Below are 220,941 nucleotides of genomic sequence, written 5' to 3'. Positions count from 1 at the left end.
TATTGATAGGCCTAAAATTGTTTTTCAGTATCTAAGTTAAGATAATTGCCAGCGATAGTTTCATATTGCTGTCAGGGCACGAGCCTCTCCACACATCTAAAAGAAAGCTAATTATTTTAATTAGTAATTCCCTAAATTAATTGTCCTAACTTTTAAGGTAATTCCTAGCAAAACCTTTTATTTTACTTTCATATTATCAACAATCAAAACTAATGGCGTATGTATTTTCCATCCTCGCTGCACTCAGACCCAAACCTATTTATGCTTCCTGAAAAAAATAATTATATATTTAAATCATTTACACTCTAAATGATTTTCTAGATCAGCTGGGCCCTTTAGGTTTTAGCCAGGGCCCATTTGTCCAATAAAATACACATTTTTTGTGTAAGGGAGTGTTCTTCAGTAATAGCTTTCCTATGTAACACAGGCAGTAAAATGTTATGTGTCGTAGATATTTGAAGTCTTTCCAGATATGGTTCCTTTGGGCACATAAAGGTTTGTGGTCTGATGCATGTTGGTGGTCCTTGACATGAAGAAGTTTGAGAGCTCTTTTCAGTTTGGCCTCTGGGATTTAAATTTCTGCTTTTCTACCTGACAGCAGTTTCAGAAGAGTCGTCTTCCAATCCAAGCAAATACTTTCCTGCATACTCGCAGTTCAGGCCAAAAGCTTGTTTTAGTGGAAAGCATGAATTAGCTTTGATGGAAAAGCTGCAGGATTTTCTATGAGTATTTTAATAGCATATTCTCTTCTTCACAGGACCCAAGTGAGAAGTTCTGTGTGTGTGTGTGGAAAATTGGTGGATTTTCCTGCCGACAGTGTCGTTGTAACTAGCATTGCAATTAGCATAGAAGGCAAATTTGTTCAACTGAGTGCTAATTAGTTATAAGCAACAGTTCAGTTTGCACAGTTTAAGATTTATGCTGATATATTCAATTAAATTTGGATTCAATTTGAGTAAAAACATAAACGGGATATTTTTGGATATTCTGTTCTATTTTTATAACAAACCTTAAAATATGAGCTTAACACATGGCACATCTTTTCATTTCATGCTCTAGAGATGGAAACGCTTGTCTGATAAACACAGACTCTTTTGTTTTACTCTCATGTCTTGGGGAAATGGGGCCAGCTGAATGCAGCAGACTCTGCTCAGGCACAGCTGGATCCAATAAGAGGATGCCCTGGTGTTCTGTTTACCCATTCCATATATTACAACAGGAAATTTGGGGAGGAAAAGAGTGATATAATAGTATCAAATACTACTATATTCATTTCATTTCCCTACTAACAATTCTGCTTTTTCCCCTCAACTACAAAAAGAATGATAACATCTGTTCAGCCCAGAAATACTTTGTACTTTGTTCTACTATAACAATAGTATATTATGTTAGTTCTAGGCTATAGTCTGTTGTCTGTGCGCATGTAAAGACTACTGCACACCAAATCTACCTAGCTGTACCTGAACTTAAACTTTACAGTTTAGTCTCACGGCTCTTGCCTTAAATATTCCTACAGAAGGCAGCTGTGGGAATATTAACTTTACAGACTGGTAAAGTTAAGAACTAGCTTTCAACAGTGTGGATCATTTTGTAGTAACTTTTTTTTCTCAGGCATTTGTGGAAACAAAGTGAGACAGAATATTGGACTGAAATTTGTCAATGGTGACAGAAAAGGGAAAATAAAGTTAATAATATTGCTCCACTGAGTTGTTTCAGTTTGTTAATATTTAACATTTTCAAGTATATTGGCAGTTTTCTCAGTTTTCCTTTTAATGTTATTGTGCTACGTCACACAAACAGTTATTGAATGCAGGTTTAAAAAAAAATACACATTATTTGCGGCATGCATACATATAACCTTTTTTCCCCTCTACACTCCGGCATAATACAATGCACCAGTCATCTGGTTCATCCTGATATGCTGCACCAGTTCATGTATCGGCCATCTTTGCTACTTTTTTAGAATATATTATAAGTGAGTGCACTGAACGCAATAATGCAGTGATAGGGTAACTCAAGATTTTAACCCTCTTTAACAGTGTAATAATAATAATTTGAAGTTGTGCTAGAACACAAAGACTGAATCTGTCTGAAGGCCACATTAGATGTGGTAATTATTGCCAATTCCTTACCCCGTGGAGCTGCAGAAAGACAGACGCTGCTGCCAAGTCAGAGGCATTGTTGTGGTGACATTTGAGTGGGGGATCAAACCGCTGATGAATAATCCATATTGAAAAGCTGCTCATTCTGCCAAATGTCAAACAGCAGCAGGAGCAATTGTTCAAGGAGCGGACTCTAAAACTCTTCATTCAGCATCCTCATAATACTGTGTCACACAGTGTACTAGTAAAGGTGGCGATGCAGCGTGTGCAAAACAAACAGTGGTTTAATAACTGAGGTTTCAAAGGATTTCCTCACTCACTAGATTGCTCATTTTCTAAACCAGTCCTGTCATAATATGCCACACACTACGTTTGACTGTCAGTAGAAGTACTAACAGTTTACTTTCCTGCAGCTTTGTATTCATCGTCATCACAGCTTCACAGCTCGTCTGTGAATTGCTCTTCCGTCATGGATTGCACCCTGTGATGATCTCTGATCTCTGCAGCTCTACAGAACATGTCACAAGTCCAGAAACCCTCATTTTTATCTTGTGCTTTGAATGTGCAGCAAGAATGAGCCAACATCAGCTTCCTGCTCCCCTTCTGTTTACTGCAACAGATGAAAAGAGAGCAGAGTATTCTGTAAAGACGAGGGCTTAGCTGATTTGTTTTGCATTGTCATGAATTGGCAAACTGACTCTTTATAATTAGCCTGCCGCAAAGCCAAGCAATGTTTCAGGGCTTGCAGCCTGTCTCCAGTCCCCATAAAGAAATATTTGAAATTAACAAAAAGCAGCTTCCATCTGGTAGAGATTCACAACTTGGACTGTGTAGCTGAAACAAATTGTTGTATCCCTGTGGTCAGCATAGATCTGGCATATAGAACAGATGCTCAACCACCCCCAGGCTTCCATAAAAACACACAACACCAACATACACCTCTGCGCATCCATTCCCTCATGTCATACAGTGACTCACACTGTTATGGTGGAATAGATGCAGGTGGATTCAGTCTCCCCCAGCATGCTTTAGTGCTGGAAATAATACAATATGGTATTTTAGCTTTTTAAAAGATTAAAAAAATACATGAAGAATCACATCGAAATGGGGCAGGTGCAGGACCTAACACAAACAGGCAACAAAAGAAGAACATCAGTGTCTTGCACAGTGCTGGGTTCTGGTTTTCCATATATACTGCATGACAAAGAATGTAAAGATCTGAGCTGCCCTATTCTTCACAGTAATTCACACTGCAGATATGGAATAGTTTGGAATGTGATTTTTGCCTTCTCCTTGCATAAGTTGCTTTCTCTGCCAACTGCTAACAAGTACACAAGCTCAGCCTGTTGATTAAAGATTAGGAGGTTTCACTCTTCTTTTCATATCCTGGATTTTCATTCATTCAAATCTTAACACTTTTCTGTGACCAGTGCAAGAATTAACTTGAAGTTTGAATCCACCTGTGCGTATCCGTGGGGCAAAATTACAAAGACATCAAAAGTTAATGGCTCTGGAAACAGACACTGACCATTTATACACTGTAAGTGGAAATAAATTGCATCACCCTGCCCTAAAGAATGTCTGAATCACTGAACTTCCCATGAGGATAGGTAACTATTGTTCACTTCATTTGTTTTGTTTTTGCCCTAAGTCAGAGACAAGAAACTCGATTCTGAAGACTTTCCATTATCCAATTCCCCACAGCACAGTCTCGCTTATTTGAAACCTTACTCCTGTGTAACAGTGTATCAGCAGCACCTACGTATGCTACTTTCAGCTGTGTAAGAGCGATTCTTTGTTTTTCAAGGATTTAGGTAGTTCATCCATTAGCAGTATCTGCAAATGTGACGAATGATGTGTTTGATTTGATTATACCTTGACTTTAAAACAACAGTGGACATCACAGCACTTCCAAGACCTTATGTGACTGTACAGCAGCAAGTGATACTGCTCAGTAATCTACAAAGGCCTGAAAGGGGGAACTGTTTCTTTAGCCAACCTGTAAATTCCTAACAGATTGAGCTTCTGGTTGAAGGCCTTGTTTTTGGAAAAGCAGCTGAAAGAAGCTTGTAACACTGCAGGATTTCTTTCAGGCTAAATACATTAGCAGATGGACAATGGGGTCAGTGATCCGAGGTTTACTTGTAACAGAGAAGCACAAAGTCCTTATCGAAGGAGTCTGTGAATTACAGTGTGACTCGTGTTTGCCAGCTTATGCTTAGCCAAGCATTATGGTGTACCACTTTGTTCTGTATTGAATCTACTGCAAACGTGGCTGTTAATATCTTAGAATATCAGCAGTCAAAACTAAAAAGAAACACGGGCTTATTTTAGCTGTGATAACATCCCTCTGCAGGACTAAGAATTGACCTGACAAATCATGACACCCCAATTTAGACATCTTTATTCTAAATGTACAAACACCACAAACAGAAGCTTATTCAGTGTGGTACGGCAACGCCGGATAACGTCTGCAGATGTAATCTTCAGGAACACCAGTCTCATTTATCTGTCATCCGCTTGGGGATTCGAGGAGCGCCTTTATCGGGGTTCCGCAGAAAGGAATTCGCAGAGACTGCAGATGAAATATGGACGGGTTATTTTCAACAGAATCACTACTGGCAGCCTTGAGAGGAGGAGATAATTACCACTTTGACAAGCTTTGATCACAGGTACAGTTATGCTCAGAATGTCTATGTGGATAGAACAATGAGATGACGGCCCTGAAATCCAGATGAGTGTGGCCTAGTTTTGCTTCTTAGATTATGAATAGAAGTACTGTCTAGCGCATGAAGATGCAAGAACTAACAAAATAGGGGTAGTTGATGTGGCATAGTTGACTGTCCATAACTCTTTTGATTTGTAGAAGTGGAGAAGAGCTACTGCAATGCTCTGGGGGAAAATGTTGTGGGTAAGTCATCCACTTGTAAATACTGTGGGTGGAATGAATCACTGTGGTTTCTTTTTTGTCAGAAGGCAGCAAATTATTCAATAGAATGACAGATGGATCAACGAGCCTGGAGTCTTGCTGGAGTCGATTTTAGCGAAGTAGGTGTGGAGTCACGAGGGGTAACACTGGTGGGAAGTAGGGAAAAAAATCAAGATGAAGATGTAACCTTGGCATACAGAAATAAGGTTCAGTTCATTGATATCTCTTTGAAAATGCATCCAGACCAAAGTAAACATGCCTCCCACACTACCTGCCAGAACTAAACTGAGATGCAGTGTTTCTTAGCAGGGCCACCCAGGTATAGGAAGGAAGAGCTCTTTTTGTTTGTGTGTGTTTGATGGTCAAACAAGTCAAATGAGTCAGGTTTTGCCTCTCTGACCTCCGGAATGTAAACAACAAACCTTATGAGTTTTCAAGTCAGTGTTTTGTTTATGTTACATAGTTTTTCAGGGTTTGCGAATGTATTCTTCCACCCCTGCAGGACTCATTTATATTTTACCTCCTCCTGTATCCTGCTCATTAGTCCTGCACTGATGTTGTTCTCCTGGAGGCTCAGATGCCTCAGTGGAAACTGTGTCCTGCAAAGCAAAGCCCCCATGATGTCATTTCCTCCCACATCGCTGATGCAGTTCTTGTCTAAATCCACCTGCTGCAAACTCATGTTCTCTTTCAGCATGTCAGCCAGCAGCCTGACCCCGGGGTCACCCAAGTTATTTTCGTCTAGGATGATCTGAGTCAGTGAGCTGTTTCCTTTTAAGCTGTCAAAAAGTTCCTTCCAAGCTGCCAGATCGGCACCGCTGGTCTGTGCTAGCCCTAAATACTGAAGATAGGAATGGGATCTCATATATGATGCTAACACTTTCACCCCATCACTGCTCAAACCATTTCCTCCAATATCCAGCTCTAAAAGTGTAAAAAGCCTGAAAGAGCTCCATCCAGAGGGCAGCTGAGGTAGCATATTGTGTTCTGATGGGAAAAGCATAGCCTGTTGGATAGCAGCAGCTGCTCTTGCTGTTTGTTCCTGCAGCTCAGCTATTCCGTTCAACAGGGTCAGCACTCCATGGTCACGCAGTTTGTTCCCAAACAAGCTGTAGAGAGAGAAAATAGAGGTTACTGTGGAGATTTATTTTTGAGCCTCCATGAACCACTCACTTGAAAATGTAGCTGTGTGCACCCTGATATTAAGTTTTCTCTCATGTGACATCTAAGTTCAGGCAGAAAGCCTTTTTTTTTTTTTTTTTTTTACACCGGATGACACTGGATGACACAAATGGTGGATTTTGTGTGTGTGTGTGTATTTTTGTTTTGCAGTAAAATGGAATCTGCAGAAAACTAATTTGTTACATCTTTTCCTGTTGAGGGGTTGATGTATTTGGTATGTTAAATGCAGATTTAAGGCTTTTGAATAACTGAAGAACTGAACTGGTGCATTTGGGAATAATGCTGAAATATATTCATGTGTTTTCACAGGTAAATTATTTTTAAGCCCTTACAGGAATATCTTTGCCTCTATTCCCCTTTAAGAGATGAAGATACACTTTTCATTGGCTGTATTAGAAATAGTCTGCCAGCTGAAAATCTCATCTCATTTGTTTAATCTGTAAAAAGTGAAGTCTCAGAATAATTACGCAGAGTCACAAGCTTGACTGTCGCCAACAAAGGCCTTCTAGAAATAGAGGGGCCGGTCTTTCTCACCACTCTGCCGCTGTCTCGATAATTTGCCTTCACTTACCGCTTGTTTGTGGGTCTCTATGCTTTAAGTTTTGGCTTCAGTAAATAAAAACAATCAAAAATCAGTTGACTGACTTGATGATTAAAAAATATCCAATATTTCTTTGCCTTTAAAAACTCTTGGGTCACCTTTGCTGTTTGTTTTATTGTTTGCACTGTGAAGCATCAGTCCTTCAGCTGTGCAGCAACTGTGTTCTTTACTTGGTTTTAAGCAGTGAAGTTGTTTTTCTAACCAAGGGAAGAATGCTTCCATCATTCCCTTTGGTTGTCTTCTGTGGTTTAAAACATATTTTGGTCTTGCTGTTATCGACAGTGTTTTCCTGTAAGAATGGGCGAGATTTCTAAATTGTTTTTGCTATCATAGCCTAAAGATGGGCTCTCTCACTTGCAAGGACATCTCTTTAGACCTCGTGTGGAGAATTCCACTGGAAAGTACCAAATACAACTTCATCATCTCCAGACTTTTATCTGCCTAATGCATCACAATAATAATAAGGAAACCAATTCAATATAAGCTGCTGAAAATGGGGGACTGTGTATAAAAATGGCTGAAATTCCCACACAGTTAATGTGATACTTATATATCCATTACTTTGGTTGCTGTGTTTCTTGGATTTGCTGCATTTTTATACTATCTCTTCAGTTCCGTTCATATTCCTGTCTCTCTCTTTTTAAAAAAAGTGATATTCAAATGCTTTTAGATGGGGGCATGTTTTCTGAATTCTAATGTTATTCTTTGTCAGATTTTGATAAGACACAACTCAGTGGAGCGTAGGACTTACTGCAGGCCTTTGACCTGGGGCTTCACTCTCAGAACATCCAGCAGAATGTGAGCACCGTAGGGGCCAATGAGGTTGAGGTTGAGATTGAGTAGTGTGACTTCAGACAGACTGCTTTTTAGTGACCCCGCCAGGCTCAGCAGAAGGTCATCTGTGAGGTCCGTGTTCCTCAGAACCAGCTGCTCCACCTCATCAGACATGCTCAGCACTGTCATCATGGCATGAAGCTACATTTACAAACCAGGAGAAAGTCACAGAAAACTGTAAGTCCCTCTAAAACGACAGTGCGGGAAATGAAACTGTTATAATGCAGTGTCGCTATACTGTTATCCATAAGAACAGTTTCTTACTGTGAAACTAGAGCACTGTGCTGTGTGGAATATATATTTTATATCTGTGAATTCTTCTTTTCTGTAATCTTGTTGTAGAGTGGTGCAGAATGCGCGAGCACAGAATTGCAAAGATATGATACAGACAAAAACATATTACATTTAACTTCTAAGTTACCTCAATTACAAGAGAAGCAGCTGTTATAAAAATACAGAAATCACATTTGCACAAGTGCAGATTATTATTTTGTCCTTCATACAGAAATGCATTTTGCATCTGAGCCCTGAGAGGAATATTAACATTAAGCATTTACTGTTTGTAAATGTGCGCAACAGCACACAATGTGAGATGTGTTGTCGGGTGGGAAAGAGATGTGGGGGAGACAGGTGCTGGAGGTTTTCTAAACACAGACAAGATGAGAGTCCGGAGACATATGGTCTGGCTGTCCGGCCACGTCTACTTTGCCATTTTGCTAGACCTTGAGGAATTTTTCAGGAACTGTTGGAAGCTTTTTCATCATGATCGGTATGACCGAGTGAAATGCCTGCCTGCCCCAGATAAAACTCAGCGACCATTTGAACAACTCGTCTTTGTATTCAAAGCCCAAATAATAGAATAAATCCTCTGAATTCATCCAAATGAAATAAAATCAACATTTTATCTGCCAAATCAGTGTTACATGCCTAAGACATATTGCCACCTTTCTGTTATCAGGGTAGATTTTACATGTTGGACAAGTTCCTCAGGGGGGACGTTTGTGCTTAAAAGCTAAAAATATGAAGCAGTAATTAAAAGAGAAAATGGTGGCACTCAATAAAAGCCTGTGTTTCTCTCTGTGTAAACACTACATTATTTAGTGAATAGCTGGAACATGGTAATATAGTCAGAGTGTGGAAAAACATGAACAACCTTAAAGCTAGTTGAGAAGTGGGACAATGGAACGTGCATTACTTTAATGGGCAAATTGTTTTTTAATGTTGACATTTCATTATATTATTTGGCAGATACAATTCCTGCTCTGACAAAAACACAGAATGGAAGAATCTGCTTGAATCGAGGCTTTTGGCAGTGATTTAATGCCAGGAAAGCTTCTGGCAAAAACACAGTTTCACCACAGTAATTTGTGTTATACACACACCTGTGCCTGCAGGTCTTGCTCTCTAACGGACTCTTCCGTGCCAGCGCTCTGATTAACCATGTGCTCTTCTTCCTCTGGCTTTCCATCATGCTGCAGAATGGTGTCACTTTCTGCACTGAGCTCCACATCTGAGCGTTGAGCTTTGGGGCCCGATGACAGCCTCTTCTGGAGCCGGCACCTCTCCAGGACTTGGCATACAGAAAGAAAATTAAACAACTCAGGTGCAATAAAACCAACTGTCCTGAAGCCAAGTGCATGCAGTGATATTGATATCCGCGGTTAATTTGAAAATGTAAATAATAAAATCTAAAATTCAGTTTGTGCCTCTGTTTGAGCAATAGAGAAAGCAGATCAGCTAAAATTTATGCACACAGGCATGTGTGTATCTGCATAACCTCTCCCACACGTCATCCGTCTTCCTTTAAGCAGACATTTCTCAATGCATCACTTTCTTGCAAATTCAACCTTTTTCTGCTTAAGTGTATTATGTAAATCAGCTACAGCTCTCCAGGGGGATTCCACTTTGGTCCTACTGTGCTGCAGTTTCTTTACTCACTGTTTGCCTTGAACCAGTGATGTTTGCTTGGGCCTTGCTTCAACGCAGCACTCATTTCCACACATTCTTCATAGAAGTCCTTCAGCTTTTCCCCATCTCTGTTTTTCCCATTTGATCCAAGGCCCTTCTGTTTCTCTCTGTTCTGCTTCGTCAGTGCTTCCTCATCCTGCAATGAATCTTTAAAAAGAAACACTCTTTTTCTTTTCTGTTTTCTTTCTCTGCAAAGAATATTAAATGGAGATACCACAGGCAGAAGGCTTGAAGGTCATCTGTATCTCCCCTTGAAAGGCCAGAAGATTCTATTTTCCACTATTTTTCCATCTTGTCTTACAGGAATCAAACCAGATAAAAATTAAAATTTGCATACCGGGAAATTTGCTTATCACGTTCGATGGCGGCTGCCCCGTATGCAGGATTGTGACAGGGCTGGTTGTTCTGTCCTGCTCTTGTCTGGCAGACAATGCCTTGTCTTCAAATTTTTCCATCACTGTTGACCTCGTTGAGCTCTTGCCGTCTTGTCTCTCTTCTCCTCTGTCATTTCCAGCTGTCTTGCCTTTGCTCTCCTTCTGATTAGTTTGACCCTTGCGTCGTTTCTTTTTGGAGGTCTCTTTAATTCCAGCTACAGGAAGGTCTTCGCTGTCTGTTGATCCTCTGCTGCCCTCCTTGGTGTGTTTTCTTGTCCTCCTCACTGATTTCTTCACAGGTTTGGCTGGGATAAATAGAGGGGATGATGGACATGACTCGATGACGCCTGCTTTGGAAACATTAGAGACAAAATGAGAAGGAAAAAATGCTTTGTGAGACATCTTGTCTTTAAAGTAGTTGATCAAAAGCAAGGACTGGGCCTGATATCAAAAAATGTTGATGAAAAGCTTTAGGAAGTAATGGAAAATTGAGACCCTCATTTCCAGGCTTAGTACCATTGCCAGTGCTCTGCTCGAGAGAAAGATTTAAGTTCTCCTTTGCGCCGTTGTTCAGCTGCTGGCTAGAGCTGTATTTGGTTCGGAGACTTGTGCATCTGAAAGGGATGGAAATGTGCTTTCATTATATTCTACCTACTGTACCAACATCACCCCCTGATCTTGTAAAATATGCTTCCTTTTTCCTCAGTGTCCACCCACAACACATTATATCTGCAAAACAATGGATTTACCCAACATGTTTTGACATTTGGTATTAAATTCTCATTTTTCTGCCAGTGCCATGCTGTCTGTCTCTCAGAGGATGTAATCTTACCTGTAGCAGGGTATCCCACCAGCCAGCCAAGTCAATCTGAAGCAGCTCTTCCTGCCCTGCTGGAAGCCAGGAGTGTAGCGGTACTCACAGCAGGAACTGATCCTGGTCACCATGATGCCATTGACATAAAAGGAAGCACTGAATGGGTAACCTCTATGTCTCTGAGACAAAAACTGGAACTGCTCTGAAAGATACAAGCAGCACAAATATTAAGATTGTAGATATTGTTTGATCTTTTTAGAAGGTAGTCTTGTTTGGCTTTTCTTGCTGCAGGTCATCACATTTGGTAATGGTTTCTTATGCATTTGTCTTGTGTTACAAACGGCTTGTGGTCCACAAAAACAGTGGCCAGGTGTTCTGCACTTCCTGCAGTCTCATGTGTCACACAAAACCCTCCTGCAACACACAGCTCACATATTCTCTCTCTTTCTCTCTCTCTCTCTCTCTCTCTCTCTCTCTCTCTCTCTCTCTCTCTCTCTCTCGCACACACACACACACACACACACACACACACACACACACACACACACACACACACACACACACACACACACACACACACACACGGAGCAAAACCCACAAAAAGACTTGGGGCCAAAACACTAGTCATAATTGATAGCATCACTGGTTGCATTTGGAGATTGAAATCACTTTTATGATTTTAATCAAATTTTACTTTATCTTTGCTTAATGTCATCATGTGGTGATGTTTGGCAGTGCTTCTATCTTTAGTTAAACACTGTGTTCAATCTTTTGCTGCCTCAACTGGTTTAGTTTAAAAGTAGGCCTAAAAAGCACAGAGTTACAGCGCTAGTCTACCTCAAAATCACTCTGCAGATTCTTCTTCCTCTGGCCTGTAGCGTTATTTATTCATCTAAATTGCTTTGGATTGAGTTGCCCAGTTTTTGGTGACATTGGCTGTAGAGATACAGTATCAGACTTCTGTTAAAAATCTTGGATCCAGACAGAACTCACCTTGTGGTGCTCAAAGTGCCAAAAAATACATTTGAGATGTTTACCAGCAATGTGTTGTTTCAGAAATTATGATTCAATAAAAACAAACAAACACAAAAAACATTAACTTTGGTGTGAGCAGTTTCATTCAGGAACTCTTTTCTCTTTTTTTTCAACTATGTCCTCTAACCAAACCAAAGGAAGTAATGTGGCTAGCTAATGTTACAACGCAGACAAGAAGACACCAGAGTCAACAGAAGTTCTTAGAAGACACCATCAATGTTAATGTTGTTTGCTTTGTTGTGCACAAGCTTTTTGTTGGGGCTAGACCATAGGCTTCCCTCAGCTCAGTGGGATTGGCAGGTGTAGTTCAGTGGAAGGAAAATAGTTCTCTGCATGCTATATCTCCAAAACTGAGTGACTCACACTGAAACTATCTAGATGGATAAATGGAACCAAGGTCAGAAAGACAACATGTTTATTTGATTTTAGAATGAACCTCCACTTTGACAGCACTGGAAACATACCACATCCTGGTTGGCTTTTGCAACTCCCATTTGGGAATAGTAACATTAACTTAGAAAGAGACCCTTTTTAGGTGCAATCAAGAGATGCAATACTCAAAACAGGACGCAGATCCAAGTGCAATTTATGTTGCAGTTCCAGCCATTGATTGGTGTCTCAAAATATCTTTAAAAAAACAGATATGTCAGACAGTACAAAAAAGGCTATTTTTTCATTTTATACTATCTATTTCATTTTATTCTGCTTAGTCAATTCAAAGACAGTGGGAGGTGGAGTCTATCCCACCAACAATAGAGCGAGAGGCAGAGTAAACCTTGAACAAGTTGCCATAATCACTATTTAAAATGAACTTAACTGGAAACAAAACATTATGTCAAAATGTTAGATATAACTAAATCTGTATGTAATGTCACTGCACTCTTGCCATCAAAATCACATATCACTGTATATAAAGTGTAAAACCAATGCAATAATAGTCACGACATATCTCATTGACTTTGTGGGATCGACTGTTTGGATTGTGCTTCTGTGTATTGTCTGCTCCTTTGTTTTATTCCTACCAAGGATTTTGTAAACACATCACACATGCAGTCTGAAGCAGAAATCCATAACCTCTTTCTTGCCTGACTTTGAGATTCCTTCCCTGGAGTGATGCTTGTACAGTGTATATCAACATGTACCGACTGCAAAGATGAAATAACTTGTCTTGTCTATTGACGTTTTTTATGCGATGACAGTGCATCAGGTCACACATCAGCTTTTTATTGGTGTTCGGCTGAAATTCTGCCTCAGGGCAGTGTTCTCATCATTCTCATTAAAATGTTGCTTTGATGAGGAATTAAGCTTGTGGCAGTGGACACTTTAATGCCACTGATTTCTTTCTCTTACTTTGACCCCCTTAATGGCAGAAAACACCTTAAAATCTGCAAAAGGGAGTCAAATATAAAGAAATATAAAAAACGAATTTCTGAATCATTGTTGGCCATTCAAACGATACGGTTTCAGCTTTAGCAGTTCCTACCGCCTGGAGTTACGAGGCCTTTGAAGACACAAATATTCTCTCCTCCATTGACTTGCTGGAGTACTTTCAGTTCATCCTGAGTTGACCCAAGCCCCAGATTCCGATGTCTTTGTCCAAGGTAGGTCATTGTCACAGTGACATTGGATTTCTTTGCCTCTTTTTGTGCCTTAAGGCTGCTCTGATAAGAAGAGGGCAGAACGTGCACAGTGTAAGAAGAAGGGTTTAAAACATGTTTGAATTTGTTTTTGTTGCAAGCAAAATATCAGCCTACCTGTTTTGCTGTGCGACCTCCTGTTTTCTGAGAAGCCACTGAGGAGAAGGATCCTCTTCGTTTGTCATATAGGTAAGGGCACGACTGACTCAGACTGCCTCTGATTGAGTTCAGGCTTGAAGCCTTAGCTGTGATGGCTGGGAGATAAACATCACCTTTTCCAGGTCTGCTAGAATGGGCTCCAGGCTCAGTCAGCTACATGAGACGATCAGAATCAGAATACTTTATTAATCCCTAATGAAATGATTTGGTTACAGTTGCTCCAAGACAATAAGAACAGTAACAGACTGAACTAAATTAAATAATGCAATATATTACAAAGTTACAAATTATAAGAATACAAGATACATGCAACATTTCAAAGAACAGTTTAAAAAGAATACTTTATTTTTTCATAGCTCATCAATGTTATCGAAAGAAATTATTTACAGTTACACTACATTCTGCTTCTCTACATATATTGGTAGCCACAGATATCTATGGCAGCAAAACATAAATAAACAAAAAAATAAATAAATAAAAATAAATAAAATACAAGGTGTTGTAAATTTTCTGTGTCTCCCTCTCCCAGTCTGTTTGTATTACTGTCATTCCCACCTATGATAGTGTAGCTGGCATTGTTTTCACTCTGTGGCTCTGTGTCTGTATCAGTTAAAATATGGTCCTGGAGACACCTACTGGAACTACCTCAAGGTCTGTTTTGAACACTTTCACATGTCTGTCTGCCTGTCGTTGCCATGCAACTGCATCACAACTGTGTTTGATAAGACATCAAACTTTAACTGAGGTTAAAAATAAATAAATAAGTTTGACGACAGGTATTGCCTGACCAATGAGTATTACTTACTCATGTAATAATAATGACATGTTAATAGGCATTGCACACAGGCATAGTAGTCAGTGCTGCTGCCAAGGAACATAAAAACATGTTAAGGTGCTTCTTCTGCATCATGGTTCTTGTTAAACAGCTGGAGTTGCTTCGTGGGAGCCCAGGGCTGCTGTCTGCTGCTGCAGCTGATAGTTAAGTTTGGCAGAGAACACATTTCACTGCGGGGATCAAACAAAGTAATGCTTTACTTATTCTTTTTTTTTTCTTTTTAAATTCTGAATGACTTTTGAATAGACAAAAGGAACAAACTATTTAGTAGTTATAGTGTAGGAAATGACCTATTTGGTAAAATTTCAGTCCTGATGATTGCCTCTTTGATCATTTTTCACCTTTAAATCTTAAAATTTGAATTAACTCAAGACTGAAATGCTGCTACATCCACTGTAATAAGCAGGTCTGTTATATGATGGGTATCATACCAACACTCTTCTTATATATTTTTTGTGTGATTTCGTATGCAATCCATGTATATATTTACTCACCAGACACTTTATCGGGTATAGTTTTTCAGTTGCTTGTTAATGTGAATATCTAATACCAACAACATGACAGCAGCTCACTGCATTTTGGCTTATAGATATGGTCAAGATCAGCGGTTCCCAACCTTTTTTGCGCCACGGACCGGTTTATGCCCGACAATATTTTCACAGACCGGCCTTTAAGGTGTCGCGGATAAATACAACAAAATAAAACTAGTACCAGTACCGAAAAAAAGAAGATTTATTCATAACACACGTGAAAAGAGCCAGGAAAACCGAGTTAACGATAAAAACGATAACAAAATAACGCTGAAAACCGATAAAAACCCTGAAAACCATACATTTCACACCTGAGCCTCAATTCTCGCGGCCCGGTACCAAACGACTCACGGACCGGTACTGGTCCGAGGCCCGGGGATTGCGGACCGCAGGTCAAGATGACCTGCTGGAATTCAAACTGAGCATCAAAATGAGTGAAAAAAAGTTATTTAAGTGACTTTAAACATTGTGTGATTGTTGGAGAATGGCCCTATTAAGGTAAATATATGAAGGGAGCAGCAGTTTGCTAGGTAAAGGTGCCTTCTTGACAGAGGTGAGAGCAGAATAACCAGGCTGCTTTGAGCTGATAGGAAGCCAATAATAGCTCAAATAACTCTTGTTAAAATCATGGTTTGTAGAAGAGCATCTCTGAATGTACAACACGTCAAACCTTGAAGCAGCAGCAGAAAATCACCCTGGGTGACACACCTGTCAACTAAGAACCAGAGATTAAGGCTATAATTTGAACAGGTTGACCCAAATTGAGCAATAGAAGATTGGAAAACTTTTGCCTGGTCTGATGAATCTGCAGCAACTGTTTGATGCGTCATGTCAGCACGGACCAAAAGCTGTGAGGAAAGTTTCCAGCACCATTTTAGTCCGACAAAAATTAAGGCAGTTCTGAAGACAAAAGTGAGTCCATCCTAATACTACAGTGATCCACCTATAAATAAAAAGGCTGGTGAGTATATTCTTTTTTTGTCTTATTTTTGAGTTTTGTAATTTTTTTAATTCTCATTTAAATTCACACTCAGTAAATAAACTTTGCAAGTAGAGATCTCAGAGTTTACCTGGTCATAATTCTTAAGCAAAATAATAAAATTATATGTTAGGTTCCTGAAGTTTGCATGCGTCATGTGTTGGGAAAAAGGGACTTGTTACTAATTTCATCAAATTAGCATGCTGTTCAAGATTTTTCCGACCTTGTAGATCTCCACAGTGTCTGGATTCTCAAGGAGGAGAAGCTTGCTTTTTGCTCTAATCAGACTGGCAATGGAATGGATCATTTTAGCATCTCTAGGCTGAGCTGGGATCTGTTTAAAAAATATTCAGAAAAGGAGAACGTTCAGATGCAATGTCAGCCATGGATCAGAAACATGCCCACAGAATGACTCACAGGAGTGTCTCTGTCTCCTCCGTGAACTCCTCTGTAAAAGAGATCCTGAAGAAGAGTCTTGCTGTTCCGTCTGATTCTTCTCATCGACTCCATTCTTCCAGCAACACGTGTTTTTGAATATATACCGTCAAAGGTTTTCTTCCACCTTTTATAGTTCGTAAGAGGAAAAAGTGTGACTATCACAAGTTAAAGTAGACACCTGGAACACTGTAAACACTTTGTGGTAAAATAATAATGAGGTAAAGGTACTGCTAATCATTCTTCAGCCAGGCTGTTGACAATGGTGCTTTTATTTCTATAATCACTAATTTTACAATATTACCTTCAGGGTATAAATCAAAGATGTGGGTAGAGATTCAAAGGTCTGTGATCATGGTAATGTATTCCTATTATTACCTTCCTGAGCTGTACTGTTATGGCTCCCTAAAGGTGGTATTATAAAGTTTTTTGTGTGAGACAATTAAATGAAAACCTGGGTGGAAGCAACAGAAAAGCTCTATAATTTTCACAGTGAGTAGGATGTATATTATAGTTTAGTCAGGAAAAGATTATATAAGGTCCTCGGGTGAGAGTCTGCAGAAACAACTGTACGGGGACCTTCTCTTTTCATTTAAGTTGTAAGGTCACTGTGATCCTGCAGCTCAGTGAATAAATCGAGGCAGTCTTTGCTGGAAGTCCATTCCCCATCTCAGCACCTAATGTGTTTTAAAAAATAATACAAATATGATAAATCTAAAACTAAGAAGGCACATCTTAATTCACTAATAAGCTTTCTTTTTTCTTTTACAGCCTACCGATGAATTTCAGTATCTGTAATCTAATCGCGTCATCCGCAGCCATGTCATCTGCTGTGCTGAGTGCTTCTGGGAGAGGAGGTAGCAGGCACGCAGCCATCCCCCTGAGATTAGTAGCCTGCGTATGCATGAATGCGCCCCAGCCTCCAAGACTAAAGAAATTGGTCTAAAGAAGTGTTTCTTTTTGGCAGTCTGGTTTATTGTCTAAATGGCTATTCTTAATGGCCCATATGTTTTGTTTTAAGCCTTTAATATAGCTAGAACTGAGAAATACATATACAAACAAGAAGCTTGTTTACTTCTTGTTTGCATATGTAAATAGATAGATGACAGTGTGATGTAGCATCTGCAGATGTTTAACCTATGTGCTGTCTAATCTGATCAGATATTGTAGTTTTGAGGGCCATTTAAAAAAATATAAAACTGAAAGAAACAACATCTTACTGAAAAATGCTCCACTATAAATAAAACATCTTTATTTAGGGTTTTACTAGTACTATATGTATGCAGTACTAACAAGATATTAAATCATGTTTAGCATTTTTACTTGTATTGTAGTAATAATAAATTCATTATACATTACTAAATATATTAGTCTAGAAGTATTCATAGCTAATTCCTAACACTATATTTACATTTATTTTTAATTCTTTTTTTTAGGTTTACCTCTTAATAATTATTTTAAATGTCATTATTAACCTAACTACATTAGTACAAATTAAATAAATAAATAAATGCCCTCCATACAAAATAAAAATAAAATAAAATGGATTCTTTCTTATTCTCCATTATTTCTTATTGTGTTTTAAAGCTACAAATCACAGGAAGCACAGCAAGTACTCAAAACATTATTACATTATGATGTGTTTAAAATCTTTCTTCTTTCCTCACTCACCAATTTTTCTCATAAACCCAGAGAGGATAGAGAATCTTACCTGTTGTCTTGTCCACGTATGAAGCTGAATATGTGTTTGCACCTGGTGATGTGATATGTCCACAGCTGCTGATCTCCTGTTCTCTGCTCTCTTCAAAAAGCCAGTGACACCTGAGCAGCCGACGCCTTTGGCACATAGTCCCCGTCACCTGACATTGGTACCTCATATATCATTAATCGCCTCTGACCTTTGCTTTTCGCATTGACTGCCTGTGCTATTGTTTAAGTCTTTTCTTTTCTTTTCTTTTCTTTTTTTACCAACCAATTAGAAAATGTAAATTGAGGAGACTGAACACAGATTCATAACCGTGAATCACTGTCACGGACCCAGTTCCAGGGATTCGGGGTCCGTGAGCAGTGTGGACTACTATTGTAGTTATTATTATTATTATTATTATCATTATTGTGGTTGTTGTTATTATGGTTGTGTCTGCTGTCCTGTTTTTCCGTGTTGGTGTACTGTCAGGTGTTTAGGGGTGTGTGCTTGTGTATGTGAGGGTGCGGTCGTGGCAGGCACTTTTAGGCCTGGTGGGTGTGGCCCTGCCAGCTGACCGGTCCCACCCAGGAATCCACACACACCTGGCGCCGATCAAGCCTCGTCAGAGGAGCTTCAAAACAGTGTGGCTGAGAGCTCCTCGACGCTGGATCGTTGAGTGACTTCCCGTCAGTCTTAAGTGTATTGTGCAAGGTTAGTGCAAGTCTACTGTTAGGTTTTGTACTCACGGCTGCCTTTGGTATGCGTGTTTCCTCAGGAGGAATTGTGGCGACCAGGAGGCAGCACACGGAGAGTACACAGGGAACGGAGACAGAGCACGGAGCACGGGATAAAGGAGAAGACACGGAACGGGAGTTGGGATCGCACGGGGGGATTTATTGTTGTTCGGATTGTCACCACTGTAAATAAACACTGTTGCACTGTAGAGTCCTGCATTTTGGGTCCTCCTTTCCCCACATCCCCACGGTCTGCCAGCGAGACCGTGACAATCACTGCCACTGATTTCAAAAAAACATTTCCACAATTTGTCATGAGCAATTTTTAACAAATTTGCTGCAAACAAAAATGAAGTATGTTACCACAAATGCTCCATCCCGCATCAACTAGTGAAACTAGGTGATCTCTTCATTACACGTTCTGCACTTGGCATTCTTTGAAAAAGGGCTGCACTTGTGTTTTTTAGCAAATGCAGTCTGGTTCTTGCACAGAGACCTCCGGGGTGGAAGGGGATAGAATGATTGTTACAGCAACTTTTACTGGAATAGGATTTTAATCAAACTTCTCGGCAACTTTTTTTTTTAAAAACTGATGCCACAATTTTCTGTACTTGTACTTAAAAAAAACAGTTAGCAAAGAAAAAGGAAGTGATGATAAACCGCAAACATGATAGAGCTCAAAACATAACCAACACACATATCAGCTTATTCTGGAGCTTGTAACCAAATTACATGGTTCATTAGCAGCGGCACCAGCTGTCATAAAGAGCAATGTGAACTCAGTAAGCATCACTCATTCGCAACAATTTTAACAAAAATGGACAAAATTTCAAAAGAAAATAATAAATTGCTTCAGAACGAAATTGTGATTATTCAAATGTCACATCACCTATTATTAAATCTGTCTTAAACGATTGTGAAGGTGCCCAAATGAGCAGTGAATAGTCATCCTTGCCATGAAGTCTTTTCAGTAGAAGTGTTCATTACATACTTTTTATTACACATTAATTCCCAAAGTATTCATTACAATTCACTTTAAGCTTATATAAGGCTTTGTGAGGCAGTCTGATAATCAGTGAAAGTGATCTTTCAGACTTCCACCGTTTCACTGGAATAGGATATCAGTCCTTTTTGCCCGTTTGTACTATAGATAAGGTTTTTGGAGCAACAAGGAATATGGTGATAAAAGACCCAGCTTTGCAAGATGCTCACTTAATTTTTAAACTCAGTCTGCATTAGCCTCAAATGACCTTCAGATAAACTTTTTTGTGTGTATTTTTTCACTGAATCAAAGGCTACAGACTTTATCCACTTACAGTTAAGACACATCAGACTCATTAGAAACAGATCTTTAAGACACTGGTGTTGCCAAGAGGAATAATTTCAGCAAGTAAAAATAATATTTCAATGTTTGTTGTTGTTTCAAAGCACATTAAAAAAAGAAAAAAAAAGAAAAATTATTATTTAAATCAACACATTCTGGTTTATTAGTGCCATTTAAGGTATAAATGTTAGCAGTGGCTTAAGAAACATACTAATGAAATATGAAGGGTTGTGTGAGACAGTCACACATGTGAACATCATCTATCCAGATGTAAAGCACAATTAAAAATTAACTGAAATTTAAAAGTTTTGTCAGAGACCTTCTACATGTATGTCTCCTTTCATCAGTTCACCAGAGACTGTAGGCATTCCCATCATGCACTGTTATTGTTATATAACAGTCATTTTCCTGATGTTTGCCCATAAAGACCTGCTCATTCTCTCGTCATCTCTGCTCTGTGAGATGTCTGAATGGTTGCACTGTGCGCACGCCTCAGCTCTCTCAAAAAGCCCGATCTGCCAAGCGAACACTGGCTCCACGCAGTTTCTTATGTGCCGTGGCACATTCAAAGGGCCCCCGGAGGCCACCAGGCTCCGTCTGCCTGCTGGATCCATTACATTCATAAACTGATAGGAGGTCTGACCGTATTTGGCTTGGCAGTCCAGCATTTGCTTCCTGCCATGTTCACTGAAGCAATGTGTCAGTTTATTGTGGGTTCGCCGCACACCTCCGCCCTCCAGCATCCACGATGTGATGCATTATGTGAGTGGTGCTCTGCAGAGGGAGTAATTTGTCACTTTTTTTCTGCTCAGCACCTTTTGAGAGTCAAGATTTGTAAAAGTCATCAGTGGTCAGTGTGGAAATATAAGTTGCCGCTGTGAATACGTTGAAGTGAGGCCAAATTGATTGCTGATGTTGGCGTTCATAAGCTGTGTTAGAGCCATACATCACTGCATTTTATATACAGCTTATGTAATATCCTGCTGTCAGGGGACAGGTTGCATTACTCAATATTTATTCTGCTTCTCTTCGTGAGAACCAAAGAGCTAGAATATATTTAATTTCCCTCTTGTATACTTCCTCTTGTATATTTTGTGACTATATAAAGATGCAGAGGCATAAAACAGAGGATGTTGTTGACCTAAGTGCCCCTACGTTTTGCACTTTGCATGCATGGAATGACCTCCATAAGTATCAACAAAAAAACAAACAAGCATATAATGCACTGTCTTTTTGCACTTTTTCTGAATTTAGAGTTTAGAGCTCCACTGATGATTCCCCTCATTTCTCATTTGCAGAGTAGTGATTTTGACAGTCAGTATTTTAAAGAAATCAGTTTCAAAGCAAGCATTTTGCTTATAATTCCTGACGAATATTCTTTATCAAACAATAATTGTTACTTTTTGTAGTTCGTTGGCCTTTCACACAATATTTCCAGGTACATGTGGAAGTTATAGAAGTACCCCTGTTGGGAAATGACTGTTCTACAGATTAAGAAGGAAAGACTATGACCAGAAAGTTGTGGTTCATTCTCTAGAACAGCCCTGCCTCATTACCACCACTGAGGTGCCTTTCAGCTTTAGGTCCCAGCGGAGTGACTGGGTCTGCTCAGTGGCCAATAGTTTCACTGGACAGATTCCAAGTCGCAATGGTGTGTATCTGTGCATGAACTGATCTTTCCCCAAAATGGAAAGAACGGCACTCAGTAATACTGTAAAGGATTTTTGGTTCCAGAAGTCAAACTAACCCAGTGCCCCCCTTTCAAAACAACAGGGTGTTTGTATCATGTGAATTTGGCAAATATGGGTTAGAGAGTTGCAAAAGCCTTATCTTGAATAAATTGACTAGTGTGGCTGTGTGTATTACCAAAAAAAGGTAAGGTAAATCAAGAAATGCTGCATTAAGCATTTCTGCACTTTCTGAGTGTTTTTACAGACAGAAAGTGCATTGTCCCCGGTTTATTTCCATAAATAAACTGCCAAATTACTTTCAATTGAATTGAATAAAAGCATAAACATAAAACAAAGATATATCTAAGGAACGATATCTAACAAAATCTAATGATAAACTTCATCTAGCCATCAAACATCTCGGTCATTGAAGTTTCCAGATGGAAAGTTGGTCTGGAGAGAAATTGAGCTAGGTTGGGAAGTCAAGGCCTAGTATTTGTTTTTTGTTTTAATGAGTTTTGAAATTCAGAAGTTAGCTATATTTTCTTTTTTTTATTGAACATAAATCATTTTTAATTAATTCGATCAACAAAACCTGAAATATTCTGGTGTGTAGCTGCAGGCTAGTTAATTTGGAAATGTTTAAGTTTGACAGTTTAATCTCAAAAGCCTGGGGCATGTAGTGTTTATGCGCAGAGTTTATTTTGTGATTTACTCATTTATCTTGTGATACTCTTTAAAATGCTTGCACAGCTCTTTAAATCAGACTTATATAAGGCTGTGGTGTCTTGTAACTCAGTGCTGAATGGGTCAAACGTTATGCATGAAAAAATAACAAAGCTTCCTTTGTTCATTTGTCTTAATTTTCTCTTGATACACATTCTTTTGTTTTTTTAATGAAGGACACATTGCGACAGGAGACTTCCAACAATCTTTGTTATTAATCATAATTTACACAATTCTCAATAATTGTTTATGAAGAAACGTTGGTTCGTTCATCTTAATGTTTCAAATTTGCAGTCGTGGCTCTCAGAGCGTCTTCCTTTGACATATGTGTTAGTTGTGCAATTTGTTTTGGGACAGTAGACTTTGATTTTATATGTTAGAAAACACATTTACGTATTGAGCCGAGTAAGAAACAAACATCAGCTTCCATAATGTCATGTCAGTGTTTTGCCACTTGAGGGCGCAAGAAGACCACATCACCCCCTACGCTGCCATTATTGTTTATGGGAAAAAGAGGGCTGGCAGCTCTGTTTGAGGCTCCCTCAGTGGTCTGTTGTTCCTTTGTGGCTAATTACCTCCTTCTTTCTGAACTGCTGCGTCATCTGTTCCTGCTGACAGAAAAAAAAACGAAGTTATGGCTGATTACTGTGTCCCCTATTCTTACAGTTTCCACAAAACACTGGAGCTGAAGCTCGCTCTGCTGTTGTCGCCAGGCAGTCTGAAATGAAACAGTTTGCTGTCTGTTTGTAATCCTGCATCAAATTTCACTTGATGGTTAAACGAATTTACTACCATTAAACAGCAGTAGTGTACAGTAGATCACACAGAGGGATGATCGGAAAGAAAATTACCAGAGTGGAGAAGCAGCACTTAGGCTACGTTCACACTGCAGGCGAAAGCGCATCAAATCCGATTTTTTTGACCCTATGCGACCCATATCCGATCATGCTATGACAGTGTGAACGGCGCAAATCCGATATTTTCAAATCCGATCTGGGTCACTTTCGTATGTGGTACTGAATCCTATACATATCCGATGTTTTAGAAAGCGACTGCTGTTTGAACGGTCAAGTCGCATTAAATCCGCCTTTTACGTCACCGACACAAGACTGAAGCCAATTATCAGCGCCCGAGAAGACATCGCGAACGCTTCCTAGCCATCCAGTGTAGATGTCAGTGAAACTGTTGGGAAGACAACGTAAACATTTTATTTGTACTGTATAATCTGCAGATTCTGACAAAAATCTGCAGCTATCATTTGAAGCACCGCTCCTCTCTTAAACAGCAATAAGGATCATTATTAGGTTATCTACATTATTATGTAAATAACAAAATAACTTAAAGCAAAAATTGGGAAACGTAAAGTCCGAAGTCTTTATATTAACGGCCATCAGTCAAACAATACTGTTTGTTCTTGGTCTAAACAGAGCGCGTTGTGTGTGACATCTTCTTTTGCGCATGCGGGCCGCTTTGAGCGTTCACACTAGAGCGCGTTTGCTGTCGCATTTTATTTGTAGTGTGAACGAGGAGACAAAAAAATCGGATTTGATCAAAAAAATCGGAATTGAGCATTAAGACCTGCAGTGTGAACGTAGCCTTATTGCACACTATGCTTATCGCACACTCACTGATTTCAGGCTGCAGGAATTAACCCCGCCATGCCAGAGCAGAGACATATACATACAAATATATCCACATTGCTTTTTCCAGTGTTGCAGGGGTCGTTAATTGTGTTGCAACTATCAGTATAGTTGATTTCTGACAAGTAAAACCTGCTACATTTGACAAGCGCTGCACTGGATTTAGCAACACATCTATAACCATTAACCATCAGAGTTTCAACAGCATTCTGAGGTAGGCTTGGACACTGAGTCCACATGGACTAGTTCCACACCTCCACTGCTGAGGCGGTTGCACAGAGCAGCAGCTGCATAGTGTTCGGTGGCAATCCCCAAACCAATAAAAACACTTCAACTAGTTTTTATCATTGATACACAGATTTTTCGCTTTTTACATGGTCACCTTCATCAATCACCTATAGGATGAGCGTCTCAGGAATTTCTGTCTACAACAATAATGATTGAGCCTCTATTACAGAGTTTCAAAATGGGACCTTATGTGATACCACCCATCCGGGATCCTAACTTAACACAACATCTATGTACTGTGTCAGTGAATGGCACGAGTGGCCTGTCCCATCTGTGCAGAGCAGCAGGGGTGCCAGAGCTGGTCCTAGCTGGAAACTAGCATAGCCATGTGGCAAGCTGGCATCTTCTTGACAGGGACATGGAGCAGACCACACGTAAGAGCCCTGCTAGAAAAAAATTGAAATAATGTAACCTTAATGTTGCCAAATAAAATCAATGTTATGCTCCATTATTCAATCAACATTATAAACACCTTGAAAGGAAGGAACGATTTCAATTTTCTGTCTGCTCTGTGGGAAGTTGTTGTATGAAAGCTCTAATGGCATTGTGGTCACTAGAGTTCTCTTACATTTTGATTCAAATTTTGACAGTTTCGAACAGTTGAAAACTCACTGATAACAATAAAATAAAATAATAATTGATTCATGAGGTTTGAGTATGTTTTATAATAGATTTGTATTTTTAAAGTCTACAGTTAGACCTTCTGGCTCTACAACAATGTCATTTCCTTTTTCTCACTTGTTACTTAGCAAATTCGAAGCTTCTCAGAAAAATGCAGCCTGCAGATTGTAATCAGCTACTTGAACAAACAACCTTTGGGGACAATTTTTATGGATAGATAATCACCTTTTAAAGGATGAGGATTCTGGGTGTGAACCTGGGTGCACCGTGCATCTGTGTCTTTTTCTTTGTGAATGTGTTTGTGCCTGTCAGTAAACTAAATGTGTTAGTTTTAGGAAACTGGTCATGTCCGTGGTATTGCTGAGATAGAATCTCCCCAAACAACAATGTGTGGATATGGAGAAAAGGCTTTATATTATTTGTCCTTTGTAATAGTTTGTCTTGTATGTATGCTGTCCTTATCTCTTCAGAAACCTTATCATTGAGTTTTACCATTTGTGACATGCGCAAAACCTTTACTGATCAATCCACATGTGGATTTGAGGTCATTATATGCTTAATTGTCTCTGTTATTCAATTTTACTACTGTTTTTGCCTCCTTACATCAGCAATATGCATGTGTCTGGGATAATGTGCTGTAGATAAAACTGAATTACCAATCAAAAACACCAACAACAGCAACAATAACACCAGCACCAAGGAAGTATGCAAGAAATAGATTTTATTGTACTTAAATGCAAATCTGAGTTGGAATTCCAGTAGTGCTGCAACACTGCATTACTTCCATCCAGTACAGAATGGCTCAGTGATTATGTTACTGCTGTGCATTTGACCTTAGTTTCCAAGATACCTGAGAAGCCACTATGGTACAACTTACTATCCAATGGCACAAGAGGACAAGTACAAAGAGGTACCACGAGTACAATGATTATATCAGGTTAGTCAGGATCAGACAACTGGTGCTTTGCTTTCAGTAAATGTCTGAAAGCACTACACAGTACAAAAGAAACATCCCTTGGGGAGAGCTGTTCGTGCAGTTTTGTATAGCAACACAGAGCCTCTATTTAGCTACGAATGTTCCTCTCTGTTGGGCAACAGATTGTCAGCCACATCACAACCACTATCTTCCCTTGTAATGTAGTATGAATAAAAATCTTTTGAAGTACTGTATCCCGCCTCTGCAGACATCCACCATGATGTATTCTGTTTCCTGTGTTCTATGCATCACTTTAAAACCCTCTCGTCGTTTTCGTTCCCATACTGTATGTAATGACTGGCTTTAACAACAAATGATTCAGCATCATGGGAATTCAGTCGAATCTCTTGTAGTCAGTCATACACATCCAGGAAATTGTAAATGTGATCTGTTGAAGTGCTGCCTTGTGCATTTTCAGTCATGGCCACCAAAAACCATAAGTAGTTGCTACCAGGGTGGCCTTGGTTTTAAAATGAGGAGATGAGGCTCACACAATCAATAACCTCTTTTAAATCACTTTCTAAACACATTTTTTTCAGCCTTGCTTTTATATGATTCCATTATGCATCATATTTGACTTTTTGGGTATTTCTGTTTTCTTGATTTAATATGTCTATCTATCTATCTATCTATCTATCTATCTATCTATCTATCTATCTATCTATCTATCTATCTATCTATCTGAGGTAATCGATTGCATCTGCACCAAAGCAACATTTAAGCTGCACATTCTGAGTGTAAGTTTCTATGAAAACTTCTATAATGTAATATATACAGTGTTGTTAGAGCACATTGCCATTTGTTATTTGTTTTTGTTTTTTGGAAAATAAACATTTGAAGGAGAATTTATATTACAGTTTTTCTTAGTGGCTTTGGTGCTTTTCCCACATCACTATTAACATTTGCACAGCAGTTAGTGTATTTCTCAAAACATTTGATGCGAACGGCAAAACCTAGTGGATAACCTGCAAAAGCAGGTTACTTGCTCAAAATCGATAATACATTCCTCAAAAGGAAGTATTGATGTCAATGAAACTGTCAGTGTCATCAAAATGAAAAGTCTTGACACCATCTTGATGAACAAGATAATCAAATGGCTTTGTCACGTTTTCATTCTGACAGTGTACACTATTCTCTCAGTGTCTTCAATGCAAAAAAAGGTCAGAACTCGGTGACACTACCTGAAAATGCTCAAGACAGCACTATCCACTTTTTGCACAGCCATGTACAGTAAAATCTACAGTAAAATTAGACATTCCTGTAGTTGTGGAAGTAAGTGAGTACAAGACACTGAATACGTATGTTTCACATTTTTACTGTGTAGGATGTTTATAATTCTACAACATTGTGCAAAAGGAAAATACTCTACAGTCACGTATTTAGAATAAACATGAGAAACACCCTTTTGGTAGAGCTGTGCACAAATGTGAACAATATAACAGTACAATGTAACAATGTAACTGAACTAACGTAAATCATTCTGGCACATGGCCTTTTGCATATTTTTGTAGGTGATTAATTTATTAGTATTTTCTATATTTTTGCACACAGAAGATGGCATTGTTCAAAATAAAGATTTTTAAGTTTTCAAAATGTCAGATTTTGTATTGTATTGGGCTCTAGGACCTACTGTCTTCATAAGTGTAGACTTTTCTGCTGGGTATTGGGTGCTACACCATAAATGTAATATACTCACTAATTTCAAAATCCTGGTTATGGTTTATAGTGTTTTAGGCTATAGTGCTTATAGTATCAATATTCCCTTTGGTTGGGAAAAATTTGGGTCTGGTTTAGTTCCTCCTGAAAAAGTTGGTTATTTGCGAGTTATAATCTCCATCTGAGTTAGAGAGATGTAAAATTGCTCTGGAAAAGAGATTAAAACAGCAAATTTCACTATTAATAGATGTGGTTGACTTTGCATAACTTCTCACAGAGGCAGCAAGTCAAAAATGGTTTGTTAGAAATACTTTACATTATCTAAACATACAACATAGTGAAAACATTAAAGGAGCCAATATAAAGGCGAAACGCACAGTAGTGTTGATGAGTAATAGTTTGGGATCCTTTGCATGGCCTCTATATTACTTTTAAAGTCAGCTACACCATTTTTAACAACAGAAAAAACACTGGCATCACTAAAACCTCTGAACATCATATTTGGTACGTTGATCATGTACTTCTCACCTCTTGGTTCATCGTGTATCACTAATGTCTTTGAAGAACGGCTCTGTTTCATCGGGATTGGAAATGTTTTTCTTGTCTATGTTAACCACGCCATTTTCAGGAGTTTGTGTGGGATGATTATACAATGACTCAGTGGCTGCTCCCCCTTCAGCTACAGTAATACTAATCTTACCCGTCTAGACTGCCAGTTTTTGAGTCGGCACAGCAGTAGAGTTTTCATTTTTCCTCTCCAACTGCTTCAAAGTTGAGGTTACGTCAGAAAAGCTATATATATCATCCAGCCACTGCTGTGAATCGAAATGCTATGTTAAGGTTGAGGTTCAATTATATCGGTATGCTGCTGCATGCTTTGTGGTTGTAACAGGAATGACGGTCCGACCACATAGTTCGTACATTCAGCACTTTATTTCCGGTTGCTGTTCCCTTTAAACCCCGGCTGCAGATTTCCAACACCTCAGGTGAGGCACGATGAGCTGATGGAGCTCCGGTGTGTCTCAGCCTCCCATGCAGCCGCGCCCAAGCCACACCCTGCCACAGTGGTTATCAAATTTGACTCTGGAAACAGTTGTAGGAAGATGTTTCATTTGCTGGCTGTTTAACATGTGGATTGTCTTACATTTTAGAAGTGATCAGTAAAATAAATGTTTAAATAGGGATCACCTTCCGTTATGAATCTGTTTTAAATTCCTTATCTGAAGGATTTCCCTTTAACCAACAAATGGTCTTATTTGGTGCATTATTACCTACAGAAGGTTCTGAGATTTATCAACTGAACGATTAAATGGTAAGCTCTTAAGACTGACTTAAGGAAACAATTTATGTGTAGAATAGTCTGGGATGTGCTTGCTTACCAAAGTTCAAAGAGAATTGAGTCATATCACTAAGGCTTCCAATACTCTGACATTTGAGATTTACAGAGCCCATGGAGAAATCTTTTATCTCGTGTTCAGAAGTCATTTACCTCATGGGGACAAGTTGTTTTTTTTTATTTCACATCCTAGTACTTCAGGGTTGAGATTAATATGAATACTGCAATTTTAAAATGCTAAATTCATTCACTAAACCCCCAAAATGCAGCAGATGCATAAACAATATAGCAGTTTTAAAATAATGTGATAATAATTCATTTTATTTGTACATGTTGATTTTAATTATAAAGTCACTGGGTAGCTGAGAGTAATTTTTTCCCATTGATTCCAGATCGTGTACTGAATGCTTGAACTGGATAAGATTGTAAAAAAGCTTAGTTCATATATTGCAAAAAAAAAAAAAAAACCTCGCGTTTTCCTTTGTAAATAAAAATATATTTTCCCCTGTCTCCTAAGCATAAAAATGTATTATAGTTTTAAAATGTAATGCTGCTGGAAGTTGAATAGATATCTAGTTTTGGCTAGTGACTGAAGTCATCCATGAAACATCTTGATTTCTCTCTGACTACTTGAGCAGGGTTTAAAAAGCAACTGATATATTCAGTAATTCACATGCCTAGATATTATTCATCCAAGTCAAAGAAGAAATGCCCTACATGCCTTACATAGAAATCTGTTTATGAGAAGATAGCTTGTCAGTATTTATTTTTCCCTTACAGACTTCAATAAATCCCTGACCTCCTGAAAATACTGGATTTTATTTTACAGCTGAATCACTCAAGAGGCCCTAGGGTGATGAGAGCAGCCCAGATACTGAGGTCACTGAGTGGCCAAATCAAATCTGCCAGTAGAGTGCACGGGTGTCACTGCTGAATCTGGAAGGAAACTACAGACAATTAGAGAGATCAGTTGTCTATCTTATACCCAAAGACTTTCGACTCATTTATTCTGCAGGTCTCGCTGACGGGCAGACGACTACAATTTAGCCTGGTGTAACTGTCTGTTTGTCTATCTGTGAAGTAAAGGTGAAGTGCGTTTATTACCAGATCTCATAAAACAAATATTAATCTTTAGAAACAATATAATGTGTAGTGTAATGTGTAGTTAAGACACAATTTGGCAGTCAGCCCTGGAAAAAGGACCACAAGGAGGTAACAGAATAGTCATTTTTACATCAGAATTTGCATTTTACCGACTTTCCTTGACCAACAAATAATGAATCATTAAAACATCCGAGCGGTTCCTGCTGAGCAAAGAAATAGAGATTTGTGATGTGTGTTTAATTGTTATAATTTTTATAACCCAATAATTGATTAATTAGAAAACAAATTTTGCATCTAGAATTTGTACCTATACATACATATCTTCTACTTTCATTAGATAAGAAATCTAACATATACAACACCTTCATGGGCCACAGAAACCCTGCATGACTTTAAGTTATGAGGCAATCAAGTCCATCTGAACTTAAAATTGAGCACACGTCAGCAATTTCCTATTAAAGGAGGAGTCTGGGGTTTCACGGATGGTAGAATGAATCACTTGGGGAAGTTATATAGGGATTTGTGGAGCAACTGAGGGAAGGCAGGTTTTAGCACTTGAAATGTCTTACAGTTCAGAAAGCTATTGCAATACAAAGAAGACACATTGCAGGAATCAGAAATGTGTTTACAGATAAAGCACATAAGGTTGTTGCTTTCAGGCAGATTCACAAGTCTGACTACAGATACTAAAAGATTAAAACAAAAAATAACAGTAGGATAATGAACAAACTTCCAGCTCTCAATCTAGGTTTTTGAGTCTTTTGGCTGGAAAGATTTGCAGTAGCGAAACAAGAGGGGACATAATGTCTGAACATCACATGTCTTGTTTTGCATAATGCAATACAGGAAGATGTATAAAAACTTGTTTTTGTTAATTATTGGCAGTAGTTGGGAGAAAGTTATGAGTACACAGTCACTGTAATTTGTCCATGTCTGCTTTATCGCTTCATGTCACAAAGCAGCCCTACAGGAGCAAGAGGCCCGCCATATGCTGGTTTGTTGGTCAAAGAAGGGTTATTCTGCCATCATGGCATGTCAACTCCCCTCACTCTGCAGAGACAACTCAGCAAATGCATTCCAAAACATGTCCTCAACAGCATGTTTATGGGTCAGTTGATGCATCACAATTTGAGAGTTTAAAGAGTTCAGGAAAAGAACAGATTTTCTTTTTATTGCAACACTCAAATACAATATTGAACTGAAGAAATGTTATTATGAGATTGTATTATGGAAAGTGTACCTGCAGGACCAAGATTTTATTTATGCTTGCAGTCCTCTGCTTCCCTAAATATATATCATCTCAGGCACACAGCTCTGGCTGTCAGCACAGCAGCTCCACTCACCAATTGTTCAAACCTAATGTTTGCAAGGAGCAGCCAATTAAACTCAATTTTTGGCTTAGGTAGTATGGCTTTACAGGGAAAGGAGCTAAAACAGTCTGATAAATCTGATAAATAATTGTTATTGTAAATCGTGGGTTATTCACAGCTACTCTGCTAATGCCATTCTTCCAGAGTTGCTTCATCCGGTGTTTTGATAATGGTGTTAGAGAGCACTGTCCTACTCCCATAGGTGTTAGATTCAAGAAGAAAAACATGGGGCTGGAATGTCATAATAGGTCCACTCTTAGTAAACAGCTTTCGAAGGAGTCTGCAATCCTCATTAAACGAATGCATCTGTTCACTCTCTCACAAGACCAATTAATGCTGGATCTTGCAGTTTCAGTACCATACTGTTGTGAGACTGCTGTGGTCACTTTATTGTAATTGCTGTAGTCTGTCCTGGGCAGGCTTTTTGGTTAATAATTAATGGATGCCTGGTTAAATGGCAAATAGATCAAACTATTTTTCAGCATTTTTGTACTCTAACTTAGCACTCAAAGTGTTTTTAGTACATATTCAACCATTCACACATACACTATTCAGAGGAGCACTCGTCACACAGTTACTGCAGATGTTTCAGCTGCACATCCAGGTCCTAGTCTACCACACCCCAAAGGTGCTTTGTTAGATTGAGATCTGGTATCTGTGGAAACCATTTGAGTACAGTGAATTCATTGTCAGGTAACCAAGCCTAGCTCAGATATGAGCAATAGAGAGCTAACTGAAACCATACTGGTGTGAATTAACAAGGTCTGCGTCAGGTTGCAAGGAACCAGGTCACTGATGAGAAGAGGGCTATTTGAACACGAAGGCATATGTGGGAGAACAGGGCACTGTTGGAATGCTACTACCAAGTAACTCCAGCGGAAGGGGTTACACAGGGAGGATGTGGGACCTATGAAATACCCAGCATCTAGACTGACAGCAAAAACAATTAGTAGCTCAGTGTTTCAACACTTGGATGAAACAGCTGCTATCACAACTGGAGATCAATGAGGTATAACACAAATACTGCGACAAGTGGGAGCTGGGATTGGGTACCAAGCCCTAAGTATGACTGAAGGTGCGCTGATTGCCAGAGCAGCTGACCTGAGAGATAGGATCGTGGCAAAGGTGGAAACCTGGTCCCTCCATGGCCAATTACCAAGACTATGTGAAGTACCCTCTGAAAGTCTACTAGAAGATGTGGATGCAGCATTACAGAAGATCCCTACTGCAACCATCACCGAGACTACACCATGGCAGCAGTGAACCAGAGGTGCTTGGCTATCAGATGAACAGCCACAAGTAGCAGTGTCCTCCATGGAGAAGGAAACTAGTGGCCAAAATCAAGGTAGCTCAGAGGGAAGTTAGCCAACTTTTGGAGTTGCATAAAAGGTACAATGAAGAAAGGGGTGCCTAAGAAGTACAGACACCTGCCCATACCTGAAACTTTGGAAACTGCCAAGCAAAGACTCACAGCCTTGACCAGCTGCTTAAACAGGTATACCAGAGAGATAGAGGCCAGGAGAATAAACCAGCTGTACTACACTGAACCATCCAAGATATACTGTCGGTGGCAGGGGAACAATATGAGAACAGCTCCTCCAAGGATGGACACAGCGCAATCCTGGAAGAGCATATGGGAGAAGTAAGAAACCCATAATGGTGATGCGAAGTGGTTAGTGGATCTAAGAGCGCACCACAGCAACCTCCCTGAACAGGGTCCAGTATCCATCACAGTGGCCAGCTGCCAGCATTCCATGAGCATCTGGCAGCACAAACGAACCAGCTGCTAGTAGACAAGAGACACCCAGAATGGCTAATTGAAGGCTGGACTTTCCTGATCCTCAAGGGTGCCCAGAAGGGACTGGTCCCATCCAAGTACCAGCCAATAACCTGCCTCAATACCACATGGAAGTTCCTGTCAGGCATCACTCAGGAACAACCTCTGAGATATATATGCAAATCATGGGGAAGTGAGATGTTTTGATATGTTTTTATACAAGATCTATACTGTGGGTAGGGGAAGATAACCTGCAATGTTACAGGAATGTGGGGAGTTGAGATAGTTTTAAAATGTCTTATGTGTGTACACTGGTCTTATTCTGGCAAATAGTTGTATTTAAAAATGACACTCTATGGAATAACTTCAAAACTTCTCCCCTGGTATTAACACTTAAAGCCCTTTAACACAAAGGATTTGTCACTGTGAGCATTTCACGCCATCTTCTGAGCAGATTGAGTTTTCATTTTCCAGTTAAACTGCTGACTTCATGAGAGGCTTTAACTGAAATGGGTTATTTTCATTTAGGCTAATTTTGTGGAACAAGATGATTCAACCTGCATTTCATTACCTCGCACAAGCAATCACAGCAAGGAAAGGTGAAAGGAAGCATGCTCGAGCTGGCAGCGACAATCTGAAGTCAGCTCTTAATAAGTACCAGCTGCCTGGCTCTAATAGAGAATTCCTCCCAGCTCGAGCTGATGAATGAAGTCGTGTAATGTAATATAGGTGTCATGTGGAGACATCAAAGTCGGTGAGTTGTGGACCAACTGCTGGCAGTAGGCTATGGGGTGCTGATGCTTTTTCATTAAGCCAAGGCTGGCAAAAGATGGTGTAAGTATATACGGTCCAAACATCTATATATTGAAAGACCTCTGTCCTATTGTTGATGTAACTTTCTTTGACCAAGAATATAGCATTGTGAAACTTGAATTTAAGTTAGACTTCATGGTTGTTTTGACAAATATAGCAGCAGGCTTGTAGATAAGTCAAACGCTGAGGGTACAAAACTTACAGGGCAAGACATTCTTCTCAAATTATGCTTAAGGTCAGTGTCGTATTTGTCAATTTATGACCGCATTCCCGCATGAATTCCTCCAAGGGTGGTCAGATTTCCTGGATATGATGGTTTGCCTCTCTCTTTGACTTCTCAGTAGAATAATTTCCCATTAGTTTGTGTAATACAGTCAATCTAATTTGTTTTCACTTTTATCTCAGGGGATACTTGGATCCACAAGTTTAATGTTCCTTTCTTTACAAAACCATCCCATTTCTCTGGACTGTGTTTGGGTTTGTGTGTTTCCTCCCAGTCAAACGAACCAACCTAACACAACTATTACCTTATAACTTGCATTCTCTTCATGACACATTACAATAAACTGTAAATTGTGGTGGATCTTGAGTGAGACAAGCTGCTACATCACTGACCTTGTGTTTTTATTTTTACCCAACCTGAATCTGGTAATCTTAAAACTTAACATCATTAGCCATACACTTATTTTAAAGTACTGCTTAAACTGTAGATCAATGTTTCATATTAAATAAAAAGAAAGGCAACTGCTTTAAACTGCATAACTGTGTATGCTGTAGAACTAATGGGAGAATGAGAGATTTGTATTTATTTGCCGTTGTTGTTGTTGATAGTATTCGACAGAAGAGGTCAGTATTAAGGCAGAAATTTGATGCAGGTGCCTAAAAAAAGTAAAATCAAATTGTAATTATAAAATCTTATTAGTGAGCGATGGACTGCCCCAAATTCTTGTTTTATAGGATTTTCTCCATCTCCTGATGTTTCTGGGGTATTTATTTCTCATAGGCCCAGAAAGTCCAAAATAAGCTATTTCACTCACACACACAGTGCACTAGTCGACGAGTTTCTCCTTCTTGCTCTACTTCGTCAGTTTCTTCAAATATCTCAAAGGAGCTGGCCAATTTCCCAGTTCCCACAGTTAGCCATTTCTTAAATGGATGCCAGCCAACTGACCCAATAATAATCATCCCAGCAGGCTCTTGACAACAGTATGGGGAAGACCTGCTCCAGAGTGATCAACTCTCTATGCATTGATCCTGCTAGCTCTTTTTTTTTTTTTTGCCCCTTAGCCGACTGCACCTAATCTCTGAAGGGTGTTTACATCGCTGTGCTGACATTTCAGGGGAATATCAAATGTCCCACTCAAGCAAAATTTTGGCAATTAGGAGAAAATATTGTTCTGTAGGATGTGGGTTTTCAACTAAGAGTCTTGAATACAGAGAAAACAATTTTAATAGCCTTCCTGTGGAGAGGAAACACTTTGACAGATGTTTGCACAGATGCCCACACAACTAAAACGTTTTCACTCAGTGCGAACGTGTGTGTGTTTGTGTGTGTCTGTGTGCAAAAGCTAATGTATGAGAGTAGTATACTACTCTAATTAAACTAATACTTTATCTTCATTTTGAAGTATCTCTCTGGTAACTATTCTTATTTGCACTGTCATTTTATGCTACTGAGGCTAATAAGAAATTGTGGCTATATAAAGGGGAAAACAGTATTTGGCTATTGTAGTAAATGGGCAATTTGACTAATTCTGTCTGTTGCAAGACCCTCCTAAAGGATAGAAATGAACCAAAAGTGACATTCCCACACTGCCCCATGAACAGTGTAGAATGGTTTTCTATTTTTATTTGTGTGTAAGCTTGAAAAACTTTAAAAGTAGCACAAAGCACAAAGATTGCAAATACTTTTTTTTTTTTTTAAAGCTGAGTTTCTATGAAAGCATCTCTCTGTGACTTGTCTTCTCAAAATGTTATTGCCAGCAGCTGATATTATCTTCCTCCAACACTTTGACATCCCACTCTTTGATTTCCATCCTGGCAGGTATCCAGACACAGACAGCTGGAGTACAGATGTAGCACCCTTGAACAACCCCCAGAGTGCAGTGTGTCTGGTGGCAATGGACAGATATCTGTATGCCATTGGAGGACATGATGGCATTACTTTCACAAGTACTGTAGAGAGGTACTTTAGCACAAGTGCAAACTAAAGGTCAATATCTTACAAAATGAACTGTCATTCCACTTTGTGCAGACTGTAAACAAATGAGACTGTTTTAAAGAGCTCTCACTGAAATGAAAGGTCTCTCTTTAGAGTTTGCAAATAAAATAAAAATGTATCTTCCATTCCTAACACAGTCTTCTAATGTGTTTAGTTTACTGTCCATGTATGAAACTTGTTTGTGCTATCATTACATAGCACTGAGACAGCACTTTTAAGGATTTTTAACGATATTCTCTTAACTATGGATTCTGGCAGCCCTGCTGCCCTTTTACTGTTGGACTTGTCAGCAGCTTTTGACACGGTTGACCACGACATCCTGTTATCACGGCTAGAATCGCATGCTGGCCTAAAAGGATCTGCCCTTCAGTGGTTTCGCTCCTACTTGACAGAAAGGTTCTTTTATGTCAATATGGGCCCCCACAACTCCAAATTAGCTCCTCTTAAATACGGTGTTCCTCAAGGCTCTATTTTGGGTCCCGCCCTCTTCGCACTCTATTTGCTGCCATTGGGCTCCATCTTCTCGCGGTACAGCATTTCATTTCATTGCTTTGCGGATGATCTACAGATTTATCTACCTTTAAAATCAGGATCAGATCAACCGCAGCTCTTATTACGCTGCCTTGACGACGTTAAACAGTGGTTATCATTAAATTTTTTACAGCTAAATGAAAACAAAACTGAGGTTGTCATTTTTGGCAATTTCAATCATATCGACAGCACGTTGGGTACCCTCTCCTCGTATTGTAAAACACATGTAAAAAACCTCGGAGTTTACATTGATGGTTCTTTTAAATTGAATAAGCAGGTGAGTGCAGTAGTTCAGTCCTGTTTTTTTCAGCTAAGACAGCTAGCCAGGCTAAAGCCATACCTTCCGGCTGACGTCTTCGAGCGTATCATCCACCTTTTTCTTACTTGCAGATTGGACTACTGCAATTCATTGTATTATGGCCTAGATCATGCCACCATCCATCGCCTTCAGATGGTTCAAAATGCTGCTGCTCGCCTGCTAACCGGTACCAAACGGAGAGAGCATATAACCCCAATTTTAGCCTCTTTACACTGGCTCCCTGTCCCCTACAGGATCCAATTTAAACTCTTACTTTTTGTTTTTAAGTCACTCAACGCCCGAGCCCCCCCCCCTACTTGTCAGAGCTCCTCTCTGCCTATGCTCCAGGAAAACCCACGAGATCTAGTTCAAAACTATTGTTGTCCATTCCACGGACTAACCTCAAATCTCGTGGTGATAGATCCTTTTCTGTGGCAGGTCCCAGACTTTGGAATAGTCTCCCCTTTAATATTAGATCTGCTCAAACTCTTGAGCAATTTAAATCTTTACTAAAGACACACTTTTACGCTCTGGCTTTTAACACATTATGACCCAAGCATTTTGGATTTATCTGAATTAGTTAGTATTGTTTCAATTCTTCTATTTTATTGTTTCTATTGTTATTATTGTATTACACTGTAGTTTTTAATTTTATTGTTATTGTTAAGCACTTTGTGCAGCATCGGCTGTTGGAAATGTGCTATATAAATAAATCTGACCTTGACCTTGACCTTGCTATGAAAAAAAAATCTATAAATGTAGCTAAAACTAATCTAATCATTTTCTTATTTACCTGACATTTCACATTAATTTGATGACAAGCTGAAGAGGCTGACTCAGAGGAAGGAACAAAGAATTCAAGCTGCACAAAAATATCAATGACAGACAGATCACTTGCTAAAATGATAACCTTTGTTTCGTTGTTATAAATATGATCCAAAAATGAACAAATGGACCAAGCAGGTACCGGTGCTGACAAGAAGAACCAGAGCTGTGGCTGCTGTGCTGGAAGGTAACCTGTATATAATGGGAGGGAGTGATGGTGAAAGGACTCAGGTGTGCGATGCTATTGAAAAAGACTATCTTTGTCCTAAACCTCACAGATACTGATTACATCAACAGGATAAAAGGCTGAAATCGAATATTATGCCTAACTTCAATAAGGAAAATCTGTAATCACTCACCTGCATTCATCCCTGGCTGTTTGGCTAGTAGTCGATTCTTTACGTCACTTCCACTCACCCACATTCTCAAACTCAATACTGACATCATTACTGTAGTCCAATCATCTTCTTACGTGCCTCGTTTGAGCCAATCTGCTTACATTAAATCTCAGTACTCCTCTGTTAGTCTCCCTTTTAGATTCTGATTCATGCAGCTCACTTCCTCCCCACCTCAGTCAGAGCCTCCAGCTTCATCTTCACCAGCATCCAAACCCTGGAGTCACTTAAGTCCTTGATGATGGTTATCAGACTCTAATTGGCTAATAGATTTTCCTGTCTAATAATTTTTCTAACACAATAAATCATGTTCAATTCTCCCACATGATTTCTCCTTGTTGAATTAACAATTATTCACTATGAATTAATGTGAGCTAATCATAATAATAATAAAAAAATGTCTTTCATAAGACAGACTTTTTTTTCACCCACCGTGCTAACCTGCAACCATCCACATTTGGGCAGTTGGAAGCAACAAATACCCAGCATTTTGCTTTGCTTTTATATGAAGATTTTTTTTTAAACTAAAAGAATAATAAATAAATAAATAAATAAATAAATAAATAAATAAATAAAAGCTGAAAAATAGTATGTGTTAATATAGGAAAGCTATACTCACAAAAAATATTTTGTGCCCTGTTTGTGACCCGACCTCTTTCTACCCTCAAAAACTGAACTTGCCTGCTTTTGGACATAGGAGAATTTAAGAAACACTTATTGTGTATCTTGACCCCTTTAATTCCATGTATCCCACATTACCACAAGACACACACATGCATACACACTTACAGGCAACCGCTTCAACCTTGCCAAAGATAAACACGGGTCACTTGTTCCTAACTATTTTTGTCTGTGAGAAGTGCACATCGGTGCAATTCCCACAACCATTTTTTGGTTCCCATCAAGTTCTTGGACACAATCTTGGCTTGGAATATCCAACATGTTTTTTTTTACAAACTGAAAAATGTACGTATATTACAGGAAACACTTTTAGCTTATTGTGTAGAGTAGATTAGTAAAGCCTGTGTTATAGGTCTTAAACCCAGGGCTTAGTGTTTCTCTGCGGGTTCAACACTTGTTTTTAAGATTGCCTCTTTTTGCATATTAGTGCAGTTCACATTTTCCTTTGGCATTTATTATTTCCCCTGTCTGCAGTCTAGTTCATCTTCTTGGTTATGTAATATTTAGTTATCCCTTTCTATTTCCCCTGTCTTCCCCTGTGTTCCCATGCCTTCTGTCAAGTCTTTGTCTGTTAATGATGCCATGTTTAGTTACTTCCTGTTTTATTTTGCTAGTATCTTGTCTCTTGTGCACTCTGTTTGGCTTTGCTTTCTTTGTTTTGTGTTCCCAACAAGTGTCAGCTGTGTTCCCTGGTGTGTCCTGTCTCTCTAATTACTTGATGTGTATTTATTGTCTGAGTCTCCCTCTGTTGTTTGTTTGTATCCTTCCCTCATGGCAGTTTGTTTACCTCCTCCAAGGGTCCTCATTTATTTTTCCTTATGTGCTGCTCTGCATTTCTTTTGGTTTTTTTTCTTAAGTTCCAGCAATAAAACTGAGTTTTTGAGTTAATTTCTGCCTCCTGGATCCTGCATCTAGGTCCACACTCTGCCTGCCACACAGTCGTTCCCATGACAACCTGGGCATTTTTCTACATAAACACTCCCAACCTGTAGTGCTACACACATGGTGTATATGGTTGTGCATTAAATAGTATACATGGCCTCCCCTCACTTGTGCTATCTTCTAAATGTTCCCCAGTGTAGCGGTACAACCCTGCAGATGGAACCTGGTCGATATGCGCGCACATGCTGAGTCACAGAGAGAGCGCTGGTTGTGCTGTGTACCTGAGACACCTCTACATGGCCGGGGGCAAAGATGAGCTCAAGCTGGAGCTCCATGCAGCTGCAAAGGTTCAATTGTGACACCATGAGGTTGATGCCTGTGAAACACATGAGGAGTGAGAGGGTAGATCGGTACAACAGACATAAACTGTTCTCTCTAAAAAAAAAACTTCTGGCCATATTTGCATACGAATGATAAAAATGGAAAATATGGAGTGAGGAAATATGAGTGACATGAATGAGAGAGGACCACATGATTTTTCTTTTGTTTTATTGTTTAATAATTTACACTGCAATAAAGGGTTCTTACTGAAAACATTTTCTAGCATGCTTTCACTGGATTGTGATGGTGCTGATGATTAAAATGAATTCATTATAAAGTTAGAGGACCCAAATGTAGGATGCTAGACGAGTAAGAAAGTTTAAAAAAAAGTATAAAATTGAGTAAGAGAGCATGAGTGAAGCTAATCAGGGCAGGGAATGCAAACATACAAAATTGAAACAAGACAAATGCACAACAAAACAAGGAGATTCAGGAGACGTTGGGGAAAGAACGGTCAGGGTTTGAAAAAATAAATCAGGAATCAAAACTAAACAAATCCAGCACTGATAACAGTATAATGTTTTCAGTGCTCACCATCTCCGTTTCATATATTGGCATACCAGCTTTTGGCAGCTAAACAAAACACTAAGTGTCACTTAGCAGTTATGTGTCACAAACTTAGTTTGGCTGGATGATGGCATTTTCACACTATGGGCATAAAAGTATCTATCAAATTTGAGCCAAACCAACTATATTCTAAAATATTTGACTGAACATATTTGAGTGAAACATCTGTCATTGTACTCTGGTACAATGTGAAAAGTCTACACAGATTTATTTTACAAATGTAAAGCAGCACACTCGCAGGTCACTTTGTTAGGCACACATTTTCAACTGCTGAGTAACATAAATTCTGTTCGGCCAATCAGAGGTTTGGGGGAAGTGTTAGAATGATTGGAGGTGATTTAAGTGACCTTAAAGTGGCCAAGATTCGCTTTGCATTCACTTAGTGGCTTTTGAGCCACATGAGCTCAAGAAACACTGAGGTGCCAAAGTCTGAGTATTTCCCTCCATATCTTACAACACTACCACTGCTGATCCACTGGGATTTTCCCACACAAACATCTCTAGGGTTTACAGAGAGTAGCCTGAAAAAGAGAAAATATCCAGTGAGTGGCAGTTCTCTGAGTGCAAATGCCTAATTGTTCCCAGAGGGAGAATGGCCAAACTGCCTCCAGCTGACAGGAAGGAAGCAATAAGTCAACAAACCACTTTTTAAAATGAAAATATGCAAAGTAATAAATATGATAGCCTTATAAATAAATATATAGAAAACCATTTTTTTCTGGCACACTTTGGATCCCTTAGTACCACCTGAGCAATATTTAAACATCATAGCCTGCCTAACTATTGTTACTGACCATGTCTATCTCTTTATGACCACAGTGTACCCATCTTCTGATGGCTGCTTCTAGCAGGATAACGCACTATGTCACAAAACTCAAATTATTTCAAACTGCCTTCTTCAACATGACAACGATTCACAATTGATTTCACAATGATTTCACAACTGGCCTCCACAGTCACCAGATCTCAGTCCAACAGAGCACTTTTTGGGATGTGGTGGAACAGATTTGTAGTGCAGCTGACACATCTGCAGCAACTACGTGATGCTGTTATGTCAACATGGACGAAGATATCTGAGTAATGTTTCCAACACCTTGTGGAATCTATGCCACAAAAACCTGAAGCAGTTCTAAACGCAAAAGAAAGACTAATCCAGAAGTGTAATGTAAGTGTAAATAAATGCTAAATCTTTCCAGTAACTGTTGAGATTATTTACTTTTGATGAGAATGGCACCTTAATGACACAATTTCAAACATTGGACTTTGAGTTTCAGAAAGTTTTTTCTACTCTTGACTCTGTATGATATCAGTGAGATCAGATGTCCATAAACAGTCACGCTGGTCTGGTTTTGACAGCAATCCTACCGACATCTTGTTTAAACCTTCTGTATGTGACAGGTAATCATTTGGGAGAAAGTTTGCATGAAAGGGGTGGACTTAAAGAGATAGAGAATAAAATGGCTTGTTTCCCACAGTGGAAACAAGGCGCAGTATAAGATAAATGAGGATACTTCAAGAAAACACTTGGAATAGTTTTCAGCACTGAAACAAAGACTTGGTTCTTCGTAACATAATCTGAAATCCTGGGATCAACAAAGTATATATATGTCTTTCTCTATCTTACTTGTGTATTTTCAGATATCTCTTGTAGTCTTCAGTGGTGCACTGCTGGCTGTAGGAGGATCTGATGGTTTCACCCATCTGAAAACAACAGCAGTTTACAGCCATGAAAACAACACATGGAGGTAAGAGGAGAACTGAATTTGTGACAAAACTAATACAAAATGATTGCTACAAGCATCAAATGATGCCATAAGCCCTGACATAATTTTGTTTTGATTCCCTGTTAATTACATTTGCAGGAAACATGAAAGCCATAATGTAAACAAGCTATGAACTGAATCACTATTCAATGACATCAATTAGTAGTAGAGAGCTATAAAGAGGAAATGTATTTACATTTAAACATCATGAAGGGCACAGCAGGCCACGAATGCATTAGCATAAAACATTAAATATGTTGTATAAGATATATTGATACAATACATTATATTAATATTTTCCCGGAGGATTATTGTTTACACTTTGTTGGTAATATGGGAGAAGGATTAACTAATCAAAATAATTTTATGTTTAACTGGATTGTTCGAATCATTTATGTTTAGTAAATGTAATTACACTGGATGTGGCAGGTTCAGATAATGGTGTTAAAGGGAAAAATACAGACTCTTACTTTGGTAAAAATCAAGACACAAAAAAGAGATGTCTCTTCCAAAATTAGTTAAAATTCAATGTAACATTACATCGATTAATGTTAAAGAAAGTGTATGCAGGATGAAAATATTATAAGCGAGACAAATATATAGTCTCTTTGTGATTCATGCACTGTGCTCATGTATAGCTCCTATATATTATATATGCCTTCAGGCTGCAAGCTGAATCTGGGTGCTTCACTGTCTGAGCATGTTTCCCTTTCCATCTGTTTTTAGACACTTTGGAAGCATGAAGAGTAAGCATCCAGGTGGGAGAGTGGCTGCGCTGTGCTGAGACTCAACAATACTCATATTATATGAGCAGGACAGAAGTGTTAGAGAAAAATAGCCTAATGGATAGGCTCAGGGACACATTGCAATATGGTTCAAGTAAAGGCAGTAGAATAAATGAATAATGGAGGAGTTCGCTACAAAATGAGACATAGCTGCATTAGTACATGGTGACAGCTAACTAAAATTAAAGCACATCACATGCTACCCAGTTTTGATCTTTTATGTCTGTTGTCTAGAAATTATAAACAGATGAAACTGTAGAAAGCAGATTTCAAGAATAGGTTAACTTTTGGATTGACAGACTTAAAATGTAGATTTTATACAATTCTGAAAAAGAAAAAGCAATCAAGTAAAAATGAGACAATCACAAAAATGCTCATAATATGAAAAAGTGAATCAGTGTTTCAAGGGATAGCACCATTTAAGATGATTTCATTTTAACTCATGAGCTTGCTAATTAAATATTAATGTGGAGTAACAGGTGTTAGTCATGGATAAATCATAGCTAAGGCACGGATTTGGAGGTAAAAACATAGAAAGCGCATATTGTTAGTCTTACAATGAGGCATGGTTCATGTGAAGTGTGTTAAAAGTAACCAATCACAGCTCCTTTCTGAGTTATTTCAATAAGCTGGAGACATCTTTGAAATTTATGTAGACGTTAATCATATCACTGAATTTTTGCAAGTGGCTCAGTCTATTCAAAGTATGCGGGAAATGACTGTAAATGACCCACAGCAGTGACTGTAAATAAAGTGCTTCACCATATTTAATCATTGAGCTTGTGTAAACATCCACTGATAGGAAGGGTAAGTGCCTGCTGCGGTGTAAACCAACAAAATCAGACAAATCAAGTGGAGAAGAAAATCTGTGGGAATCAAGATCCTTAGCGAGACTAGTGAGTGAGTGAGTGAGTGAGTGAGTGAGTGAGATCTGACTGCTGGCATGGGAAAGCATAAGAGGCTGTGTGGGCTTTAAAACGATGACGCTCAGAGCTCTTTCCCCTGGAGAATAATGGGCTGAAATGTGGAGAGGCTCAGCACAAGGAACGCACACAGAGTAGCGCGGCTTTTCCACAGACACACAGGAACCAGCGGTGTCTCCCCAGTCGTGCCACTGTGCACACAGAATGAATATTTTCTTCAATGTGAGGGGGACAGTTGTGAGGCAAATAGCAGAGGACAGAGCAGCTGTTGCAGGTATGGTTTAACAGAAATACATATATACATTTATGTATGTAATTTTTCCCTGTGTGTTGTAGGAAGATATTGCAAGTGTAACTTGCCAAGACTCTACACGTGCTGTGTATATGCTCCATAAAATGTTGCTGGATATTGATAATTATAAGGATCAACAAATAACTTAATAATTTTGGGGACTGTTGTGATGTTTTGGTCTTTTCCTGGCCAGTATGAGGCTAAGAGTAAAGCTCCCCCCACATGCAATTTATTGTGTGGTAGTGGAAATATAATAGTAGAAGAATAGTTGCACTTTAATGCACTTTTTTTCTCCAAACAAACGTGTTTGGATATATAGGTACATCTGTCACTACCCATTAAATACCACTTCTTAAAAATAAATAAACAAGAGCCAGTCTTTTGCCTTGACATAACTTTGAAAGAATTCTGCGCTGTCATGATTTGGGGTGGGAATAACCGTGACAGCGCAGAACTGCAGAATCTATTATTAGGTGATTTTTTTTTCATTTCACTAAAAGCTCTTTTTAAATTAGAAATTTCCTGTCAGCATTAAACGCTTCAGTTTCCTCGGCAGACGACGAATTATTCCAAGGTTGTCCGGTAGGTGGCGAGGCACCGGTGGTGACTTCAGGTTAGGAAATCAGCGCCCCTCACCCGCTGTGTCCTGGGAAGCAAGGATGAGGATGATGATGTTGTCCGGACAGCGTGGAAACCCGGTGGACAGCGCGCTTACTTGATGTGTTACTTCATATGCGTAAGCAGACGTTACATGGCAGGAGTCAACAGCGAAGAGAAGCTGTACTTTGAGTGATTCCGAGGGCAAGGGTTGTTATATAACAGCAGCTGACAACGGTTACAGGGGACTGCGAGCTAATTAAAAAGACGAGCGCAAGTTTATCGTTAACTTAACGTCCGTCCTCCTTCCGCCACGAAATGTAGTTCGGCAACAGTGGCAAACAAAGTTGTTGCTAAGCGACAAGGAAGTCAGTCGGTTGTTTTTTGTTTGTTTTTTTTTCGCCCATGAATATTTACGTTTAATGTCAGGTGTGCCATAATCGCGTACATGTGATAATGATAATGGCAGGAAGTTAGCAAGTCAGGCTTCGCGCTTTGCCGTCAGGAGACCCTTCTTTGGGTTGATGGGATTTAACTAAACCCCCAAAGCTCACAGTTGGATCCCTTTTCTTCCCACCTCTGATCACAGGAGCTAACTTCCACCCCACAACTCTTGCAATTGTCACTTTCCAGTGATGACATAGCTTTCGCGGGTACTCGTTGTTGGGAAGCATCCTGTGTCGCACACGCAGTGCAGTATGGAGAGCGAATGGAGATTATCTAAATCAAACCTAAGTTTACGATGCTGGGACCTCGGCCAGAAACGGGAGCACAGCCAGGTAAACGAAGTTAACAGGAAATCACAGGGTACAGATGCACCTATGTGTTTTAACGCGTATTAGTTCAGCGAATATCATCAAGTTTATTGTAAAGCTTTGGTGGCAGATGCTGTACCGTGAAGTAAGATTATTATTATTTTCTCTGTTATTTATATTGTGTTGCCATAACATCTGTGGTGGACGTAAATGCAGATGTTTTGGTTGTCATGAAAATATCATGACTGCATTTCTGCGTTATGTATGTCTGTATTAATTGTATCTGTATTAAAGCTGAACCCTTGGTAATTGCAGTGAGGATGGGCTGATTCACTGTGGTGGAGAGCATCTTTCTGCCATTGTTCATCACTGCAAATCAATACAGTTATCAGCTTTATATTGATGCTCAGTGGGCTCTTCCAGGATTCCATTACCTTCATTCATAGGGGCCACTGAATGCCTTGATTGAGTCAGAAAATAATGTGAGTTTGCTTTAGAATAGCATCATCAGCTGGGGAAATCTTGGTGTCCTGCCTCTCTGTGGAGGTTAAAAACGTTTGAAGAGTCAATTCCGATGGCTCAATCATCCAACACCTTAATAAGTAACCCGCCCCCATTTTTCCACTAATTAAAAGTTTTGTTGTCACTAACAAACTTTTTTCAAATGTGGAATTTTGATAAATATGTTTCACAGATGATGGTTTTAATCACAGATTTCCTTTTTTTTGCTTGCAGACTGTGCTGAGCATTATGTCTAGATATTGGTCTCTGCATTGAAATCTGAAAGGCAGTTAGTCTCATCTGACCTTTTGAAATACATAATTCTGAAGAAGACGATTGCAGATTTTTACAGCCATTGTAAGTCGAATTTGATTCTTTTTAGTCTTCTTCTCGCCCTGGTTCCCGTTATTTATTTAAAGACGAGTTTTATGCCTTCCCTGCACATGCTTTTCCTCGCTCCATCTGCTCTCTTTGGTCTGAATCCACGACATTCGCTCCATTAAAATGAGACACTCTCTTACCGCAAGCGACTCTTTTTCCCTTTTATTGTGGTCACTTTGCCTCCTCCATTAAGTGAGTTCTCAGAGGTCACAGGCTCTGTATTTTTTTTTCTTTTATACTGTATGGGGACGTGCTAATTTTACTTGCACAGCTGAATGTACAGTTCTCTGTCTCTTTTATCTTGTCATGTAGTTCTTCTTAACTTCTGATGTCTCCTAAAGTAAAGAACACATTGAGAGTACTATATTCTTTATTCTTCTGCATTCACCTCCTTTTGTTTCTGGTTTTGGCTTTCTTTCCTCTCCACCGTACTCGCGGTCATAACCTATCTCTCTTTTCTCTGTCTGCCCTTCTGGGGGACTGTGCCTTCACTGTTAATAAGGGAGATCATGTCTCTGGTTGCTATTAGCCCACTCAAGATTGCCCACACCGTAGTATGAAAACCACAGACACACACTTAGCTCTGTATTACCCACTTATTTTCCCTCTGTAGACAGTTTAGCAATAAACCAAAGGCACATCAACAGAAAGTCTAGGTTTATCTTTTAGCTGGAAATGTAAAAAAATGTCATGGAAGTGCAGACACGGATGCCCATCTTGTTCAACCAGACAGATGAAGCTTTGGTATATTGTACCTACACTGTATGTATTTAAGAACGGTCTTTGTCCTGTTTCTGAAATGACCTTCCATCTGTTTGTTTTGCTTCATGGGCAGAAAAAAATGTGCTAACAGCATCTTGACAAGGGAATCCCTCCTCACTATTGCAAAGATTAAAATGTACACTAGGGTGCCTTTAATAAACACATGCAGATAGTAGCTGATTAACCCACTTGCTGCTTTCCACTTTATGAAAAGATGCAATATAAAAAAGTTAAGCACCATCGAGTGGAGATGTTGGAGAGGGACAACTCGGTAATATCAAACTGTACCCTTGCATAAATGTGTTGGTGTAATCCTGCTCTATGTAAAAACCAGAAAGTTTGAGAGTGCGCACTGATCTTTGCGTGTAAGCTGTGAAACAGGCAGTGGATGTGATCGACCTCTTTCAAAAGGTCTTAAGAGGAGAGTTTTTATAAGTGTTGTTTAATCTCTCTTTTCCCTTTTCTCTCTCTCTTGCTCTCGCTCTCATTCATCATTGATGTCCCCCTGTAAGAGCCAGTGATGAACCCTCCACGCCGATCATCGAGTTCCCTCGGTGACAGGTAACTTCCTGAAGAACTTCCCTACATGTGTTACTGTGTGACAAGGTGGAAACGCATGCAATAATTAGCCACAATATTTGAAAAAAAACAGCTGCTTAATTTTGTGTAAATGCACATTGTTCTTTGAAAATGGTCTTTACCTGTAGTGTGCCTCCACTACTACTGCTCCATAGATTGCCTTATCAAAATGTAATCTGAATTTTCAAGTTGCTCTTTGCATTCCTTGAGTCATTTTGGAGCTTGAAATGAAAGTGTTTGGGCAAAAGCTTTAAGTGTTGAGTTACCAGCTCATGGAGACTTGCTTCATTTGCAGGCTACATTCATAAATTTGATGGGATTTAAATACAGTCAGCCAAACAGAAAACTAGACAATTTATTACATAAAGCACCACCACAACCACAATAACCTTGAGCTCTAGTCCATGACTTGAATTAGCAGAGCAGAAGCCTTGGAGAGAAGTGCTGACTACAGCTTGCATCCACCTGTTAGTTGCCATAAATTAAAGTTTTGTTTTAAAAAGTAAAATAATAAATGACAATAGGTGCAAGAGAAATGAAAAATGAAAAACATTTTACTTCAGCTTATTTATTTGCACCAATCTCATTTAATCTCAGTGTGAGTCATTAGGCTACTGCATAGTGCTGACATTTAAAGCTGCATTAGTTACTTCTAGTTCCTCCTTTTCCTTGAAACATATTGCATGTGGAGCTGGTGAGAGAGAGCTGATGTGAAGTAGTATTAATCAAGGTAATGGCGTCATGTAGTATTACACTAAGTGTAATATACACTTCTCAGCAATTGTTGCAACAAACCATCATCCTTCTGGCTTCATTTCTAATGTCTGGATTTTAACTGTTGACATTCTGGTTGCAGTAGTTTTTAATTTGCCCGTCGTTTTATGTGACCAGGGAAATGTTTATTGGGGATGGACCAATAAGGCCGCAGCTGCAGCAATAATGTATATTGTAAAATGTAAATAGGTTGCATATTCATATGTCGTTCCCTTTCTTTTTGAATAATGCATGTATGCATGTTTGTATGTTTCCTTTAATACAATAATACATAATACAAGATGTTTGTGAAATAAGTCAGTTGCATCAAGTCACATGGTTTAGATTATTATCCATGTCAGGATTTAGGCTTAAAATAGGGTCTGTGTGCCCATTGCAAACCATTTCTGCTTAAGCTGTTTTCTCAGCTGTGTTAGCAGCACAAGAGCTTAATAGCTGGTCAAGAATCTTCATTGTCATTATCAGTGTGCTCAGTGTGTCATCCTCATAAATGCATGTCGTGTTTACTTGGGATTTCATGGAATGGATAATGGGCCTTTTCTGTTTGCTGTGGTTTCCTTTTTGTCCCATGTGAATAAATTGGCATGTGAGCATTACAGTAAAATGTTTGTCATTGTTCCCCCGAGCAACCACCTTTGTGATTGCAGACAAGTGCATTATACAACCATAACTTTCCTCACATATGTTTTAAAACTTTGTAATATGCTTTTTCAATTAGAGCCAGCCTCTAAATTAACAGCGTCACGTACACTTTTGTTGTGTCTGTTCTCAGCTGAATACGTTGTTTTAAAATGTCACCGTTGTACTAGCAGACAGGTTGCTGAGCAGATTCTGCTGTCTTTCTCGTCATGCAGGCCATCCACTGAGACCGTGCAGAAAAACAACAGCAGCAACTCTGGTGTTATTCTGGACATCTCAGCTCTCAAGATGGCCGATGTGGATTCAGGGGTGCCTCCGCTCCCACCTCGTTACCGATTCAGGGACTTGCTGCTGGGGGACCAGACATTTCAGAATGATGACAGGTAGCACGAAAAGCTCTCTTTAAGTTTGTGTGTGTGACATGTGAGAGACTGCCCAGGAATATTGTGGATCTTTTTTGTACAATAACAACAACAGAGAACCTGAAATCTTGCAGTCTTTATTAAGAAGAAGTCTCTCCTAGAGTAAATGACAATAAATTGAGCAAACTGATACTACTTTGGCCAGAATTCTACTGAAATAAGAAAATCACATAAAATAGAATTAGCTGAAAATTCTACTTGTAACAGCTGTAACGAGATTTGTGTTTTTCAGGGTATAGCTGGATTAAGTATATATATATTTATTTTTTTATTTACCCTTGACTGGCGCTACAGTCACCAGAGTGCTGTAGTGTTTGGGAGTACAGTTATCGCTGCGGTTGGAGAGGCAGACCAACAGATGCTGTTTGCTACCCAAGAGGGGAAAAATTAGCCTCAGGCATGGCTGAGTGCTGTGGAGCTCTCCGTGGTGCTGAAATGAAGGCATCTCACTAAAGGATCAGCAGTCCATTGTATACTGGCTTGCAAAGAGGAAACTGGCAGCCAAAGCTTTGTATGGTGGACTTACTTTTGATTTGTCAGAGATTTGTGTGTTAAAATGAACTTTCACTATTTCAACTTGTGAGACTTTATATGAAGGCTTCCATAACGTTTTATCCTCAATGCACTGCGGCTCAGTGATGTGAATCCAGTTCCTAATCCAGTTCCCCGTTCTACACTATGGAGAAGTATGGAGACGACACCCCCCCCCCCCCCCCACACACACACACACACACACACACACACACTGCTTTGTTATATTTCCTAGTTGAGAAGGGAAGTGATATTAGTTTTCTAGTTTTCACAGCTTTCCTGTTAAAAACAACAGGAAAAAGGAGCAGAACCATTGAAGCTTCCAAAAGACGTGTGGTTGTGTTCTCAGTATTTTGTTCTGTTGCATTTGATCCATTTGAGTTCGAGAAAAAGACTTATGAATACTGGTGGTTATAAGCAAAGACTAAAACCAGACGCTTTGCCTACAATGTTATCTCACAAGGTGTCCAAACACTCTCAGACAATGAGTGAAAATTGCTTAAAGAAACAGGAATGACAGGGGACTTAAGAAGCTTTTTTTGCTAGGCTACAGCAGATGCTGTATCTGAAAACACACTAAATGGCATGACCCTAGTGGTATCTTGAGGTGTCTGACATTCTGCCAGTTCATACTGCAGTTGCCTGGACAAATCAGATGGAGCTGAAGGTGGCAATCACATCTAGCCGGCAATTATGGACAGTGTTTACGTGGGTGAACACGACCTCTCATGGTGTATTCACATAATAAAAATGTGCACCCCTAACATCCAACAAAAGGCAGAGGAGGAGGAGTACAACTGATAGCTTAAATCAGAAACATTTTTTCAGAACTTACCATTAAGTCCTATAATTTCACTCACTTCTCTCCAAGCCCACTCCTTTTCTCCCTATCTTTGTCTAGAAGTGCAGTTGAATCAGACAGCTCCAGCTGCCCACAAACACAGTCAATAAATTAGTTCTCAATTTCTCATTGTCAGCATCAGGATAATCCCAGCTCTAAGGGACATACTGAGAAGCAAATTTTCTTCCAAAGTTAAAATATTGTAATTCCTGCAAGATGCTGATTTCCCTTGATTTGTATATCAATTTGCTTTGCTGCATAAACTCTGTCTGAAATCTGGCCACAAAGAAACTTTGCTTTGCTTAGTGTAATCACAGCATAACAACTGTTGACAGAAAACAAAGCTCTCCCTATCAATGTAGAGGGGCAGTTGCTGCGCAGATACTGATTATGATTAACACTTCATTTTGAGTAATGTTCAAAGTAAAAAGATAGATGTTTATCTTGCCCTAAGGTCCAAAGACTTGGACAGTTTGTCACTAGAGAGTCTGTGCTGCTATTTAAATGAAGTAAAGTTACAATGTGTTTTTTGTTTTTTTCTGTTTTTTTTTGTCAGTACTGTTTGATTTCTGAGGTTTATACAATTTCAATAACTGATGTTTGCTCACAATGAGCCAGACCAAGTCTTAATTAATGAATTGGAATAGATAACTTGCAAATGCTTTGGTATACCACTACCTATCATTTTATTTCTTTGTTCATCTGCCTAGTGTCACTGGGGATCCTATCAGTTAAACACCATCACTATGTTTTTAGAGAGAAATGCAAGGCATGTGTCTACAGATAACATTTAGAGCAGCAGAAAAATACACAATCCCCACAACCCACCCCCACAACCCACCCCCCACTACACGCACACATGTTTATTGTTCCTGTGTGCTTTCCCAGAGTGCGCAAAGGTTTCCCTTTTACTGCATTAGCCATTTAATGTTGACAAACAAGTCGTTTGAGTGAAAGTGAGATAATGCACAACTTGTGTATAATATATCTCGCTGTATGTTTAACAGTGGAAATGCATGGAAAATATACATGGCAATATAGTCATTAGGTAACATATCTCTTATCTTTTGTCCCGTATGGGTTCTGTGTCATGTATCTTAAGACTGTTCCCCTGCAAATGAATGTTTTGCTGAACATTATTGAATTGCAGAAGGTAATTAGAGCTTGTTGCTTAGCTACCAGCACATGTATGCCTTAGTGTGTGTGTACATATGCATGCACATTCTTGGTGTTTCCACAGAGCCACGTAATTCACAAATCCTGCCAAGAAAAACAGAGGATAACCAAATCCAAACAACAGCTGTAAAATACATAGATACACATGTACATATACACAGGAAATCAATAGGAAAAGCACCAAAAAGTACACTGCTATTGATACTGTCTTATGCTAGTGCAGAGTAATCCCTATTTTCTGATCTCTGGAGTGGAAATTCAAACAGATGATGTCACTTTGCCTTGGGGACATGCTTTTTCTAGCTTGATGATCTTCTGCATGCTCATGGGTTGAGATGTTGACTATTTCCTGTGCTGAACCTTTGTGAAGTCTGAAGCCTGAAAACAAATTACCTCCCAGAGGGAGGAATCAGCACCTTGCTGCCCTGATGACCTTCTGTATCTGTTTTTCTTTCATTTGTCATGATGTGCTTTTAGAGTTAAAGGCAGTGGGTTGCAGAGATAACGCACCAAATAAAGATACATCATTAAGGGAGTCCACCAAGGCACCGGGTTATCAGAAGCACATAAAAGGGGAGGGGGCAGTTTGTTGCAAAGTGAATGAAATATTAATAAAATAATGGCGATAAGGCCATTCACTGCTTATGGCCTTATCGCCAAAAACAAAACATATTAGTAATCTGTTTTTGTGTTATCTTCTACAGTGATTACTATCTTGCAAACCATTCTAAGTTTTAATCCACAAAAATGGCTTTTTGGTTAGACGGTGTTCTCTCATGCATGTAGAGTTATTGCTACTCACTTTTATTGGCATAATTTAGATGAGATTGCTCAACTTGCTCATGTTTACTGGAACCTGCTTTGTTGTAGTCGTGTTTTAGATTTGCAAAGGACTGGGGGGAGACAAAAGCCAGATACTAAAACCGTACTTTTTTTGTGCCTGGATGTGAACTCATTTATTGTGGAGAAGTGCCCGAGTGTCACTGTGAATGTATTCTTTGCTGTTTTTCTGTTTGTACGCAAATGCAAATTGTTCAATGTGCGACGGTGCAACAGTATTAAGCCCTTCTGTGCTGTCTATGTAAGTGTTTCCCTTTATTTCCACTCATCTCTGTGTCTGTAGTGTGGATGTGGGCGTACAGTGTAGATGCCTGTGTGGGGAGGAGGGGGGTAATCTCCCTCCTGGGCTGTCATTATCTCCAGGGTTGGGTTTCAGAGGGCCATAATGACGACTTGGTTGTGTGGGCGCTGAAGAGCAGCATTCACACTGAAGTCGAGCAATTTGTGTGTGTGTGTATGTGTGTGTGTGTGTGCATGCACTAAACAGGTGTTCGTGTATGTGCCCTGAGTGTGGGCACGCTGGTGTATGGACCTGTCAATGTCTGATTATATATCTGAGTGTGTGTATGTGGGTTTATTCCTCAGTCTGTCAGCCAGCTAACCTCAATCAAAGTCAGAAATGGAAACAGCCCACCAAATTCATGTACAAATGCCAATAGAGTTAAAAACAGAGCAGAAGAAAATTAGTTGAATCTGTCTTATCTCTGTGGTCTTTTTTTGTGTTTTTGTGTTTTTTTTCTTCTGGCCTCTTATCAAGGCAGGGTCCCCTGGGTGTGAAGCTGACAGGGTGAGTGTTAATCGGTCACCTTATCAACTCGACACATCCTTGTGAGTCAAATAGAGCCACTTGCAGTGGTGATCTAATACTGACTTGTGATCTGCTGTCAAGGAACAGCTGGTCTCAGATTAGACTCATTCATTCATATTGCCATTTATAATTCTGAATTATTTCATAAACCTCAGTTGTTAGATTTTTCCAAGACACCAGGCTGTATGTTTCTGGTCAATCAAAAATGTCATGTTTTGTGAAGTGGAGTTGGACACACTTTGACTCAACATGGTTTTGTTTTGACCATATAAATACTGCAAAACCAAACTCCATGCAGAATTACACATCCTGAGACAATAATTGTGCACTGATACTGGCAGCAGCTGTTTGTTTGCACTGATTCTGTGGCAGAAGTGGCTATTGGGATTTGATGCCTGAATGATTTCAATCGGACCGAGTTTAGGAGGAGGATAAGATACAGAACAAAACGAAAGGGGAATATGATGAGCAGAAGGAGCACAAAAACTCAAAGGAAGGGAACGTGTTGGAACGAGTAAATGGGATGGAGGAAAGAAGAAAGACAAAGGACCAGAGGGAAAGTGATGAGTCAAACTGTAAAGATGAGGATGGATTGGTCCAGCTAGATATAATCAGATAATACCAGGTGCAACGTGCACACAATGATGCCTTTTGTTAGTGAACAACTTGAATGCCATTTAAATGCATGCAGCAAATTCATTTCATCATATATAGGGGGCAGAAATGGAAAAACTTGTCCTTATACTGATGTCTTTATACATTTGTCACTTATTATCTTATGTAACAAGCACACACAGAGAAGTTTTTGTTGTACATTTACATTTGATGCAAAGTTACTGATGTTGACTTTTTCTTTTAAATAAAACAGCTAATGCTTTATGCTTAATATTTGCAAATAATTATGACTTATTTTTTAAAGAAGCCAAACAGAAAGTGATATATGGTTATATTTGACTTGATCTAGCTATACCCTGAAAAACACACAGCTAGTCACAACTTTTACAAGCAAACCCTAAGTGAAGTACCATCTGTAGGTCTACTAGAAGATGTGAATGCAGCATTGCAGACAATCCTTACTGTGACCATCAATGAAACCAACCAGCTGATCTACACCACAGCGCCTGTGATTTCTGAGATGCTTGGCTATAAGATGAACAGCCAGTAGATAAGATGAACAGTGCCGTCCATGGAGAAAGAGACTAGAGGCCAAGATCAAGATAGCACGGGGGGATGTTAGCCAACTATCGGAGCTGCAGAAAAGTGCGATAAAGAAACACCAAGCTGCCCGTTACCTGAAGACTGCCAGACAAAGACTCACAGCTTTCATCAGCTGGTTGAAGAGGTTTACTAGAGAGGTAAGAGAAGTGTACTCTCAGTGGAAGGGGAATAATATGAGAACAGCCCCGCCAATGCTGGACAAGGAGCAATAATGGTTGCGGATATGGAAGAAGGACAGCAATGCTTAGTGTCTAGTAGACTCCCAGAAGGGACCCATTCAACTACCGGCCGCTATAACCTGCCTTACTATCACATGGAAGTTCCTGTCAGGCATCATAGCGGCTAAGAAGAACAGGCACATGGCTCAATACATTAGCTGGGCACAAAAAGGAATTAGCAGTGTACCAGAGCGGGAAAACACCAGCTATTTGTAGACAGAGCTGTTGCCCAAGACTGCAAGATCAAGCTCACCAACCTGTGCACTGCCTGATTAAATACAAGAAAGCCTATGACTCAATGCCTCAAACATGGATCCTGGAAAGCCTAGTATACAAGATCAACAGGACCCTAAGAGCTTTTATTTGTTTACATGTGTATATTAAACAAAATACATTTTTGTACTTTGCATTCCTCTCCAGGACATATACCAAGATTTGTTGATTGGTCTTTGCATAAAAAACTTATGTAGTACCTATAGCTACAGGCAAGGACATAAAATGCAGCTGTACAATATGTGGGCGATGATAAACAAGTCTAATTATTCACTGCAGGAGCCTCTATACACTGACTGTAGCTTGAATAATTGAAGAATGAGGGAACAAAGTCTGGACTTTTTAGGATCCTTGGATATTCGGTCATCACGTTGTAACCACAGTGATAAAAAATAAGTTACTTCATAGTATAATAGTATAAATAAAATTAGTATAAATTAGTATACATTAAATGTAATGTCACAGAATATCACCATGTGACTCATTTATTCACTAAATATATTCCTTAACTCTACTGACATGTAACTCTGTAGTTGAATCATGTATACATCACCTACTTTGTCTCAAGTGTGTTTACAATTCCTTTAGTCTGGTCTGTTTATTGGTTTTCTGTCTTAAATCTCAGCATTTCAGTAATAGTGTTCTATAACAGTTTCCTTCTTGAACATTTCCAGGGGTACTCACTGGTTTCTGCCACCACAAAGTGTTTATGACTACAGTGACCTGACTCAAACTGCTGTATGTATGTCAAAACACTGTATATGAAGTCTCATTTCCTCCACTAGTTTTTCATTTGATTATATGATTATATGTAGCTAATAAGCAGTTACATATAGCAGCATTTTCCAAATTTTTGTTGATAGCAACAAATGACAGCTGTCGTTTCATTTGCTGTGGCAAGCATTGTAATTAAGCTATCGCCTGTTTGTGTCCCTAGTTTCCATGCTGTCCAAATTATTAGTATGTAATGATAAAGGAGAAACGGCAACTTGAATACCATGAGACATTTTGCATCGCCAATTTCGACCTGATGACTTCCAGACGTCATCTCACTTAAAAGTCTGATGTGCTTCAAAATGTGTGTGTGTGTGTTGTTACTGGTGACATGTGCATTTCCGCTTAGCAAACAGAGCTTGAAATTAAGACCATAGGTGGCATTAGTCATCGCAATCAGCGCAGAGTGGGTAGGCGACACTTAAGGACGGCAGACTTGTTCTCATTAGCTGCGGAGTGGCTGTGTTTTTCTTGACATGCTGTGAGTTTAAGAGTTGTTGTTATTGTCACAATGAAGTGCAGGACCCAAGCATGTTGTCCAATTTCTGTCTATTTTGAGACAAGTTTCTCTAAGGATTTGTTCAGCCAGTGAGCGGAAATGGTGGAAATGAGTCTGTCGAAGCGTTGCATTGCTAAAAAGCCCAATTTGTAGGGAGCTCTGTTTCGACGATTTCTAGCCAGATTTATTTCCCATCAGCGCAGTGGAGGTATTAGTGAAAATGACACGACCTGCTTAAGCAGAAAGGAATGAGCATGCAGCTCTCATAAAAGGTTTTATTAGTCTTTATATGAAATCATTTGGAACATCACAGTGTCTGAGTGCATAGTCTCAGAGGGATAGCTCAAGTGGGACGTGCAATTAGAGAAAGACTGCAAAGGGAGAATTATTGAAGGTGGTGCTTGAGAAGAATTAAGATTTCATTTACCCCCTCAGAATTTGTTTCTCTTCTGGGCCACTGCATCTTTGAGCCTTGAAATCTCTGGTGCATTTGCCATTTAGCTCTCGTGCTTTGTCTTGCCAACTTAATTAGCATCAGTGGACTTGGCTTGTCAGACTTTAATAAGCAAAAGCAATGATGGAAGTACTTGGTTGAGCTTGTAAACATAGACCAGGGAGCTCCGGTATTGAGGATGCAAGTACAGCTCCACATAGTGGATTATTTAGCAATGGCCAACCACATTTCTACCCACTAGTTCAAAGGGTCTAGCAAAACTGCAAAACCTAAATACTAAAACTGGCTTTGAATTTGAAAGCGTTCCCATGTTTTTCTTAAATGTTACAACAACTGCTTTTTCCCTTGAGTATAATAAGCTTTAACACTAATTATCACTTATAAATCTATCTTAAGTTGCTGTTGTATAGCTGTGTTGTAGGGTGATTTCATGTGTGCTGCTGTGATTATCTGGTTCTCCTGCCTAAAGGCAATCAGGTAAATGTTTTATAATCAATAAAGCTGCTATGGTTCACTGATCATGAATGTGCAGCAGTATTTTAGGAAAGAGCCCAGTGGCAGCCCTTTCAAGTAATTCATCTGCCTGCCAATCACCTGATGACTTTTTCATCTCCTGTCTACAGCACCTCACATCATAGCATTATAGCAATTTTCTCTGTTCCTTTATATTCAGTCTGTCCTGGATTCACTTTCCTGTCTTGTACATGAGTGTTAATGTAGCAGCATTGCTTGCTCATGAGCAGACATGTGCTGTGTTAGTAAACTGTTGACATAGAAGTTCTGTGGTATAAGCTTCTGAAATCTGCAATTGATGTGTGATGGTCTTAAAGGCTAAATAAGATAAAGTGGTGCACTTTCTTGTTTTAACAGATTTTCTTTTTCAAACTGTGCAAACTATTAACTAAACTGTGTGTTAATTTAAATGCATCATTAAAGTTCTTTATGCTTGTATGTTCCTTCAGGTTGTTTACACTGAGTGATCAGTACTATATAGACTGAACAGTAATTTTATTGTAAGTGAAATGAAAATTGCAGGTATGTTTTTGAATTATTACATGATTCAGCTGTTCATTTAGTAAACGAGTATCTAGGTAAACTAACTGGAGTATATAGTGGATGCTTTCATGTAAGGCAAATGAAGAGAACCGTGCCACTCATTTTTGGTACAGCGTCATGCTGGGAGCAGCTGTTTTATTCATGGAACTGTCGATTTGTTTGCCATTAATGTGGCTTAACGAAAGTGCCAGAAAAGGTTTCAAACGTATTTATATCGGGGGGGAAAATATTCAGGAGTTTACCGAGATGGTTGTGGTGTAAATACATGTTGCACAAACTGAAGTAGTGTTTCTTATTACTTTAGCGAGTTTTCTCTGTTCATAAATAACTTAACAGCTCAACTGACATTTTGAAGAGTTGATGGCGTGTTTCTTCTAATTATTATTATTATGGATGAATCAAGCGCTCTGGCATACTCATTCTACTCAAGTAAAGTTCCACAGTCATCTTCATTTTTGGAAGAGAACATAAGGTTATGACTGATAAATGGTTGTTGAACCTTTTCCGCACCAAACAGCCTCTGGCAAGTTTGCAGTTAGCAAGCAGTAGGATCCCCGTTTGCAGTGCTCAGATGCATGTGTACACTCTTGTGTGTAAGCCTGCCAGTGGAATTGGCTAGACTTCTTCCTCCTCTTTGGCTATACTGAGCACAGGGAGACAGCTCACCCACAGCAGTGCTAGCTCACTGCGTTAATATGTTTTGACAGAGGAAGCATTATCACAGCTCTCAACTCTCATCTGCAGCACGAAGCACGATGCTGAGGCGACCCCAGTGATCACGGAGATTTAAAGGGAGACTTATTAGGCCCACCAGCAGCTTTGGTTCAGTCTAACAAGCTTTTACCACTTTCAAAACATTAAGTGCAAATAAATGTTGCTGTCAGGTGACTGCTTTTAAAAAAAAAATCCCACTATATCAGTGTCCATTTCTAAACAAATAAATTAGCTGCAGTTGTGCATCCAGCTATACAGCTCAACAGTGACAGCAGTAGCACTATGGCACAGCATGATGTTGCATACATCAGCTCTGCCCCCAAAACCCTGTTTCTTTTTTAAAAGAAATGTCTTTTTCCTTTCATCTTCGCAGCTGGAAGTTACTCATCTTGCATAATTGTGTTTAGTTCTTCTGCCAAGCATTTCTAAGTGGAAGGCTGTGCCAGCTATAGCCAACCAGCAGGCTTCACTCCTCTCTTAACATGTTTGTTATATCCCTGCATTGTGCTACCCACTAATGTAATTAATGCAAATATCCAGTGTGAACAATGGCACTCGTTCGACTTCTTTTGTGCTTCATTAAATCTCGTTTTTAACCCTGAGTTGGGTCTGGGCTTCACCTGAAGTAACTGCAAGGGTTGAACAACTCGTTCAAAGATGTTCGTTACTGCAGCCTCACATGAGATAAAACCCAGGACTATACTGCCATCTGTGTGGTTAGATATACTGTAAAATACATGAAAGCGCTCTCTCTCTCTCTCTCTCTCTCTCTCTCTCTCTCTCTCTCTCTCTCTCTCTCTCTCTCTCTCTCTCTCTCTCTCTCTCTCTCTCTCTCTCTCTCTCTCTCTCTCTCTCTCTCTCTCTCTCTCTGCAATCCTCTATTTCACCACTAAGTGTCTCTGTGCTCAAATCTGTACATTTCTTCCTGCTACTCGTGAACTCATTTACAATCCACTGTCTGGTTTTATGCCACATACATTGTTGCTTTTCTCTTTCCATTAACTGTCATTTTATGCTTCGGACTGTTTCCTTATGGTCAGCTATTACCTTTCCAGCACTTTGGATCACAAACACAGTCTTGGCGAGAGTATGTGTCACATGATACAACATGATTCATTTATCAGTTTACAGTTTGAAATGCAGCACCGCGCTGCTTGACAAATATTTATACAGAGATAAATGACTTTAGTACACGGAGACAGCATTATTGTCTATGATTTTACGAGTATGCACACATTGATTTTTAGAGAACATGAGCCTGTTAAAAGGTACTGGGTAATATCAACAAGTGTTCCTCGAATTTTATTGACCCTGTTTCCCACTAAAGCTTGGTAAAATGCAATAAAGTATAAGACTACCGTAAACTGCAGCCTTCAAAATAGAGTTTAATCAGCATGTTTTTAGAACAGTGCAATATGAAAAAGAACATAAACTAATCCAGCGATCAATCCTACCTTCGGAAAAAGGGCTGTTGTAAAAGGTTGGTTTCATTTGTACTTAAATCCAAACTGACTGTATGCTATAGTTACAGATGGGATTGTTAAGGTAGTTGTGTAGATCCCACTAAAACTGAAGACGTAACCGTTCAGTCATCCACAAGCCAGCCTCTCTAATCCCCAGGGTACTTTAAGCAGATAATTTAAAATGTTTCCTGCAGGTTGAACTGAGATCAGCATCTGCATCACAAATGGAGTGTGTAATGTGTTTTGTAAATGCATTACCAATGGGAGTTCAGCATGTATGGCTGCTTTGGCTAAATTAGGAATAAACCACACTGTAAACACATAACCAACAATAGGTCTGTGAGCTTGTAATCATGAACAGAAGATGAGGAATGTAACTGATTTTGAGTAACTATTCTAGATTAATGCCTAAAGAATCTTTTCAGTGAGCAAGACAGTTTTTATTAGATGACATAAATTTGAATTATAAATAAAATGTGAAAAATCTGGCAATCAGACTTGGGTTTTTGATGACAACATCCATACTGGACAGAGTTTAAATATATTTGCAAGGCTACTTACCTGTTTTTACCTGTCCTGTTTTAGTCTAAAGGCCACTTTTGAGGTGACTACCAATGAAGTTAGTTTTTGTATACATCGCTTTGTATCAGCTGTGGTTGTTTAAGAAGTGTTTTACAAGTAAAATTGGTATGGTGTGGTATGGAAATTCAGGATAAAGTAATTGAGCAGATAAATCAAAAGAGGTAAACTATTGCAGAATACCTTCACATCTTTAATCCCTGGTTCAGTATGTGTTAAGCAGTTTACATACAAAATGATCAGTGGCTGCAACGTTGGTTTCCCTTTGAATGACTTAATATGTACATTATGGGTCCTTTATCTCTGACTAACTGAGAGAGCCCTCCTTCCGTTACAAGACTTGAAAAAAACCCAAAGGACATATAATTCGGGGTTAAATTCATGTTTACATGTTGAGTTTTATTCTAACAGTTCAGGCTTCTTAAAAACACTTTTTAATTAATATTTTTCTTTAAAAAATGACTTTGTAAAATCAATTCCTATTTTTTTGTCATTTACAACTTTAAACTCTGGTGGTTTCTTTTTCATCACCTGCACACTCTCACACTAATATCATGTCAACTCCAGGTGTCCCGTGTTCCCATGCAAACCAGCACGATCATGCCTGAAGTGTTTGCCTATCCACCTGCTCATTTGTATGTGGTTTTTCGTCACTCCTGCCTGCAGCTACTGAAAGGATAGCACTTCTAAAGCTTCCAGTGAAGTTGAGATGAGGACAGCTTGATTTATTTTCAGCACTGTTTTTAATCATTAAAACGGTTTCAATAAGGTGTAGGCGCATCTAAATCTTCAGCTCGTTTTAGCTGACTGGACGATTTACTGCGGGACAGGACTGAAGAAGAATGAAGGGCACGTTGGCCTGATCAAAAGTAATCGGCGGTCATTAAATTTGAGCATCTTGGTTATGTAACATGCTGGGAAGCCCGGTTGGTCGAGCTCTTGACGCTACACCGTGACGACGTGAGGATCTCACAGACGCGCACGGGGACCTCTTATCTCCATCAGGGATGGAGGTAGATTCGATTAACAGGAGACAAGTTCATGCTTCCCTCAGTGTGTCTGAGGACCCCGTGATGCGACAGGGAGAGAGACAGTCTTCGTCCTCCTTCGTGCACCACCAGTGAGACCGGGATGCGGTTTTCCGGCGGTGTCGGTCGCTAACTGAGCCCATTTTGACACCAGGAGGAAAAAAACATATTGGCCGTTATCTGCTGGAGGTAACACTCGGGAAGCATGGCAGGCGCAAAGCTGACGCCCTCTCCCTCGGAGATCGACCCAGACGTCAAGACCGATGTGCAGAAAACACCAGAGCCCACTTGGGTCAATCCCTCCACCCCTCTCCGGACCATCGGCTCTTTGGGGAGCGATGTCGACCAAAGGTAGCTGCCGCAGATCCGCACCAAAGGCGCATGTTTCTAAATGCAGCTCGCTTGCACACACGCAGCATCCTCACGGTAATACGGTGTTGCAAGCGACCGGCACATCAAGTCTTCCTAATAACTTGGCTGGTAATTAACAGTAGTCGTAATCAATATTTCATTACCATTAAAGCTGTCCGCCTGTAAACTGACATTTCCCACAAATTTACAGCGTAGTGTGGGAACTACGGTAGTTACGCATCGGGTCCTACAGGCTATATTTTCCCATTGGGATTAAACATTAAGGCAACCAGTACGACTCTTTGAGTCACTTTCACGACAGATGGCTGAATGATCGCAAACATTTCTGTCGTGAGTCATTTTGCTCCAGGCATCAATGGGATTCATTTAATGACTGCAGTGTATGGGATTACATAATTCAGTGGATGCTGCATTCCCATTACAATTTTATGAATCTGAGAGTTTGCGTGGGGTAGAAGTAGTCTTTTGCAGGTTGCATGAGCTAAGTTTTTTTAATATTATTAATGCATATATATTAGATTGATAGATGAAATAAAAATGCAAACCACAGGAGAGCTCCTCACATACCCCCTCCCTATATAAAAATACTACATGTTATTTCACAATGTGCGGGCACCAGTCCATAAAATCTGCTTTTACTCTGCTACAATTTGATAGACAAATTAGATGTGGTTCCTGTAACAACTGAGGGATGCATTTTTTTTTTTCTTTCGGAGACAAAAGAACTCAAGAGCTGCAGAAATGCTGCTGTTCAAGCTAATATTTGCACTGTTATCTGCAGGTTATGAGGTTGGGTTGACTGAAAACAGAGTGTGCTTATTTGGCTGTGCTTCAGAAACTACTGCACAGCCAGTATGCTGGTGGTGCAGTGTGCCCTGTCTCTCAATATTTATAGCACATATTTTTCTTCTCACTTTTTATGTGAAATACTGATATTTATCTGCATGTTTGATCAGATCTGCTGGGATTTAATCTGTTCTGAATGATGGAACATTTGCTGTTGGTTGTGATTTTAATATCCATATTGAGGCTACAAAAGCAACAGAGTGGCATGGGAAATAGCTAAACAACGTGATTACAGGAAGAATGTCAAATGCAGCACATTTGGATCAAAAAATCATAATCCTAAAATAATTGGCTACATTGTTTATTAGAAACTTTAATAAAAACAAAACAAAAACAAACCCCTTTAATTAAATATCGAGGATAGATTAGAAACATTCAGTTTTTACCACAGAATCCACCCTTCACTTTCTCAGCTAAAACCATGGGCAGAATACACACACCTCTGCAAAGCTGCCTCCCCGAGGCAAACGCCTCAACTTTAGCTACTGGATTTTGGATGACAGATCTGGAAGGATGTCAGAGTTTGTTACAGAGTTGGCAGAGATGTCTAAAGCCCTGAGAATTCAGGTGGACATAAATCAGAGTTGAGGCTTGAGCTATCACTAAATGGGAGCCATCTATTGATTCCGTTCAGTTCCAATTATTCATATAGTCCATACTGGTTTCTCAAGAACTTTACCTTGCAAAGTAAAGCTCTCACAACATCACAGGGACAAACCCAGTGATTCATATTGGATTTTTGTCTTCAGTCTTCCTTTTTTCAGTGTTTTTTGTCAAGCTTTATTAGCTGTCAAATCCTAACCGTTATGTTCAAACGGATGTTCAGTGTGGTGAACATGACAGTAGAGCAGATAACAAAACATGTCTACTAAAAATTGCAATTACAGCTGTGATCAAGACAATGAAGACAGAGGTTTAAAGTCCTATATATGCAAATAGGTGAGCTCAGTCATCAGTGCTACCAAAAAAAATAGGAGAAATATACACTAATGAAAACATTATTCACAGATGACACATCAGTACTTGTGATGATGATGATACTGGCAAAGACAGTGAATAATTAGCCAAAATTATAATGTGTGATTTTGACACTGAGGGAGGAGATGAAGCTTTTGAAGTTACTGGTGTCCTGTAGGTGGATATAGTCAAAGTGACAGTTCAGATCCGTAAGAGCAATTAAAACCCAACAAAAGCCAGTAAGTCTGTTGGCAGCTGAACACTGTAAGAATAGGTTTAGAGACACTGAACAATATTGACTATTGCTTTATTGCCATCCAAGACTGTTTAAAGGGTTGTCTAGTACACTATCTACAAACGGGTTGGCTGTAAAACCTAATGCATTAATTGGCCAGTTGCCCTGAGCGCGGTCCATCTCCTTTGTTTACAAGGTAGCGAGTTTTGTTGATAAGGGCTTATATCTTAATTGAGGACATAAATTAATAAAAGTTGGCCTTCATTTTCATCCAATCATTACATGACCAGATTTTTGCAGAGATAAAAAAAAAGTGTATTAATTTATCCAAGTCACTTGCAGGGTGATGTCTGTAATCTGAGAGCTTTCTGGGTTGTGAAATGTGGTCAGCGGGGATTTCTGTCCAGCGGGCGATTTCTGTCCAGCTGGCTCAGGAATGAAAGGATGCGGAGAGAGTAAAAGAATCAATAATCTGGTCCATCGTATAGCACGGTCTATAGGGAATTCATCTATTTTGGCATAATTTACAACACCTCTATGTTTGTTTATATCGATTCTCTGGCCGTTATTGACATCTTAATATTGCAGGCAGTGAGAGACTAATTAAGTCTTGGAGGATTTTCAATAACAGAGAGAGAAGGATCATCTTTTAAACGCGGGATGTGGTCAGAACTGATAAACACATGCAGATTTATTTTGGCTTCGTCCATCTTCTCCACCACTTTGTCCTCGCAGTGAAAAATGTGTTTGCAAATCGAGCATTTGGTCTGCCTTGCTGAGGCACTATTATGCACTGTATATTCTCACTAAGAATGGACCAGGATATTGCAAAGGATGATTTGAATTTTTTAGGTCAGCTGCGTAAGAACTTGATAAAAGGCAGAGTGACTGATGTGCAGCGTAGGCTTTATCCCATTTGACATTTCAGCAACGCAGAGCCTTCCACGAAGCTCACGTCTGTCAGTCCAGAGGGCTTCTGCTTTTTTAGCCAAGTTAGCAAACTACTTGTGTACTTGTATCCTTGTACACTTAATATTACCTCTTCAGTATTAAAGCATCAAAGTTGACTTTAAATTATTAAATTTGTGCAAAAATGCTGGGCAAGTAGAAGGTCGTTGGTTCAGTTACAGTCAAACAAACAAATCACCATTGATGTTTTGTCAGGGAGGACAAACAGGCTAAATCAAAAATGCAGAGCTAGCTGCTGTGCTGACCCCGTCTGGCAGGGGAGTAGCCGAAAGTAGCTTTTATAGTAGGATTAAGTAGAAAACTCAATACGGCCACAAAACTGCTGTTCGATTAGACCCAATAATCCCAAAGATATAAAAGGGACAAATTCCACAGTATATATGTAATATGTGATAAGGTTTGTCTTTGTGATGTTTATTATTGCATCAGCAGAGATATTATAGGTAATAATTCTTTACTGTACCTGCTCTAAGTAGTAACTTATGCTAAGTAATATTTGACACTGTTGCAAAGCATATAACCTCCCTTCATTCATTTTGTTACTCCAGTTTTCAAGATTTAAAGTGGAAGAATAGTATATATTATATACCAGAATGATACTTTTGCTGTTAGCTTTTTCTGTGAATACAGACAGAAAATGTGATGAGGGAGCAGGGGAATAACATTAGGTAAAGGTAATGGGAGTTGACTTGGGGAAGGTGCGACTAAGGGCATTTTGACCATTTAGTATCTTTACCATCTAAACTTCAGTCTAGGATTACTGTATGAAATGGAGATGCTGCAGTGTGAGTCTCTTGAGTTGCTTCTGGGATGTGTGGAGAACAGTATGGCAAGCTACCAGACTGAAAACTACACTTCCCATTTGCCTTTGTAATTTCTGCAGTCATAAAGTATAAGTGCATGAAGCCCTCCCACATTATCTCTGTAGCTCTCACAGCTGAATGTTACTGGAAAACATACGTTGAAAGTGCTGGTCATGTTGCACATAACTCAGTACCTCCGCTCACACCTTCGCTCCAGATCTGCTCCAAAGAGGTGAGAATCAAGTTGTTCTTTACTGTAATTATTTGATCTTAAGTATACTAAGGCATGACGTTAATGACATAATCTAATAACGTCTGAATTATAATTGAAAACGGGACAGATTAGACTCTGCATGCAGTGTATCTGTTGTAAGCTAGTCTCCATTCATTTTAGCCTCTAAATTGTTTAAGCTCTTAGTAGCCAGATAGCATCTTTATTGACCAGTAAAGTGCTGTGAAATATCCACCAAATCACTAACGGGATCACAGCAGAGCAGTGATGGTCCTGTTTTTATGTACATTATCTCTTATATAAGCCGACTAATCATTTGCTCATTGGTTTAACTCTGAATTAACATCTCAAACTGCTGAAATGTAGTAATAAGCAATGATAATATACTAATAAAACTGTTAGAAAATTAGTAAAGTGTTGCATTGCAAACCTGGTTCAGTGTGTTTCGTATGGTTCAGAAATTTCCCAAAAATGTCCAGCAGTCCACATTTTTTTTTTTTATCTTAAAGTTCTGTGTGTGCTAAATTCTCAAAGTGAATTTACTGAATTGAATCTGTCTTTCAGAAGTGGAAAATGTGATGTTATTAATCATTTAAGGTTGTAGAAATGTTTTTAACATCATTCTAGATTACTTGAAGAAAGAATTGCTTGGTTTCAGGTAGGGCTGCACGATTTTGCGTAAAATGAGAATCACGATTTTTTTGCTTAGAATTGAGATCACGATTCTCTCACGATTTTCTTTTCCAGTATAAATATTTATTGCACTTATTAACTGCACATCAACTTCAGGTGAGACTGAACATAAAAACAATAAATAAACATAAAAACAACAAATGTCTCACATTATGTCGTTGCCGCAAAACGTTGTACTGCTTGAAATTCTGTCTCCACCGTTGCTCGACGCTGCGTGTATAGAGCAGGTAGTGCAACAATAGAAAAATAGTTGCGGGACGGCACTGTGTAGCGTTTGTCTAGGGTGTTGATCATTTTCCTAAATCCCTCGTTTTGCACAGTGTTGATGGGAGCCATATCTTTGTTCAGGTGATAAGTAATAGCCTCCGTAATTTCTTTGTGCCTGCGGGAGTTCGACGGGTATAGGGAAGCGCTGTATAAGGTTCCCGTTATTGATGTTTGGGTGGTTGACGGGGTTTTTTCCCCTGCCAATTTTAGCAGCCAGCTTCTGTATCACGTGGTATAAGGCTCCGCCCTTGTCATTTGTTGAGCAGGAAGAGTGAGCGCTTGTTTTCATGCAGATTACGTCCCGGATCAAAATGCGGTACAATCGTCGTCTTTTTTTTTTTTTTTTTTATATCATTGTCATTTGGAAATGAGATCGCACATAAGTATGAATTGAGATCGCAATTTTCTAACGATTAATCGTGCAGCCCTAGTTTCAGGATATTGAGCCATTAGAAGAAAGTTGCAGATAAATGAGTGTACATGGACACTGATCTTTGGAAATTAGAATGAAACCCATTTTCACTGGCATGTTGGAAGTGAGAGCCATTGTTGAGATGGTAAAACGTGCTTGATTAATTACTGAAATGGCAAAGTCCTCCCTTGTGACCTCTCTATTTCCTGAGTGGAATGGACAGTCCATTAGTCCATTTAGAGTTTTGACAATCTTCTCAACGCAAACCTCTCAGCTCTGCAGTCTTTATTTTCAACACATATTCCTCCACCACCTCTTTTTTTTATAGGTTTGACTGATATAAAGACCTTGTTCATGTAGAGATTTCAAAGACAATTCAACCCACCCTTTGTCCATTCACTTTTCCCCAAAATTGATATGGAATATTTTTAAATATACTCCAGACACTGAAGCAGCTTACTTACTAGATTAACAGTAAATTCAAAATTTTTTTGAGTTTTTGGGGGTTATTGGGATATTTTCATAGGTCATAGTGAATACTTAAGGGTGGAGTGGGGGCAGCTGAACATGTGGTGTTACCTGACTGAATATAGTATACATATAGTATGTATACATACCGTTTACAAGAGTTAAAGGAAAGGGCTGTGCTGTGATTTCTTCTATATTTACTTTTACCTCAAGTTCATAAGTACGAAGACAGAATATCACATTTATTTTTCTCTCACACAAAGCTAAGGTATATTTTCTCACTTTAAAACAAAGGAAAGTAATGTCCTAATCCCAAAGTGATACTCTGAATATATACCAAATGAAAGCAGTGTACAAAAGAAGAATCACTGGTATTAAAATGAGAAAAATCTGTGTAATAAAAGTCTGCCCCATGAATGGCCTTTTGACTCAGACAAGACCCCAGACAAGATTTTTTTTTTCCATGAAATTTGTACCTGTGTAATTACTGTGTTCATGTTGTTTCCATTTTTGAATCTGTGACGTTATGTATTACAGTATAAAAGAAAAATCCCATTTAAAAACTCATACGTTTTGATTTGTTGTCAGACAAAAATGCACACTATATTATATAAAATACTACAACTTTCAGCCTCAGTAAGAAGAATGTAAGAAAATAATCGACGTAAGACTACTTCTTCTGCTTCAAATCAAATTGTACATTTAACCTGTGACCCTTTGCGCCTCAGATCTATTCATTTGTTAGTGAGTGAAATTATCTGGGTATGTCTCTGTTTGTCACCTCCCTCAGTGTTACATACTTCCCTTCTTTTAACGGTCATCTCAATATGGCAACTTTGAGACTGACCCTGAGGATGTGTACACTGACTCCCTGTGGTTTGCGTTAAGTGTTCCATCTGTTCTTATGGTTAACTTAATGCTTTTTTATGTCACGTTAACCTCAGATATAACCAGTATCCACTGTAAATGTTTATATTTACTTGCATGTGAAGTTTAATGGTGACTTAATGAAACCTGGTGGAAAAGTCTTGCAGTAAGAAACAGCCACTCAAATATAGTATTTGGTTAACCTGTTTATTTTATATGCCTTAGGTAGAATTCCTTTAGGAATTTCACTAACATATTGTCACATTCCACTTTGGCCTTTCTTGCTGCACAACTGATTTAAAATTCTCTCTGAAGTTTAAATTTGGCTCCATTATAACTAAGATGCAAGTAATGAAACTACATTGCAGTGGCATCCTTTTCTTGCTTTTCATCCTTTCCTTCCCTTTCCTGCTTTCTTGACCCCACTCTCTCCTAACCTGTACCTATCTGTGTCCGTGTGTGCTGCGTCCAGGTATCAGGAGGAGTACAGTATGGACTCAACCAATGCCCAGTAAGTCTCTGGCAGCATCATGCTTGCATGGCATGGATTGTGTCTGCAGTGATAACTGGACTGCGAGCACCAAAGCATATGCATAAAGCACTTTTCACTGGATTTTGCCTACACCATGTGTAAACATAATGCCATTACTGTGATAAGTTGCAAAGTTGGTAGATGATGCAGAAAGGTCATTCTTTGGCTACCTTTTCAACAGTTGTTGTGGAAAAGATGTTTGGTCCATTTATGGAAACTGGCCACATTTGATCATACCACTGTAAATGTTGGAAAGGTAGCTTTCAATAAAGTAAATGCTGGTGTATTTGTTTTTCAACTGAATGTGCACGCCAGGCTTCACCACTTCAGTGTTGTCAATGTCCATTTGTGGGCTTGAAACATGCAACTGTGTGAGCAAATATGACAGAATTCCTAGAAAAACAAAGAGCTAAATATTGTTGAAATGGGGGCTGAAAACACTAACATGGAAATGATTCATGCCTTACTTACCATATAATGTGCATGTTGGTGAGTTGAAAATCATTGAAATGTTTATCATCTTTTAGACCGACTGAGTTAGATGGTCTTTTTTTTTTCTTTTTCTTTTTTTTTTACTGCAATACCTTTTGGGAAATTGAGACATTTCAGTGATAACTCAGATTTTGGGTTGTGGCTATAGGTGATGGATCATCAATAACGTGGTAAAACCTGAATATGGAATCTGTAGAATTCCTTCTCTTCTGTAGGTGGTTTTCCTTTAGCTGTTATGACTATGAGTTATGACTCGAAATGACAAGTGCAAAGTGTAAATGTATACCAGTCAACAACATCATCGAAACCTTTTCTACAGTTTCACATTAAAACAATACATTTTAATGAGATGATCAATGTTATTTGCATCCCCTGTCAGTGGTTATTATTGATGTGACTGACTGGTACAAGTCACATCATCTCTATGCTGCAATTGTTAGTCATGTTGCAATGAAGTGCTGGGTTCTTTCTGTGTGGGGCTGTAGGTGTGAATGTGACCGTGAATGTTGGTTTTGCCCCTGATGTTGCTCCTGATGGCTGGAATAGATTCCATCCATGAATTGGATAAGTGGATGTTAAGAAAATGGATGAATAAATGGGGGGGGAAAGATTTTCCAGCATATATATATTGGTGTTTCAATTATTCAGATCTAAAAGTTTGAATAAACAACAACAAATTTATAGTCAGATTATGGTTTATTTATTGAACTTGTACAGATAGAGGAAGTTTGTAGTGTTTATGGGAGCAGTTGTCTTGTCTTGTCCAACATATGAATAATGTGCAATAGCAGCTATGGTTAACCTGTAGATGTAAACACCTGCCAAACAAACATTGAATTTGTGACATGTTCTGTAACATTATTAATCCTTCAGCAACATTAATGCTCCAACCTTTTACCGACACACCGCAAAAGAAGCTGAAATGTCAAGATCCTCCCTCCTTTGTCAGAAATGACAGGTCATTTGACCTTTAAGGCTGCGGTTTTATTCTTGATTAACCATCCTGTCAGTAAACTGGAAATGGTAATGTCACATACACTAATGACAGTGAATCTGTGTGTGTTTACTCTATCGGTTATCTGTTCATTTATTTGTTTTTTCTGACTGTCTGTGTAACAAATGTATATGTTTAACTTAATTTAATGAAACCACAGTTAACAGAAAACATATTTGATTACTATTCATTTTCCTTTGGCTCTTATTGAAAACGCTTGTTCAAGAAACACTGGTATAACTTGTCAGCAGCAGACCTTTCAGCTGTGGTTGCTAATAGAATACTTTGTACTGCTGTGTAATGCTACTTTGTTGGCTATGCAGTTGGAGGTTGGGTTGAACATTGTGGGTGTGTTGAGCTATACGCATGTGTTAACTAAAAAGTGCTTAATTAAAGGCAGTGCATTTTAACACGGTGTTAAAGGATATGCCTTTTAAACTGTATTCACTGTGGGGTGATTGACCTTGTTTCTGTGGTGCAGCAGTTGCATTACCCTGGCAACACCATGAGGAATCTTGAAGTCATTTTTAACTAGGATATGTCCTTCAGTGCGCATCATCAATATGTAGGACTGCTTTCTTCCATTTGCGCAATATCTCCAAAATTAGAAACATTGTGTCTGAGAGTGAAACTAGAAACTAGTATTACTTCTAGGCTGGACTACTGTAATTCGTTATTATCAGGATGTTCTACCTGTACCTGAAAAGTTTTCGATTGATCCAAAATGCTGCAGCAAGAGTACTGACAGGGATTAGAAAGAGATAGCATATTTCTCCTGTAATGCTTCTCTTCATTAGCTCCCTGTTGAATCCAGAATTAAATTTAAAATCCTGCTCCTGCTTACATACAAGGTCTTAAATAATCAGGCCTCATCTTGTGTTAATGATGTTTTAGTACCATATCACCCCTTTATGGGACAGACTTCTCATTCCTAGAGTATTTAAAAGTAGAATGGGATGCAGAGCCTTCAGTTTTCAGGCCCATCTTCTGTGGAACCAGCTTCTAGTTTGGATTCAGGAGACAGACACTATCTCTAGTTTTAAGATTAGGCTTAAAACGTTCCTTTCTGATAAAGCATATAGTTGGGGTTGGATCAGGTGACCCTGAATCCTCCCTTAGTTATGCTGCAATAGGTCTAGGTTGCTATGAGATTATCATGATGCATTTAGTGTTTTTTCTTTAATTACCTTTTTCACTATGTTGTTTATACATTCTGCATTTCATATTCGTTATTATTAATCTGACCTTGGTTCTGCTGGAGATTTCTTCCTGTTAAAAGGGAGTTTCTCCTTCCCACTGTCACCAAAGCGCTTGATCATAGGTGGTCATATGATGATTATGGTTTTCTCTGTTTCCTTTGTATTATTGTAGGGTCCTTACTTTACAATATAAAACACCTTGAGGCAACTGTTGTTGTGATTTGGCACCATATAAATAAAATTAAATTGAAGTTGACGCAGTGCAGTGGTTACTTAACCATTTCTTTCAATGATTACAATTTAATGAAACATTAAAACAATATTTAACTGCATTTTTATTTGCCTGTGAAACATTTTCATACAATTCTTGCAAAGGAGGGAAATTCATGAAGTTAGTATTTCCTCTACAAAAAGACATTATTAGGGTATTTTGACATTATTTCTTTTTTTTTTTTTAAATCCAACTCATGAATAACTTATTTTTTTTTTTTTACCATTTTATGAATTAGACCCTTCTGTGGTCTTTAACATCACCCCAGTGCCATTATCCAATCTGACAACCTTGTGCTTTTAAGTCTTATCCAGGCACTGAGGTCTCTGCACTTTTTACAGTGCTAAGCCTTAAACTCAGGACCTCTGTAAATCTGGAGTTCATGCACATTCTGATTCTTTCATAGAAAAGGATTATCAAAACTCACACATGGAGGCTAGATCTAAATTATTTCTGCACTTAGAGCACTTGAGCAGTACCCTGTTAAAAACCTCAACATTTTGTACCTTTTCGTTTTCTGCGGACAAAGGAACATCTCTTTTATGTGATGTCGCTTTCGTTTTATGAAACTATTCGACAAACAACATTGCTACAATGCTCTTGAAATATTCAGTCAAGAGGAGGATAAATTTGGTTTTACAAAACCAGCACAGTCAGCACAGCAGGCAGCAATCTTAAAGCTGCACATTTGTGTCAGAACTCCTTAATAAACCGTGAAAGACATATGACAGTTGCTTTGAATAAGCAGCTTTCAGATGCCTATTTAAGGCTTCATTGCACTAACGTTTGCTCATACATTCATAAGTATTAGGAACAAAACCATTCAGTGTAATCTGGGTCCGTCAGCGGTCCACACCACCCACGCTCATGTGCAGCAGCTTACAAGTTGTACATATCCTATAGACAACCAGAAATCACCATCCCTGCCCTTTCATGTTTCCCTTGTCTATCCACTGAACACACAGGTCCTATTAAAGTTAGTGAGGAAGGCTTCCCCTCCAGATGATTATGACACAAACACTTACACATCCTTCTTGAGGATTGTGGATTCAGTGTCCATTTGATAAGCTGCCTTCACAGTTAACACAGTCGCGTCTGAGCTGAAGTCCATATTCTATCTTTGCACTATAATAAGGCTTTGGAAAAGTACCTGCAACAATTGGGAAGTTTTGAGTGCTTTAGAGTGATAGAAGTAGAGAATAACAATGAAGCCACTGCTTTTTATTCGAGGAGTATTTTTAGAAGCCTTGCAGCGTTTATATCAGGAACACTTTAGTGGGAGGTGAATAGGACATTTTCTATTTTCAACTCTTTGCTTTGTCAGAGGGGCAGCAGAGCAAATCCGCCATCAGAAAATCTAAAACTGTATTAAGGCTGTGATGTGAAAGAGGTTTTTTTTTTAACACTGTTTACAGGTAAGATGCATCATTAATGGTCTGCATAGTGATTCTGTGGCCTGGTTATCATCAGAAACCTTGAATTAATGGGTCGCTTCACTAAGGCTGCCTGGTTGGTCAGGGATAATCAAACTGATGTGTTACAGATTTGGTTCTTTGCAACTAGTTGCAACTGGCAGACTGCAAACTAAAACATACAAGGCAAGGTTGCTGTTGATTGGGCTCTGCAATAGATGCAGAGCATGAAGCATCTGAGTACCATCTTAGGACTGATATCTGTTGTAGGCTCCTTCTTGAGTGACTATTACGACCCCCATTGTCTTGTTGTGGTGTTTGCCTGTGCTTGATTCTGCAAAACCCTCACACATATTCCATATGGCGCAGAGCATCTGGCGGCTGTTAGACAGAATTTGTTTTTTGTTCGTTCTTTTTTTTTTTTTTTTAAATGTAGAATGGGGCTTTGAACAGATCTGTTCTGCTCGTCTGATTATCCCGAGGTCAACAAGCTGTTTGATGTTTATTTACATGGTCTACAAAGCAGTTGTAGTTGTTCAGTGTCTCACATGAGGAGCTCATAAAATTGCAATCCTGTCACAGGCAGCGGTCACTGTAAACAGCATTTGTATTTGTGTTTGTTTGTGTGCCACCTCAATACTATACATATATGTATATATATTAGTGTTGAAGCTCTATATACCGTAAAGAGTTGTTAGTTGAGGACTCAAGGTCATATGATGCATCTATCCTGTGTGCGAACAAAGGGACTGCATCTTCTTAAAGTTATTGTCTGTTGTGAACACTGTGTGACTCCTTGGATATACAGACTACTAATCATCTTACCCTACAGTCATTGGTGGTGGTTGTTTGCAGACTCGAGATGCCAAAGGAAAGAGAGTATGTACTTGAAAGGTATTGCTGTGGGTTCACAGCTCCTGGCAGCCACTTTATGTGTAAGAAGACCTTTTTGTACCCTTGGTCAGAAGTGTTTTATAAGCACGATAAAAGGTAAGGACAGCAAATGTTTATCCTTGTGTATTATGTGGACAGAAATAAGTGTGATGAGAAGTGCTGTAAGGCCATAATTTTGACTGGCTAGTTTAAAAAAAATAAAATAAATCCACAGAGGCAATTCAGTAATTTATAGCTTCTTATTCAAGTCCATTTTTTGCTTTTTCAGTTGTGAAGGACCATAGCTTAGAACTGTATTCTGAATCTTTGTCAGTAAAATATTGTTTATATGGTTCAAATGACTGAAATTATAGAACAAATGCACAGTTTTGAGACTACTGAATGTTGGGTTAAGTCATTTTTAAATATAGTCTCAGGAACTTTATGACATGGAAATTGAGAGCTATTGGTCTTAAGAAAGTAATGGAAAGCTAGAGCCATATGCAAGACATGTCTGAATGGCATATTGAAGTCCTAGTTGTTGACATATTTCTTGTTGTGTACTTTGTGTAGCAAAGCATATACAAAATCGACTTTTCTTCAATCCAAAATACATTATAATCTCCCCCCAAACTACAGTTTCTTCTCTTACTTAAATAACTGAAAATGCTCTGCTACTAGAAAGAGGTATAAATACTTACATGAAAATCTGATCTATACACCCACCTTTACCTGGCATGTTTGAGCTTACCAAACAAAAGCAGCTGCAACAGATTTATATAACACATCAGATTACAGTTACTTACATCATTTTCCAGTATATTTATACATTCACCAGATAACATGACATCGACCCTTTTCTCCCTTTTCACTCATCTCCATCTTTGGATATCTTTACCTTTAACCACTTTGCCTCCATTAGCCTCCTTAAAATGTCCATGTTCAGCTGGGTGAAGGTGATTTAAGTGTCTGATTAGGTTTATTGTTAGGAAGTTTTTATGATGGTCCCTCCATGATTTTCTTTGGTGAAGTTTGCCTTCGCTCCAAGTGAGGAGCTTCCATGCTAAAGACATGTTTTTTTGTGGATGTGAATATGCGTGACAATTTATATGCACCACAGGACACATGTTGTACATGCATGAAGCAGGCCGGCTCAAAATCAGAAATACCCAAAGCCAAGATTGCTGGAAATTGGCCTTTTCCGGTCCCTTGCTGGTCGATTGCTGTGTCTGTAGTATTTTACAGAAACATAAAACTTAAATAATCAAGTAACCTAGAATTAAAACTTTGCGGCCTTTTCATTTGTAAAGTAGCTACTCTCTGTAAAGAATGTATTCGATTTGCTGCTGGGCTTTTTTTTCTGTTAAATGAGTAATTCCCAAAGTGTTCAGTTAAGTATTAATGTACTCAGTTTGTGTTTTCCTTTAGTCGTGTCTTAAATCAAGATTTAAGTTTTATAAATAAGTAATCAGTCTGTAAATCCACAAATTTTATTTTTCCTTACAACAATGGTTGGCTTAGGTTTTGCTCTGTTCACATGTGTCCATGTGCTTATAGGCAACAGGGTAAATAAAAGGCCCTAGTAACTTTCATTCAACTTTATAAGTTCTTTTACAGCTTCTTAGGTGACCGATACCAGTGAGTGAGATATGTGTGTGATGGAGTCTGTATGGATGGGGATTTGGAGATGATGGCTTCTACATGTGTGTCGGTGTGTGCATTTGGCTCCGTCTGTCTCTGACTAATTCCTCGTGCAAGGAAAGCATGCCACACAGACACGTGAGTGAACATTTCCTGCACTGAAAACTGTCTCTATGGCAATACGGAAGGAGGAGAGAGGGGATTAGCTGGGAAATGGCTCATATCATGTTCTTTCTCCTACCTACACTCTTTATCTACACACACATAGTCCCTTTGGAGTAGGCTGCTGTAATTGCCCCTTAGCTCGCTTCTCTCCTCCCTTGTCTTTTCGCACCCTGTATTCATCTTGTCAGACAAGGTGGAAAGCTGCAAGGGTCCCTGCTGTGACTGTAAGACCATTATTACTTTCCCTTCATGTTCTTTACTGACAACAAGCTCTGTATATTACTGAAATGGGCAATAGGCCTGGCTCATTACCTTCAATTGTCTAACCTACCCACAGTTCTGTAGCTACGTCATCATTCATGCTTAAGTGATTGTTTGGTCCATTATGTCTGCTCAAATCTTTAATAGCTTTGCATGTGTCATAGTAGGTGTGACCACTTAAAAAGCATTGCTAAAGTGCTATAGTTTTTAATAGGGAGATAATTGTCAATTATTAATGGAAGCTTTTTTTTTGGTGCTGTTTATAAAGTGGGCTCTCCACTTGTATTCTCTCTTATTTATGTGAAGAAATAAGGCTAGACTCCAGAGGTACTGATTGTCTCTCAAATTGTAAACAAGGTTTCAGAGTGCTGAATGTGTTGGCACTCTTAAAAGTCGCAAATAAATATTACAAATTTTATGAAATGTTTAGAAATATTAAGCAATCAGAAATGATTCAGTCCTATTTTGCCCTTTTCACAGAACAAATTAGTCAATTTGAATAAATATCTCACTAAAGTAATTAAAAAAATACTTTAAAACAAAGTATTTCTCTGAATGTGGAGAAGTTTCGCAGTCGCTGTCGAGAGATTGTCAGTATATTTACATAAATCTTCATTAATGACTGCAGATGCTGTACGTTTGAATTTCAAGTTAGATGTGAATGTACTTGTGCTCAATATTGTTATTGTACATGGCAGACAGTAAATGCTGGGTAACAGAATTAGTGAAAATAATATACAGCTTATTCTAAGTCTGTATAGATTTGCATGTGATCTGCTGGCTGGAGTTTACTGGAAAAAAACTCAATTCTGTTGACAAGAAGTGAAAAATCACAATAAAATGAAACGTACGAAACATGAAGACTTCTGGGAAATGTCACCATATTGTTACTGTTTTCTTCTATGCTTAACCTTTCTGCATTGCCCCCACAGGGTTCAGGTAGAGTTCTATGTGAACGAAAACACCTTCAAGGAGAGGCTAAAGCTTTTCTTCATCAAAAACCAAAGGTCAAGTAAGTAACCATAAACTATGCTATCTTTTAGAGTGAAAATGGTAAGCGACTTGCTACTGCTAGATACTTTCTGAGCCAAATGAATAATAAGTGCATAATAAAGGAAATGACAGCCAATGATGACATATTTCCACTTTGTGTCTCAGTTGGGGCTTTCATTATTACATTAGCTGCCTCATTGTTGGGGTTTTAGGTGTTCAAGCTGTGACCCAGCGTGGACAGAAGAATATGGCTCATTTGTGGAGAGATGAGGCAGAGCTGCAGTGTTTTTCTCATTAGGACATGCCACATTGTCTCTAAAGAAGACACTGGCATGACTCAGCAGTTTGGTGCATTGTGTCTGGAAGCTGTTCATTTGCATGTAGTTATAAAAATGTACACTATGGGAACTCTCCCATATATAGTTGGACATGTTGTTACCGGGTCCGTGACGCTGGCTCTGCTTTCGTTCGCTCAGCTTGTTGTTGTCACTAGGCAGCCATAGTCTTTGACATAAAACAGCAGGTTTTAATGAAAATGTCACATCGTGCTGCGGGGGTCTTCTGCTCCATTTGTTGTTTGTTTGTCTGCCCTGTTTCAAACCTTTTTAACACTGACGCAGGCTTCATCGCAAGGGGTCGTGTCACTAGGGATTAGCTAACTCACTGGCTGGATGACTGACTGGCTAGCTGACACTGCTAGATTTAAAAAAGCTTCTGTCATCTTCTGTCAGGCTTTAGTTTTTATGTGTATTATTTAGTGTTGTATGTAGCAGGTTGTATGTGAGTTTATCAGTACACTTATGTCCACAAAAAAAACCTTGTGACTTCATAAACATTATTATCACCCATTGTCATGTTTAGGCTGTGTGCAGGCAGGAGAGGACCCAAACGCAAGCTCACGGGAAAACAGGACTGAACTCAAAATACAGCTTTATTGCTGACGGAAGTTAAGGCGATACAAGATAATATGGAACTAAACTGGGACGCATAAAGGAACTGACTCACAAGGAAACACACGGCGGAGCACACAGTCATGAGGGAGATTGCGACACTGACACAGAGAAACACAGGGCTTAAATACACTGGGAAATAACGAGGGGAATGAGACACAGAAGGGGAGCACAGCTGGGAGAAATCGGACATAACGAGACCCAAGGGAAGCGAAACTCAATACATTCACGTAGGACACAGACCTTCAAAGTAAAACAGGAAATGTAACATAGACGCAGACTTGACTAGGGGAGACAGAGCAACTAAGAAACACAGAGAAAAATAACAGGGAGACACAGAGGGCGGCTAACTAAATATTCAGAAAACTAAAGAGAATACAAGAAAGTCAAACTAAGACACTAGACTAAAGAATAAACTGGGGCAACAAAGAGAACTAAGATCATAATACAAAAACTCAGAGACATAAGAAACTCAAAACACTGGGTCACCAACCCAGGACCGTGACACCCATGGCTATTTCTATGCAAGCCCACCAGGCATTCATACTGCTTTGTAATGCTTCTGCACATTGTTAGGATACAAAAGTGCTAGTGTTATTTTTGTGTTCTTCTTGAAGGATTTGAAGGATGTGCGTCATGGAAAATCAGGTGTGCCAGGCTGCTGTAGAGGCATGGAAATATAATAGTTATGGTTCAGGGGTAAAAGCATTTTATGCACCCAAACGACCACAATTTGAGCAGTAGCAGTTCGCTATGATGAAGAGAATTTGCTGGATTTGTTGTTGACAGCAGTCTCTGTTTGAACTTCAGACTGCAGACAAAGTGTACACAAAAAAGAGTGGAAAAAAGTCAACACAGAGCTTTAAGTCTGAGCCTGTGAATAATGTGAAAAGATGTAAGCAAGCTCCTCTTTAAGTCACTCAATTTAAGCTCCAGCTTTTTTTGTTGTTGCTCCACAGGCCTGAGGATCCGCTTGTTCAACTTCTCACTGAAGATTCTCACCTGTGCCCTCTACATATTAAGAGTCAGCTTGGAAGATCTGAAGGAGAAAAATGGGAGCCCATGGTGAGAGTGAGACTCTACCTCTCCCTATTCAATCACTGTTCCTATTCCACTTGTACATAGTAATTCTTTTTTATTAAAAATCAAAAATGGAGGATAAATAAAAGCTAGAAAAGAAGAAAGAGGAAAAGGGTGATAGTCATGTCATCACAGGGTAAGTAAATGTTAAAGCAGTCCTTCCAGATACTCAAACTCTACCGCACAAAAAACATTAAAGCTGAGATAAAATGAGTGAGATAAAAACAAAGCCATGTATGTGCAATGTTACTTTATTAGTCCATCACTCCCTCTGTTATCTGGCTTCACAGAGCCCAATATCAGCTGTCACAACCAAAGTCTGTTATTAACAGGTCTGCACATTAGGAAAAGTGTATTTACAGGTTTTTTTTAATCTAGCAATTCCAAACAATTTCCAAAATATTTTTTTTTGTTTTCCATTGTAGAAAACGGTAAATGTAAGTGACTGCAGCGTGATGGCTTAGCGCTTAGCTCTGTTTCCTCATAGAGGATCCTTGTTTCAGTGGCTGGTAGGGCCCATCTGTGTGCAGTTGCCTCTGGGGACTCACAGATAAACATGTTAGGTTAGTGCTGCCTGTACTGGACTATAACAGACTGGCCAATAAGATTCTTCATCTCGAGGGTTTCACTGAAGGTTGTCAGGAGAGCATAAAGCATAAAGGATACAGTACCATGAAGTATTTGCCACTTCCCAATTTCAGCGAAAAAAACAAAGAAATCAGGGAAAGGGCAAATGCTTTTTCTCGACACTGTAAGTACATGTGAAATATTCAGTTTTTTACTTTCACAACAGTTATTTATTTTATAGTAATTATATAATTTTACTCATGTTGTGTGCGTGTTTATATGAACAATGTGAAAAAGTTGCTCATCCTATGCAGTTATGTGGATGTTTGACTCCCAGTAGACGTGTTTCCTCCCATTCAGACGTTCAAACTGTTACTCTGTGTTTATCTTTTCCTTACTCCTGTCCGTAATACAGTGCAATGAATCGAAGCAATGGTTGGAATGATACATCAGAGCCACCACAAATCAAATGGTATGTTCATGTTAACATGGCACTCCATAGTAAAATTAGTGGTGCACAATAGTAAGGTTGATAATAAATGCAGATGCAGTGAAGTGTGAGTAAAAGTTTCACATTGTTTGTGACAGGGAACGCATTTTCTGGGTGAACAGACGAGAGTCTGTGTGGGCAATACAGGTGAGCATAATACCGTTTCTGTGTGCATAAATCAAATTCCATTCCATGAACTCAGTCTCAATGCATAATTCAGCCCAGAAACACCACAAGCCATTTATTAGAACAAAACACTGCAGAGTATGGACGTTCCCCGCTGAAGGCCGAGAAGAGTCTGCATTTGCAGGGTTCATTTATCTCTCTCCCCTTTGCTCCAGGTGACAGTGGCCTTAATCAGTTTTTTGGAGACTATGCTTATCACATATCTCAGCTACAAGGTAAGAGACTGACTCACACTACAAATTTTATCTTTTTAATTCTTATTGTCCTCTTGCAGCTTCTTGATCTAAGTCCAACGCTTTGTTTCCTGTCTTGCGAACCAACACTTTCCAGCCTCATTTACATTCCCCAAAGACAGCCCCATCACAGAGCCAGCAGTCTTTGCTGCAAATTTTCAACTCAGACATCTAGCACACTGTCTCAGAAAGAAGTTGAGATAAAGGCTCTACAGAGCTTAAAGTGCTGTTTGTGTTTTGTCTACAAACACGTGACAGAAAGATGCATCACAAGTGTATTTAGGTCTGATTTGCGAGCCTTGCAAACCTTAGCATTGATTCTAAAGTCGCTGGAACTCTACCAAAAGATTTAAATATCATTTTTCTCAAAGTTATTCCCTCGTGTGGTGTTTTGATGATTTTGGAGGGTGCGATCAAGCACATCCACCTAAAACCTCCCACAGGGGCTCAGCTGAGTGCTCATTTTCATATTGATCAAACCATTAAGTGAGCGCTGGTACCTTATGAGTGGTGATGATATGGTCATTTAAAGTGATCACTCTCATCAGGAAACCATTTTTTTTTATCGTAGGATAACAATGATCACTTATTGTACTGGTTTTTCAGCTAATCTTCTCTCCCCGAACCAGCCGAATGCCACAGAACACAATCAGTTCCCTTCGCTGTAGCTGTCAAGAGTTTAGGTTCAGCTTTCCTTGAATCTGTGACACATCTGAGTATGCACTTCTTTTCTCAGTCCTTGTGCATGCAAAAGGAGGATTGTGCACATTGCAAGTAAAATATAAAAAATATGTGTTAGTGAAGTGCACGGTATATAGAAATACAGAATATCTGATGGCAGACAGAATATTTGAAACATTTTACAATCCACACAAACATATCTTCATAACAGACCATTCAGTTAGCTGTAATAGCTCTTCTCAGATATTTATTGAATTGAGCAGCATCACATACTGTCCATATTTTTTTCTTTACTTTTTAATCTGTTAATGTATTTAGAAATTAAGATTTTAGGAATGAACACACTATTAGTTTGGATTTGAACATCTCCCACAGCTTTCCCTGACTCTGAATCTAAGTTGCACCATTGCTTTCATCTCCTGTTGAGATCCTCAGATGTTTGCATCACAAGTGTAAATTTATAGTGTTCTGCTTCTTGAACATTATACCTTGACAGTGAAAATATATGCAGATATATATTTTACTTATGTTCTCATTCACTGCTATATAATACCAAATGGAATTATAGTGCACAGAGACATTATGTAACACACGTGTAAATGAGCAGAGGCTGCATCATACAGTCGATTATGTAAACCCTTCATTATGAAAAGAGATTTAAGTGGTATATATATATTAGAACCTTTTTATCTTCACTTTAAACTTTGTATCTTACATTTAACCACAGTAGCTAAGCATAACAGGCAAAAACTACAAACAAGCACATTTGAATGCTTTAAGCACAAAGTCAGGTGTTATATTCAGATACTGACACTAAAATTGTTAATTTCAAAGAACCATCTCCTCTCAACAAAGATTTTAGATGTTAGCACAGAAAGTTGTTGTTGTTTTTCCTACATGGTGTTGTTTTATGTTGATGTCCTCCATCTACCGAAGGCAGACCCCTGCAGCAGATTCATTAAATTGTATCCCATTAATTTCCTTTCTAGGGAAACATTTGGGAGCAGATCTTCCAGATTTCCTTCATCCTGGAAATGATCAACACAGTGCCATTTATAATCACAGTGAGTAACTTAATCAGTTCGCCTTGTCCACAAAACAAGATCTTCAAATATCAGATATGTACAATTTTGAATTTAATGAGAAACTACCTAATGCATCTAAATTTCTTTATTATTTGTATTGGGGATTGTAACGTCATGTTATATATGAGGTATATTAACTAAATATCGCTTTACTAATATACTGTATATTTTCACCCTGTCTCTTTCTTTTCTTCTTTAAGATTTTCTGGCATCGATTAAGAGACATATTCGTCCCTGTGTTTCTTAACTGCTGGCTAGCCAAAGGTGCTCTGGAGAATATGATTGTAAGTTTTTTGCCAATGTAAATAAAGTGTGTGTTGCATCTTACACACTAAAGCTTGATTGTACTAGAGAGAATAAACAAAACTGTATGTTTTCTTTATTACTATGGGCTTTGAGGTTAAATTATCTGCCCTCTAGCAGCCATATTAGAGCTCATGAGTAGCATTGTGTAAGTGCTCAGTGGGTTGATACAATGTAACAAAACAGAATTTAATTGACTAGGCTAATTCATTTCTTTCTGGTTAGCTGACACTCTCTTTTTGTCGACACTGATATGTGCACAAAACAACATATCTTTTTGAAGCTACATTTATCTGTGTATTAGCAGTAACAGTGGTTACTTTGATAAATTAGCCTGCTGTCTAATTAGCTGGCTACAAAGCTAACACAAGCCATGTTATTCATGTTTAGCTGACGTATTTAGGAGAAAACAAAAGACGTGTTTTTTTAATCGAACAGCAGACTTTCATATTCACGCTGCAGTAGGCTTTCAGACATACTGTGTTTTCTCACTAGAAGCTAGCATAAGGAAGAAGCAAGCACTTTTTCTTTCTTTTAGAATTGACTGCATGTTCTTGAGGCTAGTGCACGGCATGCACGGCAGGTATCGTGGCCTTACACTCATTGGTCCACTTTATTAGAAATACTTGTTCACTTTCTCATTTATACAAATTTCTAATCAGCCAATCACACAGGGTAGGTGTGAAAATATCCAGTGACCATTAGTGACCATTAGTAAATGCCCTGTTGATACCAGAAGTCATAGTAGAATGGTCAGACTGCTTGAGCAGTTAGTAAGGCAGCAGTAACTCAATCAGCCACTTGCTACAACCAACGAATGCAGAAGAGCATCTTTGAGCAAAACTAACTTTGAAGCAGACAAGCTACTGCAGCTGAGAACCACACCAGGTGCCACACCGAGGGAACTGAGGCTACTGAAGCTACAAAACTGAGTAAAAGAAGACTGGAAGAAACATTACTAAGTCTGAGTGTCAATATTAGTGGTTCAGGCTGCTGCTGGTGGTGTAATGGTGTGGGAAATACTTTTTTGCACACTTTGGGCCCCTTATCACTTATTGCTCATCACGTGATTCCTTTATGACTACCATATACCCATCTTCCTGTGGCTGTTTCCAGCAGGATAACACACCATCTCACAAAGCTCAAATAATCTCCAACTGGTTTCTTGAACATCACAATAAGCTCATTGTACTCAAATGGCCTCCATAGTTCCCAGAGATTGCCATCATGGATGTGGAGCCAACAAATCTGCAGCAACTATGAGTTGCCATCGTGTCAATATGGACAAAAATCTCTGAGTAATATTTCAAACACATTGTGGAATCTATTTCGTAGAGAATAAAGGTAGTTCTGAGGGCACAGAGGTTTCAACCCAGTACAAGCAAGGTGTACCTAACAAAGTGGATAATGAGTGTATATTGTTTAAAGTTGCAAGTAAAGCAGTATATGTTTAGAGTACTACCCAATATCAAGAGCAAGTCGAGCCAAAGCAAAAAGTACAAGTGTGGGCACGGCGAAGTTTAATAAAACACAGAGTTCACAGAAATCTGGTGTTGTAGTATTAGTGTTGCCCAGAAGGGTTTAACAGGTACATGAAATTCAAAGCAATTCCATTGGATCCACCTGGTGCAGTGTGTGCTCTTGCTGTGATTCAGATGAGACAGAGTAAGAGCTACATGCCAAGACGGTAGGTGGCAGATGGTTGAATCTGTGGCCAGGGGGGTGGTGGCAGGCAGAACATGCTAACAAGGTGCAAGTGAAAATGAGTCGTGAGCTGCCATGTTGGAAGATGGACAGTATGCTAATATAGGAGTATAAAAAAAATCTTCCAAAGAGGAAAGGGCACTCGTTTTGGTGTAGTTTGTGTGTTAGTAAAATAATGGACTACAGTTACGTAAGAGATCTGAGCTTTGATTAATTAAATTAAATGATTTTAATTTGGTTTGGAAGGTATTTGTACGTGTGATGCAGATGCCCTTTTAATAATTTGTTTTGCAAATATATTTTGGTCCAGTTGTCCTTGAGAAATTGTTTATTTTTGCTATCACAATTGGAAAATGTGTCATATTTCTCAATCAGCGGTATGACTAATGCACTAAACCTCTTTTCTTGTGTCCAGAATGATTTCCATCGTGCCATCCAAAGGACCCACTCTGCCATGTTTAATCAGGTGTTCATCCTCATCTGCACCTTACTGTGTCTGGTTTTCACCGGGTGAGTCAGCCTCTGTTCTCGCTGTTAGTCACTGAAGTGCATCTCTGACCGCTGGGGCAAAATCTGTTCTCTGAACCTTGTACCACGTAACCCCAAAAACATCGTCTCACAGTTGGTGGTCTGCATGGCTTATTATCTGGTAGAAGCAATATTTGTTGTAGAAACGAAAACTGGAAAAAGCAAAACATGTAGCTATTCAAAGATCTGTTGAAAGCAGGCATTGTGAGCTACGGTTGGTTATTGGTTAATGTTTTTTAAGAGGTAGTATCCATGAAAGAGATATGTATTTGCTACTGTTGTTGGAAAAAGAAATGCTTATAAAAATGCACTGATGATCAGCGTCAGAGTAAACAGACCTACAAACACTGTTATTGTATTGATAACCTTGGTGTCACTTTAAATGCCATACTGAGGAGAAGCCCACGTTGGGCTGACCTTTGGGCCTTTGTTCTTGGTCAAATTGAATTGTAATATCCAGTCTAGACATGACTATATTACCATAGTGAAAGAGATTGCCTTAGTAGAATATATCCCCTTTCATATGTTATATTTTAATTATCTTTACCCGTAGGACATTTGTCTGGTGTCATTGTATGATTCCTCGTTTTTATGCAGGGCTTGTGGGATCCAGCATCTAGAGAGAGCTGGGAAGAACTTGACCTTATTTGACTCGTTCTATTTCTGCATCGTTACTTTCTCCACCGTGGGCTACGGGGACGTCACGCCACAAATCTGGCCCTCCCAGCTGCTGGTGGTCATTCTCATCTGTGTTGCCCTGGTGGTCCTGCCGCTACAGGTACCGACTCTGTGCTAAATTAAAAACCAGCGATTCGCAAAGTGCAGTGAAGGGTTGCGGTTTGTTGTAAGCCTTGTGTTAGGTCTTAATCATAAGGAATTCTTTAATATTCTGCAGTCAGTGATGACCTTTGTGTGGGTATCATCAGATATTAAATGACATTTTCATGCTGGCCTGCAGCTCGTAAAAGTCTAATTTGGTCCTTCGCTTCTGTGACATTTTTTTGGCTGCAGAAGAAGTTTGCAAGTGCCAGTCAAAATCCTGGCTCACATTTGCTGCATCATTAGTCCACATATATACTGTGTTATTTATATTTAAAGACTGCGAACAGGTTCATCCCTTCACTTCGGACGGGAGGAGCAGGGTTATCCCTTCCTGCCAACATTTTGTTGCTCACAAACTGCGATTATTATTTACCCAGGGAATTCTCTCACGTCATCTTGGTGGCTGTCTATGTTCCTCCCTCTGCTAACCCCACAGCTGCATGTGACACTATCCACTCTGCCATAGCTCGGCTACAGACTCAGCACCCGAGTGCCTTTATTGTGATCTCGGGTGACTTCAACCATGTATCACTGGACAATACACTACCAACATTCAAACAATATGTGGACTGTCCCACCAGGGGAGAGAAAACTTTAGACTTACTGTATGCTAACGTCAAGGATGCATACAGCTCCTCCTCCCTCCCCCCACTTGGTAGGTCAGATCATAACCTGATTCACCTCACCCCCCGCTATGTGCCAATTGTGAGGAGGGAACCTGTGACCACCAGGACTGTTAGGAGGTGGTCAGAGGAGGCAATAGCGGAACTACAGGGCTGTTTCGAGGTGACCGACTGGGAAACACTCTGTGAGCCTCACGCCGAGGACATCAATGGGCTTACTGAGTGTATCACAGGCTACATAACTTTCTGCACCGACTCCATTGTTCCAGCTCAGACTGTTCATTGTTACCCAAATAACAAGCCGTGGGTGACTAAGGACATCAAAGCCCTCCTCAACAACAAGAAGAGGGCTTTCAGAGGGGGCAACAAAGAGGAGGTGAGGAAGATCCAGGTGTTACTAAAGGACAAGATCAGAGAGGCTAAGGACAATTACAGGAGGAAGCTGGAGTGGAAACTCCAGCAGAACAGCATGAGAGAGGTGTGGAGGGGCATGAAGACCATCACTGGATTCAGGCCAACCAACAGCAGGGGAGCTGAGGGAGGTGAGAATAGAGCCGACGAGTTGAATCTGTTTTTCAATAGATTCGACACCACAGTGTCTGCTCCCACCCCCACAACCTCACCTGCAGTCAGCCTGGAATCCAGAGCCACACCACTGTGCCAGCCTCTCTCTTCACATGTTGCCTCCTGTGAGATTCCTGACACCCCTCCCCCACCCATCACCTTCACTCAATACCAGGTTGAGATGCAAATGAGGAGACTTCACTCAGGCAAGTCTGCTGGACCAGACGGAGTGAGTCCCCTTGTCCTCAAGGCCTGTGCCCCCCAGCTGTGTGGAGTCTTTCATAAACTGTTTATGCTGAGTCTGAGTCTGCAGAGGGTCCCGGTGATGTGGAAGACATCATGCCTCGTCCCTGTACCAAAGACGCCTCGTCCCAGTGGCCCCCAGGATTACAGGCCCGTGGCACTGACCTCCCACATCATGAAGACCCTGGAAAGGCTCATCCTGGACCAGCTGCGACTCATAGTAAGACCACATCTGGATCCCCTTCAGTTCGCTTATCAGCCTCGTCTCGGAACAGAGGACGCCATCATCTACCTGCTCAATCGTGTCTACACCCATCTGGACCAGCCGGCGAGCACTGTGAGGGTCATGTTTTTTTACTTTTCCAGTGCTTTCAACACCATCAGGCCGACCCTCCTGGGTGATAAGTTAGCAGCGATGCAGGTGGATGCTTCTCTGGTGTCCTGGATTGTTGATTACCTGACAGGAAGACCACAATATGTACGTCTCCCACAGTGTGTGTCTGACAAGGTGATCAGCAACACAGGGGCACCACAGGGGACTGTCCTCTCCCCCTTCCTCTTCACCCTCTACACCACAGACTTCAGCCACTGCACAGAGACCTGCCATCTTCAGAAGTTTTCTGATGACTCTGCGGTGGTTGGATGCATCAGCAGGGATGATGAGACAGAGTACCGGGCTGTGGTCGACTCCTTTGTCACGTGGTGTGAGCAGAATCATCTGCAGCTCAACGTGGCAAAGACCAAGGAACTGATCGTGGACTTCAGGAAGACCAGGAAACACTTGACCCCTGTTTCAATCCAGGGGGTCAGTGTTGACATTGTGGAGGACTATAAATACCTTGGAGTACACATTGACAATAAACTGGACTGGGCTAAAAACACCACAGCACTTTACAGGAAGGGCCAGAGTCGTTTCTATTTTTTGAGGCGACTGAGGTCCTTCAACATCTGCCAGAAAATGCTGAGGATTTTCTATGAGTCTGTTGTGGCCAGTGCGATCCTCTATGCTGTTGCATGCTGGGGGAGCAGGCTGAGGGTCGCAGATGCCAACAGACTCAATAAACTGATCCGTAAGGCCAGCAATGTTGTGGGGATGGAGCTGGACTCCCTCAAGGTGGTGTCGGAGAGGCGGATGCTGTCCAAGATAAAGACAATGTTGGATAACACCTCCCACCCACTCCATGACATGTTGGTCAGTCACAGGAGCACGTTCAGTGAGAGACTGAGATTACCGAAAAGCACCACTGAACGACACAGGAAATCATTCCTGCCTGTGGCCATCTCCCTGTACAACGCATCCACTTAACACACTGTTTGCTGCTACAACTACACATGTTTCTTTCCAAATATTTATTTATAAGTGACTTATGTATGTATGTATGTATGTATGTATATATATATATGTATATATTGTACTATTCTTAGTTAGCGTATTGTCTGTCTTGTCTTAATGTTGGTTTAAAATGGAGCACTATAACAAAAAATAATTTCCCCCAGGGATCAATAAAGTATTCTGATTCTGATGTCTCAAAAAGTTTCTGTCCCTGTGGAGCAAATGGAGTGAGAAGTGGAGATGAACTCCCACTGCTGCCAAATTACTCCACTAGTAGTTTTCACTCCATCTGTGTCCAGACAGAAAATCTATCTCATTTTTTATTATTTATTTCATTCTTGCTGCTTTTGACGTCACTCCACCTTTGCTGTCATTGTGTCAGTTTGAAGAACTAGCATACCTGTGGATGGAGAGCCAGAAGTTGGGGGGGAACTATAGTCGACATCGGGCGCAGACAGAGAAGCACGTGGTGCTGTGTGTCAGCTCGCTGAAGATAGACCTGTTGATGGATTTCCTCAACGAGTTCTACGCTCATCCCAGATTACAGGTACAATGAAAAGACCAAATGATATGTTAATATGCTGCTATTTTGCTTATTTCCACTGTTTCCACTATATCTTCTATATTTCTATTGCATGCTTTAATCATGAGCATGAGACATGAGACCGGTTGTGTAATTAGCTAAGTCAGTAGTACACAGTGACTATTCAATATAAAATAAGGCAAAACCTTTCAACTTGCCAGCCTAAGAATCAGCTGATTTTTCGCTCAGCCCGTGGAAGGACAGATGAACTGTATGTATTGTTTTCATAAGTCAGAGGAATCACTACTCCTCCTGCAGTATTTGGTAGAACTTAGTGAAACCTCCATGCAATGATATCCTAATAGGTCTTCACCTAAACTGTGCTCAAGGTCATATTTGTCATTCTCAGTGGATTTTAATTGTTATTAATTGGTCCAGTACAGCTGACCAATGACAAGAAAACTTCACTGTCACTGTACTTCACACATACAGCACAACACAGTAACACAATAAGCTGTGCACGTTGATGAATATTGAGCTGGATAAGCTACCATGCCACTAAGATACTGGTTTATATTATAACTTTTTATATTATAATATTTTTGTACTTTATTGGATGTTTTACTGTGAAAAAGTTGCAGCTTTTTTGTTTGATATCATTTTTTTCCCTCAACATTTGGTATCAAGAAAAAAAGAGCACTTTGCCTATGGATCTTGACATTGGAATGGGTGTAAAGTTGATTTGGTTGCAGTTGTCAGAGCTAAAATGTGTTCATCAGTCATGAAAAATGTATGTTACTTTCTCCTGTACCAATGAATTTATGAGGGTTTAAAAATACTGGGGGAAAAAATCAAAGGTCAGCTCATGCCTGTGTACTTCAAGGGGCTGTAACTCTTTGTAGGATGAAGGTAAATGTTTTGCATGGCTTTATTATATATACACTTTGGACTGACTGACTCACTTTTTATAGATTTATCCAGGGTTTTTGTATTTCATGTTTGTTTTGGGGTTTTTTTGTAGAATTTTAATTTTCTTGTTTTTTTCTCTCTTTCTCTAGGACTATTATGTGGTGATTTTGTGCCCGACAGAGATAGACATTCAAGTTCGTCGAATTCTCCAGATCCCCCTGTGGTCCCAGAGGGTTATCTACTTGCAAGGATCTGCTCTCAAAGACCAGGACCTGATGAGGGCCAAGTGAGTAAACGCATAACATGCACATATTAAGACCAACACCTAAAAACAAAGCTCTTGTGCGTTATCTTTCTGAAAGGTTCAGATTTCAGTAGAGCTGAATCTGATTGGTTTTATTCTTTTTATTTTCTGGATACGACTTGGAATGTAATTTAAAGTGTTGCTTCTCAACTGGCAATGCAAAGCCATTGAAGTGCAGTTAGAGGGTGAGATACTTACAAATCAGCTTGGCTGGCCTCTGCTTTCACTTCAGTGTAATGCAGTTTTACTCCACATCGATCATCTCCTCACTTCAAAGAGCAAACTCTGCACAGAAGCAGCGAGAGAGATTGTGACCTGTCAGTTTTGTTTTCGTCAATCAAACCCATTACTGCACAACCGCGGCATTCGTATCTCGTAGCTCGGCTGCAGATGTTGAATTACAGCCCTATATCCTTTTCTTTGAAAAGTCTTAAGTTTGTCCAGAAGTTCACTCCTCTTTTCCAAGATGCCCTCTTTAATGTGCAGCTGTTCAGGTGCTGTGTCATTTCATATGCACCGATATGTGACCACACAGCCAGCTTACCTTCAAATGACTAACCTCTATCGAGAACATGCAGAGGGTTGGTGTGACAGAAGAGGATGCTAGGAAGGGTGAGGTGGAAGCAGATAAAAAAAAAAGGAAGAAGCAGCTCCTGTGTTGCAAGCACTGCATTCTGATACGGTAGTGTTTTCAGAGATCAATTGGGCTTTTAACCTTTTGAGCCTTTGTAATGGCATATTAACGCTCATCTATGCCTGGCTTTAATTTAATGCACTGATCTGTTAAAATGAGGTGTTTCACACCTGGTTGAATGACCTCTTTCCTGCCTTTCTATCTCTCTTTTGTGTGTCTCTTCCAATCTGTCAGGATGGACGATGCTGAGGCCTGCTTCATCCTGAGCAGCAGGAACGAAGTCGACCGAACGGCAGCTGTGAGTCTCTTCCTAAACTGTGTCATGATAATGATTATTTCAAATAAGCAGTTTCCCTTTACACCCTATTTCCCTTTGATATTTGCCAGGGAAGTTGTAGATGAAAATGAGCCACTGGACAAGTGAAATAACACAATTTTGCTCCCTCACAGGATCACCAGACTATTTTGAGGGCATGGGCTGCAAAAGACTTTGCTCCAAACTGCCCTCTCTACGTACAGATTCTCAAACCAGAAAATAAATTTCATGTTAAGTTTGCTGGTGAGTGTGCAAAGAATTCATAGCTTCTGAAAAACAGTAATTTGCCATGTTGTTGAGACACAGGCCAGACTTTTTCTTAATTTTGCAATTATTCCTTTTCAATTAGATCATGTAGTTTGTGAAGAGGAGTTCAAGTACGCTATGTTGGCACTCAACTGTGTGTGTCCAGCCACGTCCACTTTAATTACGCTGTTGGTTCACACCTCCAGAGGACAGTGAGTATCCGCCAACATTTATTTGCAGTTATTATTCTTTCCCCTTTTCATTTTTTTCATTTTTTTTTTTTTACAATTTTTTAAAAATACATTTAATTTACTTATTAGTGCAGCACGATGATGCAGTGGTTAGCACTGCTGCCTGATTATTTTGGGGAAACCTGTTATTAGACTAGATTTTCCAGTCCTGCAAACAGGAGGACGTTTTTGGTTCCTTTGGATAAAGTCTAATTTCAACACCTGCTTCTTTTCATTTTCCTACACTAAACCAACCATATTTGGTATTTTTCCAGTAAGTATGTGTTACTGTAACACAAATTACCCGGATAAAGTAACAATTATTTGGCAGTTAAACTAAATCTACATGTATGGGTAGTATTATACTTAAGGAAACAAGTAATGGAAGCCCTGTGTAGTTTTTTTAAGTGTCTGTGAGTTCTGTAATTGCTCTAGAAGACATAGTTTGTTGTAGCCTGTGGACATTGTTTTTGGATTTCAAGCTAATAAGACCTATAAAAACCATATTTTTACTTCTTAAGAATTTACTCAACAAATGTCTGTGTTTCTGCCTACATAGCAACTCAGCTTCTCTGAAAGGTTTCTATTCAGTAAAATTTCTAATCTTCGCTTTGACTAAAGAGTTGAATATTTGTGGAGAGATTAAATCTCTCTTTGGGATTAATTTGAGAGGAGGATGACTGTGTGTTCTGCACACAGTCTTTACAGTTACACAGACTGCACTCGGTACAATCTCACTACTCTACTGTCACCGCTGCCTCGACTTGTCACTGTCGAGTCAGTGAACATTACACTTTTTTCTTGTCAGGCCATAAATCTGGCTGGTTTTTTTTTTTCACATTCTGTTCAGTCCGCAGGAGACACACATCCATTTTCATTTCCATTATGGAAACTGGCCCCAGTTTGTGCCTTAGACAAGATGACAGAAGACTTAATTTGTGCCAGGTTTCAAATATAATTATGATGTACACAATCTGTCTTACATCAATGACCCTAAAGCCTGTTGTGTCCTGATATTGTTTGTGACTAGAGTTGAGGAGGCTGGAGAAAACAGGGTCAGAAAAGGTCATGAAAGGTTTGATTTATCAGTACCGAGAGACAAATAAAGTGCAATTTGATTTAAATGTCTTCTTTCTCTGACATTCAAATTGGTTCTGCGCCAGAGTTTAAGATCACAGTCTAAAATATAGTAAGAATGTAGCATGTAGCAAAAAGACTATGGGACACGAAACATCAGAATGAATTGTTCTGTTAATACAAATTCAGGGAGGGGCAGTTATCACCGGAGCAGTGGCAGAGGACATATGGACGCTGCTCTGGAAACGAGGTCTACCACATCCGCTTGTGTGACAGCAAGTTTTTTGGGGAGTACGACGGAAAGAGTTTCACCTATGCTTCCTTCCACGCCCACAAGAAGTTAGTACATTTTCTTCTAGCTCAGTAGAGTAAGATCCTTTCACATTAGAGTAACATCTCTGAGAGCAAAAACCATGTTTGTGTCATTTTGATTTCAATCGTCAGGTATGGCGTGTGTTTGATTGGAGTTAAAAGAGAGGACAACAAAAGCATCCTCCTGAACCCCGGACCTCGCCACATCATGGCTGCCACCGATACCTGCTACTACATCAACATCACCAAGGAAGAGAACTCTGCTTTCATCTTCAAGCAAGAGGAGAAGCACAAGGGCCTGCCTGTCTCCGGGCTCTATGACGCCCCCTCAAGGCTACCTGTGCACAGCATCATCGCCAGCATGGGTAAGACTGAAAGCCACAGGCAGGAATAAATGATGTTTACAAAAAGCGCAGCTGATAAAGAAAGCAGAGAAAATAGGAAGATGGGAGGGTTCTGTTTGTGTGCTTACTAGGCTCACTATCTGATGGCTGAAACGGTTTCCATAGAAGAAGAGAAAATGGATGCTTTGTTGGTGGTTTACTCTAAATTGCACTCACACTGGGCCTTTCTGAATGCTTAGGGCTGCCTTGCTGATGCTTTATGCTTTCACTGACTGTTAAGCATGATTTTTTTTTTTACTTTGTTGGCTGACATTGTTGTGTTGTGCTTTTTTTTTAACCTGTGAAAGTTGATCAGGCCACTTCATTTGGTAAGTTTGTGCATGAGGCATCAATTTTCTATTATTCACACATTTTATTTGGAATCATTTGCACAATAACACCTCACACTTAGCCTAAAAATGTTTCAACAGAATGATATATGTATAGTACATATATCAAATCTGATATTGTGCATATATCTTTGCCACATATCTTGTACAACTCTGTATCCAAATAAGTTAGGGTGCTTTAAGTAACAACACTCTGCAAATATTAGCCTTTTTTAATTGATCAATTTGTTCTCTTTGTACATTTTTTAATAAACACGAGCTTTGAATAACGCTAATGCCAATATTTGCATTCTGTTTTAATCACCTTTCTTCGTCACAGCATCCTAACTAGTTGGAAACAATTGTGCTTGATATAACTGATCTATCTATTTTTCATATTTATGATATGATGTATATCATGCATCATAGGGATATATTTACTGACAGATATGCTAAGTCATTACTATATGCATGCTTTTCATGGTAGATGGTAGCTTTGTGCTTCAGAAAGCAATACATTTTCTCCTCAAGGTCAAACTGCTGAGACTCAAGAGAGTAGTAGGAATATTACAGGCCAAGATAATGAAAAGTCTCAATATATACATAAAGCTATTTCTATATAGCTTTACAGTTGTGATAATATAACCCAACATGATTTCCAGGCACTGTAGCCATTGACCTGCAGCATCCCGATCCTCCTGAGGAAACCGGCAAACTTGCCCTCCCAACAGAGAATGGAGCTGGAAGCCGCCGACCGAGCATCGCCCCCGTTCTGGAAATCGCTGACTCCTCCTCCATCCTGCCCTGCGACCTCCTCAGTGACCAGTCAGAGGATGAGACCAACCAATCAGATGAGGAAGGCTCTGTAGGTTCAGAGTAAGTTTTTTTTTTTTTTTAAACTGAAATGTGCCCGTGGTATCCTTTGCTCTGTGCTTGATTGATCTCACCTCCCCTTCTCTTCTTTGTCTCTCAGCTGTTGTAGGATCAAAGATGGATGAGTTTGAAATAGGCATGTAATCAGTGTGTCGTGATGCTATTAGATGTGAAGTACTAGTGATGAATGTGTACAATCATGTCAGTGAGGATAGCACTTTTTCTCAAGTGAGGTTCTTGTATGGTGTCCCTGTATTGATTGCTGCTCTTAGCGCTCATTTATCAGTTAGCCAGGCAGAGTCACCCTGAAAGGGTTTTAGCACGTCAGATGTAGGCCAAGGCCCATGTGCTTTATTTTCTCCGTCTATGCGGTTTCTTAAAAGTGAGATAAGTTCAGGATAGATTAGGTACTGATCCCTCAGCCCATGAAAACCAACAGCTGTTAGACCCAGACAATGGTGAGTTTCATAAAGGTGGACCTAACATGGTCCTTCTGACCTGTGTGCCTCCATTACTGCACCCGTTGATGCTTCAGTAGTTTTTCTTTTTTAAGAGTTGTCAGTGCCGCATAGAAGAAAATTCAAGGTCCCACAGTGCCATCGTGTGGTGATCAGTAGGTTTACATCTATGATCAGCTGGAATTTCTTTTATTGGCAAACTAGAGGGCATCGTGAAACTCATTAGGATAATTGCAGCTGACCCATTACAAATCAAGGAGCACAGAACCAAACGGACACACAATCAAGACTTGATTAAAAATAAATAAACTTTGTAATGGAATTAGTCCTTCAGGCTTATAAACATCTGTAATTATAGTAAAGCAGCTGCAGAATCTAATAACAAACTGAAAAGAAGAAACATTAAACTGGTGATAATTCACTTAGTTTATATCATAAAGTAGTGATGAAAGAAGGAAGAGGGAGTTGGTGATGCTTACAGAAATTTTGTAACAGTAGAAGCCTCTTCAGAATCTCCTTAAATAAAGTTAAAAATTAACAGTCGCATAATATCCTAAAATATGTCACCGCTGATATTTGCCTGATATTTCTTTAAAGCTTTAAAGGTGAGTTCTTTGAGTGTTTAAGTGTTTTTTTCTGTTTCTTTTCCACAAGCTTTGTGAAGGGCTATCCCCCCAACTCACCCTACATCGGCAGCTCTCCAACCCTGTGCCACCTCCTACCACAGAAAGCTCCGTTCTGCTGCCTTCGCCTCGACAAGGTAAGACTCAATGAAAACTCACAGTACAAAATCAACGCTTTTTTTAAACATCTGTTTTATCGTCGTGGTAAGTAACTGCCCTGTGGTTTGTTTCCTAAGCGCACAGGAATACTAGACCTTGACTAAATTTCTGTTGAATTGTCTGTCTCCATCCAGGGCTGCACACATAACAGCTTCGAGGATGCCAAGGCATACGGCTTCAAGAATAAGCTGATTATAGTGTCTGCAGAGACGGCCGGAAATGGTCTCTACAACTTCATCGTCCCTCTGCGGGCTTATTATCGGCCCAGAAAAGAACTCAACCCCATAGTGCTGCTACTGGACTACCCGTAAGACTGTTCAGTCTAACATCCAACACATCCAGACCAGCGTTTATTAGATTTCCTGACAGTGATGCGAAAGCCTAAAGCTTTTCAATATCACAAGAATTTGAGAGTCTTATAAAACTTGTTTTTTTGTGTGCTTTTTAAGAATAGTTGATGATGATATAACCAATGAAGGAGGCCCTCTCTTTGTTACATGGATGTCAGTGTTACTGCACAGTGTTGATGAGACTGGTTTATCATTATTGCGGTGCATGGACTTCTCTATAGGATCATTATTTTAGCAGTTTCAGATGTTACAGGCAGCAGATTATGGTGCAGGCATGAAAATGACAGCAATATAATATCTCTATAAGGGCTTGCTTATTATACCTGGAAGGATATACTTGTTAACCTAGCCCCAACATTGAGAAAAAGCTGTGTACTGTATATGATTAAGTTCACCAAACAGAGAACTGGAGTGAATTTCAGGATTTACAAAAAAAATTATGTTTGCAATTTAAGAAATTCAGTCAATCAGTGGATGACAAAAGATGAAATTATATATTTTTTTTTTATCTCTGTTTCTTTTTTCTCTGCATTATTCATAGACGTCTGCAGTGTTTGTATGTTAGGGCATGTATATTTTTGTGCATGCATGTTGCAGTGGTCCATTTTTTCTGCTCTAACCCACTGCGGGCTTCATTAACTTTGACCTCATTTCTGCAGTTTGCTGAAACAGATGAACGATAAAAACACAGGGCCAGGAAAACAAAGTGGCCCCCTCAGGAATTTAAATGTCAGGCAGTTTTTTATAAATCCTCCAAATGCATTGAACAATTTATTTCTCTCTTAATCCATAATGAATTCAAACAAATCTTTCCTGCCCTCATCAACAGGCAGATTTCAGGAAATTACTTGTACAGTTTCGTAATCTGTCACTGGGGTTTACAAAGATAATTAGTGTGGGATGCTCAATTCATGTTTCCCGTTTCCCGCAGGCCAGACAACCATTTCTTAGAGGCCATTTGCTGCTTTCCAATGGTTTACTTCATGGCCGGCACAATTGATAAGTAAGTGTTTATATTATAAAAGAAAACGCACTCGGTTAATCACCTAGCTTAATGTATGAAATAATTTTTCATCCAGCCAGCAGAACTACAGCTCCAGGACATCTTGGACATCACAGTTACACAACAACTTAAATGCACTGTAATCTTTAATGGCTCTTGAACACATTTGCTGCTGATTTGATTTTGTGTTTTATAGGCACATTTGAATCAAATGTAGCAGTTTGATTGCAAACTATATAATACATTTTTAAATCATTTTAATCTTTTCTGTGTTACCTGAGGAAGAAGACAAAGATGCTTGTCAGTGACGTTCAAACGTGCATCTTGCAGCTGTTACTTGCAGATTTTTGAGCTGGAACAAAGCAAGCACTCAGTGTTTGACTGAAGCAGGGAAAACAAGTGGTAGTTAGTTTGAACCTAGTGATTTAAAAACTTCACTAATGTGTAATTAAGCTGTCAAGAAAAAATGGCTTCTTTGCAAACAAAAATGAATGAACAATGTAAAGAGGGAGTCACCATAGCATTATAGTCTAAACATTAACAAAAATAATAGCTTTATGGAGACAACTGTACATTGAAACCTAACTTTTAGTTCTGCAAATATGATTCTTTTAGTTGAGTCATGGAAAAAAAACAAATGGAAAACATGCAGTTGAAGATGTGCTGCGTTTATTCAGTCCCGTAAACCAAAGGCGTGTACTACGAAGCTGGATTTGTAACTCTGGTTTTCAGTTTCATGAAGGTAGTTCACCTCTTACTGGTGTGCATCACCATGGTAACTTATACTGAAGATCTAACCTGCTTCGGGGCAGGTTGTACTCGAGACGAGAGCAACAGGCACGAAAGTCCCGCCAACTGACCAATCAGCTCTCTGGAAAATATTCTTAGAAGCAACTTAAGTTTTTAAATGTTGCCTGCAAACAGGTTTACAATAATTATTCTAAAAACTTAAATTTATAAAAAACAGGAGACCTGTTTCTTGAACTTGTATCAAATTGTTTATAACCACATTCGACTTCTGTTTTTAGATTTATTTCTTTTCATTAATCGCCATGTTGCCGCAGCTAAAAGAATAAAAACTCAAACTTTACTATGCACATCTACATATTATTTAATGAAATAACAGTAAGAATCTCAGCTTCCTCCATGTCTTAAAGTGCTGACTATGTAATGCTGCTTACAGTCAGCATTTTTGTTGGTTTTGCTTTCTGGGTTTATGGCTAGACTTTATTAATATACTTACCATCACTAAAAGCATATTTGTAGAAGCACGTTTCTTACTAAACTACTCAATAGTGTTTTCCCGTTAGATGCTCACACCACTAATTTGTCTGCTGCAGCTGTGTTGCTTTCAGCCAGCATTGTGTGTTTAACCTCCAAAATTACCAGTAGACTCGTCCATCAGACGGTCAGGCCTGTCAGATGCTGCCAGTGCCGGTCGTCTCATGTGAACATACGAATAACTAGATGGTTAAACCCCAGTTTAATCTATCGAGTTGATAAAACCTTTCATGCAACTACTTTGTCTAGTTCTTGATGTTAGATGTAGGGTAAGCCAGACAACAGAAATATATCCTGGGTATGTTGAATGTGCTTGGTAGTGCACGTCAATTCTGACAAAAAATAAATATATTTAGTAACCACTAACCTCTATCTAAAACTTGTTTTTGCAGTCCAGCTCATTATAATTTATTCATGCATAAAAATCCACTTAGTAAACTCCTCACCTTCTTGGTCGATGCAGATTTGGACATCATAAATCCAATTTCTGTCTAAAAGAGGCAACATTAAAATGTTTAAAATGAGAGAAATGTGCCATAAAAAAATCAGCTCAATTTGAATTTGATGGGAGCAACACATTTCAAAAATGTTGGAACAGGGCCGTGTTTACCTCTATGTTGCATCTGCTCAGTCTGTAAAACTCTATGTAACTCTGTGTAGCCTGTAAAACCTGTATGTAACATTCTGCATTGATAGTGGCATTAAAGATATGCATGCTGACAATTGCATGTGTACTAATGTGCACCACACTACATAGAGACGTGCATATTTTTGAATGGAGCTCTGATAACAAGCAGAATGGTCCCTCTGCTCTTTAGTTCAGAGGACGCAGCATCCATGTTTGCATCACAGAGGTTTAACCTGGTGAACTATTTTAACAGACAAAGATTTCTGGAAGTGTTCCTGAGGCCATGCAGGCATCTCCATGACAGCCGCCTGAGGGTCCGAAGACCACGAACATCCATTATTAATTTTTGCTGTTTTGATGATGTTATGTACTGTAGATGATGAGATATTCACAGGAACATATTGAGAAACATTATTATGAAATATTTCCTAAATTTATAAGCACTGTTTTTTGCAGATTAGTGAACCTCTACCCTTTACTATTCCACAATGCTCTTTTTTTAAAAATATATATCAAATCATGTTACCGATCTGTTGCCAGTTAACCTAATTAGTTGCAAAATGTTCTTCCAGCTGTTTCTCTCATTCACACTTTTTTGAAAGGTGTTGCTTTCTTCAAATTCAAACTTGACTAATATTTTTCATGAAATAGGAAAATGTCTCAGTTCACACATTTGTTTTATATGTTTTATATATTCTTTAGTGAATACAATGTGGGTTTATCAGATTTGCAAGTCATTGAATTCTGTTTTTAAATTTTACATGATTCCAACTTTTTTGGAGTTGGGGTTGTATTTACTATATTACTCTTATATTTACCGTTTTCTAACATGTCATAACCTATTAATCACTGCTGCTTTCTGAATGGGACAGCTTGGACAACCTGCTGCAGTGTGGTATCATCTATGCTGACAACTTGGTCGTTGTGGACAAGGAGAGCACTATGAGTGCTGAGGAAGACTACATGGCAGATGCCAAGACCATCGTCAATGTCCAGACAATGTTCAGGTAACATAGAGCGTGCTTTAAAAACTCAAAGGTGTCCTCCCACCAGTCTCAATTGTTCTCACTCCCCCACTCATCTTATTGATCCAGGAACAAGTTCATTAAGTTCATCTCAGCTTCTCTCCTCTTTGTGCGCTTGGCCTCTGTCTTTCTCACTTTGCAGAGAAAAAGGTTCATGATTTTATGTATTTTGTGCCTCTGTTGGGGAAGAGGTGTCATGCTTGGTGATTACTGTACTAAAGCATTTTTCACAGAGACAGCTGTCGTTGAGAACATGTTGGAGTTCTCGTTAGCTCTTGTTAACATGCCCACGTCTAACAAAACCAGAGTACGGCAATCGCACTTAACACAGTGAATTTTGGGGAGTCTAATGTTTTTGACCACAGTATAGATCGCCTTGTGCGAGCTCACCCTTGTTATGTATGAGTCAAGATTCTGGTTTTGGCCCAAGTGTGCACCAGATTCACTTAATTAATGTCTTCGTCTGTTCTTACTGCAAAGCCAAAGAGCAAATATAAGCTTTTAGAGGGGGTTTACAGAAAGGCAGAGCTCATCTCAAAGACAAACTACAGCTGCCAAAGCTGTGAAACTGCTCATTTATTTAGCAACTAAAATTAAAAGCATTTATCACTGCCACACCATGTCTCTCTCAACACAAAGCATTTTGTCTTTCCACTGACATCCCTCTCACTTTATTTCCTCCACACTCAGGTTGTTCCCCAGTCTCAGCATCATCACTGAGCTCACGCATCCATCCAACATGAGGTTCATGCAGTTCAGAGCCAAGGACTGCTACTCACTCGCACTCTCCAAACTGGAAAAGGTGAGTGTTTCGTGTTCAGTGTCTTTGACTTAGATCGTTTTATTTTCTGGACAATCGAAAAATATCTCAGTATCCCAAAGAGAAGTGTAAGCACTTTGGGTTGTGCATTATAACTTGCAGCCTATGAAGTCTTCTTTTTTTTTTTTTCTTTTTTTTTACCTTTTTGCACTGTATAAACTCATCTGGCCAATTTTTGTGTACACTTTGCTAGTTTTAAGTTGGACCCAATTTGCTTTCAGAACTGCTGTAATTCTTCGTGGCATAGATTCACACAGCTGCTACAGATTTGGCTGCACATCCATGATGACAATTTCCTGTTCTACCACATCCCAAAGGTGCTGTATTGGATTGAGATCTGGTGGCTGTGGAAGTCATTTGAGTACAGTGAAGTCTTTGCCTTGTTTGAGATAATTTGAGCTTTGTGACATGGTGTGTCCATGTTCTGGAAGCAACTGTCAGAACATGGTTACGCTGTGGTCATAAAGGGATGGGCATGGTCAGCAACGATACAGCAGGCTATGGCTTTTAAATGATGCTCAGCTGGTACTAAAGTGCCAAAGTGTCCCAAAAAATATCCTTCACACCATTATACCACCACACCAGTCTGATATGACATGCAAAGCAGGTGGATCTATGCATTTATGTTCTTTACACCCATTTTCTGAGCACACCATCACCATTGCAACAGAAAACCAGACTAATCAGACCAGGCAGTGTTTTTTTCAATATGCTTTTTTTGGTTTAGCTTCACCACAAATCTGTTCTTAACTGTCGATAGGGGCACAAGGTGCTGCTGTAGCCCATCATCTTCACATTTTGTTGTGTTGTGCATTCAGAGAAGCTTTTCTGCATACCTTGGTTGTAACAACTGGTCATTTGAGTTACTGTTACTGTTGCCTTCCTATGAAGCAGCGTGGCCATCCTCCTCTGAATTTTGGTATCAATGAGCCATTTTTCTCTTTTTCAGATTATTCTATATAAACCCTAGAGATGGTTGTGCAGGAAAATCCCAGTAGATCAGCAGTTTCTGAAATATTCAGACCAAACTATCTGGTAGCAATACCCACACCACATTTAAAGTCACCTTTCTTCCCCATTCTGCTGCTCAGTTTGAATTTTAGCAGGTCTCTTGACCATGTCTACATGCCTAAAATCACTGAGTGTTGCTGCTTCAATCAGCCGAATAGATTTTTGTGTTAACAGTTAGTTTAACAGCTGTACTAAACAACATGGTCGGGTGAGTTTATATGACATTTAAAGAGTTAGCTTACTTTCCAGGAAATCAAATAAACCCATTAATAATTTTTGTCACACTTCAGGCCTCTTGTGAATGAATGCATTTGTTTAATGCAGTTAAATCATCATTACTAACAGATAAAGCTTGTATGTATCCCCACTCTTTCTTAAATCTTTTTTTGGCTCCTTTTTTTTGTTTGTATTTTGTTTTTTGCTTCCAGATAGAGCGTGATAAGGGCTCCAACCTGGCTTTCATGTTCCGGCTGCCGTTTGCTGCAGGCAGAGTGTTCAGTATCAGCATGCTGGATACACTACTTTACCAGGTGGGATAACAGACTTTGAACTAGTTCGTTATGAAATAGTTAAATATAGACCTGTCTGTCAGCGATTTCATCCTTAGAATTTGTGCTGCACTAGTTCCTCTGTCTGAAAGTTGTGTCTAAAAAGGTAACGGCTGTTACATCAGTATTTCCTAGTAAGGTGCAGTTTATTGTCTAAAGTAAATGTGGGTTTTTTTTTATGTGTTTAAGCCTCAAATGAATATCCTACAAAAGAACATTTGTGCCATTAAATATTAATGAGCATAATGCACAGGATAAAATAATTTATTGCAGGTGTTATAAAGAAAACTTCCCCTCAGAGCAATTGCAAAATGTGTTTGCGAAAGCTTTTAAACTTATTTTTTTAAACCACAGTCATTTGTCAAGGACTACATGATTGCCATCATCAGGCTTCTCCTTGGTCTGGACACCACGCCTGGTTCTGGGTACCTATGTGCTGTATGTGGAAATTTACTTTTGCATCTTACCAAGTGATTTGTGCATTTTAGTAATTTCATCTGTGATGTGCAGCAACTTTATCGTCAATCTCTCACTTCAGATGAAGATCACAGAGGAGGACCTGTGGATCAGGACCTACGGCAGACTCTTCCAGAAACTTTGCTCCTCCAGCGCTGAGATTCCCATCGGGATCTACCGGACCGAGTCGCATATGTTCTCAACCTCAGAGGCAAGTTCACTTTGATCAGATACTCAGTATCTGAGTCCTGGTCTTGGATTTGGTGTCAGCTTTTGCCTGTGGTTTGAATTCAGCTACCATCTATTAATCATTCCCTCCTTTAGTTTTTGCTTGAGTCCTTCTCCTTTGATACTCTTGCTTATTCTTCAGCTTGTATGTCCTATTCCCTAAATTGCCTTTCCTTTGTTTGAGGCTGCACATTTACCATTCATTTCTTAATACAGATACATTCCAGCTGACAGAAATTCATGTCAAGCAATGAAATTAGATTTATATTTTTGACTGACTCTCACATACTGCTATTAATACAGTTATAAATAAATAAGCTTCCATATGCTGATGTTTAAGGCTTCGAACATTTGTTTGCTCTGAATGCCCTCATCTTTCATTGCATCTCTTTTTGTTTGGATGTCTGTCTGTCCTTGTATTCCAGTGCAGGGACAGTAATGCACAGGTAAGGTCCAAACAGGCTTGATTCTGTTTATTACGTCAGCTGACTCCTTTTTGCTTAAAGCAGGCAAAGTAAAAAAAAAAAAAAAAAAACTTTACTGGTATTTTTTTTTTTTTTAAATATCAAAAGTTTGTTTGTTTCTTATTCTTATAGTGCACGCTTTCCTCACAGAATCCAGCATTCACATTTCCATCTTACCATTCCAGTCTCAGGTGTCCATCAACGTGGAGCAGGGTGAGGAGCACCGTGATCGTGGAGGATCCTGGAAGGAGAAGACGGGCTACAGAAACTCCACCACGAGTGACCAATCGGAGCACCCGCTGCTAAGGAAGAAGAGCATGCAGTGGGCTCGGCGGCTGAGCAGGAAGAACGTCAAACCGTCGACCAGAGCGGAGCGCATCTCACAGCAGAGACTGAATCTGTATCGGCGCTCCGAGCGACAGGAGCTGTCCGAGCTGGTCAAGAATCGCATGAAGCACCTGGGCCTCCCCACTGTGGGATACGGTGAGTGGAACAGCTGATGTTATGATATATGAGGATATATTGATGCTTTAGGTTGAAAGATATTACTCAGTATAGCTTATTGTATAGGACTAGATACAGTTCAGCTGCTCTAATCAGTTATTTTAATTAATGATTGTATTTCTTTGTATTTAATTTGTAAATATTAGTCATAATGTCCCAGAAAATGAATAATAATGCTAATTATAATGTTTGTTGCAGATTGGAGTCTCAGTTCTGTAAACATGACTTTGAGGTCACAGAAGCTTTGGATGCAGAAATCCTGTAACTGGTTGAGTTAAATCGCAGTGAGTGAAGCCTAAGAAAAGTCAAAGAAGGAAACCTTTAGTTCAGAAGTCACAGACATTCAAGTCCACACAGCATAGTAGTGTGAATCCAGCTATAAAGATCTGATTAAAGTCATATAAACTGAAAGCCCAATTTCTGAGAGAGGGTTTTTTGAAGGGTGCGGTATGTAAGCATCTTATTCTAAAAGGATGCTACTAGCCAGCTAACCCTGTCCATCTCGTCTCCCAGTTTCTGCTAGCTGCTCAGGTGTGGTGGTTCTTGATGTCATTAAGTGGCTGCTCATAGTCCTTGTTGCTAAGAACTGGGGGACCTGAACCCTGTGGATAACTGATTTATGATGTTGCCACAAAAGCACCCTGGCTATTTGGCACAAGAGACTAATCAGGCCAGGCCTGTGCTCTTATTATTCAAAATATTTATAGCCCCCTGAGAACCAGCCTATTCATTTATGTCCTCTGTAATGGATGTTTGTTTTGGCGTCTATATCTTTTGACTTATTTGAGCTACTTACGACGCTTTTTCTAGTAGTGAAAATGGTGAAAATGTCACCCCAGATGGATCTCTTTAGGCTGCTTGTTTTTTAATGATCCAAAAACCAAAGATTATACTACAGAGAATTTTAGAAGCTGGGACAGGCTAAAGATTTTATTTTTGTATTGTTCCTGAACACTGTAATCTGCTCAGATCAAGAATAGCATGTGACTGATTTCATGCCACAGGCAGTTACACATACAGTGCCTTTGTTATCACTGCCTTATGTGCGGAACTCCCATGAGTTCCTTGATTAAACACGGGTACCATTACTACATACAGCTGCAGAATGAGTTCTTGCATTTGTTTGAGAACACTTGTTGCCTTTCCTCAGTTGCCTACTCTGTTACCACCTGTTGGTTTTACTGGGCTTTGCTCTGATGCGTAATAATAATGATATTGACCATCTCAAAGTCTCAAAGTCACATATCTATGCACCACCACAAATTTCATTGTCACTGTGTTATCAGTTTAAATCGAGATATAATAAACTGGCCCTGTTAGCCTTAATAAGATTGCACGTACTGAATCAATGGGCCGTAGCATCAGCTGCAAAAGTACTTTCTGAGCCTGGTGGTGAAGTATATTCATGAGCTTAAATTTTAGAAGCAAGGACACTCTAGAGTCTGATAAGTTCAGGTTTCAGGATCAAGTTCATGAGATTCTTTTGCTTCACTAATTGATGCTTCTCTCAGCTGGTTAAATTATTTCTGCAGTGCAAGCAGCTGTGTTTGAGAAAGTTATTTAACCCTCCGATCTGTATTCCAGTCATTTTTGTTTTCTTTTACCTCATCTCATTTCCCATGAACACATAGTAATGTGAGGCTTGTTAGTACAGATCATCGACATCGCACTGCATCGTCACTGACCTTCAGAAAACCTCATTTTCTCACATCACTTTCACACCCATCAAACTCCTCTTCCGTGTGTCATAACTCAGACGCACACCACCTCGCAGTCATGATCATACCATCATGTGGATATGAACACATCACGCATGAGGATGCAGGAGCACGAACCTCGTCTCAGTTGCATTCAAGACTGCAATTACAGAGTGAAATTGCCTGCATTCTTTTCAGTTCACTTTTTCTTTCGTTTTTGCCTCCTCCCAGCTTCACGGCTCAAAACAAAACAGCAGAATCATGCTCCAGATGTGTTGTAATGTGTCAATTAAATACGTTTCAGGAAGAACTCCTGAAGTTCAAGATCTTCTAAAGAACCATGAATGTCAGTGAGGATTTCTGCAGCAGGATGTGACAGATTAATAATTTGGAAGTGATTCTGTGCACACACTGATGCATGGCCTCTTTGCATTGCTCTCACACTTTTAAGAGTTTTTTTGATTGTTGTTTTCTTTTTTTTGAATCTGCAGATGCTTTTGCTGCCTGCCTGATATTTTTTTTGTTTCTTGTTCTTGTTTTTTTTTTTAACCTCCTTTCTCTGCCTCTTCTGTCTTCCTTCCCCTTTTGGCTTGTAGAGGATGTTTCTAATCTCACTGCGAGCGATGTCATGAATCGAGTAAATCTAGGATATTTGCAAGGTAATTTGTGTGCTGTTTATAACTCATTTGCAACATGTGAGTGATTACGTCCACCTTGTGCAGAAAGGAATTTGTCCTTTCGCCAGCATCCAATGAAGAATAGCATTTGCCCACCAAAAAGAATGCTTAACTGTAGATGTTATCTTATCTCTTTAGTTATATAATCTGTTTTATTTGGCGTATAACTTGAGTACAAATGAATACATTAGGACGTTGAAGTTAACAGTGACTGCCGTTGCTTAGAGTTGCAGGCCATTTCAGAGCACCCGTATTCAGAGGGGACCAGGCTGTCAGGTTAGCTGGTTGATCACAGTACTGCAACTTTACTGCATGAGTGTGAGTGTGCGTGTGTTTTTTATGTGAGTGTGTCCCCTGCCAGAGTCAGCAGTAGGTCAGCAGCAAGTCTCTCACTCTACTCTCTCCCTCTCTTTTTCGATCTCTATCTGGTCTTTCTGCATTGTGTTCCTGTGAGGTGACGTCCCAAATGGCTAGAGTACTGCAGGGCATCAGAGTATGGCTTAAAGAGTGGAGCGGAGTGCATTATGTCTGTGGATGGAAGGATAGATTGTATTCTATAAATGTATAAAAGACGACGAGTGTCGGAGGTGGTCTGATGTAGAAAGTAAACATGTTGGAGGAAGCGGGGCTCTTTTCCTCCTCCATGTCTGTTACTTTCACATGTCAGTGCACCTCAGAGTGTATTAACTTTATGCCATGGCCACTTCCCCAAAGAAGTCAAGTTTGAGCTGATTGTAGTCAGTTTGAGCTCTTTTTACCTCTCAGCGTTTTTGCTCTGGTAATATATCTTGTGGTTCTGTACTCCTGCACACTGGAGTGCTCTCAATTTTATTTAAAGAGCAACTTAACATTCACCAAAAATATTGCTTTTTTAGCGACTTCCAGTGGTTTAACTTCTCGCTTTAGTGTAGTTATGCAAAATGTGCACGCCAAGAGCACTGTGTGGAAAGAATAAATATAGAGGGAGGAAATAAAAATCAGAATATAAAGGCGGGTGATACTGAAAGACTGCAACACTCTGCTGGCAGGGTGGAACAAAATTATTCCAAAGATATTTTCCTTCACTGCCGTAACAGTGAAAGTCTTACAGCGGTGTTCGATTGGGTTGAGTTCTGGTGACTGTAAGGATGATAACATATGTTTCACACACAGACTCGCTATAATGTGGACATTATGCTAGTGGCTCTTAAAAGCAAAGCCAGCAAGGATGTGTCATCTCAGTATTAGCAGGGGGCAACTCCTCTGGCTCCAGAAAGAAATCTGATTGTAGAAGTCTGTAGGAAATGACCCAAGTGCTCTCTGGTGACTTCAGAAAATGCTTTTCTAATGAGTTTACAGTCGTAATCGATGGTTCCAAGTCTTATTTAACTCAGCACATGTAAATTATGGCCCCCATTAGAGCCTGAAAGGGCAATAAAACCAGGGTATGCTTTCAGACAGGCCTGCCTCATGATTGGAAAATCTCTTTTGAATGTGGAGCGTCCTTTAGTTTCTAATTTTATTTTTAATACACAGTCTGTGGATTGACAACATTTTCATACTTATAAAAGTGCTTTGTGGTCATCTTGTTTGAGGCCAGCTTTTGAACCATAAAGATAAAGGTGCTCCCTCAGAACAAATGATGACGCACGGCATAAAAGAGGATCGAACAGGATTCGGTTCTTTTCCTGTAATTTGTTTCACACGTTTGAGCTAAAAATCGAAGGTTTCTAAATTAGAACAAGACCAATCTGTAGTTATTTTAGTGCCACAATAACTAAATGACTACATCCTAAATTGCTACATTAAAAACTAGGATTTTGATTAATGGGAAAAAACACTGACCCTAATAAATGGGAATAATAGGAACGCAAGCAAAAAGAGACCAACTTAAACGCTGACCAGTCCAGAATCATGTTTCCAGAGTTGGATAATTACCAGTGTCAGTATATTAAATATAATATTTAAATATTCAGACTTCCGTAGCATGAATAAGGCAGGGGTCTAGATCATCTTTATTTGTTGCTTTGGGGGATTTTAAGCTGTTGATTCCAAATTAGTAGCATTAATAGGAGCAAAACTGTTTAAAAAAAGTATACCCTCTAACATGAGCAAAAGTAAGCATTGTTATAACTATAGTTATGCTGGATTACAGAGCCACAACAATAAATCCTTTGCTTTTCTTCAGCTGGTTACCAATTATATATCTGCCGCCATGGTATAACCCATATTTAATACACTGAGTAGTCTGCAGTAACGATGTGTGGATGAAGGGCGAACAGAGAATTACCGTAACTGTAAAGTGTACCTGAATAGATGAATAGATGAAGCAGCAGGTTGACCTCTTCCACTCTCACACTCCCAATGTGCTTTGCTTCACTCTGTTTGGTTTGAGTCGCTCTGCGTTTGGTCCAGTCTGACGGATGCTGGAGCATGTTCCTCTCTGTCTGTGCGTATGTCACATGTCAGTCGGGGGGAGGCTGGGTTGTGGTGGTGGTTGGGGGGGGGGGGAGGCTGAGTGTCGTCAGTTAGCATGGCAACCTGCCGCCTTAGCAGCCTGTTGGTCCCGTGTGGAATGCGCAGGACGTAAAAGGAATGCGACTTAGATCGATCTGTTGCGTAGCTGGGGACGCTGTCTGCATGCTGGCTCCGTTCTGAAGCTGCGCATGGGGTGCCATTTCAGTCAGCAGGCAGCATGTGGGCCTCCCCTTATTCCACAAAGTGCCCTGTCAGTAACGGTTAGACCTTCTCTCTCTTTCACCCCGCCTGGCTTTATAAAGGGCCACAAGCAGGTGGGTTTGTCACGGAGACACACGTGCCCTCCTTTTCCTTCCTCCGCCCATCACACGACACAAGTAGGAGACACTGCCGGAGTGCAATCACCACACATGCATGCAGACATGATTAACACACACACACACACACACACACACACACACACACACACACACACACACACACACACACACACACATAATATGACTCATCTGGAAAAATAAAGGTTAAACTCTCATAGGTTTCCTCTCATAAAATCTAAACTCTTCATAGTGCAGAACAATTTCCTTGGCCTAACTGTGTTGTTGAAGCAATAAAAGATGTTTGTTACAACTGTTAATGTTTTTAGTGTTTATAACAGGATGTAAAGGACTGAATGGGGGAATTTAGCAATTTATGAGTATCTTTAAGTGGTTGATTTGAAAACGAATTAAAATGCTTTTCAAATAAAAATAATAAGATTTTCTAAATCAGTTTAATATTTTGTGAAATATTAAATTTTCTAACAGTAATTTATAATCACATGGTTGATTTATTGTTCAATTAGCTTGTTGCAGACTGGAAGAATTGTTTAACTATTAAAGTGAATCCGTCCTCGTCCCCAGTTGTCAACGTCTGGTACTTCCCCTGCAGTACTCATCAGAATCTAATCAAACTTGCACACACTGATCGCTTAATGGGTCCTCACCCAAACTGTGATCAAGGTTGAGGTAACATTGGTCGTTTTACGTGCAGCAACCTGTGAATTGTTATGAATCTTGAGCCTACGTCATTTACATCCTGGTTAAGGAACTAGTTAAAGGTAGAGAATATATGCAGGATTGATTTCTTCTACAAGAAATTGGTGAATATGGCAAACTGGACTCTAAAGGCTTTCAAAACTCTTTTGCTAGTCAAATTTTATTATACATCTTTAAAATATACAAACCATAAGAACTTTGAATACTGTGTAAAATGTTTAAAAAAGGAAGAACTGAATGATGAGCCCAGATCAGTCACCCATTGAAAACATTTTGCATTAATGATAAAAAATAGAATAAAAGACATCCTGTATAAATTGATTATGTGAAAAAAACTGCGACTGTTCTCCACTCACAGAGTTTGTATAAGTGTGGTAAAGCTGCCCCTGCTCCAGCTATTTAAAATGACCGTGTAAAAATGTCAGATTCTGGAGTTTGTATGTTCTTTTTTCTAATCCCATTTAAATACAGGCTTTACATTACTTAATGACAGGCTTTATTCATGCTAAATGTGTTTAATAAGATCATTTGTTTCCTCATATTAAGATTTAAATGATCATTAGCAGTTGTAACAAGGAACCCTCAAATTATTCCCGCAGTTATTTGCCTCCGATTTTTTGCACCACTTGCTCGTTAAGTTTTACTTTACTTTTGTCCTGACTGAAAGGCTGAAAACAAGGCAGTGTCATATTTTAAATGGATAAAAGGCTCATTTCCTGGTTGATGTTCTGTATAATGGAGGGGGACGAGAGAGGGCTCCAGAGCAGCACTGAAGGCCATCTCTGTCTGTTTCTACAGATGAGATGAACGACCACCAGAACACGCTGTCCTACGTCCTCATCAATCCTCCTCCTGACACCATGCTGGAGCTCAACGACATTGTGTAAGGACCTCTCTCTTTTATCCTCTACACTTTACTTTGTTAACACCTTTGTGTTTTATCTGTGTGTTGTTAGTTACAGTCAGACTAAATTACAATCTAAACCATTATGTTTTTTAGACTGGTCAGCCAACACTAATGGTACTTAAATGTAAATTAAACTGAGTAATAAATTACTGAATAGTTGACATGTGGAGCTCAGAATCAAAATCTTATATATTGTTATTAAAGCCTGGAAATTATAATATGGTATCCATCCTCATATGTCAAAGCATTAACCAATATTAAATATCACCTTATTACCACTTACTGCCACAAGTCATAATTTAAATATTAGAATATAAATATATTAAAATATTAGGGGTGCAACGATACACAAAATTCACGGTTCGGTTTGGTTCGATACTTTGGTGTCACGGTTTGATATTTTTTCGATACAAAAAAAATGTTCATGCCTTTTTAATTTGTCATTTATTAAAATTAGAAATATATATTTTAACTCAAAAGTACAGTTTTTAAATTTAATGTTGCTGAAACAAAAGTAATTTAAAAAATAAATCTGATTGAGGAATCACTCATCTTTGGAAAAGAGAGTTTATTACAGAGAAATGGCTCTTTCCAAAATAAAAGCTATACTATACGCTTCTTCTGGGCTATATTCTCAGCAGCATATTGTAGCGGGTCAGGGCTGTTCGGGTTCTGTTTGTACAGTTATGTTTTGTTTATGTTGCCATAGTGACGGCTGACGCCCTCTCGCTGCGACGGTGCCCCCATCGGGCTAGCGATTTTGCAAGCCCTGTGTTACAGGCATGGCCCTTTAAGGATGAAGCCTGATGGGAAATGTATTCGGGATGTGTGTAGCGGGACTGCCTGGTGTGTGTGTGTGAAGAGAGAGAGCGGAGAAGGGGAAAAAGTAACGGTTAGCTACAGAAGAGACGAAAAGAAAATAAATAAAAGGAATATAATAACTCCCTCGACAGCCAGAGTTGTGTCGGCGATGCTCGCTGTGAGTAAACTGTTTCAGCCCACTGTACGCGGTGTTCGTGCCTTAGAGAAGAAATAAAGTTTGGTGAAGCAGTTTCCTACGCCTCTTTCGATCTTTTTGCTAGCGGAGTTGACCTGTATAGTAAGCTGTTGCCGGCTACGAGTCAGTTACGGAACCTTCAAGTAACTGCCAGAGGTTTCCTTACTACGGTTCGGGGCCGCGGATCTGGTGCGGTAACACCTGTATCTGATTGAGGAATCACTCATCTTTGGAAAAGAGAGTTTATTACAGAGAAATGGCTCTTTCCAAAATAAAAGCTATACTATACGCTTCTTCTGGGCTATATTCTCAGCAGCATATTGTAGCGGGTCAGGGCTGTTCGGGGTTCTGTTTGTACAGTTATGTTTTGTTTATGTTTCCATAGTGACGGGTGACGCCCTCTCGCTGCGACGGTGTGTCCTTCGGGGTCAGAGGGCGCCCTGTGTGTTGTTGTTGTTGTTGTTGCTGTGCGGTTGCGGCGCTGAGCAGTTAGCTAGCGGCAGTGTTCTTCTGCAGATGTCAATAAACGGCTGTGCTCCCTGGCTAGCTCACGGGAAGCAAGACCAAACGACACCTCCGTCTCCTCCTTGTCTGAGCTCGCCACATTGGTGTCAGAAGTGGGATGATGGTGGCACCCCATGTTCTGACCCGAGTGACTTTTCCCCCGCCGGTCGTGACCGGCCGGTGCGCCAAAAGAAGGCACCTGGACATTTGCAGGACTTTGTGTGGGGTAATGGGGTCGTCGGGGACGACTGACCCCTTAGGTGGGGGCTATGTAGCCGGTCAGGGCTGTTCGGGGTTCTGTTTGTACAGTTATGTTTTGTTTATGTTGCCATAGTGACGGCTGACGCCCTCTCGCTGCGACGGTGTGTCCTTCCGGGGTCAGAGGGCGCCCTGTGTGTTGTTCTTGTTGTTGCTGTGCGGTTGCCGCGTTGAGCAGTTAGCTAGCGGCAGTGTTCTTCTGCAGATGTCAATAAACGGCTGTGCTCCCTGGCTAGCTCACGGGAAGCAAGACCAAACGACACCTCCGTCTCCTCGTTGTCTGAGCTCGCCACATTGGTGTCAGAAGTGGGATGATGGTGGCACCCCATGTTCTGACCCGAGTGACTTTTCCCCCGCCGGTCGTGACCGGCCGGTGCGCCAAAAGAAGGCACCTGGACATTTGCAGGACTTTGTGTGGGGTAATGGGGTCGTCGGGGACGACTGACCCCTTAGGTGGGGGCTATGTAGCGGGTCAGGGCTGTTCGGGGTTCTGTTTGTACAGTTATGTTTTGTTTATGTTGCCATAGTGACGGGTGACGCCTTCTCGCTGCGACGGTGTGTCCTTCCGGGGTCAGAGGGCGCTCTGTGTGTTGTTGTTGCTGTGCGGTTGCGGCGCTGAGCAGTTAGCTAGCGGCAGTGTTCTTCTGCAGATGTCAATAAACGGCTGTGCTCCCTGGCTAGCTCACGGGAAGCAAGACCAAACGATACCTCCGTCTCCTCCTTGTCTGAGCTCGCCACAATATTAAACATATCAGGTCCCCATAAGGAGAATCATGTGCTAACGGCTGTCTAAATGACTCGGGTAAAGTTTGTAGCATGCATGCTTGTTTTTGTCTGCTTCCACTTGTCTTTGCACTAGGATGATGTCAGTGTAAATGTGCAGTCATATTCGTTGTGTTCCCACTAGTGCTGTCAGCATTAATCTCCTTGAAATGACGTTAACGCCACAACATGGCAAATCTCCGTTAACGAGCTACCCCTGCATGGGGCTAGACGGCCAACACGTTAACGAGCTAACTGCGCTAACACACTAGTTCCCACCCATGTAATTGTGCATTGCGTGGCACATCCAACATACTGTTTTACTTTAGTCCATGATGCGCTTAGCTTCAGGGTCATACGTCACATGAAAACCAAAATAATTCCAAAAGCCAGATCTGAATGATCTGTCTCGCTAACTTGCCCTGCGCTCTTCCTTCTGACAATGCTGTCTGTGTTGAACGCTCAGTGGATCTGCGCTGACAGTGCAGCCTAGGCGGAGTAGTCGAACGCAGATTCACTGAGCGCTCAACACAGACAGCATCGTCAGAAGGAAAGTTGATAAAATAAATTACAAATTTTGTATTGTTCATACATATGCGTACCGAACCGAAAGCACTGTATCGAACGGTTCAATATCGATACGAGTATCGTTGCACCCCTATAAAATATATAGTATCAGAATACAAATATATTGTAATGCACAGATATTGCAATTTTATTGCTAGTAGGTTATTATTTTGTAACCAGCACATTGTTTTACTATATTTACCCCGGGTTTCTTGAATGTTATTACCCATCCATCCATCCATCTTCTTCCTCTTAACTGGGGCCGGGTAGTGGGGGCAGCAGCCTAAGCACAGAAGCCCAGACCTTCCTCTCCCCAGCCGCCACCACCTCCAGCTTGTCCGGGGGAACACCAAGGCGTTCCCAGGCCAGCTGAGAGATATAATCTCTCCAGCGTGTCCTGGGTCTGCCCCGGGGCCTCCTCCCAGTGGGACATGCCCGGGACACCTCACCAAGGAGGCATCCTTATCAAATCCCCGAACCACCTCAGCTGGCTCCTTTCGATGTGGAGGAGCAGCAGCTCAATCTGACCCCTCCTGGATGGCCGAACTTCTTACCCTGTCTCTAAGGGAGAGGCCAGCCACCCTTCGGAGGAAGCCCATTTCTTTCGCTTGTAACCGCAGTTTCGTTCTTTCGGTCACTACCCACAGCTTGTGACCATAGGTGATTGTAGGGACGTAGATCAACTGGTAAATTGAGGGCTTTGCTTTTACACTCAGCTCTCTCTTCACCACAACAGACCGGTGCAGCGTCTACATCACTGCAGCTGCAGCACCAAACCGTCTGTAGATCTCCCGCTCCTTTCTCCCGTCAGTCGTGAACAAGATCCCAAGATACTTAAACTCCTCCACTTGTTGTTACCCAATAACATAATTTCAATGTAATATCACTCAGCTATAACAACTATTGATACAAAATTATTATTTGGATACACTTACAACTTCAGTGGGGTAATTAAAAGGGAATGTTACTATGTTATTACTGAGCTGTAACAAATTGTTACTTTGTTATCTGATCTGGGGGAAAAGGACAAATTATAAGTTTATTCAACTTAGTATTTACAGTCATCCTGTATATCCAGACATGCAGCTTGCAAACAGCTACAAACAATGACTTCACACTGTTTCGTAAATATATCTTTTGCAGGAGAACTGCAGGAAAAGTCTGGTATTATGTGAAATATTCCATTTATAACACCTTTCATGTAAACTCCAGCTGTGTCGCAAAGCGTCACCCTTTTTGATGTGTGAATCGATGCCTGCAGCACACGCGCACAGGTAACGGTTAACACCTCGAGCAGAGAACCAGCAGGGTGTGTGGATCTTAACAGGCGGCGATATAACTGGCATGTTAACTGGCTAACACTAAAAAGTATAGCTATTCTGAAACAGTCAACAACGTAACACGAATATTAATTAATACGAGGCATCAGTAAAGTTCCTTAATAATACTGGTGTCACCTTGTTAAGCGTGACTGCTTCAGAATTATTTCTAGCCTCATAAGAAAGGCAAGTAAAAAATGGCTGAAATGAAGTCTAGTTGTTATTTAACTTGCAAAGGCTTAACTTCAAACTGCGCACTGAACTTCCACTTTTGAAGCCTCGCCGCCACAGACTCCAGGGTCGAGCTTATGTAATTATAATGAGCAGCCAGAAGGGACAGCTGGCAAATCATTCTGCTTTTGAGTAATGCACCAATCAGACACAACATTATAACCACTGACAGGCGAAGGGAATTGCATATCGCTACAGTGCCACCTGTTAGGGTTGAGATATATTTGGCAGCAAGTGAACTGTCAGCTGTTGATGGCAATGTGGATCTGAGGGACTGACATGATCCAGCTTGAGGTGGCTATATGACTGTGTCACAGCCTGTGAACATGGTGGGTCTTACTGGGCTACATTATTAAAAAGTTCAGTGCAGGCCGTGACAGAAAGAGGGCAGGCTGTTGCCACACTACAGAGCTGGTCATGTCGACCCCTGTCCACAGGGGAGGCATTGGAAGAAGGCGGCCTGGCCCCATGAGTAATGTTATCAGAAAAAGCAAAAGGATTTACTGTTTAAAAAGGCAGCCTGAATGAAGCAAGTCCTTGCATTTATGTGGGTGTTACTTCAACCTCTGCCTAAACATAGTTGCAGACCATTTGTATCTGCTGATCGTAGCGGGCTCTTTGAAACAGCTACAAATATTATATGAAGGACCCTGGTTTAAAGAAGCTGTGTGCACACAATACCTAATGTTAATGTTGGAGCTGATTGGTGTAGTTAATAATTTAACTGTTAGAACCAAACTAGGATTTTAAAGTTTCAATTAATTTGCACTCATCCATACTACAAGTTAATACACTACCCTGTAACTGTCCACTGATTGAGATCATGACAGTGCTCTAATAATAGAACTGTTCCAGTATTTAAGATCTCATCTGTTATTTATTTGAGATCTCTCTATATTTTTTGTTTCATAGACCTTTATTATATTGTTTTCAACTTGATAGTAACTAAGTAAATCACCTGGTAATAATAATTAAATTGTTGCTACTGTAGACAGTAGTATAAAAAATACAACATGTGTTTGATCACGCCAGATGTCCTTCCTGACAGAAACACCAGCTGATTCCTGTCATCTCCTGGGATAAAACCAGGGCTCATTCTCTTGTTAGGTAAATGTGTAAACCATTACACTGTGGAGCCACTCTGGAGACTCAGTAAGAAAGGAAGGTGAACAGTGCAAACCTCTTGAGTAATATTTAGCAAGTACATGGTTGGAAAGTTACTCTCACAGTAAGTTTTAGACTAATTAACAGCTTAATTTAGTGATAATGCTCAACTTTCCTAGAGGTGAAACCCCCGGCTGCCATATTTAAATGCCAGATGTTTACATGTAAGTACTCGTTTGGGAGTCCAAGTCTGTAACTGCTCCATGCTGGCAGATAATGTCAGTTTTTGTCTTTGCAGGTATATAATCCGCTCAGACCCACTGGCGCACGTGCCGGAGGACTCGCAGGTGGGACCGGCTCGTTGTAGCAGGAACCAGCAAGACTTTGGCACAGAGACCAGAGATGAGACTCACCTCTGAAACCCACCCACGCCCCCAGAGTCCTCTACACACCCTGACCCTTAACCTCTGAAAGCCGGCCTGGGCCCACTGAGCTAGTTTGTCTCACACAGATAAAGGCTCCTATCGGGCCGAGATCAGCTGTCCATAGTGAATGTGCATTAAGTGCGTCTCAGCTCGAGACCAGAAACGATCAACATCTTAAAAATTCACCCCTGAGAGATCTCCTGTTTCCCTACCGAGCTGCTATAGAAAGATGCATGAAGAGTGCCTCGTCATCACCTGCCATTCAAACACACGCAAACACACATCACCCACGAAAACAATCTGAAACTGAGAACCCTCCTCCGAAAAAAAAAGGACGGCGAGAGTAGAGCTTAAACAGAATATCTTCACTGTCACTTCGTTCACCAAGCAGTGCGGTTGACCTCATACCATGACCTCCTCTGTGCTTGTTTCTACCTGAATTTACAAAAGAACAGAAACCTGGGGCAACTACACCCTCCTTCACATCTAAACGATCATGTCATCTAAAGACGAGGGTAAATGCTTTGAATTTCTTCTTTTTTAGGCATTTAACCTAAAATTACACTACCTGTGCACTTCTCTTTACTTATTTATTTTAGCTTAATTCAAATTTTAAAACTTTGTTAGACAGGTTTTTTATTTACTTACAAGCACAACCTTTTTTTCTGTAAATATACACACTACCGTGCTACTTTTATCAGCCAGGTTTGCGGTATATTTCTGGAAATGACTTTGTTGTGATCATTGCTAGAAAGTACATTTATTCCTAATTTATTTCATTAAGTTTTCCAAGTCATGTCTGCTCTACTGTATGTGCCATTCTGTTTACACTATTGCTTTGTGAATATCGTTGAATTATTTATAACTTTTGTGCCATTCTGCATCTTTTTAGTATGGAGCCTGTCAGCAGCAGTACAGGTGGAAATAAAACGTTCGTTATTCCTTGTTTTACTGCAGTGGGTGCACAAAATGTTAATTCATGTTCTTAAAGAAAATGCAGAAGTGCCAAAATCTGCAGTTTCGTAGGTCATCTCCATCAGTGAGTCAGTCCCCATAGACTTGCATGCCTGTCGGGGTTTCCCAACGTCAGCTATGAAATGTACATATTTAAAGCCTTTAATAATCAGGGTGTGACAGTACTCAACAATTAGTTGCTGAACTGAACTACAATGTTTGTGCTGCTGGTGCCATTTAAAGCATTTCTGACGTAATATTATTTGACATAAAAATATATATGGCCTGCTGTGCAGCTGATTGTACAGTCTGACAATTTTGTGCTTAAATTTTGGTGTACCTAATTTTTTTTTATTAGTAAGTAACTTATCAGTACTAATCAGAAGTTATTTTAGTTTTGACTTTCAGCCCTACGGTTTATGGACCCAGCTTGCTAACCAAGCTAGCTGCAGAACATCCTCCCAATAAGAGCTAAACATAGTGAGCTTGGCCCTGCACAGTGCTTGTTATCACAGCAGCACTATCCTTCTTATCACATGCTCATTATTTAGGAAAAGTCTGTAGGCTAGTTTTTTAATATACGCACACAAATTACATCTCATGTCAGATCACATTTTGTGCATTCAGTTTAGTAAAACATGGCATCCCCGCCGCCGCCTGCCAACGACAAGCTCTGTACATCTGTGACATCAGTGTTTATTATTACAGGAGCTGACCCAAACATCTGCAGCAGCAAAAGGAAAACTGTTCATCAAAAAAAGGAACAATTTTCTAAATTTAGCATTTAGAAACTAATGTTAACAACACAAGCCTTTTTGCTGCTGTACTTATTACAACTCAGTATTTATCTGAAGTATTATAAGCTGCATTTTTAATTTTATATTTAAGTGCTATTTATCGTTGAATAGGATAGAATGAGAAAATTCTTTTTTTTTCTGGACTACTAGTTTTAACAAGTTAATTTTTAACTGTCAAGTGTCTCCGTCACTCAGTACATATCATGGTCACTTTGTAAGGTACACCTGTTCAACTGCTTGTTAATGAAGATAACTGATCAGCCAATCACATGGTGAGAATAGAGTGCATTTAGGAATGGATGCCTGTTTGAGACAACCTACAATTCAAACCGTGCATCAGAATGGGGAAGAAAGGTGATTTAAGTGACGCGGGAACAGGGTAACCTACATCATTTGAAAATTCACGGTGAAAATCTTTGGATTATTGCGTACATAAAGATGCAAAATGTGACTACTTAGCTGTAGAATTTAGAGAGAGTATTTAGATTACCCAATTATCTAGCAAAATAAGATGCTCAATTAAAAAAATCACCACTTGCACTAAAATCAAATCATAAAATGTTTAAATGACTTTCAGTTATCAGTGCCACAATGGATCTGTTGTGGTAAAAATTGGAGAATTGATATCTCTAACTGCTATTTCACTCAGTCACTTGAAAATAAAGATCCTCATCTTTTGCTAAATGCTATCAGATGCATCATCGTTAACTGTAATTAATATCAACAGCAGTCAGGCTCCAGTGTTTTCAACTTGAATTCATTTGATTGTTGTCAGGGTTTTTTTGTTTTTATGATCATATCTGGTGATGAGTTGCAGTGCGACCGGTAGCAGAATAGTTTTGCACAGATATCGACAGGCACAGTCAAGTCTGTTTCTATCCTGTAAATTTACTGTATTTCCAAATTTATTTTGGAACGAGCTGAAAAGCAAAATGCGCTCCTTTCTGAACCGTACGGGCACATTGTGTATGAAACAATATTTAATCTTGATTTATCTTCTTTCAGCTGTACATTTGGTTTGCTCAGTGTATATAAAACCTTAATGTACTCATTGTTTGCCAGTTTGTTATTTTGTGTGACGAAACGTGAAACTGTTGGACTTGAACTATTTTTGCACTATGCTCTACGGGAATGCGTAGAGCATAACAGCACCCCTTTAATATGAATCTGCAGAACACGGCGGACAGTATTCAACCGTTCCCATGAAGCAGAAAAAAGCGTGATGTGCAGTAAATTATCATGCATCTGTTGGTTTGGTTTACCCTGTGAATGTTTACAAAACTTGATTCGATACTTAATTTTTCATTTGTCAAAGAAATATCCAGTGACGATTTGAGAAATCAAAGTGTTTTCTCTCACTGAGATGTGCCATTTTTTCCCTTGTTTGTTCTGAAGAAAATATAGGATAGGCTTTTTCATGCTTATTACTGTAGGCACATTTGTTCCGCTGAAATGTACTGTTGATCTTTGTTCATTGGCCCCTCTGAAGTGTCAGTTTACAGGGCAGGGAGGTGAGGAGTGAAAGCGTGAGTGACTGCGATGGAGGATGCAATCAGTGTGCTGATATACTCGCGTAACATCTTCCTAGGTCCTCACTTGTGACAAATCCGAACACTCTAGAAAGGGTTCACTTCACATCTCCTACTGTCCACACTTACAATACCACACGGGGCATGTTAACACGAAAAAAAGAAGCATGTTTTGATATACAGGCTTGCCAAGAACAAGACATTTTGTACGTTGACAGGGACATTTACCGGTAGTCCAATGTCTAGAGAAACCCATAATCGAGTCAACTGCTTGCAAGCTGGAGTCATTATTTGATACTGTGTATTTATATGAATGGAACATGCATGTTGTCTCTGTGTTAACAAAAGCCTACTATATGTATTCTGTTTACCTCCACTTTGTTTTTGAGTCATTGTCCAATTTTTGTACTATTTCTTATGAGAAGTGTTCTTCTCCACATTCATAATATGAACAAATAAATGCTGCATGCAGCCAGAGCGGATGAACCTAACACAGACACTGATGTTTTATTTCATTTATGTGAGGAATGCGGGGATAATGACATATATTTTGTGCCGTATATAGATATGACCCCACCTATATAGGTGGCTGGTATGTTATGTGTGTGAGCTAAAAGACTCTTCTGATGTGTGCCGAGAGTTACCAAACAAAACTTATTTTGTTAACATCTTTTTTTTCGTCAAAACAAAATATGTTGCTAGCTCAAATTAAATATTTTTTCTTTTGCTCTTTTATTTACATTTCCATATTTGTACACATTCAGCAATAAAGTAAGCGATGAAAATTAGCTTCACCCTAAAACGTCTTTATTATTATTATGTATCACATTATAAGTGACACTCATTTTTTTGGACAAAAATTATGTATTAAATTAAAGTTGAAACAAGATATTGAAACCATAAACTCAGAAATTTAATAAATCAAGTGAGCAGGGCACACATTGCATAAAAGGAGAGCAAAGTAAAATACAGGGAGGAGAATATTTAAATCAGACATGCAAAATGATTTACTAACGATTGCAACATGCAATTTAGTGCTAATTGCACTGATATTTAACGCTGAAAAAAAGCATGTCTTATCTTTTGAGCTTGATATTGAAATTCACCTCAAAAAGCTTTTTTTTCCAACTCTAATCACAATTATGAGCACTCTTGGGTCTAGTTTAGAAAATCTGGCCTTTAAGTAGACTTCTATGCAATCTGATTTCAAGAGCTGCCCTCTGCTAGCCATTAGAAAGATTGCTGGGTTTTGGAAAATGGGCTAAATTCAGCCAGTCGTCATATTTAACACAAATGCATTAAGAGGCAGAGGCTGGACTGCACTGTGCTAATACAGCAAACTTTCAAGTTACACTTAGTGTAAGAATCAAGTGAGAATTTCATTTTACTTGAAGAGTGATTGGATAGCCATGATGATCTCCTCTGCCAGCTCTCTTCTAACGCCGTTGCTTGTTGGCATGTGTCTGCTTCCACCTCTGTCTGGTCCAACGGCCATTGTTCTGAACGACTTCATGCAGCAGGTTCATGAAGGCGTAGTCGTTCCCAGACAGCAGCGTTTCGTCATCAGGTGATGCACCACCAGAGGGAGCCTTTGAGCTGGACGCCCTGTTTTCTGCCCTCTGCCTGCTGTGCACAGCTCGTTTCGATTCCTTCCTCTGATTGTCCTCCTTGCTGCTCTTGATGTTGTTGTGTGCTGAGCTTTTTCCAGATGTCTGATGTCGATCCTGATGGAGGTTTTCCTGATTCGCATTTTGGTTTTGTGCAGTCGTTTGTGTCACAGTGGTAGTATCACCCACTGCCATCCCTTCTTTCTTCAGGTGTTCCTCTTCAATTGGTTTTAAGGACTGCGAGTGTCTCAGGTCCATGAGAGCCCCCATTTGATTTTTCATAGTTTCATCTTTCTCTTTGTCCCCATCAAAAGTGAAGGGATGGCCTCTATCATTTACAGTCTTCTTTATTTCATCTGAAAACTTCTTTGTTACATTTTGTCTCCAAACAGTCAAGTCATCACCATCCTCCTCATCTTCTGCTTTTCTTTTGCATCTTTCCTGCCACTGAGCTGCAGCGAGGGGCCAGGTAGAGATCCTCTTGATAATTTTGCTGCCTTTTGATCTTAGACCAAGACCTTCAACAGACTCTTCAACAGGAAGTGATTTGTTCTGGTCTGTGCCGATGCTCAGATAAGGTACCATGTCAGTGCTAACAGGAACACATTCAGGGTTTTCATCTAGATTTGTACCAGGATTGGCTGTTTTTTCATTCACCTTGATCGCGTCTGTGGTGTTTGCGGGATTTTCTGTCTGAAATCCTCCTGCAGCTCCTGTGGCTTCAGTTTCATTCACCAGCTTCTGCTTTCCCTCAGCTGGGTTTTCAGTGACTTTTGCTTGAGCCTCTGTCTCAGTATGCAAAGTCACAGGATCCTTCCCAGATGCACAAAAAGGAGACATGAGGATTACAGCATTTGCTGACTTTGCTCTGATTCCAGTAAAGGATGTTATCCGAGCCATCTCTGCATCCTTATTCTCAGAGGATCTTAGAGAGTCATGACTTGATCTGCTTTCTTCTTCCAGCTGCTTTTTGTCTTCTCTCGAATGCCCGGGTGTCACACTTTTTTTGTTGTGTTTCCTTCGGTGTCGCACAGCCAGGAAACACACCACAAACAGCAGCACACAGAGGACCACTGTAGAGAGGGCCAGGTAAACAGAAAGACTATTTTAGCTACGTATGTATTTTCAATTCAATCAAACAGAAATATACAGTAGAAACATACCAATCACAGCAATGAGCGCACGGACAATGTTGGTATCTGACGGTGGTTGTGATGGAACTGGCCAAAGGGAAAAAAAAAAAAAAAACAGCGCAGATTTCATGCATTAGTATTTCAGAATTCTGATGACAAACATTTTGAGAAGAATCCAATGTACCTGTCACTCCAGCAGGTTCAGAAGCTGTTGTGGATGAGTTTGTGAGTTCGGCGTGGGGTGAGGCTTCTGTCCTTACCAGAGGTGATGTCTCATAAGATCCTGAGGAGAATAAGAAACAAACTAGAGAGTCCACAATGTTGTAAAATGCAGAATGTTTTCACTTCTTAAAAGCAGTAATTGTGCAAAATGTTTTAACAGTTATATACAGTTCAGGACCGCTGGGCTATGGTCAGATTAATCGTGTTACTCTGGCGCCATCTGCAGGTCAATAACTGACAGAGTTTCAGGATGACTCATACTAAGGGTGTGTGCAGATTTTCCCCAATGCGGTTACGGTAGATTCTGTCAAACTGATATAAAATTATTTTTTCATAGCAAAATAATATACAACAACATAAAACAAAACAAAAAAGTCTTAGGAATATTCGTAATCAGTGATTCAGAGCTATTCTGTGACACAGATTTGATGCTGTCAAAGTTAGAGACCCTCTCTTTGCCTTCCAAACTGCCTTAATTCTTCATCACAAAGATACAGTAAGGTGCTGGAAACGTTACTCAGAGATTTTGGTTTATATTGAGATGATGACAAGACCAGATGACTGTGGAGGCTGTTTGAGTCGACATGTTCAAGAAACCAGTCTGAGATGATTTGAGCTTTGTGACATGACTGTCATGCTGCTATAGGAGGAGACATCAGAAGATGGTACATTAAGGGGTTCTACTCTATTTAAACAATGCTCAGTTGGTACTAAGCGGCAAGAGTGTGCCAAGAAAATATCCCCAACACCACTGTACAAGCAGCAGTGGCATGACTCATTGATACAAGGAAGGATGGATCCATGGTTTCATGTTTAGACCCTATCAATCAAATGCTGCAGCAGAAATCAAGATTTATCAGATCAAGCAAAATTTATGTTGGCCAATTTTGGAGAGCAGAATTGTAGCATCAGCTCCCTGTTCTTATTTGACACGAGAACCACCTGATGTGCTTTTCTGCTTCAAGATTTGATGCATTGTGCATTCAGAGATACTCTGACACAAAGAAACAGTCCATGTCTCCTTGCATAAATGCATTGAGTTGCTGCCATGTGATTGGCTGATTAGATATTTGTGTTAATAAGCAGTTGAGCATGTGTACCTAATAATGTGGTCAGTCAGTGGTATGAGTTGTGTGTGTGTGTGGGGGGGGATAAAAACAATAGAAACAAAAGACAGGAAAAGCCACATGTACCAGTGAGAGAGGAGCTTGTGGGTTTGGTTTTGAAAGAAGTTTCTGTCTTTGATGTTGGTCGTGAAGGAGTTTCCACTTTTACTGCAGGAAAAACAGAGACACTGATTGCTAATGTTTTAAAGAGATAAGAGTATTCTTGTCATAATGGTGAATTTCAAACAAAAAAAAGAAGCACATGTACCAGTGGATGCAGGGCTAGGTGTATGTACATAGATAGGCTTAGGGTGGATAGAGGTCTCTAATGATGAAACTGTCACTAGAGAGAACAGCCGAGACATAAATACGCACAAATTTAAAATGTAGAGAATTTCACATTTCTAATAAAAACTGGGAAACGGAAAAAAAAAAAGTACCAGTTTGAGAAGAGTTTATTGTGGATGCATCAGTGGATGAGGCTTTGAAAGAAGTGCCTGAGTTTGAGGTTGGGCGTGATGGAGTGGTTGTCACCACTTTTACTGCAGGTAAAAATAGAAATACTAAGTGCCAGTTAATAGTATGCACACACTGAAATGTAAAGAGTTTCACGAAATTTTATTAGCCACATGTACTGGTGTAAGAGCTTGTTGTGGGTATATCAGTGGGTTTGTGTGAGTTTGATGTTGGTCGTGATGAAGGAGTTTCCACTTTTACTGTAGGAAAAAAAGAGAAAAGCATTGTTTTTGTTTTTAAAAAGGGGTGAAAATATTTCTGTCAGAATTTAGAATTTTTATGAAAAAAAGCAGCACATGTACCAGTGGATGCAGGGCCAGATGCGTGTGCGTAAGTGGGCTTAGGGTGGACAGATGTTTCTAATGATGAATCTGTAACTACAGAGAACAAACGTATGCACAAATTTAAAATGTAAAGAATTTCAAACATCTAACGGAAACTAGGAAAAGAAAAAAAACTTCATGTACCAGTGTGAGAAGAGCTAATTGTGGATGTATCAGTGGATGTGGGTTTAAAAGAAACATCTGAGTTTGACGTTGGACGTGGTGGAGGCGTCCTCACCACTTTTACTGCAGGTAAAAATACAAATACTAAGTGTTGGTTATTTAAGTAAAGATATGTAAATACTCTTGTCAAGTGTTACAAATAAAAAACAACAACTCTGGCACAATTTAAAATGAAAAGCATTTCAAAAAAAGGATTAGCCACATGTACCAGTGTGGGAAGAGCTTATTGGAGGTACATCAGTGGATGAGGCTGCGAAAGAAGTGTCTGATGTTGGGCGTGATGGAGTGGTTGTCACCACTTTAACTGCAGGCAAAAATAGAAATAATAAGTGCCAGTTACTAGTACGCACAAAATGTAAAGAATTTCACAAAATTGATCAGCCACTGTACTGGTGTGGGACGAGCTCATTGTGGCTACATCAGTGGGTTTGTGTGTAACAGAAGTGTCTGAGTTAGATGTTGGTCGTGATGAAGGAGTTTCCACTTTTACTGTAGGAAAAACAGAGAGAAGCATTGCTTTTTTTTTTTTTTTTTAAAGGGGTGGAAATATTTCTGTAAGAATTTTGAATTTTTATGAAAAAAAGCAGCACATGTACCAGTGGATGCAGGGCCAGGTGTGTGTGCATAAGTGGGCTTAGGGTGGACAGATGTTTCTAATGACGGAACTGTCAGTGGAGAGAACACAAGCACGCACAAATTTAAAATGCAAAGAATCTTCAGCATCTAACGGAAACTGGGAAAAGAAAAAAAAGCTTCACGTACCAGTGTGAGAAGAGCTTATAGTGGGTTTGGGTTTGACGGAGGTTTCTGTCTCTGATGTTGGCGATGGAGAGGTCGTCACCACTTTTACTGCAGGTAAAAATGTAGATACTACGTGGCAGTTATGCTTTTAGACTTGTAGACTTTAATAAAAACATAATTAGGCAAGAAGAAACAGCTGTACCAGTGGATAAAGGGCCCACTGACGGTGTTCTTGATGGTGATGTCACGCATACCGTTACGTTCCACACCAGCCGACCCCTCAGGGATGGAGGACTCTCACAGGTCACGTCCATCTCGTTTTCCAGCTGAGATCTGCTCTGTAGAGCTGAGGGGAGAAGCGACTTTACATTTCTTTCTTTCTTTTCTTTTTTTTAATAAAACCACATTAATAATGTAGTTTCTCACTTTTCTCAAACCTTTCATAAAGGCGACAAAGTCTTCAGCTTCACACGAACAGTCCCAAGGGTTCCCACCTAATCTGATCTTGGTGGAGGTCAGAGATCTGAAGGCTTGTGGTGAGACCCAAGTCAACTTGTTCTTGGACAAGTCTAACTCAGCCAAGGCGGCCTGGGAACTGAAACTATTCTGCTCAATATTCCTGAGCATGTTTTTATTCAGCCTGAGGCTTGTGAGGTTAGCAAACTGTCCGAGCGTGGACTCACTCAAGACTTCAATGTGATTTCCCGTAAGGATGATCTCACTCAGGGCGGCGGGCTCTTTAAACCAGTTTGAATTAATCTGCGACAGATTGTTTAGCTCCAAGCTGAGATACTTAAGATTGGTAAGTAAGCTGAAGGCTTTTTCAGCGATTCTCGTGACACCTGCGTTGTTGATCGTGAGCCTGGTGATAGAAGCGAGGTTCTCACTCTGCAGCACTGTGGAGTTGATCTCTCCGACATCCTTCAGGACCATCAACAGAGATGAGGAACCAGGTTCAAAGTCTAAGTGGGCAGAAGTGTTTTTAGAGGAGTCAAACACAAAGCTGCACATACTTACATTTGCATCCTTTTGCTAAATCAATCTGAATCAACAAATGAGCTCAAAGGAGAAAACATGCAGTGAAACTATAAAATCAAAGCATCCTGCAGATATGCAAACATCTGAAGAGACTATTTTGTTGCCTTTGCTTCCCCCTAGTGGTTGACAAATGTGTGACCAGAGTAAAACTTGCAGCATCTGTTAAAAGTCAGCAGGTATCATTAACTGTGGTTTGATCACGTTGAGTATTAAATTGTTAGTAAATTGTAGTAAGATCAATAAGAGAAAATAAAACTTCTTGATCAATCTTTACAGCCTGACAGAACTGAAATCAGACTTGTCCCAATGACCCCAGAAGCCTCAACATCATAGACTCAGTCTGGGACTATAAAGGCACAAAAGACAATGAAATCATCGGAATCCTCCGAAGAACTTAAAAAATATATAATTGTAAAAACTTTGGTCAATGGAAATAAAAAAATTCTGAAAAGTAGAGTTTAGGGGTCATTTTCTTTTTTATATGAAATTCTATTTTTTACTTGTAAAACTACAGGAAATGGTTTTAGCTTTGAATCATTTGATCGGACTGTTTTTTTTAACCAGCGTGAGCAGGTTTTGGTTCATGTGTTTATTCCTACAAGAATGTCTAAATCTATATCTGTGCAGGTCAGCCGAAAGGTTTCTTCTTAAAACCACATTCAGGGAGTCTCAGGTATTTAACCCTTAGTGAGGGCCGTCCCTTTGGCTCATGTGACAGGTCACATGATTAACAGTGGATCAACAACCCTCGGGACCTCCAAGAGACCTGCTCCTACTAAGGGTTAAATATCATGCACTCTCTGCTTGTTGTTTGACAGCTGAAGAAGTTTATTAGACGAGAGGTGAAACATCTTGTCAGAAAAGGCGACTTTAAGGCCAGTTGCGTTTTTTTCAGTATACACATTTGTGTATTAAATTGAATTAAATTAAATGAAGAAGAAATCCATTTTTCTTCTTGGTATGAAGTTAATTGACTTTATTTCCGATATATAAAATGTTGCTGTCTAAGCCTATTTTAAAGGTCACCATTAAAGGTGTAGTAAACAAAATTCCTTACATGTTGGGATGTTGAAGCAGATCGTGATCGTTCCCTCTTTGATACAAGGACGGCTCAGGTGGACAACAGCCAGCAACAAAACACCACCAGCTACAACTGTGTGGATGCAGACCGCTCACATTAGTTAAAGCTGAACATTTGATGACTTTCTGTGTGAGCATTAAAACCAGCAGCACTTACCCTTCATGGTGACCTGCTGGATGCAGTTCTTCAGCTCGGACTGTGGAGTGAGAGTTTGCAGATTGTGATGGTCTCGTGATCACCTGAACTAACAGGTGTGAAAAGAAACAGAGTTGCCATGACAGAGAAGAGTCTGCCATGGTTATGGTTGTGCATTTGAAGGCGCTGTTCCAGTTGGCTGATGAAGCACGAGACAGCTTTTAACAGTGGGGGGGCCTGAAGATGTTTTCACCACTTAAAGGGCTTTTCAGTTGAATACAGCACCAATTCAAAAATGTTTAACTCAAGCACTTTATATTGCAAAGCAAAGATCCCACAATATAAGAGAGAGAAAGCACTAAAGATACCACAACTGTTTGGGGGGGGGGGAGGAAAAGTGAGAGCATAGAAAGATGATGATCAACAACAGATTATGGGAGAACATAGACCAGTGTAACGTTGGCATATAAACATATGGGAGAATATAGGTTGGTTCTCAAGCATGTGATAGTCAATTTTCATTGTGGGCTACATTCGGGTCCATTTTCTTAAATGGGCTGAACCAGTGTAATGTAGTTTAACTGCAAATTTAACCCCTGAGATAACACAATTTCAAGAGGACATGCCTGTTTTCTCTACATCATAAAGAAATGCTGCTGTAGGTAATGAAAGAGACCTGTCAGAAACTAATGTGTAAAATTAAAAAAGGTTGAACTTGAATGTTTTTTGGTTCATGAAGATCTCTCTCTCTCATATCCATCCAAGAGTCTTCTTCAGTCTCAGGTATTTAACACATAGTGATGTTGTCCCTTTGAGGTGATCCTGATGCTCAGTGAGCCTTTATCAATAATGCGAGTCCTATCACAGAGCTCTACAGTTGTTATAAAACTGGCTCTTGGGTGACAGGTGAGACATGTTTTTAAGCCAAACAGTTGCCTTCCTTTCAAGCGCTCAAATACACGTGGGTTCATCCTAGGAAACATCCTTAGTGCATCATGAGAGGACTCCCAGCAAACCGTATCGAACATTTAAAAACATTTTAAGTAGAATTTTAGTAGCAGAGGTTTTGGGTTGTTTGTTTTCTTTAAACTTAGTGAACTCTGAGTTAAGTACTTGATGGGGTTAATATGCTTCCTCGAAGTGTGATGCTGGCTGATCACTCAGGACTTTGTACATGTGTAGAAGGATTTTAAATTGATTTCTATATTTAAGGGGCAGCTAGTGAAGAGAAATGCAAATCTCCCTCTCTCTAGTCCATTTGAATGCGCTTGCTGTGGAGTTTTGAATGGACCTAAGGCTTTTGCTACAACTTCATAACAATGTTGAATAATATTGAATATACATGCCCAAAGGTTCATCCATCCATCACCTCATTCACACCAAAGCAGTGCTCATGCAGAGGCAGTTCTGCTTTGGTGCTTTTTGAGAAGGAGCAAAACCTCTGATCCCTACTGAGCAGAAGTTGGAGTAATTTCTATTAAAAGTGTGGGCTTTATTTGCCAGCCATTAATGAGTTCCTTCTGCTTGCCCCTCTCATGATGTCAGGAAACAAAACCCTCCTGCTGTTTAAACCTGAATCATGTCGAATGAACTAAAGAGATGCATCAAGATAAACACCGATTATTTTTAAAGTGAGGTAAAGTCCAGTTTAAATTAGAAACCTGTCATTCTGGGAACACTTTTTCTGTCTTGTTAGCTTTCATTCATTAATAGGAAAAAGTGTGTTTCAGTGAAAAGATGCAGACTTGCTCCTCGAGAAAAAAAAAAAAGTGTGACAATTGCAAACAAAAAGTTGTGATGTTTTGTTAATCAACATGGTGTCAAACAGCAGCAACAGAAAGCAGTGAATCTAAATGGATAAATGAAGCCATGAGAAAATCGAAATGAAAAATGTGACTTTTATTTACTTGAAAATTTATTCTGTTTCAGTGCTTCCATTTTAAAATAAATAGATGGCATGGGATCAAAGATAAAAATCAACAAGGATGAAAAGTACATGTGTAACAAACAAAAAAAATACGGTGACCAATGCCAGTACAATCTTTTAGGTAACATGAAAATACACTACCGTACAATTAACGATCGACCACCTCTGCCACCCAACCTCCCCAAAAACACCATGCAGCAAGAGAGAAATCAAGTATTCCACAGTTTTTTTTGGAGACAGCAGTAGTATCATGTCAGTGACGGCCCTTCGGCTTTAATTGTCAGTGTTAAATCTTAGCGTTTAGTTTAGTTTCCACAATTATATTCATTATTTTCCCGGAGCGCACAAACAGCAGTCTTATTAATTCTTAGTTTTTATGCCCATTCAAAAGGTAAAATCCCCTCAACAAGCAGAAAGTAAAGTGCTCGTGCAACGCTTGGGGTTGTTCTGGAGGCCAACATATGGTTTCTAAAAAACACACAAAAAAGCACTTTGAGTTTTGAAAAAGACAGAGAGAAGAAGAGAGACGACGTGGCAGTGTTTTGTCAACACCTTGGAGGAATGTTCTTTAATGTTGGTACATAACTGAACCACAGCCCCCCCCCCTCCCTCCCACCAACCACCCCTCCCACACACAGAGACCCTCCCCTCCGTAGTGAATATATCAAATACTGTCATTCGAACAGGTTACAGGGCAGCGCGGAGGTACTCTTCACAACAAGAGTGCGCGAGCCGCTGCTGCGATTTAAGATGGGACAGGCTGACAGAAACACTTGGGGAGGGAAGAAAAGGCTTTGAGGGGAGTTACATTGCATGAAATAAGCCGTCGACAAGTGTTCATGAGTGCACCTTTGTACAGGACAGTTTAAGTAGTGTCCAGTGGAGAGAGAAAACACAACTAAGCTCTAAACATCAGAGAATTCCTGTTATGATGAAAAGACATAACATCAGCTTAAACTTTATTCCACATTGCTTAATTGATAAATTAAAAAAAAAAAAAAGCGCTAAAAAAACCAAAAAAACCCAAAACAAAACATCAAAAAGCATCATTTTGTACCAAAGCCTATCATTCATCCTAAAAATCAAAAAGGATGTTTTGACAAATAAAATTCTTTAAAATGACCATCGTTATTTTTTGCCTTTTTTCTTTGCAATACACATATCCAGTGCTACACGATCAGCATCTAGTTTAAAAAGCGGCTGAATAAATAGACGATAGTACCACGATGCGTGAAAGGCCAACGGATGTCTGAGGGATACCCAAGGAGCTCCCCCGTGACTAAAGAAGAAGACAGTTCAGAGCAGCAGGTTTTCTGGAGATCCCTGGTGAGGCAAAATTGGTAATGCCAGCCTGATTCGACAGATTCGACAGTCCACACGGGGAGAAAGTGTAGTTGTGACAGCAGTGTAGTCCTAAAGGGTTGTACAAAGTTCCCGATTTTCTGAAAAGAGCGACATAAACCCCCCCCAGCCCACCCCGATGTCCCCACCCCCTTTTGTGTCCAAATTTGTCCAAAAGATGAGGCATTTCTGGAGAGAAGGAAGGATTTTTAGTGCTGCAGCTGAGCTCTCAACCATGACAGTGCTGAACTAATAAATACTTCATGTAAAAATGAACATCCACCACATATGAGGGGGGGGAAATGCCACATGCTTGAGTCATGGTTGTTGTTGAAAAAAAGGAAGAGAAAAAGTAATCAGGCAGACTCAAAATGAACCTGAACAGATCCCACCGACATCACAGGAAGAAGAAGCAAACTGAGCTGGCATTCCCTCTCACATCGCAAGCACCAGACACACACGCGCACACACACACACACACACACGCGCACACACACACACACACACACACACCTTTGTTTCTGCCTCGGTCCACCTACAGATGACCGCATGTCCATAGTGGCCTCTCTCCCGTGTAGGTTTCCATCCCGAGCTTTGGGGCGTCATTGCAGTCAGAAAACAAGCAGTGTGAGGATAGGATGAAGTGGATGAAGGTGTGTTTCCAAATCCTGCCTGCTATTTTCCACTTTTCTTTGGCACAGCGCTTCTCTTGGCCTGCCACAGGTGGTTGTGGATGGTCAGGGCGTCCACGCTGACTGACACAGTCTTGGCAGGGATGACGGTAAACTGCTTTCGATCAGAGCTGTACTTATACAGCTTATCAATCATCTTCTTGCTGATGCTCTTGGGTCCGGTGCCCGTCAGCTTTTGTATCTCTTCGGTGTCGGGGAAGTACGAGTAGAGTGCCCGAAACTGGCAACCACCGTCACGAAACAGGATCATGAGGTGGTTGGACTCACACTTCTCCAGCTCCTAGTGGGGTAGGGGAAGGGAGGGGGGTTACAAGGAGATATAACTCCTGGGTAATTTTAAGACAACATTCTTTAAAGACACAACTTTCACCAACTTTTGCATGACATGCTGTCACTGATTATGAAAAAAGAAATTGATCATGCTTCCAAGATAGAAGTGCCAGTGTTACTTTTGTGATCCCAAAAAGAAAACAAAATAGTTTAAGAAAAACGAGTGTATAAATTACATCAAAATATTCATATTCTGAATGCAGGAACCTTTGGATCACTTAATTCCAGAAGATCCCAGAAGTTCATTTAACAAACATCTCAGGTAGTGAACGTGCGTCTAGTACCACAAAAAGTAGATTGCTAAGGACTGAATTGGTCCTTGTAGCCATGTTAAGAATAAGAATAACTTTATTGATCCCAGAGGGAAATTCATACGTCTGACATGGCTCATTTGCTATTTGTATGAGACTAAATAGCCTGATGTCTTCCAGTACTGATGCATTTTTGTTCCATAAAGTGGGCGAGCAGAGTTGTTCAACATGGCTACTAACGTGTTTATTGTGCATCTTTCCATCACTTCCCCCAGCGTGTCCAGTCAGGCTCCAATTACAGAGCCAGCTTTTCTCATTAGTTTGTCCAGTCTTCTTGCATCCTTGTTTCTGATGCTGCCTCCCCAGCCTCAGAATGATAGGAGATTTGCAGCAATTTACTGCAGATGTTAGGAAATCTTAGTATTCTTAACAAAAAGAGGCAGCTTTTCCCCTTTTTGTACAGTTCATCTGTATTCAGGGACCAGTCCAGTTTATTACTAGGTGTAAACCTAAGTATTTATATTTTGTTACAACCCCTTTGTCCACCCCACAAACTTTTACAGGCTGGAGAGGGAGCCCTAACCTTCCTAAATCTACTATCTTTTCCTTCGGCAATCGTGGCTGAAGAGTTAGCAGTTCGTCTTGTAATCGGAAGGTTGCCGGTTTGAGCACTGGCTCCGACAGTCTCGGTTGTTGTGTCCTTAGGCAAGACACTTGCGGTCAGAGAGCCCAGTGGCACCAGTGTCCGGCAGCCTCGCCTCTGTCAGTGCGCCCCAGGGCGGCTGTGGCTACAATGTAGCTTGCCATCACCAGTGTGTGAATGGGTGGATGACTGAATGTGTAAAGCGCTTTGGGGTCCTTAGGGACCAAGTAAAGCACTATACAAATACAGGCCATTTACCATTTCTTCTTAGAGGTGTTTAATATGAGGTAGTTTTTCTGACTCCAGTCACTGAAGGCGTTTACAAGATCCCTACAGTCAGATTCCCGTCCATTCCTCACACACCAAAAAACAAACAGACAAACAAAACCAAACAAAATCCCACCAGCATCTTTAGAAATACTATACAACATGCTGATACCACCCCACACTAACCTCTAGGATCTGGTTCTTCTGGGGCTCGTTGACTTTGCCAGCCAGGCAGCAGTGAGAGATTGCATTATGGATGATTGGCTTGTTTGACTTGGCACTGGGCTCCTTGAAGAGTTTGGGGCCTACAGAAGAAAAGCCATGAAAATGTAACAGAGGACTAAGTCTGATGACTGCAAATTTAACTACAGCTACGACACCTACAGTAGGTGTCAGTTGCTTCTGACCAATAAAAATCTCCTTAGCATGTTCAGAAAAAAATATAGTGACCAAAACAGCGATATTCACATATCATTTTAAATGTTCCGAGACTGATATATTGATCTCTTTATCACTAATCAATGAATAACTATAAAAGATTTGTAGTCATAGTAAAGACTGATCACAGATCACAGAAAAACTTGCCAGTATATTCAGCCATGGAAGTGATGGAAGAGGCGGTGGAGCCGTTGTCCCAGTCTCTCTCTGCAGCTCGACTGTTCCGACTGCCTGGAAATGACTCCACAGAGTCACAGCTGGACACAATGGCACATGAATGGGTGGATCAATAATCATGACAGAGGGCTTCTTGGGTAACAAAACAATTTGAATATAGACAGCAAATCCTAAACAAACAGTAAACACATGAAAGAAAGAGTCTAGGGAATTTACCGCTGGGAGCCTGCACCTCCAGAGTTTACGCTGTCGGCCTCGTTGGTAGCGGCAGATGCGAGAGACAGATTGGAGCCTGACTGGGCGTTACTCAGTTTGTCAGCTATGTAAAACAAAGGAGACCATTTGAAAAATGTAGGAAAAGTTTGGTTGTTTTTGTTTTCCATTTAAATGTAATTACAATATTTTATCAATACTGAATAATGAGCCCATTACCAGATTATAAGAAGGTCTTTGTTTCAGTAAAAACCAACACTTTTATAGATGATATAGGGAGAAGAGCTCTTTAGCTTGTTTTTTCCTAGATCTCAGTAGTTTGGGACAAGAGCCATGGTCTAACCATCTCCATACTCCGTTAGAGGGGGCCATCAGGGTCAAGTGACCTAAAGAAATGGTGGGACTTTGCCAAAAAGTACTTTGATGACTCACAGACCACGAGAAACTGTTTCATCATATCTGATGAAATGAATATTGAACTTTCTGATCCAGTTCCAGATATACACACTTATTTGTAACGCTACAATCAAACAAGGTGTAGGCTACATCAGTCCAAAGACATACAGGAGGTGCTAACGTGTATAGAATAAAGCACAAACGTATGGTTAAATGTGGCCTGTAGTCTAAAGTGTTTGGGAAAAGGCCTGCGTGAGCTTAAATGAATCGGCCAATCAGGATGAGAGAAACTTAAAAAAAAAATAAGTATGCCAAACTCAAGGTTGTCATTTCTATCAATAGTGTTTTAAATGAGAAAGTTTTATCTGAAAACCTACTGAGTAATTCAGTCTTTTATTTTGAACAAAAGCCCTCCAAAAACCACTCAGCTTCAACCCTTCTGAGTTTTGGTTCTAGACTGTGCATAAAAATGAAATTTTAAAATCAGCCTGAGAACCAAAATGTCTCAATACTCTAAAAATCAAATAATATTAGTGTCATAAACAGTAAGTGTGGAACATATAATTATTAGTAAAAAATAAAATAAAATAAAAAAATAGCCCACAGTCAGTCAATGTACCCCACAGCTCAGCTGGAAAAACAAATGAAGCGCACCATGCTGTGACATTTACAGAAAAACTGATTTTTAGCTAAATGTCAAAGTGGTGATGTAACAGTCTTACCCGTAGAAGAGCACTTGGAGAAATTATCGCTGGAGGATTCCTCTCTGAGGACAGACTTGGGTCTGTGCTTCTGCTTCGGTTTGGGAGTTTTGGGCTTCACAAGGCCTTGTTCCTCAAACATCTCTTGTTGCTTCCTCCGCAGATACTCTTGCTTTATCAGCTCTCGCCGTGTCTTCTCCTCCTCTTTACGCAAACGATCCTCCTCGGCTTTCCGCCTAGTGTTGGCACCAAACACTGGAATTTTAGTAATTTTCCTAACAAATAAATTGGAAATCGATGTCAGTGTGAAAATAATGTACCTGGCTTCGTCACGTTTGAGCTCAGATTCGGCCTCTAGTTGTTGTTTACGTAGTCGAGCCTCCTCTGCTTTCTTCTGCTGCTTCAGCAAAAACGCTGCTCTCTTCTTAGCGAGCTCATCCTCCGCTTTCTGCTCATCCTAGAACATGGAAAAATATAATAGAACAATGTATTAAATCTGCAAATAATAACAAATGTGGTTAAACATCAAAACTGAAAACTATGCAATCTGGTTATTTAATAATTAGAATCACTTTTTCCATTTGGCCAAACAAAAACAAGCAAAAGATTACAAATTCAAAGTATAAATACGAATAAATATAATTTGCATTTCAAATATTTTTTTTAATCAGCAAAATATGAAATTATAAAATGTGTGTCAATGTGAAAAACTATTTATGTTAATCATTTATAATTGAAAGAGTGTATTAGGGAATTAATAGACACTTGAGGATGCCTGTTATTTATTTTTACCTTGAAGAAGAAGCCCAGGACTGACTTCTGCTCTCCATCATCTCTCTCTGTTGTTTTGTCCTCAACACCCCCCTCTTCTTCTTCTTCTTCTTCTTCAGGTGCCTTCAGCTCTGACAGATCAACCTCAATGAGGTGGGTTTTGTTGCGTTGCGCCTCATCTGATGGTATATTCTCTTTCCCTGAACCGTCTGAAGAGTTGAGCTCAGACTCTCTGGTGTTGCTGGACAGGCACTCATCAAAGGGCACTTCTGGAGGAGCCAGTGATGTCAGGTCCACTCTGGTCGGCAAGCGAATGTTTGCTTCATCATGAAGTCGGAAGGTGGCACTCCGAACGTGGCCAGATCCTGGCTTGTCAACTGTCTCCACTACTGTGGGGTTTCTGGGACTGTCGGGCTGCTCAGTCCTGGGGGACCTGCCCCCAGCTGAATGCTTTGGGTGTGGCAATGTCTCTGATCCACTCTGGGTGGGTGTGAGGGTCCTGGTGGTCTGGCGGCTCTGCTCCTTGGCCATCTTTAGCTCTGATGGTTTGGATCTGGCGCTTCGGCCAGAGCTTAGTTTGGGGGGTTTCCTGGTTGGAGCGGTGCTAGTGCCAGAAAGATGCTCCACAAAGTGAAAGCCTGCTCCAGTCTTGGAATCTCCGTTTTTGTCGCTGGTTTGAGCAGGAGGTGGAGCTGCACCAGGTGGGGACTGTACATTCTGTTTCATCAACATCTCCTGCTGCAGTGAAAGCTGCATCATTTGTTGCTGGATGCTGCCAATAGCTTCATTTAGCAGCTCGATAGAGCGACTGCACTCATTCAGGTCCAAATCTTCATCCAGATAGAAGCTTCCACCGTTCCCTTTCTTTTCTGCTTCTAAGGCACCAGACGGGGTGGTCTCATCCACTTCCTTCTCCCCTCTCATGGTATCAACACACATATCATCTTTACTTGATGGTCCTTTCTCCCCATTGAGCTCATCTTTAGAGATGTCAGCTTTGAGTGGGTTGGGTAATGTGTCACTCCTTCCTCCACCTTTCTTTACTATATGCAGAAAGGCTGCTTTTCCCAGCTTCTGTCTCTGTCTCGCTGACAGTACTTCCATCTTCTTCTTCTGATGCTCAATGGCACGCCGCTTCTCTTCCAGCTGCATTCTGAGCTGGACCAGTTCAGAAGCCAATACATTTGCACCGCCACTGCCTGTACGAGAGGATCCTCCCAAGGGGGAAGAGGGGCTCTGGTCCCTCTTAATCCTCCATGAGGAAGCCAGGGGGCCACTGCACTCTGATCCATCTGGAGTGGTCCTCTGGGAACTGGAGGCACTGGAGCGCAGGTCATGGTTGCTGCCAAAGCGCTGCTGCTGAGCTTTACGCTCAGCAAAAGAGGTCATGCGCACGCTGCCACTGGCCATGCTGCTGGCCTGGGAGTGTGTGCTGAGACAGGGGCTGGAACGACCGCTGCCACCATTAATATCTTTGTCTTCATGCTCTTTCACATTCATGTCTTCTTGGAGTTTGGCTGATTCTTCTTCCTCCTCGTTGAAGGCTTTCCTGGGCCAGAGTGTTTCTTTAGTGGTTGCGGCTTCATCCAAATCCTCTTCCTCCTCATCCAGGTCCCCTAGGTCACCGTCCTGACCATTGCCAGGCTTTAGTTCTTCAGAATCTGAATGCAAGTAGAAACCCTCAGCTGGGTCCCTGGAGGAAGGTTCCACACTGCTGCTTAGCCTGAGACTTGCCTGACTTTGAACAGGCTCATCTGACAAGCCTTCCTCAGCTGGAGGAGGAAATGTTTGGTTCAGATTGGAGGGAGCTTTCCTGCGAACAGCAGATGTAGATCCATTTTCTCTGCGTAAAGAGCCCCTTCCTGCAGACCGGGACACTTCACCACTCTCCTCCTCCTTGTTTAGGCATACAGACTTCTCTTTAGCCGTTTTGAGCACGGCAGGCATTAGTGGTTCAAGGTAAAAGCTATCTGGTGTCAATTTGGAGTCAGTGGAAGGTTTGGATCCAATTACAGCAGCTGATTGTGTCCCCTCAACCCGTTTGGAGATGGCAGGACCATCGCTCTTGGCTACGGTCACCAGAGTTTCTTCCTCATCCTCCGTATTGACATTAGTCAGAAGGCTGTGGCCGTTGACTCTACGTACTGGAGGACGTGATGGCTGGTGTACAGAAGTCTGGTGTTTGGGAGTGACATTGATGACATTGGATGCCAGGCTGTCCTTACTAATTGAGCGAGCCAGACTAACGCTGTCACCAGAAGCTATGTCTGCATCACTGTCAGTGGCTGAGTGCAACAGATAAGGGCCCATTGTGGACACTGGTCTGCAGAAAGAGATCATGAGAATAACCTCAGCTGTAAAGTCTGTACTATATGCACAATATAAATAGTCCTTACAGAATTTAAAATTTTATTCATTTTTTGCCTTACTTACACAGTTAAGACCTACACTGGTCACATAAACAAGTTAATCACAACTAGCTGTATGAAGAAAGCCTTTTATTTTAGATTAAAAGTGCAATTATTCCAAGTACCTCTGCCTCTTGTCGGGCCATGCTACTACAGAGCCTCTGACTTGTTGTCCGTCCATCTGAGTCAAGGAGTTCGAGCGGTTTCTCAAACCTACCCAGAAATACACAGGTGCAGATTTAAGTCAGCATGACTTAAATCCGAACTATTAAATCCTACTATACAGGTAATGCATGTATGTTTAAAAAAATAAAATCAAGATTCATCTTACCTGCATCGTCTCCTTGTTGCTTTTGTTGTCTCTGTCGCAGGGGCAGAAGTGGGTGTGAAGGACTGAAAGTTGGGCCCCCTTTACTACAACCAAAAATAAGAGACAAGAGGTTGGCAGAAAATTTATGAACAGCTTAGTTTTGTGTGTTTTGGATCTTATCGTACAGACAATAGGACCCAAACCCACTTTAAACCAATCTGATACATCTCATTATATTTTAGCATATTCACTAGAAAAGCCCAGTATTTTACCACATAACAGACAATCAAGGTCCAACAGCATGCACAAGGTCATCTTAACACAAGTGATCAGACACAGGGTTAGATGTGAAGGACACATGAGAGCGAAACACAGCCATCCCTGCATATCTACCCATCCTTGTGGGTCTATTGTAACTGTTTAGACGACAGGATCATGATGAAGTGGAATGAGAAGGAAAGTGAGAAAAGACTTACAGGGGGTCAGAGTCTTCAGGGTGCAGGAAGTACCTGTTACAGACTTCAGGGCTGCTCTGGTTGTCGGCCATACCAGGACTAGCTAGGAAGCTTCGCTTGGTGGCGTTGGAGATGGGCACTGATGGACGGGCACTCTTGGGATGAGCTATGGCTCGAGCTGAGTAAAGGACAAGGGCAAAGGTCTTGACAACTGACTATTAATGATGAGGATGACTAAACTAGCTGTACTTGGGAAAACAACTGAGCTTTAGTTCTAAGGACACAGAGCACTCTGTAGGGTTGGACCAGAGGTTTTATTTCAAGATACACCAGCGTACCATACAATTTTTGTGACCATGGGTAGGGCTGTTCGATATAACGATATACACCGGATGAAACGTCTATCGTTTCATTTTACGCTATCGTTTGTTTCGTGGTGTCGCAAAATAAACTGTTTACGGCAATATTTTTTCATCGTTTTGATGGTCACTGTAGTGACTATATTAATCTATTAAAGTTCTCTCTTTCTCTTATATTTTATATAACCACATTAAGGACGGACAAGCGCCTGTTTTTATGCGTTGTGGTTAGCAACAACGACGGTAACAGCATCACGTGTCCGCTTGTTTATGTTCCACATAAACCTTTCACAATAAAGTTCAAGATCCTGTTGAGACTTTTCAAAATAAACTGAATCACGTGAAAGAGCAGATTATTTACGGATGAGAATTAAAAAAAGAGCCGCCAGGTGCTAAAAAATAAACCTTAGACTCAAACATTAGAACAGGCTTTTCCCCGCAGCACGCCGTGTAATAAATACTCACAAAGAAAACGGCGGCCTTTACAACTTATGTCTAAAAATGTATAGTTTCATGCATCGGTTAAAACACTCGACTCCAGCTACATGACGCGCAGCGGGAAACACTTCCCGCAAGACGAGCTGCCCGAGATTCACAGAATTTACAGAAAATGATACATTTTTGTGATTTATATCGTTATCGGGACGATAGAATTCTTATATCGGGATATGAGATTTTGGTCATATCGCACAGCCCTAACCATGGGAGACCACGAAACACTACAATGTAATTCACCACATATGCATACTTCCTTCTCTAATAGGCTTTAATAGTTTAATAATCTTCACTTAATCTACTGTAATACTTACGATCTTTAAACTCCTGGAGGTCTCTGGGCTGGACAAACTCTGGCTTTACTGTCTCAAACCACCAAAACAGCTCAGCGATGAACACCATCACATTGTGCTACACAAAGAGCAGATGGCACGTTATAATACTTAAAATTCACTCTGCAGTACAAATATCTGACAGTTTTTTGTACCTTGAGCACAGGCGGTGAATAGAGCATGTCCTCTGTTGTCAGATAGAAACTTTTATTCAGGTACTCATTGGCAAATTCTCTGAGGAGCTGGATGTTGTACAGGCTATCAGCGATAGAAGGGACTTCCTTCAGGCAAATATCTAATCAGGTGCACAGAGAGCAGGTCAGATCAGGACAACTTGATGACATGATGGCTATAAATGTCTCACTGACTGGACAGTGAGAGTAAGTATGAGCAAGTGACAAAAATAGCATCACACAGTTATTAAATTGAGCATGTAAGTAGAGCAAGTCTATTGGCCCCTATAGAAAAATATTATTTGAGAGTGATTTGTGAGATGTAAGTAGTGAACGTGTGTGTGTGTTCGGGAGACAGAGAAAGAAAACACACAGGCAAGAGCATCATACCTTCCAGCTTCATGAGATCGGAGCAGTAGTAATGGACTACAGTGAGCAGTGCAGCTCCATCACAAACATCCCTCATCAGATCTTCCAGCAATGGAAAGAAGGGCAGCTGTCGACCGGAAGCATGTTCCCGACGATACCGTACCTAACCACCAGGGGGAGAGAATCAGGGTTTTATGAGAAGAAAAGCCACAACACACATCCCTGGAACTACCAGTCAAGTGGCACGTCACAAAACATCCTACATGGAGTGACTAATATCACAAATACAAATCTCTTTCACATCACAGTAACATCTGATGTGTAAGTTTTTCTTCCAGTTAATGTTAGAACTAATTTAAGCATCAGATCAAGGTTCTCCCCAGTGGTTTCACAGTAAAATGGCATTTGTAATGAAAGCACCAGTTAAAGGCTTCATTTAAATTGATCAACAGCACGTTTAGTGAAGTCTGTTAAAGATGGTTCCGAATGACAAAAGCCCCAGAGGCACCATGATCACCCAATCGAGGGAGAATCCTTGAGACCTGGTTAACTGTGAGAAGATGAAGGTGAAGGTGTTAAAGAGCAGTGACATGAAGAGCACAGAGTAAAAGATCAGTTTTCCATTGACTTTAATGACAAGCAGACCACCAGCGGTGAAAACCAGTGAAACCAGGTAACACGAACCAGCTGACCCAAATGTCAACAGCTTTAATCACTGGCTCACTTTTTGTGAAACAAGTGTATCATTAATACAGAAATTCAGCCTCCCAAGTCACATTTATTTGAATGCCTACTCTTTGAAGCTGGTAATCATTTCAGGAACTCACTGAGGAAATTGAATAGCAACAAGTTAATTAAATGAAACAGACAAATGCACACCCATTTTAGAAGCTAAAAATGAAATCACATACATCCAGACCTGACAGAAAGCCCAAGTACAATGTACTAACTTGTAGTGCTACATTTACCTCCATGTTAGGAAGAGGTCAACTCTGCAAACTAGAACAGGGAAAACTAGAACTGGAAGGTGATTATTATTATTATTATTATTTATTATCATCATCATCATCATCATCATCATCCTATGTGCACATGTGTGTACACATGTCCTGCAAATGCCGCTTAATTTAGTGGGCAAAACTGAAGCTATAACCTTTTCCAGATATAATATTAAATTTCGACTTAGAAGGAGATGACACATAATAAATTCAAGCATAGTTCCACATTTAGTTATACTAACAGCTAGGGCTGTGCGATATGACCAAAATCTCATATCCCGATATAAGAATTCTATCGTCCCAATAACGATATAAATCACAAAAATGTAACATTTTCTGTCAATTCTGTGAATCTCGGGCAGCTCGACTTGCGGGAAGTGTTTCCAGCTGGGTGTAGTGTACCTGGAGTCGAGTGTTTTAACTGATGCGTGAAACTATATATTTTTAGACATAAGTTGTAACGGCCGCCGTTTTCTTCCTATTTTTTAGCACCTGATGGTTCTTTTTTTGCCTCTCATCCGTCAATATTCTGCATACTATTTCACGTGATTCAGTTTATTTTGAAAAGTCTCAACAGGATCTAGAGCTTTATTGCGAAAGGTTTATGTGGAAAATAAACAAGCAGACACGCGATGGTTTTACCGTCGTTGTTGCTAACGGCAACGCATAAAGACAGGCGCTTGTCCGTCCGTAGTGTTGTTATATTAAATATAAGAGAAAGAGAGAACTTTAGGAAATTAATATAGCCACTACAGTGACCATCAAAACGGTGAAAAAATATTGCCGTAAACAGTTTATTTTGCGACACCACGAAACAAACGATAGCGTAAAATGAAACGATAGACGTTTTTATATCGTCATCCGATATATATCGTTATATCGAACAGCCCTACTAACAGCCTTCACCAAAACAGCCAACTTTATACTGTATAGCTTTGCCTAATTAATTAAAAATATATTCCATTAGAATTCAGAAAATCCAACATTGCTTGAATTCTCAGAAATATATATAGTTTAAATCCAAATTCAAGTCCAGAGATTCTAGGCACTACTTAGAGTAAATAAAACACAACCAAACAAAAAAAAAAAAAAAAAAAAAAATTGTAATCAGCATAAAACAGCTTAAAATGAACTTTAATCTCGCTCATGGAGGGTATTCCACAAAACTATGCTGGGGCAGTTGTTGTCACAAGTCACGGGTGAAACTAACAACCAAACAAGAAGCTGTACTACAGGACACGTTCTACGTTAGTGAGTCTCCTGACTAGGAGGGATCACTGTACCGCTTCGGAGAGTTCCTCTGGCCCCAGCATGCAGTGGGCCAGCTCGTGCATGACATCAGGCTGATACACAGAGCAGAGATACTGTCAGGAGATTGTGGGCATATAGGAAAACAGTGCGTGAGAGCGGAAGAGAGAAACTGGAGGGAGAATGACAAAGCAGATCAGTGAGAGAATGTGGCCAGTAATGGGTCTGCAAAGCAAAGGAGAGGTGTAGGCATGGATTTTTCTCGTATTCTCACTAGGCAAGCAAATACCACACACATCTGCGCACAGAGAATCCACATGGCCTACTTGAGCTTGAAATGAGGTAGCACACACTGCATAGCTTAGAGGAAAAAAAAGTTTGGACACAAAGGTTAGAATAACCTTACACCTTAGTGACATATTTGCCACAAGGGGGAAAAAAAGAAACAAACTAGCTGTCAGCCTTCTCCCCCCTGCTGACACGCTGGCTACATGTAGCACGTAATGAGCTTGAATGAGCCATGGAGGAGTGTGCGCACACATCAACACAGAACTATGCGTGCAAAGGGCAGAGGGGGAAGAAAATGGGGTTATGGGGCCTGGCATCCAACTTACAGGGACTAGCTTCCAATACCATTTGGAGGGAGACTATCCAGTTTGCAGGGATAAGAGAAGGGGGAAGGAGGGACAGATGAGGAACAGGAGCAGAAAGGTTAACACGTCAGAGGTCAGAGACAAAAGGATTGGATCTGCTTCCAGTTTAAACAGATAAGAGTAGAGGAAGGTCAGAACAACATCAAAATGCCATTAGGGAGAAACGTTCATGTGAGCGCTAAGGATGCTGTTGCTGTTTTGAAACAACTGATTGCTTGACACACCTGGATAAGACATGGAGATTTCTAATAAAGGAACCTATTTTGAGTGGCTTTACCTTTTGATGGCTAGGGGACTCCAGTGGGTGGTGCTTGACTTTGTGCTCCCTTTCTGCAATCTCCCTCATCTTCATGTTTACCTGCAGAAGAAAAAAAAAAAGAATAACAAAACAATTATTAGTATGTTTGCATGGAGTCAATAAACCACACTACTGAATGGTAATAGAGGGCTAGGAACCGGTTAGCAACTATCTGGCAACCACTGAATGCAAATGGAAACTGCATATTAAGCTACTGTTTGGAAAATTGTTCCCGTGAGTTGCTGGCTGACAGTGGATGAAATCATTGACAAAGAGGATGTAGCAACAAAAACCTCCTTGTGGATATTTTGATTAGAAATAGAGTTCTATGCTTGCCTGTAGTTTGCTTGAATGACATCTGTAGTGAAATTTGAAGTGTGATGCAAGGCAGAAACAAAACATTCACTTTCAAAATAAAAGCTGCACCCCAGCCTATAACCAAAACATTTCACTTTGAAAGCAACTTGTTTCAGTTTCAGGTATGCGGTGCACTTTTCACAAATTCACAACAGCTTGGTAAGTAATCCGTACAAATGATAGATAACCACGGCAATCTGCTAGGGACAAAACATTTGCAAAGAGGTTGCCATATACTTTTTTGCGATAAGTTTCATGCTAATAGTGGCCAGTAACCTTAGAGAAGAGCTTTCTGGATATAGCAGTTAGTTAGTGAGGCATTTGGAGCAAAATTAAACAACTGCCTAGTGAGAAATTGCTAATCAGGTCAGAATTTCCTTGACGAAAACTTGACAATGTTAGAACAAATTGCTTTTCTGAAATTTAATCTAAAAAAAATGTAATCCATTTAAATATTGCGCTAGTAGACTAAAGAACATATTCTTAGTCTCATGAATAAAGAGATTTATATCACAGTTAATATCAGAATAATTAGATTAAAATTTCCAAGATGATAAAAACAAAATGTGCATTCTGGCATGTGGAAAAAATATTTTAGGATTATATCCTCCATCTCCCATAGACTGACAATGTTCTTTCAAAAGACAACTACAACATGAACTTGAGTCTGTGCGTGTAACAGACCTAGACTCCTGTCTATTGGACTATATCCAATCATCAATGACATAAGTGGACCACTTTATTCAGAGCCCCAGGAATAAAGCCAGCTGGATTTTAGAGGATAAAAAGCCTAAACAAGATTTGTTGTGAAAGAGTTTAATAATAATGATGATAATATCCTGCTGTGTGTCTTATCTGGGTCATGAGTGTCTATACCTTGTTGATCCAGAAAACCATAGCATCCTCCAGGTCAAAGGGCAGCTCCTTAGAGGCACTGAAGGTAGAGAAGCGCTTGACAGAGGCCACCACTTTCTCTATGCTGATCATCTCCACTGTGTAAGCCATCATCAGGGCATCGATCATGGGCATGTGAGCACTCTGAGTGAAAGTCAAGAGCAGAGCACATGGCAATTCAATCCTGCTGTATTTTTTTTCAGATTCCAATGCAAACAGGCAGAAATTTTAAAGTTCCCAAAACATAAAACATTACAAAGTGTTAGGTAGATTATTATACAGAACCTAAGCACCTATAGCAGGGTTCTTTTAACATACACTTTTCTAAATTAGCACAATCATCACCGATGCAGCAGAACAAGAGGTATTTTTTTGGTAATCATTTACAGTTTTCAAAGACACTAAAAGCCACAAAACACTCAGTATTTCACTTCTATAAAATATGCAACTGCTTGGAAAGAGGAAAAAAAACTAAATGTTGCAGCCATTAACCTTTTTAATTTTAATGTTCCTTGTCTCATAACACCATATGTTAAATTATCATAAAAACTACATATTAATGCTGAGTGTCATCATTCATTGGCTAATTTCATCACACCATCCCACAGACACAGGAAAATCTGGATTGGATTGTTTGGGGGGGGTTGGGGTTTTTTGGTAGGGATTTTCTCATCTCAAACTGAGATGAGAAACAGCCCGAGACGCTTCTCGTCTTCCACCCGTCTCCTTTTTGTGTGTTAGTCTTTCTTCGTATCAACTTTGATGTCAAAACTGTTTTATTTATTTATTTTTCTTACTTGAGTCACAGCGAGTGTCTGAGAGGAAACGATATTCAGAACTTCCACTGTTTCCGCTGGAGCGTTGCTGCTTTTTTGTTCGCTTTTTTAACTGTCATCACTTTGGTGGGAACACCTTAGAAAGCCGTCCCTTTTCTGGGATCCTCTTTAGACACAACTGATTCTGTTTCTTCACTTGGACTTTCTCCTTCTTTATTGCCATAGCGCTCCAGGGTTCTCTCACGTCACATAGTTTATCACACTTCAAACATTTCTTTTGGAGCCTTAACAGAGCTTTTCTATATATGCTTTAGTAATCCACAACTCATCTTCCATCCATTCATGCAGCACCTATATTGTTTTAAAAGTTAGTAATGACTAAGCGTCCTACTATTTAACAACCACTAACATCTGTGAATACACAGAATAGACTTATTAAATAATGTTGCTATCCGTGGCTTCAGTGGTACGGCCAGGAGTAGGGCTGAACGATTATGGAAAATAATCTAATTGCGATTTTTTGCCCCAATATTGCGATTGCGATGCGATATGCGATTATTTTTTAAGGTCTTTGTCTTCTGTATTATTAAACAAAGACAAGCAATACATCATATAGTATGGCCAATACTATATTACATTAATTTTAAACTGTTCTTTCCTGGAAGACAGACCTCTGTTATGATGACATGAGGTGATGCATGAATTGATGACTGACATTTTTATTTAACTTCTTCAATCACAACAGTATATTTGAACATACACAATAGTTTATTTTTAGCTTACAAACATCTGAGCATAAAGTGCTGACAAGGAACCCTGGTGTAAACATTAAAATGAAAGTCAGTACAATGTTCAGATTGCAGAAATATACATAAACAAAATCAGTGGCTTTACCACACTCAGTTTTTCGACATCTGTGAACTACTAGACAGTCATTCAATTAAAAAATAATATTATATAAATAAAACTAATAAATAAAAAATACACACATCTTACTGATCTCTGCAGTCAGTAACATTACACATAAAGTGCAAACATAATAGCAATTGTATAAACACACACACAAACACGCCTTTAAAATTTAAAGGCGTGAAATTGGACGGTCTAGTTCTGATTAGCGTCACCGCTGTCTCGGTGGAGTTTAATAAACTCGGCCGTCTGCTTCTTGCTATCTAAAATATAACCAGACACTGGTGTAAATTCTCGACTGTCTCATACTTCTGTTTAATAAGTTTTCTGTTTGACGTTTAGTCAGCTGTGTGAAAACCGAGGAGGAACCCACCCGGGGGATTAATAAAGTTTTATTTTATCTAATCTAATAACTTTAATCTCAGCCAAACCGATTTACTCACGAACAAACAAAACACTGAAAAAAGCCCAACAATAACATTTTTAGGTTGTCTAAGTGACTTATATATTACGTTTAACCCGAGCAGCGAAACTCCGCGGTGATCTGAAAATGATGTGCCGGGAGTTGTGCCGTTCTCGGCCGCATCAGTAATCCTCGAGCTCCCGGCTAGCTGTCGAGCTGGTGGGTAGCAGACGCCTCTGAAAACGTCGAAGCACTTTTGCAAATATGGGATATCTTGATAAACCGAGCAGATATTTGATGTTTACACAACTACTTTCTCGCCTGAAAATATGTTAAAAGTTTATTTTGTGACCCAGAAAGATTAGTATGAGTAATTTTAAAACTTAGTAGCGGCCGCCATTGCTGGAAACTGGAGTTTGGCTGGGCCGCGCTATGAATTCTGGGATATGGTAGTAATTTGGACAGCCTTATAATCGCAGTATAATCGCAGCCTTTGCGGTTAGAAAATTGCACTTGATCATGTCGCGATATTATCGCAAATGCGATATATCGTTCAGCCCTAGCCAGGAGGTTCTTAAACAAGTGTGAAGCTTTAAATAACCACAATGGCTTAATCAAAGCTGAAGTCTCTCAGTCGGCACAGTAGGTGTCCAATGTTAAACCCGCTCTTCAACTCCTAATGCAATCAAGAGGCCCAGCAGGGGCATCCCATCACCCAGCGAGCCGACAGCTGATGCCTAAAAGTCAAAATATTGATCCTCGATGGTCAGAGTGCTAATTAGATCCAATCAAATACCAGGGAATCTTAAATTCCCTTTGGCTAGTGAATCTTTATTTTGTAAAAGTCCACTACTAAGTATTGTTACTTATGTAAAACATCACAGGCAGCACCTGAAACTATAACAAAACTATTACAAAACACATATATAACAACACACACAAGTTTCAAGCAGTGCTTTGTGCAACACACTGCTAGCTTAATCCAATTGGTGATGGAAGTGCACAGAGATTAGGCTTGTTAACATAACAAATGAGAGCTATTCAGAGCTTTCTCCACTGCATGACCTACATGAACACAAACAACACTAAAATACATTTCCAAACAAACTAACATGGTATTGTCTGAGACATGGAAAAGTTAAGAAAACAAAGTAGGGATGACTATTGTGCATACGGGAATCTAAAAACCGCTTAGCTCTGGTAGCTCTTGGTCTCAAAACCAGACTAAAACGTTTTCATGAAAGAAGCCAACTAAAGGGTAGAGCTGACCTAAATACCATTTTGGGGGCTTTTAGGGTTTGTTGAGAATGATTTGCAAACATCTGAATCTTTGAATACTGAGAGAATCATAGAGCGAGGTCTGGGGACGGAGGCAACCACTGTACCTACAACAGTTTTAGGAGCCCTTTTAGTTTTTTGTGGTTCAAATGCTTCCTTGGACACCAATGAACATAACATAACATAACATAATAGGCCGAGGGGTAAAAAATGTAAACATTTGTCGATGGAGTGAGACTTTTGCTCTAATTTGCCAAATCAGGCAGCTCTCTTGGCTGAACCACACTTATTACTTACAACAGCGTAAAGGGTAAGAAAGACAGCCCTTTCATTTTTGTTCTGCATGTGGGGCAGGAAAACCCTGACTAAATTCTCCAAAATTTAAAATGGCTCAAAGTCTTAGCAGGATATAATACTACAAGAGCACCCCCCCCCCCCCCCCCCCCCCCCAATATTATTCTTTACCCTAACTACACTATAATTAAAGCCCATTGATTCTGAACAAATACATACTGAATTCAATTTAAAACATCCAATGTGGTCAGCAGAAAACAACAACACATATTTAAACTTGACATTAAATAACATCAAAATAGCATATTTAGGATACATGAAAGTGTAAGATGTTCAATCTTTTGTTCTCCTATAACACCACGGCCTTCAACAATGCAGCATGTAGCCCCATGTGGAGCAGGGGCTGCTGGTGCCCCAAGCTCTGTGTGTACACACTGACCATGTGTGCGCACACACTATAGTATAAATTGGTCTACAACAAAGGGTAGCTTCACAGGATTTTTCAAGCCCCAGCTGTTTCCCAAAAAAGAGACAGGCAAGGTGCAGAGGAAGTGTCTGTAGGTGTAGGATCCCCTTCATTTAAACAGACACACAAAGTAGGAAAACACAGGTTGCTATGGAAACACCTTGTCAAGTCAGCAATATGGCAGTGGGGGTTTCAACAGTCTGTCACAGATAAGTGGTGTCCTGTTCAGGATTTTCTGACATCCTCACTTGGCTTTGTGTCTGGCCGCTTACATACCGGCCTGCCTGGATTATTGTATCAGACTGCTGGGAGGAAAAGCAGACGTACATCACTTAGGAGCCAGCCTGCAGAGGAAAGGCCTGCTCTACACCACTGCTGGTTTCCATGGTAACAAAGGGGTAGGAAGCAGGGAGATGTCTAAGAGCAAATGAGGCTGTTGGTGTTCATCCTATCCTGTGTGAAGTGCTCTTAGTTAAAGTGTGATACATCGTATTTCATCACCAAGGGTTCTGCATTCATTCACACGGATCTGCCATGGTGACTCAAGCTGTGCAGATGTGGAATAAATGCAGAGGGCATTTAACCTCATTATGAGGTGATCTGTGAAAATCTTACAAGGATTACACTTGCCTCAAGACAACTAAATGGGTCAACAGGGCAAGTACCCAGTCACCAACATCTTTACCATTTTGCTAAGTAGAAAGCTTGAGAAAGGGAGGACAGCTAGGCTGGATAAGCATTTAAACTGAGCGTTTAGGGAGCTTTTCCAACAGATGGATGAAAATGAAGGTGAGAAAAATACCAGACACAATAAATTCATTTCAACAAGGTATTAACACAAGAGCAAACCTCTTAATGCTAATGCCCCCCACTCTGAGGGAGCACAGAGATCAGTTTATTTAGCAGGATTTCTATTTTTAATGATCCAGCGGAGAGTCATTTTAAAAGTATGTTGCTTTTGCATATGATTGCAGCAGTGATTGGAAAACTGACCAATAACACTTTATGTTAGACACTGAGAACAGGGACCGCCATTCAAATGCAAAAAATGAATAAAAAATCATAGTGCATCTCTCTTACTCCTTAGTTGCTCACGTCAACTTGAGCTATCACACATTATGTTTGATTTATGTACATTTAATTAAAGTTTACTTGTTAAAATATGTGTCAAAGGGATGTACTACAAATCAAATTCACCATAGCCAGGCTTTTTTGTGTTAGCTGGATCACCAAAACCTAAAACTGCTTTCCTAGATAACGAGTATCGCAGTAGAGGTCATTGACTTTACCTGTTAACCCAGGCTTTCTAATTTAGGATTTGTGTATGGAGTAAGAGTCAAATGACCTCTCAGCAAACAAATACATTACAAATTTTACAGCATGCTTCATTCAGAGGTATTAGAAAGGCCTACCTCAAAAGTTTGCATGTAAGGAATACATTTCTTCCTCAGAGAATATATAAAGTGTTTAGAGGCCACTAAAAAAGCAGCGCATTAAAAATACGTTAATCAAAGCTGATGTTTAACCTCGACACTGAACATACACAAGGCCACAAATTTACTGAATATGAGATAACTGCATCAGTTAGTGTTGGTTATTGACAAAGATTACCTAATGTCAATTTCTGTTTCAAAGACCAGAATTATCTCTAACTTCTATATTTCCAGGTATACTTTAGAATGATTCAAATAAAATTAAAAAACAAAACAATGTAACCAGTGCAAATTATTCATTTATACCAATGGTGGAATTTCATATTTGAAAATGTTTAAACTGGTGCTGCTTCACTCTGCTTTTATCAACACAAGTTGTAGCCATATTATTTAAATAAACATATTTATACGTATTGTCAGTTAAGAAGTGAATGGGGACCTTTGTGTTAAACTAGTGGCCAATTCAATGACCAAAGAGTTGCAGGATTACACTGTGCAGGAGTGCCAATTAAACTGTGATTAAAATTGCAGTGTCTGACACTGTTGCGGGATTTGGCCAAATTATTAATTTGATTATACCCAACTCTGCTTTTGGATAATTCTAAAATAACCAACTTCTTTCAGATTTAGTAACCAAAATATCTACAGTGTTATCAATAACAACCAGTAGAAAAGAGTAAGCTCATCAGTAATAATAATTACTGACAACTAACCTCTGCCTCCTGTTGTATTTACATAAAAAACACACGGTGGTTTATCTGATACTGTGGTATCATCTTTTAACATCACAATGATGTTTATCTTTTAACTTGTGTAAAAAGAGCAAACTGTTAGTAAAGATATGAGTAACCTGTGAGTAGTGGAAAAAGACTCATTACAAAAGCATATATAGTATGAAATAAGTGTTTGTGTTAATTAAATTAACTGTGGCTAAACTCTTTCAAGACAGATTAAGGACAACAACACCTTTGCACAATGAAGGGGGGGGGGGAGAAAAAAAAAAAAAAAAAAAAAAAAAAATCACACCCACACCTTTCACGGTAACCCCATACACACCTTGCATGCCAGCAGTCAAATGTCACTTATCCATTTGAATAGATATGATGCAGGAAATATTCAAATATTCTGGACACTGTACTAAAAGCAAAGCATGCTTAAAACTCTTTACAAAGTGGATAATGTAAAGAATCTGCAAATGTTTTTGGTTTTATGTGCACTGACAGATGTTTTTAGGTTTGCTGGTATTGCTGGATAATAATAAACGGACTACTAACTTTCACTGACTTCACTGAAGAAAGATAATGCATCTGAAGCAGGAAGAGCTCATCCCCTGATAGACAATCTGTGCTGCTGAGATACACTTTGTAATTGCTATTACAGTTTCACGGCCTATATGAGACTGCATGTGTCAGCTGATCAATAAAAGCATTAACATACCAGTATTATAGTACGTTTTAATTTCAAACCCAAGCAGCAGCTACATGTGAAAATAACAAATCAGCTCCCAAACTTATTTTTCCACAAATTCATTCATCACCAACCTGCTAGCCCCTGCCCTTCCAATTTCGTGTTTCCTTACTGGCTTTCAGGAGAGAAGATAGTTTACTTTAGGCTTTGGAGATCTACCACAAGGTGGAGGGCCAATCTAACAAGAACATGCAGCAGGTGGAGGCCTTCCTTACGTACTGCTACACCAGTTTACCATGTGTCAAAGCAAAACCAGTACTACTAACTGTCCATTGACTGGACAGGAGACTCACTAGACAGGCAGGTGACAATATTAGGTGTTATTGCCACAAAATACTGCAAAATTTGAGAGGATTTTGCACTCACCATTTTGATCGGCATACAGGCCAGGTCCCCCTCTGTAACGGGTGTGTCATCACTATCCACCACATAAATGCCCTTCCTGGACAGAGCTTGGATGACAGACATGTGGGACTGAAGAGACACTGCCTGCTCAGTTTTGAGGATGAGGGCACACACACGGCAGTAAAGCTCACAGGACAGCAGCAGACGAATGACAGGTGGCTTGATGTGTTCCTGGTCATACTGGTCTGTATAGAACGGGTCCCTTAAGTCCTCTGGAATATGGTCTGCAATGGAGAGAGTGTTTGAGGGGGAAGTCAGTGCCCAAAATACAGGAAACATCCTGAAGCAGTATGTGAGGTTAACACTAGATCAAACTATACATGGACTGAAGACATACAAAAGCTGGTTAAGATAACATACAAAATACTACATAAAAAAGCAGCCACAGCTCTGACTGCCTCATCTACAGGCTACAGTAATGTGACAAAGCCCAGTGCTTTCCATGTAATATTTGTTCCATACCACTATTAGTTTACTTGTAGCAAACATGAACTTTTGTAATTGCAAGTTACAAAGCATTTCCTCAGGAGCGTATCAGGGAAACAGATCCTTGATAAGCCAAGACCTCAGTGAGACTTCTCAGGTGACACTGTGGACCTTCCCCCCCCCCCCGAAACCCACAAAAAAACCCAGTTGACCTACAGAGACAATTCTGTTGCTTTGAATATGAAGTCATTCTCAAAAACAGAAACCACAGCCATATATGGGCATGAGACAAAGCGGCTCTCTCGAGGCATGCACAAACTACATTTTTACTGTAAGGTAAACCAGACACAGGAATAAAATGGGTGTAAACGCATGTGCAAACCTGTCCAAATTCAAAACAGAACAGGGACATGATTGAAATGACCCTGTTCTGTAAAATCTGTTCTTAACGCTGTCTGAGCCCCAGTAATACGGCATGAGCTGTGTGTGTGTGTGTGTGTGTGTGTGTGTGTGTGTGTGTGTGTGTGTGTTGTGTTCTTAGCCTCTGCACTGACTGACAGGATAAAGGGAGCCACTCGTCAGCAATCTCCTATTCACAAAAACTGGATGGTGGATAGCTTCTAGCAACTGGTTTAGTGGATGATGAAGTACCAAGCGCAAAAGATGAACTGTAAAAGCAGGCATGGTACATATGTACAGAGCCTTTGAGAAGAATGTAAATTCAATAAAATTTTAAGGAAAAAATAATTCCTTAATAAACAATCGACACAATAGACTTATCATGTATAAAGCTGTAAGTTTAGAAAACATCAGATGCAGGCTTTCTTTTCCAATTTCTTTTCCAATGGTCAAGAATAAGGGAATTTTTGCAGAGATAACCAATATAAATGACTAATTTATTACTATATTGACTGTAAAAAATGTGTGCCTGAATACTGATTCCAAAAAAGAACCCCTACAGACTTGAGGAAATTTTAATTATAATGAGGACTTGATTATTTTACTTAACATCACAGGTTGGGGGTTCCTAAATTGCATCCAAATGCAAAATATTTCTTTTCTACTCTCCTCTCTTGTGATGTTAAATTTGTTTCTGCCCCTCCCTGAGCACACACCCTGACTTCACACAACCTCTCACCGTCTTGTCATTTGGTGATGAAACTTATGAAGTAATTAGGAGCTTTTGTTCTCATGCATCAAATCTGATAATGTAGAAATATGACCAAAAACTTGTATCACAGGGAAGTGGGAAATGCAGCTTTAAAACCTATTTTGAACTTTTTGTCCCAAACCTAGAAAAAATCATTTTGTCTCTAGGTAAAAAGACCCACCGGCCCTGCTAGTTACCTGAGCTCCAGTCAGACCAATCAGAAGCAATAGAAATAAAGCTAAAGAAGCTAAACAGCAATCGCAAGTTATGTTGGTGAATTTCCTCTCTGTTCTTGGCCCCTTCCTAGCTAACATTTTTCAGCATGCTGTTCAATGGTATAATTTTAAAAATAAAACAGTTTGTGCCACAATGTTTGTCCTGTTAGTTGAACATTAGTTGTGAGCTGTTACCTGTTGTCTTGTAGTCATCTATTTGATTCATACAACTATAACAATGAGTAAGAAGGTGTTATAAGTTCATCAGGGCTATGATATAGTGATATAAGGCACTTGAAAGAAAAAACAACAATAGCTGCTGTATTTGTCCACTAATATAGTAGTTTACATATCTGGTATCCTGCCCAGAACATGATGAACATTTGTTGTTGTGTAAAAATAAACTGCAAAGAAGTATTACATTTAAAATCGCAGATTTAATATATTTGCCATCCCGCCCTTATTTCAGTAGCTGCTCAGATCATATCGATCCTGTAATCGGTATTCTGCATGCATCACTGAAACACAGGCCAACATGCTGCCAACCCCCATAAGAAATGAAGACGTCATTGCACAACAATAATCTATTACACCAAACACCCAGCAGTTTTGATCATTCCTAAAGAGCAGTGTTTGAGTATATAAACAAACAGTAACATTGGAGTAACTGTGTGTGAAAACAAAAGGGTCTGGTCAGGGCGAGTCTTCACGTTTGAATACATTCAACAGACACTGATGTCATGTGGCAGCTGCCCCCCTGTGTTCCTATTACCCAGAGCCAGGCTGACAAATTTACTAACTGGGATGGGGTGGAGCTGGAGAACCTGGCCTGGCAACAAGACCCAGCAAAGTCAGCCAACCAGGACCAGGACTATACCATGGTCAGCACAAGCAAACATGGGCAAGAACCAGTACTGTGCATGCAGCCATCACAAGTTCTAACCCTCGCTGGTGTTGTGTCTGGCTGTCTGACACGCATGTTGCCAGCAGCTGTGGCAAACATAGAGGGTAGTAAGGACAGGAGACCATATTGACAAATACAACCTTGTGCAAGGAGGAGGGGAACCAGACAGGTGAAAACAAACTAGATGAAAACTAGATGACCCCAACATCCAAAGATTGTTATACTCTTTACAATGAAATTACATCACAGCTCTTTAGGCTGTTTCTCTCCGTCAGCCAGTGAACAAGCCAAGCAAACAAGAGTACACTGTAGCAAAGACCAGATGAGCCATAGGGTGAAAATAAAATGGCCCTAATTTATTGAGTCCCCATGGGAAAAGGCAATTGTGACTGCAGCTGAGAGTTCCCTCCTTCTTGGCCACCAAAGCACTGGGCTGCTTTACACTTTCCATTGTAACAGAAAAGGATCTCCACCCAAGTTTGTGTGTGGTGCATCATTTTTGTCCTTAGGAAGTGGCTTTTAAGCACCATCTTTCAGACTGCATCGTTAGCCAAGGCCTATGATGACAGACAGCGAAATGACAGAGCAGACTCCTACAAGCCTTGATATGAACTCAGACAAAAGTATGAGCCTTAGTAATGAACCTTAAACAAAGAGGGCTTTAGAGCAAAATGCTGGCCTTAAAAAACAGGCAATGGAGACAATAGTTTTCCATCCATAACCCAGATTACCTTTGAATCCAATCTTGCTGTCATTTGTTTAGAATGAATGCACCACTGGCATTAGGAAATCTGAGTAATGACCACAAATATAAAGAGACCACAAAATACAAAGGAAAGCTTGTAATAAGCCTCTGAAATAATGGTCAGAGACTAAACTGAGCCAGCACACACACACAAAGCAGTGAATGGAGGGATTTATGAATCAGATAGCTGAGGTTTATATTATATATAACCAACTTCAACCACTATGATAAGGAAACACCCTGCAGCACATAAAAAAAGGTAACTAGCAGTCCTTCAAAGATGTCTTTAGTGAACCAACTTGTGAAATGCTGTCAGGCACTGGTGACTAACCAAGCACCAAAAAGTGAAAATCATTTCTGTTGGTAAAACTTTTACCAATCCAATAAAGCTTCTTTGAGAGAAATTAAGGCAACATTCACATATTATAGTTTCTCCTTGGATTTACTGGAGTTAAGTAAGAAAATAGAAAAACTGGACAACATGACTGTAATGTTTCATGACGTGTGTTTGTCTGTCTACAGGACAGGTTTCCAACAAAGGTTTCAATGCAACACTTTTTTTTCCCCACAAGAGACCCAACTACTGGAGCATTCACATTTAACCGTTGAGCCGTTAAAAGATTTCTGATAAAAAGTGGGCTGCATGCTTAGATTAAACACTGATACAAAGTAGAGTCACCAAGCAATGTGGTGCATAGACTGCATGAAAGTCACCACATTTCCAAACTTCCTCAAGCATTAGTAGAAGCACAAAATCATGTATGAGCAACTCATGTAAGTGTAAAGTGTAGATATCCCCACTGCAACCAGTGGGTCCAGTTTACCTTAAAGTCATCTCTTACTAAAAGGGTTCCATAGCATTTCTGTAACTCTCTCCTGTAAATTCATATATTGGTGAGCTCTCACTTAACTTAAGGGATTTCACATCATACCCACCAAGTTAATGTGGCATAGATTTTCCATGATATAAAAGTGTCATATTTTAATATCAACGGCATAGGAATCTCTTGCGTGCACATTCCCTAGCATGCAAAACAAGACAATCCAGACATGTTAGACAGCCAGACCAGTGTGTCAGGCTTGACAATTTAGTACCTACAGACTAAGCTACATCAACAACCTTTAACCCCAAGCACAACACTATGCGAAATATGCAAGAAACTTGTTTTACTACTTGTGGGGAGGAGAAAAAAAACAAACAAAAAAAAACTGTCAAGTACAACCGAGCTAGGAAGGCACGTGACCAGTCATCAGTTGCAACCAAAACGTAAACAAATCACGCAACTACGTATTACTGGAGCGCTTGCTAGTTTTGCTCCATATGACAGGAAGAGCAAAATGGTGGCTTGAAATCACTCAATTACTGACACGGTTACATAACGAGCGGCCAAGGACATGATGCCAATCCAAATAGTGGTAAAAGTGGGATTACAAAGCTCAACCCAAGACATAACATCCAAGCATTTTTCAGTTTAATTATTATGTGAAAATATTTTTGCAGGCTCCTAAAGAATTACAAGATTAAACCAGTTAAGTTATTGTTATACTTAAGTGTTAAGCAGTATGTTCTACTTTTACTTAAGGTTTCCAGGAAAAATGCTACTTACACTACATTTGTGATCACATTTTACATAGGCTGTGTCACAACTATTGATCTCTATAATACTGGTGCTGCTGCTGTTGGAATCTTGAGGCAACAGATTCACAGGTCTAATTAGGTAGTCTGTCATCAATGACAGTAGTTCATTGGGGAAAAAAAGGGATGGAAAATGTCCTTTGTTTTGTTTGCACCAACAAATTCTACTGTCTGCAAGTTACAATTTTAGATAAAATGTTCAGTATTTTTATTTTGTATCATAAATATCATCACTGCAATTTCTTTGAAACATCGTAATATAATTTAGAGATTGTATCACCCACCCTTAGCTCCAACATGAAAACTTTTTTCTATACAAAACATATTGCAGAAAAGTATGTTTGACGGAGAACTTTAGCACAGAAGAGCAGCTGCAATTCAATTGTTTACAATATCGTCAGAACAGTGCGGTGCACATGCAACAGTTATGTATCAAAGCTCAGCAGACAGTGGTTGACTCAAATGTAGTCTTTGTGAAATAAATTGCAGAAGATTTTATATAACAATGTCTCCATAATTCCTTTTGCCACCTAACATAAAATATGCACATATCGTGAAAGGATATCAACTGTACTAAAGGTAAACAGTAGGACTTTTTTAAAAGGGTCCTAGTTCCACAACTTCACTAAAACAGATCCTAAAATGCTTACCTTAAATTTCACATAACTCATTTCACCCTTAAAATGTATTCCACTCTTGGAAAAAGCAACCACAGACAAAGCAGGAAAACCTGCCCCTATCTGACAAAGTTACTAATGCCGATACAATCTCAACAGGCAGTGCCAGTGACTGGCAGTGCAGATCAGTATTTTCCATGCTCTGACTACAGTCAAACAGATATAGCCTAATCCTTAGTGCCTGTCACTCAGGCCGATTTGGGCTCATTCTCACTGGCCGCCCTACAAGAATGGAAGGATCTGGTGAGTCAGTATGGGAGTTCGGTTGCCAAGTGCCATGGGGGGGAAACAGTTTTGGCTCAAGAGCACAGACACAAGTATTTCTTCCTCTTGGGTTTTTGCTGTCAAAGTTTCGCTGCTGGAGCGCAACACAATCTGCTGACTATCACTGTAGAGAGCAGTAAACACAATGTGCCAACAACAACATCTGAAGTAACTGTGAGACATGACATTTGTGTAGCATGAATGCAAGTAAAATTACTTACCAATACCGTAGGCTTTGGCAAACAGCCACCGTAGGTTGGCTGCTATTTTTGCTCTGGCAGAGTCATACATCTCCAAAGGTACAACGTCCATTGTGCCTTCTGCAACCCCGGCCAGTTCTACTGTTCTCTTAGTACTGTCCCCGCCAGCACACAAATCAACATCCATCTTTAACCAAAAAAACCAAAAAAAACACAAAAAAAAAGCACATTGTTAAAGATAAAATTATACAGGACATTATGCTGAGTAAGAGCCAATGCCAAATAATATGATATTAGCCAGGCATGATTTGCCAAGTGACAAATTCCTTTAAAATGACTCATAAGTGATTTTCTGATACATATTTAACTGAAATCTCACTGACTACAATGTTTGTTGCTTATCAACAGAATATGTTGTTTTTTTATTTCCTTCCTTTAGTGACCCATTAGAATTACATGTGGTCATTGAGACACAAGTGTCAAAGAGGCATTTCGCAGTCACTCATGATGTCAAACAGTAGACAATAGACTTGAGATTTCCAAGCAGCAACTATTTCTTAAATCACCTTGAACTGAAGTCATGGTGACTGCAAGAATGAATCTTTATGATCATTATGTACATTTTGACAAGCAGACAGTTGACTGTACTATTGCACAACTGCAAAGCAAAGGATATGATGTTGGTTTAACCTTTGTGATCACAGTAAGTTTACTTGCAACAAGTACATGTAGACAAAAGGAATGTGATCAATCTTTGTCATAGTTTAGAAATTTGATACTCACGTCTACACTGTGCAACACAACTCTAGTAGCAGTTGCCAACTTTAGACAAAATGTATTCCACCTCAAATACAAACTTACAAATTATCAATGTCAGTCAGCCAAGCAGACTTGTGTTTTCTGATTAGTTAGATCAAAATCACAGCAGTTTCACTTTTAACTTCTTTGTCATATAGGTGTTCACCTTTTACTTGGACAACGGTTCGACAGGTTCTGACTGTCTTATCCTGTCAACAGCCTAAAAGGCAATACTAATTACATTAATAGGTTAATAGAAGGATACTGACTAAATTTAGTATGGTTTTGACAGAAAACTAGTGCACACCTGCTTATCACACATGAGTTCTAACGGATTTTTTCCGTTTGTCAGAAATCTAAAGTTCTCTTTGGTCATGAGTTTAAGTTATCGCATTACCTGTAAAAATATTAATAATAATAATAAACAAACCTGTAACAATTTCATTTACATTAACGGCCCACAACAGTACTGTAAACGCTGCAAGGCCATAACTAATGTTAACATACTTTAATACGTTAGCAGGCTAACGTTACGATAACGTTATTAACGGGATCAACCGTTAGCTGAAACAGTAAAGATTTTCTTAACATTTGGTCTACTAAGCGGCCATGCAATGAAACGCAAAGCAGCTAACTATCACCAGCTAACCGCTAGCTTGCTAGTGTGTGCTGTACAGCAGGACCACTCAATGGTCCCATGAATGACGTTAGCTAGCTGGCAAGACATTACCTTGAAAGGTGTGGTGTAAGTCCAAGTCACACTTTCGTTCCGTCGGGTAAACGGTTAACCAAGGACCTGTCTCAATAAACAGGAGCCTGCTATATAGAAAACACACCAGCGGCAGCGACGCATTATAGCCAGCTAATAATGCTAGCTTGGAGGCGAGTCAGTGTGGTCCCCTCCCAACAACAAGAACCGATCCGCGGCCTGTGTGACAACCGCTCCACGGCAGACTTTGGGCCGAAACAACACAGGGAGAAAACGGGAGGCTCACCAGTAAAAAAGTACAGCGTACGCGGGTCTTAAGGCTGGAAATCTACCTCAGTGTTAAACCCTCCATGTTAGATAAAAATAAGCATACGTTTGGGGCTCGAGCAATGCAGCGAGGATCAGCAGTGTCTTCGCGCTCTGCCCATAGAAATGCAATTATTATCCCAGCCTTCCCAAACGCGCACAATGCGCATGCGTGATTAGCTTCCAGACTATACTCGTAATACTGGAAACTGAAATCCCGCCTTGCATCACAGATGCTTTTTACTATTAATATTACTTTTTAAAAATATCTTATTTTTAACTGGATTCATGCGCACTGCATTTTTGTAACATGACTTCCTAAAGAACCTGTTTAAATAATGTTAATCAATTTTTTTCTCTGATATGTCTATTTAATTAACCCACAAGAACGTCAATTTAATTTCTCTTAAAAACTAATATTTCAACATGCACTTGCGTTAATATATGTATACATTTTTTCTTTTGTACTTTAGTCCTGTTTTGTCCTTGCGGTCTTGACCAATGATGGCATCTAATGGTGAAAGATGGTATAGGAATTTGAAGATTTGGAATGATTTTGTAGAGCTTGCGTAATATCCGTAACTGTTCCTCAAAGTTAAAACTGAAGAAGCACTGTCCTTCACACTTCCCACTTTCATTACATATTTAATATGTATTTATATAACTAATGAAAGAAAGACGCCGTTTTAGCTCCTGGTTCGAAATCTAAAACTGTAAATCATTTCAGAATGTTTATTCATATATCATTTATGGTGGAAATACTCAAAAACTCAAAAGTCAGAGATTTTAAGAAAAACTGAACATGTAGTTGACTCCATGCAGTTTGCATGCCAGCGTTACAGGCCACATAATGGAGTAGAAGATCCCACAGTGACCTTTGTTGAACCTAACTGGATTCTCGTGCTCAAGTACTTTTTTGGCTCTCTTTGGCTTTTAACACAATCCATCCTCATATTTTAATCAGAAAGCTTTTAGAACAATTTAACCCAAATAAAAACATTTTGCTGGAGTCTTGGGGGATTTTGTTTGTTTGTTTGTCTAGCAGGACTCAAAGAGTCCAGATAAATGCAATTCTTTCTAATCAAGTTTGATTGTCAATTGGCTGCCCACAGGGATGTGTGCTTTTACCCTTAGTATTTATCCTGTATACAAATATGTGTCAAAGCAGGAACATTAATAGTTGGCTGCTGGACAAAGACACCAGTCATGGCCCAATTCTCGATGAAACATATCTAAGACAAAAGATATGAGGATTGATTTTAGAACACATACTCATAAACAACAGGTTACAGCCATTAAGGGTCAGACAGTGGAATGAATTCACCGTTATAAATATCTCTGATTATTGATTCCAAACTGAACTTTGAAGCAAACTGTGAAGTTGTGAGCTAAAAAGGGCCCCTGTGTCTGTCATGTTATTTCCATACTGAAAAGAACAGTGATGGTTTGATTTTTGTCTTGCTTTCACTGACGACATAGTTTGGATATTTATCTGTAAAGAACAAAAACTCACTCCATCAAATTATTAAATGGTCTGTCTACTGTGAAGAACAACTTGGTATAAAAGCAACTTTTCTCCAGCAGATAAACAGCTAGTTGTTTTTTTTATATTCTACATAATGTGGGATGAATTCTATTCTTTGTTATTATGTATTATATTGTTTTTATGCTTATCTGTTGTTTGTGATCTGTGTTTGTTCGGAACATTTCTTTTAGACAACTTGCTGAAAAACATGCTAACATGTTCCTGGGATAAGAAACGTTTAACTGAGCAGTCAAAATTCAATCTTGATGTCAAAAATAAAGTATTCATAGTGTTTCTATGAATCAAGGTCAAAACCAGGTACAATACTAGCAAAAGAAATCTCAAAAATAAAGACTGTATAACACTGTCTATTAAAAAAAAAAACAACCACACATAGACAGTGAGCCACAATTTGGCAAGTCCCTGAATTCACGCCAACTTATTTGCCATAACTGAACAACAAAATCAAATATTTACAGCTGCAGCTAAACAGCGCCATCTCCAGGCTTAAAGCAAACAAGTCAGGTGGCCCAGATGGTTTTCCTTTTGAGTGGTTTGAGGTTTTTCAAACTGAGTTTGAGAAAACTGAAAAACTCAGTTTGAACTGAGCTAAGGCTTGTTTTTGGCCTTCAATACAAAACTAAAGGATTAAAAAAATGGCCCGTCATGGAGCAAAGCAGTTATATCAATTATGCCCAAAGAAGAAAAAGACAAACTAGAATGTTGACCATCTAGAGCAATCTTCGTATTACGAAACCCAGATTAAACTATTAATTACCAATGCGATGGAGATGGATCATCATGAATGATCCTCCAGTCTATGTATTACTGGATTAGAAAAACCTGGAAAGATTTATGCAAAAGATAAAAAAAATCAATGGAATAAAGGCCAGTTACAATTCTGGAATGATTATATAAAATATTATTCTTCTGCTTATCTGGGGTAGGGTCACAGGGGCAGTAGCCTAAGCAGAGCAGCCTTCACTCTCCCCAGCCACCTGATTCAGGGAAGACCAAGATGTTCCCAGACCAGCCGAGAGATATAATCTCTCCAGCATGTTCTGCATCTGCCCCAGGGTGTGTCCCAGTGGGACAAGTCCAGAACACCTCACCTAAGAGGCACCCAAGAGGTATTCTTCTCCGATGCTCAAACCACATCCTTTGGATGAGTGGCAGTTCTACTCTGAGCCCATCCTGAATGGCCGAGCGCCTCACCCTATCTCTAAGGGAGATACCTGACACCCTTCAGAGAGAGCTTATTTCCCACACTTGTATCCGTGATCTCATTCTTTTGGTCAAAGCCCAGAGCTCATGACTATAGGTGAGAGTAGGGACATATATCAACTGATAAATCAACAGCTTCGCTTTTACAGTTAGCTATCTTTTTACCATGATGGACCAGTACAGTGTCCACATCACTGCAGTCGCACGACCAAACTGTCTCTCGATCTCCTGCTACCCTCTCCCCTCACTCGTAAACAAATTGGAAAAATTTAGAAGTGTCACCTCACATACAAAACAGTTGCAGCAAATGTCTGCCCCTCTCTGAGCCTGGCTCTGCCAGAGGTTTCTTTCTGTTAAAGGAGAGTTTTCCTTTCACACCGTTGCCTAGTCGCTCATAGGAGATTGCCAAATTGTTGTTTTTTTTTACCTTAATACTGTAGACACTTTTTTCGAATTTGGAGTTATATAAATAAATTTGAACTAAATTTAATTGCCCAATTGAAGAACAAATACAAAAAATGGTCAAAATATTCAAATTGTAAAACACCAATAAAAGAACCATAAATCAAATAACCTATAGTTCTGTTTTTGTCTGTTTTGATTCGAGTGCATTTCTGGATACCTGACCAGTTTGCCATAAAATGGATAGGTGTCCAAAAGCATACAGTACACGTAACTCTAAATTATAAATGTAAGAGTGGCGGCTTTCTGTCTCCCTGCGTTAACCCTGAGTGGCGTCCTGTCCTGCTACCATACACCATAACGCAACTAAGTTCTATAGGCGACCTTTTAATTTTAATAATTGTATATATAATTTTATAAGTTGGTCGGTTTAAAGAAAGTTTTATTGTACTTTCATTGTGAATACATTAAAAATAGGCTGAGATAAAAGCAAATGAACAAGTCAAAGGAGCTTGCAAAGAAAAGCATCTGGACTTCTTTAAGTTGCTTGAAGACGTTTCACCTCTCATCCGAGAAGCTTCTTCAGCTCTAAGGGTCAAATGGTGGAGTCCCAGATTTAAACCCAGTGGGAGTTTCCCCCCAAAGAGGGACAAAAGGACCCCCTGATGATCCTCTAATCACATGAGCCAAGGTGTGAAAACGGGTGTGGGTCCCAATCCGCCAGGGTTTCGGGTGAGCTCATTGTGAAACCTGGCCCCACCTTATCATGCGATTTCCTGAGGTCAGATGGCCCAGGATGTGAGTGGGCGTTAAGGCGTCTGGGGAGGGAACTCAAAACTGGATTATAGATGGCAGACAGTTGGTGTCGTAAACCACCGCCTCTGGAAAATGAACAAATATTAGATAAAATATATTATATTATATATAATATTAGATAAAATAAAATACAGCAATATTTATAAATGTAACTAAATTTAATGTACTGTATACAGGTAAACTAATTCCATCCACCTAAAGATGGGCGGCATTCTGCACTGATTTTCAATGTGGCATTGCTGAATGGAATCTGTGAAACAAAAACACAACATACAACCACAAAAAATAATTTTAATGCAATAGTGATTTAGATGCCAGTAGCCATTAGGCTGCTTGAACGAACAGACTGTGAGCATATTGCATAGGTTGTTGATCTGGGACAGTCCGACACGTGGGCTGGGTGAAACAATAATCAGACTCCAACAACTCCCTCTTCACTGCCCCTTAGCAATAAAATTCACTTTGTTCGTTCGGGTTCCTTCTGACCGTTTTCAGCATTTCCTGTGGCCATTTTTCTTCCTAAAGCGTACAATCTCCCAATGTTCGTATCAGAATATTAAGAGGGAAAGATAGTTTGGTATTCATGCCAATGCAAAGCATGGAGGTGGTGAGACAACTGGTCATGATGGCCATGACAGATTTCCAATTGGGCACAGTGTGCAGAAAGGTTTCCATAAATTCAAACATGCTGCATCACTTTGTATCACACTGTGACCTACCAGTCCATAAACACATTTTAATGATGGTTTGTAAAAACAACATTTGAAGCATTATATTTTTTCACATTTGTAGATTAGCTTCAAGGTTTGCTAAAAATGTTATAAATATGAACATATTACTAGTTTGGCTTTGATATAAATAATGTAATATATAGTTCAACCAGACAATTTTCTCTAAAAACATTTAAATATTTTCAAATATTGCATTTACCAAACCATTTGATGTGGTGCTCTTATTCATAGGTAAAGTTCTACACAGATTAGTTAAAGCCATTTCTCAAATGCCAAACTAGAAGGGGGTAGAGCAGAGGTTTGCCATAGCGACAAGTTTAGAAAAACAATCTCAGCCTCCCTGAGCAAAAAGTCACATCAACACCACATTTTAAATATTGAATAAAAACACTCAAAAACTTGGCAAAACACACCGCCCTCCATATTGTCTTTAAATCTCTTGTACAACAAGGAGAGGCAATGCTCTCCTTCATGTATCTGGAGACTTTAAGTACTCAATGCAAAGGCTATTATTAACACACTATCCATTGCAGTTCACACATCTCTAACACTCAAATATATGTCTATACAGGTCAACAGAAGTCCTTGCTATTGCACAGAAATACAGGGTTTTTCTCCACTGGGTACATCTAATGACAAGGCAGGTTATACAGTGACATTTTGGTTTGACAGCATAAATGTTTGTTGCTCTCAAAAAGGAAGAAAAAAAAAAAGAAGGAAAAAACAAAAAAACAAATCAAAACACAGAAATTGGTTGCATGTCAACTTCTATTGTTTCCACATATGTTTGAAGACACTCGCACCTCTCAAGCATGAAGCGAGCATGCATCTTCATCATTCAAATTTAAGTTTAAAAAGGCAACCACCTTGTGATAAGCTTCACTTCTTCGCTACCAGTACATGCTTTTGAGACAACACACAAACCCTTCTTTCTTCTTGTACTAGTGCTGCGGTACGCGATATTCATAGAGGTGAAGAAGTGCCAGACGAGAGCAACATGACAATATGACAATCATGAGCACATCGACAGTAAACACACACAGGCCTAATATAAAATCTTCTTGTAAAAACATGACTGAGACATGATTTAGTGTACAGTTTTGCTCTAAAAGGCAAGAAAGTCAAATAAATATGTTTGAAGAAGTTCAATGAAGATTTCTTTTTAAAAATCCTCTTTGACTCTACTTTTTCCTCTCAGTTATAAAGCACTGATTTTTTATTAAAACAGAGGGAGAAGAAAAAGAAGATGTGATACTGACAGAAGTCTTCCACACATTCACCACTGATGAAACATTTTAAAGAGACACTGAAAACTGCAGTTGATTTTTAAATATTGCAAAACATAGAAAACAGTTTTTGTTGAAGTGTAAACATTAAATTGATGTCTGATGTCATTTTTACACGTGGACAAATTATATAAAATAAATCATGTCTGTCATACCTATAAACTGTTATCATTAAAATGTAAAAACAATATACTAAATCTCAATTTATATTATTATTATTACTGTAATAATAACTTTATGTTAACATCTGTTTTGTATAAGTGTTTTTACTGTATTGTTATAAATAAGTTATATCTGTAACATCTTCATTCATACTTTGACTCCTCTCTCTTTGTCTTTAAAAGGCAAAAAACAATACTTGTGTCTCTCCCACGCTCATACATACACATTCATACATGCAAGCGTACGCCTCAGTGTGATCAAACACACAAACACATACACACGAAGCTGCCACAGTCATACACGGGATGGGGGGGGGGGGGTCGTCACCAGGAGGCTCTATGTGCGATTGAGGGTCTGGAAGATTCTGGATATTTGTAGCATGACAGGGCCGGTCTCGGGATCGTTCATCCACTGGGTGCTGTTCAGAGGATTCTCCAGCATGTCTTCAAACGCTGCACATAAACACAAAGCATATTTGTGAGTTATATAATAGACCCCCAACCCACAAATCTTTCCCCTCTTCTGTCAACTGGTGAAGACAGGTAGACAGGCCTTTCTCTATGTCATATGCCTTAAGTGGACACTGATGTCAACTGCTGGTTTTGGGCTCAGTGACTTAAAGCCTAAACGTTAGTGCCTTCATTGCTTCTTTATGTTTTATATATCATGTTTTGGAGCCAGGAGTGACCGTTTTTGAACAAGCGAGTGGAGTGTTGGGTTATTAGCTAACCTATAGGGACAGATATCAAGAAAAAAAGTAACAGACTAATAAAATATCAGAACTTCACTCACCGAAACCAAAGCACAAGTCTTCATGGATGTTTAGTATCACACAAACAACAAAACATAATATAAAATAACCATATATACACAGGTGAATGAAATAAAAAGAATGATTTCACACTGTTCGAACAGTTTTCCTGGACGTCTCAGCAAGATCTTTTTCAGCTGCTGGTGGTTTTTCTGTCTCATTTTACAGAATGAGACTATATTTGAGTTCCTAAAACTACACAATAATATAAGGATGTCAAAAAGTTTTTAATATTACTTTAGGGGAGAATTTTCAAAAACAGGACACTACGTTGGCTTTTACACTCAATGAGACTATACCTAGAAGAGTTTTGGGATTGGTTAAACCCAGCTGGACGACTGGATTTTCCAGGATGGCTTGAAACAGTGGGCTGTTGGTGTCGATGCCTTTGTCCAGATCTTCTGGAGAAGGTTTCCTGTCTCCCAACAGCCACTCACACTGCAGGAATACACAGTAAGGAACAAAAAGGACACCAATTAAAATCTTTATGGAAGTCAAAGTATAAAATTAACTGAAAACAAGTGAAACAGGTATTCAATGTTACTGGACTTGTTGTTTTCGGAAGGTTTCAGAAATTACTGGGGGGAGGGAGCTAACTGTTAAATTTGTTTATTAATAGTAAAACTACTGACGATGTGTAAACTTACCGCTGCATCCTGTTGGTTGTTATTGACTCTCAGAGCATCGATCACCTCCTTTTCATCAAAGCCCATCTCCATCAATGCAATGACTGCCTGCAGAGTTCATTAAAAAAAGCAAAAAAAAACCACATACAGTTAAAATCTATCTAAAGTCTATTCCAGCAATTCCAGCAGCTATCATGGGGACACAAAACTTACTTAATAAGATGTGAACAAGTTATGGTAAAAAAAAAAAAAAAAAAAAAAAAAAAAACTTCAATCAAAATCGAATATCACTCAAGTTTAAGTGTGGCCCTGTCCCACATAAGATAAGATAAGAAGAACTTTATTTATTCGGAGGAAAAATTCTTTTGTCATACACATGCTCAATGCAGCAAGAGAGACAGAGGAACAGAGGAATAAGATATACAATAAGAATAGTAGTATACAGTAATATACAATAGGATAGTGCAAAATATAATATCAAATAACTCAAATAACATGCAGCCGATGAGAACCCTGAGAGGAGATTTGTAAAATCTGAAGTCTTGTATAAAAGCTAAAATTGCACCCACCCTTGAATCTGGTCTGAACTCCCTTTTCCTGCGGATCCTCTTGAAGATCTCTGTGAGTTCATCCTGCTTGTTGCTCTCGTCTGTGCTCGACTGGCTGGATAGGCTGCGGTGAGGATTAGGACCAGAGGCTGAAGCAGAAGCTGAAGCAGGGGGGCCTGGAGTGGCAGCTGCCGTAGCTCCTGCTGCCCCAGAAGAGTCCTGGCCTGGTAGTGGCGTGTCCACAGAGGGGTCATCTACATGCTCAATCAGCCACTCCATAGCCTGGGTCACTGACATGCTATAAGGAGATCAGATAAAACTACTGTTAGGGTACAAAGATAAGGAACAATTCCTATGAGACCCTTTCGTGGAACCTTGGTATCAGTGCATACTTCTCCAAAGTGCTGTCCTGCAAATTAATGCCCACTGGATATGTTTTCACCATATTTTGCAACAGGGACATATTTTTTATGTGTGTGTGTGTGTGTGTGTGTGTGTGTGTGTGTGTGTGTGTGTGTGTATATATATATATTCTTTCCCCCCCCCCAAATATAACTATAGATACAGCCTTACTGGTTCAGTCTCAGAGCTTTGATTGCTCTGCTCTCAGGGAAACCCATCTCAGTGAGCTGCTGGAGGGCCGTTTCATCCACCCGATCCTCTTCATCTTCATCTAACATTGCTATGAGACACAGACACACAAAGAGAAAAGATCTTTGGTTGACAGCTAAATGTTTGGAACAATCAAACATACAGAAAACCTGCACTGCCAAAATAAATGTGCGCAACTTCAGATAAAAGATAACATCTAGTTTCTAAAAAGTGCCCATTAGTATGTTTTATTTATTTATTTAGGACAGTGCATGTTAATGAACATAAATGTAAAATAAATTACATGAATGTAAACATGCCAGATTATAGCCAAGGGCTAATTTCCATCTGTTGTCCATAAAACATTAAAAAATAGACATAATAATTCATAAAAAATTCAGAATTCATTTATAATAAAAACTCCATCAACAAACTCACACATACACACAATTCTATTACCAAATAAAACATTACAACTATACAACTTATACATGATCACACACTTGATTTGTCCATAACCAGTTTTTAACCTGTGCCTTAAACAAGTTGAATTTTGAGCATTCTCAAATGGATTGTTGTGGCTAAAATAAAACCCAATCCTAACCCTAACCACAGACTTGGTAAATGTTAAAACTCAGGTGGGCAATTAATTTTCCTGAGAGAAACTGGAGAGATGAATCAATCATTTTAGAAAGATTAAAAATAATAATACAGCAGAAATGAATTCAAGTTAATGGTGCTGTGACAGACCCAGTTTTTCCACTGGAAAATGGGTTAAAGGTTTAAGGGATTTTCCACTTTACCATTTGCCTTTTTGAATAGTTCGACAGCATCAGGGTTCAAGGCAAGAAGCTTCTGTGCGACTTCAATAAGAGAAACCAGGATTTTTCTGAGCTCTGTTTGAAACTGCAACAACACAAACAACAATATACAAGGACATTAAAAATAATTACAAGCTATCAGTCCAAGTACAGTGCAGGTAAATTTCTCATTTACAATATTTTAAAGTATTATTGTAATTTATCTACATTTCAGTGCACCCTGTGAGCTAAAGCTAAACCTCTCTTACATCTCTGATGTTGTGTTGCGTAACAGTACGGTCTGTGTGGCGTGTGGATAGGCTGGCGGTGGCTTTCAGAATAGCATCTTTATCTGGTGCTTTGTTTTCTTGTTTCTTCTGTGATGAACAGAATAAACAGCAGTTAATAAAATATATGCATGTTTAAAAAAAGGACTTCTTCCCAAAAACTGGACAGAGGACTTACCTTGTCTTCTGAACTAACGTCAGCCGTCTTTGGAGGGGTTGGTGGCGGTCTTTTCTTTATGAGCAGCAAAACATCTACAACATACATTAAACATGTTAGCTTCATGGAAAACTGTGGCAAACCACGGCAAACTGGAGAGACGCTACATACCTTTATCTTTGAGATTTTCATCAGCAACAGTTTTTGTGTCAGAGAGGACTCTTTCTGTAGCAGCATGAATAAGTTTATGATGTGTAAGGGTTTTGGGATCTTCTAGACTTCCATGTACACACTACAAATTAAGCACAAAACAAAACAACTCAGGCACAACCAGATAACTCATTGTAACTAATCACTTTCTTTGTTTTAAATATCATTCAGTTACTGTTATAAGTAGGACCAATAATGACAGACATTTGAAAAAGTTATTTAAAAGAAGAGAAAAAGGAAAAAAAAAACAAAAAAAAAACCAACCGATGATCTAGATGACCAAGATCCTACACAGAAACAGTGGATTGAAAAAAACTTAAACACAATTTTTAAGTTGTACATGTCACAGTGTGCTAGTTATCTGCTTTGTAAATGGCCTGGTCATTAAAAAATAAAATAATTGAACTAGTAACTAACTATTTTAACTAGAAATAGTACCATCTGCTTCTGCTTTCTGACAAATTTGAATGAAAGCGGTGTACTTTGTTTTTTAACATAGATTATGGCAATGGTGCTGTTGGTCTATATGACTTATGCATTAAAATGGGTCTGACACCCCTGCAACAGAGAAAGCCAGATCCTCACAACACAGTTGTAGGAACAAGCAAATTTTCGAGTTTTGGTTATCAAAATAACTTTAGATCTGTTTTCTCTTGATCAGCTTTAATCAGTTAACTACATCAGCTCTGATATTTAACCGAAGATACAAACTGAGTAAAAACAGTCTCCCTATGTGGAGGATTAGCTGCTTTCTGTCTTTGCCTTGTCATCATAAATTCAGGATTGGTTGGGTAAACAAAACATGACTCATCTAAAAACTCTAAGCACTGACTTCATGAAGTTTCAGAGACGTATTAATTAATTTAAGAATATACTGGGCTGACACGAAAACCAAAACTTAAACCACTACTTGAGTTTTCGCCATAGCCCAAGGAAGGAGAAGTGAAGTGAGCTGTATAATAATAGAATGGCTAAAAAGTAGCATGCGTTTCTTAGTAGCTACTGGGACAACCAACTTGCTAAATTATAAATAGCAAAGTCTACCCAGTTACTATAAATACAGCGCCAGTGATACTGACACTGACAGTTTACGAAAGGGACATGGCACAGTGTAAAGCACCCCAGGCAGAGGAGTGACAGGTCGAAAAAAAAAGGAAGCAGGACAAACACAAACAAGCCAAGAAAAACCTACATGTTTCAAGCACCTCTCCTTTAGTTTCTCAACAGTCGTGTCTTCCGTGACCTCCTCCAACCACTCCGTGCCGTCCATGGTGCAGATGTGTATTTTCAGCACTTTGCCGGCAAATATTTTTTCCTCCTGCACGAACATAGCTCCAGACTTAACAGTACCAGTCCAGTGACGATAGCTAGCAGCAGTTGCTATGTGCCTATTTGGCAAGCTTGCGTGCTAACCTTAGCACCCAGCTAGCCGTCGTCTGTAAATCCACCAACAACAAAGTGAGAGCGGGCACCGACTAGCTGAGGGCCATTTGGGGGTTCCTCGGTCGGTTTTCGCTGCGGTGGTAACCGAGAAACACGTCCTCTTCAAGACGAGTTCTTCTTTTTTCCTGTTAGCTCACAAGCAGTAACTAGCGAAAACCCTATTTTTACTGTAACTTGAACTTTGAACTCCCAACTGTACCGCCAATGCTGGATTGTGGGATGTGTAGTTCTTTTGAGTGACAGGTCCAAAAATACAATCAACCCGGTCAAGCCGTTTTTAGAAAACACAGTTACTTGCAACAAAATTATGAAACATCGTAATATTTGCTTCTTTAACCTGCACTTAGAGGATCCTCAGATCTCCAACGGTCCAACATCAAGGTAACTAAAACAAAGCTGAAACTGGAGTTAAAACAACAACAACGAGTTAATTAATATTAAAAATAGGCTTCAGAAAAGATGAATATCAATTAGGTAACTATATGGCAATACTAAATGACAATATGAGGAGTGTTTTTTCTGCTTGTTTTCATTTTTCCACCCTGTCGATCGATTATATTAATACCATTTTTCTAATATAGATCGATTAAAAAATGTTGCAAAAGAGTTGTTCAAAATGCTTTAATAAATAATATGTACACGATAAATCTAAGAAAAATCAGAAAGAAGGTATACTCCATTATTATGTAAATGTGTGTGTAACCTTGGATCCTGACAGGTGTGTTGATCTTTTACAAAAATAAGCTGTTGTAGAGTTTTATAGAAAAATAACAAAAACTATTTGCTTAAGTATCTCTATGGCAGCCAGTCTGAGCATGTTGAGCATGCATATTTCTTTTTTTTTTTTTTTTACGTTTTTACTTAATCATTACACAGTAAATTGAGGAATGGGTCCCACAGCTTATACCAACTATGGTATTCAGATGATTTGTTCTTCTTATGAATTTTCACGATGTTGTATAAATATTGCAGCTGTAATTCACTTAAACTTAATATAATTAATTTTCTTTAACAACTGTCACCACCAGATGGGGACATACTCCATCCATACATACATTAAATTAAAAGTAAGAGCCAGATCACAGGAAAATTCAGCTTTACTTATCACAGGCTAACCTAATTGCAGTGATGACTTTACTGGATTTGTACTTTAGATGTTTATTATAAACACACAAGCATAAAAAATAAAAGACAATTATCACTGATTTCAAGACACACAGGTGCCCTTTATTATAACAAGAAACATTTTTACAGATTGAAAATGAAAAGGGAAAATACATTTGTTGCAAATTATAGCTTTATAAAGACAAAGGAAACATATTGCAGATATTGCATTTTTCACTACAACCTAATGTGGTTTTTAAAAACAGAACTTTTTCCAAACTATACCAGAGTGCATCTCACAAAACATTAAGGTGGACACAACTTGAGAACAAAACCAACAGTTTTCATTTCATTGAAGTGTAACAAAAAAAACCTTTCTATCATACATAAACATTTGCCTCAATGGATTTTTGTGTGTTCCAGAACAGCAAATAAATATCAATTTATAAAACCTCAATATTTATTTATTTTTCCATTTTTATATGAGAAAAACACCACCTAACAATATATTGTGCCTATTTGTATAGAGTTCAAATTTATTTATGCATAAGGGACAATAGGATACAAAATATAAATTCTGTTCTGTTTTACATTTTAGAGGCTGATGATTGGTGTAACACCTATCACAATTGCATGCTTAAGACATAAGATTTCTTGAACAAAATCTTGCTTACAAGGGACACAAGGGGCATATTTACAGAAGGAAGGACACAGCCATAGGCTCAAACTAAGGGAGAGAGAAAATGGAGATTCCTTTTCCCTCTGAACAAAAACATACACTGTGGCCGACAGGCCAGATCTCCAACACCACAGGACTCGCAGATACTCAAGCCTGCCTTAACTGCCAATCTCCAAGATGGCCTTATACTGTACAACATATCACATTCCCACTCCATTTCCACACGAGTGAAATCAAACCAAGAGGCACAACATAATGCTGTTCCACTGATTCAAGAAATTTACATGACTCTAAAGAGTGTAGCTAAGAATCACATGATATTTATGGAAGCTCCCATATCATACAGGACCTGTACATGGCATTCATGTACTGTTAACAGTTTACCATCAGTTGATATTTCAGATGCTTACAAATAACTGAAATAACACTGAAACTTAATATGTGCTCTATAAAAATGCCCCTTAATCACGATTTTCATTATAAACAAGATTATACAAAAATATATATATATAAACATGAGAAACCATATAAAAAAGGCAAAGTCCTTAAGGGAAAATAAATACCCAGTGTGTATGCTGCGACTTCACTCCAGAAAAGAAGTACTAAAAGAAAAGACTTTCTATAAAGGCCATCCACTGCCCTGCTTATGACATAACACCGTGGACCCCACAAATTTCTGAAGGCAGGCAATGCTTATAAATAAGACATTAATAAATAAAAGAATGGATGAAACACAGATGTTGCTGTTAGTATAAAAGCTTATGAAGGTTTTTTAAAATCCTGTTTACAGCGTTGCCCTTTCTCTTTTTCCTCCAAGAGTGCCTTTTTAGACAAAAAAAACAAGAACAAAAAAAAAAACATATGTACAGCAGCTCAGCTGGGTCTGAAGATTTTTATTTGAACTGTTCAGGTATGTGTGCAATCTGAGACTGCATGCTTGTTGGTGGACTCGAGATGCCCTCTGACCAGTCAGACATGTTGGAATGAGGAGATGAACTGGACCACTGGTCAGGGGAGCCGGGAGAGGGTGTCAGAAAGGGGTGGTCAGGTACTTGGACCTGATGATTTGGGGTGTTGTCAATGGGGCCCGAATAACTGTGCTGGGAGGGTGGGGTGAGGAACTGGGTGCTAGGCATTGACTGGCTGATGGAGGAGGGCATAATCTGGGTCTCCTGAGGCAGGATGGTGCGGATGGGCATGGTGGAGTTGCCTGTGCCCTGCTGGAGCTCTGGAGAACTGAGCTCCCCACTGATGAAGTTTTGGGTGTTGGCTGTGTTTGAGTTCTGGTGCTGCAGCTGGATGCTCTGCTGCTGCTGTTGATGCTGCTGCTGCTGTTGTTGAAGCTGCTGAAGGTTCTGCATCTGCTGCATCTGTTGAGCTTGCTGTTGCAATATGTGCGACTGTGGACCCATTCTGGTGTTCTGGATGCCCTGATATGTCATCATCTGAGTCAGGCTGCTGTTTGGGTGGCCATTATGGAGCGTTGTTGTCATCATCCCGTGCTGGCCTCCCTGGTGAAGACCTCCTTGACCACCAGAGTTGTTTCTCATTGGGTTGTACTGACCTGGTTGGCTCATGTTGCCATGCATCCTGGACAGCCAATCACACTGCCCATTCATGGCGCCCTGGCCACTGGAGACAGTAACGGGTAGGTGGGTAAGACGTGGAGGCATTGGGTCAAACTGCATTCGAGCCAGCTCCTGCTTGCTTGGCATCACCATGTGGTTTACAGCCAGGTGTGGGTCAGACATCCCCTGCAGATGGTTCAGGGATACAGACGGCGACTGCTGGAAAGGTGAGGTCATCATCGGCGGTGAAGCTACATCAGAGACATAGCCATGTGGAGACTCCAGGGAGTCAACTGGAGACAGAACAGCTGAGCTATCCAGGAGGTTCCCAGGCTTCCCATCCTGGGAATTCTTCTTCTTCACCTTCATGTCTTTTCCCTCCTTGCACCCGATGCCTTTGGTGCTGGGCTTGCGTGCCTTTTTGCTCTGGCCTTGACCTTGAGGCTGGGGCTGCTTCATGTTTCCCAGGAAGCCATTAGGCGAGCAAAGAGGGGGTGACAGTGTGGTGCTTAGTGACCCTCCATGCATGGGAGGACTTCGTACCAGGTTGTACTCGTCCATCAGCCGCACAATGTCATGATGCATTCTCTCTTGTGCAATGTCTCTGGGTAGCCGGTCCATGTGATCAGTTATTTCTCTGTTGGCAAAATGGTCCAGCAAGACCTTGGCAGTCTCATAGCTTCCTTCCCTAGCAGCCAAGAACAGAGGTGTTTCCTCCTGAAGTAAACAGAAAGGAGACAATATATTAAACAGTTTAACAGATGCACAAGGAATGTTCCTTCATTGCAGAAAGGGGGTTATTTCTATACCTTGTTATTTTGCATGTCCTTGTTGGCACCATTTTTGAGTAGCACAATGGCTGCCTCCACGTTATTTACTGCTGCGGCCCAATGTAGGGCTGATTTACCTGCAGAGACAGGAACAGGGTCATTAGATATAAAATTCTTTTTGCACCACATTTAGCACTAAAATGTGAAGATTTCAGGCTTTTGTGAATATCGTAAGTGGCAAAAAACATTGAAACCTTACCAAAATCATCAATTGCATTGACATCAGCATGGCAGTTAATGAGCTCCTCCACCATGCCCTCCACTGCAAGCCTGGCAGCCAAGATCAGGGGTGTAGTGCCATCATGCATGCGGGCATCTAAGTCTGTGGCACGGTTCCTTATCAGAATCTGCAAAGATGTACAACACATTACTCCATTAGATTCCTTTAGAATAATGAATTTTACAGGAAATTTAAAGTATTTTAACTTTGTACTATTAATATTTTTTTAATAGCTATATTTTTCACACAAAATGGTCATCACAATTTTAAGATGAAAAAAAAAGACTTTAAACGAGCCATGCTCACATTTGCATTTTGGGTTTCCTAATCCAAAAAGAAATAAATAAATGATAAAGAAACCCACCTGGAACACTCCTTGGGCATCAGCTGCCACAGCAGCATGCAGAGGAGTTCTGCCCATGTTGTCTTGTATGTTGGCATCAGCGCTGGCCTCCAGCAGGCGTTTAGCAGCATCAGAGCGGGCATAGCGGGCAGCCAGGTGAAGAGCTGTTTCACCCGTCCGATCAGTCTGGTTGTGGAGGTTAGCACCTTGATAGATGAAGTCATTGATCACATTAGCAGAGGCGTCCTCCTCCTCCTCGCTGTTGCCTGTTTCTAAACCTCCGCCACTGCAGGACGCAATCATCAGGGGTGTGAATCCATCTGCACGTAAGGACCAGAAGAAGCGAATGAAAAAAAAGGCACTGCATGGTCAGCACAGTACAGTCATATTAACTACTGCAAAACTACAAGAGGGTTCACTTCAAAGCACCTGGCAGATCAAAACAAAGCAACAAACAAATCGAATGTGGATTTGACACTTTTTCCTGGGTTGAATCATCACAGCGCTCTCTTTTTCGATAATAGATTCTGATCAAGGCCCCGGCACAGGAGAAGCTTCAGAAGGAAAGCGAAGCTAGAGGGATAGAGGCCAAGGCTTGCTAAAGCTAGACTACTGCAAAAACGAAGCATTAAAATCTGGCTGTGAGAGGCGGCTCAGTCAGTCGACTTGGATAGGTTTTCTCCTCTTCAAAAGGATAGCAAGCCCCAGATCTCGCAGATTTGGTCGATTCAAGTGCATCGATCCGCAACGGGGGGAAAAGTGTGCTCTCAAGATGTTAAACCTGTTACTTTGATTTTTCATAGCTTTTCTTCAGGGAATTTGCCACTTAGTACAAAGTTAGGTTTTTGCATCTGATGCCTTCATTGGTTTTTGTAATGTAGAATAAAAAAAGAAAAAAAAAGAAAACAGAGGCCTATTACTGGTCAAATGATTAATCTGATCAGGAATCAGTGTTTTCCCCCAGGCATCTAGCTTCCAGCCAGCTGCTTTGAAGAAGATCCTTTACCCTGAGGACATGGAGCTTTAGCAGCTCCTACATGCGCAATTACACACGCACGCACACACATAAAAAAACACACACATCCTTAGGAAATGTGAAATGTTCGCCCAGAAAAGATATTAATCAATTCACATACACAAGTTTACACAAGAAAAACACACACAGAAAAATGTGTGACTACTAGAAATGTGTGCTCAAAAAGTTCTTTGCCCCTTGATCCATTCAAATATCAGTAATAGCTTTACACTACCGAAGGATTTTCCTCTCCCAGTTCCCTCACCTAGACTTTTCAGTTCTGTATTTCACAAGCAAAAAGAAAAAAGGCAAAAAAAAAAGACATATACATATACATATATATATCTAGTAGTCTCTGTAATTTAATGGTTTATATAAAGACAACCAAGTCATCCGCAATAAAAATAACCTAAAGATAAGAGGTCCCGCCAATATAAATAATATCTATGGTTCGTAACACACCTGGACCGCGGACATTGACATCCAGGCAGTCATTCTCAATCTCGCCCTGAGGGGGTGTGGGAGCTATAGATGGGATGCGCAGGTCAGCGGCATCCAGGTGCTGCTGCGTCCACTGGCGGTTGTCTGTCTGGTCGTCCGCATCCAACACAGCCTGCTCATCAAACTGTTAAAACGGGGACAGCAGGAGGTCAGACAACTGAAACTGACTTTAAATCGAATTAGAAAAAAACAAAAAAAAGTTTAAAATGTATTATAAAAAGATCATAAAATTATTTTAAACATTTAAAAATACACAAACAATTCTCTCAAAGCCTAGAATTAGATGTCTTATGAAATAGTTGCTCAGACTGTAAAATTGAATAATAATAATAATAATAATCATTATATTTTAGTTATGTCAGAGTTCCTTACCCTAAAGCGTTTCGCATCTGAAGGTTCGTCTTCTCCCCACTCAGTGTGGGTGTCATCCATGAGAGAAATGTCTGAGGTGTTTTTCATTGGCCTGTGATGAAGCAGAAAACCTTTTAAAAATCCTCGTACTCCACTGCTTCAGTCTCATACAAGCCACTCACCATTAATGGTGTAGCGATGCCGAAAAAACAAAAGCATTGATTGATTTCATACCACACCCCTCTGCCCCAACAAGTCAATTAATTCACACGTAAACCTGCTATATCATTATCATTAATGATCCAGAGAAAAATCCCATTTTTCCAAATTTTTACCTAAAGAACTGGCCCGTCACCCAACCCGCAAAGAAACACACACCAAATGACAGCGAGTGCCGAATAAATGTAAACTTACTTTAATCCCACCGAATCCTCTCCAACAGGCTCACGTCTCTTCTTCTTGCTATCTGTGGTCTTGAAGCCCTCGGGAAGCCAGAGCCGCCCGTGTTCATGACGGCGCTTTCGGGCAGCCACCATTCCCAGTCCAAGGAAGGCCAGCATCCCTAAACCGCCCAGTACCAAGTAGATTAGGTAGGAAACCTGTGGTGGCTCGGGTTCCACGCCACCTGGTAGGAAAATGGACATTATGTTCACAGTGGGCTGAGGACAAGATGTGGACCGCTGGACCGGGACACCCAGGATCAGCCTGAGTGTTCGAGCAGAGCTAGTCCGGCTCTCCTTCGCCCCGCGGATCCCACTCCAAAACGCAGCCAGTGTCTGAAATGGACTGACGATCCTCACCGTTTGTAAAGCTAGCTTCTTCTATCTATTCAGTAATAATCAGAATTGCTAACCACTTTTCATCAAAAAAAGAAAAAAAAGGGATGGGGCGTGATAAAAAAAAAAAGAAAAGGGGGAGAAAAGTACACCACCACCACCTCCTCTCTCTCTTTTCAGCCCAGGGTACCAAGAGACAACTTTACCATTTCTTCTTTAAGAGAAAAAAGGGAGGGGGATTAATGAACTTCAAATTACTGCACGCACTTTAAGCTGTAAAGACGAAGGATTTATTAGGATTTTCGAGATAACAAAGACTCCCAACTTCTAGCACACTCCCGATCAATTTTTCCCCTTCTCTTTTTTTCCACTAACGATTTTGAAATGATAAACTCCCCCAACCTAAACCCTCAGAGATACATTAAGTCCTGGTATTACATTCAGCGAGGTGAAGGTTGCAGCAGCCCCTCACACTGTGGGATGAAGTGCGTGTGCGTGCATGTGTGCGAGTGTGATATCCGTGGACGTATATGTGTACATGTCTGAGAAACAGACAGATACGGTTATGTTATGTGATTTTGGAGGCGGGGGGAGGTTGGATGAGTTGATTTACGGCAATTAACCATTTTGGAGCCTCAAGCCATTGGATTTACACCAAGGGGAGGACTCATTGTTTAGGCCAAGAGATTCACAACTGCATTTGTTCACGGCTGCATAACAAATACACAATCAAAGAGTTGTAAGGTTAGGACCCGACCAGAGGCCACGTCGGATACATTTGCTTCGAGCGTGAGCATGAAAGAGCATGTGTCTAATCCGAGTATGTTCTGTGCGTGTGGACACCACGAGGCCTTAAAAAACCCCATCAGTGATTTTTCATGTTTTAGTCCTCATACTACTAATGACATTTATTTTACTTTACAAACAATCAAGCTAATTTGTGCGATCCTGTTTTACATTTTAGACTGTCTTCAAGAAACCTTGGGTTTGCACAGAAATGAAAATGATTACCAGTGTGTAAGATACACTAATGTTGTATTTGCATACAACATTTAAGGAGTGTAGTCGATTTTATGTTTTCGTTTATAAAAAGATCCAATTAAAAAAAAAAAGACTAAACCAACAATTATACATGAACAGAGATAAATGAACATGTTTTTTACATGTTAATCAAGAAGTTTTGAAATTTTAGGAATAAAAATATTTGCCTGGGCTTTGCAGGCTACATCAAATCTATTCAAGTGGAGGTTTGGCCTGATAAAGAAATATGCAGTACAACCTGAGGCCCACTACGTTTTTAATAGGAGTCAATGATGGCTTTGTTTTTTTCTTGTGATTTGTTAACAGTATGGAAAATACACAAAATCAATAGACTTTTCCATTGAGTGTACATTGATTAGAAAAGTTTCATCATACAATATATGAAAATATGAAGCAGCTGCTTTAGATCAAATATCTTTGGTAAAAAGTGTCCAGAATTTGACAAGCTGCAGTCAAAATTTGCTTTTGCTTTATTTTTTTATAGAGAGTTCTATTTTTTGGAAAGCCAAGAATGCATACAGACTTTTTAAGTCATGCAGATACCTATTAAATATACTTACTGTAAACAGCTTCAATGGTGAAAGGTACATCCAGTTTGCCACTGGACTCCAAAGCCCCAAGGAACGCTGCAGCATCACTTGTGCTCTGGAAACACTCGGTGGATTGTTGGAAGCACTGACGGTTGTCCACCTCCAAGTGGACAATTGAACTAGAGAGTGAAGAAAACACAAAGTGACTCCAGACTTTATCATTTTTCTGAATCTAATTAGCTTCCGCAAAGAAATAAAAATCTTCTTAAACCCCCCCAAAAAGAAAAAACTAAATCCAAAAACAAAGATGAGCATATAAAATGACAGATAATGGAAGAAAATGATCTGAACAATTTGCAGGTTAATGACTGAAATATTTTCAGAAATGCCTTCTCACCCTTTGATCTGCAAATGATCCAGCTCCCTCTTTGCTCTCTTGCTGTCACCAGCCAAGTCATACAGGCTCCTCTTGACCACATTCAGCACTTTGCCAGGAACCTCTGACCAAGAGTCCACTGAACGCTTGACGTTGTACTTTTTCAGCTCATGTTCGTTCCCATAATATGGGTAGACCATCATTTCCCCCTTTGTATCCTTCTTGAATACCACATTGGTTCGGAGCACGCGGCTCAGCTCGCGCAGGAAGCCGAAGGAGTTATTGAGGAGGTGTTCAGGGGTGATGTGGACAACCAGGACCAGCTGGCCCACGGCTAGCTTCTCAGGCATGTTGCTGGCACAGTCCAGGCCATCCCACTCGCACTCTGCGTTGTTGCAGCCCTGGTCGCAATGGCCATCGGCGTAGTGATCCTTGCAGTACTGGTCATAGAGAGGGCTGCAAAAAAATTGGATGCAAAGGCCCAATTAAATATCTCTTAATTGCACATATATGCTTAAAAGAAGAAGTATATGACACAGAAACTACCTACAGCTCTACTGGAAAATAATGAACTGTTGTATCAAAGACAGTTTTATCACTGTAGTTCTCTATCCTGTTTGTTCTTCTCAGCATCTAATTAGCAGCACACCAAGCAAGACAAATAGATTTTAAGATATTTAACTGGATATTTTATGAAGCTAAGCTAACTCTTATTTCACTTAAATACACTTACTTGCACTGTCCTTCCAAGTTCTGGCAGTCAAACCCATCATACAGACATCCAGCATTGTCACACTGTGAGTCACACTTCCCATCATTGAAGTATCGCCAGCACTGCAGAGCGGCCGAGCAGTTCTTCCACGGATCGTTGAAATTGAGCGAGCAGTCGCCGTTGTCCCAGCCGCACTCATGGTTGTTACAGGACACATCGCAGTGCTTGTTGTACTTGCGCTCTTCACACTGCGGGATCCCGCAGGGGACGTCCACTGGGGGTGGCGGGATGTTGTGGCCAGACCCTCCCGGGAAGCTGTAATCCAGGATATGGCAGCGGAGGCCGTTGAAGTTAGCTGGGCATTCACAGTGGTAGTACGGCTCCTCTGAGGTGTATTCACACGTGCCGCCGTTGTAACAGGGGTTCGAATAACAGGGACTGTCAGTGGGATATTGGCATTCAGGTCCAGTGAATAATGGAGCACAGAGACACGTGGGACTCTTATGACCGGAGATGCATGTGCCTCCATTGCGACAGTGAAGGCTGCCGCAGGTCTGGGAGTCGTATTCACACGTGGAGCCAGTAAAGCCCTACAGGAAGAATAATATATATGATTTATGCTTATTATATATTAAATAAATTAGACTGATATGAATATAAGCAATCTGTCTTATTCCTGAAAACTAAAATTCAAGCCAATATCAGGCTATCTATGATTAAAGCCAAGAGGGCTAATTTAGATCAAATATTAGTAAAAAAGTATATTTCCCATTATGGAAGCATCACATCGCCTTCTGTATGTCTCTTTTAAAAGTTACAGTCAACATTTAGATAATATTAAGAGGAATTTTTGCTCTTTTATTACAACTTTCTTATGAGTGACAGAGGTCTGTGTATATTTCCGAGAGTGTGTACTCACAGGAGGACATTTGCAGATGAAGCCATGTGGTGTATTACTGGCCACAGCACAGGTGCCTCCATTACGACAAGGTTTGCTCTTACAGCCATCGAACACAGTGTCACAACGCTGACCTACAGAGGTGTCACACACAAAAAGGTTTGTCATTTCATTTTCATTCCTCATTATAATTGTAAGGTTAATGTCACACCAGTACGTTTTAGATCAACAAACACTGTATATAAAAGATGTGCAGCAGCAGGGACTGACTCCTGCATCTTGCATCATTGCAATTTGATTTTCACTTGACTTCAGTAAACACTTTCCTGATTAGACTATGGTCTCAGTTGCTACATGCAAATAATATTGAACACAACATGACATTCATTTTGCCTGTTATTTTGTTCTGGCAAGTACTTTTTATTTTAAGCATGGTTTAAGCTTGAATCGCTACCTTATCGTGGTGGAGGGGTTTGTGTGTCCCAGGGATCCCAGGGGCTATGTTGTCTGGGGGCTTTTGCCCCCTGGTAGGGTCTCCCATGGCAAATTGGCCCTGGGTGAGGGACCAGACAAAGAGCGATTCATAAGACCCTTATGAAAAGGACACCGAGGGAACAGTTTACCCTGCCCGGGATAGGGTTACCGGGGCCCCGCCCTGGAGCCAGGCCCGGGGAGGGTGCCCGAGGGCGAGCGTCTGGTGGCCGGGCCTTAGTCCATGGGGTCCGGCCGGGCACAGCCCGAAGAGGAGACATGGGCCCATCCTCCCGCAGGCCCACCACCCGCAGGAGGCGCCATAGGGGTCGGGTGCATTGTGTGCCGGGTGGCGGCCAGGAGCGGCGGCCCTGGCGGACTGACCCCCGGCTGCCAAGACTGGCAATAGGGACATGGAATGTCACCTCTCTGGTGGGGAAGGAGCCTGAGTTAGTGTGTGAGGTTGAGAGGTACCGGCTAGATATAGTCGGGCTCACCTCTACACATGGCTTGGGCTCTGGAACCAGTCTCCTGGAGAGGGGCTGGACTCTGTCTCAGTCTGGAGTTGCCCCTGGTGAGAGGCGGCGGGCTGGGGTGGGTATCCTAATATCCCCTCGGCTTGCTGCCGGTACGTTGGGGTTTTTCCCGGTGGACGAGAGGGTTTGTTCCCTGCGCCTTAGGGTCGGGGAACGGGTCCTGACTGTCATCTGCGCTTATGCGCCGAGTGGCAGTTCAGAGTACCCAGCCTTCTTAGAGTCCCTGGGGGGGTGCTGGAGGGTGCTCCACCTGGAGACTCTGTTGTCCTGCTGGGAGACTTCAATGCTCACGTGGGTAACGACAGCGAGACCTGGAGGGGCGTGATTGGGAGGAACGGCCTCCCTGATCTGAACCCGAGCGGTGCTTTGTTATTGGACTTCTGTGCTAACCACAGTTTGGCCATAACGAACACCCTGTTCGAACATAAGAGTGTCCATAAGTGCACGTGGCACCAGGACGCTCTAGGCCGTAGGTCGATGATCGATTGTGTAATCGTATCAGCAGACCTGCGACCATATGTTCTGGACACTCGGGTAAAGAGAGGGGCTGAGCTGTCAACTGATCACCACCTGGTGGTGAGTTGGATCAGGTGGCGGGGGAGGACGCTGGACAGACCTGGTGCACCTAAACGCATAGTGAGGGTGTGCTGGGAACGTCTAGCAGAGGCCCCAGTCCGTGAGATCTTCAACGCACACCTCCAGCAGAGCTTCGACAGCATTCCGAGGGAGACTGGGGACATTGAGTCCGAATGGACCATGTTCAGAGTCTCCATTGCCGAAGCTGCTGCATTGAGCTGCGGCCGCAAGGTGGTGGGTGCCTGCCGTGGTGGTAATCCCCAAACCAAATGGTGGACACCAGAGGTGAAGGGAGCCACCAGGCTGAAGAAGGAGTCCTATCGGGCTTGGTTAGCCTGTGGGACTCCGGAGGCAGCCGACAGGTATCGACAGGCCAAGCGGAATGCGGCTCGGGCAGTGGCTGAAGCAAAAACTCGGGTGTGGGAGGAGTTCGGAGAGGCCATGGAAAAAGACTTTCGGACTGCCTCGAAGAGATTCTGGCAAACCGTCAGACGTCTCAGGAGGGGAAAGCGGTGCTCTACCTGCACTGTGTATAGTGCTGGCGGAGCGCTGCTGACGTCGACTGAGAAAATTGTCAGGCGGTGGAAGGAATACTTCGAGGACCTCCTTAATCCCACTGACACGTCTTCCGAGGAGGAAGCAGAGTCTGGGGATGAGGGGAATGACCCGCCAATTTCCGGGGGCGAGGTCACTGAGGCAGTTAAACAACTCCTTGGTGGCAGAGCCCCTGGTGTTGATGAGGTCCGCCCCGAGTTCCTGAAGGCTCTGGACGTTGTAGGGCTGTCCTGGTTGACACGCCTCTGCAATGTTGCGTGGAGATCAGGGGCAGTACCTGTGGACTGGCAGACCGGGGTGGTGGTCCCCATCTTTAAGAAAGGGGGGACCTCTCTGGGGACACCTCAGGCCCTCCAAGGTTTGGAGGCCTATCTCCACCCACCACCACTTCCCCTGCCGGTGGCGGACTCCCTCAGGTGTCGGTGTGTTGGTGGTTCTTTGTGTCTGGGGGTGGGCGTCCGGGTACACACCGGCTCACTCCTTGGCGGCCGCTTGTCGGGGCCTGGGGCCTGGGGCTCGCTCGGGCCCCCTTTGGAGGTGGGGTGCCCCCGGCCTCTCGGCCTGGGGCTCGGTCACTCAGGCACAGCTGGGGGCCGGCGGAGCTCACGGGCGCGTCACTGCAACTCCCCCTGACTTCTGCTCCGCGGCTGCTGGGCGAGCCCTCATCTGGGACTCTCCTCGGCTCTTACTGGAACAGTGGCGCGGCTGCCCCTCTGTTGGTCTTCCATGGTCTCTTGTGTTCTGGGGGCCTCTGGATGTCTGGAGTTTTGATCTCCTCCATACCCGCTTCACACCCTGGAGGACGGGGCTGTGGCCCCCCCACACTCCCTAGCAGATCATTACGTGGAGAAACCTTTGGAATGCAAGCATGCTGATCCACACAGGTATGCACACATGGGTATTCACAGACGCGGACTAAAGCTTTCTTGACTGCTGCCTCAAAGCACACTGTGCGCTGTCTATCTTGCGTGCTGCACAATATCGTTTATTATTTAGTAAATATTGATATCTATGACTAGCTAGTTTATTGTGATGGTGCTTTGTTTTCTCTATTATTATGTTGCTCTTTGTTGTTTGCTGTCTCCTCTGTTTGTTTTTTTTGTTGTTTGTTTTTTTTTTTCTCCATACAGGTGACCCAGGAGTTCTTTTTTTTTTTCTCTCTCTTCCCCCCCCTTCTCACCGTCTCTTCTCCCCTTTGGTTTTCTTTCTTTCTCTCCCCCTCTTTCTCTCATTTCATTCCCCCTGTCCTATTTATTAAAAAAAAAAAAAAAGAAAGGGGACCGGAGGGTGTGTTCCAACTACAGGGGGATCACACTCCTCAGCCTCCCTGGGAAAGTCTATGCCAGGGTGCTGGAAAGGAGAGTTTGTCCGTTAGTCGAACCTCGGATACAGGAGGAACAATGCGGTTTTCGTCCTGGTCGCGGAACACTGGACCAGCTCTTTATCCTCTCCAGGATACTTGAGGGTGCATGGGAGTTTGCCCAACCAGTCTACATGTGTTTTGTGGACTTGGAGAAGGCATTCGACCGTGTCCCTCGGGGTGTCCTGTGGGAGGTGTTGCGGGAATATGGGGTGTCTGGCCCATTGCTACGGGCCATTCGATCCCTATACAACCGTTGCAAGAGCTTGGTTCGCATTGCCGGCAATAAGTTGGACTCGTTCCCGGTGGGTGATGGGCTTCGCCAGGGCTGCCCTTTGTCTCCGGTTCTGTTCATAATTTTTATGGACAGGATTTCTAGGCGCAGCCAAGTGGCGGAGGGCTTTCGCTTTGGTGGCCTCAGAATCTCATCTCTGATTTTTGCAGATGATGTGGTTCTGTTGGCTTCATCGGGTGAAGGCCTCCAGCTCGCACTGGAGCGGTTCGCAGCCGAGTGTGAAGCAGCGGGAATGAGGATCAGCACCTCCAAATCTGAGGCCATGGTTCTCAGCCGGAAAAGGGTGGAGTGCCCACTCCGGGTCGGGGATGAGTTCCTGCCACAAGTGGAGGAGTTCAAGTATCTCGGGGTCTTGTTCGCGAGTGATGGGAGAAGGGAGCCGGAGATCGACAGACGGATTGGGGCTGCAGCTGCAGTAATGCGGACGCTGCACCGGTCCGTTGTGGTGAAGAGGGAGCTGAGTGTAAAAGCGAAGCTCTCAATTTACCGGTCGATCTACGTCCCTACCTTCACCTATGGCCACGAGCTGTGGGTAGTGACCGAAAGAACGAGATCGCGGATACAAGCGGCAGAAATGAGCTTCCTCCGAAGGGTGGCTGGCCTCTCCCTTAGAGATAGGGTGAGAAGTTCGGCTATCCGGGAGGGGCTCAGAGTAGAGCAGCTGCTGCTCCACATTGAAAGGAGCCAGCTGAGGTGGTTCGGGCATCTGACAAGGATGCCCCCTGGGCGCCTCCTGGGTGAGGTGTTCCAGGCATGTCCCACCGGGAGGAGGCCCCGGGGCAGACCCAGGACACGCTGGAGAGATTATATCTCTCGGCTGGCCTGGGAACGCCTTGGTATTCCCCCGGACAAGCTGGAGGAGGTGGCTGGGGAGAGAGAGGTCTGGGCCTCTTTGCTTAGGCTGCTGCCCCCGCGACCTGGCCCCGGACAAAGCGGATGAAGATTGATGGATGGATGGATGGTTTAAGCTAATCAAAATTAGCAACTCAATTAATAATAGCTCATCTTGTTAACCAAGGCAGCATAATCTGATCATTGCTACTCTCTTGTCCAAAAGTTTGCTTTAAAAAAGATAAATTTGCAATGGTGAAAAGCAGAAACTCAAAGCTTCCATAAACTTTAAACGGCTGATCTCACTTTGGTTATGTCCATCTTTTATATGCTGTGTGTAGTACAAACATGCAAACTGAATGATGAGGGCAGTTTAAACAGTGAGTGCAAAGAAAATACCAGCCAAAAAGGCAGGCTAACATATCCCCCCTCAAACTCTTTAATATACTCTCTAAGCTGTTTACCCGTGTATCCGGTGCGACACTCGCAGCGGTAGTTGTTGGTGAGCTGGATGCAGCTGTGCGTTCCACGCGGGTCACAGGGGTTTGACAGACACTCGTTCACGTCTCCCTCACAGCGCTCCCCAACATATCCCGGAGGGCAGATGCAGTGGTAGCCTCCGACTCCATCCACACACTTGCCTTTGTTGAAGCACTTTGGCTCTTTGGTGACTGGGTCAGTGAAGGGAGTGCAGTCGTCCACATTGATCTCACAGTGAACACCTGAAGATTGCAATGGAAGAGTAAGGGGGAATCAACAATGTTAAGTAATGTGCATTCATTTAAATAAAGAACATGAACAATATATCATTTTGAGAATCACCAAAAGCGGTTATGACTTTAACAAACTGTCAGCAGGTCATTTGCTTTCTATTCTGTCATTTTCCAGTAAATTGCAGATATTAGTGTCCCTTTATAGAGGAAATTTTGGATAAAGGGTATGAAATTAGGTCTGGACTTTGAAAAACAAAAAGATAGACATGTCTACAAAGACATAAAAAAAAACAGTAGTTAAGTTTGAAGAGATACATCAGGGCATGTTGTATGAAGAGTTTTATATAGTAACATTTTAATGTTTCGAGTAAGAAAAGATTTCAGAGATCCAAAAACAGATTTAAAAAGTCCACAAATAAACAGAGAGTCAAAGTGCTCTGCTTTTCCAGTGTAAATGGCTTTAGGTTAAACCAGACCTTGAAACTGACCAAAAATGATTAAAGTCAAGACGTTTAGAACCATTTTTAAATACTGACCTGAATTTGTTTAAAAAAAAAAACTTTTTTAATCTTCAAATTTCCAACAACATGTAGGCTGTTTTAGGAAAACCAACTCTATTGCCACTTTAGACTGACCTAAAACACACACGCTCCCTTCATGTCTGAGAGAAAAATCAATAGAGTACTTGACAAGTAGAGGAAGAGATGGAGCCAAGACGGGAGGTGGAGCTTTTATGCCCGGGGTGCTGTTAAGCCCTAATTAATGAAGCGTGGAGACAAGTAGGAGAGAATGGAGAGGCAGAGAGGTGTGGAGGAGTGTGCGTGGGGTCTGCTGACCTTGGGTTCCCCGGGGACAGGAGCATTTGTAGGTATTGATCAGGTCAATGCAGGTGCCCCCGTTCTGGCACGGCTGGGAGAAACATTCATTGATCTCCACAGAGCAGTTGGTCCCCAAGTATCCTGGCATGCACTGAGGAAGAGAGGGAATAAAAGACGAAAGAGGAATAGAAGGAAGAAGGAAGAGCGGGACAGCGAGAGAAGAGAGGGGAAAGTTAATCGATGTCTGACATGAAACAAAGATGTTTTTTGTTTACCTGGCTGTTTTCTGGCCTCCATCCTGCCAAGGCCAGAAGATCCTTTACTCCGGAGAAGATTAACATAACCAAGCTGTTTGTTTTCTATTTATAAGCAAACCTCTTCATTAGGACTGCAGCAGAAAGGATGTCTGCCTTAAACTTAAATTCAATGAACAGCTACAATTACCACTTCTTAGTTGAATGCCTCCGACAGTTAGTTAAAAAGCAGGTTAATATCATATAATATAGAAGATATATTAATGAGTTGTAGCTTTAAGAGTAAAAATATTTCTGCAAAGAAGCACACATCTAGAGTTATACAGTCACCACAAGAAATGTGTTTAACTATAAATGTCTCCAAGTAATGTTTGTTAGAACAACCAAAAGTTGCCATAAAATATAAATAACATACTAAACTTGAAAAAAATGCAGTACATATGTGCCATGGTGCACCAAATTTATGTAAAAAAATAGACACATAAAAACAAATCTGAACATAGATAGCAAAGGGATAAAAACGTTCTCTTCGCAGTTTTTACCTTGCAGGTGTATCCGCCCAGAAAGTCGGTGCAGGTGGCGCCGTTTTGGCACGGGTTCGGTGTGCATTCATCTACCTGCTCCTCACAGTAGCTCCCGGTGTATCCCACCTGACAGTGGCAGTAGTGAACATTTCCTGCGTCCAGACACTGACCCGAGTTATGACAAAGATGCGCAACATCGACTCCTAAATGGATAGCAAAAGATGATGGAAGTGTTGTAATAAAATTCTTTATATTTTGTCAGTAATCGGCAAATAATATACGACGTGATATTCTAAGTTTAACAGGCTAAACATTGTTAAAAAAAACACCTGGCATAACAAGGCTTTTGAAACCTCTCACCTCTCTGTTTGGCTGCCACCTCACAGGAAACACTTGGGACGTCACAATAAAGGCCCGTCCATCCAGTCTCACACCCACAGCTGTATGTGGTGTCTGTCTGCCAGCAAGTTCCCCCGTTTTTACAAGGAGACGAGTCACACCAACGAACCAGGTTCTGAAAAGCATAATAAAAGTAACAGATGTTGACTGTGCGGTGTTAATGCAGTATGCATATGTTATTTATCAATTCAATATGCCAGACAGATGTAATTTGCTCATTTTACGGTTAAAACGCAGGGAGCCTTGAAGACAATCAGAATAACTTTGTTCTACTAGCTCCTCCTACCTGACAGTTTAGTCCTGTGTAACCGTGTGGGCAGGTGCATTTGTAAGTCCCATAGCTGTCCTGGCAGGTACCGCCATTCAGGCAGGGTTTGGAGTCACACTCATTGATATCATGTTGACAGTAGCTCCCGGTGAAGCCTGGTGGGCATAAACATGTGAAGGCATTGATGCCATCCACACAGGTGCCACCGTTGAAGCAGGAGCTGTAGGGAAAAAAATAACAGACGTCAGCGCATCAAATTAGGGTTAAAATATTCTACAGCTTTTTAGGGAAATGAGAGTAAATCAATACAGCTCTCATTATATGAGCTGCAGGCAAATTTATATCTGATTCACAGAAAGTTCACCCAGAACAAACATTTTTGTTGCAGCATTGCTCTACTTCAATTTCACACTTTTCCCCACACATTTTTTTTCACACATTTTAAAACTGACTGAATAGAGCAGAACTAATGCTTCGGCCATTTTTGCAAAAAACATTAGAGCTACACATTAATTTAATGTAAAAGCAAACTACTATGTTGAAACCTACTGTTGTATATCAATATTTCACCAGAGGGGGCAGTAGTGGACAAGAAAACAAAGATTACAACTCCAAAGCGCAGAAAGTGAACCTGCTGATCTTGAAGAGATTACTCACAATGACACAGTGGCAATGTCTGTGGGGTTTAAATCAAGCAAACAAAACCTTCTGTGAGCTCTGTACCTCTCAGTGCAGTCAGGAGTGTTATTTTCACAATGAATGCCACTGAAGCCGAGCGGGCAGGTGCAGGTGTAGCTGTTGACACAGTCAGTGCAGTTGGCTCCGTTCTTACAGGGGTTGCTCTCACACTCGTTGATGTCCTCCTCGCACCTTGTTCCGCGAAAGCCGGCCGGGCAGGTGCACAGGAAGCCGTTCACCTCGTCATTACAGAGCCCTCCGTTGCTACAGGGGTCTGCAGGTGGAAGCATTAGACTCAACTTTATGTTCTTATTGTGCTGCTTGTGTGCACTTTCATCAATGGACACGAAGAGGAAACACATAAAGGGAGAAGGACTGATGAACTTACTGGGCTTGCAGTCGTCAATGTTGTTTTCGCAGTTGCGTCCGGTAAAGCCCGGTTTGCAGCTGCAGTGGTAACTGCCCAAAGTGTTCTGGCAGGTTGCTCCATTGCGACAGGGATTCTTCACACACTCTTTGATGTCCACCTCGCAGGTTTGACCTAGAAGGGATTAGGAGAGGAAACAGAAAGCAAATATTATATACTTCTTCAAATGCTGGCACAGTAAGTATGAAATTAAGAACATAATCATCTTGATTACAATCCAAGGATCTCTTATTAGAAATGTTTGTATTAAATTAACATTTAACATTTACATGTGTACTTCTGTTCTCTAAAAAGGCTGCTCTCTGAGTCCTTTTTGACCTTTTCTATGACCTCTTACTCATTCCTGGAAGGTACTCATATATGCAGACATTAATAATTACCTTGCCATCCTTCAGGACAGACACAAGAGAAGTTCAGATAGTCCTCTGATTCCTGACACAGTCCTCCATGCTTGCAGGGTTTGGAGCTACAGGGGGCCATCAGAGTTTCACAGTTCTCTCCTGTAGTGTGCAAACGCAAGAAAGAAATACACCGTCAACTGAATTAAACTCTGTTTAACATTTATCTGTCACTATGTGATACCACGCAGGAGTCATGAACTTGGAGATAACCCAATCCAAATGGACACAGAATCATCTTTCAATCAATGCTATCAGAAGATTTTAGCCATGTTCTGTCAGTATTTGAGGCCTGTGGAGATATTTCCCTATCTGTTTCCATAACATACTGCTAATACAGGAAGTCGGCTCCAGTTTCCGGCCATTGTGAAGCCATTTGCTGTTCTGTGAGACAGGAAGCAGGCAAACAGGAAATGTGTCAAGCAACCCGTTCCCACCCCAAGCCAAGCAAGAGTCTTTTAGTATTCAAAGCGCTGTGGATTTTTCCAAAAAAATATACAAGACAAATATAAGAACAATTTGCCCTTAAACTTCCCATGGTTATGTGTTTGATTAAATACTAAGCCAGATGACATTAAAATGACATTAAAATGTTTCCCAGCTCCCATCACGGATGCTTGTGGATCACAGAGGAGCACAGTGAGTCAGAGGTTTGGTGTCTTTGAGCCCTGAGGAAGTCTTGCTGCTGAACTTTACTCAAGAGCTATTTCATCCGCCACACATTTTCCTCTTTGCCCAACAGCCGGTGGAAACTGTCTCCCACAGCAAGGAAATGCCAGAACGCCAGGCCAACACATGGGTGTATCAAATATTTTCAATAATATTTTCATACCCGTGTAAGGCAGGATACAGTTGCACTTGTACCCTGCAACGTCGTCAATGCAGGTCCCCTGGTTAAGGCAGGGATTGGAGGCACATTCGTTGATGTTGTTCTGGCAATTTGGTCCTGCATGCAATAAATTAAACACATTTCAGTTCAAGTGGTGGTTAGCAGTGAAACTGTACGGTTCGAATGACACTAAACGAAGCTCATCGACACATGCTAACAAATACTGACCAGTGAAGCCCATGCGACAGGTGCAGACGTATCCGCTGGTCATGTCCTTGCAGGTGCCTCCGTTCATACACGGGTTGGATTCACACTCATTGTTGTTGATGTCGCAGTTTTTGCCGCTCCAGCCAGAGTCACACAGGCATTTATAGCTGACGAGGAGTAAAAGACAAACATCATCGATAAAGGAAAAAATTTCTTGTTGGAAATCTGGGGAAACTTGTTTATTGTCACTGCCCTGCCCCTGAAAAATGTTTATAGACCGCCTCACCCATTTATCTTGTCCTCGCAGTGACCATGGATGCAGGGATTGCTGAGGCACTCATTGACTTGGGAGAAACAGGTGGTGTCATGGTAACCATCTGGACACTGGCAGGTGAAGCTGTTGATGCCGTCGATACAGGTGCCGCCGTTGTGACAGGGGTTGCTCGCGCACTCGTTGATGTTTATGTTGCACATGGCACCTAAACAGATATTTCGCTTTACTTCCTGACATCATGAGTCTCCATGAGTTTATAAACAGTGAAAGGATGGGTGCTGAAATCACTGCAATCATTTTTACACTCCAACAGTTTTGATGTATTACATGAAAACGCTGAACAGCTGCACACAAAGCCTCCACACAATCAAGTCTATATATCAACACAGCGAATGTATCAATTTCCAGAAACATACGGCTTTAAAGGCGGCCTTTGTCGGCGACTTGAAGCGTTGATGCCATTCAGGCCCGTGTCATGCGTAGCATAAAGGCAGCCCATTTAGCTTTAAAGCAGGGACCGGCTTCCAAGCTTTTAAAAGCTCAACTTTCAGGAATCTTTCAGGGAATCTTTTCTCCTGCTCAAATCCCCACTGGCCCTGTGTGCCAGAGTGTGTGTGTGTCCTCTCTTTGTGCGGGAGGGCAGCTTGCTTGTCCGAACAGCAGCAGGTTGGGGACAGGGTGGAGCTGGAAAGTGACACCGGTCGAGCCTCAGAGGAGCGTGCGCACTCGCTCGCCATCTGTCACCCTCCCCATCAGGACCTTTGAATCCTCTGATGCTGCACCTTAAGCACTCGTTTGCCCACTTTTTACTTCAGACAGATGTTATGTTTAACCTGGCTATATATTTGGAAAAGATGGGCTTTTCCAGTGCATTAGTTTGTGGCAGTAAACCAAAGATCATGCAATTCCACTTTATCTATTTGAACAACAAATATCCTAACATCAATCTTCACTAGATTTAATCTATTTGAAATTAATTTTTTTGGAAAACTAAAAAAAATCCTCTATCTGGAATGATCCAAGAGTTTTTATGTTCCTTCAAACACAAAATGTGTAATATATCAGAAAAATGTGGTAAAATCAAAGAATTTTCAGGAAACTGCATATTTTGAAAGATGTTGTGAAAATGTGATTATTCATTTCCACTAATCTAGCAAGCCATTATCTGGAAAATCTAACCTCATTCAGAATTTAGGCTGAAACCTGTTAGTTTAGGTTAAATCTGTTTTCTAGGTTTTCCTGCCAGATCAGGGAAAAATAGAAAACTTATACTATCACAATTTCCCTCAGTATCACCATCTCCCTCCCATTCTCCTGGGAGGATTTTGGGTTATCACCTTTGCACTTGTTACACAGCAAATTTCCTAGTGTAACATAATCAGCCTCAAAGTCTCTTTTAGAGTTATTAAAACAGTCAAAGTAAAAACGAGTAGGCTAGCCCATATAGAGCCCAGAGCAGTTTTACTCATGCAGGGTCCCCAGGAGGGTTTTCTGCACTCAATCCATAGTGGGTCCCCGATGGTATTAGGACAGCTAGTGCTTAATATCTATGGGGAGTTGAGATGTTTCTGATTTTTGCCATTTACAGAGATATCTCAGAAACTGACTGTCAATAAATGCACATTTCTTCTGGATGTTATCCATATCTGTGACAGATGCTATGATACAAAGGCATCTTGTATCATATCTACCTTGGATCGTATTTACTGCAGTGACTACAATTGTATGAAAATACAAACAAGAGCCTACATGTTAACATCAGAGTACTGAAGCTAATGTCTAAGGCTCATACTGCTTGATTTGCAGTATTTGTTTTCTTTCTTTAAATCTGATGTTTTAACATGCAGTCAACAATCAAACTCTAAGATTCATTAGAGTTATTTCAAAACTACTGTGTTCCTTCTTGCAACCATGATCTGAATCACAACTTCCTGTTTCCTGTTTCCTATATTGAAATCAATAGAACTATGAACTCCAGTTTACCAGTGTAGCCAGGTTCACAGGCGCACTCGTAGCCATTGATCTTGTCATTGCAGGTCCCGTAATCACAGAGATTGCTCTTGCAGTCATCGATGTTGGTTTCACAGTTGATTCCTGGAAGAAAGTTGTTTTTTAGGTTAAAAAAAAATACTGGTGCCCAACATTTATGGTATAAATGTGAAAATCCTAGGTGACTTCCTTCTTGAGTTTTTGCATTCACAAGATTTTTAGAAAACTTGACCTTAAGATTCAGGTCACTGAGATTCAAACTCATCCAAGATTTTTAGTAGATGCAGCTGTGCTATCAATCCTACGTTGCCTTGTTTTCACGTTATTGCATTCACAAACTTGAGTGTCCATGCTGCCAGTGGAGTGACAACAATATCTCATCAGCCTTTTTATGGCTGAGGGGTAAAATGTTACGCTTGTATCTCCTGTGTGTGATCCTTACCTGTTGTTCCCTTGGGACAGACGCAGATATAGCTGTTCTCCCTGTCCTGGCAGGTGCCTCCGTACCTGCACGGCTGGCTCAGACACTCATTGATGTTGGTCTCACAAAGCCGACCGGTGAACCCGGGCTTGCACTGGCAGCTGAACGAGGCCAGGCCATCAATGCAGGAGCCATAGTGGCAAGGGTCGGAGTAACATTCGTTTATGTCTGTCTCACAGTGCTTCCCAGTGTAACCTAGGAAAAAGAGTTGATGTCTGTTTTAACTGACACATTAATTTGTGAAATGTTGTTATATTTTAAAGGTCTTGGCTCCTTTTACAATTATTATAATTTATGTTAAGCGTGAATACCTTCAGTGCACTCGCAGGTATATTTGTTGGGTCCATCTGTGCATTTGGCGCCATTTTTGCACGGCGTGCTGGCACACTCATCAATGTCTATCTGGCAGAGGTTCCCACTGAAGCCTGGAAAAACAACAAAAAGCTGTTATTGTGCGCATGTGTGTGTGTGTGAATGAGTGCGTGTGTGTGTACAGACATCTCATTTTAAACCAGCCACACTCATAATCCTGAGCCTATGTTATAAGAGCTCTTAGCGAATCAGAAATCTGCATGTTAATTAACAACTGTGAAGCACTACGAGCTCCCCATTTTCTCCTTTCACTTCTTTTCAGAGCAGAGGCAAAGGGAGAGGAGCTAGTGGGGGAATCGGTTCATTTAAAATAGGGGAGGGAGGGAGAGAGGGAGAGAAATGAGGAAAGAATGAAAGTTAGGAGGCCTCCTGACCAAGGGGTGAAAGACAAAGGCCCTCCTGTCTGCTCAAAGCAGCACCAAACTGAGCCTGTTGCCTTCTTTGTCCCCCAAAACCTTTCCATCACAATGCATATTCTCCTGTCTTACTTTCACCCCTTCCCCACTACCCCCTCTACTCCCTGCCCGCCTCCAAAAAGAGCTAGCTTGACCTTTGAACCTCCGGTATTCAAAGTGTTGTTCATTCAAAATCAACCAGTAGGCTTTCTTGTTTTTCCTGGACTTATTCTCAGATATTTCCTCCTCGTCTCCTGTTTGTCACAGCTCAAAGACTAATAGGGTGATGAAGAGATAAAAAGTTCTACTTCCCTCCCACCCCATCACCACAACATCACAGGAACATACAGGTGCTTAAAGCTAAAGAAAGACCAGTTGTAGATAATCCAGTGAGGAAGTATTTGTGTGGAGAGCTGCAAGCTGATTTCTCCCACTGGACTCTGCTAGAAGCATTTATACTTCCCCAAACTGGCTGCAATCAGACGGATGAAGTGATGACTAAAATGTAGACACTGCTAACAAAGTTTTCAGAACAATGCAGTCCAAAACTATGTCGATAGCAGATTAAAGCTGATGCTACTTTAAAAATTAGAAAACTAGACACTCCAGCTTTTATTTTGTGCTACTTATATGATATAACTTATATGAATTAAGGCTGAGAGTCTACTTAAGTGGCCTTTAAAACATACATTTAAAGAATAATTTAGGCTAAAATTTCCAAGTAGTCAATGGGATTTTTTATAGCATGGCAAGCAAAATATTATTTTTTACTTTTTTCAAAGCTTGACACAGATCTGTGAAAAAAGAAAAGTGTGAATTAACTCTTAAAGCTATTATTTCAAAATTTCCAAGCTTATTAAAAAACAGCACAATACCAAGTGGATATTTTCTGCTGTATGTATGTAAAGATTTGAACGGTACAAAAGGGTGTTTTATGTGAGATGTTGTTGTTATTTTTGGCATTACTTGTGCTTTTAGTGTTGAAAAGTGCTATAAATCAAGACAGTTTGCAGTCTGATAGGGACTGTGAGTTTACAGCAGCAACAACAGTCCTTGGTACAAACTGCATGTTTCTTAACAGGAATGTGACTGTTCTGTTCTCCAACAGCACTCCTGACATTAATGAAAAGATTTTCTTTCCCAGATGCATAAGTATGCACACACACAAAGGATAAAGCGGAGATGCAACCACGCACAGGGCCGTGCACATCGCACACCTCAGCAGCCAAAGCGGGATTTATCCCCAGACTGCTGGAATCAGACATTTCAATGGCTCTCAGCAGGGTTTCCATGGCTATTCCATGTACAGAAATGAAAAGGGGGACCCTCGCCTTGGGCCTGGCTCGCAACAGGGACAAATTTACATCTCAACTAGAGCGGTTAAAACCCCTCCCCCCCTTCTACCCTTCCTGCTTTGGCATAACGGTCCGTGCATCTCAACACTACCCACTTCTCCACACACCCTCCCAAAAAACACTTCCACCACCACCACTTTGTGCTGCTTCCTCACACAGCCCTCGCTCACTGTCACACACAACGAGTTTTCTTAGGCGCTAAGCTCTTGTGTTCACTCTTGTAGCCCCCTCTCTCTATTAATTCCAAAGCTTTCTTGTTGTGGATGTCTTTTTTTTCTTTCTGCTTTTCCTTCTTCCTTTCTTTTTCTCTCAACAGGAGGAATCTTTCTCCTCCACCCAGACTGCCTTTGATCCACCCAACTCTGAGCTCTGCTATTTTCCTTTTCCAAAAAAGAAGAAGAAAAAAAAATCACTTCCACCTCAATGATCCCAGTGAAAGAATGCAAAAAAAAAAAACACATTTGGGGAGTCTATAGATCCTTCCTTTCTCTTCTATCTTTTTTTCTATCCAATATTCAGAAGTTGCATTCCTTTGCTCCTGAACAAAACATCAATACCTCATGTACAAACAGTGAAGCTCCTGTATGAGTTTTTAAAACACCCACATACCTCAAAATAGGCTGAAGAACTACCTCATTTACAACCACAACACAGAAAATGTCACTTTACAGACTGTGGCAGCAGCTCTGCCTTCTCTTATTAGCTCTCTCTTGTTCTCAGTTGCAATCACAAGCCTTGCTTAGTTTCTGCTCGATCATCAGACTTGATAAAAAGGATAACAAACTTGTTCAAAAACTTCAAACTTCCTCAAGCCTTTCCTTATAGATTTTCTTTTACCGCTTCTCCTCAACTGCTGCGTATGTGCGGGGCTACCCGGGCCAGCATAAGCTCGCCTCAGGGCTGGGATTAGTGCCCGTCCAGATCAGTGTTTGTGTGTGTGTGTGTTTGTGTTTGAGAGGAGAAGAGAGCGAGACAGAGCAAGATCAGCCTCTGTGACCCCTGGCCCCACGCCCTCTCCCTCCTCCCCCCTCCACAGCGGTACGGCAGCCTCACCTGTGGGGCACTGGCAGTGGAAGGCGTTGGTCTTGTCGATACACTCGCCGTTGTTCAGGCAGGGGCTGCTGGCGCACTCGTTCGTATCGATTTGGCAGAACTCCCCCTCGTAGCCTGGCCAATTAGCAAGGGAGGACCGTGAGGGAGATTTGATCGGAGACACACAGTTAGAAGCACTTTCACACTGCAGAAATATACCGCTACATACTGGGTTTAAATGATACAAAGTACTGAGGAATATAACTAAATATTGTTTTATTTTATTAAGTTGTTAGTTTATAAAACTGACCCCAATTTATGTTAAGCTAAAGGTGATGTCATGTAAAACTGCAATGAACTGAAAATACTTTAGTAAAATATATTTGTAACTTTTCCTCTGAATGTGACTTTAATATTAAGTTTGCTGTTGATCACACTTAGTTAACAGATTAACTAATTCAGCTCTATTTTCTTGTTTGCTGCATTTTAATAAAATCTTGAAAATCACACAAATTCAATCAGAATCCACGATGATGTCGTCGAGCTGAAAGTCTGACCATCAGCCCCAAAATTAAATATAACTCAGTCTAAAGAGTCAAAACTGCAAATCTTCACATTTCAGAATATGTAAAAAGAAATTTCATTAATTAATCAGCTAACAATTTCTAAACTTCAAAACAAACCCATTCTGAAAGGAATCCTAAGTCATTCACATGGGTTTTATTTGTTGACTTTACTTGTCCAATTAGTTATTCTACTATTATTCTTAACTCCCATGAACACAGCAAATTACGTGACATGCAAAAGTAAAAATACACACACACAGGGCAACCTCAACATCACACCTACATGAGCTGCTCAGCCACAAAGCTCCTGCTGCAGTTTTTTGTAGTTGATGATGACTGTGTAACTTTAGCCTTCTGTAACTTTACATGGTCTGACACTTTGTGCTTCCATTCTGCATAAATACCACTTACAGAAGAAATATCATAAATTTACTTGTTTCAAAGACTTCATCCTATTACAGTACAGTTTCTTTCACACATTCAGTGAGTTCTTTAAAAAGATCCATTTTTTCCACACACTTTTGCAAAGACAGACTGCCTGGCTAGGTGGGGGGCTTGCAGCAATGGGACTGAAAATACTTGAATTCAAAGTGTGGCTCGGTCTGTGAGAGCTGAACTACTTAAAGTTCAAAGCAAAACCTATTTTTGATTATAGGAGACTTGTTTAGTGCATATGATTTGCTGCATTTGGTGAAATTAACCAAAACAAACAAAATTCAAGCGTTCCAGAGTGCACCCTGTGGGAATGTGACTGAAAAAGTAGCTTCTCCATATAACCAGACATCTTACCTGGCATGCAAATACACTGGAATTTTCCTATTTGGTCCAGGCATGTAGCTTCGTTCAAACATGGGTTCGACATGCACTCGTTGATGTCCAGCTCACACCGTGGTCCCACAAAGCCCCGCTGACACTTACACTGGAATGAGCCCCTGGTATTGATACACTTCCCCGCATGCTCACACGGATTGGAACCTGTTTAAAAAGATCCAGGCTTTAATTTCACTTCCTTTAGCAGGTTGGTGTGTCCATAAGGATGTGAAAAGCAGCAATTTCACTATAAAAGACATTATAGGACGTTGAGTGGCTCAGTGTTGTTTGACAAAGCCAAACCAAAAGCCTCAACTGCGGGATTACAGCAATAATACCCCAGAGGGGGTTATTTACTGCAATTAGGGGAACAATTATGGGTACCAAAGTACCCATAATAGGGCAAAAGAATGACCTTGTATTTTAGCTTGTATAAAGGAATTACGAACCAATGTGTGGTAATTGAAGTTTTCGTGACAGTGGTAAAGCTAAACTCTGAATACTGATGTTGAAATATGTCTGACAGTGTGCAAAAGATGAGTTTTACCCAGTGAGCATTCATCAATGTCCTGATCACAGGAAGCTCCAACATATCCCGAGGGGCAGGTACAAAAATGATTTCCCGTGACGGGGTTGGTGTCACAGTTGGAGCCCTTTTGGCATGGGTTGCTCATGCAGGCATCATCCAGCTGGCAGAGCAGACCTGGTGCAGAGGACAAAAATAAGAAGGACTTCATTATATATCCAGTGATTTCAATCAATTTCAGTTTTACTGGGTTAGCTCACACAGTTTGTGTCAGATTAAGTTCGCACAACAGTTGTATTTAACTTAAGAAGCAGAAGTTCTGCTGCCATGCACTAAGATCGAAATTCCACAAACCTGTGCGGCCGGGGGGGCATTCACAATAGAACGAAGCTACCCGGTCATGGCAGGTGGACCCTTGATGGCAGGCCGCACTGGCGCAGTCATCGATGTTCTCGCTGCAGTCGTCCCCGGTCCAGCCGTTCACGCACACGCACTGGTAACTGCCATAGGTGTTGTGGCATGTGCCGCCATTTTGGCATGCGTTGGGCATCAGCTGGCACTCATCGACGTCCTCTCTACAGAGCTGGCCTGTGAAGTGGAAGCACCAGGATAAGTGGGTGTATGTCCCCAGACAGGCTTCTTCACGGACTCATACAGTGAAGCAACAACATACAGACCTGTAAATTCTGGTTTACACTGGCAGTTGTAGGTGTTGACTCCATCAACACAGGTGCCTCCATTCTGGCATTCATGATTTGGACAGTCATCAATGTTTTGGCTGCAGTTTTTCCCCGTAAAACCTGACATTAACAAAAAAAGAAAAAACGTCTCTCCATTAATTTGCTTCAGTGTGGGTTTACGTTGCATAAACTGTGCCGTCTTTAACGAGACTTTAAATATTTAGTTTCTCATTTCTCCTGGTTTGAAAACAACAATGTCCCATTTACAACAAAGGGAATGAAACTTGCAGTTAAATGTGGTCAACTGTCTTTTCCTTCCCAAGAAAAGCGAGGCTTTACCATTTTGAGGTCTGTGGTAAGCCTGCCACTCTCCTATACGGTTACACAACAAGCAGCCACTGCACTGTACAGCTGGCATCCTGGGTAAAATAAAATGCAAAGCAAAACCAGTACAACACGTAACGACTTACAGTCAGCTTCTGAAACCAAGCTAAACCACTGCTAATATATAAAAAAAGCAGATGTCTGCAGCTTCCACTGCAATGTTGCTCAAATTTCAACTGAATTTTATTGTCGGAAATTTGTTATTGTCATTCAGGGCTCAGTCAAACCGGCCTAGATACTAGGGAGTGGTTGCTGGAGGATCCAACCGGAGGTTGCTACACAAAAAAACCTTGCGACTGGTTTGGTTGCTAACAGACTGCCATGGTTGCAATTATTCGGTCACAAGTATTCACCATTTAGTCTCTGAGCTGTAGTGACATTTTTAATAGTGTGGTGCAAACTGTAAGAGGAGAAAGTTTGCCTTCAAAGTAAAAGTCGTGTCCTCAAGCAGCAACAAACACATCAAAAGGTCTCTGCATCACACTTTTCACACTTTAACTACCACTTGATGAGTAGTTTGCGAGTGCTTGCAGACAAATTGGCGTCTTCCTTCCAACATGACATGCGGGTTTGTGACTGCAACTGATCTCTAGGCCTGTGTGACTGAAGCCATTACCATGCTTCTGTATGTGAAAAAAACACAATTCCCTCTGCAAGTTCCTAGTAGTGTGTGCTTTGAATTGTGCTTTGCAGGCTAAATATTTACAATATTTGCAAAATACCAACTGGCGATCGACTCAGCCAATCACACATGATCAATTCATTTAGTCACTTTACCCTAGAAGATCCCAACCCTGACTTACATGGATGTTTTCTTTTAATTACTTTAATGTATGTAATAACTTTAAAAAAAAACTGAGAGACCAACACATTATTTTCTCTTTAGGCTTTTCAAAGAACAGACGAGGCTGCCAGTAAGACGGGATGGAAAGTTGCCACACAAATTCTTTGCGTGAATTTCTGAATTGGAAGGAAACAGAAAAAAAACAAGGTGAAGTCAGTGTGTGTGGAGGTGACAGGGTGGAGGGCAGGGCCGGAGTCCCAGCAAGAACTGCTTCACTCCATCATGTGAAAAGGATGTTGTCCTTTGACCATTTCCTTACGATAAGCCCGGATGCTTTCCTGCTCTGCTTTGTTCGCACACTGTGCACAACAAAGTACAAATACACTCACACACTCACACAGGGCACAGCACACACAGGAGCAGCCCAGCCTAAAATGACATCACCACTTAATCAGCCACTCGCAGTGCTGATATTTAGGAATCACCTAACCTTGATTCAATGGGGTGTCATGGTGGCTTTAACTTCACAAACGTTAATGGATCTGATCAATCCCACCTTACCACAGCTTCTTAAACAGTACACCTTTATTTTATTCCTTTTTAAAAAGAAACTCCTGAATATTAAAAGCCTAGAATAAAAAATTTGCTGACCTCAGTATTCAACATAGTCACTTTATTTACATGACTGAAGAAAAGCACAGGAGGCCCACTTTAGAGCAATTGTACAGCAAATGATCAAATCATTTAAGACGTGTTTTAATGCAGCTTAATGTTACCTGGCACACAGGAACATTCGTAACTCGTCTCTCCCTTCTGGATGCAGGTGCCTCCATTTTGGCAGGGTGACGGGTTGCAGGGGAAGTAGCGGCTCTCACAGTGCTTGCCTATGTAGTCCGGTGGGCACTGACATCGGTAGTTGCCGACCTCGTTGATGCACACCCCGCCGTTCTTGCAGGGCGATGGCTTTATGTCGCACTCGTTGACATCCTGTGTGCAGGTCATTCCAGTGAAGAAGGGCGTGCAGGTACAGATGTACTGGAATTCAATGACGGAGCACTGTCCACTGTTGGCACATGGATTAGAGGTACAGGGGTCGGCTCGTTCACACTGCTTACCTGAAGGCACAAAGATATTGTGTGAAAGATTAAACACATTGCTAGATACAGATTTCTGGGATTTCACAACCTCAAAATGACCCATAAACAAAGAGTGTTACTTTTGTTATCCAGTTATCTAGTTTCCAATCTTATTTATCATCAACCAACCATTGGTTCAATATCATAGCACTGTTTTATTTTACCTAACCATCCAGGTGGACAATGACACTTGTAACTCTGGAGATTGTCCAAAGCACAGGTGCCTCCGTTGCGACAAAGTATGCTGGTGCAGGGATTGACAATCTGGCAGTGGAGGCCTACGAAGCCTGGCCTGCAGCTGCAAAAGAAGTCCACACTGTTCTCGCTTAATGTGTGGTGGCACATGCCATCGTTCTCACATGGCGAAGCGGTGCATGGATCAGGAAACTGGCACCTGTTTCCTAGGGATCCATCACGGCACCTGGAAACAGCAGATGAGGGAGGTCAGAGGTCAGTTTCTTTATGAGAAAGATAATAATTTTGTCATATTTAAACAATTTAATATGTAAGAGGTTTATACTTTAAGTATTAATAAAAGCCATGATAAGAACTGAGATTCTCAGCTGCTAATCAGGGTGATGTTTGGATTATACTTTATTATGGATTATACTTTATTTTTATTTACCATTTACTCTTCATTTTTCTGAGGATGTGCACACTACTTTCCAAAGCAAGCCAATGTGCTAGAGCTAAAACTGACAAATTCATATACTAAAAGCTGCCAGTTTCTTATTTAATTGATTTTTATTTATTAATTGGACTTCTGTTTAGCAGATTTCAATATGCATAGTATACATATAGTACACTAGTATGTATATATATATATATATATATATATATATATATATATATATATATATATATATATATATATATATACACATAGTATACTCCCACTTTTTTCCCTTTAGTGATATGAATTGAAGCAGTATTAGTTTTTTTGTAGACAGAGTGGTGAATGCGTCACATTCCCAGTAATTTTATTAAATTCATTGTTTCCCGTGTCAGTCCTAAAAAATAAAAAACTTAAACAATTCTTATTATACCTTTAGTGAAAAGTATTGTTCTATCATGAATACCAGCAATTTACCAATAATCCATCCACAAGATGGACTAATAAATTCATACATTTTTTTATCCATTCAGTCAAAAGTCCACAATGCTAATATGACTTTAAATGAGCAAGGCTACCTTTTTGTCCGTATCAATCATTGGCTTGTTTCTACGACACGGCAACACAGCAATGAGAAACTATGCTTTAAATGGACATTTGTCTTTCTACTGTCACCCCCTGTGGACAATGTGTTTGAAGCTATAAAACAGAGTGGTCTGGGCAGCGAGGGGAGGGGGACAAGCTCCTGTGATGTTTCTCACAGGTTGTTTCTGAGTCATAAACGCTGCTCGGACCCCAGCGAACAAGTTCCCAGAGAGAGAGCCGCTGATCACAGAGGCACATTCACACATTTACAATTACAATGAGAGGAGCTGAAAGCATGTCCCCTGAGGATGCGCGCGGCTCAACAAAAGGGCCACACACACATACACATACTCGCACAAAGACAGACGGTGATCGCTATTTTACACAGGGCCACACACACATACATATACCCGCACAAAGACAGACGGTGATCACTATTTTACACATGCATACACACAGGCAGAAAGATTACATGAAGGAATGTTTCACAGCTCCTTGCGTATCCACAGATTTGTGGGCTGGAAGTAAAGTAAAGCCATATTTCTTGGTATGGAAAACTCTTTAGTTTTAACCAGCCACTTACATCTAACAGACACACTCTGTCTTAACCAAAAACTGATTGAGGTTTAATACTCAGTCCTTTTTGCTGCTCTAACTGACCCATAAATCCAAGCAGTTCACAGCATTTCAAAGATTCAATCCTATTGTCAATAATGCTGGTTGGCTAGGGGCACAAAAGAAAAATCTGTGGTATTTGGAAATCTTGTTCCTAATCCGTCCTTCCCAAAAGTGGAGGTATGAGAAAAGCAGCCATCATGGCACTCTTCAGCAGCTCTGAGGACTGGAATCTGCTCACTTTGACCCTTTTGTCAGCACTCATTCATCCTGTGTACAAGGCAGCATCTATGCCACAGTTTGAGCTGCAAGCCAACATTATGGCAACTTCAAAGCACCGTGCCACCACCTCAGTGCTCGTTATTCTGTCTTCCCCAGAGAGGATTTGCTCACGCATCAGACAAGAGGATGGGCAGGGGATGAAGTGAAAGACACTGCAGTGCAACCACTCAAGATTCATGAAAGATTTCTGAAAAGTGAATTCCCATGTAGAGGAAAACTACATAGAGAATGTCCTAAAATGCAGATTTGTTTTTTTGCTCTGTTGGAGTTTTTTTATGCACATGCCTGACCAGCAAGAGTTTTCTTTCTCTTGTTTTGTTCTCACACAAAAACCATTGTGCACAAAGCATGAAAGACATTAAAAAAAACCCCAAATTGCTCTCAAATACCTGACCCGAGCCAGCCAGTCTGTTAGCACTGAGGGGCTGACAGGACCCTGTCCCCAAACATTCCCAGGGCGTCCACCCTGTGTGTATGTTAGTGTAAGTGGGGCCGAGCTGTGGACCCTGTGCAGGGACAGGCGTGTGTTTAGACAGGGTCTCCCCCTCATGGGATTAGACAGCTTTAGGACTGTGGCAAAGAAAAGAAAACATGACATGCTAGGCTGCCAACTGCATAAACAGTAGCAGTGAGTGGTGGCATTTCACCATGTCTAGAGCAAAGAGTGGCACCTTGCATGCTTGTCATTTAGTCTGAGGCCATTTATAAAAGTAGACCTACTCGTTCCAGCGCTATATTTTTATTCATGGACTCTAGAAGAGAGCATTATGTGATTCACAGTGAAAAATAATCCTTATTTATTAACACCAGGTCAATGTGATTTGTTTGAAAGAAGCCAGCTTTCTTCTGATTGGCTGCTTGTATCATGAACAAAAGGTTTGAACAGAGTGGGTGGGGCTTCTGTGCTCAGAGTCAGAGCTGTGTGCCTGAGATAACCATATTAAGTATATCTGCTGTAACTGACATCACACAGAGCCAAGAGTAAAAAAAACTCCACAATAAACTGTTGTAAACCAAGCCTTTTCTGAAGACCTACTTTTCAAAGGAAGTGAAATGTGAAATGTCTAGCTATTATAAAAAAAAAAACCCAAAACCCCCCCACAAATTTTCCACAAATTACTTTACAATGTGCAAATGAGACACTTTGTTATTATATCCATCATTTAGTCAATTACAAGGTCCTCTCAAAGACACATAGTCAATATCTTTGATGGAAAACGTCTAATCTGTCAAAAAACATTGTAAAACATTTTGATTAATGATCTGAAAATACTGCCGTTTCTCTTACAGTAAAATTGTTGGCAACTTTTCAGGACACATTGTTTCCAAATGCCAGTAAAAGACACATAAATCTTTCACACCTAGAAAAGAAGCAAACCCTGGTCTGACGCTAAGGAGAATTACCAGACTGAGCCATTAGACTTGACTTATGCACATAAAATGTGTCTTGTCCTGATGACCTCTGGGTTTTTCCAATCTGAACCAAGAGAAATGCTCAGTCTGTCATGAAATGTCAAATAAACTTAAAAAAGCAACACTGAAAACTTCTAAAAAAAAATGTAAATTCATATTTAGTAGTTACAAAGTATTTCAGCAGTCTATGCAGCAGCAACACTGAGTTAATCTGATAAAACAGCTGTACATTAAAATCTATGGACATTCTTCCACATAGAGCATCTCTATTTAACCCGACAGGGGACAGTGGAAGTATGTGTGTGTTGCAGTGAGTCTGGGGGTGGGGAGTCGGCCAAGAGAAAATTTGGCTGCTAGAAGGCCAGTCCAGCTAAGCCCCAGCGGTGGCGGGTGCTGAGGTCGTGAGGCGCCGCACGAGCTCGCTGGAAAAAGGCCGCAGGGAGCAGGTGCGCATGCTAATGAGGAGACAGCAGCTGCTACCCCGGCCAGTCATCCCCCCCCCCCCTCCCTTTTACCCCTTGTCTCCCATATCCCCAACACTTAGCCTCCTTCCTTTCCATGGCACCCCATCTGACTACTGTCCTCAAACACTAAGAGAGATGAGGGCCGTGCCCTCATCTCTCACAAAAATAAATGCGTTATGTTGTGATTCACTATTCTTTTTAAACTAGTTGTTTCTGGCTTGAGGTATTTATTAACATACTGTAAAAATGTAAAATAGCAATCAAAAGAATGGAAATTTAAGGACTCAAAGTTAAATAACATGTTGATTTGGACATTTTTTCACAGTGTTGGTATTTGAATGAATGCCCCCCACCATTCCCACAAATACTTAGCAGTAAAAATGAGGAGTGAGAGAGGCATAGAAAGGAGAGCGAAGGATGAGTGGGCCCATTGTTTTTCCTCCCCATTCAGCGCTGACCACAGGCCGGGCGTATTCAGCTGTTAGACCTCCTCTTTCCTCTTCTTTCTCTCCCCCCCCCCAAAAAAAAAAAAAAAAATCTTTCTCTGAATTGTCCTTCCACTATATGTGCTCACTCCTGATTTCTTTTTTTTTTTTCACTTCCTCTGTTCAAAGCTGATGGCTGCTGGCATCCACTCGCTCCCCTCTGTGCACTCTCTTTCCCTCCAAAACCCTCTCTCTCACCCCTTTTCTCCTAAAACCCCTTCTTTTCATTTGTAAGACAGCACAGTCGGATTTATAACTCGCATCTGCTTAATGCTCATCCTCCCAAAAGTTTCATCCAAGATACTCCAAGCTGCTCTGCAACTTTTTTTTTTGTGGTCTGCAATGCTGGAGGCCAAGCACAAGGCAAAAGGAAAAGCTAAAAATCCAAAACACACACACAGACGCACATAGACAGAGACACACAGACATGCACTGGGACAAACAAAGACGTCTGAGAGAAAGGAAACTGGTTTGGTTTGGTTTTCAAGGAGAGAAAGGCAGAAAGGAGGCAGAAGGAATTTTCTGGTGTTTACTCTAAAGAGCCTCCTGTCCTGATTCTTAACCTGAGAAAGCTCAATAGGGGCTTGCTGGCAGCTTCCCTTTATGGGTCTTGGAAAAGACTTGCACTAGCTTTTGAAACCGGTTTCTGCCCTCACAAAAACAGCTCTGCATCTCACACCAAGGTCTAAAAGACAAACAGACAGAGCCCCTTGCACCCTTACCTCAAAGCACGTGGACACACTATTCAAACACACTCCGCCTGGGATGCTAGCATTAAGTCAACTGTAGCACACGCTTGACAAAGAATGTTAACAGTTTGCTCTTTAACTTGGCGATAGCCTGTCAAGTACACACTCAGCACAAAACAGCTTTTACGGGCATCAATTTTAACTGCCTCGATAAGAGCCCAAACACATAAAAAAAGGTGGGTAAGACAAAAGATATTCAACGACTCTTTTATCAAGTCTTGGCTGTGTTCAAAACAAACAGAGCAAAGCAGCTGCTTCAACAAGTGAAATCTGCCCGGCCCGGGAAGCGGGATAATCTCAACAGCAGTCGATAAACTGGGCTGCTAGAAAGGTAAATAAAGAAGACATGAAAAGTGGAGCACAAATCAGAAGCTGAGCAAATATCAGGTGTTTGGGAGGTATCGTGTAACTGCAGCACAGCAGTGGAATTATCTCCGCGGTAAGGCCGATACTGTTATTATCTTTTCTGTCATCCCTCCCCAGCAGCCCTCATTGTTCTCCTCTGCGCTCACTCCCGGGCCATCTCTTCTTCAGTCGCTGCCGCTGTAGCCCGTGGCAACAGGTCTGCACCACTGATGGGATGCATAACAGGGCCGGGCGGCGGCTCGAGCCTGCAGCAGATGTTGTGGTGACATCTGACCCTCAGCCAGGCGTCACTCTAAAGGGGTTTTCCTCAGTGCCGAGCCAATCTGCCATCTGCCATCTTTCTGAGGTCACACGCAGATGGGAGCATGTAATATGTAGGCTACACATGTGCACTGTATACAAATAAAAACCTAGAATAAGCAAAGAGATTTTGGCAGCTGCATGGGCCTTGCTTTATGTGCTCTTTGAGAAGCTTAGTGAATTAGGTTGTGTATTTATTCAATTACTGTGGCATGTAAAGCTCTGTGAGAAACAGATCACTGTCTGGTTCCATTTCCATTAGCAACTTGATCAGGATTTTTTTAGGATAATTCTTTGTTTCGCTTGATCTGCTGGGTATTAAAAACACCCGTCTCATTTTCCAGTAACATTTTCAAACACATAAAGACATTTCACTTACTATCATGGAAGAAACTGGAAAAACTGGAAGCTAAAACTAGGACTTTGTTGGTATGATAGATTTTAACAGTGTTGGAATAGCCCATTCAGCCACCTTCTTTATGGCTTATAGATTTTGAATGCCAGTCTACAGAGGTGCATGTGAGAACACGAATGTTTAAATCACTTGGATTGGACATTAATCTAGAGATGTTCCTGGTATCTAATTTACTAGTCTGATTAAAAAAGCACCAACAAAAAGTCAAAAGTGATTTAAATGGATTGTCTTTAATCAGTCGACTTCCGAGTAAAGATGCCTGCATGATGTACAGCTGTGCAAATGCGAGAGCAAATCAATATCCTGTCCGGTGTATTCACAGGGAGCAAGTGGCTGTCATGTGTCCTGCCACCTGTATTTCCAGCGGTGAGAACATGTCTGAAGTGGACGATCCCCTGATGTGTGAAACATGCGAGACAATGGTCTGTCACATTTCTCCCAGTTTCTTCAACTAATTGTTTTTCTCCTCCTCCTCTCCTTTCTCCCTTATAAGTTTGACTAACTGACCTTGTGTCTAGGAGTCAAATGATGTAGTTCCTCTCTCTCCCCCCTCCCCTTATCTCTCCTGTCTCCCCACCACCTTATCTCATTTCCTGGCTGTTTGGTTCATGTCTGGTCTAACTCCCCTTTGGTCTCATCGGATCTGTTTTAGTAGCACTGCCCAGGGGTGAAGGGGCACTCTCCCCTCCTTTCCACGACACTTACCTCTCTCTTTCTTCCTCTCCTGTGTTTTCCCAGCAGTCTGCACAGTAGCAAACACCTCTTTAACACATGCATTTGGCTTGAATCACGCAAATATAAATAACTCTTCACTAAAACCGAACCTGGCACAAAAACCAGGCTTGTTGTTTGTTGTGGAAATGAAACCAAAGTTACCATCAAATCCCAACTGGCTACAGAAATTACAGGGGGAAGTGCTTCCACTTCTTGCCTTCTCTTTATATTCATCCTTCTTTTCCTCCCTCTCTAATCGTACAGGAGAGCTGACCTGGCCAGCCCACATCTGGCAGCCTTCATTAGAGACCCTGTTTATTTGGGAGCAGTATAGCCCATGGGAAAGAAAAAGCTCCCCTTTGGACAAAACACTCAGTGTGTGTGTGTGTGTGTGTGTGTGTGTGTGTGTGTGTGTGTGTGTGTGTGTGTGCGCGCATGTCATGAGCGTAATAGCAGCTCTAATGACTTCTGCTACTGCCACTTTACGAGGCTGGGAACCACTTAAGGGCTTCACGGGTGTCTGAAGGTGTAACTGACAGCACAACAGGATCCTCAGGTTGTTACTTCAAGGGTGAGCCAGAGCATGAAAAATTGTCCAACATGTACATCGCTGTTAAACTGTTGGCTGTTAAGACAACCCTGTGTGTGTGTGCTAACAGCCACAAAACAAAGTGAAATGACTGTAACTTCCAAACAGCCAATGTTTAATAGTGAAAGTTTCTACTGCTCAAAAGGACTAATACATGTTTCTTTTAGGTTTTCCCAGCCTCTTTCTTATCAGATTATCAGGTTGATTTAAGAGTGAAAGCTGTCACTTTGGCTTACTTATTTACTACTTTGTTTGCCAGGTTTCTCATGTCAGTCCTGTTATTTTAAACACTGAAGGCAGCTAGCAAAACATGATGATTATCAGGCGTTTTCTACCTTTAAAAGAAGCATTTCTTCTGTTATTTCAAAACATACATACAAGATAACACCAAGATTAAACCTACTGATGGTTGAAGCAAGTTAATTCATCACTGCAATACAATGCTCTGATGTAAACCACAATGGCTGCACCTGCAGTCCACCCTGCCACCATGGAACAGAGAGGAAAGCAACAAGGAGCCCAAAGATGTCCTCAACAGAGGCTCCACCACACAACACACAGGACCCAAAAGATGGACTTCTGAGATCCTGGTGGCAGTCACAAAGAACGCCTCCAAAAGTCATGTGTCCATGCTCTACAGCTTTGTGTTGGCATGAGGTGGAAATACAGAACATTTGGTTGTAATACTGTGACTTTTTAACATTTATTTGCATTACATTTCTAATCTTTAAATATTGTATCAGTGTTAGAGCTTTAGAAATATCTCCACCAATTAATACAATTGAAATTCACCTCAACACCTTCCCTTCAGTGTCCCCACTGAATAAAACCCCCTGCTTCAATGTAATAAAATCAAAGTTAGATTAGATTTGATCACTTCATTATATTTGGTGCACTCACAGAGAGCGCAGACCTTTCTATCAAAGGCAAATTCTGACCACTCCCAAACAATCCTAGCACACTATGATTCCTGCTGAAACTTTTAACCCTTGAGCAAATCTGTACTTTTTATTTTTTGTTGCCATGTAACAGACACTAATATCAGTCCTACAATCAGCATTACTGCTGTTATAAACTGCTCTGGTTCACGATAAAGGCATCACACTCCACTCTCTTAATTATTCTGTTTGTGAGTGTGACTGCAAGCTAAAAGCACACCTGGCAGACAAAGTCATTTTTCTATGTGAAGCTGAATGGGCAAAACCACAAGTAATCATGGGTATTATGGAGCATGCTGCTGTATGGGAGAGTGTGTGTTCCTCCTAGTTGTTATACTATAACCCAAAGACAGGTGGTCTGCCGGAAGGAAAATAAAAGAAATGAGGAAGTGTGGTTTGGAGTGTGCAAAGCTTCTTTGTCTCTCTCTCTCACACACACACACACACACGCTGACTGTCAGTCCTCTTAGCCTATGATCAAAGTTTATGTGATTTGTCTTGGCATATGCCAAACAGGGGGGGTTCAAATATCACTAATCCTCGGCACTGAGGTTCCCCACCACCAAGTCGCTTCAGTCAGCCAGAGCTCTCCTCTCACCAGGCGGACTCGAGCCAAAGGGAACCTAACACTGGCAGCAGTGGCCATATAAAAGGCTCGCACTATGTGCTTCTCGTTGTGTGATGATATGATCAGATACGGCACCTTTTCTTCCCTTAGGCCACTTGGATTCTGCTTCCTGACTCTGAATAGAGGTGCAGGGGGGAGTGGAGAGCATGCGGGGGAGGCTAAGATAGACTCATCTGACTGGAGTGAACAGAGGTGCCATTGAAGAATGCCCAGAACCGGAGAGACAAGGGCTCACTTTCACTGAAGGTGGATCTAATACTGTAGCAGTTGCACATACCAGCAAGGAATTAACGACTGGCTGTTATCTGAGGCAACGTTTGCTCAAAATGCCAACAAATGAGCAGATCCTAACAGCAGGATTAAACTTCTCACATTTTCAGAGCCTAAATTTGTTAACCCCTTTCAAGAATCAAAGGAGCAGATATGGCTACTGAGTGTCGCTGGGAGCACAGGTGTGTGAAGGCAGGTGTGTTCTTAACGATAAATTAGAAATAAACAACTTTACCCGTATTTTTTTTCAGGGAATTTCCAACCAGCTCAGTGTGTGCAGGCTGAAAGTGAAAAACGTTATGCACAGCGCTTTCAAGCTCATAAATTGAGAGCAGAGCTTAAGTTTTGGAAACAAACAAACACACAGATGCATCTCAGCAACAAGTGGGCCAACTTAGTTTACTCACAAGGACTGTTGCATGCAATCGAAAGTTGCAAATGGCATCATGTCATGTTGCTATGATTAGATCTTAGCTTGAAAAAAAAGTGTATTAAAGCCCCAGTGCTTGGAACTTGGTCCTCTGTGTATGATACAGTTATAAACTTTTCATAATTAAATACCTGGACAAAGGGTTTTTGTCCCCCTAAATGCCAGAGTAAGTAATAGTGACCAAACAAAGGGAATTAGAAAGCAGCTTCAAACAAGGGCCAGCTACCTTCTGTAGCTGAAGTAAATAAAGGCATTGGATGCTGCTATAGTCGAGAGATGACAGTGGGTCTATAGTATTCATCTGGCCAAACTCCGATCCTTCACCTACTATGCAAACTTAAACCCTTGCAACAGCTCACCACTTCACGCTGCTATCAACATGCTTTCAGCTGCGTTTTTTCATCACTTTGACCAGCTAACGGTGAAAGTATGTGATCTCTCAGCAGCATCCTTCCTCGCCCCTGTCCCAGCCTGACATCTCTCAACTCTCAGGAAAGAGAGGGAGCTCTGCTGCAAGCTGCTTTGATTCTGGCCACTGTGCCACTGGAATCTGTGAGTTATTTTTCCTAGTCTGGATTGGCTCAGCTCTGTCACTGCCTTCTGCTGCTGCCAAGCCTACACAGTAAATGAGAGGCCTCCTCGAAGCTCTCCGGAGATAAAGTTCAGTTGGGATGTCATTGGGCCAAGCCAGATACGAGGATGAGGTATTTATGGCATGGCATGTCAAGTAGGCATCTTTGACAAACTACATAAAACTGAACTATCCAATGCCACTTACTTGACCTCGATATAGCACTTGAGTTCGAGAGTGGCAGCTAATTAGTTGAGGAGAAACCCAGACTGTAATTCTGACAAGCATGAAGAAGAAAAACACAATCTGTGAGCTGAGAATGTTGTAAACATTTAACCGATTAAAAAAAGCGCACATTAATCATCATCTTACACCTATTTTTACACTAAGCTTCAAACAGGATCCACCTGGTTGCAATTATTTCTCGCTGTTCGTGTCGTGATACTTCCAGCTGTGCTGCTTTAACAAGAGCTGAAGCACTGGCTGGATCAACCCACTTACTGTGGAAGTCATCAATCTTGGAGAATGAGGTTCATGTAAAAAGAGCGATAGCATCAGTAAACGTCTCTCTGAGTTTTGGAGCTGTAGAGTGAAGCAAGAAGCTGGTTTGTTAATCTCTTACACTGGTTCACTTTGAAGATCAGCTTACTGGCCAATTAACCTGATAAGTACTTAGGATTGTATATTGTGTTTTAAGGTTCTGGGGAAGCTTTTTAAAGGCTGAGAAAATGACTTTTGGCATTTCATCAGTGAGAGACTGCAAAGCAAAATATTGTGATAGAGGCAGAATTCGCTTTAAAAAAAAAAAAAGAGTTCAGCAGTGCCGTTTCTTGCATCATGTAGCAAAAATCCAGTGACTTGGTCTGCCTAATACTAGCAACTGAAAGTCTACAAGTATATAACAGCTTATCCTGCATTGATTCTGTGCATTTTTCATCTCTTTTCAAGTTCTAAAGCTTGCACACAGGACTTAGTACAACAGTGACTGTGTAGTAATTCACGGTGCCCTTAAATGTCGCTCTAAATCTCTACTTTTAACAATATTAAATTTACTCTTGACATTGAGAAACTACACACATTTATACGCACAAAGCCTAACAAAATTCTTCTTAACTTCATATCACTGTGAATAACATATTGTAATAGAAATGCAAGAAAAACCAAATGCCCAGAGCTACCTTTCAGAAAAGATGGAATCGAAAGCAGTTACTGTTTTATTGTCTGTTTTATGTCTATTTAGACAGTCTGCCTGACCTCAGAGAACCTTTGAACTTTATTTTTTTTGGCCTTCTGGTGGTGTGGTGACAACTAACACAATGAGGGAGAAAACACTGAAACACACAAAGGCATGCTGAACCTCGTGTGCCCGCTCAAACCTTTTCAAAACCGCGACGATGCCCATCTCCATGTTTAATTGGAGACGTCTGAGAGGGAAGACAGTGCAGGGGCACAATGATTGCTTTGTGGCCCAGTGAGGAGGTGGGGTGGGATTGGGTGGGGGTGAATACACAACAAGACCAAATTAAGATGTGGCAAAGGGCCAAGATGGCTGCCAAGGTCTTTCAGTCCCAAAGCTGTGACCTGGCCAGCCCAATCACTCGGCGGTCACCGGTCTTTGCGACAGTAAGGTGACACTGGCTGATGCAGCTCATGCCAGGGTGGAAATAGAGCCAACGAAGGCTATTGTTGCGGGAGCATGTTGTCGGAGCATCTGAAGTGAAAACATCTCAAAACACAAAACTCTGCAGACAAAATACAGAACTCGTGCCCATTTTAAGCAGTTTAGAAAATCCTCCAGCCTCTGCCATCTGTCCAGGGGACTGAGAGAGAGAGAGAGAGAGCACTGAGGGCCATTGAGGAGGGGACCAAATCCCAGGAGAGAGGAGGGGGGGGGGGGGGGGGGTTGTAGGAGGACAGGGTCTGAGGGTCTCTCTGGGAAGCCTCACCCAGATTAGTCACACAGAATTAATCGTAGGGGAGAACAATGGTCGCCGAGCTTCTGGCAAACCCAGCTGTCGCTTCGTGAAAGAAAAGAAAAACAAGATTTAGGGCTGCGAGAGTTTGGCTGCAGAGGAGAGAGTGTGGTGGCAGTAACACACTCTCTCTCATCGGGTGACCCCTGTCCTCATCAATGTCCACTCAGTTTCTGTCTCAGCTCGCTGGCCATTTGCGTCCCAGAAGAGTAACAATAAAAATGAAAAATAAAATAAATCTCATAGTTTCCACAATCCCACATCTCTTCCCTGCAGATGTTTCTTATTATTCTTTGGCTTAAAAAAAGCAAATGCAGTTGTTGAACTTACTTGCACTCTTCGTTGCCATCTAGAGTTGTTTGACATTTCCCCTGGTTCAAACACGACTCCGCCTGTTTGGAGCATCTCAGACCTGCAAACAGAAAGTTTTAATACTTGTGTGCTTTCCTCACACTCCTCTGAAATCACTGATTATTGCCTGTACAACAATCCCTCCAGGTGTTGCAGAAAGAACAGCTTCCAAATATGTTTGTTTCTCCCCATAAATGTAAAATCTAAGTGTGAATCACATGTTGTAGTTTAGCTGTCCTAATTTTAAAAAAAGACTGTGCCATCTCGGAGGATAACACAGCTTTGCGATATTATTAAAACACACAAACGCGCTCACACTGCTCCCAATCCAGAGTGCAAAGGCATGCGTTTACACACTAGTGAGAAAAAGTTGAGTGTTTGCCGGGCAAGTGCTCAAGAGCTGCCTGCAGAGCAAAAATGCGCAAACTGATCCAGGAGAGGTGAAACCGTAAAGGTTTTGCTAAATCCAACAGGTGCAAAAGAAATAAAAAAAAGTAAACATCATGACTGTTAATTAGCAGATGAACCCTGCAGGCGGCAATAAAGTTTGGAAAATTCTGCACTTTAGCCTCAGTTCACAAAAAAGTGAGCGCATCAAGATCAATTCACACACTTTGGACATTTTACAGACTAAATAGTCATAAAAGTGATTTTTTTTCTCTCAACTTTCTCAAGCAGGAAACTACCACCGAGAGATTCCCCCGCCACTCACCTCGTGTTACTCCTATCAGCGACAACAAGAAAGTTAGTTTGACAGACAAAATATGCATTCCTTCTGGTTTAAAATGATTGTACAAATCCACGTGGGTTTTTTCATAGATCCGATAATGTGTCTTCCTCTTCGACAGTGAAAATACAAAAACTATTTCAGTTCATCCTTGAGTAAGGTCCACAGAGAGAGAGAGTTAAAAAAACACACAGTAACGCTGAACTCCGAGCATGAGATGTTGTCACTTCGGGTCCCGAGTTGGGAATGATCTGATCTCCATCCGCCGCTCCGCACCGAGGGGCGTTTTTCTTCCACGGACACATGAACAATCACTCATTTGGTCCCCAGACAGGCGCAAGCTGCACAACTTGATAAAGTGACAGTAAGGAAGTTTGTTTGTGTTTCCCCCGAGCGGTTTTCCCATGTAGTGAGAGGTTAATTAACGCGTCTGGATCATTAGTCCTGCAGATTACATCAAGTATTTACCGTGAGAGTTAAAAAGAAACTGTTGGGCACTTTAAAAAAGGGACTGGGCGTTAATCCAGTCGATGTAAGAATTATCTTAGTCCTTAACATCTTAAATAAAGACAGGCTCTACTTTATTGTACTTTATGCCAGTTTAACGTGGTTAAACGACTTCACAAGCCTGATAGTTTTCCATTTTAATCACAGTGACAGCACTTTACTGTAAAACATTACACAAACTCAAGGAAAATAAACATGAACATTATTAGTCAACTTAATATTTCAAATGCTGGTAGTCCTGATTGGAGTCTTTTAATTTGAAAGGGTTGCTTTGAGTCAGTGCATTCACTTTTTAAAAAAAACAAAACATGCTGATTTTTACTTAATCCACTTTTATTAGATAGCTTTCATTGTTACTCTGCGACCTAAGATGCTATATAGTACAAAATACATTAAGTGATTATGCATTTTTATAAACACTTTTACAAAAGCTGGTTATACACGAATAGACTGGTAATAATACAACAGCACCGCGTTGTATTATCATGCATTTTCACAGGACAACTCTCTATTTCTACAGAGGTCGAAGTGATACCCAGTAACACCTTTTTGCATATAAAATAAAGTTTAACTGTAAATCCAACTCTGAAAACAGTACATGGTT

General features: G+C 40.5%; 6 protein-coding genes across 32 annotated transcripts; 1 reads left to right on the top strand and 5 right to left on the bottom strand.

The window, feature by feature from the left end:
• The first annotated feature begins 44,321 nt into the window (after nucleotides 1-44,321).
• Nucleotides 44,322-119,176, top strand: kcnt1b (potassium sodium-activated channel subfamily T member 1b). Of its 20 annotated transcripts, XM_026188966.1 has the most exons (39): nucleotides 45,066-45,416; nucleotides 45,867-46,056; nucleotides 48,189-48,237; nucleotides 49,884-50,051; nucleotides 70,156-70,194; nucleotides 78,456-78,535; nucleotides 80,426-80,531; nucleotides 81,529-81,585; nucleotides 81,702-81,750; nucleotides 81,945-82,004; nucleotides 83,693-83,767; nucleotides 83,989-84,072; nucleotides 86,211-86,305; nucleotides 86,921-87,101; nucleotides 90,291-90,455; nucleotides 91,490-91,626; nucleotides 92,513-92,576; nucleotides 92,729-92,837; nucleotides 92,944-93,052; nucleotides 94,337-94,486; nucleotides 94,592-94,824; nucleotides 95,151-95,171; nucleotides 95,834-96,047; nucleotides 97,157-97,262; nucleotides 97,419-97,591; nucleotides 98,566-98,637; nucleotides 101,419-101,553; nucleotides 102,262-102,373; nucleotides 102,613-102,708; nucleotides 103,831-103,932; nucleotides 104,305-104,388; nucleotides 104,489-104,617; nucleotides 105,060-105,080; nucleotides 105,284-105,581; nucleotides 107,896-107,958; nucleotides 108,202-108,252; nucleotides 110,736-110,747; nucleotides 112,269-112,353; nucleotides 118,418-119,176. In XM_026188966.1, the coding sequence occupies exons 2-39, from the start codon at nucleotides 46,020-46,022 to the stop codon at nucleotides 118,536-118,538; spliced, it is 3,942 nt and encodes a 1,313-aa protein (XP_026044751.1). In that variant the 5' UTR covers nucleotides 45,066-45,416; nucleotides 45,867-46,019; the 3' UTR covers nucleotides 118,539-119,176. The 20 variants fall into 20 exon arrangements, with proteins under 20 accessions (XP_026044764.1, XP_026044746.1, XP_026044752.1 ...); XM_026188961.1 differs by lacking the exons at nucleotides 45,066-45,416; nucleotides 45,867-46,056 and adding an exon at nucleotides 44,326-44,662; XM_026188967.1 differs by lacking the exons at nucleotides 45,066-45,416; nucleotides 45,867-46,056; nucleotides 70,156-70,194 and adding an exon at nucleotides 44,326-44,662.
• Nucleotides 119,169-126,646, bottom strand: LOC113034426 (uncharacterized). The gene is made up of 5 exons (XM_026188984.1): nucleotides 126,161-126,646; nucleotides 125,980-126,060; nucleotides 124,749-124,847; nucleotides 124,595-124,651; nucleotides 119,169-124,504 (listed from the first exon to the last, which is right to left on the bottom strand). The coding sequence occupies exons 1-5, from the start codon at nucleotides 126,255-126,257 to the stop codon at nucleotides 123,261-123,263; spliced, it is 1,578 nt and encodes a 525-aa protein (XP_026044769.1). The 5' UTR covers nucleotides 126,258-126,646; the 3' UTR covers nucleotides 119,169-123,260.
• A 658-nt stretch (nucleotides 126,647-127,304) lies between these two features.
• On the bottom strand, nucleotides 127,305-129,848 carry LOC113033760 (leucine-rich repeat and fibronectin type-III domain-containing protein 5-like). Its single transcript, XM_026187842.1, has 2 exons — nucleotides 129,751-129,848; nucleotides 127,305-128,617 (listed from the first exon to the last, which is right to left on the bottom strand). Exon 2 carries the CDS (start codon nucleotides 128,586-128,588, stop codon nucleotides 127,953-127,955), a length of 636 nt encoding a protein of 211 aa, XP_026043627.1. The 5' UTR covers nucleotides 128,589-128,617; nucleotides 129,751-129,848; the 3' UTR covers nucleotides 127,305-127,952.
• A 2,613-nt stretch (nucleotides 129,849-132,461) lies between these two features.
• On the bottom strand, nucleotides 132,462-163,037 carry camsap1b (calmodulin regulated spectrin-associated protein 1b). 8 transcript variants are annotated; one of them, XM_026186761.1, is made up of 20 exons: nucleotides 162,582-163,037; nucleotides 161,075-161,240; nucleotides 154,798-155,060; nucleotides 147,388-147,549; nucleotides 146,134-146,214; nucleotides 145,818-145,850; nucleotides 145,239-145,298; nucleotides 142,979-143,120; nucleotides 142,571-142,710; nucleotides 142,398-142,494; nucleotides 141,251-141,407; nucleotides 140,796-140,878; nucleotides 140,590-140,677; nucleotides 138,078-140,379; nucleotides 137,606-137,742; nucleotides 137,307-137,521; nucleotides 136,192-136,294; nucleotides 135,946-136,055; nucleotides 135,547-135,665; nucleotides 132,462-134,149 (listed from the first exon to the last, which is right to left on the bottom strand). In XM_026186761.1, exons 2-20 carry the CDS (start codon nucleotides 161,238-161,240, stop codon nucleotides 133,853-133,855), a joined length of 4,755 nt encoding a protein of 1,584 aa, XP_026042546.1. In that variant the 5' UTR covers nucleotides 162,582-163,037; the 3' UTR covers nucleotides 132,462-133,852. The 8 variants fall into 8 exon arrangements, with proteins under 8 accessions (XP_026042546.1, XP_026042549.1, XP_026042547.1 ...); XM_026186764.1 differs by having other exon boundaries at nucleotides 141,284-141,407; XM_026186762.1 differs by having other exon boundaries at nucleotides 162,847-163,037.
• Nucleotides 163,038-167,104: 4,067 nt separating this feature from the next.
• ubac1 (UBA domain containing 1) lies at nucleotides 167,105-174,711 on the bottom strand. Its single transcript, XM_026188254.1, has 10 exons — nucleotides 174,235-174,711; nucleotides 173,004-173,124; nucleotides 172,854-172,927; nucleotides 172,658-172,765; nucleotides 172,392-172,494; nucleotides 171,571-171,679; nucleotides 171,019-171,295; nucleotides 170,471-170,557; nucleotides 170,123-170,261; nucleotides 167,105-169,464 (listed from the first exon to the last, which is right to left on the bottom strand). Exons 1-10 carry the CDS (start codon nucleotides 174,370-174,372, stop codon nucleotides 169,349-169,351), a joined length of 1,272 nt encoding a protein of 423 aa, XP_026044039.1. The 5' UTR covers nucleotides 174,373-174,711; the 3' UTR covers nucleotides 167,105-169,348.
• A 2,372-nt stretch (nucleotides 174,712-177,083) lies between these two features.
• Nucleotides 177,084-220,102, bottom strand: notch1b (notch receptor 1b). Its single transcript, XM_026186396.1, has 34 exons — nucleotides 219,816-220,102; nucleotides 219,083-219,164; nucleotides 206,517-206,773; nucleotides 205,993-206,331; nucleotides 204,046-204,168; nucleotides 203,723-203,956; nucleotides 203,390-203,545; nucleotides 202,822-203,007; nucleotides 201,488-201,601; nucleotides 198,624-198,737; nucleotides 198,274-198,507; nucleotides 197,826-197,936; nucleotides 195,855-196,047; nucleotides 195,590-195,735; nucleotides 195,365-195,478; nucleotides 194,515-194,634; nucleotides 194,096-194,248; nucleotides 193,753-193,981; nucleotides 193,048-193,249; nucleotides 192,723-192,876; nucleotides 192,381-192,565; nucleotides 191,603-191,735; nucleotides 190,518-190,775; nucleotides 185,451-185,563; nucleotides 184,553-185,121; nucleotides 183,841-184,275; nucleotides 183,474-183,622; nucleotides 181,511-181,721; nucleotides 181,118-181,208; nucleotides 180,707-180,869; nucleotides 179,251-179,549; nucleotides 178,866-179,013; nucleotides 178,646-178,743; nucleotides 177,084-178,553 (listed from the first exon to the last, which is right to left on the bottom strand). Exons 1-34 carry the CDS (start codon nucleotides 219,871-219,873, stop codon nucleotides 177,162-177,164), a joined length of 7,563 nt encoding a protein of 2,520 aa, XP_026042181.1. The 5' UTR covers nucleotides 219,874-220,102; the 3' UTR covers nucleotides 177,084-177,161.
• Between the last annotated feature and the right edge of the window lie 839 nt (nucleotides 220,103-220,941).

Source organism: Astatotilapia calliptera, chromosome 12 (assembly GCF_900246225.1).
Source record: "Astatotilapia calliptera chromosome 12, fAstCal1.2, whole genome shotgun sequence".
Taxonomy (NCBI): Eukaryota; Metazoa; Chordata; class Actinopteri; order Cichliformes; family Cichlidae; genus Astatotilapia; species Astatotilapia calliptera.
The sequence above is the reverse complement of the archived record's forward strand: the minus strand, read 5'-3'. Positions and strand labels throughout refer to the sequence as shown.

Excerpts from the sequence above, each read along its gene's own strand:
- kcnt1b (XM_026188961.1), top strand. The coding sequence starts at position 44,593 with ATGAATATTTTCTTCAATGTGAGGGGGACAGTTGTGAGGCAAATAGCA. Across the intron at positions 87,102-90,290 it reads TGGTGGTCCTGCCGCTACAG|TTTGAAGAACTAGCATACCT; the intron begins GTACCGACTCTG and ends TCATTGTGTCAG. Across the intron at positions 97,263-97,418 it reads GCTGCCTTCGCCTCGACAAG|GGCTGCACACATAACAGCTT; the intron begins GTAAGACTCAAT and ends GTCTCCATCCAG.
- LOC113034426 (XM_026188984.1), bottom strand. The coding sequence starts at position 126,257 with ATGTCTCGGCTGTTCTCTCTAGTGACAGTTTCATCATTAGAGACCTCT. Across the intron at positions 124,652-124,748 it reads TGAACCTGCTGGAGTGACAG|TTCCATCACAACCACCGTCA; the intron begins GTACATTGGATT and ends CCCTTTGGCCAG. Across the intron at positions 124,505-124,594 it reads TGCGCTCATTGCTGTGATTG|TGGTCCTCTGTGTGCTGCTG; the intron begins GTATGTTTCTAC and ends CCCTCTCTACAG.
- LOC113033760 (XM_026187842.1), bottom strand. The coding sequence starts at position 128,588 with ATGGTCCTGAAGGATGTCGGAGAGATCAACTCCACAGTGCTGCAGAGT.
- camsap1b (XM_026186761.1), bottom strand. The coding sequence starts at position 161,240 with ATGGATGTTGATTTGTGTGCTGGCGGGGACAGTACTAAGAGAACAGTA. Across the intron at positions 145,299-145,817 it reads GGTATTGGAAGCTAGTCCCT|CCTGATGTCATGCACGAGCT; the intron begins GTAAGTTGGATG and ends TCTGTGTATCAG. Across the intron at positions 140,380-140,589 it reads TGGCCCGACAAGAGGCAGAG|ACCAGTGTCCACAATGGGCC; the intron begins GTACTTGGAATA and ends CTCTTTCTGCAG.
- ubac1 (XM_026188254.1), bottom strand. The coding sequence starts at position 174,372 with ATGTTCGTGCAGGAGGAAAAAATATTTGCCGGCAAAGTGCTGAAAATA. Across the intron at positions 172,928-173,003 it reads TGAAAATCTCAAAGATAAAG|ATGTTTTGCTGCTCATAAAG; the intron begins GTATGTAGCGTC and ends TGTATGTTGTAG. Across the intron at positions 170,262-170,470 it reads ACAACCAACAGGATGCAGCG|TGTGAGTGGCTGTTGGGAGA; the intron begins GTAAGTTTACAC and ends GTATTCCTGCAG.
- notch1b (XM_026186396.1), bottom strand. The coding sequence starts at position 219,873 with ATGCATATTTTGTCTGTCAAACTAACTTTCTTGTTGTCGCTGATAGGA. Across the intron at positions 203,957-204,045 it reads GTGTAAACCAGAATTTACAG|GCCAGCTCTGTAGAGAGGAC; the intron begins GTCTGTATGTTG and ends TCCACTTCACAG. Across the intron at positions 184,276-184,552 it reads AACTTGGAAGGACAGTGCAA|CCCTCTCTATGACCAGTACT; the intron begins GTAAGTGTATTT and ends ATTTTTTTGCAG.